The sequence below is a fragment of the Bufo bufo genome, chromosome 2, assembly GCF_905171765.1.
Source record: "Bufo bufo chromosome 2, aBufBuf1.1, whole genome shotgun sequence".
NCBI classification, from domain to species: Eukaryota; Metazoa; Chordata; class Amphibia; order Anura; family Bufonidae; genus Bufo; species Bufo bufo.
Window position 1 is genome coordinate 740,382,423 of NC_053390.1, and position 282,695 is coordinate 740,665,117.

Below are 282,695 nucleotides of genomic sequence, written 5' to 3' on the forward strand. Positions count from 1 at the left end.
AACTACGGTAGTTCAAGACCGTCCATTAATTCCCCATTCCTGTGCAGATGCATTTTCCTCTTTTTAGCTCGTATCTTTTTTTCGGTTCGGTTATATAAATCATTTTTTCGCCTTTTTCCCGGTGATACATAGGTCTTTATTTTTATGTACATTTTTATTTTAGCATTTTTGTTTGTATTTTTTTATACCCAGAAAAATGTAAAATAAAAAGGGGGAAAATATTGTGTTTTTCACATTTTTTATTATGTCCCCTTTCTGTTACAGTCTTTTTGATATATAAGTGTATATAGGGGATATTTAGTGTACGGTCTTAAGGAGGGCAGACCTAGAAACTCTGGTGTAGTATGTGGTCTTTTTTTTTTTTTTACATCAATATCAAATCCTTGGGAGTCTGTGCCACCTCTGATCAGCTGTTTGAAGGGGCCTGGCACTCGCAGAAGTGTCTGCGCCTCTTCATTCTTTACTTGGGCTGTCTACCTGCAGGATGTCGTGGCAGTGGAGGGTATTGTAGCTTCACCCTGGTGATGAGCGAAGTGAGCTTCGGATGCTACATCTGAAGTCGCTTCTCTCAAAACCTCGGATTAATGCTGTACGGAGATCCGTCTCCGTACAGCATTAAAATGTACCGCATCTGATGAGGCGAAGTCAGTTATTCGCGACTGGTACCTCGGAACCGAAGCCAAGTTTGGTTCCAGGTTTTAAAGTTGTTTTCCACTTTAAAAATCAAGTACTAAAGTTATTCAATGAAGTCTCAGGCAGCTTCGCGTATAACTGACTTTGCGTCATCGGAGGCCGTACAGCATTAGGGCTCGTTCACACAAACGTATTTTGTGTTCCGTATACGGACCGTTTTCTGCATTCCGCAAGAATAGGCATTTTTATAATGAGCCTTCCTTTCCGTTCCGCAAATTGCGGAAGGCACACAGTCGGAATCCGTTTATTGCGAATCCGTAATTTGCGCACCGCAAAAAATGGCACGGTCGTGTAAACAAGCCCTTAATCCGAGGTTTTGAGCGAACTGACTTTGGTTGTAGCATCCGAAGCTCGTTTCGCTCATCACTACTTCGCCCTGTTCGCTTGAATGGGACGCAGCTGCAATAATCGGCAACCTCTGTGCAGCTGCCGGGATGGATCCAGACCCATTCAACTTGAATGGGTCGGCATCTGTCCATTCCGCAAAAAGATAGAGCAAGTTCTATCATTTTGTGGAACGGAACCCCACGGAAGCACTCTGTAGTGCTTCTGTAGTGTTCCAATCCGTGCTTCCGCCCCGCATCTCCGGATTTGCTGACCCATTCAAGTCAATGGCTCTGCATCCATGATGCGGAATGCACATGGAACGGTGCCTGTGTAATGCGGCAACGGGACACCTACGGTCGTGTGCAGGAGGCCTTAGCCTAATGATAGTCCACTGAACCCAGAAAACCCCTGCTGTTTTTATCGCAGCAGTGGGCACCCTGACATACTGGACCCTTTGCAGCTGCACAGGTATGTGAAACACCCAACTACACATTCCAGTACATGGTGCTAATAGTTTCACAATGTCTTGACCCACATGGATTACCCAGTCCTAACCTGCATAAGCTTCTGATAAGTGTTCAGTCCTGTACTCTGCACATGAGGCAGCTAAACAAATATTTGTTACACAGCACGCTGGGGTGGAATAAGGGTCAACAAACAAAGGGTTAAAGCAGGGGTATTGGGAGCAGAGAAGATAGATAACATTACTCTGGTGCTCAGGTATTTTTATGAGGAAGGACCTGTGTGTTTTACAGTACATACACTGACAGTGGTATAGAGCACACCATGGGTCTGGCAGGCATTTATGTTCATACATTCCAGTCCGATTTCTATGTCTACCTCTCATAAACATTACAACATGTGCTGTATAATGATCTGCTTTCTATCGGACGACTGCACTGCGACCTCAGCATGTATATGTAAGTACACTGCTCAAAAAAATAAAGGGAACACAAAAATAACACATCCAAGATCTGAGTTAATTAAATATTCTTCTGAAATACTTTGTTCTTTACATAGTTGAATGTGCTGACAACAAAATCACCCAAAAATAAAAAAATGGAAATCAAATTTTTCAACCCATGGAGGTCTGGATTTGGAGTCACACTCAAAATTAAAGTGGAAAAACACACTACAGGCTGATCCAACTTTGACGTAATGTCCTTCAAACAAGTCAAAATGAGGCTCAGTAGTGTGTGTGGCCTCCACGTGCCTGTATGACCTCCCAACAACGCCTGTGCATGCTCCTGATGAGGTGGCGGACGGTCTCCTGAGGGATCTCCTCCCAGACCTGGACTAAAGCATCTGCCAACTCCTGGACAGTCTGTGGTGCAACGTGGCGTTGGTGGATAGAGCGAGACATGATGTCCCAGATGTGCTCAATTGGATTCAGGTCTGGGGAACAGGTGGGCCAGTCCATAGCATCAATGCCTTTGTCTTGCAGGAACTGCTGACACACTCCAGCCACATGAGGTCTAGCATTGTTTTGCATTAGGAGGAACCCAGGGCCAACCGCACCAGCATATGGTCTCACAAGGGGTCTGAGGATCTCATCTCGGTACCTAATGGCAGTCAGGCTACCTCTGGCGAGCACATGGAGGGCTGTCCGGCCCTCCAAAGAAATGCCACCCCACACCATTACTGACCCAATGCCAAACCGGTCATGCTGGAGGATGTTGCAGGCAGCAGAACGTTCTCCACGGCGTCTCCAGACTCTGTCACGTCTGTCACATGTGCTCAGTGTGAACCTGCTTTCATCTGTGAAGAGCACAGGGCGCCAGTGGCGAATTTGCCAATCTTGGTGTTCTCTGGCAAATGCCAAACGTCCTGCACGGTGTTGGGCTGTAAGCACAACCCCCACCTGTGGAAGTCGGGCCCTCATATCACCCTCATGGAGTCTGTTTCTGACCGTTTGAGCAGACACATGCACATTTGTGGCCTGCTGGAGGTCATTTTGCAGGGCTCTGGCAGTGCTCCTCCTGTTCCTCCTTGCACAAAGGCGGAGGTAGCGGTCCTGCTGCTGGGTTGTTGCCCTCCTACGGCCTCCTCCACGTCTCCTGATGTACTGGCTCCTGGTAGCGCCTCCATGCTCTGGACACTACGCTGACAGACACAGCAAACCTTCTTGCCACAGCTCGCATTGATGTGCCATCTTGGATAAGCTGCACTACCTGAGCCACTTGAGTGGGTTGTAGACTCCGTCTCATGCTACTACTAGAGTGAAAGCACCGCCAGCATTTAAAAGTGACCAAAACATCAGCCAGGAAGCATAGGAACTGAGAAGCGGTCTGTGGTCACCACCTGTAGAACCACTCCTTTATTGGGGGTGTCTTGCTAATTGCCTATAATTTCCACCTGTTGTCTATCCCATTTGCACAACAGCATGTGAAATTGATTGTCACTCAGTGTTGCTTCCTAAGTGGACAGTTTGATTTCAGGGAAGTGTGATTGACTTGGAGTTACATTGTGTTGTTTAAGTGTTCCCTTTATTTTTTTGAGCAGTGTATATGTGTAAGTGCTCAGTAACCTATATGTATGCAAGATGAGTTTCCATACAACTGGCTAAAGCTACTTTCACATCTGCGTTTTTGCTGGATCTGTCATGAGTTCAGCAAAAACACATGTAACGTAGACGGTATATAATACAACCGTCTGCACCCGTTCAGAATGGATCCGGTTGTATTATATCCCAAATGAACAAGATGGATCCGTCACTAAATCCATTGTAAGTCGTGTCCGAAAAAAACTGACCTATTGACCACTGACTTAGGCTATATTCACATCAGCGGTTTCCTTTACGCTATTGAGATCTGTCATAGGATTTTAAAAGCGTAGGAAAACGCTTCAGTTTTGTCCTCATTAATTGTCAATGGGGACGAAACTGGACGGAACGGAGTGCACCAGAATGCATTACAGGATTATACCATAAGAATGCAAATTTTCGGTTAAAGGGGATGTGCCTTGCTAGCATATTGATGATCTGTCCTCAGCATAGGCCATCAATATTAGATTGGTCGGGGTCCGACCCCCAGCATCCCCGTCAGTGGCTCTACTATGTTGACCAGGTATAATCACATAGTATTCATTCGTTGATGTAAATTGTCCATAATGAGATATACATAGACCTACACCCACAATAGTATATATAAATGGGGCACCTCTCATGGCTATTATACAGCACATATGTCCCATACACATCAATCATCCAAAATTTATACATTAGAATAAAAATTTAAAACATGACACGTGAGACTAGAGTGGAGATAAACCAATGGCCATGGCCTGTTTATTAACTCATAAATACAACTACTAACCATAACATATTTTAGAGCCTAGTCATAAACTCAGACTCAAACCATAATAATAATAACTTCAGAGTCCATCCTATACACAGGATGACCTATGTAAAACCACCCAGACAGGCCAATGACCATAATTATTTCAACGGGGGGTGGGCGGGAACACACGGATTCAGGCTCCACGGGCTGGTGTAGACAAAAGGCAAGCCAGCCCGCGGAGCCAGGACAATTATAGCCCCACTCCTGAACCCCACCACCAATCAGGCACCTGTTACCAGGGTCTGGGTATCTCTCCCACGTCTCGGCTATCTTAGAGATAATACAAACGGATCCGTTCTGAACGGATGCAGAATGTTGTATTATCTGAACGGATCCGTCCATGACGCTAGTGAGAAAGTAGCCTAAGCTGCAAGGAGGCCGCAGCACTCACCAGAGCTCTCAACATCCTCAAATAGTTGATCACCTGGGGTGTCGGGAGTCGGACCCCTGCCGATGACCTATTCTGAGGATAGGTGATTGATATGTAAATCCCTGAGTACTCCTTTGACAAAAGCCTGCATGGGCATAAGAATGGGTATGAAGCAGTTTGGTGAGCGGGATTGCGGCACTTCACACACATGGTGTTGGTTGCTTTGCAGTAGTGCTCTTTCTTGTCTTTGGGGTTATCAGGCTTTGAGGCAGATACCTAGTTTTAGATGGGGCACAATGAGATAGACACAGGACTTGTGGCACTGTTTTTCCTCTGTGAGAGAACTTGGACAGATCTCCAGTTTCGGACAGATCTGGGCAACTACAAAGATTGGCCAGGGAGGATTACAGGTTGCTCAGGAGGAGCCAGTGGAGGTGTACAGGCATCTCTGGCTCCTAGTCAATGAGAGGGCTGGGGCTAAGTGTGCCCCAGCCCATTATGTGGGGTGCCACAAACAGTCGGGTTCATCCAACTGTGCTGTATGGTGTTATAAATAAAGGATGGCTTGTGCCAAAAGATTGTTTTTTCATGGTTATTTGTGTTTGATGAGTGGAGGTTTAACCCCTTCAGTACTGAGCCACTTTTCACCTTAAATCCTAGGCCGATTTTTGCAAATCTGACATGCGTCTCTTTATGTGGTAATAACTTTGGAATGCTTTTACTTATCCAAGCCATTCTCACATTGTTTTCTCGTGACACATTGTACTTCATGACAGTCATAAATTTGAGTCACTATATTTCACCTTTATGAAAAAATCGCAAACTTACCCAAAAATTTTAAACATTCGCAAAATTTCAATTTCTCCGCTTTTAAAACAGAAAGTGATACCTCATAAAATATTTATTATTTATAACATTCCCCATATGTCTATTTTATGTTGGCATAATTTTGTAAATATTAGATTAAAAAAATCAAAATAGGCAGCACTACTACGTCAGGTTCCCCGGATGGGTGCTCTCAGCCTACAGATTCACCCAATCTATAAAGCTAAATAAATTTGTCAAGAAAAAGCTGGGCACTCACTATATCTGGAGTTAGTGGTACTTTATTGATCCGACCATAAAATCTTAAAATAATAATTATATGTGTGACAAGTCTGGTCAGACTAAAAAGTGATATACAATAAATATACAATATACAATACAATTGTGAAGTAAAAACGTAGAACCCGATCTCTGAGGATAAGTAGTAGTTTTCGATACAATATGCAGAAATTTCACATAAATATTTAATAATGTTCGTAGAAATAATCGCATGTATTTGCAGCGACAATAAATGTTCGTAATTGATTTCGAATTTGTCCATGTGGTTTGTGCTATATCCATTGACAAATCGAAACTATGTCTTTCAATTGTAGAGTAAAATGGTATTGTTCAATTCGAACTAATAAGTCGATTATGCCCCCATCACAAATGCTTAATTTACCTCTATACAGTGTGTCTACTCACGAGCCAGATCGATATGGGCGGAATCCGGTGGACAGTCCGCGGCGTCCCGCGTGGTGATTAAACCAGATCCCCCACTACTGCTTACTCACATGAGTATCGATTTCACCAGAGGTTGGTAGTATACGATTTTACTGAGATATCGAGGGCGTCTCGACTATAGTGTCCTTTATCGTCCGCTTTAGCGAATATAGTTTTCTTTCACTGGTGTCAGTGGCTTCTTTACGTGTTTCCGGTTCTCTGAATGGCACAGGCTTATGCCTATATTATCTGATTACGGTTTTTCCTTTCAGAATATTCGTAGCTGTGAATACCGGTGGTCTTTATGTTGAGCAGGAGGGTCCAAAACCAAACGCATTTTGGGGCTCTAAGTGGAGTCACTCGTCACCTCTCTGTGTCCTGAGTTCTGACCTGCAGGTATAGTTTTTAAAAAAATTTTTTACAGCATTCGACTGAGGGGGCATATAATGTGATATTTTTACAGAGCAGGTTGTTACGGATGCGGCGATACCTAATATGTCTATAATTTTTGTTAAGTTTTACACAGTGAAAGCCTTTTTGAACAGAATAAAATCTTGTTTTTGTGTTGCTATTTTCTGAAAGCCATATATTTTTTATTTTTTGGGCGATTGTCTTAGGTAGGGTCTCATTTTTTGCGGGATGAGATGATGGTTTGATTGGTACCATTTTGGGGTACATAAGACTTTTTGATCGCTTGGTATTACACTTTTTGTGAGGCAAGGTGACCAGAAAATGGCTTTTTTGGCACTGTTTATTTTTTATTTTTTTACAGTGTTCATCTGACGGGATGGATCATAAGGTCGATATGGACGTGGCAATACCTAATATTTCTACTTTTCTCTTTTTCCTATTTTTCACAATTTTTTTTAACTTTATATTGGGAAAAGGATGTTTTTTTTTTTTTACTTGAAACTGTTAATTTTATAAACTTTTTTTTTACTTTATTTTTCGTCCCACTCTGGGACTTCAACTTTTCTGCCATCCAAGCCATAGGGTCCCCGTCACATCAGCGCGGGGACCCGATGGATGCGCGGGACCCGTCAGGATACCACACGTGCCGCAGTGTTTTCACCGATGCCGGCGCATACAGCAGGGGTCTGGCTATCAGTCACTGTCGGACTCCTGCTGGTGATCGGGCGGGCGCAGCTCCTGTGCCCACCCGCTCAGAGCGCAGCACCTGTACGGCGCTGGGATTTCAGATGCAGCTCCCAGCGCCGTACATGTGCGCTGGTATCCTACAGATTAATATATGCACTTCTTTTAAGACATTGTACCTCAGTTTAGGTAAATACCCCCAAAACAATATATAAAAAGACCACACAGAACCTCTTTATTAATTCATCATACAAATAATATAAAAAGTTATAAAATAATCCCCACAGAATGGACAGATACAAATACCATATGAACCACTGCGCTACTGCATATATCTCAGTTCATGTAAGAGTTAAAATGCAGAGTAAGGTTTATAAGTATACTGCACTTTTTAGCAGATATCACTACTAAAAAAGTACTAGTAGTAGTAATGGTAGTAGTAGCATCAGTAGTGGTAATAGTAGTAGTGCTAATAGAATAATGGTAGTACAAGTAGCAGTTGTAGTAGTGGTAGCAGCAGCAATTGTAGTAGTAGTAGTACTAGTACTAGTAGTGGTAGTACAAGTAGCAGTTGTAGTAGTAGTACAGTAGTTCTAGCAGTAGCAGAAGTAGTAGTAGGGCTACTACTATCGAGCCACCACTTTGGTCTGTCCTGTTCCATTTATTTTCTGCACACAGTGGTCTTTGATGTGTGGATCATGATTGCGCTTTATTGATATTTTTGAAGATTCCCTTTCCACATGTAGTAAATCTGGGCCTGTGTGTACAGGAGGCAGTGATTTAATGGGCTGTTACCATGAAAACACTTAGGCCTCTTTCACATGGGCGTTGTGGTAAAATGCACAATTTTTCCGCATGAGTGCAAAGCGTTTTAATGCATTTGGCACGCGCGTGAGAAAAATCGGCATGTTTGGTACCCAGACCCGGACCAGGACTTCTTCACAGAAGTTCGGGTTTGGGTTAGGTGTTGTGTAGATTTTATTATTTTCCCTTTTAAGGCTACATTCACACGTCTGTAGTGTGTTGCGGACCCGCAAATTGCGGATCCGCAACACACCCGGCTGGCACCCCCTATAGAAATGCCTATTCTTGTCCGCAGCTGCGGACAAGAATAGTACATGTTCTATCTTTTGCGGAGCTGCGGACCGGAAGATCGGGGCCGCGCTCCGCAAATGCGGATGCGGACAGCACACTGTGTGCTGTCCGCATCCATTCCGTTCCCATAGAGAATGAATGGGTCCGCACCCGTTCCGCAAAATTGCGGAACAGATGCGGACCCATTTGCGGATGTTTGAATGGTTATAAGGGAAAATAATATCATTCTTATAACAGAATGCTAAGTAAATTAGGGATGGAGGGGTTAAAAAAATAATAATAATAATTAAACTCACCTCATCTACTTGTTTGCGCAGCCCGGCTTGTCTTCTTTCTTCCTCTTTGAGGACTTGGGAGGAAAAGGACCTTTGGTGACATCACTGTGCTCATCACATGGTCCATCACATGTTCCATCACCATGGTGATGGACCATGTAATGAGCGCAGTGACGTCACCAAAGGTCCTTTTCCTCCCAGGTCACCAAAGAAGAAGAAAGAAGACGAGCTGGGCAGCGCGAACAAGTGGATGAGGTGAGTTTAATCATTTACTTTTATTTTTTAACCCCTCCATCCCTAATTTACTTAGCATTCTGTATTAAGAATGCTATTATTTTCCCTTATAACCATGTTATAAGGGAAAATAATAAAGATCGGGTCCCCATCCCGATCGTCTCCTAGCAACCATGCGTGAAAATCGCACCACATACGCACTTGCTTGCGGATGCTTGCGATTTTCACGCAGCCCTATTCACTTCTTTTTTTTTTTTTTTTTTTTAAATTCTTTATTTCTATCTTGCAAAAATAACAAAATTATTGCATGTTGAATCACATACATTAGACAATAATAGTCGGACCAAGCCGACTGACATCATGGAACATAATCCAACAATACACATACAATTACAACACCACGGTCAGTGTTTGATATTCAGCTTGCGGTGACAATAAAGCACCTTGATTCATCTGACAAAAAAATCTAATAGAAAATCATAAGGCCAAGAAGACATGGCCTCTGCATGAAATTAAAAGACAAATCAACAATCAACAACATAAATGAAGAGGGGGAGCACAGGACAAGGATACAAAAGGGAATAGGGGGGACAGAGAATTAAGGTAGAGGTGGAGGGAGGAGTGGAGAGTACATTGGTGTCCAAACGAGACTCTCAGGCCAGCAAATTCCGGTACTCTGTTGAGTCTTGGAAGGTGAACCAGGGGGTCCACATAGTAACAAAAGCCCTGTTACTACCTTTCATAGAGGCTGTGAGTTCCTCCATTCTTCGTATCTCTTCAACCTTCTGAATCCACATTCCCATAGAGGGAGGAGAGGCAGACTTCCACCTCGCAGGGACACAAGCTCTAGCCGCTATAACCAGGTGGCGCAAACAGGATCGCCGAAATAAGATCAACGGTAAGTCCGAGAGAAAGAGCAACAAAAACTCTGGTGTGTTAGGAATAGAAAAGGGGAAAATGGAGGCCAGAGTCCCATGAACAGATTCCCAGAATGGTCTGATTTTATCACAATGCCAGAAAATATGCAGGAGAGAACCTGGGTGGGAGTCGCAACGCCAACATAGAGGAGATGCCGACGGGAACATCCTCTGGAGACGAGTTGGGACATAATACCATCTCGATAGCAATTTGTAACTGGCCTCCTGATACTTACTGGCAATGGATGATTTATGGGTAAATTGGAAAATCCTAAGCCACTGGTCGGAGGAGATATCCTTCTGCAAATCCTGAGCCCACTTGGCCGAATAAGAGGGGAGATAGTCCGACCCCGGCGTTACCAATGCCTTGTATATTTCTGAGAGAGAATGCCGATAAAGGCCGGAGCCGATACAAATTTTTTCAAAAGGAGTGAGTGCCCTGTCAGACCCCTGAGAGGGGGGGATAGAAGAAAGGAAGTGGTGAAGTTGTCTGGATCTCCAAGGACCTAGAGGGCAAGGGTCCATCTGTCCTAAAATTTCCGAGTAAGTGAGCCACCTACCGGAGGTTCTAAAGAATGGTGCCCGACACCTGCCGCTCAATCTCCACTGAGCAAACGGTCCCCCAGAGTTACCTGTCGGGAAGTCCGGATGTCCCAAGACAGGAAACATTGGGGAGGGCATAGGGGAGATAGTAGAGATCTGATGATACTTACGGAACTGAGTCAGGGTAGGACCTATGAGAGGATGAGAGGAGAGGTCACTAGGAACCCTCCCATCAGTCCATTGCAGTAGTGCCAAAGGGGTCCGGGAAGAAAATTGCTCAATAGAGATCCATTGTTTGAACATGGTGTGTCGGGACCAGTCTACTACACGTTGAAACATTGAGGCTGCATAATACTTCCTTAGATTAGGGATCCCCAAACCCCCCTTTTCCTTTGGTACATGTAATAGGGATCTAGATATTCTTGAGCTTTTCCCCGCCCATAGAAATTTAAAGAGGTCACGATGTGCAATAGAAAAGAAGCTGGCCGGAATGTGGATTGGAAGGGTCTGGAACAGATACAATAGACGTGGAAGGATATTCATCTTAAAAATGGCACACCTGCCGAACCACGTAAAGGCCTTTGGACTACCTCTTAAGATCTTCTCTGATCCGACTCAAGAGGGGGGTAAAATTTCTTGGGAATAGCTCTCGTAAGTCTTTGGGGATCATCGTGCCCAAGTATTTAATGGCGCCTGCCGTCCAGCGGAAAGGCAAGGAACCCGCCAGTTCAGCCTCAAGGGTGGGTGGAATGGAGACATTAAGCGCTTCAGACTTTTGCAAGTTAATTTTCAGATTGGACAAGTTATGGAATACTTTGAATTCCTCAATTAGGTTGGTGAACGTAACCCTAGGCCTGGTAATCATAAACAGCAGGACATCTGCATATGCTGCTATCTTAAACTCCCTATCTCTCACCATCAGACCGGAGATATCAGGGTTTTTTCTTATAGTCCTCAGAAGTGGTTCTAGCGTGAGGACAAAGATTAGAGGCGATAAGGGGCAACCCTGGCGTGTACCATTCCTAATCTCAAAGGGAGGCGAGAGGACACCATTAACCTTTGTGGCTGCCGAGGGAGAAGAATATAAGGAGCGGATCCATGTCAATAGAGAACCATCCACACCCACATGGTTTAATACTGCAAATAACCATGGCCATCCAACCCTGTCAAAAGCCTTTTCGGCATCCGTGGATAGGAGACATAGGTTGGAATGTTGGATCTTGGCCAGATGGATCAAGTTCAAAACTTTTGTGGTGTTGTCTCTCGCCTCCCTTGAGGGAATGAAACCAACCTAATTTAAGTGTATCAGGTCCGCCAGGAAAGGGGTCAGGCGGGTGGCCAGGACTTTTGCGAAGAGCTTAATGTCTACATTAAGTAGAGATGTAGTGTACGGGGACTGTAATGCCCGTCACTACAAAAGTGTCACTTGGTGTGCTGTCGTCCCCCCTTAATTATGGGGAAGTTGGTATATGTCATCTTTATAAATTGTCATGTAATGTAATGTTATGTATTTCCCTGTTACTGTGACACTTGCATGTACAGGCCTGCTAGGGGTGTCATTCCAGCTTCTAGTCACTAGAGGGAGCTAGAGAGCCCTAGTTTATATAAGGCCCAGTCAGGGAAGTGAGAGGGAGTCTAGTTTAAGTGTCTGTCTAAAGCTGCAGCCTGTAGTCTGAAGCTGGAGCTTAGACTATGTCAGAGACAAGTCCAGGCCTGAAGCCTGCGGACCAGGAGAGGGTATTGCAGTCCCTGTAACCGGGTTCCGAATGCAAGGAGAAGGTTCCCCTCCTGAATATATATATATGCAGAAGCAGGAAGACCACCATTCAGAAGCTTCTAGAGTCTGAGGAAAGAGGGAGAGAGACAGAGGCAAAAGCGCAGAAAAGCAAGAGGTACTCAAGATAACAGAGGAGGTACTTTATAAAGCTAAAACCAAGGATTTACGCCAGAGTTAAGGTATTGGGCCTTGGAGAAGATTTGCTATGTTCCAGGATCAGTCAGAGATAGAGTGCAAGCTCCTGTACTGCAAGTCCTGTGTGTTTAACACTCTGTAGTCACCTTGCTCAATCTGTATTGCCTGCATCAACCGTATTGAAAAATCGACTGTATGCAAAGGAACTGCGCTTCCGTGAATGTCTCTATATTTAAAACTACTAAAGTTGGAGTTCTGTTTTAACATCACGGTGTTCCTCATTTATTCCTGCTATCAGCAAACGGCGTGCCACCGTTTAATTGGCACTGGCGTCACGAACATTTTCCTACCATCGCCTGCTTATGCAGAGAGTCAGCCGTCTCAGGTTAGTGTCATTGCACTACTACACCCAGGAACACATTTCTACACACAACTTGAGTACGCTGCACCTCTCTTTTGGCGTCACGAACAGGATACGCACGCTTTATAGTGCAAGAAGCGTGAACTTTGTGCCTTATACAGTTGCCCTGTGACCAAAGTGACAAATTGCCTGTTTATTTAAAGTGGACTTTGTGGACTGAAAATCATACCAAAAGTGTTCCTAAAACCTCTAAAAAGCGCTGTGCAGTGTTGCGCTACTAAGAGGAAGAAAATCGCCACATTGGAGTGTGGTTTTGTGGACTTTTCATCATCCTGCTTGCTGTCAGTGAATAGACAGCGTTTCTTGCTAAAGATGACACAAAAATGTAAGGTAGGACAGCACCACTTACTTGAATACACTCAAGCGACTTTGCGGCGGTGCTCGTGGCGTCAGGTCTCGGCCTCAGAGACCCCCAATGTACCAGCAAAAAATTAAGAAGGTCACGGCTCTCCAGAAGCAGATTCAATGTGTTTTAATCCACCAAGTATTCAGCAGCAACGTTTCGACAACAGTCTTTATCAAGCTACATACCTATTTTTTACTTGCTAAAGATGGCCGCTGAGCTTGCTGAAATAACTGCTGCGTCATCTTCATCCCGAAAAGGCGGGAAAAATTGGCGCCTTTCTGAGGAAATAGCGGGAAGGAGTTTAAGGTCAGGCGCCACTGCTTATCTGGACATTTGCATGTCTGCCAGCATGGACACCGCCTTCCATATAGTGGAATACCTGGGGGGCGGCCTCCCAGCGCAAGGGGAGGAGCTGGCTGATTTAATTGACGCGACCCTATCGCTCTCCAGAGAAGGATCGAGCATGTTGGAAAGTGAACAGAGCGTTGCTGCAGCATCCGCGCCTGACATACCAGAGATGTCTGATATTGGTGTAGAGCCAGAGGAGGCTCCACCAGCCTACTCTCCGGGACCGGAGAAACCCGTCTGCCGCCCAAGGGAGAAAGAACCAGAGCCCTGCTATGGCTCGTGGAGAGACTTCTTTCAGCCCTCTTTCAAATGGTCCTCACTCATGGCGGAGATCCGGGAGGCCGCAATAAAGCGAAATACCAAGACCAAGATCTACTATGAAGAGTTGACCAAGACAATTCATGAACGACACACCAACACCCAACCCCGCCTGGAAAGGAGAAAGGGAGTGGTGGTGTCCTTTGACAAAACCCGTGGCTACGGGTTCATCCAAGATTACCTGACTGGCAGAGACCTATATGTTAACCGAAGGCTGTCAAGAGAGACTACCTCCCTTCCTATCAGCACAGCCTCCGCGAGGGAGAGGAAGTGGAGTTCACCCCTGCCGAGAGCCTGAGAGGCCCTTATGCCACTGCCGTAACCCGTCCCAAGCGAGAACTTGAGGACTGGGAGGCAGAAGAAGAAGACTACTCTGGCTGCGAGCGGGAACCGGAACGCTCTCCAGAGCCGGCCCATCACGCCTTCCAGGAGCGGAGCTCCTTCATTGGGCCTAACGTCTTCTGGCAGCCAACCGTGTTGGAAAAATGGGTGAGCCCTTACCCTTCCCCCGAGCTGCCTCGTCGGGAGAAGACCATGCAAGAGATGGAAAATCTAAAGGGACTTCGAAATACCTTTGAGAACATCCGGAGGGGTCGGAGACCCGATGCATCACCAGAACCTGCAGAGGCCGAGTCCGTGCCATCGGTGACTGTACCTGCGCCGGCGGCGCCAGCAGATGACCGCGACTCTGACACGGATAGCATCGGTGAGCAGATTGTCCGGCTGGAGGAGAAGTTGCGGGAGCTGCGCAAGATCGCGACCGCCAGGATCCAGACGCCGCCGAAGAAGGACGAGGTAAGGGTGCCTGTCACCACCCGTAGACTACCTTCTGCTGCCACCGCTCCGCCAGTGCCCCAAAGAAGACCCCCTGTTGCTGTGAATTGCTGCACAGAGCCCACCGGACCGCTTGAGGCGGCGGTAACCGCTCCAATCCATCCCACCATTATCATGCCGGGACCGGTACGGTCCACCCAAGGGTTTACCCCTAGGCCCATGGGGCCAATACCTATTAGGGGCCCCTTTACTCTGCAGCTGCCCCCTAACACCGTTATGTGGGCCCATCCTCCTGTAGAGGACTACTACAGGCCATATTTGCCAGCAGGGTCAAGTGATTATGATACGCCTCTGTAAACCAGCCTGCTAGGCCTTTTGATTTATTTCATCAATGAATGAGGGTATTAACCCTTCCAGGACAGGAGTCCTATGTTCCTGGTCGTTTGTGGCGACTGCCAGTTCATCCACGGCTCAGTGGTAGGTGTTGACCACTGAAGTAATAAAGCCAACAAAGCCAAGTTTGTTTCCAGGACCTCCTGCCTGCTTTTGCTACCCCCACGCCAAGTTGTGCCTGTTCCTTAGTTGCACCTTTTACCCTTTACCCCCTTTTCAGGTTGATCAGGGGTATTACAGCACTTGTTTTATATTCTACAATTTTATTGTGCAACTTCATACTAAGGAACCGTGCCCGGAGACAGACTCAAAAGGACCTGAGCCTCTGAGATTTTTGCTCTTTTAAAAGGAAATGTGCCCAGAGATGGACTCCACCGCATGAGAGCCTCTGTGATTTAATAGGAAAATAACCTGGGTACGGACTCATGTTTGTTCTTTGAGCCTCCAAGAACTTTTATACTGTTTTATCTATTGTGCTGTTCTATTATGGACTTATTCATTGTCATGGACTATCCTGGTTATAATGTTACGCTGTGCCAGGTCAGCGCCCCAGTTCCATTCACTATCCTGAGGAGAAGAGAACGACGCCCCTTGTCACCACCCTTCATCTTTGCCAATTGGACCTGATATGAATGTAAATGCAGATGAATTACATGTATGTATGTCTGCATGTCTCTTTTTTCTGTTTCAGGTAGAGATTCCAGTTGGGCGAGCCCTGATGGAGTACGAGGTCGTACTCAGCTTAAAGCAGTGGGGTATGTAGTGTACGGGGACTGTAATGCCCGTCACTACAAAAGTGTCACTTGGTGTGCTGTCGTCCCCCCTTAATTATGGGGAAGTTGGTATATGTCATCTTTATAAATTGTCATGTAATGTAATGTTATGTATTTCCCTGTTACTGTGACACTTGCATGTACAGGCCTGCTAGGGGTGTCATTCCAGCTTCTAGTCACTAGAGGGAGCTAGAGAGCCCTAGTTTATATAAGGCCCAGTCAGGGAAGTGAGAGGGAGTCTAGTCTAAGTGTCTGTCTAAAGCTGCAGCCTGTAGTCTGAAGCTGGAGCTTAGACTATGTCAGAGACAAGTCCAGGCCTGAAGCCTGCGGACCAGGAGAGGGTATTGCAGTCCCTGTAACCGGGTTCCGAATCCAAGGAGAAGGTTCCCCTCCTGAATATATATATATGCAGAAGCAGGAAGACCACCGTTCAGAAGCTTCTAGAGTCTGAGGAAAGAGGGAGAGAGACAGAGGCAAAAGCGCAGAAAAGCAAGAGGTACTCAAGATAACAGAGGAGGTACTTTATAAAGCTAAAACCAAGGATATAAGCCAGAGCTAGGTTATTGGGCCTTGGAGAAGATTTGCTATGTTCCAGGATCAGTCAGAGATAGAGTGCAAGCTCCTGTACTGCAAGTCCTGTGTGTTTAACACTCTGTAGTCACCTTGCTCAATCTGTATTGCCTGCATCAACCGTATTGAAAAATCGACTGTATGCAAAGGAACTGCGCTTCCGTGAATGTCTCTATATTTAAAACTACTAAAGTTGGAGTTCTGTTTTAACATCACGGTGTTCCTCATTTATTCCTGCTATCAGCAAACGGCGTGCCACCGTTTAATTGGCACTGGCGTCACGAACATTTTCCTACCATCGCCTGCTTATGCAGAGAGTCAGCCGTCTCAGGTTAGTGTCATTGCACTACTACACCCAGGAACACATTTCTACACACAACTTGAGTACGCTGCAGAGATATGGGCCGGTAACTGGCACAAGCGGTCGGGTCCTTACCCTCCTTATGGATAACAGTAATGTGTGCATGCGACATATCTTTAGGGAGAGGGACTCCGGAACTTAATTTATTCAAGGCATTGGTAAGAGGAGTACTCAGAAGGGGGAGGAATCTCTTATAATAAGAGGCCGGTAGGCCGTCGGGGCCTGGAGCCTTACTAGGCTGCACTGACTTCAAAGCCTCCTCAATCTCATCAGCCGTGAACGGACTGTTTAAACCCTCAAGGGCCTCACTCGGCAGTTTTGGTAAACCTGACCTAGTCAAATAGGAGCTCATGGCCGAGTCCAGGGCCTGATTCGTTTGACTGGACTGAGGAAGATTGTAAAGGTTCTGATAGAAGTGGGAGAAAGCCTCTGTGATAGAGTCAGGGTTGTGCAGTACTGGTCCCCGCGGTGGAGTAATGCGTGGAATGTAGTTCCTTGCCCTTTGTTCTCGTAAGGATCTAGCCAAGAGTCTACCACACTTATTGCCATATTCAAAAAAGTGTCTCCTACCCTGCGAAAGGAGGTATTTTGTACGAGTGTCTAGTTTATCTCTAAGCTTGCACCTTGCCTGTGTGAGCTCCAGGGCCGTCTTTAATATTGATTGGACCCTGGGCAAGAATTTACTTGGGCCCCCTGGATCCCGCCCCCCCCCCCCCCCCCGCACTTTGCTGTACTTGCTATACAGCAGCACTTACCTGTCACGTCCAGAGCCTCCAGGTGACGTCTCCTCTCTGTCATCATCTTCTCTGTAGATCTTCTCTCTCATCATCTTCTCCACTCGGTCTGGACAACTTCTCTCAGCCGCCTCGTCTCTGCAGAGTGTGACACACAGACATCTTAGCTTCCTCACATTCTATCATTATCCCCCAACTGGAGTCCCCACAGTGTTATCCTGCTGCTTCCTGTGCCCCCCCGGGGTGTAGCTATAGGGGGTGCAGAGGTAGCAGCCGCTACCGGGCCCAGGAGCATGAAGGGGCCCAAAGACACTTGTGCCGCATAAGAAGACACACAAAGCACTGAGGGAAGGGGGGCCCAAGCTGAACTCTTGCACCGGAGCCCATAAGCCTTTAGTTACGCCCCTTCCCCCCCCCCAAATACTATCCTGAAGAAACATTACTGCCCCCCATAGTAATAGTGCTCCTCATAGTCCCACCAATAGTAATTCCCTTCTAGAATGCCCTCAATAGTAACACTGCCCCAACCGTGATAATGCTCCTCAACAATGCCCCCATTATTAGAAGAGCCCTCCCATATTAATAATACCCTCACAGAGTCCCCAGTAGAAATAAGGCCCCCTATTGTTCCCCCAGTGGTAATAAAGCTCCCTACAGACCCCTCAGTAGTAATAAGGCCCCCATAGTGCGCTTAGTAGAAATAAGACGGATCTATAAGACCCACCTATAGAGCCCCCAGAAGTAATAAGACCGCCTATAATGTCCCCTGGATCTGCAGTGCCCCCTGCAGTTATAATCCTCCCTCCACCATACAGTCCCATGTAAATAACATCACCTCCTCCCCAGCCGCCTCCAACGCACAATCCCATATAAACATCACCCCCTAAGGCTACTTTCACACTTGCTTTCGTGCGGATCTGTCCTGTACTTGTACAGGATGGATCCGCACCGATAATACAAACGAATGATAATACAAACGATAATACAAACAAATTTCTAAGTCCCAATACGGATCCGTCCTGACTTACATTGAAAGTCAATGGGGGACGGATCCGTTTACAATTGCACCATTTTGAGTCAATGCAAAGGGATCCGTCCTAATTTACTTACATTGTAAGTCAGGACGGATCCGTTTGGCTCAGCAAGGCCATGCAGACACAAAAACGCTGCTTGCAGCATTTTGGGGTCCGCCTCCAAAACGGAACGGGGGGCCGTACGGAGCCGAACGAATGCATTCTGAATGGATCCGCATCCATTCAGAATGTATTGGGGTTAAACTGATGCATTTGGGGCTGCTTGTGAGAGCCTTGAAACGGATCTCACAAGCGGATCCCCAAACGCAAGTGTGAACATATCCTAAACATTAAGTCCCATGTACATAAACATCATTCCCCCCCACCATCCACTTTCAACATACAGTCCCATGTAAATAACATTATTTCCTCCCCCAGCCACCTCAAGCACACAGTTCCATGTCAATAACATCCCTCCCTTCAGCCCTAACATACATCCCAGTTAAATAACTACAACTCCCAGCATTGCTCTGCCTCTCCCTGTCCCTTCACTTACCTCTCCAGTCCTCATCAGACATCAGCATTAGGCTCCTCCTCCTCTTCACTCCGGTCCAACCCTGCACTGGTCACATGATGGTGACATCATCCAGGTCATCCTATCACAGCCTGCTTTGCTGATCATATGACCTGTGATGTCACCACAGGTCCTTCACCTCTACACCCAGTGTATTCGATTCTAGCAGGCAGGCAGGACATTCGGGGCCTGGGACAAAACATCAGGGGCCCAGGCCCTGAATATTTTAACCTAGCGACGCAGTCACTAATGAATGGGAGTCGGGAAACAGAGCTCCCTTGGGCCCCCAGGAGCAACTGGGCCCGGGGCAGCTGCCCCTTTTGCCCTGTGGCAAAGACGGCCCTGGTGAGCTCAGTTCGAACAGACTGAGCATGGGAGCGTTTGTGTATCTGTTCCAACTCGGAAATGTCCTTCAAAATCTGGGAGATTTCCAAAGCCCTCTCCTTTTTACGCCGTGCTCCATGTCTGATAAACTCCCCTCTGATCACGCACTTATGCGCAGCCCACACCATAAGGGGGGAGGTATCGTCTACTAGGTTTTCCTCAAAGTAGTGCGAAAGGGCCGAGTCAATACCCTGCGCCACTTCCAGATCCTGAAGTAAGGACTCATTAAGACGCCATCTCCACGATCTAGGCGAAGGCAGAGGGGATTTCAGAGAGACATGTAGCATGGCATGATCTGAAAATGTAATTGGGTCAATAGAGGAAGAGGCAATGAGGGGTACTGCCGAGTGTCTAAGCAAAAAATAATCCAATCTGGAATATACATCCCTAGGGTTGGAATAAAATGTGAAGTCCCTGACCTCAGGGTTAATCACTCGCCACGCATCCACCAGCTGATGAGAGTGAAGCAGGCTCCTGAAACGGCGAGTGTATGAGTAAGGTAGATGAGAGGAGCCCTTAGAGACATCCACCAATGGGTCCAGGGCTACATTAAGATCCCCTCCGACCAGAAGCGTGCCCTCAGCAAAGCTCTCCAATTTGGACAGTATTCCCGTGAGGGCTCTCAATTGCTTCGTGTTGGGCAAGTAGACATTTGCCAGGGTATACAACTGGCCCCCTATCTTTCCCTTAAGGAACAAAAATCTGCCCGTATCATCAGAGCTAGAGTCTAGAAACTCCCATGGGGCGGATCTAGCAATGAGGATACTCACACCTCTCGATTTAGAATCACTATAGCAGCTATGGTAAGCGTCAGGATAACGGGGGGAGCTAAATTTCGGCATAGTATCCCTGCGGAAGTGAGTCTCCTGAATGAAGGCAATCTGTACCTTTTTACTCCATTGGAGCCGAAGAATGGAGGAACGCTTCTCAGGGGTGTTCAGCCCGTTAGCATTAATGGATGAAAAAGTGATCTCCGACATGGTCTGGACCTATGAAAAACAAAAAGCCGGGGTGGGGAGAATATATAAGGGGGGGGGGGGGAGAGTGGAACAAACACAAGGACGGGTAAACACCACTAAGGAATAGACAAACAAATGCAAACACGCCTGTAGGGCGAAGTATCAGAACCAGCTATTCCGGTTCAGATAGAATTGTAAATCAAACAAATCTAACAGTGGAGAAAGCAATCCACTATGCGACTCTTGGGTGGCCCCCGAAAAGAGCCAACCAAGACTCACGGACCTAGTGGGGGGTGAGGAAGAGCACTCCGTACAGCTGCCCTTTCCCCCGGCCCGGTAAATAAAGCAACAACAATAACAAGTAAGGGGGAGGGTACAAGGAACAGGCCGCCGCCCCTGAACCATAGGGTACCAGCGACAAGAACGTCTAGGCAGCATCCTGCTCCCCGCACCATCCCCCACACTGGAACAATCTCAGGTATTGTAGTTGAAGAGCAGGGGATATAATCAGCCCCTAAGAACTAGAGCAATTTGAACCCAGGAAGTCCTCTATCCAGGCGAGTGTGGGACTGAAGGACGAGATTGGCGGGGACCATCAGGCAGACGTGGGGGAGGCCCCCCCATTGGGATTGAGAGAACTGGGACATCTAGCCAGTCCGGTAGGGAGATGAGAGGACAGTCCAGGAATCGACTGAGCTCACCCGCTTGGTCTGGGGAGTGTAAAGCAAACGAAACACCATTCTTGCGGATGATTAGATGAAAAGGGTGACCCCAGCGGTATGTGGCCCCAGCATTTGTGACAATCTGCAGAAGGGGTTTGAGCGTGCATCTCATGAACAAAGTTCTCCTTGATACGTCCGGTAGAAGTTGGATCTGGCATCCTCTGAAAGGGATAGGACCCTGTCTCCAGGCCCGTTGCAAAAGGTCCTCCTTTTCCCTGAAAAAGTGAACTCTGCATAGGACGTCACGGGGGGTGGAATTCTCTGATCGTCTAGGGCCCAGAACTCTATGAACCCTGTCAAGCTCGATAACAGACTCCTCCGGTTTGTCAAGAAGCAAATTAAATACCGCAGACACCACCTTCCTCAGGTCGGCAGACGGAACCTCCTCCGGGATCCCACGAATTTTAATGTTGTTACGCCTGCCCCTGTTTTCTTGGTCATCCATCTGTAGTAGCAGGTGCCTGTTTAAAATCTGTTGTGATGAGACCATCTTTTCCACATCAGATAAACGGGCTTGTAATTCTGATGAAATTTGGGCTTGTGAAGTCACCTTGGTGGCGATAGATGTTAAGTCCGCCTTGACCTCCGCAATAGCCTGGTCATGTTTGGCCTCGACCCTCTGTATGATTACCTCCAAGTCTGCTTTAGTCGGGAGTGCACTTAGCAGTGACCAAATGTCCTTCAGCTTGGGGCGTTTAGCGGGTTTGCCCTGGGAAGAGGAGGCAGATGACGATTCCCCGGATGAGTCAGGGGCAGCTAACGGGTGAAATATAGCTGGAGTAGAGGGTAGGTCAGGCGAGTGAGTCTGGGTAGGCCGGTCACTCCTAAACATTGCCTGTGCTCCACTCGGGGCCTGTAAATCTGGAGCGTGTAACCGGGGCCCTTGCATGGTAGTGGGCTCCCCCGACTGTGAGACAGGGACTCCCAGGTGACCGAGAGGGTGCTTTGGGGCTGGTAAGGCATTGGCTGGTAGCCTAGGTGGGGATTCCCGGCCTGTCGCACTCACCGGAGCCAGAACGGAGGTCCCGCCAAAGTCCTTAGGCCCATAGGCCGACGCAGGAAGCGGCGCTTGTGGATCGTCTCCAGGCACGGCAGAAGGTAAGTGAGCCCGCTGTTGTGTAGTTTGTGGGAAAGATCCCGGTGGTACAGGCGACACCGGCGCCTCCATCTCTTTCGGATTATCCGCTGCCATCTTAGGCCAAGAAGCCGCCTGGACATATGATTTCTTGCCCGGCCCGTACGTATGGTTCACCGGCATAGAAGATACAACCGGCCAGTCCTCGGACTGTGAGAGCGGTGGCGGAGATTCCGCTTGTGGCTGCAAGGAACCTCCATCTCCCGGCAGCGAGGGAGCGATCTGCAGCGCGGCCTCCTCTTCCATCGGCGCCATCTTGGAGGGGACTGGCGCGGAAGCCGACGTGGCCGTAAAATATCTAGCAATATTAGGATCCGAGGACATAAAGGTAGACCTACGGCGGCCCGAACGTCTGACCATGTTTTTTAGGCCAGTAGCATTTGAATCGTTGCTCAAAATCTCGGTTATAAGGGCCAAGGGTCCGGGAGCTCTGTAACGTGCGTGTTCACCGCTGCATGCTCAGGCCACGCCCCCCAGCCCTATTCACTTCTATGGGGCCTGCATTGCGTGAAAAACGCACAATATAGAGCTTGCTGCGATTTTCACGCAACGCACAAGTGATGCGTAAAAATCACCGCTCATGTGAACAGCCCCATAGAAATAAATAGGTCCAGATTCAGTGCGGGTGCAATGTGTTCACCTCACGCATTGCGCCCGTGGGAAAGGGGCCTTATTATCAGCGAATGCATGAATAATGTACAGTATTATCTGCTAACCTGTGCCCCCACAGTAAAAAAAATAAAAAATATAGTAAAATATAGTAAAAAAAACGATAGAATAAACAGATCAAATTAGAAAAAAACTGTGAAGAAAAAAAAAACAAAAAAAAACATGCCCCCGAAAAATTGCATACCACTACAAACCTACATATATCAACCTTAGAACTTCTATATGACACAAACCCCTTTTGTATAGCCGTCGGGTAGTCAGGCAATGAAACAATCCTGTCAGACAGAATGTAAAAATAATTACCCCCCGCCACCAATTTTAGTCTGTTCTACCCTGGTCGTATGTGTTATCTTACCTAATAACAAACCAAAAAAAGAAAAAAGTCCAGCTTCCAATAAAAAGCATTGCATTCTTTATTCTTCAAAAGTCATAAAATCCAAGTGTGACATTATACAGACAGGACAGCGTTATAGTCTACGCGTTTCAGATACCAAAATACGATCCTTACTCATGACATAGCTTAGACTATAACACTGTCCTGTCTGTATAATGTCACATTTGGATTTTATGACTTTTGAAGAAAAAAGAATGCAACGCTTTTTATTGGAAGCTAGATTTTTTTTAAACTTTTATTTTAATTTTAATTCTGCGTCATCCGGGTTTATGGTCTGTGCCTCCATTAAACGGCACACAGGTGAGCGCAGCTACTTCTCCTCACTTTTGTTCAGCCTATTAACAATGTCACAAGATTTGTTCTTAATGATGCATTAATTCTTTTCATCTCTGTGTTGGCATGACATCCATTTATTTTTTTGCCCCTGCTTGAAAAGACACGTAAACAGAGACCAGCAGGGCGCCAGGAAAGCCACCACACAGAACGATATGGGACTGGTGAAAATGAATGAGGCTAGAAAACCTCTTAACACATACATTTTTTGTGCAGTTTTCCTGTATTCATGTTTTGTTTTGTTTTTGCACAAGTTACCGTATTTGCACTAGTTTTTTTGTGTGACAGCTCCAAACATTAAAGGGGTTCTGCAGTTTGTTTAAACTAATGATCTATCCTGTGGATAGATCATCAGCATCTGATCGGCGGGGGTCCGACACCCGGGAACCCCGCCGATCAGCTGTTTGAGAAGGCAGCGGCGCTCCAGGAGCGCCGCTGCCTGGGGTATGTATGAAGTGATGAAAAAAACTTTACACCATTCACCATATGGGCCCATATTCTGACCCCCATAACTTTTTTATAGTTGTGTCTACGGAGATGTGTGGGGGCTTTTTTTTTTCGCAGGCCGATCTGTAGTTTGTGGTAATTCCATTCTGGGGTATGTATGAAGTGATGAAAAAACCATTACTCCATTCACCATATGGGATAATTCCAAAAAATTTTTTTAATAGTACGAGCATTTTCACATGCGGCAGTGCCCATTATGTCATTTTTTTTAATTGCTTACGTATTTTGATTTTGGGGAAAGGAATATTTTTCAAAACTTTTATTTTAAACTTTTTTTTTTTTAAACTTTTTGTTAGGTCCCTAATTGGACCCCAACTTGCAGTCATCAGATTGCAATTTGTATAGAATGGAATTTGCTCCTTTATTTTAGACAGAATTCGCTATATTACAGTTCAGTGCTACCAGCTGCTCGCCTGAACTGTAATAGACAAGTAATGAGCCTGGAAGCCTAGTACAGGCTCTGACTCATGACTATGAATGAATGCCTTCCTCACCCAGAAATGCGACCTTCTGGGTTTTAGCGCTCTCAGACACCATGGTCGCATTTGATTACGGGCATTACATGTGTATGAAATAGCAGGCACCCACCGGCTATGGCGCTTGCTCCGCTCCGCTAGCGGGCACCATGTTTAAAGACCCGACATCCGCCGTACTTGTGAAGGTGTTAAATTACAGACAATGAGTGTTTTATCACCATACTACTACATTCGCTCATCTCTGTCTACCATCCTACCTGTGCTCTACATTCTGCAAACGACTTATGACTGACATCCACTATAATCCGAGCCTCTCACTCCCGGCTTCAAGACTTCTCCCGAGCTGCACCAGTTCTCTGGAATGCCCTACCACAAGAAATCAGGTTAATACGCTTTAGGAGCTCCCTAAAAACACATCTTTTTAGGGTGGCTTATTCACATCACCTGATGTAACCCCTCTCCATATATGGACCATCTATCATTTCCTGAACCTGATCCTCCACCAAACTCTCCACCGCACCCAGAAGCACTACCGATATCGTCCGCTGACCGGCTCATGCAGCTTTATATCTGCTCACCTATTCTCCCAAGATGGCTGGACCATCGTACAAAACAAGCCCTTTTACCTTTTGTGTCACTCCTACCTCCTCATAGATTGTAAGCTCTTATCAGTCTGTTGCTATGATATTTATAATACGAGGAGAAGAAAATAATAGAGTTGCGGCACTCACCAGGATGCAATCGGTAACTTTATTGAAGCTTCCTTAGAAGTAGATACATTGGGGATCCAGGGGCGGACACACTGTTGCAGGCGGCGACGGCCGTTTCGCGCGTGGGATCGCGCTTCCTCAGGCCGCTCAATACGTCATGGCGCAAGTGCGCACTTTATAGAGACGGACAGGGAACGGCCGGCGCCGTCATCCACAGCTGTTCGCCCCTGAAATAAAATGACATATATTAAAAACAAGCGCACAGCAGTGACAATGCAAATATAATCAAATAGCAGCATAGATATAGGATCAAACAACATTCACTTGCTAATACCCCCGTACCATGGGACATATATGCAAGGACCTGGATAAGTGGGAGAATCATAATACAAAGACAATGTATATAATGTCCCTGTAGACAGAGGGGGGATGCGCACAAAATTAGTAACACAGGAAGGTGTACAGAGGCACCTAATGCAAAGTAGAAAGTAAAAAATGCCTAAAGCAGGAAATATGAAACAAAAGACAAAAAATAGCCAAATACGGAGAGACACGGACCCGTGGATGTGTACACAAATACATTGAGCGCATTTAGATTACAGAAAGACAGACATGTCATTTCTGTCATTCATGCCCGCTGGGCCCATAGCGCCCGTCTGAATTATCCACCTTGCCTCCCTCTGCAGGAGTAGGCGATGCCGATCCCCTCCACGAGGGATGGGACGGACATGCTCCACCCCCGCAAAGGAAAGGCAACGCGGATGAGCGTCATGGGCGGTGCGAATATGGTCAATAAGGCGAGGACTACCTCTGCCTGACCTAATAGCGCCGACATGCTCGCGTATACGCTCGAAAAGGGGGCGTATAGTCTTGCCTACGTAAAAACGTCCACAGGGACAGAAGACCACGTAAACAACGTAGGACGTACGGCAATTAATGAACTCTCGCACTGTGTGTGTGACTCCCCCAAAAAATAAATGCTTGCTGCACACATTGAGTGCGCAGAACGAGCAATGACCGCATTTAAAGTTGCCCTTAGGCTTACCCAGCCAAGTCTCGCCCTTGGGTGTAGAAAAAACACTCCTGACGAGTTTATATTTAAGTGTAGGGCATCTCCTAAATGCGATCAAAGGTTTCTCGTCCGTAACACTACAGAGAGATGGATCCCCTCTCAGGAGGTCCCAGTTTTTATTAATCACTTGCCTAACCGTGTCTGCGGCAGCACTGTATTGGAACGAAAATGCAAAACGTGATGGTATACAGTTAGTTTCTCTCTCCCTAAGTAGGGAGGTACGATCCAATTTAGCGGCCTTACGCATGGCCGCTGAAACACTATTCGACGGGTAACCCCTATCCAGGAGCCTTTTGCGAAGCTCCCTGGCTTGCCTGAAAAAGCCTTCATCTGTATCATTGATCCTACGTAGTCGGACGAATTGTCCATAAGGGACAGCACGTTTAACCGAGGGTGGATGAAAACTGGTCTGGTGGAGGAGGGAGTTAGTTGCTGTAGGTTTACGATGGCCACTGGTATGTACGGTGCCATCCCTGACAGTGACCTGCACATCCAAAAAGTCCAGGGATTCACCACCAAACTTGACGGTGAACCTCATGTTCATCTGGTTATGTGCGTTTAAATGGTCGACAAAAGCAAGGCACAACTCCTCACTCCCCCACCAGACCAGGAAAATGTCATCCACATACCTCAGGAAAAGATGGATGTGGCGTAGATAGGGGTTATCCGTCGAAAAGATGTAGGTCTCTTCAAATACCGCAAGGTACGGGTTTGCAAAAGTGCACGAGACAGGGGTGCCCATTGCAGTACCTAGTACCTGGCGGTACCAGAGACCATCAAATTGGAAAACGTTATTGCTAAGGACTAAGTCCAAAGCTTCGTGAATAAAGTCTATGAACATAACACTCTTGTTGGTTTTATGCAAAACCATCTTAACTGCTTGAAGGCCCAGGTCGTGTGGAATGCGAGTGTATAAACTCTCGACATCAAGAGAGACGAGGTGAAAGTCTTCCTGCCACTCAAGGTGGCTGAGCGCATGAAGAAAGTCACCCGTATCCTTCAAATAAGTCGGAGTGCTACGTAACAAGGGCCTGAGGAGCCAGTCAACATAGCTAGACAGGGGCTCTGTCACTGAGCCGATCCCCGCGATAATAGGACGACCTGGGGGTCGGGTCAGTGATTTATGAACTTTTGGTATAAAATACCATGTGGGAATTTTGGGAAAAGCCGGTATGAGACGCTCTTTCATATTATTGGGTAGAAAACCATTAAAAATATAACGGTTAATTAGAGCATACAATTTTGATGATATACCGGGTATGGGGTCCCCCTTGAGTTTAGAATAAACCATGCAATCACCCAATTGCCGATGTGCCTCCTCCAAATAATACTCCCTGGGCATCAGGACCACATTCCCTCCCTTGTCGGCCGGCTTAATGACCATACTGGTCTGCTTGCTCAACCACAAAAGAGCCTGAGATTCTTCTATCGATAGATTAGAAGGTGCTGCCGGATACACCAGTGCACGAATTTCTCTTAATACTCGTTTGTGGAAGAGATCTATAGCAGAGCCGGCCGGCATGGGAGGAAGGAAGGTGGACCTGACGCCCCCTGTATATTTATTCAAATGGTTCCCTGTAGCCACAGGTTCCTCTAGTGCAGTGTTAGACAAGAAGTGTATGCATGCAATTTCTTCCTCAGTGAATCTGCCCGACAAATGAAAGTCGGCAAGGGACATGGTTGCTGGGACCTCTCCCTGCAAAAGATTGTGGCAACGGACAGGGGTCTCAGCAAACGCCTTTTTAAGGTATAACTTGCGAACTGATAAAAAAAGATCAATCTCAAAATCCACTAGGTTGAACTGCCCGGGCAGGCTGTATCCCAGCCCCCGATTGAGGAGTGGGATACAGCCCGGGGGCAGTTCAGAGCCCGTGAGATTGATAACAATATTTTGGGTGGGTGCATCACAGTGCAGTTCATCATGCTCTATTGCCGCCAAGTAACTTGACGCCTCCTCCTCGTGGACTTTCGGGTTTCTCTTACTGTTCCTTGAACGTCGGCCACGCCCCCTTCTCGTGCCTTTTCTAAAGGGGTGGTTTCTTCACCCGAATTGGCTCCATTGCCTTCGGATAGGCTCGACTCGGAATCAGTAGCCCAGAAGTTATGGCGACCTCTACGCGGCATACGTTTGGGGCGAATCTTTTTTTTACCCCAATCAAATACGCGATCTTGATCGTAATCATTTTTGTCCCGGATGAATTTGTCCCTTTTACGGTCCTTAATCTCTGCCTGTGTGGTGAGTAATTTTTTGTTGAGTCTCTTATCAAACCCAGCCATCTGTGATTCTAAGAGCCGTCTCTGAAGCTCCTCCCGTGCTTTGGCTAGCTCCTCTGTAACCACCACATATTCCCGCTGATCGCGGGCCAAAACAAGTTCCATAAGCTCTGTAGAGAAGCGCTGGTGCGCAGCCTTCCACTCCCCTATGAACTGGGGATCATCGTCATACTGAACAATATCTTTGAACAGGCACAGGCCTCGAGGGACCCGTCCGCTTTCTTTGTAGGATTTGAGGGACTCAATGGTCCAAAAGAGTCTCACCTCCTTATCCGCTAATTGGAATATTTTGGTTTCCAAATTCTTAGTGCCTATTATCGCGGGGATCGGCTCAGTGACAGAGCCCCTGTCTAGCTATGTTGACTGGCTCCTCAGGCCCTTGTTACGTAGCACTCCGACTTATTTGAAGGATACGGGTGACTTTCTTCGTGCGCTCAGCCACCTTGAGTGGCAGGAAGACTTTCACCTCGTCTCTCTTGATGTCGAGAGTTTATACACTCGCATTCCACACGACCTGGGCCTTCAAGCAGTTAAGACGGTTTTGCATAAAACCAACAAGAGTGTTATGTTCATAGACTTTATTCACGAAGCTTTGGACTTAGTCCTTAGCAATAACGTTTTCCAATTTGATGGTATCTGGTACCGCCAGGTACTAGGTACTGCAATGGGCACCCCTGTCTCGTGCACATTTGCAAACCTGTACCTGGCGGTATTTGAAGAGACCTACATCTTTTCGACGGATAACCCCTATCTACGCCACATCCATCTTTTCCTGAGGTATGTGGATGACATTTTCCTGGTCTGGTGGGGGAGTGAGGAGTTGTGCCTTGCTTTTGTCGACCATTTAAACGCACATAACCAGATGAACATGAGGTTCACCGTCAAGTTTGGTGGTGAATCCCTGGACTTTTTGGATATGCAGGTCACTGTCAGGGATGGCACCGTACATACCAGTGGCCATCGTAAACCTACAGCAACTAACTCCCTCCTCCACCAGACTAGTTTTCATCCACCCTCGGTTAAACGTGCTGTCCCTTATGGACAATTCGTCCGACTACGTAGGATCAATGATACAGATGAAGGCTTTTTCAGGCAAGCCAGGGAGCTTCGCAAAAGGCTCCTGGATAGGGGTTACCCGTCGAATGGTGTTTCAGCGGCCATGCGTAAGGCCGCTAAATTGGATCGTACCTCCCTACTTAGGGAGAGAGAAACTAACTCTATACCATCACGTTTTGCATTTTCGTTCCAATACAGTGCTGCCGCAGACACGGTTAGGCAAGTGATTAATAAAAACTGGGACCTCCTGAGAGGGGATCCATCTCTCTGTAGTGTTACGGACGAGAAACCTTTGATCGCATTTAGGAGATGCCCTACACTTAAAAATAAACTCGTCAGGAGTGTTTTTTCTACACCCAAGGGCGAGACTTGGCTGGGTAAGCCTAAGGGCAACTTCAAATGCGGTCATTGCTCGTTCTGCGCACTCAATGTGTGCAGCAAGCATTTATTTTTTGGGGGAGTCAAACACACAGTGCGAGAGTTCATTAATTGCCGTACGTCCTACGTTGTTTACGTGGTCTTCTGTCCCTGTGGACGTTTTTACGTAGGCAAGACTATACGCCCCCTTTTCGAGCGTATACGCGAGCATGTCGGCGCTATTAGGTCAGGCAGAGGTAGTCCTCGCCTTATTGACCATATTCGCACCGCCCATGACGCTCATCCGCGTTGCCTTTCCTTTGCGGGGGTGGAGCATGTCCGTCCCATCCCTCGTGGAGGGGATCGGCATCGCCTACTCCTGCAGAGGGAGGCAAGGTGGATAATTCAGACGGGCGCTTTGGGCCCAGCGGGCATGAATGACAGAAATGACATGTCTGTCTTTCTGTAATCTAAATGCGCTCAATGTATTTGTGTACACATTTTTTGTCTTTTGTTTCATATTTCCTGCTTTAGGCATTTTTTACTTTCTACTTTGCATTAGGTGCCTCTGTACACCTTCCTGTGTTACGTACCTGTTTTGATTATGCTAATTTTGTGCGCATCCCCCCTCTGTCTACAGGGACATCATATACATTGTCTTTGTATTATGATTCTCCCACTTATCCAGGTCCTTGCATATATGTCCCATGGTACGGGGGTATTAGCAAGTGAATGTTGTTTGATCCTATATCTATGCTGCTATTTGATTATATTTGCATTGTTCCCTGTCCGTCTCTATAAAGTGCGCACTTGCGCCATGACGTATTGAGCGGTCTGAGGAAGCGCGATCCCACGCGCGAAACGGCCGTCGCCGCCTGCAACAGTGTGTCCGCCCCTGGATCCCCAATGTATCTACTTCTAAGGAAGCTTCAATAAAGTTACCGATTGCATCCTGGTGAGTGCCGCAACTCTATTATTTTCTTCTCCTCGTATTGTGAACCTCCACTTGATGATCTTTGTTGCTGAGCACCGCGTACTGGATATCTTCATACCGCATGCAAGCTGCTAACAGCGGTTACACCAGTGGGGGCAGTGCCGCCGTGTTTCTTTTTCTCTCTCCTTGCTATGATATTTATGACTGTTGTACATGAACCCGTGAACTGTAAAACGCTGCAAAATATGTTGCCGCCATATAAGTAAAGATTGGGTATAAGTTCATAAAATTATTAAAAAGCCGACATGGATTGACAGTAGACTGTGACATCCGCCGTCACAACTAAGGGGCGAAAGATGTTTTCTATGGAATTATGTCTATATGAATTTTCTCAATATGTCTTTTTTTATATGATTACCTAACCTCTGAAAATCTCCGACATGAAATGAAATTGATAATGGTAGGAAGTAATAATGAATGAGAAGAGAACTGACAAATCCCTCACACCGAGGGAAATTAGAAGTAATAACGGCAAATATGCTGTATGTTTCTACATTACATTTTTTTTTATGGTGGACCAAGTGTCGGACTGGGGTGCTTAGGGCCCACCAGTAAAATGTATTCTAAGGGACCACTGTAAAGCTACAAGCAAATACTACCTGCCACCACCACGGCAGGCAGCAGCAGCAAGATGGTCAAGATGATTGATTATGCATCTATAATAAAAATAATAAAAAAATTAAATAAAAAAAAGTTTATAATCTACCAGTGTTTTTTATATGGACATAGGCAGGTTGAAATTCTGTACCCTGCATATCTGTATGTGGTGCAGTCAGTCTTCTGTGTTATGTGCAAGGGATGAGGGACTGGGGGTCCACCTTTGTCGGGGCCCACCTTTTCACCTTTTCCCCTGTGGGCCATTCCGAGCCTGACTGCAGGGATTCCCATGTTCTGCACTATGTTGCAACGCCAGGGTAATAACTGTCGTATATCTCCTACGTCTTGTTATCATCATAAACTTTCACTACATAAACTTTGTTCTGTGCATATCTCAGGTATTTTGAGCACTGAGAAGTCGCCGGGCAAAGATCACATATTTTCATTCTTACGAGGAACAATGTGCTCCTGGTATTCCAGACATCGGGAATTAGTGGATGGGTGTGGAGATCACTGTCTTAAAGGGGACCTGTCACCTCTTCTGACATGTCTGTTTCTGTAAGGCCTCTTTCACATGGGCGTCGCGCGTGAGGGCCGGATAGGATGCGGGTGCGTTATAGGATGCGGGTGCGTTGTGGGAAAATCGTGCGATTTTGCCTGCGAGTAGGGTGAGTTTTGTATGCGATTGCGTTGTGTTCTTCAGTTTTTTCTGCGCGAGTGCAATGCATTTTGCACGCGCGTGAGAAAAAACAGAATGTGGTACCCAGACCCGATCTCGGACTTCTTCACTGAAGTTCGGGTTTGGATTAGGTATTCTGTAGATTTTTATATTTTCCCTTATAACATGGTTATAAGGGAAAATAATATCATTCTTAATACAGAATGCTAAGTAAATTAGGGATGGAGGGGTTAAAAAAATAAATAAAATTTAACTCACTGCGAGGTGAACGCATTGCACCCGCACTGAATCCGGACCCATTCACTTCAATGGGGCTGTGCAGATGAGTGGTGATTTACACGCATCACTTGTGCGTTACGTGAAAATCGCAGCAAGCTCTATATTGTGCATTTTTCATGCAACGCAGGTCCCATAGAAGTGAATGGGGCTGCGTGAAAATCACAAGCATCCGCAAGCAAGTGCGGATGCGATTTTCACGCATGGTTGCTAGGTGACGATCGGGATGGGGACCTGATTTTTAGTATTTTCCCTTATAACATGGTTATAAGGGAAAATAATAGCATTCTTAATACAGAATGCTAAGTAAATTAGGGATGGAGGGGTTAAAAAAATAAAATAAATTAAACTCACCTCATCCACTTGTTTGCGCAGCCCGGCTTGTCTTCTTTCTTCTTCTTTGAGGACCTGGGAGAAAAGGACCTTTGGTGACATCACTGCGCTCATCACATGGTCCATCACCATGGTGATGGACCATGTGATGAGCACAGTGACATCACCAAAGGTCCTTTTCTCCCAGGTCCTCAAAGAAGAAGAAAGAAGACAAGCCGGGCTGCGCAAACAAGTGGATGAGGTGAGTTTAATTTATTTTATTTTTTTAACCCCTCCATTAATCGCATTGCATTTTTTTAACCCCTGTATTAATCGCATTGCGATTACAACTTAGTCAAATTTGTGACATTGCAGCTTCAGAATGAATCTAAGATGGATGCTGTCCTTGCTTTTTGATAGGAGGTGGGAGGGTCTGGGAGGGAGGGTATGATGCTGATTGGCTGGAATGTGTCTGCTGACTGTGAGGTACAGGGTCAAAGTTTGCTCAATGATGATGTATAGGGGGGCGGACCGAACATCGCATATGTTCGCCCGCCGCGGCGAACGCGAACAAGCTATGTTCGCCGGGAACTGTTTGCCGGCGAATAGTTCGGGACATCTCTAATGATTATTGCATCCAGAGCCGCTGCCTCTTCCATCCTCCACTCTTCCCATGTTTGCATAGGTTTTCTATGGATAATCCGGTGTCCTCCCACACTCCAAAAATAAACTAATAGGTTAATTTATAAATTAGATTGTGAGCCCCAAAAAAAGGCATCAATTATTCTAAAGTTGGGTTCAATCTGTATGATTTGTAGTGGGGTTATTGCAGCAAAATATCTGCACTCAGATGTTCAGAAATTGTAACATGTTCTCCTGGAGGTAAAGCACACAAAGCGTATGGATTTCTATTGTTACGCAGCAGGCATATGGTTTACTTTGTACTAATTATCTAATTCATTGATGACGCCAAATGCATTTCCTTCTGTCTCTGTTGACTTGTCCTGCCAGATAATTCCTTATGCTGATTTCCATTTGGTGACTTGTGAATTGATAAAGTCAGACTCCAATGTGACCCCCACTACCTGCCACTAAATCCTCTGTCCTGTTCTATTGGATTAATAACATAATTAGTTCCCAGTGTGAGAGGGAATCCTTCTAATAATTACATCAAGTTTTTATATTAAACACATTTTTTATTTAGGTAGTGTGTTTTTGTACTGTAGATTTACCATGTGTGCTTTGTGATTGTAATAAGTGGACCTTTAGGACCTATCCACATATATCTGCGGCCCACGATTACTAGAATAGGGGGTCTTTACAGTGAGAGGAACTTTACATGGAGTGGAGGTTGGGGTCCTATTGCTGTGACCTCCACCAATCGGGCGTGTGGCTGCTCTATTCATTTCCATGGGAGTTTTGGAGATAGCCAAGTACACGCAGGCAGGACCAGCCACTGTTCATTACAGGGGGCTGCAGAGGGTACAGGGCCCCCGTTCTTGTGCTTGGTAGGGGTCAGGTGGTAGGACCTCCACCGATCTAACAGTTATCCCCTATCCTGGAAATAGAGGATGACTTAATGTAACCAGAATACTCCTTTAATGGTGAAAGCAACTCACCTTCTCCGCCCTCCATCCCTTCCCTGCACAGCGACGTCTGGAAACAGCATGCCCACACCATTGTAGCTCCCCGGCTTGAAGGGCATTTGTTATGACTGCATTTTACTCATTTTAGGCTTAATATATATTTTTTTTTATTCGGTCTTTGAGATACTGGGTCAAAAAATCTCTCTGTTTGCAGACTGTCGGTTTCTGTTCTCTTTGAATCCTGTCATCGGACGGCTCGTGTGTGACTGTTATCTCTGATCTCCTGACGTAATAAACACTTATTTAAGTCGAATTCTTATAAATTTCATAAGAATTGATTGTGTCCTCTAAAATGTCGAGCGGGATGGGATAGGAAGACTCAGCATTCTCATTATATGTGTCGGTAAGACTGTGAGCATTTATCTATCTATCTATCTAGTACAGTTACCCCAAAATGGTGGCATTTAAAAACTAGGCTGTAAGCGGCATTAAAAAGTTATACTCTGGTTGTATCACCATGCACTTAAAAAGGTTTATTCACAAACAACCATAAATACTTAACAGTGGGAAATCAATAGGAACCCCCCTCCGACAACCACAATGGGGGTCCAGTGTTCCAGTTGCACATGTCTACTGCTGATCCACTTACTTGATGGCAAGTGCTGCACCTGGCTATCTCCAGCAGTCCCATAAAGATGGATGGAGTGGCAGCAGATCTGTGTGGCCACTGCTCCATTCAAACCACTCGATCAATGGGTGTCCCAGCAGTTGGAAGCCTATTGATCAGACACTTATTGTCTGTGCTGTGGAGAAGGGGATACTGTAAGTATTGTTGGGGGGAATCCCCCTTTACTATCTATAATGGCAGGGGTGGCAGTTCTGTGCAGCGTTTGCTATTGCAAGGAACTGGTCCAAAGTAAAAAAAAAATGACTTTCTATCTATCGTGTTACTTACCCCCCATCCTCTAACTTGTAAGCGCTCAGACAGGCCCATCTTCTCTCAGTTTCTCGACTGTTATTAATCATTTTGTGTATTTTCCGCTGCTTTTCCTGACTCTGCAGCACTGTGGAATATGTTGGCGCTACACACATAAAAGTAAAAAAAAAAAAAGATAATCTAGCCTGACAACTACAACTTCATCCATCTCAGTCCCGGCCTAAGGTAATAAATCAGTCGTTATTTACGCAGTTTGGGTTAGTCTTCGCCTCCTTTTCATTCCTCTTTTTAGCAATAAGACTATGACAAATCACCTCTCATGATTGTAGATGACCACTTGGAAAAATACATTGCTCTAGGACGTTAAGCACAGGGGTCTGGTGAATAGGTCTACTCTAGGGGTGGAGCGGTTGTATTGGACATGCTCTGGAGCATGGCTAACGTGCCCTGCGGGGGGCATTCAGTAATATAATACAGGCCTACAAATGTTCAGATATCTTTGCTCTGTTTTGTATAGTTATTTATGACAAGCCAAGGAAAAGGAATATTTCCCCTGATCATAATTATCATATGTGATATCATAATTTCATCATTATTTGTGTGATTTTTGCATTTTTTTATATTTTGTTTCTGGTGTCTGATAATTTGTTATGTGAAATCTAGGCAGTGCCCATACCTTACAATGAACAATAACGTCCATGGAAACTTGTAAGGGTGTCAGGCTGTACCCAGGAGTTTTTGGACAGTGAGTGTTACCATTTAGACCCTAATTTCCATTTTCATATATGTAGTTGCTAATAACATGATATTCCAGAATCAGTTACTATTAGACTGACTTACCCCATATTTAATAAGATTCAGCCCTTAGCAACCAGTCTGCATAAAACTGCAATTTCACTATTCAGTTAAGATGGCCGCCACTGCCCTCACCCTGAGGCTAATCCCGCCTGCCCTCACCCTGAGGCTAATCCCGCCTGCCCTCACTACCCACAATGCATTGATCTCCTCACATGCACTAGCCAGTAACAATAGCCCCCCAAAAGTGTCAGTAACCAGAGCCCTCCCCCCTAAAGGGTTAATCTCCTGCAGCACAGAGGGGTCCTCTTACCACATGTTGCTTTCATTTATACACTGAGCAGATGGCAGATCTCCCTTCCCTGCTCTGCGCTGCTCCAACTCTGCATCCTCCAGCTCTGCTGAGTGAGGGAGCGTCTGCCAAGCGCAGGGACAGGGAGAAGTGCACACAGCCCAGGCACTGTTATCAGCTGCTGGGGAGGACCTGGCTTTAATCATTTACTTACAGTCCCTGGCTGTCTGTAATGTGACTTTGCACGCAGCCTGCTTCTGCGTCCTCCGTCCTTCAACAGAGGACGGACCATGCCTAGCAACCTGATTTTAAGCACAGGTAAAAGTAGGCAGTACAGGGAACAAAAATGTGGAATTAAGGGGTAATTGAATACACAGTGAAAAGTTGAAATAGGGCCACCAAGGAGATATTAAAGAGGACCTTTCACCGATTCTTACACTATGAACTAACTATACAGATATGTAGAGCGGCGCCCGGGGATCTCACTGCACTTACTGTTATCCCCGGGCGCCGCTCTGTTCTCCGGTTACAGGCTCCAGTAAAGTCATAGTTAGGCTCCACCCATTTGAGCCTGCCGGCGTCTCTTTCTCCTATGTTGTAGCGCTGGCCAATCGCAGCGCTCAGCTCATAGCATGGATAAGAGCTGAGCGCTGCGATTGGCCAGCGCTACAGTATAGGAGAAAGAGACGCCGGCAGGCTCAAATGGGTGGAGCCTAACTATGACTTTACCGGAGCCTGTAACCGGAGAACGGAGCGGCGCCCGGGGATAATAGTAAGTGCAGGGGGATCCCTGGGCGCCGCTCTCCATGTATGTATATTCAGTTTACATACTTGATGCTGATGAAAGGTCCTCTTTAATTACCACAATCCAATACTCAAAAAAAAATAAAAAATACGACAGTTATCCTTTAAGGATGGTGGAAGGAATCAGGCAGACGCAGTTGTACCTTGAACATCAGTCTTCATTGAACTCACATGAGGCAACAAGCTTGGTGGGTAAAGGGTTCTCGCAAGAGGAGATTGGCTTAAAGGGGTAATCCTGGAAAAGATAGGATAGGTCATAATTACCACATTGGTGGGGTCCGAGTCCCGGCACCCCAGCTGGTCAGCTGCTTCAGAAAGCTCCTAAGCTCAGTGGAGCTCTGGTGAGTGCTGCAGGCTCCTGGATGCTTTCCAAGCATATTGCCATGCATCGTATAGTGTGTGTATGTATATATATATATATCTTATATATATAAAAAAGAGTTTCTGTCTGTCTGTCTAGACGTTCTTTATGTGCGACCAAACGACTGGACTGATCTTCTCCAAATTTGGGTCTCAGCTCTCTAGGATGTACCGTTCCTGAGATATTCCCAAAAAATGACCTGCATTAGCCAATAGAAGCCAGCAAGCTTTCACTTAAATCCGAACTGCCATTTACACGGTCACATGTCCCTTATTAGCCAATAGAAGCTCGCAGGTCCTACTCCAGGTTTCCTTAACAACTGATCACAAGTTTCAGCAGTTCGCAGGTCCTTAAATATTCAGTCATATGACGGCACAATTACACTGCTACATGCATGGGGGGCAGGGGCCACTATTAAACGTGCTGCGGAGGTCACTGTTAAAGGGGCAGGCACTGCAGAGATCACTGTTAAAGGGGCGGGTACTGTGGAGGTCACTGTTAAAGAGGCGACCACTATGAAGTTCACTGTTAAAGGGGCGGGCACTGTGGAAGTCACTGTTAAACGGGCGGGCACTGTGAAGGCCACTGTTAAAGGGGCGGCCACTATGAAGGTCACTGTTAAAAGGGTGGTCAATGTTAAAGGGGTGGGCACTGTGGAGGTCACTGTTAAAGGGGCAGGTACTGTGGAGGTCACTGTTAAAGGGGCAGGCACTGTGGAAGTCACTGTTAAAGGGGCGGGCACTGTGAAGGTCAATGTTAAAGGGGCTGTCACTAGTAAGGTCCCTGTTAAAGGGGTGGTTAATGTTAAAGGGGCAGGTACTATGGAGGTCATTGTTAAAGAAGCGGGCACTGTGGAGATTACTGTTAAAGGGGTGGGCACTGTGGAGGTCACTGTAAAAGGGGCGGGCACTGTTAAAGGGGCAGGCACTATGGAGGTCACTATTAGAGGGGCGGGCACTGTGGAAGTCACTGTTAAAAGGGGCAGGCACTGTGGAGGTCACTGTTAAAGGGGCGGCCACTGTGGAGGTCACTGTTAAAGGGGCGGGCACTGTGGAAGTCACTGTTAAAGGGGTGGGCACTGTGAAGGTCACTGTTAAAGGGGCGGCCACTATGAAGGTCACTGGAGGGGTGGTCAATGTTAAAGGGGCGGGCACTGTGGAGGTCACTGGAAAAGGGGCGGTCACTATTAAAAGGATGGGCAATGTGGAGGTCACTGTTAAAGGGGCGGGCACTTTGGAGGTTACTGTTAAAGGGGCAGGCAGTGCGGAGGTCACTGTTAAAGGGGCAGGCACTTTGGAAGTCACTGTAAAAGGGGTGGGCACTGTGGAGGTCACTGTTAAAGGGGCGGGCACTGTGGAAGTCACTGTTAAAGGGTCGGGCACTGTGAAGGTCACTGTTAAAGTTGTGGTCAATGTTAAAGGGGCGGGCACTGTAGAGGTCACTGTTAAAGGGGCGGGCACTATTAAAGAGACGGGCACTGTGGAGGTCACAGTTAAAGGGGTGGACACTGTGGAGGTCACTGTTAAAGGGGCAGACACTGTGGAGGTCACTGTTAAAGGGGCAGACACTGTGGAGGTCACTGTTAAAGGGGCAGGCACTGTTAAAGGGGAGGTCACTGTTAAAGGGGCAGGCACTGTGCAGGTCACTGTTAAAGATGCGGTTATTGTTAAAGGCGCTGGCACTTCTACTAGTATATATATATATATATATATATATATATGCATTATATACTACAGCTACGTATCTGTGTACACACAGCCACAGAGGGAAGGCTGTCAATCACTGATAGGACCACCTCCTGGACTTCAAAGTCCAGAATGAGCAGAAGTTATAATAATGAAATACAGGTTATAATGAATCTTTTCCCATAAAACTATATAAATCTCTTTAGCTCCTCTCCTCTATAACATGTTACCGACACCATGCTCAATGTGACAGGTTCTCTTTGTATACTGACTATGAAGGAGCACAATGAACTATACTCATTGACAAAATAATGAATGCACCCAGATAGAAAGAAATGTCGGATTGCTGCAAAACTCAGCATGCAGATATGTAAATGACTACAGGAGTGGTTGGATTTGACACTCGGTCTTGTCACAAGAGGGCTTAAAAATGCTTGCCCCGCTGCCCTATAAAAAGGCTCACATAAGCTACTTTTGGGTAGTGTACCTCTTGGTGAGAGATCATTGACTGCTAGACAAGTCTCTATGACACACTCAGTACCACAAACAAGGGGACCCTGTCTATATATAAGCACACAGCCTAAATAGCCTTATAACCACTCTTATCCCAGACACTAAAACGTAACCTTTAATACATTTGCATGAGCTGCAATATAACCCGTGAGGACAGTGGTTGCCTCACAAGTATCAGCCTATATATGGTACAATGTACTGTTAATACACTAATTAGGATAGTGAGTGTCCCCTAGGAAAGTGCACCCCCACCTGTATTCTTGCAGGCACCTTATTATATCACAGCACTCATAGAGTATCAGATAGTTTTAACCCTTTAAGTTTGCTCACATCTTCTAACTGTTTTAAACAAATGTATTAAAGGTTACGTTTTAGTGTCTGGGACAAGAGTGGTTATAAGCCTATGTAGGCTGTGTGTTTATATGACACACTCAATGACATTTTGCCCAGTTGACAGACTTTCAGAGGGGTTGCTTCATTGGACTGAGAAAAGCAGGATGGTGGTTTCGACAAACTGCCCAGGGCCGTAGCTATAGGGGAAGCTGCAGCTTTGGGGCCCTGACCCAGAAGGGGTCCATCCAGGAGGAGGAGGAGGACTAAAGGACTTGGTCAGGGCCCCCTCAAAAGTATTACACAATGAAATGATATACAGTGTCATTATAGACAGTGTAGAAAACGGATGGAACAGCTGACGGGCCTGGTCTGAGAGAGCGATCTTTACTAGCCACAGGAATGGGGAGGCATAAAAGGAAGGGTCGCTAAAAAATTATTGTGGGATGGAGCCCCATTCAAAAATTGGCTGTGGGGCCCAGTCATTTCTAGCTACGCCACTGAAACGGCCCACTACCTAGGCTGTTCTGACTGAGCTGTTAGGAGGTGCTGGGAGCAGTGGTCACATTAGGACACGCACACACAGTGAACAGGTTCCAGACAACATAGACAGATCACCATTAGAGAGGATGGTTTGACCTGGGCAGCATGGTGGCTCAGTGGTTAGTACTGGTGCCTTGCAGCATTAGGATCCTAGGTTCGAATCCGACCAAGGAGTTTGTATGTTCTCCCTGTGTTTGTGTAGGTTTCCTCCGGGTTCTCTGGTTTCCTCCCATGCTCCAAAGACATACAGTGTGATGTTAATGTCTATAAAGCTCTGCAGAATATGTCATAGCTGCTATATAAGTGCTTATAATAAATGAATAAATCTGCTGACCGGCACAAACAGCTTCTACAGTTTCATTGCCCACCATTCAGACACAGGTGGCACCTTCATTACACACCCATGTCTCTGCCTGGACCATTTCCAGGTGCTTGGCAGACAGAAGACTGATGTCACGGCACCAATTACACGTCCTACAATTGACAGCCAGCCACTGTCGCCTTCATTTGCAGTGGTGTGACGGAGAAACCTGGACTACAACTGTATCATCTTTAGTGACGAATTCAGGTTCTGTTTGGGATCTCATGACATTTGGGTTTGTGTATGAAGCCTCGTAGGGAGCTCTTCAATCCTGCCTGTTCTGTGAAACGACACACAGTGCCTCAACTATTGGTGTGATGATCTAGGGAGCCATTGCATACGACGGTTACCCCCAGTGGTGAAATGAGGGGCACTAACAGCTCAGCGATATGTGCAGGACATCCTGCGGTCACATGCCTCTTATGGCAGGGCTTCCAACTGAATTAATGCTCGCCCACAAACAGTAAGGAATGTTTCCGCAACATTTCCTTTGTCTGCCTGGTCACCAGATTTATCGCTAATCGAGCATTTACTGTATGGGACCAGATCGCGGGTGATGCTAGGAAGACTTGTCCCCGTCGCGGCCTACTATTGGCTATCCCCCCCTCCCACCGATGCCGGATGTTTTCATCCATGCGACGAGGAGAGGCAGAGGCGGCTGTGCCAGCATCGGAAGCGACGCGGGTGCCAGGGAACGAGGTAAGTACTATCTATGTGAGTGCCCCTGGCATATGGGGGGGAGGGCATTATAGTCCTTGGTTAACCCCTTTAAAAGATATTTTCAAGGTTGTTTTAAAAAAAATTAGCAACTTTCTAAATTTGAATTTCTCTGCTTTTAAGGCCGAATGCACACGGCCATGTTCCACGGCCATGAGCGGTCCGTGGTAACCCGGCCTGGATTCCTGCTGAAAGCAGGAGCGCACGGCGTCATTGGTTGCTATGACGCCGTGCGCTTCATGCCGCCGCTGCACTACAGTAATAGATCATACGAGTGTATTACTGTAGTGCAGCGGCGGCATGAAGCGCACGGCGTCATAGCAACCAATGACGCCGTGCGCTCCTGCTCATACGAGTGTATTACTGTAGTGCAGCGGCGGCATGAAGCGCACGGCGTCATAGCAACCAATGACGCCGTGCGCTCCTGCTCTCAGCAGGAATCCAGGCCGGGTTACCACGGACCGCTCTCGGCCTCGGAACACGGCCGTGGGCATTCAGCCTAAGACAGATAGTGATACCTCACAAAATAGTTATTCATTAACATTCCCCATATGTCTACTTTATGTTGCCATAATTTTGTAAATATCATTTTATTTTTAAGGACATTAGAAGGCTTTGAATTGTATCAGCAAATTTTCACAAAAATTTCCAAAAACCTACTTTTTTTAAGGACCAATTCAGTTCTGAAGTGACTTTAAGGGGATTACATAATAGAAACCACGCATAAATGATCCTATTTTAGAAACTACACCCCTCCCTCAAATTATTCAAAACTGATTTTAGAAACTTTGTTAACCTTTTAGGTGTTCTACAGGAATTAAAATGGAAGTTAAATTAAAAAATGTCATTCTTTTTTGCAGATTTTAATCCATTCCCCCTCCTGTAACACAGCAGGGATTAACAGCAAAATAAACCTTAATATTTCTTACTTTAATTCTGCAGTTTACAAAAACATCCCACATTTGGTTGTAAACTGCTGCATGGGCACATCATAGGTCTCAGAACGGAAGGAGCACTATAGGGTTTTTGGAGGGCAGATTTTGCTGGAATGGTTTTTGAGTGCCATGTCACATTTGAAGAGCTTGGCTTTGAAAATGAAGAATTTAGTTTCTTCCCATAAAAAGTAGATTTTTTTTATTATTTTTACAAGAGGTCACAAAAGAAAAGACAGCCCACAATTTGAGAGGCATTTTTTCGTAAATACAGCAATACCTCATATTGTGGTCGTAAATTGCTGTATGGACACAGCGCAGGGCTCAGAAGGGAAGGAGCACCGTTTGGCTTTTGGAGGGCAGATTTCCCTGGAATGGTTCTCAGGTGCCATGTCACATTTGCAGAGCCCCTGAGGTACCAGTACAGTGTAAAACCCCCCAAAGGTTACTCCATTTTGGAAACTAAACTATTGAAGGACCTAGGAGTATAGTAATTGGCTTGGCCCCATAGATGTTTCAATTATATATAGTAATATAATGAAAGAAAAAGAACCTCAGATTTTGTTATATCATTTTTCCCAAGTATGACAATGCCACTTGGTTCTAATCCACATAGTGCTCATGTCTATGGAAAACATTCCATAAACAGCAGCAGAAAGAGACTGACACTTTATCTTGCAATTCTTTTCCCCTTTATTGTTACATCTGCATCAATGCAGAGGCTCTGAGGTGAAATAAAAAAGAATCCCCCAAGAAGTGACCCAATTTTAGAAACCACACCCCTCAGAATTGACCAAGAGGTGTAGTGAGCGTCTGCCCTGCGTGGCTAAGCTCTTTCCCATAAGACATTGCTTCTCTGTCTGTGCCCGCTGTGCTAATTTATGCTAGGCTTTAGAAGACCAGCGCTGACACAGACGGGGCAGTGATGTTCCAGTCTGTACAGTGCTCAGTGTGTCCACAGGGTAGTCCATACTCCCATACACAGCTCTGTAAGACAGTATGGATCCTAACGTGCAATAGGCACCTGAACGCTGGGAAAACATAAAAAAAGGTAAAGCACGTTAGAAAATGTATTTCATGGCATTTATAGCAGTTTTTAATAAATAATATATCAAGGTTTAGGTACACTTTAAAGGGCATCTGTCAGCAGATTTGTCCCTATGACACTGGCTGACCTGTTACATGTGCACTTGGCAGCTGAAGACATCTGTGTTGGTCCCATGTTCATATGTGCCGCATTACTGAGAAAAATGACCAGCGCAAAGACCATTCAAATGGATAGAAGAATAGCCAAAATGGCAAGGACTCGGCCAACAATCAGCTCCAGGAAGATCAAAGAAGGTCTAAAGTTACCTGTGAGTACTGTTACAATGAGAAGACGTCTATGTGAAGCCAAGCTATCTGCAAGAAGCCCCCGCAAAGTCCCACTGTTTAAAAAAAGACATGTTCTGAAGAGGTTACAATTTGCCAAAGAGCACATTGACCGGCCTAAAGAGACATTTTGTGGACGGATGAAAGTAAGATTGTTCTTTTTGGGTCTAGTGGCCGGAGACAGTTTGTCAGACGACCCCCAAACACTGAATTCAAGCCACAGTACACTGTGAAGACAGAGAAGCATGGCGGCACAAGCATCATGATATAGGGATGTTTCTCATACTACGGTGTTGGGCCTATTTATCACATACCAGGGATCATGGATCAGTTTGAATACATCAGAATACTTGAAGAGGTCATGCTGCCTTATGCTGAAGAGGAAATGCCCTTGAAATGGGTGTTCCAACAAGACAACGACCCCAAACACACCAGTAAACGTGCAACATCTTGGTTCCAGACCAACAAGATTGACGTTATGGAGCGGTCAGCCCAATCACCGGATCTTAATCCAATAGAAAACTTGTGGGGTGACATCAAAAGTGCAGTTTCTGAGGCAAAACCAAGAAATAGAGAAGAACTGTGGAATGTCGTCCAATCCTCCTGGGCTGGAATACCTGTTCACAGGTTGGTTGTCTCCATGCAACGCAGATGTACAGCAGTTCTCAGAAACAGCCGTTATACAACCAAATATTAGTTCAGTAATTCAAAGGAAAGCAAAATCTTAAAAAAAAATTTCAGTTTATATAGTTGTTTGAGTATATAATGTTTGAGTTTGTAAAGAAGAATACAAACACTGCTATTTTTTTGAACAGTCTAATATTCATTTTTCTTCAATTTTTTTTGTGTGCATGGAAATAAAAGCTATTAGAAGGATTTTGAGCTTTATTCACTTTTTTAAACAGACTGCTATTATTTTGAACACAACTGTATTACATCATTTTTCTCAACAATGCGGTCAAATATGAACATTGGACTAACACAGATGTCTTCAGCTGCCAAGTGCTCATGTAACAGGTCAGCCAGTGTCATAGGGGCAAACCTGCTGACAGAGGACCTTCAAATGATAAAAATGATGTAAAGTATTCCTCGAATTGCATCTAGATCAGGGGTCTCAAACTCAATTTACCTGGGGGCCGCAGGAGGCAGAGTCTGGGTGAGGCTGGGCCGCATAAGGGATTTCACACAAAAAAAAGTCCTCAAATGTCATTATTAACAGTTTTAATTATTTCTTCTGAACATGAATAGAACATTGAGTGAAGATCATGAACAGTTCTTCTGAACATGGCATCTTTTGCCTACTCCTTGCTGCCAGAGACTTGACAGCGCTTCTTCTCACAAACCTGAACCACATTTGGCTTTAGAGAGGAAGCAGTTGAGACCCTCAGTATGGCTTATAACGTCATTTCCGCCAATCAGCTCCCCCCCATCCATGTTATCATATTTCTCCCCCTCCATGTTGTGTTGTCACTCACACCACACTCGCTACCCTAACATAACACAATCTGACCTGTCCTGACTCTCCTGCCGGCTGCCTGTGGCTGTGTCAGACTGCTCGTCTCTGACAGTCCCTCTGCTCTGGCTGCTTCCCGCCACCCCCCCCCCCCCCCCCCCGTGGCCTGCCCTGAGCCCATGTGACCGTGTGGTGCCATGACGGCACTCGCAGGCTGGGCGGGTGGCGCTGCAGCAGTACTACAGTAAGTCAGATGATTATTTTTTTTCCATTTATTCATTTTTGCGCAGGCCGGCCGTTGGTGCGGGCCACAAAATATTGTACTGAGGGCCGCAAATGGCCCGCGGGCCGCAAGTTTAAGACCCCTGATCTAGATGTTTTATTATGTAATAAGTGTGCGTTTGTTACTTTTTGTTTTGGTCTTGTTACTAATGGACACTTTGTACCGTTGGTTTTTCATTTGCACCGTCTATTGGAGCTCACATAGTGGCCCTTTGAAATTCAGCTCACTGACGTCAGTTCCAGGAGGCCAGAAGAAGAGTACGTTCACGCCAAAGGGCTGAGCCCTTCCTGTGCACCTGCTCTTCCTGTGCTCCGCTGTCTTTTTATAACCGTTTGATTAAAAGCACTGCTTTACAGAATGGTGAGTGCCACATTCTATTTTCTACCTCTGCTTTCTGGAATTATTTCTATGTCGAGCACCACCAGAGTTCTTTGTTGTATGCTTCGGGGTCCCACATGTGGATTTTTAAGCAGGGGCAGGGCCTCTTGATTCCTCTTTGGCTTGTTCATGATGACTTTCTGTGGCTTCTGTAGACTTTTTGAAGAGAGAACTTTCAGTCTTATTGTTTTTGATTATGAAGTTTCATGGACAATAAAGATAAAGATTGACTTCATATTGTGGAGTGAAAGTGCTGTACAGAGGATGTGGTCACAACCACCGCCAGATGTTTTGTGATGAGTGTCAGGGTTTCCTTTTCTGTCGTATGATTTGGGGACAAAAGCACATAAAACAATTATACAAAGGAAAGTAATTTTTTTTTTAAAAAATGTATAAAGTTTAGGCTGGTTTCACACAAGCAAGTTTAACGCATTTAACGGCGGAAGCCCCCGTACTGACCTCCCTACACATATAACTCATTCCAGAAGGGTTACATACAGTAGCATCATGACTCAATATAATGCTATGCGACTCGTCAGTGCTAGGGAGGTCAGTACGGGAGCTTCCACAGACAAATGCTGCGAGTTCAATGCATTGAACTCGCTCGTGTGAAACCAGCCTTAGGGCCCTTGTTAGTTGACAAGGCAGCTAATAAAAAGTTATGTAAAGGTCCTATTAAACCTACGGATAATCACTAAGATCATTGCTAACAAACGTTTGTTGAAGGCATATAGATAATCGCCATAGCTCAGTGTTTAGACCAGCTGGTTGCTGGAATCTATTCCAGCATCAGTAAGCGTCTATGTAGTCTACTTACCTACGGTGGTGTGAGTTTATGAGTCGGCATAGTGCACGGCCGCTCGTATTACTCACCGCTGCTGCTCAGTGACTTGGTGTTACTGGTCAGCTCAGTGTTTGTGCGATGTGCAGCTTCCTGTGACTTACTGTGATTCCTGTGTTGAATCCACATACACATTGGTAATCCTCACAGGGCTAGCGCATAACGCATCTATCTCCGCATGCACTTTAACATATCAGGCTATAATTGCCTACGGAGTACCTTATCCGTTTACTAGTGCGGTGGCTTTTAGATTATTAGTCTGTCTATCCCCCCTACAATATCGCTAACAAGCTTCTCTAATGACACCTTCCCTATACAAGGCTTGTTATACTGGGATAGATGGTTTTGGTCCGATTTGATTTATTAAGGTTTCACTCCTTCCCTTTTGAGCACAATAAAATATTTGTTATTTTGCTCCCTTTTAACGTCCCTTTCATTATATTTGTTAAATGTTTGATCCTGGGACATGTACCTGTGATATACATATATATAATTTGTAGTGTTTAATATAGATAATCGACTGTATTTAAAGCGCTTGTACGCTGCTATGTCCACCAGTCCCATAGAGTTGAATGGAGCAGCGGACGCGCATGCATGTTTGCCGCTCCACAGACAGACCACTGTTCTCGTGATCGGCAGGGGCACCAGGAGTCAGAAACTAAATGATCGGCTGATAATTCCTTTAACAGGCCAACCCCTTTAAAATCTGACAGAAAACCATTTTCTGCTGAGTGCCAGCATGATGGATGATGACTGAAGGCAATATCTGAGTAAAAGGTTGATTGTTGAATGCTGCTTTTACTGCTCTGCATTGATGGACAGGGCCAGGTTTCCCCTACATCAGGGATGTCCAACCTGCGGCCCTCCAGTTGGTGCAAAACTACAATTCCCAGCATGCCCACAGCTATCAGCCCACAGCAGTGCATGGAGGGAGTTGTAGTTTTACAACAGCTGGAGGGCCGCAAGTTGAGCCTCCCTGCCCTACATTATCAATCCTGTCTTTAAAATCCCACACCTACGGCACCTGCGCAGTACAGTCCAGAGGCCAGGACCAAGAGCTATTGTGCACATGCACCGAAGACTTCACGACTGACACAATGCACAGGATACCAGAGTCAGGAGTAGTGATGCTGCTGAAGCCTGGCCCTGTTAATCAAGGCACAGTGGGCAACACTGGTTGGTGAAATCAGTGGAGAGATGGTACACCAAATGCTGTGGCTCTGCCCATGGTGCACCTAAATCCTCATTAGCAAGATGAACTTCTCCACAGATTGGTTACTGCAGCACCGCTCCCATCCAAGTAACCAGCACCGTCCAGAGCTGTTTAGTTTCGGTGCATACAGGGAGTGCAGAATTATTAGGCAAGTTGTATTTTTGAGGATTAATTTTATTATTGAACAACAACCATGTTCTCAATGAACCCAAAAAACTCATTAATATCAAAGCTGAATATTTTTGGAAGTAGTTTTTAGTTTTAGCTATTTTAGGGGGATATCTGTGTGTGCAGGTGACTATTACTGTGCATAATTATTAGGCAACTTAACAAAAAACAAATATATACCCATTTCAATTATTTATTTTTACCAGTGAAACCAATATAACATCTCAACATTCACAAATATACATTTCTGACATTCAAAAACAAAACAAAAACAAATCAGTGACCAATATAGCCACCTTTCTTTGCAAGGACACTCAAAAGCCTGCCATCCATGGATTCTGTCAGTGTTTTGATCTGTTCACCATCAACATTGCGTGCAGCAGCAACCACAGCCTCCCAGACACTGTTCAGAGAGGTGTACTGTTTTCCCTCCTTGTAAATCTCACATTTGATCATGGACCACAGGTTCTCAATGGGGTTCAGATCAGGTGAACAAGGAGGCCATGTCATTAGATTTTCTTCTTTTATACCCTTTCTTGCCAGCCACGCTGTGGAGTACTTGGACGCGTGTGATGGAGCATTGTCCTGCATGAAAATCATGTTTTTCTTGAAGGATGCAGACTTCTTCCTGTACCACTGCTTGAAGAAGGTGTCTTCCAGAAACTGGCAGTAGGACTGGGAGTTGAGCTTGACTCCATCCTCAACCCGAAAAGACCCCACAAGCTCATCTTTGATGATACCAGCCAAAACCAGTACTCCACCTCCACCTTGCTGGCGTCTGAGTCGGACTGGAGCTCTCTGCCCTTTACCAATCCAGCCACGGGCCCATCCATCTGGCCCATCAAGACTCACTCTCATTTCATTAGTCCATAAAACCTTAGAAAAATCAGTCTTGAGATATTTCTTGGCCCAGTCTTGACGTTTCAGCTTGTGTGTCTTGTTCAGTGGTGGTCGTCTTTCAGCCTTTCTTACCTTGGCCATGTCTCTGAGTATTGCACACCTTGTGCTATTGGGCACTCCAGTAATGTTGCAGCTCTGAAATATGGCCAAACTGGTGGCAAGTGGCATCTTGGCAGCTGCACGCTTGACTTTTCTCAGTTCATGGGCAGTTATTTTGCGCCTTGGTTTTTTCACACGCTTCTTGCGACCCTGTTGACTATTTTGAATGAAACGCTTGATTGTTCGATGATCACGCTTCAGAAGCTTTGCAATTTTAAGAGTGCTGCATCCCTCTGCAAGATATCTCACTATTTTTGACTTTTCTGAGCCTGTCAAGTCCTTCTTTTGACCCATTTTGCCGAAGTAAAGGAATTTGCCTAATAATTATGCACACCTGATATAGGGTGTTGATGTCATTAGACCACACCCCTTCTAATTACAGAGATGCACATCACCTAATATGCTTAATTGGTAGTAGGCTTTCGAGCCTATACAGCTTGGAGTAAGACAACATGCATAAAGAGGATGATGTGGTCAAAATACTCATTTGCCTAATAATTCTGCACGCAGTGTATTCCTGCACGATATGATAAATGAATATGCGGATGTACATGGCTACATTTATAAAAGAAATATCACTGAAAATAATGCACTAACACAATAGATGCAAACATTATATATGGACTAAGCCCTCACTCTGCTATGATAAAATCATAGACCTCAGCCAATATATTTTGATCAAAACACATCTGTGCCCACCTACCCGTGCCAAGGTGGCCTCAGTCAGGCAGGTCCCACCCTAAACCTACCTATGTCGTATGGGCATCTATATTCAGGAGAGCAGACCCTGCACATATAGTGTGCTGCTCCTAGATACCTCTGTGGGCACCAACAAACCAATGATCCAGATATTTATTTATTAAAAATGTTGAAAACCATGGATCAGTTTCATTTCACGTCACACATACTTGCTTCTTTGTGTTGGTTTATCACATAAAATCCCAATAAAATACATTTAAGTTTGAGGGTGTAACGTGAAAAAGTGTGTAAAAGTTTAAGGGGTATGAATACTTTTTCAAGGCACTGTATTTCAAGCTGGCAGCTCAGGGGGCATGTCCTTTCTACTGCAGCTGGTGGCAGTTGAAGGATGGAACTGAGCATGTGCGGCCATCTCATTGAGCAGGTCAGAGAAATTAGGAAAAGAACAAACAGCAGGTGGCGCTATACAGATAGATTTGATTGAATAACTGACTTTACTAAATGTTTAATTACATGCAGTTACAAAAGTATTCAGTGCTGGTTTAAAAAATGTAGAATATTTTATGTGGGACATCTCCTTGAACAACGCAGACCTACTAAACAGTCCGGTCTCATTAGTTTAAATAGAGCCGCACACGACTGCAGCGCGGCCACGATGCGCGGTCGTACCCTGAGATTTTTTTAAATCCTATTCACTTTGCTGGCACTGAACAATGCTCTGCATGCGCGGCAGCAGCAAATCCACATGTTCACAGGGCAGGTTACTGCGGCAGATCTGCATGCTGATTTAGGGCTCGTGACCACGAATGTATTGATGCATCCCGTTTCCGTATGTCCATTCAGCAACAAAATAGAACATGTCCTATTATTGTCCGTATTATGGACAAGGATAAGACTGTTGCCGTTCTGCAAAATGCGGAATGCACACGGCCAGTATACCTTTTTTTTTTGCGGATCCACAATTAGTGGACTGCAAAACACCGAACGGTCGTGTACATGAGCTCTTAGGGGGAGATTTAACAAAGCTGATGCAAAGGAAAACTGGTTTAGTTGCCCATAGCAACCAATCAAATTGATCCTTTCATTTGTCAGAGCCCCCTGATCAAGCTGATTGGTTTCTATGGGAAACTAAACCAGTTTCCCATTGCACCAGTTTTGATGAATCTTCCCCTTAGGTCTCCTGCACACCAACGTGTGTCATGCGGACCACAATTTGCACGGGCACTGGCCGTGGGGCCGCCGTATCCATTCATTTGAATGGGGTCCGCACCACAAAAAAGTAGTGCATGCACAGACAGAAAACCCCTATGGGAGCGCTCCGCGGTGCTTCTGCGGCTCCGTTCTGCACCGCACCTTCCGGATTGCGGACCCATTAGAGCGAATGGGTCCGCATTCGTGATGCGGTGCACAAATGTCAGATGCCCGTATATTGTGGACTCGCTCTTTACGGGCCACAATATGGGCACGGCCGACCACGGTCATGTGCATGAGCCCTAGTCCCATTCAGTCAGGCTAATCTGGGGGGGAAAGGGAAGGGAGGGGATGACCACTGGGTCTGGAGCAAAATGAACATTTCAATATTTTTTTTCCTAAAATGTGGATTTTAAAGCTAAATGAACAATTTGTGGAGAAATTGCTGCTGAAAGAACTTCAGACTCCCATTAAATTGAAATGGACGGCATAAAATACGCAGCAATCCTCATCAAACATTCTCTGTGTGAACGTGCCCTTAATGGGGCAGGGGACTGCCTTAAGGGGAGTCTGTCACCACGATTTGCCCTTATAGAACGCTTACATAGCGCTGTAGCAAAACTATAGATCAGTCACATGGTACCTTTGTCTTTTTGTTTGGATGTTCACCAGGGGCAAAAACAGAGTTTTATTCATATGTAAATGAGGGCTCGCAAGTGCGTATTGGCGGCGTTCGGGCTGTAAGTGCCCAGGGGCGGCGTTCGGGCTGTAAGGGCCCAGGGGCGGCGTTCGGGCTGTAAGGGCCCAGGGGCGGCGTTCGGGCTGTAAGGGCCCAGGGGCGGCGTTCGGGCTGTAAGGGCCCAGGGGCGGCGTTCGGGCTGTAAGGGCCCAGGGGCGGCGTTCGGGCTGTAAGTGCCCAGGGGCGGCGTTCGGGCTGTAAGGGCCCAGGGGCGGCGTTCGGGCTGTAAGGGCCCAGGGGCGGCGTTCGGGCTGTAAGTGCCCAGGGGCGGCGTTCGGGCTGTAAGGGCCCAGGGGCGGCGTTCGGGCTGTAAGTGCCCAGGGGCGGCGTTCGGGCTGTAAGGGCCCAGGGGCGGCGTTCGGGCTGTAAGGGCCCAGGGGCGGCGTTCGGGCTGTAAGGGCCCAGGGGCGGCGTTCGGGCTGTAAGGGCCCAGGGGCGGCGTTCGGGCTGTAAGTGCCCAGGGGCGGCGTTCGGGCTGTAAGGGCCCAGGGGCGGCGTTCGGGCTGTAAGGGCCCAGGGGCGGCGTTCGGGCTGTAAGGGCACAGGGGCGGCGTTCGGGCTGTAAGGGCCCAGGGGCGGTGTTCGGGCTGTAAGGGCCCAGGGGCGGCGCTCGGGCTGTAAGGGCCCTGGGGCGGCGTTCGGGCTGTAAGGGCTCAGGGGCGGCGCTCGGGCTGTAAGGGCCCAGGGGCGGCGTTCGAGCTGTAAGGGCCCAGGGGCGGCGTTCGGGCTGTAAGGGCCCAGGGGCGGCGTTCGGGCTGTAAGGGCCCAGGCCGCTCTGCCTTCTTCTCACATAACCCCTCCCCAGCCTGTTGCTTGGCCCGCCCTGTAAGCCTCTTACATCATCCAGTGTACTGACCGGGGTTCCGCCAGCGCATGCGCACTGCATGGAACGATGCTGCTGCCCACAATGGTCATCATCCGCTTAAAAACGAATTCCGTGTCTGCATGGCCGTTCTGCATGAAAATAGAACATGTCTAAGGATGAGCGAAACGACCCAAGATAAAATATCCGGCAAAGCGTGTTCGGGAAATGTTTTTTTTTTTTTACAGTACAAATGAATTTATGAAGTTATTGCGCGAAGTCCCACGAAGCAATAACTTCGGCTCATCTGAGACAATACATTCTAATACTGTACGGAGCTCCTGCTCCATACAGTATTAGAACTAAGTTTTCATCCGAAGTCGATTCACTCATCCCTAAACGTGTCCCCGGACAAGGAGAGGCATTGTTTACAATGGATCCGCAAAAAAAAAAAAAAAAAAGATGCAACACGGACGACGTCCGTTTATTTTGCGGATACATACAGTTGTGTGCATGCGCCCTTATCCACACAGGCTGCTGGGATGCGAGCAGTGTATTAGCTTGCACTATATTCTCACTATCACGATGCCCAGTGTAAAAGAGAACCAAGAAATAATAACGGAGGCCCCGGGACACAGAGGCGTCCGCTCCGGCGCAGGTCGGGATGTTTTAGTGGCCCCGTTACCCTGCGCATGTCTGTCACACAGAGGCGGAGGTGGTGGGAGGGCTCGGCCTGTCTGCGCAGAGTTGGCGCCAAGCGTGGGGAGCGGAGAGCGCGGCTACAGGCCATGGTGAGTGCGGCCCGGCTCCCTGCTTTATACCGGAGGGGTCATGGTGCCCGGGCCTGGACTATGGATGAGCGGCGTGCACTACTGCTCCTATCAGCCGGGAGATGTCACCTAATGCACCGAGCCCCCCTGCGTGTGACACCGGAGTACTGGCAGGGCTGCCCGTCCGGTATAGCCGCGCACTGGCTAGGACTCTGACGGATGTCTCCCCGCCGGCCTGCTGGGACTTGTAGTCCCACGCTTGCTGCATGCTCTCGTGGGATGCTGGGTAATGGGGGCTCTGTTGCTGCTGACAACAACAACTGTGTCCCTTTTTTTTGCCGCGACTCCGTCTGACATCTGCGTGAACGCTCATTGGCTGCACGGCGCCGACCACGTGACGTGAGATGTAAACAGTAGCCGCTGCTCGTTCAGTTCCTATTTTTTTTTATTCACAGAACTTTATTGCTATCGTTTGTTCTTGTCGGATGTATAAAGATGGTAACTGTTGATACAGCGTATCCTTGTATATAATGTTACAGTAGTGTAATATTACTGTGTTTACTGCTAGTAGTAGAATATCTGAATGTCTGTTTACATGTTAATACAGGCCAGGTTGTTAAAATAACTTATAGCTGTTAACTGTTCCTGGGAAAGCTGGGTGACCACCACTATGGCCGCCATTACAGCTCCCACCTCCATGTTTCATAGGTATATAACATATGATGTCACTAGTGCTTCTATGGGGACCCTGACTGACGGTATACTGGCCGATTACCTTTTATGTAATTCCCTGATCTAGTCTACCTAGCATTGCCTTAGATGCTTATCCCATCAGTGAGCCCCACCGCTGAAGAACTGGGGTCCGCCGAACCCTAACTGGCAGGCAGCTGCGACAACCAGACGGAGACTGAATGTGGCCACGTAGGTGTCAGACTTTCAGGCGTGGCTGGCTCACAGTGCAGATATATCAGAAAGAACTGCTCATGGCTACTACAATTAGCCAGGATATGGCCGTACGTGGTGCAATATGATGAGGATTTGATAAACCGTGGCTTCAAAGTGGAAGAAGTTTTAACAAATCTCATCCACACACAGTAACTGGATTTTAAAGAGGACCTTTCACCGCTCCTGACATGCCTGTTTAATAGCTTCATGCATTCCCCATGTAACAACAATTCTGGAGCCTCTATTCTTATGGCTCTATGTTGTGCTATTCCTTTATTATTTCTACTAGAAGTTATGAATGAATTGCTAGCAGTCTGCAGTAAGGGTACAGAGGGGAGGTAACAAGTTGGGGGTGTGTACCTGCACAGTCTGACTCTATCCAATCAGTGCTGCCATCAGACTGTACAGAAACACACCCCCAACTGGTTCCCACCCCTCTGTACCCTTACTGCAGACTGCTAGCAATTTATTCATAACTTCTAGTAGAAATTATAAAGGAATGGCACAACATAGAGCCATAAGAATAGATGCTCCAGAATTGTTATTACATGGGGAATGCATGAAGCTATTAAAACAGGCATGTCAGGAGCGGTGACAGGTCCTCTTTAAATTCACAGCTTGTCAATTTATGTTGCAGATTTCTGCCGCTGGTTTCAGCCTTTGCAACGCAGAGGACGAAGTCTGTAGCAAGGGATATCTACGCTGAATTCCCAGAAGATATGCAGCAGATGTGCCAGAGGAGACCCACTTCGTATGGCCATAACCCTTAGGGCAGCCATGCTTGGCCTTGGAAGGACGGCTCATGTGTTGGACCAACGGCAGCTCCTCTGACCCAAACTGACTGCATCATTGTGATTATGATGGAGTGAGTTCCTATCTGATTGTGGGTCTGTTATACTGTACTCGCGTCGTCACATCATGTGAGTACAGTACTATTGACCCGCAATGGAATAGGAACTTACTGCATTATAAATCACTATGATGCAGACAGTCTGGGTCAGAGGAACCACCCACCGTTTGGTCCGGTAGTTGCGGCTGACACACAGGCCATGTTGCCCACCTTGAGCATGGCCGTGTGCATGAGCCCTTAGGCTAATTTCACACAAGTGAGTGTAATCAGGGAATGCGGTCTGTGTGACGATGCATTTCCCAGATTGACCATACCTTACCAGAACTCCATCTGTCTTCGCGATTTATGATGCTGTTAGTTGCAGCCCAGTTGTGGGTCTACTGTCCTGTAGTCAAATGATTCTGTGAGTATGGGATAATGGTTGGGCCGGAGAGCGCAGCATCTCGGATCACTATGATGCAGTGAGTTTTGGGTCAGCATGGAAAATTCAACTGTCACATGGACCATGTTTCCCGGACCACACTCATATGTGTGAAATTAAACGGCTTATTCACACAGTCAGTGTTTGGTCAGGGTTTGCCATCAGTGATTGTGAACCAAAACCAGAAGTGGAGGCTACATAGAGATCAGGTTTAAGGGAAAGATTTGCATCTTGGCAATCACTGATGGAACGCATTGACCACACAGACTGAGTGTGACTAAGATGCAGTCAGTTTGGGACAGAGGAGCTGCCGTCAGTTCTGGAGAGGCACTCGACTGTGTTTTTTTTTTTTTGTCTGTGTCTGTGCTTTCCGGATGTGTATGTCGGTTCTGCAAAAAGAGAGAACATGTCCTATTCTTGTCTGCAAAATGTGAAACATTGACTCATTGAAGTCAATGGGTCAGCAAAAAAAATGCGAACAGTCCACGGACCGCATCTGTATTTTGTGGGTTCACGATTTGCAGAACGGACAGAGTCCTGTGCATAAGCCCTTATCTATACTCAACTTCTACTTGCAAGACATCAAAATGCTTCAGTGCTCATAAAAAAATGTACCAATTCCAGTCGAGGGACATTTGGTATGGTCCGCGGTCTTCAGTTTCAGGGTGGTATAACAGAACCTGTATGTTTTCACGCTTGTGTATGGAAGTAATGCAAATATCGGTGGTCTTCTATAGGTTGCACCATTGCTGCAGTCAGTGTAATATCCTTTATTTACAAGTATTTTTTCTTTTATTTGCTTGTGTTTAAGGATATTCGGAGGTTTTTCAATGTCGCCCCAGTTGCCAAGAAATCTGTGAATGAGAAGGATAAAAAAGAGAATCTCAAAAGCTCTCGTGGAGTCGCTTCACAGAAGAAATCTAAAGACAGTAAGGTAAGTGGTGTCTTCTTTATTTCTGGATTTACTTTTTGTGAAATGATGTTTGATCTAATATATTCCAGTAACATATAGCGATGATTGCGAGTTGTCATTGGGTATTTGAAGAGACCTTGCCGTCGTGGGCATATGTTTCATGGTCTATTTGGCTGCTGGACTTGGTGAGTGGAAGGTTCAGACATTTCTACACAGTACAGTTTATCTTCAACATCACTCACCTACTTTCAGTGCATCCCTGTCCTTCTTATATGCATCACATTGAATCCAATCTGCTTCCATTAGATGATGCATTTCTGCTATGGCTGTAGTAATCTTCAGCTGGAGTAGGGAAGCCGTGGAGAAATCAAATTTGGCGCTACCATAGTGTTTGGTCTCCACTGGTGTCCGCACAGATTTGAGTACTAGATTTATGCTGGTGGTAATTCTATTATAGGGGTTGTCTGAATTAAATGAAAACCCAGGCAGGTAAACTAAGGGCTCATGCACACGACCGTATGTATTTTGCTGTCGCAAAAAAAGGATCTGCAAAAAATACGGATGAGCTGGCCCCTAATAGAACAGTCCTATCCTTGTCCGTAATACGGACAATAATAGGCCATGTTCTTTTTCCTATCGCCCATGACAGCACCACCTGAGAGAGGAGGATCCGCCCCACAGAGACAGGAAACCTGCAGAATAAAACGGGCGGGCATACTCCTCCTCGTCAGTGTGGTTTCCTGTCTCTGATGGGAAGCCTGCAGAGCGACATGCTGGATCCTTCCCTCCGGTGGGTCCCCCACTTACCTGCGATCCTGGAAGCTGCAGAGCCAGCAGGGCACATCTGAGCTCCGGAGGGGGCGGCAGTGTGCGGGGAGACGGCGGCATGTGTGGCGCCGGGGAAGAACGCTGACCACCAGGGGGAGGAAGAGGAGCGGCTCCGGCTGTGAGTAGGCCGTGGAGCGCTCCTAAAGTCACATGACGCCGGCTGTGACGTCATCTGCAGGCGCCTATGAGAGGTGCACGAGTTGTCGGCCCGGCGTCTATTCCGGGAAATCAGTGATACAGGCAGAGGTGCTGAATTTAATAGAGAAATCGGTCTTGATCCCAGTATTAAAGGGTAGCAGCCCACATAAGGGAAAAGGACATTCTCTTCGTCCCTTACCTGGACGACTTCTTAATAGTAGGTCAGACAGAAGAAGCATGCATCTGGGCAGTATCAGAGATCCGGGTTATCCTGAACAGGTTAGGGTGGATAATAAACGAGGAGAAGTCAAGACCCCGTCCATCGAGGAGGCAGACCTTTTTAGGCCTAATACTGGACTCTTCTCTCCAAAAAACCCTTTTACCTACAAGCAAGGTAGTAGTTATCCAGAACAAGATCCAGGATCTAACCCGGAGACCGGTTACTTCGGTAAGAACAGCAATGTCGGTCCTCGGCTCCCTCACATCCTGTATTCCGGGAGTAAGGTGGGCTCAGCTGCACTCCAGAGCCTTACAGTGGGAAATCCTGTCTGCTTGGAAGGAAAGCCGGTCCTTGAATGCGAAAATGGAGATCTCAGTCCAGACCTTACAGAAACTATCATGGTGGCTGGATACGGAAAATCTCGTCCAGGGGATCCCGTGGAAAACAGGAAGATTGGTGTGCCTGACTACAGATGCAAGCCCGTGGGGGTGGGGTGCCCACATTCAAGGAACCTCCTTCCAGGGTCGTTGGGACCCCCTACAAAAAGTGGAGTCCTCCAACCTGAAAGAATTGATGGCAGTCGGCCTTGCGATGAGGGCCTCCCTTCCGAAGATAAAAGGGAAGGACCTAAGGATCCTTTCGGACAACAGGACTGTAGTCTCCTATTTGAACAGGCAGGGAGGGACAAGATGCAGGGCTCTTATGGAGGAAGCCTATGTCACTCTGAGTCTAGCAGAAAGAATATGCACCTCGATTTCAGCAGTCCACATCAGAGGGGTAGAGAACAGACAGGCAGATTTTCTGAGCCGCCATACCCTGTCCCAGAGGGAATGGTCCCTAGACCCCATTGTTTTCCAGAAGATAGTAGATCTCTGGGGAGTTCCCGAAATCGACTTGTTTGCCACGTATTCAAACAAGAAGGTGGCCAGGTTCTATTCCCTAAGCAGAGCGGGATCCCCCTGTGGGATAGACGCCCTGACACAGGAGTGGAATTTCCGCCTGGCTTATGCCTTTCCCCCTCTTCCCCTGATTCCCCGAGTTTTACGGAAAATCAGGGAGGAGCGGGCCACAGTAATCCTGATCGCGCCCTTCTGGCCCAGGAGGTCCTGGTTCACGGGACTCCGAACCATGTCGATCGCCGATCCCTGGGTGCTTCCGACGGTCCGGGGCCTTCTGAGCCAGGGACCAGTGAGACATCCAGCTGTAGACAGCCTACATTTAACGGCCTGGATTTTGAGAGGTGGTTATTAGAGAAGGAAGGGTTCTCTAATGCCTTGGTTTCTACCCTGCTAAAAAGTAAAAAGGAGGTTACTATAAAGATCTATAGCAGAGTTTGGCATAAATTCTTAAATTTTGCCCAGATCCAGTTAAGGAGCCTACCTAGGGTTGCTCCCTTGCTTTCTATTCTTGAGTTTCTCCAGAAAGGTTTAGAAATGGGTCTATCAGTCAGTACCCTGAGAGTTCAGGTCTCTGCCCTGTCGATTCTGTTTAATCAGAACATAGCTAGTAGCCCTTGGGTTGCCAGGTTTTTTAGGGCTGTGGAGAGGTCTTCCCTGGTGGTAATTCCAAAAGCCCCCCCCCTGGAGTCTAGAGGTATTAAAAGCTTTGTCTGGGCCTCCCTTTGAGCCCATTGATTCTATTTCGATTAAACACCTTACCCTAAAGCTATCCGTTCTGATAGCCTTGACTTCTGCTCGGAGGATTGGGGAGATCCAGGCCATCTCCATCAACCCTTCGTATACCTTGATTTTAGAGGACAAAGTTATCATCCGTCCTGACCCGGCTTTTCTTCCAAAAGTTGCCTCCAAATTCCACCGCTCTCAGGAGATTGTTCTTCCCACTCTCTGTCAAAATCCTTCCTCTGAGGAAGAAGAATCTCTCCACTGTCTGGATGTCAAGAGAGCCCTTTTGGCCTATCTGTCCTCTACCTCTTCCTGGCGTAAATCTTCCTCACTCTTCTTACAGTTTCAAGGGAGAAACAAAGGTTCTGCTGCCTCAGAGTTCTATATCTCGATGGGTCGTGTCAGCCATCTCCTTATCCTACCTTTCATCGGGGTTGTCTCCCCCGGGGGGCCTAAGGGCCCACTCAACCAGGGCAGTGGCTGCCTCCTGGGCTGAGAGGTCTTCTGTTCCAATGGAGAAAATTTGTGAGGCAGCGACCTGGTCTTCCCCTTTGACCTTTTTTAGGCACTATAGGTTGGACTTGAACTCTTCTGGTGATCCTTCCTTTGGTAAAGGGGTTCTTCTTTCTACTTCCCACCCTTATGGATTACTCTAGTAAATCTCCGGTGGTGCTGTCATGGGCGATAGGAAAAAATGGTATTACTTACCGGTAATTTGATTTTACAGAGCCCATGACAGCACCCTGGGTTTCCCTCCCTGGTGGTTCTTCTTTATTACACGGGTGTGCAGAGAAAAAAAAAAAATACTAAATTTTTATATAAAAAAAAAAAAAAAAAAAAGAATATATATAATATATGTTCCCTGTATACAAATTGCATGTCTAATTCATGTGGCGGCCTTCCTCCGATACTTGGAAAACTCACTGACGAGGAGGAGTATGCCCGCCCGTTTTATTCTGCAGGTTTCCTGTCTCTGTGGGGCGGATCCTCCTCTCTCAGGTGGTGCTGTCATGGGCTCTGTAAAATCAAATTACCGGTAAGTAATACCATTTTTTTTGGGCGGAACGGACACGGAATGAGTTCCATTTTTTGGGCGGACCCATTGAAATTAATGGTTCCGCAAAAAAATCGGAACGGACACGGAAAGAAAATACTTTGCATGAGCCCTGATAAAATACCGAAAAAAAGTCCTACTGTCTTCTCTTCTCCCCTGTCGCTTCCAGCCTCATACTACTGTCCTCTCCGCCGGTATTTGTTTTCCTGGCGACAGAGGTGACATCCCATGCATAACATACCACCTCTACATATACTGATGAGGCCAGTGATTGGCGGCATGTTGTCCTGGTGTGTACGGAATGTCATTGCTACAAGATGCCACCTGCACTGGAAGCGGTAGGAGAGAATGGGCATGACGTGTTTTGTTAATGTACAGCTCACTGTTGTTGCCTGTGTTTTTATTTAACTCTGGCAACCCCTGTAATGTGTCCTTTGGCCACCTACCTACCACATCATGGATTGGTGTGGCATTCTCGGTGTGCGAGGACATAAGCTGTAAAGCCTTAGTGCTTTGGTCAGTGATTGTGAGCCAAAACCAGGACTGGAGCCTCCACAGACATAAGGGAAAGATCTGCCCCGGTTCTGTGTTTAGAGCCGCACCTGGTTTTGGCTCAAAATCACTGATGGTAATCACTGACCGAACACTGACGTGTGAATGAGGCATATGGGTGGGTTGACCCCCAGGTGCTGTGTACCCAGGCAGGTCCATACTCCTGCAAATGGCTGCTGGGCTTGACCCATGACATCACTGGCTGCACCACTCTGTGATCAGCAGGATGCCATGCCGTTGCTGGCCCCTTGTGAGAAGATGCCATCTCCAGTCCCAGCCACTATGGAGGTAACCAAGGCTTGTGCCTGCCACTCTGCACTTGTCTCCTATAGTGTCTAGTTTACAGTGCCAATGTGTCTGGTAGTATAAGGGTAGTGTGATGACACCTCAGATTTATAGTAGTGCTTAAAGGGGTTATCCAATCCTATAAAAAGCCCCCCAATATGCTGGGCCCCTCATGTTGAATATACTTACCTGGGTTGCCGCTCTTGCAGCCAATGGCAGACGGGTGACACTAGGGAGGCTCGTCCCCGTCTGCCATTGGCTGCTCCCCCCTGACACCGGATGTTTTCATCCGGGCACGGGGAGAAGCAGCAGCTGTAGTGCGGGTACCAGGAGCGCGCAGGGAGTGGGGACCTAGGTAAGTATATTCAATGTGAGGGGCCCAGCATATTGGGGGGCTTTTTATAGGATTGGATAACCCCTTTAACAGGTTCTGTCCTTAGACAATTTGCTGCTGCAAGTGGTAGTCTATAGCATCTAATTGACCTCTAGGGGCAGGGGTGTAACTACCATAGCGGCAGACCATGCGACTGCTATGGGGCTCAGGGCAAGAGGGGGCCCAGTCTTATATGCGATTATCTCCTCTTCTACTGGGGGTGAAAACTTGGTCAGGACTCTACCCTCTAAAGGAACAACTTTTAACAAATGAAGCAGTGGACAAATGGTTTAAGGGTCATTGAAAAGGGTTTAGGCAGAAACCTTCTGTCCTGTGTGGGGGGCTGGTTTGATCCTTGCTTCTCTATGTGCGCCACTGTCTAGGGGAACCACAGCTGTCGAGGTAATCTTTCGAAGTGTATGGCATATCCACAAGACACACCATAAATGTCAGAAGGATGCCGGTCCTACCTCTGGGGTAGTTGTTCAGGTTTACTGAAGTCACATATGAATGAGTAAAGCCATAAATAAAGAAGTTGATACAGTGGGGGAAATAATTATTTGACCCCTCACTGATTTTGTAAGTTTGTCCAATGACAAAGAAATGAAAAGTCTCAGAACAGTATCATTTCAATGGTAGGTTTATTATAACAGTGGCAGATAGCACATCAAAAGGAAAATCGAAAAAATAACTTTAAATAAAAGATAGCAACTGATTTGCATTTCATTGAGTGAAATAAGTATTTGAACCCTCTAACAAAAAAAGACTTAATACTTGGTGGAAAAACCCTGGTTTGCAAGCACAGAGGTCAAACGTTTCTTGTAATTGATGACCAAGTTTGCGCACATTTTAGGAGGAATGTTGGTCCACTCCTCTTTGCAGATCATCTCTAAATCCCTAAGGTTTCGAGGCTGTCTCTGTGCAACTCTGAGCTTGAGCTCCCTCCATAGGTTTTCGATTGGATTAAGGTCCGGAGACTGACTAGGCCACTCCATGACCTTAATGTGCTTCTTCTTGAGCCACTCCTTTGTTGCCTTTGCTGTATGTTTTGGGTCATTGTCGTGCTGGAACACCCATCCACGACCCATTTTCAGTTTCCTGGCAGAGGGAAGGAGGTTGTCGCTCAGGATTTCACGATACATGGCTCCGTCCATTTTCCCGTTTATGCGAATAAGTTGTCCTGTGCCCTTAGCAGAAAAACACCCCCAAAGCAAAATGTTTCCACCCCCATGCTTGACGGTGGGGACGGTGTTTTGGGGGTCATAGGCAGCATTTTTCTTCCTCCAAACACAGCGAGTTGAGTTAATGCCAAAGAGCTCTATTTTGGTCTCATCAGACCACAGCACCTTCTCCCAGTCACTCTCTGAATCATTCAGGTGTTCATTGGCAAACTTCAGACGGGCCTGCACATGTGCCTTCCTGAGCAGGGGGACCTTGCGAGCCCTGCAGGATTTTAATCCATTGCGGTGTAATGTGTTTCCAATGGTTTTCTTGGTGACTGTGGTCCCTGCTAATTTGAGGTCATTAACTAACTCCTCCCGTGTAGTTCTAGGATGCTTTTTCACCTTTCTCAGAACCATTGACACCCCACGAGGTGAGATCTTGCGTGGAGCCCCAGAGCGAGGTCGATTGATGGTCATTTTGTGCTCCTTCCATTTTCGAACAATCGCACCAACAGTTGTCACCTTCTCTCCCAGCTTCTTGCTAATGGTTTTGTAGCCCATTCCAGCCTTGTGCAGGTCTACAATTTTGTCTCTGACATCCTTGGACAGCTCTTTGGTCTTTCCCATGTTGGAGAGTTTGGAGTCTGCTTGATTGATTGATTCTGTGGACAGGTGTCTTTTATACAGGTGACTAGTTAAGACAGGTGTCCTTAATGAGGGTGACTAATTGAGTAGAAGTGTCTAACCACTCTGTGGGAGCCAGAACTCTTAATGGTTGGTAGGGGTTCAAATACTTATTTCACTCAATGAAATGCAAATCAGTTGCTATCTTTTATTTAAAGTTATTTTTTCGATTTTCCTTTTGATGTGCTATCTGCCACTGTTACAATAAACCTACCATTGAAATGATACTGTTCTGAGACTTTTCATTTCTTTGTCATTGGACAAACTTACAAAATCAGTGAGGGGTCAAATAATTATTTCCCCCACTGTATATAAGAGTTTACAACAACAACGAAACCCTTTTATGTAGCATGATTGGTTGTAATGTACGTGCTCCTTTTTATTTTATTTATTTTTTTAGTTGAAAAGTCCTGTCAGTGATGAGGAGTTGAAGAAGAAGCAGCAGCAGAGTAACAAGAAAAAGAGGATAATTTATGATTCAGGTATCTTCTGGGTTTCTTTGTATAATCGGAAAAGTTTCCCCCCTGGTTCGTTGCTAAGAGACCAGTATTGTGACCCTGTGGATGATGCATCATGTATGTTGCTCAGACAATCGGGGCCTGCTCCGGTGGCGTCACTATGAAAGACTTTAACCCCTTCACGCCCGTCATCGGTCTGGTCTTTAAACGTGTGCGCTGCGGGCGCCATAGCTGCGGGTGGCCGCCTGCTTTTTATAGCAGACACCCGCGGCTCATGTCCGCAACTGGCAGTAATGCCGATCGCGGACATTTAACCCCTTAGATGCCGTATCAATCCTGACCACGGCATCTGAGCACACTGAAAACCGAAAGCGTGTGCATCCGGTTATGCTCCGGCTCCCCCGTGTGGCGATCGGAGGAGCCGGAGCTTGTGTGCAGCAGCCCCTGTCTTTGTGAATGACAGGAGGCTGCTGCGTAGTATTTCCTATGGAGCCCTTGCCTCTAATAGGGCTCCATAGGAAAGTATTAAAATAATCATAGATTCCAATGCAAGTGCATTGGAGTCTATGATAATAGCAGATGATTGATTGTTATAGTTCCCTATGGGAACTATAAAAAAGTGTAAAAATAAAAAGTTAAAAATAAATAAAATTTTTAATCACCTGCATCCGCCTGATCAGCCCGCCGTACATGTACGGCGCTGGTCCTTAAGGGGTTAAAGGGAATTTGTCATCATGAAAATGAAATGTAAACTACAGGCAGCATGTTATAGAGCAGGAGGAGCTGAGCAGATTGATCTATAGTTTATGGGGAAAGATTTAGTGTAGCGTGTATTTCATTCATGTAAATTTGTGCTCATTCTGGGCTTTGAAGTCAAGGAGCCGGTCCTATCAGTGATTGACAGCTGTCTCTGTATGTACAGTCAGAGGGAGGACTATCATTCACTGATAGGGGTATTTGCTAGTGCTTAATGTATTGTGTATTTTCATTTGTTTTGGCCGTTCATTCCAGCTAGAAGAGGTATGGTTGGCTAACAACTTTGTTCTTCTCCTCTAGGTAGGAGTGGGCTAGTTCTACTTCCTACCAGGAGGGGGAGTTAGGTCGCACATGCCAGAGCTCCTTCTCCAGTTCTTTGAGACCATCACTCCAGATAGATCAGCAGAATCAAGAACACTGCTTCTAGAAAGCATCAGCATGCCAAGACAGCAGAGTAATCAGTGAAATCATAGCTTTACAGATTCTGCTGCCGTTGAGGGACTACAGCTCAGACACCCATCAGGCGAAACGAACATCAAGCCGGTATCGCCGTGCATACCTATCTCCCAAGTGCTTACCAATATCATGAGCCACACCCCCTGCCACCATATTTTCTCACCTGGTGCCAGAAACTAAACTTTGTACTTAATACTGCTGGATGTGCCACAAGTTATATTTTGCACTAAGTAACTAGACAGTGTTATACATTTACTTCTGGTCTGCTTCTTCAAACCACCTTTTCACTGCACTGATCCCCAGAGAGCAATTGCCTGAGGAAGTCCACCTTGACACATCTCATCAGGTCTACTACCACCCCCATCCTCTGCACTGGCTCTTTAGGGACTAGCTGCAATAGGACCGCCTCTTTTACTTCAAAGCCCAGAATGAGCAAGAATTTAAATGAATGAAATACAAGTTATACTGAATCTTTTCCAACAGAGCTATGTATGAATCTGCTCAGCTCCTCCTGCTCTATAACATGGTCTCTGCATCTCAAACACCATGTTCAATGTGACTGGTTCCGTTTCCACTTTGGAGTCTTCCCATATAAGACAGTTATAGCATGTCCACATGTCCAAGAGAATATAGGTCTTTTAACCCCAATTCATTGTGGCGATCAGTGGCTGCTCTTATCGGATGATCGGTGTAAAGCTACAGCAGTTACAGAAAAGAGAGGGAAATGTTTAGGTTGTATTTCTGACACAAGAAGCCATAAATGAAGAATTAAATTTTAGTTTTTTAATCTAATCGGCTATTTTCTTCCAGACTCAGAAGAAGACACACCACCATTAAAAAAATCAAAAAAGCCGCGGGAAGTATCACCCCCGATTTCAAAGCCGCTAAAGATTAAAAAACCTGATCCTGTTGACTACGTTTCTGACACAGGTATGTGGCTGCTAATATATGGTGGAATAGGAGCTGGGTGTAAAGTCTACTAGTATTAATTACTTTAAGTCAAAGTTTTATTTTCTTAGTCCACTTTCACACTGGCATTTTGGCTTTCCGTTTGTGAGATCCGTTCAGGGCTCTCACAAGCGGTCCAAAACGGATCAGTTTTGCGCTAATGCTTTCTGAATGGAAAAGGATCCGCTCAGAATCTATCAGTTCAGTCTCAATTCCACTTTGGAGTCGGACACCAAAACTCTGCTTGCAGCGTTCTGGTGTCCGTCTGATGAAACTGAGACAAACTGATCCGTTCTGACACACAATGTAAGTCAATGGGGACGGATCCGTTTTCTATGACACAATCTGGCACAATAGAAAACGGATCCGTCCTCTGATGACTTTCAATGGTGTTCAAGAGGGATCCGTCTTGGCAATGTTAAAGATAATACAAACGGATCCGTTCTGAATGGATGCAGACGGTTGTATTATCTGAACTGATCCGTCCATGACGGATCCGCGCAAAACGTGAGTGTGAAAGTAGCCTTACTAGAAAGCAACACAATCAATGATGTTAAAGAGGAGCTGTCACCGCTCCTGACATGTCTGTTTTAATAGCTTCTTGCATTCTCCATATAATAACAATTCTGGAGCATCTATTCTTATATCTCTGTGTTGTGCTATTCCTTTATTATTCCTGCTAGAAGTTATGAATGCATTGCTAGCAGTCTGCAGTAATGGTACAGAGGGGTGGTAACCTGTTGGGGGGTGTACCTGCACAGTGAATGACAATGGCAGCACAGATTGGATAGAGTAAGTCTGTGCATTACACCCCCCCCAACTGGTAACACCCCGCTGTACCCTTACTGCACACTGCTAGCAATTCTGCCACATAAGTAGACACTCCTAGCCCACAATGTGTGGGGAGCCCTGTTATAGATTTTGCATTGTTACGGCTGTGGCCTGACGGGTGGGCATGACACACGTGAGAATGTCTGTATCATGTCCCACCCCCCTGACCCAATACTAAGCACAGAGCATTCCTTTCAACAACCTTTTCAATGCACACCCTATAAAATGAATCAGATTTTCACATTTTCTTTTTTGATATCTCCAGAATATTGTGGTCTTTATCCAGTGAATGTCCCTCTCTCTACAATACCTCTGATTCCAGGCAACCAGTGCTATCAGTTTTGGAAGGCCAGCATGTGTGTTTAGTTTGAGTGACTGGCGTCTGGATAAGCGATAAGTATTCATTATCGCTATCTGGATTGCATGCGGTTAATTACGCTTGTGCGCCTTTGTTGTCTCTTATGTCAAACAGAGCACATAATGATATCTACTTTACATTGAGAGAATTTTATTGGCTCTTAATGGTAAGGTGCTTACCCGTGCGGTATAATTGCAGGGTGGGGCGGGAAAGTGGAGTACGCAGAGAACATTGTTTCTCATCCGTCTCATTGGGGGACACAGGCTAACCCCCATTCACGTGAACGGAGCTAGATGCTAATGATCTAGCCAGAGGATAGATCATCAGTTAAAAAAGAACTGCAGAACCCCTTCAAAATGAGGGCTGTTTGAGCCACCACCGCATCGGCAATAGCGAAGCTACCCAGCGAGTTGTTGGAGGAGGAAGTCTTTTCCCTTCAGTTCTTTGTTCCACACTTGAAATAACTAGAATTTTGTACTCACCGTAAAATCAGTTTCTCTTGCGTTCTTTGGGGGACACAGGCATTGACCATGGGTATAGCTGTTGCCGCTAGGAGGTGGACACTAAGCACACAGTGTAAGCTCTTCCCCCTTCAGCCATATCCCTTCCTGCAGGGACCAAGCTAATCAGTTTTAGCTTAGTGTCTGTAGGAGGCAGACCTTCCTGCGTTGCAGGTCTGCTGATTTTACTAATTTTGTCTCTCTTTTTTTTTCTATCGGGAAGCTTCAGGCAGTCCGGGTAAAAACTGCCTGCACTCCCACCCAGGAAACGGGAGACCAGGGGGTCACCCAAACCCCCCTGCTCGTTCCCGCTCTCTGGAAGAAAAGGAGGACCAGAGGTTCACGTATAAACCTCTGTCTCCCGCCAGCAATCGCATCACCACGGCCGCCCCAGCAAAAGTCCCCTCTGTTCCGGTGTAGCGTCCCTCACCAAGGGGCCGCACACCGAAGGTGGTGATCCCGCTGGAGCCAGGGGGGTAGAAGACTTTGGACAGGTGAGTTGGAGACTGCTCACAGTGCCCCCCTCCAGTACCCTCTCCTCTCCCCATGTGGTCACCCTGTACTATGGGCTCTAATGGGAGCCCGGTAAATGTTTAAGAGGTACCTGGTGCAGGGGTCCAGACTATGATTCGTGCCAGTAAACCGTCGTCTTCCAGAATCTACCACCAGACTTGGAAGTCCTACTTTAGTTGGTGCGAGCGGAGACAGCTGTCTCCCGTTTGTTTTTCTTTGCCTCGACTTTTGGCTTTCCTGCAGTCGGGCATGGACTTGGGGCTGCCCATCAGCTCTCTCTCAGGGCAAGTGTCGGCTCTCTCCATTCTTTTTCAGCAAAATTTAGCTTCGCTTTCGGAGGTTCAGACTTTTCTGCAGGGGGTGGCGCATGCTGCGTCCCCCTTCCATTCTCCATTGGATCTTGGGGATCTTAATCTAGTGCTCAACGCTCTCCAATCTTCTCCTTTTGAGCCTTTGCAGCAGGTGTCGCTGTGCTTCCTTTCTTATATAAGGTGGCTTTTTTAGTTGCAATTACTTCTATCCGTAGAGTGTCGGAACTCGCGGCTCTGTCTCGTTGGTCGCCCTTCCTGATCCTCCATCAGGATAAGGTGGTCCTTCGCCCTGTGCAGTCCTTCTTGCCGAAGGTGGTGTCGACATTCCATCTAAAGGAGGAGATTTTTATTCCTTCATTTGTCCGGACCCGTCTGATCCTCGATAACAGTCGCTCCATACTCTGGATCTGATGCGTGCAGTGCGTATCTATCTGTTCCAGACAGTATCTTTCAGGCGGACTGATTCCCTGTTCGTGATTCCAGAGGGGCCGAGACAAGGGCTGGCAGCGTCAAAGACTTCCATTTCCAGATGGATTAGTTTGGCTATTGTGGGAGCGTACCGCGTTAAGCACCGGGTCCTGCCCTTTCGGGTGACTGCTCATTCGGCTCGGGCAGTGGGGGCCTCTTGGGCGATGCACCACGGGGCTTCGGCCCTTCAAGTGTGCAAGGCGGCGAACTGGTCGTCTTTGCATACTTTTGCTAAGTTTTACAGAGTGTGCACCTCTGCATCTGCTGACGCTTCTTTGGGGCGTAGCGTTTTGCAAATTGCGGTTCTCTGGTTGGCAGGGGGGTTGTAGTTAAGCCCACCCCAGGGACTGCTCTGGAACTTCCCATGGTCAAAGCCTGTGTCCCACAATAAGACTGATGACAAAACAAGATTTTTGTACTCGCCGTAAAATCTGTTTCTCTTCCGTTCATTTGGGGACACAGCTCGCACCCGGTTTTTTGTTTATGGGCCTTTTCGGGCCTGTGTGGTTCTGGGTTTGCACATAATGTAATTTTCTTATGTCTGGCTTCTCCTACTGCTTTTGCACTAACTGATTAGCTCGGTCCTTGTAGGAAGGGTATAGCGGAAGAGGAAGGAGCTTACACTGTGTGCTTAGTGTCCGCCTCCGAGCGGCCACAGCTATACCCATGGTCAAGGCCTGTGTCCCCAATGAACAGAAGAGAGACAGATTTCACGGTAACTACAAAAATCTAGTTATTTCAAGTGTGGACCAAAGAACTGAAGGGAAAAGACTTCCTCCTCCAACAACTCGCTGGGTAGCTTCGCTATTGCCGATGCGGTGGTGGCTCAAATAGCCCTAATTTTAAAGGGGTTCTGCAGTTCTTTTTTAACTGATGATCTATCCTCTGCCAGACTGTGCAGGGACACACTCCCAACTGGTAACATTTCCATTATAATATGAAAAAGATACTTTTTTTTATTTTTTTTTAAAATAAAATCATTGACTGTTTTTCCTGAAACAGCTTTTCCCTCCCTTGTTCATGGGCTGTGTATGGTATTGAAAATTGGCCCAATCTGATGAATGCATGAGACATGTCTCTGGGAGGGGGGGGAAGTAGCGGAGCCTCCTTTCTAATCCTTGACAAACCCTTTAATTGTACGATGAGAAGTTATCACGGCCTATTAATGGCGTACGGATATTATAGAGGGCATCGAATAAGAACCCCCCCCCCCCCCCCCTCCACGTCCCGTTATTAGAGTGAAGAGCTACTGCAGAAAAGCAGCTCTCCCAGACCAGTCCTGTCCACGTATGACGTGTAATATTTCGGTGGCCACTGCAGGGGAAATGTATGACTAGCTGGAGCCTCTCACAGGGCAAGCCCTCTATATAGGGCGACTTTCATATAAAAGGGATTGTCCTGTTGAGACAACCCCTTCATGTTTTATTAACATAAGGGTACTTTCACACTAACGTTATTCTTTTACGGTATTAAATTCCAGTAAAGGGTCTCAATACCGGAAAAAAACGCATCAGTTTTGTCCTAATGCATTCTGAATGGAAAGCAATCTGTTCAGTATGCATCAGGATGTCTTCTGTCCCTCGTACGGTATTTGACCGGACAAAATACTGAAGCATGCTGCTGTATTTTATCCCGACAAAATCCTGGAACAATTCCGCACTTGCTGGATCCGGCATTGAAGGATAAAGCCTCATTCACACCTCAGTGTTTGGTCAGTGATTTTCATCCGTGATTGTCAGCCAAATCCAGGATTGGAGCCTCCACAGACATAAGGTATAAGGGAAAGATTTGCACATGTTCTGTGTTTAGACCTGCATCTGGTTTTGGCTCAAAATCACTGATGGAAATCACTGACCGAACACTGACGTGTGAATGAGGCATAACTGTCATATTTTTATTTTATTTGCTAGTTTATTAGAGCTAGGCATGTATGCCTGAGTTAGTCTGTCAATGATTGCCAAAAGATCTGTAATTACCTTATAATAACAGCTTTCATTAATGTCCCTTTCCACTGCTCCCTTAAAAGACCGTTGCTATGGCTCATATGTCTCTGCCTAGGAAGACAGAGGGGCGGTCCTTCCCACTGCATGCCTGCATTAGGCTTCAGAGTGAGGAGGCGTGTCTCTCAGTAATCCAATCTGATTGGCTGGCAGGAAGCTGCTGGCTACAGCAAGTTTGTATGTGACCTGAGGGAATGCAGTTTTGGCCTCAGAGAACTGGCATAGGAGCCATCTTGAGAAGATCCTCATAATGTAGGATTCAAAACAGCCGTAACTTAGGGGAAAACAGTGGTAAGTGAAGAAACTAAAGATTGCTCTATGCATAATGCTGCTGCACAGTAACATATGCTAAAATATGACAGTTATCCTTTAACCCCTTAAGGATCGGGCTCATTTTCACCTTCAGGACCAGGCCATTTTTTGCAAGTCTGACCAGTGTCACTTTGGGGTGATAACTTTAAAACGCTTTGACGTATCCAGGCCATTCTGAGATATATTTTTTTTTTTTGTCACATATTGTACTTCATGACACTGGTAAAATGGAGTAAAAAAAATCATTTTTATTTATAAAAAAAATACCAAATTTGCAAAAAAAAATTGAAAAATTTGCAAATTTCCAAGTTTCAATTTCTCTACTTCTATAATACATATTAATACCTACTAAAATAGTTAGGATCATTTTGGGAATGACATTTTATTTTTGGGGGACGTTACAAGGCTTAGAAGTAAATCTTGAAATTTCGCAGAAATTTTCAAAAACCAACTTTTTAAGGACCAGTTCAGGTTTGAAGTCACTTTGTGAAGCTTGCATAATAGAAACCACCCAAAAATGACCCCATTCTAGAAACTACACCTCTCAAGGTATTCAAAACTGATTTTACAAACGTCGTTAACCCTTTAGGTGTTCCACAAGAATTAATGGAAAATAGAGATACAATTTCAAAATGTAACTTTTTTGTCAGATTTTTCCATTTTAATATTTATTTTCCAGTTACAAAGCAAGGGTTAACAGCCAAACCAAACTCAATATTTATGGCCCTGATTCTGTAGTTTACAGAAACACCCCATATGTGGTTGTAAACTGCTGTACGGGCACACGGCAGGGTGCAGAAGGAAAGGAATGCCATACGGTTTTTGGAAGGCAGATTTTGCTGGACTGTTTTCTTGACACCATGTCCCATTTGAAGCCCCCCTGATGCACCCCTAGAGTAGAAACGCCAAAAAAGTGACCCCATTTTTTAAACTACGGGATAGGGTGGAAGTTTTGTTGGTACTAGTTTATGGTACATATGATTTTTGGTTGCTCTATATTATACTTTTTGTGAGGCAAGGTAACTAGAAATAGCTGTTTTGGCACCGTTTTTTTTTTATTTTTTATTTACAACATTCATCTGACAGGTTAGATCATGTGGTATTTTAATAGAGCAGGTTGTCACGGACGCGGCGATACCTAATATGTATACTTTTTTTTTTATTTATGTAAGTTTTACACTGATTTCATTTTTGAAACAAAAAAAATCATGTTTTAGTGTTTTCATAGTCTAAGAGCCATAGTTTTTTCAGTTTTTGGGCAATTATCTTGGGTAGGGTATGATTTTTGCGGGATGAGATGACGGTTTGGCACTTTTTTGGGGTGCATATGACTTTTTGATTGCTTGCTATTACACTTTTTGTGATGTAAGGTGACAAAAAATGGTTTATTTAGCACAGTTTTTATTTTTTACGGTGTTCATCTGAGGGGTTAGGTCATGTGATATTTTTATAGAGCCGGTCGATACGGACGCAGCGATACCTAATATGTCTACTTTTTTCCCCCCTATTTTTTACCAATTTTTTTTTACTTTTATTGGGGGGAAATGACGTTTTTGGTTTTATTTTTTACTTGAAACTTTTAATTTAAGATAAAGAACTAGCTGCCTCAATGAATACTTCTGTTCAGTTTTTACAAAGGAAAATGACCTCAGTTAGGAAAGAAGACTAATGAATATTTTGATGCATGTGTCTTTACAGAGGAAGAGGTTCTAAGTCAGCTGTCTAAAATTAATACAAATAAATATAAAATTAATACAAATAAGTCACAGGGGCCTGATGGAATGAATGAATAACTTATATATCGCTACAATTGCGAACTAAATCGCCTCAAGGCGCTTTTGCAGCCCTTGACCGCCTGCGCTTTCAGAAGAGGTGGGTCTTGAGCTTCTTCCTGAAGGCTAGATGGTTTTCTTCTGAGCGGATCTCCGCAGGTAGAGTGTTCCATAGCCGGGGTCCTTGGACTGCGAACCTTCGTTCGCCTTTTGATTTGTAGCGGGTCTTGGGGATATGGAGGAGGTTCTGGTTAGCTGACCGGAGGGGGTGACCTGGGGTGTAGTGCTTTATTTTTTCGCAGAGGTATTGGGGTGCTTTCCCTTGTGTACATTTATGGGTGAGGCAGAGGGTCTTGAATTTGATCCGATCCTTCACGGGTAGCCAATGGAGGGTCTTCAAGGACGAAGTAATAGATTCCCAGTTTTTTTTTCCAGTTATCAGTCTGGCGGCTGTGTTCTGGACAACTTGTAAACGTGAAATTTGGTATTTGGGAAGTCCTAGATAGAGGGAGTTTGCGTAGCCAAGTCGGGAATTGATGGTTATTCCAACTACTGCGTCTCCTTCAGGGATGAAGGGAATGAGTCTGCGCAGCAGGTGAAGAAGATGATGGGATCCACTGACTACTGATCCTATTTGTGCATCAATTGTCATGTCTGAGTCAAAGATGAATCCAAGGTTTTTGACTTTGGTGCTGGGAGTAATGGTTTGTCCGAGGATGGTGGGTGGCGTGCATGTCATGCTGGAGTTTTTGTTTCGGTTTGCATGAAGCTATTAAAAGAGCTCAGCGGTGAACTAGCAAAACCATTAACAGATTTATTTAACCAATCACTGGCAACAGGAGTCGTCCCAGAAGTTTGGAAATTAGCAAATGTTGTGCCCATTCACAAGAAAGGTAGTAGGGAGGAATCGGGCAACTATAGGCCAGTAAGCCTGACATCAATAGTGGGGAAATTAATGGAAACCATACTTAAGGAGAGGATTGTGGAACATCTAAAATCCAATGGATTGAAAGATGAAAAACAGCATGGGTTTACTTCAAGGAGATCATGCCAAACTAATCTTATTGATTTTTTTTTTTTGATTGGGTGACTAAAATAATAGATGGAGGAGGTGCAGTAGACATCGCTTATCTAGACTTTAGTAAGGCTTTTGATACTGTCCCACATAGAAGGCTTATCAATAAATTGCAGTCTTTGGGCTTGGACTCCCATATTGTTGAATGGATTAGGCAGTGGCTGAGGGACAGGCAACAGAGGGTTGTAGTCAATGGAGTATATTCAGACCAAGGTCTTGTTACCAGTGGGGTACCTCAGGGATCTGTTCTGGGACCCATATTGTTTAATAGCTTTATCAGCGAAATTGCAGAAGGCCTCGATGGTAAGGTGTGTCTTTTTGCTGATGACACAAAGATTTGTAACCGGGTTGATGTTCCTGGAGGGATACACCAAATAGAAAAGGATTTAGGAAAACTAGAGGAATGGTCAAAAATCTGGCAACTAAAATTTAATGTTGATAAGAGCAAGATAATGCACCTGGGGCGTAAAAACCCAAGAGCAGAATATAAAATCAGTGAGCACCTCATGAGCACCTCCCTCTTTCTACTGGTAATGCCTCTCCCTATACACCCAAGCATTCTGCTAGCATTTCCTGCTGCTCTATGACATTGTCTGCCTACCTTTAAATCTTCTGAAATAATGACCCCTAAATCCCTTTCCTCAGATACTGAGGTTAGGACTGTATCACCTGATCGGGGGACCGCAAGCGGTGGGGAGGAACGACTGCAGGACGAGAACACTCGTCCTTTAGCGCTAAGTGCCGGCGATTTAGGACAAGCATTCTCGTCCTGGGTCGTTAAGGGGTTAATTTCCATAGAGATTTAATAATGCCGGATCCAGTTTTCCGGTCTGCGCATGCGCTGGGACATAGGAGGAGCTATTTTTGCTTTTGATCTTTAAATACCGGATCTGTTATTCCGGATGAGACAGGAGAAAAATCCAGCTTCCCAAGAAAAGTGATAATCTTTAATACATATGTGCCTTAAAAGCCGACATACAATACAATACATACATACATACATACATACATACATACATACATACATACATACATACATACATTTCTATGCGTTTCGGATCACAAAAATGTGGACCCTTACTCATGAGTAAAGGTCCACATTTTTGTGATCCGAAACGCATAGACATGTATGTATGTATGTATTGTATGTCTGCCTTTAAGGCACATATGTATTAACCCCTTAAGGACCCAGGACATACCGGTACGCCCTATTTGCCGAGTCCTTAAGGACCCAGGACGTACCGGTACGTCCTGACTTAAAATCTGTATTCCGGCGCCCCAGGGGTTAATTGGAACGGGATTTCGGCTGAAATCATTCAGCCGGCATCCCGTAACAATGCAGGGGGGGGGGGGGGGGGTCATTTGACCCCCCCGTATCGGCGATCGCAGCAAACCGCAGGTCAATTCAGACCTGCGGTTTGCTGCGCTTTTTGCAGTTTCTGATCGCCGCGGTCCCTGACCGCGGGGATCAGAAACTTTAGAGTGGCTAAAATAAATATTTTTCACCCCCCCCTGCACCCCTGCACGATTTTATGCCGGAGGGTGGTGCGGGGGGGTGTCGCATGCGGTGGGGGCGTTGCGGGAGGCGGGCGGTGCGGCAGGCGGGATCGCGATCCCCCACCCGCCTCCCCATGAATGATCGTTGGCTTCTAGTGGTTATACCAGGGTGCCAGCACATTGCTGGCACCCTGGTATAAACGGCTGACATCTGTGAAGATGTCAGCCGTTTAACCCTTTCCATACCGCGGTCCGTACGGACCGCTGTATGGAAAAAGTTAACTGTCATCGGTCAGGGAGCTCCCTCCCTCTCCATTGGGGGGCTGCTGTGCCTTTGCAGCCCCCCGATGGAGAGGGAGAGAGCCCCCAGAGAGCCCCCCTCAGCCCCGTGCTTACCCTTCCCCGTCTGCGAAGTTCTGAGCAGACGGGGAAGGTTCCCATGGCAACAGGACGCCTGCTCAGGCGTCCTGCTGTCCATGGTGCTGAACAGATCTGTGCTAAAAGCATAGATCTGTTCAGTGTAAGTAAAATACAGTACAGAACAATATATATTGTACTGTACTGTATTATACAGACATCAGACCCACTGGAGCTTCAAGAACCAAGTGGGTCTGGGTCACAAAAATGTAAAAAAAAGTGAAAAAAGTTAAGATAAAAAAAAAACATTTATCACTGAATAAAAATTAAAAAAATAAAATACACTACACATATTAGGTATCGCCGCGTCCGTAACGACCTGATCTATAAAACGGTCATGTTACTTTCCCCGCACGGTGAACGCCATAAAAATAAAAAAATAAAAACTATGAGAAAATTGAAATTTTGCCCACCTTACTTCCCAAAAAAGGTAATAAAAGTGATCAAAAAAGTTGCATGTACGCCAAAATAGTACCAATCAAACCGTCATCTCATCCCGCAAAAAATCATACCCTACTCAAGATAATCACCCAAAAACTGAAAAAACTATGGCTCTTAGACTATGGAAACACTAAAACATGATTTTTTTTGTTTCAAAAATGAAATCATTGTGTAAAACTTACAAAAATAAAAAGTATACATATTAGGTATCGCCGCGTCCGTATCGACCGGCTCTATAAAAATATCACATGACCTAACCCCTCAGGTGACCACCGTAAAAAAATAAAAACAAAAACGGTGTAAAAAAAGCCATTTTTTGCCATCTTACGTCACAAAAAGTGTAATAGCGAGCGATCAAAAAGTTATATGCACCCCAAAATAGTGCCAATCAAACCGTCATCTCCTCCCACAAAAAATGAGACCCTACTCAAGATAATCGCCCAAAAACTGAAAAAACTATGGCTCTTAGACTATGGAGACACTAAAACATTTTTTTGGTTTTAAAAATGAAGTTATTGTATAAAACTTACATAAATAAAAAAAATTGTATACATATTAGGTATCGCCGCGTCCGTGACAACCTGCTCTATAAAATTACCACATGATAAAACCTGTCAGATGAATGTTGTAAATAACAAAAAAAAAAAAACGTGGCAAAAAAGCTATTTCTTGTTACCTTGCTGCACAAAAAGTGTAATATAGAGCAACCAAAAATCATATGTACCCTAAACTAGTACCAACAAAACTGCCACCCTATCCCGTAGTTTCTAAAATGGAGTCACTTTTTTGGAGTTTCTACTCTAGGGGTGCATCAGGGGGGCTTCAAATGGGACATGGTGTCAAAAAAAACAGTCCAGCAAAACCTGCCTTCCAAAAACCGTATGGAATTCCTTTCCTTCTGCGCTCTGCCGTGTGCCCGTACAGCGGTTTACAACCACATATGGGGTGTTTCTGTAAACTACAGAATAAGGGCCATAAATATTGAGTTTTGTTTGGCTGTTAACCCTTGCTTTGTAGCTGGAAAAAAAATATTAAAATGGAAAATCTGCCAAAAATGTGAAATTTTGAAATTGTGTCTCTATTTTCCATTAAATCTTGTGCAACACCTAAAGGGTTAACAAAGTTTGTAAAATCAGTTTTGAATAGCTTGAGGGGTGTAGTTTCTTAGATGGGGTCACTTTTATGGAATTTCTAATCTAGGGGTGCATCAGGGGGCTTCAAATGGGACATGGTGTAAATAAACCAGTCCAGCAAAATCTGGCTTCCAAAAACCAAACCGCGCACCTTTCACTCTACGCCCTACTGTGTGCCCGTACAGTAGTTTACGGCCACATATGGGGTGTTTCTGTAAACGGCAGAGTCAGGGCAATAAAGATACAATCTTGTTTGGCTGTTAACCCTTGCTTTGTTAGTGGAAAAAATGGGTTAAAATTGAAAATTAGGCAAAAAAATGAAATTCTCAAATTTCATCCCCATTTGCCAATAACTCTTGTGCAACACCTAAAGGGTTAACGACGTATGTAAAATCAGTTTTGAATACCTTGAGGGGTGTAGTTTCTTAGATGGGGTCACTTTTAGGGAGTTTCTCCTCTAGGGGTGCATCAGGGGGCTTCAAATGGGACATGGTGTCAAAAAACTAGTCCATGAAAATCAGCCTTCCAAAAACCAAACGGCGCACCTTTCACTCTACGCCCCGCTGTGTGGCCGTACAGTAGTTTACGGCCACATATTGGGTGTTTCTGTAAACGGCAGAGTCAGGGCAATAAAGATACAATCTTGTTTGGCTGTTAACCCTTGCTTTGTTAGTGTAAAAAATGGGTTAAAATGAAAAATTTGACAAAAATATGAAATTCTCAAATTTCCTCCCCATTTGCCAATAACTCTTGTGCAACACCTAAAGGGTTAACAATGTATGCAAAATCAGTTTTGAATACCTTGAGGGGTGTAGTTTCTTAGATGGGGTCATTTTTGGGTGGTTTCTATTATGTAAGCCTCGCAAAGTGACTTCAGACCTGAACTGGTCGCTAAAAATTGAGTTTTTGTAAATTTCTGAAAAATTTCAAGATTTGCTTCTAAACTTCTAAGCCTTATAACATCCCCAAAAAATAAAATATCATTCCCAAAACAATTCAAACATGAAGTAGACATATGGGGAATGTAAAGTCGTCACAATTTTTTGGGGTATTACTATGTATTACAGAAGTAGAGAAACTGAAACTTTGAAATTTGCTAATTTTTTTCAAATGTTTGGTAAATTAGGTATTTTTTTGTGCAAAAAAAATAATTTTTTTAACTTCATTTTACCAGTGTCATGAAGTACAATATGTGACGAAAAAACAATCTCGGAACGGCCTGGATAAGTCAAAGCGTTTTAAAGTTATCAGCACTTAAAGGGACTCTGGTCAGATTTGCAAAAAATGGCCTGGTCCTAAGGTGAAAATGAGCCCGGTCCTTATTAAAGATTATCACTTTTCTTGGGAAGCTGGATTTTTCTCCGGTTTGATTTTTTGCATTGGGCGCTTGGTTCCTGACGTCTATCCGCGTCTCCCTTGGATTTTGAACAGCCGGGTGAGCACTGCAATCTGACTTTGTTTTATACCGGATGAGACGGATCCGGTATTTCACTGGATCCGTCTAAGGGCTCCGGAAAAACAAGCTTTCTGTTTTTACACGCTGGAACTGCCTGCTGGTATCAAAAAAACGCCATGTGAAAGCTCCCTTAGATGAGACAAGATCTATAAGACCCATCCTAGGTCTTGTATTTTCAGGTAGTCTAGAATAATAAAATAAATGTATTAGACAGGTTTTTGATGTTGGTTAGTTTTTCTCCTGTTTGTCAATCACACAACCTTGGGTGATGCCACGGCCTTGGTTATTATTTACACTGGCTGCGTGCTTGTCTTTTAGACACTGACCTCGGGCAGGTAAAGTCAATAATCCCTCCTGTAATGGATGCACTGAATAGTTTTGTGGTTTATGTGCTATTACCTCAGTGTTTAGAGCAGATGGCATCGTGTACTTCACTACTCAAGGACATGTCAGAAAGTAAAAGCTTCTCCGTAGCAGAAGAAATCTGTAGACAGGCCCCTTTACACAGGCCGACACACCAGGCAGTTATCGGGCCCATCTGTTCCCAATAATTGCCTGCTAGTCAGTGGAGGTGCTAGCTGCATTTACGTGCAGCCCTCATCTCCTCTGTATTAGGATAAGGGATTGCTGCTGCGATTGCTCATCTTCATCAAAGATAATTGTTCCCGGGCAGCAGATCGTTGATTAGACAGAACAATCTGCTGCATAGAAACGATTTTTGGTTCCAGCATTGACAGGATCATCTGATGAACGATCGTTTGCTCAGGTGATCACCGGTCTCTTTTGCACAAGCCAAATTTCAGGGACAAGCATCTATACAAATGCTCGTCCCTGATAATTGGCCTGATTATTGGTCCGTGTGAAAGTTGCCCTGTGTAAAGGCACTATCAGGTAGGAGGAGTGATTGTCTAGGTTTAAAGGGGGCTTTAAAGGGGTTGTTGTCCGGCCTTTGAAAAAATAAACCCTATGGTCCAGACCTGTGCACTAGAACGTTAGAAAAAAAAAAAAGGGGGGGGGGGTCTCTCCTGTCCGCAGTCCCACCACTGCTCCGTTCCCAGCCACCTCCAGTCCCCACAGGACGAGGAGCGGCTAGATCCTATTACCTCTATGGCCTATCGCAGGTGATCACACACACAGTCTTGAATGGTACATAACTTCTGTGATCTAGCATTCAAGCCACAGCGGTTACGGGACCCAGCTGCTCCCTGGAACTGCGGGGATCGCCACCATCCGGGAATGGAGCGACGGCAGGCAGGGGAGTCTTCCTTGTTTTATGTTCAGGGGCACAGGTCCGGACTAAAGTGGGTGTAGTCTCCAAGGTCAGATAACCCCTTTTAGGTGACCAACAATTGGCAAATCTCGACCATGTTGTACTGTATAGTAATAATAGGCACGTTACACTTTAAAGTACCTGGACCTTCTCTTAAAACAAATTTTGTTATGCCATAACGACATATCAGAGGTTTTGATCTGCGGGGTCCGAGTGCTGAGACCCCTGGCGATCTGCTAAAAGAAGGAGATAGAAGCACGTGCTATCCATGCGGCAGGAGAAGGACTGGAGTTGGGCTCAGACTTCCCATTGACCCCCATCTTCTGCAGCGAGGAGAGTATTTTGTATGTGTAATATCTAACCAGACAAGGAGTATTCTAGCACAGGGCTTTTATTACATGTGTTTAACTAGACAGAGAAGCTTCTTTTAATTGGATTTTAAACCGTTCCTTGACTCCTCTCCCCAATCGGTCTGCTTTGTCTGCCTTCATGTGTAGCCTCCGTCCTCATTATCTCCATTTTACCTTGTAGGAAATGGCCCGGCCTAAGCTACCATCTTAAACTTCAAAAGATCGTATGCTGTTTAATGGTTTGCATTGCGAATGGCGGCTAACGTGTGTGTTTTACAGGGCACTCCCTTTAACGTCTGTTTGCATGTATTGTTATTTCCCGGTGCTTCCCGTCCCCATCTCCATCTTTTCATTGTAGCTGACCGTATATTCATGTTTGCCTAGACGGCTGTAACGGGACAGCCCCCATTGTTCTTCACTCGGGGGCTGATTTTATGATGTTGATAGCCTTTTACTATTGTCGTCTGTTTTGTACATCCCGTGCGTTCATAGACTATGGAGCAGAGAGTAATGGCCATTGTCTTCATGTTATGTAGTTTACATTGGTGAACTTAAAGGGATGTCTCCATATCTTATGGCTATTACATTAGTTTCTGACTTCTGAGGCCACCACTGATCCTGAGAATTTTGGGCTACAATGCTGTTTTTCTTTGCACCGCTCACTAGACTGGATGGATCTGTGTGGCAGTTCCCCGTACAGAAGATGGTTGTGGCACTGATGGATTGGACAAGAGGTCCCCTACCCACTGATTTATACTAGTGATTGTATAACTTTCAGATGGGAACAAAGGGTTAAAGGGGGCCTTTCATCCGTTTTTGCACTTTCTAAAATCAATACCTGTAGGCCAAGATTAGGAGATGTGATATCGCAATTTTTTTTCCCCCCCTCATACTCTTCTCCGTTGCCCCGCTGTGCCCCCCTTCTGTTTTGCCACCCTGTATGCTAATCAATAGCATTGGTACAGGGAGGAGTAGATGGCCGCGTTTCTCAGGGGGCGTCTCCATCTCCTTGGCTGCGGCGCGGTCCAATCGCAGCGGACGGCGTCGCAGCCATTCAGAAAAAAAACAGCTCACTTTCTGCCTGACGGTGACCTGGACAGTTCACAAGGGAGTAGGGGGACGCCCCCTTAGAAACGCGTCCGTCTCCTTCTCCCTGTACCGATGCTATTAATTAGCATACAGGGCGGCAAAACAGAAGGGGGGCACAGCGCCGCAACTGAGCAGCTTATGAGAAACGCGTAGACCTAAACTTGACCTACAATGCCAGGTATTGGTTTTAAAAAGTATAAAAATATGGAGCATGTCCTATTCTGGTCTGCGGTTGCGGACGAGAATAGGCATTCTCTATATAGTGCCGGCCATGTGCGGACCGCAAAACACTTACGGCCGTGTAAGAGCACCCTTAAAGAGCTTGTTCAGAAAAAAATAAAGATCTGCTCATCTACCCAGAAACACAAGCCGTGAATAGGGCTGAAGAGCCCGTGCACGAGGAGAGGTGCTGTTTCTATGAGGGTAATAAAGCAGACCCTTTTTACTAATTTGCGGCGTCCTCTTAAATTAGGAGATTTGCAAAGCTGAATTATTTCATGCATTTATAGCCACTAAGGCCCTGATTTATCAGGAGCGGCATGTGCTACGCCGGTCTTGATAAGGCCTGCCAGAGGAGGCATGTAATTCCTCATCATAAATATAATTATTTTTTTTTTTAACATGTTCTTCTGTTGTCAGTTTTTTGGACAAGGATAGGTCATTTCTATAGGAAACGGTCTGCATGTACACGGTCAGGATCGCAAAACTGATACGGTTGTGTGCAGGAGGCCTTAGGGCGACGACCATATGGCTGCGGACCCGTTCACTTGATTTGGCGCCGCGTCCGACAGTCCGCACGGCAAAAAAGTTGTGTATGCACTACTTTTTTGCGGTGCGGAGGCACGAACGGAAACCCGGAGTGCTTCCGTGGGCTTCCGATCCGTGCCTCCCTTCCGCACCGACCTTCCGGATTGCAGACCAATTCAAGTGAATGGGATGCGGGGTGCACACGGCCGGTGCCCAGGTACAGTGATGGCCTGTTCGCAGTGTTCGCCCGCGAACACATACGGGCTGCCATCTTGACTCACAAGTCCTGTGATGCACAGGTAAGCCCTTACCTGTGCCTGTGCCGCAAGCTGGTCTGAAATCAAATGCGGTCACCGGGAGCAGGCAGTTCCGAGAACAGCCGCCGGGGGCCTTCATCGGGCTGTTCTCGGAACTGCCTGCTCCCGGTGACCGCATTTGTTTCAGACCGGCACAGGTAAGGGCTTACCTGTGCATCGTCGAACTTGTGAGTCAAGATGGCAGCTCGCAAACTGGCCATCACTGCCCGTGCATTGCGCGCCCACTGTTTGCATGGCCGCAATATGGCAACGGCTGTGTGCATGAGGCCTTAATATGAGTGATGGATGGAAATGGAAGGTCTATTTGTATCCGTCGTTCAGTCCCTTTTTCCTTTTTCCTCTGACAGAACAGAAATCTAGAAAACCCCATGGGGATGTGAACAAGCCATACAAGTCCAGCTTTCCCATGGCCTTGGTCTGACGTGTACTGGTTGCACCGCTCTATAGTGTGGCCAAGGTTATTTCATAGTAATGTGAGGTGCTTGCAGGCCTGCCTTCAGGACGCCAGCTTCAGTTGCATGCTCCCAGCGTGGGATTCTCAGGGTTAATCCTGATAGCGATTAGCTAACGGGAGCTGGGCACTGGTCAAGGTTGTCTGGCGGTGGAGGGGTGGATCTGTGTTTGCTGGTTTATTAGCTCAAGGTTACTCTTACCTAACTGTGGGTGAAGGGTCTAACTTTTTTAAATGATGATGTACTGTATTTGATCGTGTGCGGTTTTTTCAGAGTTCTCTTTCTGCGTGCATTGGTTATAATGTAATGTTGCTGGGTCTTGACAATTATTTTGTTCTTGCCTATTGCCAATATACTGTATGACATGAAGCGTTATGTCAAAGTAAGTACAGTAACCCCTTCCAGGTGTCTTCTGCACCACGTATGTCTCATCGCATGATTTTATCACGGCCTTGGGTAGCGCTCAGTATGGTAATTTCAGTCCTACTCCAGGCGGGAGCGTATTAACATAATCTAATATTCACAGGTAGTACTGCTGTTTTTTTTGTTATTTTTTTTTTTTTTTAATATCCAGGTTTCATATATTCATGAATGTACAATATACGTGTTTAGGTTTTAGATCATTTCCATCTATTTAGATGCCACAAAGGAACCCTGCGGCTGTGATTTTACCGGAGATATGACATACACGAGGACGCTGCTTCGCCTCTCCGCGTGTCATGATTGCGGAACATTTATTGAATGTGTACGCTCAGCATTTATCCTCCGGAGATTCTAGCTCGAAGTATACAGTTCGTTCAGCCTTATACTTTTAGAGGCTGCAATTAAATGGGTTTTCAGAGTTTTTAATACTAACCTATCCTCAGGATAGGTCATCAGTATGTGATGGGTGGGGGTCTGACCCCGGGGACCCCCTGCTGCTCCGGTGAGTGTCAGCTCCGTTCATTGGCTAGCGGCTGTTCTTTGTAATGGAGCTCAGCCTCGGCCGTGTGACTGATGAAGTGATGTCGCTGACCTATGGAGAGGCCGTGGCATTTTCTAACAGTAGATATTTGGGAGTCCTGAGAATCGGTCCCCCACCGATTACATTAATAACCCGTGCTGAGGATAGGTCATCAGTGTAAAACCCCTTTAATAAATCCATATGCTGTGTACGAAGCCGTACTCTGCTTTTTAAGAAGCTCTGGATAGAACCGAAAGTGCACAGTGTGCAGCCCCCCACCGATCAATACTGACATCTCACTTTGACATGTCAGAAGTTTAGGAAAATGATAGGTGTCCTTTAAGATACCTTCATAAAAATTGAGAACAGCTGCAGTGTAAAGGTGCCCAGATTTCAGATTTTGGCTGAAAACTGTTCCTTCAGACTCCCACGCGGGACCTGTGGAGAAAACCATAACCTGGTCCTCTCTGCTTGGTTCTGGCTCCACAGAAGCTAAAAACAAACCCCCCCCTTTTTTTAATTTTTTTATAAAGGGATTGACAAAAAAACAAAAACAAAAAAAAACACATACCGTCCCAAACACCCTCTGTTTCAGCACCGCCGCTCTGATCTTCCCGGCTGGACCTGCTCATATGCTGCTGTGACTGCTGCAGCCAACCCCTGGCCTCAGTGGTCTCATGCTGTATACCAGCACGTCATCTCTGCAGCCAACATGACTGTAGCATTGGTGCTGCAGCGGAGGGTGTTCTGGACAGTGAGTATTTTTTTCTTATTCTAATACCTTCCCTGCCTTTTTCAAAACCATTTTTTTTATTCTGACTTTTTTTTTTTTTTAACATTTATTTTTGTTTTATCAAAAACCTATTAACAATTAGTAAAGTGGTCTTATGTTTGAACAGAGATGCATTGTCATTGAATCATATACAGAACACATGACCTTATATTCATTGTCAATAGACAACCTATTCAAATGAGGCTGAAAAATAATCACAAGGTATATAAAGTAATAATAAAAAGGAGGGAATATAAAGTAACAAAAGGGAGGGAGAAACAGAAATCGGTGACCTAATCAGGAGTTTGGTGCAGATGACCTCTGTCCTTGTTCATACACATCTCAGTATTGTAGAGAGATTTTAGGCCATACACTCCATTTCTTGATGAACTGGGGTATTTTGTTCACGGAAGAAGCTATTAGTTTCTCTGATAAGCCGTTCGCTGAAATCATAGGTATGATTAATGGGAACGGAGGAGGATTGGATTTCTTCCAGTAGCTAGCTATTTTTAATCTGACATTAATTATTACGAGTGATCACCGTTCTGATCTCATATGGAAAGGAATCTAAGGCTACTTTCACATTAGCGGCAGCCTTCTCCGACAGGCTGTTTCGGAGGGTGAACAGCCTGCCGGATCCGTGCTGCCGCTTACGACCGCGTGCCGCCGGACATGTCGTAATTTTATTCCGGCCGCCTCTCTGCATGTTCGCCGTGCTGCGGCCGAACCTCCGGCCCGCCCCCATTATAGTGAATGAGGCCAGAGCGCACTTTCAGCGGCACGCGTGTACTAGCGGCAGCACGGATCCGGCAGGCTGTTCAGAAGGCTGCCGCTAGTGTGAAAGTAGCCTAAGTCTACTGACAAAAGAGCTTGTTGTGCTGAGAGAGATATTGTAACTGCAGCGCTGGGGTCCTAGGTTCAAATCCGACCAAGGACAACATCTGCATGGAGTTTGTATGTTCTCCCTGTTTGTGTGGGTCTCCTCCGTGTTCTCCGGTTTCCTCCCACACTCCAAAGACTTACTGATAGGGACCTTAGATTGTGAGCCCCATTGGGGACAGTAATGATAATGTCTGTAAAGTGCTGCGGAATATAGTAGCGCTATATAAGTGCATAAAATAAATAAATAATAATAAAAATAATAAACTCCACATAGCTAACCAAAGAGCTTTAATCTCTTTACAATCCCACCATACATGAATCATATCCAAGGCACCTCCAACATTTATTAGACGTATCAGGGTATAAGTTATTTAGCCTAGACGGGGTAAGATACGATCTATGTCAAATCTTTCTTGAGTTTTCTAGGGGATTCACACACCTGGATAAGCTGGATATAATTGAGAAAGATGTTTGCCATTGATCTGGATTAATAGAGCAGTTCAGGTCTTTTTCCCATTTGCGACAATATACAGCTAGGGGGTCATTGATGGCTTCTGACATATAGTTATATGATGGGGACAACGCCCTGAGATGATGAGAAGGGTTATGTAGTAGGTGGGAAAGTTTAGAAGAATCAGGCAGTGGACACTTTTTCTTAGATAACAGGTGTCTTATCTGCAGATACTTGTGAAATTATTGGGTATAACATTCTTATCTCTAAGTATAGTAAAGGGTAATAAATCAGCATTTTCAAATAAGTCCCCTATATACTTAATGCCGGTGTGAACCCATATTCTAAGATGCACCTCTCCAATACTTCTAGATGGGCCTTCTAGAAATCCACATTGATGGCTTTCGGTTTGGTGGTTAATAAGTTACATAGTTCTAAAACCGCATCAATTGTAGGAGAGAGGTGTATTTTATGCTTTTGTTCTGTCATTGAATGGAAGTAAAAGAATGATGATGGATTAGATATTCCCATCAGATGCTGCTCAATTGAGATCCACAGTCTGTCCTCCTCACCCTTCCATAGAAATCTAAGCTGCTCAAATATGCAGGCTCTATAATATCTTACAATAGACGGACACCCGAACCCCCCCTTTAGGCCACATTCACACGACCGTATGTGTTTTGTGGTCCGCAAATTGCGGATCAGCAAAACACTGATACCGGCCGTGTGAATGGGCCACGGAACGGATCTACGGATGCGGCCAGCACGTTGTGTGCTGTCTGCATCTTTTGCAGCCCCATTGAAATGAATGGGTCCGCACCCGTTCTGCAAAATTGCGGAGCCAAAAATACGGTCGTGTGAATGCACCCTTAGACAGAGGTAAGTATAGCATTTCGGCTTGAGCTCTTGGGTGTTTGTCTAACCATATATATTTAGATATGATAGATTGCAGTTCCTTTAGTATTTTCATAGGAAAGGGTATCCGTAAATTACGGAACAGGTACAGTCATGTGAAAAAATTAGGACACCCTTTGAAAGCATGTGGTTTTTTGTAACATTTTTAATAAATGGTTATTTCATCTCCGTTTTCAACAATACAGAGAGATTAAAGTAATCCGACTAAACAAAGAAAACTGAAGAAAAGTCTTTTCAAGATCTTCTGTAAATGTCATTCTACAAAAATGCCTATTCTAACTGAGGAAAAAGATAGGACACCCTTGCCCCTAATAGCGAGTGTTACCTCCTTTGGCTGAAATAACTGCAGTGAGACGGTTCTTGTAGCCATCTACCAGTCTTCGACATCGGTCTGAGGAAATTTTACCCCACTCCTCAATGCAGAACTTTTTCAGCTGTGAGATGTTTGAGGGGTTTCTTGCACGTACAGCCCTTTTCAAGTCACCTCACAGCATCTCAATGGGATTCAAATCTGGACTTTGACTTGGCCATTCCAGGACTCTCCATTTCTTCTTTTTCAGCCAATCTTTGGTTGATTTACTAGTATGTTTTGGGTCATTGTCATGTTGCATGGTCCAGTTCCGCTTCAGCTTTAATTTTCTAACTGATGGTCTCACATGTTCTTCAAGCACCTTCTGATACACAGTAGAATTCATCGTGGATTCTATGATGGTGAGCTGACCAGGTCCTGCTGCAGCAAAGCAGCCCCAAACCATGACACTTCCACCTCCATGCTTCACAGTTGGTATGAGGTTCTTTTCTTGGAATGCTGTGTTTGGTTTACGCCAAACATGTCCTCTGCTGTTGTGTCCAAATAATTCAATTTTGGACTCATCTGTCCAAAGAACATTATTCCAGAAGTCCTGGTCTTTGTCAACTTTATCTCTGGCAAATGTCAGTCTGGCCTCGATGTTTCTCTTGGAAAGCAAAGGTTTCCTCCTTGCACACCTCCCATGCAAGTTAAACTTGTACAGTCTCTTTCTGATTGTAGAGGCATGTACTTCTACATCAACAGTAGCCAGAGCCTGCTGTAGTTCTCGAGATGACACTTTAGGGTTTTTGGAGACCTCTTTTAGCATCTTGCGGTCTGCTCTTGGGGTGAACTTGCTGGGGCGACCAGTCCTGGGCATGTTGGCAGTTGTTTTGAAAGCCCTCCACTTGTAGACTATCTTCCGGACAGTGGAATGGCTGATTTCAAAATCTTTTGAGATCTTTTTAAATCCCTTCCCAGACTCATAGGCTGCTACAATCTTTTTTCTGAAGTCCTCCGACAGCTCTTTTGCTCTCACCATGGTGCTCACTCTCACTTCAACAGTCAGGAGCACACCAAACTAAATGTCTGAGGTTTAAATAGGGCAAGCCTCATTCAACATGCAGAGTAACGATCTACTAATTATGTGCACCTGGTGTGATATACCTGTGTGAGATCTGAGCCAATTTAAGAGGGAATACATGTGAGGGTGTCCTATCTTTTTCCTCAGTTAGAATAGGCATTTTTGTAGAATGACATTTACAGAAGATCTTGAAAAGACTTTTCTTCAGTTTTCTTTGTTTAGTCGGATTACTTTAATCTCTCTGTATTGTTGAAACGGAGATGAAATAACCATTTATTAAAAATGTTACAAAAAACCACATGCTTTCAAAGGGTGTCCTAATTTTTTCACATGACTGTATAAGATCTGATGCAAAGTAAACATTTTAATTGAGGCAATTCTACACGTCCATGAGATCTCATGTTTTTATTTTATTTTATTTATTTATTTTCATTTTGATTAGCTCCATTTTTATTTTCTCCCTTAAAAGCGTATAGTTGGTTGAGAGTAGGTTTGAGAGTAGACGGTGTAAGTTTTTTAGCCAAATAGGTGATATATTGGTTATCCTACTGGAGGGGGTACATAGCTCTCAGTCAGGTGGTTACTGGTTGATTTAAACACAAATTTAAGACTTGACATTTAGTAACGTTTAATTTATAATACAAGATTGATGTAATTCTCTCCAACATTTGCATAGCTGCTGGTAAGGAGTTAAGGGAGTCTGTGAGCGCTAGTATTGCTGTATTTTTCCCCGTAAAGTGGGGGGGAAATTGGCATGCGTCTTATAGAGCGAATACTAGTGAGCGCTTCCATTATGGAAGTTGGGAGCGAAGCGCCGCAGACGTTTGTAGTACTCGCCCTCCCCGGTCTTCCTTGCTGGGGCCGGTGCTTCACTGTCCTGACTGTGTACAGCGTCAGTACGTAGTGCACGCACTATGACCTGACGCTGCATGCAGTCAGGTGACAGAGCCGCGCAGGCCGGTAAGACAGGGGAGCGTGACTTCTGCCGGAGGTGAAAAGGAGCCGCGGCGCAGGATAGGCAAGAGGAGGTTTTTATTTTAAGATGATCTGGGGTCTGATGGGGTCTAACATTGAGCGCTGATCTGAGGTCTGATGGGGGTCTGACAATGTGGGCTGATCTGAGGTCTGACATGGAGGGCTGATGTGATGTCCTGATATTTATGGGGGCCTGATATTTATGGGGGTCTGATTTATGGGGGTGCGTCTTATAAAGCACAAAATATAGTATGTCATCAGCAAACAGCCCAATTTTTTTATGGCTATGATCATCAACACAAATTAATGGGTGCGTTCAAATTTTTTTCAGCTAGCGTTTCTATCACAAGGGCAAAAATAATAGGGGGTAAGGGACTCCCTTGCCTTGTGCCATTGCTTACTAAGGACCTGTCAGATATCATTCCAGAAATATATACTGATGCTGAAGGTTGGGAGTACAGAAGCTTGATTGCATTTAAAATACTACCATCGAACCCATATTTAGAGAGCATCTCAAACAAATATCCTGAGTGTATGCGTTCGAAAGCCTTCTCCGCAGTGATAGAAGCAGAGACGGCATCCGATCTGTCTCAGCTACATGAATAAGATCAATTATTCTCCTGGTTCCGTTTATAGTTTTCTTAGACCTAACGAAGCAGACTTGTGACAACATGAGAGATTCTGTTGGCTAAAATCTTTGAACACATTTTAAGGTCTGAATTTAGTAAAGAAATGGGCCTGAAGTTACCCGGTAGGTCCGGAGATTTTCCTGGTTTGGGGAGGGGAATGATCGTCGCGTGTAACATTTCACCAGGGATTTTCCCTGTATTGAAGATCTGCTGAAAGGCTGCTAGGATGTCATAGCAGGTTTTAGAATACTCATTAGACAGACCATCGTTTCCGGGTCCGGGGGATTTATTATTTTTTATAACTTTTTATCACTTTTAATATTTCCTGTGGTTCTATGGGTTTAATTGTTCTTTTGCTATGTCTGGAAGTGAAATCTCCTTCAAAAAGGTCTTGATCGTATCACTAATAGGTTGTGGCATGGAGGGATCATCCTTTAGATTAGGAGTAGTAGGAGGCGAAGGCTAGATTAGCTGTATCTCTGGGATTTTGCTGTTTGTTGTGCTGGTTATTCTATAGTGTAGTTTCTGTTTAGCTGCTCTAGTTTTAATCTTATTCGCCAGCATAGATCCTGCTCGGTTCCCCTGCCAGTAGAAGCGTGTTTTCGCTTTTCTCAGGTAGTGTTCATGTTTGTGCTGGTATAATTGATATAACTCATATCTCAAATCCTGGAGTTGTTTTTATGTTACGGGCAACAGTTTATGTGAATGTTCCAGATCTACTATGTCTTTACTTAGTTTTTCTGTGTTAAGAAGCCTATATTTCTTGTTATGAACAGCGATTTGTATCAGCTGCCCCCTTATAAAAGTTTTATGCACACACCACACAGTGACCAGGGAAACATCTGCAGTTCAATTGAAGGAAAAAACTAGATTTTTGTAGTTACCGTAAAATCTGTCTCTCTTCCGTACATTGGGGGACACAAGCCTTGACCATGGGTATAGCTGTGGCCGCTAGGAGGCGGACACTAAGCACACAGTGTAAGCTCCTCCCTCTTCAGCTATACCCTTCCTACAGGGACTAAGCGAAATCAGTTTAGTGCAAAAGCAGGAGAAGCCAGACAAGAAAATTACATTATGTGCAAATCCCGAACCACACAGGCCCGAAAAAAGGCACATAAACAAAAGAATGGATGGGAGCTGTGTCCCCCAAAGAACGGAAGAGAAACAGATTTTACGGCAAGTACAAAAATCTAGTTTCATTGGGGGACACAGGCATTGACCAGGGGACGTTCCAGAGCAGTCCCTGGGCTGGGCTTAACTACAACCCCCCCCCTGTCAATCAGAGAACCGCTGTCTGCAAAACTCTACGCCCCAAAGAATCGTCAGCAGATGCAGAGGTGTGCACTCTCTGTAAGACTTGGAAAAAGTATGCAAAGATGACCAGGTTGCCGCCTTGCACACCTGAAGGGCCGAAGCCCTGTGATGCATCGCCCAAGAGGCCCCCACTACCCCAGCCGAATGAGCAGTCACCTGGAAGGGCGAAGCCCGGTCCTTAACGCGGTACGCGTGCGGATCCGTCTACAAATGCATTGCAAGAACGGATCCGTCTTTCCACTTGTCATGCGGATGGACGGATCCATCTTTCCACTTGTCATGCGGATGGACGGATCCATCTTTCCACTTGTCATGCGGATGGACGGATCCATCTTGCAGTCTTTGTTCACAGTTTGCACGGTCTGCGCATGCGCAGACTGGAAGGACAGATCCGTCCTTCAGTTGTTTTGCAATGCCGGATTCGGCACTAATGCAAGTCAATGGGAATTAATGCCTGATTCGGCGACTGATCAGGCATTTTGGACGGACATAATACCGCAGCATACTGCGGTATTATGTCCGGCCAAAACGCCGGACAGTGACTGAACGGAAGGCATACTGATGCAAACTGAACGGATTTCTATCTATTAAGAATGCATTGGGATATGCCTGATCAGTTATTTTCCGGCATAGAGCCCTTTTGCCTGAAAAGAATAACGCAAGTGTGAAAGTACCCTAATTGGGGTCATATATGGAGACTAGTGTATATATTTTATTATTAATGTTGCAAACGAGAATAATACATCTTCCGTTTTGGGTCATAATTTTTTTTTAACGAGTTGAAAAGCTAAGTTCTTTTTAATCGCTATTGCTACCCCTTTTTTCTTCCCTGTGGCTGGATCGGTAAAATTATTAGTGAAGTTCTTGTGATGCAATCTAAAAGTATCCTCTTTATTCAAGTGGGTCTTTTGGGCGCATATGATATCGGATTTTAATAGTTTTGCTTCCTTCCAAAACATTGATCTTTTGAAAGGGCTATTAAGGCCTTTAGTATTAATAATACTAGAGATAGTGAAAACCATATTAGTATCCTCGATACCAAGAGTAAAAAATACGAATGTCACCGTTAAATAAATAAAACTGTTAAAAAATGTAAGGGAAGGGGGGTAAAAAGGAAAAGACAGTAAATTTACTGTAAAGGTTTTAACCATTAAACTAACTGTAACGGATTAAACTTTAATTATAACAGATTAATTAAGTGTCCGGTTCTAAGTGAACCTACTGGATCCTCTATTTATCCAGTATATTACAGGATAGTTAGTCGCTCCTTTGCTGCTCCGGGTACCTGAAACTAGAAAGGTTTAACTCCCAAGACCCCAGATGACTGCAGCCCGAGATAGTCCCCATGAATTATGTCCATTCTTTAGAAAGCGTCGGCGGTCTCTTCTTTCGTGGAGAGCTTGTATCTTCATCCAGAGTTTCCAACGGCCATTTTTGCTGTGGTGTTTTGTGTAAAAAGTCGCATTTATGGCATAAAGATGCGACTTTTTGTCAAAAAGTCACATTTATGAAAAAAAACAACTTGTTGTGGGAACAAGTGATAGGTAAGTAATAAAACAGGAGACATTTTTTTTTTTTATCTAATATAAATATATACAGGTCCTTCTAAAAAAAATTAGCATATCATGAAAAGGTTCTCTAAACAAGCTATTAACCTAATCATCTGAATCAACTAATTAACTCTAAACACCTGCAAAAGATTCCTGAGGCTTTTAAAAACTCCCAGCCTGGTTCATTACTCAAAACCGCAATCATGGGTAAGACTGCCGACCTGACTGCTGTCCAGAAGGCCATCATTGACACCCTCAAGCAAGAGGGTAAGACACAGAAAGAAATTTCTGAACGAATAGGCTGTTCCCAGAGTGCTGTATCAAGGCACCTCAGTGGGAAGTCTGTGGAAAGGAAAAAGTGTGGCAGAAAACGCTGCACAACGAGAAGAGGTGACCGGACCCTGAGGAAGATTGAGGAGAAGGACCGATTCCAGACCTTGGGGGACCTGCGGAAGCAGTGGACTGAGTCTGGAGTAGAAACATCCAGAGCCACCGTGTACAGGCGTGTGCAGGAAATGGGCTACAGGTGCCGCATTCCCCAGGTCAAGCCACTTTTGAACCAGAAACAGCGGCAGAAGCGCCTGACCTGGGCTACAGAGAAGCAGCACTGGACTGTTGCTCAGTGGTCCAAAGTACTTTTTTCGGATGAAAGCAAATTTTGCATGTCATTCGGAAATCAAGGTGCCAGAGTCTGGAGGAAGACTGGGGAGAGGGAAATGCCAAAATGCCTGAAGTCCAGTGTCAAGTACCCACAGTCTGGACTGGTGTTGGTCCACTGTGTTTTATCAAGGGCAGGGTCAATGCAGCTAGCTATCAGGAGATTTTGGAGCACTTCATGCTTCCATCTGCTAAAAAGCTTTATGGAGATGAAGATTTCATTTTTCAGCACGACCTGGCACCTGCTCACAGTGCCAAAACCACAGGTAAATGGTTTACTGACCATGGTATTACTGTGCTCAATTGGCCTGCCAACTCTCCTGACCTGAACCCCATAGAGAATCTGTGGGATATTGGGAAGAGAAAGTTGAGAGACGCAAGACCCAACACTCTGGATGAGCTTAAGGCCGCTATCGAAGCATCCTGGGCCTCCATAACACCTCAGCAGTGCCACAGGCTGATTGCCTCCATGCCACGCCGCATTGAAGCAGTCATTTCTGCAAAAGGATTCCCGACCAAGTATTGAGTGCATAACTGAACTTAATTATTTGAAGGTTGACTTTTTTTGTATTAAAAACACTTTTCTTTTATTGGTCGGATGAAATATGCTAATTTTTTGAGATAGGAATTTTGGGTTTTCATGAGCTGTATGCCAAAATCATCAATATTAAAACAAGAAAAGGCTTGAACTACTTCAGTTGTGTGTAATGAATCTAAAATATATGAAAGTCTAATGTTTATCAGTACATTACAGAAAATAATGAACTTTATCACAATATGCTAATTTTTTGAGAAGGACCTGTATGAGCTAAACAGCAGGTTTCTGTCAGTAAAGTGACATTCAACAAAAACGTCCCGAGTCTGAGACAAAAGATCCGCAATACACTGCGGACGTGTGTGGACCCTGATGTGCATTAGTTCCAGACAGAATAGCCTCTTTGTTACATTCACTTCACGTTATGGAGGGGAAGCGGCTGACTATAGTGCAGCATTTGGCGGCTGAGGGTCTAATTTGTATCAATTCCGTCTTCTAGCACTTCATAGCGTTGTATATTAAACCATTGATCTCCCATGGTTGCGGAGCTCTCGCTTCTCTCCCTGTCCGCTGGCACCTTGATCTAATATTGCAGGCAAGGTGGAAAGCCCGAGGAGACCATTACATGTATCTGTCAGGGATGCGTCATTAATTAAGATATCATGGCCGATATTAATCACTGGGTTGATGCCGGATCACAATATTACTTCATACATTATCATTATTCTGCCCCCCCCCCCCCCTTTGGATAGAAAATTGATGTTTTTGCATGGAAAATGGGTCCACTCCAGTGTATGAGATGTTAAGCGGTTGACTCTTTCTATTTTCTTGTTGTTTTTCAGCCACATCAGGTCTTGCTAGCTTTCTCTTCCAGGTCATAATTAAAGAGCTATTTCAGGAGGTCTCCATGGACTGCAGGCACAGATGTAGTATCTTCTTTGTGGTAGCTGTATATTGGGCTAACCAGTACAAGCATTGAAGATTAAGGCACTTTAGATAGCTGTCAACATCTGTTCCCTCCTGGCCTCCTCCTGATATACACCCTTGGCTAGTCCAAGCATGCACGTGTTCCCAGTAGGGAGAAAGCTGCCTCCAGACTTCTACGATGATGATCTTCTTTGAGATCCAAGGGTTAGCATATTAAAATCGTACCTGCCTGACATGTGGTGGGGAAGTCAGAACACCCCATACCCATGAGCTGGCCAACATTTAGTTATATGGGACCAGGTTCAACTACCTGGTCACTCGGGAGGTTTTCCCTCTGTCCAGTGCGTGCTACCTGAGGATAATCTGAAGCTTTATTCTCCTTTCAGATGAGGAAGACTTTGCTGTTTTGAAAAAGCCCAAGAAACCTAAAGAAAATGGAACTGCTGCTGTTTCTCCTCCTTCAAAGTCTCCTGTCACTAGTAACAAAACCCGTGTACCAGCCAAAGTTAAAACGCCAGAAAAACGGGTGTGTACATCGGCGATAGATTTCTTTGGAATGGGGAGCGTCAAGCGTTCTCACAAGAAGCTTGTGGAAACCAAGAAAGAGGAAGTAAGTCAATTCTATTAGAAGGGGTGGTCCAACTACAGTGGCCTCAGGAGACAATATTTTCAACATACAATGGTCTTTTCTGACCCATCGTAATTTGAAACCAGACTCAACAATGTCTCAGACTCAGATCCAACCAATGAAGGCTACTTCTCTGGTAAACTAGCTGTATTAGTTGCTAGAGTAGTTAGCAGCTATTCCTGACTGTTATATGTAAGGACTTATTTGATCTGTCTTAGTTATCTGCTTATTTTTTCTTTAAATCTTCATTTTCTCTTATCTTGGATGACATTTTAAGCCTTTGGAGCCGATTACTCAAGTTACAATGGTTTCAATGTACAATGGTCATCTTGGAACCAATCAATATTGTAACTTGAGTTACCACTATATTTGTAAGTGATGACCTATACTCTGGATAGGTCATCAGTGTTAGATTGGTGGTGGTCGGGCACCCGGGACACCCGCCGATCAGCTGTTTGGGAAGGCCCGGCACCCCTTTAGGCGTCACTGCCTTCTCGCTGCTTACCCTAGGGCCAGTGACATCACGACCATCGGTCACGTGGCCTGGGGGTATTCACTGGAATGGGACTGAGCTGCACCCAGGCCACGTGATAAGCGGTCGTGACGTCTCTGGCTGGGGGGAAGCAGTGAGAAGGCAGCAGCACTAACAGGACCCCCACCAATCAATTGCTGATGCCTTATTCAGAGGATAGGTCATCAGTTACAAATAGTGGGATAACCCCTTTAATTACACTATTAAAGTGTCTTCCCAGAATGACAACTTATTACCTTTCTGTGGACAGACCCATAGACTTTTTATTGAGTGACATTGCACATTCTTGATGGGTGTTCCCTTCAAATGGGGTATACGAGACTCTCGTTCTTGTGATTGTTGGTCATTCAGCGGACTGTCCTAATATACTTTGAATAAATGATAAGTTGCCATTCTGGGACAACCCCCCTTAACAGGATACAAGTCACTTTGGGTTTGGTTTTTAAAGGGTTTGTCTGGGTTCTAGATGTGGTGATCTATCCATAGTGAAGGTCATTAATATCAGATTGGTGGTGGTCCAAAACATAGCACCCTCACCAATTTGTTTTTCTCAGATAATCAAATGAATGATTGAGCTGCAGTACCCAGGCATGTCCACTACATGGTGTATGGAGCTGTCTGGTTCCAGCTCCATCCTCTCTGTTAGTTTCCTTTCCTGTAGTTGTTGAGAACAGGTCATTGGAGGTGGTGTTGGGTCCCGGGACCTCACCAATCTTGTATTGATGACCTGTCCTTAGGATAGGTAATCCATATCTAGAAATCCAGTCAACTGCATTTTACTTTTTTTTTTTTTTTTCAATCTAACAGCCTCGTAGAAGCACAGATGACTCTATGATGGATGATGAAGCTATTGCTAGAGAGCTGCAACTTGCTGAGGATGAAGCAGTGAGTAGTTGTTTTGTAAGAACAGCATGATATGGGAAATTATTTCTTGCCGTGTTCACATGAAGAGTGCATTTGGAAATCCTGATATTGCAGAATCTTAAGAAGAATCACTAATTCGCGCCATCTCCACTTAGATTGACAGGACCAGACAGTAATGATGTTTACACTGTCTCGTCCTGTCAAAGTGCAGAGGGCGCGGCAGCTGCAGAGAGCTGAGCCTTTAGGTGCAACAGCAACGCCCCCGTTGCTCCTAGAGGCTCATTTGCATATATTAAGACATCAGCGGGCACATATGAACATGGGACCAACACAGATGCCTTCAGCTGCCAAGTGTACATGTAACAGGTCAGCCAGTTTCATAGGTACAAATCTGCTGACAGATGACCTTTAAGGGGTAGTCCAGCTTTGGGAATTTTTTAACAGTTTCTGCACAGTGTTGTACTGGTTGAAAAAACGTATACGCCCCTTCTCCACGGTGCTTTGTCCCATCTCCCTTCAGGGGTCTTCCAGCCGCCGTCCTGTGAAGCTTTGGATGGACAAGGGGCTACAGCCAATGACTAGCCTCGGTGGGGACAAGTCCCCAAGTGGAACAGTGCTCGGTCATGTGTTTCTTGGGGACAAGTCACCTTTAAAACTAGTCTCTCCATCCAGAAGTTTACAGAATGGGGACCAGAAGGCCGCTGAAGGGAGCCGGAATGAAGTTGTGGGGAGCAGGTAAGTGTGAGTTTTTGAACAGGTACAACACTGTGTTGGGGTCTGTTAAAAACCTGTTTAAAGCCCACCTGGATTACAAATAGTGCATGGCAGCTGGGGGCTCTAATATTTTACAATTCTTAATATGGGCTAAATTAGAATGGTATTTTCCTGCAGACCCCTGAAAAATGAAGACACGCTGAATTATTGTTTGTATTTCCATCAGTGATAAAAAAATAGTGGTCATAATTTATGGCAACTCTTTGTGGTGGGACAGAGACTAGTGACCGTCTTAGTGGCCACATTTTGGGAACTTTCATAGTCCTAAATGGAGACCAGAAGTGGTGTTTCTACTTGTGACTCTGTCCATATAGACACGATTATAAAAACGACATTAGTTGTGTAAAATTAGGCAGCAGAATTACCATTGTGAATTTGAATGTAGTAAATCCGCAGGTATTACAGTAGCAGCAAAGTCAAACTTTTACAAATCTCATTCACACGCTCGTTGCAGTAAGAATTTTAAATTCAAATCCTGTCAATTTCCCGTGTGGATTCTCCCTTTTAGCAATGCTGAGGGTGAAATCCGTGTCAAAATCCCTGTGTAACGGATTGATCACGTATTTTCCGTCCAATTTCCTGTCCCAAAGTACAACCTGTGTGTATGTACAGTGCAGGCGCTGACTGCTGCAGACAGTTATGGCTTCCTCGGTCACATATCTCATTACTGCCATCTTGGATCGCTGGGCGGCAATGTCACAGAGACTCGGGAGTCCGGGACCATTGGGGCGTCTGCATCGAATCGCAGTGGATTCAAAGGCAATTTTTTATTTCATAGCTGCTTTGTTCAAAACTTCGGAATAATACTGTACGGAGATTTGCTGGACTCTTCTGGTGGCGCATATCTCAGGGAAAACAAGAGGCCCAGAGGCTGCCCCTGTAGATACGTAATTGTTTGCAGCTTCCATCTAGGGCTCGCGGCTAAATCTCATGCCTGTCTCCTGGTATTATTGAACAACACTACAGCACCTACTGGAAACTGCGCCTAATCTCCTTTTATTATGGCTCTTTTTACAGACTTTTACAGTCATTTTCCAGGTGATAAATCCCTGCCAGCACTAACACGTTTCCATCTCGCAGGGACTTTGAGTTCTCAGTATTGATGTTGATGGCAGATGGCCCGGAGCTATGGCATTCTTCATCCGGCAGCCTAGCTATTGGATAGGTCATGGTTGTGGCATCGTTTAAATAGATTTGTTTGCATTTTCTTCTTCCAACCCATCTACCTGATTAGGAAATAACCAAGCTGACCTTGATCTACAGTGACAGCCATTGCCTAAGCCTTTAATGGGTAACACAGTTTTATTTATGAGTCATATGATGAAACCTAGCGGGCACCTACTTATCTGTGACATCAATCACTTTCAGGGTCTGCTGCCCTTTGAGCCAAGTGTAATGTATTTCTGAATTGTAATAGGTGGCATTATATTAAATAATTGCATCCTTCTGAGGCAGTGATGGTGAACCTTTTAGAGGCAGAGCGCCCAAACTGCAACCCAAAACCCACTTATTTATCGCAAAGTGCCAACACAGCAATTTAACCTGAATACCACAGTCCAGTATAGTGTATCTTCCATGTACTTTATCATTTAGCTATAATAACCTGCCTACATTCAATGCTCTGCCTGGGCCATACATAGTGCACCCTGCGCTGTACATACTGCGCTGCCTGTGCCGCTCATAGTGCGCCCTGCGCTGCCTGTGCCGCTCATAGTGCGCCCTGCGCTGCCTGTGCCGCTCGTAGTGCGCCCTGCGCTGCCTGTGCCGTTCATAGTGCGCCCTGCGCTGATGAAGGGCAGCAGAAGTCTAAGGCATATTGGTACACCAGGGTGCGGGTGCCCACAGAGAGGGCTTTGAGTGCCACCTCTGTCACCATAGGTTCGCCACTACTGTTCTAAGGTGTAGTAGCAGCAGGTCATCACTATAGGGCAGGATTCCCAAAGAATGTCTTAGGAGTGCCATTGCTGTTGGCACATTTTTCTAATTTGCACTGCATGGCACATCTTCATCAAAAAGTGCATCTCTGGGTGCATCCAACCCACTGCGCAAAGTGATACCTCCTTGTTTTAATCAGACATCAGTTATCTCCTTTGCTTATCTATCAGTCGTGAACACCACCTAGGCCTGGACTGGAAACAAAGGTTGTCACAATTTTAGATTACTCCATGTGTAAAAGTGTCTTCTACATGAGAGGATAACACTTGGCCTTTTTTTTTATTTTATCATAGTTTGAAAAACAGCTCCACGAAGATGAAGAATTTGCGAAAACACTGGCCATGATAGACGATACACCTAGAGATAAGGTACCTCTCCCCAGTTTACTGTCCTTCAGGGATAATGGATCAGGTTGGATTTTTCCTGTCCATTTCTATTTTACCATGTGAAAACCTGAAAATGTACCTCCTTTGTCATTTGGAGACTTGGACATTTCATCAGTGCCCTTACGGATCTTTTTCCTGGCATCTATTTTATGCCTATGAGCTGTTTTAATATTATTCGCCACAATTTATTTTGAATCGCCCTGTTTTAACTTTGAAGGCTGTGTACACCTACGGAGGCAATTTTTTTTATGATTGCATTTTACTCATTTTGGGTTAAAAATCTTTTTTTCAAATGGTCTTTATTAAAAATATTGAGCCGTTCTGTCACAAAGGGTTAACTGTTTGTCTAGCTGTGCGAAGGTCATAAACACTTATTTAAGCCACATTCTTATCAGTAAGCTAAGAAAAAAGAGTGAAAATGCAGATCCTGCTATTAGAGCATTTCAGCCCTGTACAGAAAAAAGGACTCCATATTTTTAATAAAGACCAATTTAAAAAAAGATTTTTTAGCTCAAAGTGAGTACAATGTGATCATAAAAAAAAAAAAAAAAGCCCCAAAAGGTGTACATAGCCTTTAAGAATAATGTGCACATTAATTATTTTTATAGACTGCGCGTCTGGTATATTAGTACCACCACTTGGACATTGCTGGTCTACTGAAATCGGTTTTAAAATGACCTTTGTGCTAACAATTTTGTTATCGCACAAGTTGGTCATTTCTGCTATGAACAGTCCGTATATAATTATTATAGTGGCTCACCTATCTTTGACTATGGTAGGGGTGCTTAGTTTAAAAGTGACTCACCCAGTCACTGAGGTAATTGCATATATTTCAAAATATAAATGAATAAACAAGCACTCACCATCCACATCACATATTGAAACCAATTAGATAAAAATACTATTTATTTAACACATATAAAGATAAAAAATATGTTGAGTGGAAATTCCCTTGTGAAATATTTCAATGCACAATGATGATATTGAGTCAATGTCCTGTTAAAACTTTGCCATTCATATATACAGTCAGGTCCATAAATATTAGGACATTGACACAATTCTAACATTTTTGGCTCTATACACCACCACAATGGATTTGAAAAGAAATGAACAAGATGTGCTGTAACTGCAGACTGTCAGCTTTAATTTGAGGGTATTTACATCCAAATCAGGTGAACGGTGTAGGAATTACAACAGTTTGCATATGTGCCTCCCACTTGTTAAGGGGCCAAAAGTAATGGGACAGAATAATAATCATAAATCAAACTGTCACTTTTTAATACTTGGTTGCAAATCCTTTGCAGTCAATTACAGCCTGAAGTCTGGAACACATAGACATCACCAGACGCTGGGTTTCATCCCTGGTGATGCTCTGCCAGGCCTCTACTGCAACTGTCTTCAGTTCCTGCTTGTTCTTGGGGCATTTTCCTTTCAGTTTTGTCTTCAGCAAGTGAAATGCATGCTCAGTCGAATTCAGGTCAGGTGATTGACTTGGCCATTGCATAACATTCCACTTCTTTCCCTTAAAAAACTCTTTGGTTGCTTTTGCAGTATGCTTTGGGTCATTGTCCATCTGCACTGTGAAGCGCCATCCAATGAGTTCTGAAGCATTTGGCTGAATATGAGCAGATAATATTGCCCGAAACACTTCATAATTCATCCTGCTGCTTTTGTCAGCAGTCACATCATCAAGAAATACAAGAGAACCAGTTCCATTGGCAGCTATACATGCCCACGCCATGACACTACCACCACCATGCTTCACTGATGAGGTGGCATGCTTAGGATCATGAGCAGTTCCTTTCCTTCTCCATACTCTTCTCTTCCCATCACTCTGGTACAAGTTGATCTTGGTCTTATCTGTCCATAGGATGTTGCTCCAGAACTGTGAAGGCTTTTTTAGATGTCGTTTGGCAAACTCTAATCTGGCCTTCCTGTTTTTGAGGCTCACCAATGGTTTACATCTTGTGGTGAACCTTCTGTATTCACTCTGGTGAAGTCTTCTCTTGATTGTTGACTTTGACACACATACACCTACCTCCTGGACAGTGTTCTTGATCTGGCCAACTGTTATAAAGGGTGTTTTCTTCACCAGGGAAAGAATTCTTCGCTCATCCACCACAGTTGTTTTCTGTTGTCTTCCGGGTCTTTTGGTGTTGCTGAGCTCATCGGTGCGTTCCTTCTTTTTAACAATGTTCCAAACAGTTGTTTTGGCCCCGCCTAATGTTTTTGCTATCTCTCTGATGGGTTTGTTTTGTTTTTTCAGCCTAATGATGGCTTGCTTCACTAATGGTGACCGCTCTTTGGATCTCATCTTGAGAGTTGACAGCAACAGATTTCAAATGCAAATGGCACACGTGAAATGAACTCTGGACCTTTTATCTGCTCATTGTAATTGGGATAATGGGGGAATAACACACACCTGGCCATGGAACAGCTGAGAAGCCAATTGTCCCATTACTTTTGGTCCCTTAACAAGTAGGAGGCACATATGCAAACTGTTGTAATTCCTACATCGTTCACCTGATTTGGATGTAAATACCCTCAAATTAAATCTGACAGTCTGCAGTTAAAGCACATCTTATTCGTTTCATTTCAAGTCCATTGTGGTGGTGTATAGAGCCAGAAATGTTAGAATTGTGTCAATGTCCCAATATTTATGGACCTCACTGTAAGTAATAACAATTATGGAAAGTTCAAAACAATCGATGCAAAACAATAACTCATATATTAAATCCAATATATGTATAATGCCAATTATGTCACTCTTTCATCGTCTGCAGTAAAGAAATGCTGTAATCAAAAATGGGTCCATTCATACTATTGGCATTTTTAAAAGCATCCTCTTTTGATTGTTAGTACCTTTCTTTTTCTTGCAAATATAGATAATGTCTCTACTCACTTAAGATTTGTTTCAACAACTACACCAGAGGGGTCCCTCGTGGTATAGATACTCACCCACCCTCGTATTGGTGTCGGGTGTATGTGTGCCGGCTTTCTGTGCAGCGGCCGTACTCCTTCGGTCTCGCGGTTAAGCTGGCGTCCCACGTGATGCTCCATCACGTGACTCGTGATACACGATATGGAGCTTGTAATTCTTTGTTTGTTACGTGATGCCTGGATGGGTGTTACACAGAACGTGAGGAGAAAAAAACTTCTTAGTTTGACCTGAAGTGCTTTTTTGTTGTTCTTGATATCGCAGATAAATGAACAATGTAAATGGGTTATGGTGGCTAGTTGCGGTCTCTATTTGCGCCAGATGCGTTTCGAGGTGTTCCCACCTCTTCCTCAGTGGCCATCTGGTGGGAACACCTCGAAACGCATCTGGCGCAAATAGAATCCTTTTAAATATGCCAATCGTATGAATGGACCCATTTTTTTATTACAGCATTTCTGTACTGCAGATGATGAAAGAGTGACATAATTGGCATTAGGGTCAATTCACACGTCCGCAAATGGGTCCGCATCCGTTCCGCATTATCACGGACCCATTCATTCTCAATGAGGCAGAACGGGATGCGGAGAGCACACTATGTGCTCTCCGCATCCGCATTTCCGGAGTGCGGCCCCGAACTTCCGGGACGCGGCTCCGCAAAAAAATAGAATATGTCCTATTCTTGTCCGCAATTGCGGACAAGAATAGGCAGTTCTATGGGGGGTGCCTGCCGGGTGTATTGCGGATCCGCAATACACTCCGAACGTGTGAATGGACCCTTATACATATATTGATTTAATATGAGTTATCGTTTTGCATCGATTGTTTTGAACTTTCCATAATAGTTTTTATTACTTATATATGAATGGCAAAGTTTTAACAGGACATTGACTCAATACCATAATTGTGCATTGAAATATTTCACAAGGGAATTTTTGCAAGTCCCACTCAACATATTTTTTTTATCTTTATTTGTGTTAAATGAATAGTATTTTTATCTAAATAGTATTTTTATCTAATTGGTTTAAATATGTGATGTGGATGGTGAGTGCTTGTTTATTAATTTACATTTCTGCAATTAATTAATTTTTTAAACTGTTAAAGTGTAACTGCCGTTTCATTTTTTATTCCCTAATGGTATAGTACACCCTGCTGTAGAAGTGCTTTTGTGATTTAAAATTTGATCATTTTCAGTTTTACCTGCTAATAACTCCCACAAATGCATGCTACTTTCCTATTCAGCAGCTCTCATCTCACAGCGTTCCCATGTGCAGTCCGTCTTCTCAGTATTAGGCTACATGCACACGACCGTATGTGTTTTGCGGTCCGCAAATTGCAGATCTGCAAAAAAAACGGATGACGTTCCGTATAGCATCTGTTTTTTTTTTTTTTGCGAATCCATTGTAATAATGCCTATCCTTGTCCGCAAACTAGAAAAAAATAGGACATGCACTATTTTTTTTGCGGAGGAACGGACATACTGATGCGGACAGCACACGGGTGTGCTGTCCGCGTTTTTTGCGGACCCATTGAAATGAATGGGTCCGCATCCTATCCGCAAAATAACAGAAGGGACACTGAAACAAAATACGGTCGTGTGCATGAGGCCTTAACAAGAGAGATGAGCTCTGGGAGGAGGAGCTCAGCCCTGACAGCCTGGAGCTGGGCTGAGGCAGAAAGTTGAGGGGGAGGGCTGCTTTAGATGGTGATATCTTCTCAATGGTAGCAGCTTGTAAAATCAGCTTTTACTTTCAGTTTCATTCACAGCATCCTGATTTCTGTCATTGATATCTTCCCCTGTACTGAACAGATTTATGTCATTCTGGTATTGTGTGAAAGCCTTCAGACAATACAAAGCCCATATTTCTAGCTAGTACTAAACCAGAGATATAAGCAGCTAAAGCCGACCCCCCCCCCCCCCCTTCCCCCTGTCAGTCTGGAAAAGAATGAGGGACAGCTGGCTATTAAGAGGTTAAAAGAAATGCTTACTGATTTAATGTAATTGCAGGGCTTGTCTCTGGTTAGCTGTATGTGAGAATACACACTGCTCTGGGTACTGTGGGAAGTCATCTGCGTTCTGATTGGTCCTGCTAGTTCATGTTAGGAGAGTAAGGGCTTATGGGAAGTGAGGGAAATACAGGACGGCCTCAAGGAAGGGCAAAGATCATCACAGGAAGAGCAGCAGAGGCCATCTTAGGAAGTTGCTGAAATAGAGGCAAAGAGAAATATGGTTGCTAAGGGCTGAATACAGACATCAGAAAGGTTAAAATTAGCTGAAAAACATGAATCTATTCCCTTCAGCATCACATATGTTAGGAATTTCATTTTTGATAGTGAAATGGCAGTTACACTTTTTAAAGGGGTGTTCCAGCTTTCTCTTATTGAACACCTGGCACCCCCACCGGTCAGATGTTATCAGCAGCTAATGGAAGCAGAAGACTGTCCACTGTGTAGTGGCCATGCTGGTGTACTGTCGCTCAGCCCCTTTCAATTAAATGGAAGACCCAGCACAGCCACTACACAGTGGACAGTCTTCTGCTTCTGGCTTCGTCCATGGTTTACTTTCTGGCACCAGCCGCTGCCCAATACAGCTGATTGGTGATGGTGCCAGATGTTGGACCCCCCTGCTGATCAAACGTTGATGAACTATTCTCATCAATACCAAAAAACTGGAATATCACTTTAACATGCATCTGTCAGCAGGTTTGCACATGTAACAGATCAGACAGTTTCATAGGTACAAATCTGCTGACAGATGCTTTTTACGTTCTATGTTTGTCTCTATAAATTCCTTGTGATGGCTGGATTAAACCACCTGGTGTATGCCTGCCATCATTATATAGTATAGTTTCCATTTTTATATTGAGATGACATATTTTTCATATTAGTTGATGAGATTAAGGCCTCTTGCACACGAACACCGTCCGTGGGGAAGCCGCAGCGGATCGCGGACCCATTCACTTTAATGGGTCCGCGATGCGGCGGTTCCGCAAATAGATAGGACATGTTCTATCTTTTTGCGGATTGGAAGTACGGGACGAAACCCCACGGAAGCACTCCGTAGTTCTCCCATAGAGTTCGGTTCCGTGCTTCCATTCCGCATCTCCGGATTTGCGGACCCATGTATTGCGGCGCCCGTGTATTGCGGATCCGCAATACGTCCACGGAGTGCACACGTTCGTGTGAAAGAGGCCAAATTCTAAATCAAGACACATGTTAAAATGGACCTGTCACCACTCCTGACATGTTTTAGTAACTACTTGCATTCCCCATGTAATAACAATTCCGAAGAATCTATTCTCATGACTTACGTTGTGCTGTTCTTCTATTATTTCTACTAGAAGTATGTGAATAAAAGTACAACTTGGTATTACTAGGGGGGTGTCCCTGCACAGTCTTACACCAGCACCATTGATTGGATAATGTCAGACTGCAAGCCCCCCCAACAGGTAACGCCCATCTGGACCCTTATTTGTAAACTTCTAGAAGGAATAACAAAGGAAAAGAACAACCTACAGTCATAAGAATAAATGCTCCAGAATTATTTACTAAAACAGGAGAGGTTGCAGGTCCTTTTTGATCTTGGGTGACTATTTTTTTATGATTTATTTAGGCACATAGAAATGGCGAAAAGAAGCAGACCTCTCCAGCTTTGAAAAAAAGCCCAAAGTCTGAGAAACCTTCAGGTACCAAATATGAGCAGACAGCTACATGGAAAATCATTGAAGCAGCCTGCAGACAGGCTGGGGACCTGGGGGGGACATATTTTTTAACAGGTCCAGATACCTCATAGCCATTTTTTGCACACGTTAGTTTGGCAGCTATAATTATTTGTAGGGCTTGATGTGGTTTGGTATTTTTCATGAATAATGCGGGTTTATTTTTATATTATTTTTATACACACAATTTTATTGTGTTTTTTTTTTTTGTTTTTTTTTAGAACTTTTAAGCTTATAATTTGAAAAATGGTAAAAGATATCCCTTTTTTTTTTAACATTTTAGTTATTTTTCTGTGGTAATAATAAAGTATTGCTCTAAAATAGTCTTTTTTGTATTCATCTTAGTGACCTGTATATCTGTGTGACCCTAGATAGAAAACATCAGCTCAGTCTGCTGCTGGAGCTTTCCAGTCAGTTGTGTCCAAAAGTTTAATATTTTCGCGCAAGCTACATTTTGCATAAAAATTTGCAACTCTTCCCATTTTTTTACGTCACTGCTGCCTCTTAGAAAAAGAAAAAAGGGGGGCTGTACTTGTGGCCACCTGCAGCTCAACAAGTTTACTTTCCCCTTCGTCCTCAGGCAGTACACGAAGGGCAGCTATGAGCTTGTGTAGGTTTGAGTTTCTGGTGCACAGACTACCCAGAAAATGCGTCAAATTTATTAAAAGGCCTGCTCCTCCTAATAAATTTGGTGTTTTTTAATCTAGCAATTTATTTATTTTTTTTAAGTTAAAGGGGTTTTGCCATCACAGACAATGGGGGCATATCGCTAGGATACCAACTACATGGAGAACAGAGCCGGGAAAGTATTGGAGGGCACATTGTGCACGCGCAGCTGCCCTCTATTTCTATGGGGCTGCCGATTAATAGACGAGCGCTGGCTCTGCTATTTCCGTTGGCCCTATAGAAATGAATGGGAGCGGGGGCCGCGCATGTGCGGTGCACTCCCATTCACTTGTATGGGAACAGCAGGGAGCAGCGCTTGGTGGTGGCCGGACCCCAGGAAAGCCGGGGTCCTCCAGCCACAACTCTCCCCGCTCTGTTCTCATTGTATGTGCGAGTCCCAGATGTGGGACCTGCACCTATCAGACAATGAGGGCATATCCTAGCGATATGCCCCCATTGTCTGTGATGGAAATACCCTTTTAAGACTGGAGTGTGAATTCCTCTCCAACTTAAAGGAGTTGTTTTGCCAAAAGTATTCTACATTTTTCAAATCGGCACTTGAATCTGAATACATTTGTAATTGCATGTCATTAAAAATGTAGTATAGCCAGTGAGGTATTCTATAAAATGTGTCTGCATAGCGCCCTCTGCTGTTTCTTCTTTTCCTCATCACATTGTCCTCCTCTCGGAGGTGCTCATACATGCTCAGTTCCATCCTTCAACTGTCACCGGCTGTAGCTACTGTTTGAAGCTGTGACAGGTACAGGGAGAGGGCTGCAGCAGAAAGGACAAGCCCCCTGAGCAGTGATAAGGAGAGAGCTGCAGCAGAAAGGACAAGCCCCCTGAGCAGTGATAGGGAGAGAGCTGCAGCAGAAAGGACAAGCCCCCTGAGCAGTGATAAGGAGAGAGGGCTGCAGCAGAAAGGACAAGCCCCCTGAGCAGTGATAGGGAGAGAGCTGCAGCAGAAAGGACAAGCCCCCTGAGCAGTGATGGGGAGAGAGCTGCAGCAGAAAGGACAAGCCCCCTGAGCAGTAATAGGGAGAGAGCTGCAGCAGAAAGGACAAGTTCCCTGAGCAGTGATAGGGAGAGGGCTGCAGCAGAAAGGACAAGCCCCCTGAGCAGTGATAGGGAGAGAGCTGCAGCAGAAAGGACAAGCCCCCTGAGCAGTGATGGGGAGAGAGCTGCAGCAGAAAGGACAAGCCCCCTGAGCAGTAATAGGGAGAGAGCTGCAGCAGAAAGGACAAGTTCCCTGAGCAGTGATAGGGAGAGGGCTGCAGCAGAAAGGACAAGCCCCCTGAGCAGTGATAGGGAGAGAGCTGCAGCAGAAAGGACAAGCCCCCTGAGCAGTGATAGGGAGAGAGCTGCAGCAGAAAGGACAAGCCCCCTGAGCAGTGATAAGGAGAGAGAGCTGCAGCAGAATGGACAAGCCCCCTGAGCAGTGATAGGGAGAGAGCTGCAGCAGAAAGGACAAGCCCCCTGAGCAGTGATGGGGAGAGAGCTGCAGCAGAAAGGACAAGCCCCCTGAGCAGTGATAGGGAGAGAGCTGCAGCAGAAAGGACAAGTTCCCTGAGCAGTGATAGGGAGAGGGCTGCAGCAGAAAGGACAAGCCCCCTGAGCAGTGATAGGGAGAGAGCTGCAGCAGAAAGGACAAGCCCCCTGAGCAGTGATAGGGAGAGAGCTGCAGCAGAAAGGACAAGCCCCCTGAGCAGTGATAAGGAGAGAGCTGCAGCAGAAAGGACAAGCCCCCTGAGCAGTGATAGGGAGAGGGCTGCAGCAGAAAGGACAAGCCCCCTGAGCAGTGATAGGGAGAGAGCTGCAGCAGAAAGGACAAGCCCCCTGAGCAGTGATAGGGAGAGAGCTGCAGCAGAAAGGACAAGCCCCCTGAGCAGTGATAGGGAGAGGGCTGCAGCAGAAAGGACAAGCCCCCTGAGCAGTGATAGGGAGAGGGCTGCACCAGAAAGGACAAGCCCCCTGAGCAGTGATAAGGAGAGAGCTGCACCAGAAAGGACAAGCACCCTGAGCAGTGATAGGGAGAGAGCTGCACCAGAAAGGACAAGCCCCCTGAGCAGTGATAGGGAGAGGGCTGCAGCAGAAAGGACAAGCCCCCTGAGCAGTGATGGGGAGAGGGCTGTGGGCAGAAAGGACAAGCCCCCTGAGCAGTGATGGGGAGAGGGCTATGGGCAGAAAGGACAAGCCCCCTGAGCAGTGATGGGGAGAGGGCTGCAGCAGAAAGGACAAGCCCCCTGAGCAGTGATAGGGAGAGAGCTGCAGCAGAAAGGACAAGCCCCCTGAGCAGTGATAGGGAGAGGGCTGCAGCAGAAAGGACATGACCACAAGTAAGGACGCACACCGTGAGCTGCCAGCCTGAAATAAATCTAGCGGAGCAATGAATGGGGAGATATCTGGATCCATGTGAGGTGCAGGGCTGGTTCTAGAAAGATGTACTATATGATGTCTGATTTTAATTTTTGACATTAATCATGGGATAACCCTTTTAATGCCTTTCTACTCTGTAGCTAGGACAATGAGCCAGTCAGATGCATCAACAACAGTTAAGAAAGAAAAGGATATAAAAGAGGAGACCAAAAAGGCTTCACGTGCACAGTCTGAAAGTTCATCTTCAGCCAAAGAAAAGTCTTCTCCGGTCAAGAGCAGCTCCAAGCTAGCTCTAATGAAAAAGAAGGATGAAGCTCCGGAAAAGGAGGTGGCGATATCGAGCCCGATTACTAAAACCAAGGTTATATCTCCAAAGAAAGAAGAGGTGACACCTGTGAAAACATCTCAGAAATCGGAGGTATGACTTTTATACGATTTGACACGTCACGGAAGGCTGTGAACTTGGGTCCGATTTAGTGCCAATATATGGTCATCAGTTTCCACTTAAAGGGCAATGACATTTATCATGTAGAGAACGTTATTGCAAGGCACTTACTAATGTATTGTGTCCAGGGGTGCACCTAGCCTTTCTGCTGCCTGAGGCGAAAACTAAAAGGGGAGCTCCCCCCTCCACTCCCCGATGGCAATTTTTTAACCTAACCCCTTTGCCACAATGAAAGCGCTCATTGTTCATGGCCCTTCGGCTGCCCCCCTCTTGCCCCTACCTGGTGCCTCACCTGGCCTCATTGGTGGTGCACCCCTGATTGTGATTGTCCATATTGTCTCCTTTGCTGGCTTTATTCATATATCCATCACATTATACGCTGCTCGTTTCAATGGTTACGACCACCTTAAAATCCAGCAGCAGTGGCCGTGCTTGCACATTATAGAAAAAGGAAAAAGCCTATGCGCTCGCCTCGTTGTTCCTGGCCATCAGAGTATATAATATATATATATTCACTGCGGTAGATGATGAGGCACTGCTGGTCAATAAGTTAAAGGGAATCTGTCGCCACAATTCTGGGTTATGTACAGTAATACATGAGTAGTACTGCAGAGTGCTGTCAGCAAACAAAGCTGCACTGAAAATAGTCAGGACTGTTGCGCTGTGCCAAAAATACCGGAGAAGCCTCCTGAGCGCATGCGGAGCCGTCCTGGCAGTGTATTTCGGCACAGGGGGCAGTAGGAAAATAAAAGGTTGCACTCTGGACTCTTTATCTGGAGCACTACAGCACAATAGCCCAAAGTCGTGATGACAGATTCCCTTCAAGGTTCATGCAAAGGTTGAGCCAATAAATGTATTTTGTGTTTCTAAGGAAACAGATGAGTTGCTGAATCAATACAAGAACATACAGAACAGGGCCGTATTACTATGATGTCCATGTGCGTCAGTAAACTTTACTCGAAGAAGATGAAAACATTCCAGAAAGAAATTAATCTTGGTGGTGATTGTGTCGCCCTCTGTCGAGGGCCGATGTGCTCTTGATTATGGAGTAGATGACTTGAATCCAGAATATATTTTTGATTTAGCCTGGATTCTGATGAGCAATGTAAAACTGATCCGTGTTCCTGCTGCAAAACACTGACAATTTTTCCTTTCCAGTGGATTGCCCGCGGGTGGCGTTTATGTGCTGTCCTTATTTCTTGCATGAAAATCAAACCAAAGTAGCGTATGCTGGAGCTTTCTCTGCACTCACCAGTGGTCCTTGTGGAAAGTCGGACATACGAATTGGTCCATTGGCTATAATGGGTCAACGTTCAGTCCGTGTGCTGCCTGTTCTACTCTTGGACAGCGCCCAGCACAGGATCATCGCTCTTCTGAATGAGCTCTTATTGTTTTCATAAATGATTGTTTTCTTTGCTCCACAGTCCAGTCCTGAAGACTCTGAGAAGAAGCGTGGGAATTATACTGCATATAGGAATTTCCTGAATCGAGAAGGCCCAAAAGCTCTTGGTTCCAAGGAGATTCCCCAGGTAAGTAAGACACATTGGCAATTTACAAGGTTTTCCTATTAGAGGGGTTGTAAACCTTTTGGGGGGGATTGGCACACCTCCCTCTCGGGCAGACCTGTGAAGAGAAGCATACTTACCTGCTTCCCACTCTTGGCTGCTATGCTATGCTCCCAAGATGTACGCTTCCATTTAGATACTGCTGCAGCCAATCGCTGGTCGCAGCAGTGACCTTCTCCCCTTGTGTCATGTGACTATTTGACATGACTGAAGGGGAGAATGTCAAAATGGCATCAAGATGGAAGTTTATACCCTGGGAGTACAGTGGAGTAGACAAGGCCAGAGAGAGGAGGAGCGGGGAGCCAGCGCTGGGAAGCGGGTAAGGTTTCTTTCCTTCACAGGCCTCCCCAAGGAAGGGGGTGTTGCCAACCCAATTCCCAGCCCCCCCTTTCTCCTCCCCCAGAGGTTCACAACCCCTTTAAATACTTTCATGGCATAGCAACCCCCAGATAGGTCATCAATATCAGATAAGTGGGGTTCCGACACCCAGCAACCAACCGGTCAATTGTTTGCAGCAGGAGTCAGAAACCTAACAGTGGACAGGGCATGGTTGCCGTTCTGCTCTGTACTCTGATTCTGGCTCTGTCCAGTGTTGTGTTTCTGGCATCTGCCGCAAACAGTTGGTTTGGTTGGGTGGTGATTGTCAGACCGCCACTAATCTGAGGTTGGTGACCTGTCTCGTGGATAAGTCATCAATATTTACAAGGTGGAAACCTCTCGAAAGGGGTTGGCCAAGTAATTACAAATTTGCCCCATGTCACCTAATGTTTCATTTTGTAGCCAGAGAAGTCCTTTAAGGTCTTTTATTTTTCCTGTGACTTTCATGCTGTCACATGTGTTCTGGTTCTAGGTAGTGAATTTGATAATGCAGCTTATGGGCCAAAAAGTTGTGTTCACCCCTTTAAAAGCCAGCACCGTTTTGCCTTACTATTGTCTGCATAATGTTCTCTGTAGAGCCCTCGTCTGTACCAGACTCCGTGTATTGATGCCTTGCAGATCCCCTGCTGTGGTACTGGAGCCATGCTATACCAGACCTGCGCTGTACTTACCTGTATCTCTATTCAATAAGTTACTATTTCTATAGTATGTGTTCGCCAGCAGGAATGTCATTTTTATAACAACACATTCCTGAATTCCCGGTGACATGTCTGTAATTCTCGTAAAATTTCTGATTTCTTGTCAGGGGGCAGATAACTGCTTGGAGGGTCTGACGTTTGTCATAACTGGGGTCCTGGAGTCCATAGAGCGAGATGAGGCCAAGTCATTGGTAGAGCGCTATGGGGGCAAAGTAACTGGAAATGTCAGCAAGAAGACCAACTACCTCATCATGGGCCGTGATGGTGGGGAGTCCAAACGTGAGAAGGTATGATACAGGGATGCAACCTACAATGTTTATGTGCCTGTCATAGTAACATATGTTGTAAGGCTGAAAAAGACATCCGTCCATCCAGTTCAGCCTGTTATCCCACAAAGTTGATCCAGAGGAAGGCAAAATCTTCCCCCCCCCCCCATCCCCCATGAGGTAGGAGCCAATTTTTCTCATTTTAGGGGAAAAATTTCCTTCCCGACTCCAATCAGGCAATCAGAATAACTCCCTGGATCAACGACCCCTCTCTAGTAGCTATAGCCTGTAATATTATTACCCTCCAGAAATACATCCAGGCCCCTCTTGAATTCCTTTATTGTACTCACCATCACCACCTCCTCAGGCAGAGAGTTCCATAGTCTCACTGCTCTTACCGTAAAGAATCCTCTTCTATGTTTGTGTACAAACCTTCTTTCCTCTAGACGCAGAGGATGTCCCCTCGTCACAGTCATAGTCCTGGGGATAAATAGATGATGGGATAGATCTCTGTACTGACCCCTGATATATTTATACATAGTAATTAGATCTCCCCTCAGTCGTCTTTTTTCTAAAGTGAATAACCCTAATTTTGATAATCTTCCAGGGTACTGTAGTTGCCCCATTCCAGTTATTACTTTAGTTGCCCTCCTCTGAACCCTCTCCAGCTCTCCTATGTCTGCCTTGTTCACAGGAGCCCAGAACTGTACACAGTACTCCATGTGTGGTCTGACCAGCGATTTGTAAAGTGGTAGGACTATGTTCTCATCACGGGCATCTATGCCCCTTTTGATGCAACCCATTATCTTATTGGCTTTATTAGTTCTGCGAGAAGATTTATAATAATGAATGCAGTAAGAGTTCCTCATAGCACCAGCCTGCAACTATTATATTATCGTTATCATCGTTTTCTAGGAAGTGATCTCTTGGTTGCTGTGAGGAACTGTTCTGGTTTTATAACTATCATTACTGTTCTGCCCCAATTTATTACATGACCTCTTATCTTTTCCCTGTTTGGCCATATAACAAGAGATTAATATGTGATTTCAGTCACCAGCAAAAATGCTGCACTTTTCCAAGCACTAAGATTTATACAAGTAGTGAATATCTTTCATTATAAATTTCGTGCCAAGCATAGATACTTAAAAGTGAACTTGTCAACAGGAAATGCGCTATTAAACCAGGCACTATGGGGGTCATTTATTAAACAGAAATACGCCTAAATTAGGCTTATTTGTGGCGCGGATTGCGGCTCAAAGGTTCTGCGACTTCTCCCCGATCACGCCAGGTCTGAAGAAGTTGGTGGGGAAGGGCACGGGCCGGCAGGCCTGTCTCATTTACCATTTTTTACGCCTGTTTTAGGTGTAGAAAATGGTCTAAATGTAAGACCGCTAGGAAGCGGTCCTACATGTAGAAGAGGCGGTGGTTCCGCCGCAGTTATGTACAGGCCTGCACCCCTTCATAACTCCGGCCGATCCACCGCCAGGTATAGTGCTTATTAAGACTGGCATCTAAAACGCCGGTCTTAATAAATGTGCCCCTATGTCTTGCAGGGCTAGCTCAGATGAATGTGATGATCGTTTTGACTTAGTGATCCGTTGCTTTCATTTCAGTAGCTTTTATTTTTCTGGACCAGCTTAGGGGGCATCAGTCAGCAGATTTGTACCTATGGCACTAGTTGACCTGTTACATGTACATTTGGCAGCGGAAGACATCTGTGTCGGTCCCATGTTCATATGTGCCCACACATCTTTTAATATATGCAAATGAGTCTCTAGGAGCAACGGGGGCGTTGCCGTTACACCCAGAGGCCCTGTTTTTACTCCCTGGTCCTGTCAATCAAAGTGCAGAGAGGTCTGAGCCTCCAGGTGTAACGGCCTCTTTTTTCTCAGCAATGCACTTAGCTGATGGCTAGAGGCAACAAGGCCGGCTTTACTGTTAGTGTAGGTTCACACGTGGTGAATACACTGCAGATTTTGTGGTGTAGATCTGCAGGTGGTAAAGCTGGATCGTGTTACATTATAATCAAAGTGGATGACATGTAAAATTTCATCCATGTATTGCGGAAAATATCCACAGTGGAAGTTTTGGGACTTCTTTATATCCTCAGGAGAGGCCATCAGTATCAGACAGATGGGGGGCTGTCGGTGCAGGCCGGCATACTGCGGCTCGGCCGCCATTCACTGCACAGTGGACAGAACCTTGTGCTTCTGGCTCCGTCTGCTGTATAGTTACTGGCGGGTACTTGAAAAGTTCATTGGCCGTGGGGCTGAAGTTGGACCCCCTCAGATCTGATATTGATGACAAATCCTTCTGACAGGTTCAATATTCAATATAAAGTCCCAGAAAACCCTTTAAATCTGCAACATGTCCATTTTTGTTGCAGGTTTCCCCCTTTACAATGCATCGGGTGAAATCTTCAGCAAAATCTGTGACAATTCCACATGTAATGATACATTTTTGCAGTATGTTTCTTCAGCAGTCTCGGCTAATTTCTTGGGGGCGGGGGTTTACTAGTAGCAAGACCCCCGGTAGCCAGCACATTATCAGAGATGATGATGATGACTTATGTTTGTGAGAATATGGTCCTTGTCTGCCTCCTGACTTCTGTGCAGGGGTGGACTGGCCATAGACCCTACAGAGAGCCACCGGAGCCCCCCTCAACGCCGCTGGTCGGGTACATAACGATCTGATGCTCTCAGCATTAATTAGTGCTAGGAGCCACCAGGCCAACGGACGCAGATGCCCTCCTGAGCTCAACTGTATTACGGTCCTCAGAGATAAAGGACAGTTGAGTGCTGTGGTGAGGGCAGCAGTATATTGTGCTGCACTGTGGTATTTGGTTCTGCTGGGGCAGTATATTGTGCCGCTCTGTAGTATTTGGTTCTGCTGGAGCAGGATATTGTGCCGCTCTGTAGTATTTGGTTCTGCTGGGGCAGGATATTGTGCCGCTCTGTAGTATTTGGTTCTGCTGGGGCAGGATATTGTGCCGCTCTGTAGTATTTGGTTCTGCTGGGGCAGGATATTGTGCCGCTCTGTAGTATTTGGTTCTGCTGGAGCAGGATATTGTGCTGCACTGTGGTATTTGGTTCTGCTGGGGCAGTATATTGTGCTGCTCTATAGTATTTGGTTCTGCTGGGGCAGTATATTGTGCCGCTCTGTAGTATTTGGTTCTGCTGGGGCAGTATATTGTGCCGCTCTGTAGTATTTGGTTCTGCTGGGGCAGTATATTGTGCCGCTCTGTAGTATTTGGTTCTGCTGGGGCAGGATATTGTGCCGCTCGGTAGTATTTGGTTCTGCTGGGGCAGGATATTGTGCCGCTCTGTAGTATTTGGTTCTGCTGGGGCAGGATATTGTGCCGCTCTGTAGTATTTGGTTCTGCTGGGGCAGTATGTTGTGCCGCTCTGTAGTATTTGGTTCTGCTGGGGCAGTATGTTGTGCCGCTCTGTAGTATTTGGTTCTGCTGGGGCAGGATATTGTGCCGCTCTGTAGTATTTGGTTCTGCTGGGGCAGTATGTTGTGCCGCTCTGTAGTATTTGGTTCTGCTGGAGCAGGATATTGTGCCGCTCTGTAGTATTTGGTTCTGCTGGGGCAGGATATTGTGCCGCTCTGTAGTATTTGGTTCTGCTGGGGCAGTATGTTGTGCCGCTCTGTAGTATTTGGTTCTGCTGGGGCAGTATGTTGTGCCGCTCTGTAGTATTTGGTTCTGCTGGGGCAGGATATTGTGCCGCTCTGTAGTATTTGGTTCTGCTGGGGCAGTATATTGTGCCGCTCTGTAGTATTTGGTTCTGCTGGGGCAGTATATTGTGCCGCTCTGTAGTATTTGGTTCTGCTGGAGCAGGATATTGTGCCGCTCTGTAGTATTTGGTTCTGCTGGGGCAGTATATTGTGCCGCTCTGTAGTATTTGGTTCTGCTGGGGCAGGATATTGTGCCGCTCTGTAGTATTTGGTTCTGCTGGGGCAGGATATTGTGCCGCTCTGTAGTATTTGGTTCTGCTGGGGCAGGATATTGTGCCGCTCTGTAGTATTTGGTTCTGCTGGGGCAGAATATTGTGCCGCTCTGTAGTATTTGGTTCTGCTGGGGCAGAATATTGTGCCGCTCTGTAGTATTTGGTTCTGCTGGGGCAGGATATTGTGCCGCTCTGTAGTGTTTGGTTCTGCTATATAGCCATCAATGAACACCATGGGCAATGTAATGATTGCCGGTTATTGTCACCCAATATGCCCATACAATTAAAATACAACAATATTAATGGCATACAGCAAATGGTGCAACGGGGAAAAAAAATTAAAACTGCCAATTCGCCATTTTTTGTCACTTCAGCTACCCAATAATTTGTTTTATAAAAAGTGATCAAAAAGCCGCACACACACTTCAAATTGGTATCACTGAAAAGTACAGATCGCCCTGCAGTAAATGAGCCCTCACTCAGCCCCGTACATATAACTACAAAAAAGTTTTCATGGGGTTAGAATATGGAGATACATTATATTTATTTTTTTTCTCAAGAGTTTAAATTTATTTATTTTTTTCAGTATTAAAATGCAAGAAAAATTTATACAAGTGTGTTATCGTTGTAACCGTACTGACCTGGAGAATGAAGGTAACAGGTCAATGTAACACAAAAAAAAAAAAAAAGAATTGCGTCGCCCCCCCCCCCCCCCAATTCCATTCCATTCCATTTGGAATATTTTTTTTCTGCACACTTAATCCTCAGGGGCTTATCTGAGTATAATCGCAGATGTTATATCAATTTGTCCCAATGTCATGTATCAATACTAGCAGTTTTTCATGCCTCAGCTGTAATGAGGGGGGGAGCACTACCTGTATGGTTACAACACCTATCTACACCATGCAGGTCCCCGAGTTAAGGACCACCAAGATTTTCGGTTCTGGACCCGACGCGTTCAGGTTATCAATGTTACTGTTATGTGTTATGTTACTGCATATTCAAGCTTACAGGTTTCAAGTATGGCCAACTTTCTTCATGATAATAGCAGGGGAGCAACTGTCCCATGTAGTCCTTATGACTGAACTGCAGACACCCATGCTACGTGGGTGGATATATGTCCTTGATTCAATACTAGTGTTACCATGGCCCCCTTGAGAGTGATGTCATGGAATGTGAGAGGGCTGGGTGATCCTAAAAAGAGGATAGCGGTGTTCTCCCAGATTCGGTCCTTTAATTCACATATTCTGGGCCTTCAAGAGACTCGTCTCACCCCGGAAACGGGAAACAGGTTAAAAAAGCCCTGGGCCCAACACTTGTTTAATGCCTACGGCAGCTCCCACTCCAGAGGAGTCGCCCTGCTGTTTCATAGAAGCCTCAGGTGCGAGATTCATCATTCAGCTGTGGACCCATGGGGACAGTACATTTTCATATATGCTCATATTGACTGTGTTCCCTATGTGATTGTTAATTTGTATAACTCACCTCCTGCATCTCTCTCCCTGCTGCAAGCAGTCGTGGGCTTCATGGCCAACTATCCCACTGCCCGTTTCTTATGTATGGGAGATTTCAACCAAGTGATGAGGGAGGATCTAGACAGGTTTAGCTGCAGGACCGAGAGAGGAGGGTCAGGAGAGGAGAGCACGGTCCTTGCTAGAATTTCCCAAGAGATAGGGTGGAGAGCCAGGAATCCACACACTAGGGAGTACTCCTGTTTCACCCCCGCCAGAGGAGCCCTGTCTAGAATAGACTACTTATTCGGTAACTCCATAGTGTATACTGACCTGGTGGATATACGCCTTGGACCGCAAGGGCCCTCTGACCATGCCCCAGTCCTGGTGGAATTGGCCATGTCTGATTATATCAGTATGGGCAGTAAAATGCGCATACATCCTTTTTGGCTTACCCTGTTCGGTTTAAATGACAGAATCCCTGATCAGCTGAGCATGTTTTTCGAGGCTCAGGGCGACTCTACCGATGCCCTGCTGTTGTGGGAGACATTGAAGGCATACCTCAGAGGCTGTCTTAAGTCCTCCATATCGTATGTTAAGAGAGATTTGCAGCGTAAAGAGGAGGATTTACATGCTAGCTGCAGGGAGGCAGAGAGGGCGTTCATTGAGTCTCCTACTGAGGAGCACAGAGTGGAGTGGATGTCTAGAGGGAGGCAGTACATGTTATATTTGGAAGAAAAGAGCAAGAGGAAACTCTTTTTCCTTAAGCAACAGGCGTTTGAAACAGGTAATCAGACAGGGAAGTTACTTGCGCACATCGCACGTACCAACACTATGGCTCCACCAGTACTCCGCATACGAGAGGTTAATGGGCGAATAGTGGAGTCGGTGCAAGACATACTGAAATGCTTTCATAACTTTTATAAAGATCTATACAAGTCGGCGGTTACCTACTCTGGGCAGGAATTAGAGAGGTACCTCAGTGAAGTGTCCTATCCTCGGCTGGGCGATCTAGACAGGGGCATTATGGAGGAGGATATTACTTTAAAGGAAGTGGAACGGGCTATTAAGGATCTACCGGTAGGGAAGGCTCCTGGCCCGGATGGCATGTCGGTGGAGGTATACTCTAGATATGGGGAGAGCTTGGGCCCACAACTGTTGAAGGTGTACAGGGCGGCACATTCCCGCGGCTCCTTGCCGGATTCTATGTACGATGCTTCCATTGTGGTAATTTTGAAACCCGGCAAGGATCCGTTGGACTGCGGATCTTATCGTCCAATTTCTCTTTTGAACTTGGACTATAAAATCCTAACTAGGATTCTAGCCAACAGATTGAACAAGGTGATCACGTCTGTGATTCATTCTGATCAATCTGGCTTTATGCCTGGGAGATCCACCTCAGACAACATTAGGAGAGCTCAAGTGATTGCACAGGTGGGAGTTGCCGAGAAAGTAAGGTGGGCACTAGCCTCTCTGGATACGGCTAAAGCTTTTGACTCTCTCTAGAATGGCCCTTCTTAGTAGCTGTGCTGAGGAGCTTTGGCTTTGGTCCCAATTTCATTAGATGGATAGACATTCTGTACAGGAATCCCACTGCGTGTATTCAGCCTAATAGTTCATACTCTGACAGGCTTTCTTTACATAGAGGTACAAGGCAAGGATGCCCGCTCTCGCCTCTGTTGTTCGCAATAGCAATAGAGCATTTGGCCATCAGATTTAGACAGGATCGAGTCAACAAAGGGGTGTGTGTGGGAGGCAGAGAGGATAGAATAGGGTTGTATGCAGATGACTTGATCCTGTTTATGTCAGATCTGGAAATGTCTCTCCCGAGAGTGATTGAAATCATAGAGTGCTTTGGGCAATACTCTGGACTACACATAAATTGGGGCAAGTCAGCCATTATGCCCCTATGGATACATGATTGGCCGGAGTGCCATTATAATCTGCCTGTAGTTGATAGATTTAAGTATTTAGGAGTGATAATCACCAAAGAACCCCAACTCTCTTATGTATTGAATATTGAACCCTTAGAATCCATGTTTCAAGATAAATTAAAAACATGGGAATCCCTCCCATTGTCAGTAATGGGAAGACTGAATCTGGTGAAGGTGGTGCTGCTGCCCAAAGGTCTGTACCTGTTATCCCACGCATGTACTCCGGTCCCCCGAGGTTTCTTTAAGCGCATTCACGCTTTGATAACTGCCTTTGCCTTTGTCTGGGGCAAATCCAGAAGAAAGCTCTCACTCCCGGTTCTTCAAAGATCAAAGCTGCAGGGTGGTGCTTCCCTTCCGGATTTTTTCCTTTTACTTTATAGCAAGTCAGCTGAGATTTTTGAGGTGCTGGGTTACTGAGGCTCCACGGCCTAACGCAGAATCCTATCTGCAGGTATCTACGCTGTGGCCTGTCCTGGAAGGCTCTCGCCATCTACAAAGGGGCATCCTTCCAGTCCACAAGCTAGCCCATCAGATATGGCAGGCGTCCAAACTGAATACCTACAAGAACTTACCTAGTGAAGTCCCCATATGGGACAACTGTATGTTTCCTCACCTGACACGATTGGAAGGGGTGTCTGAGTGGAAAAGGTATGGGATACTAGTGTTGGGGGATCTATATGTGGGTGGGCAGCTAAGCTCATTCTCCCAGATACAGGACAGATTTCAGGTGCCGCGTACTCTTTTCTACAGATATCTTCAACTGCGGCACGCGCTGCAGACCCAGTTCCGGAGTGGAAGTGGGAGCATATCTAAGTACCCTATCATTGGGGTTTTGAAATCTCAGGGCCCTAGGGGGATGGTGTCTGCTCTCTACACACACACTTGCTTGACTGCCGTATGTTGGTAACTCCGTTGGCTGTCGAGGACAGGTGGAAGTTGCTAATACCCACTTTATCTGCTGAGGAGTGGGAGGAGGCTTTAATTGCCCCAACCAGAGTATCACCCTCTATAAACAACAGGATGATTCAGCTTTTTATCCTTCACTGCAGCTATCTTACTCCCACTAGACTTCAAAAGATGGGTAGGATGGATCACGCCAGGTGTCATAGGTGCGATGCGGAGGGTGCTAATTTTTGGCATATGATTTGGGACCGTCCAATCATTCGCCAGTACTGGTTTTCGGTACTGGAGGTTCTCGAGACCATGGTCCCTCCGACATTGCAGCTGTGTCCCAAGATGTGTATCCTAGGTGTTATAGATGAGGAATCGTGGTCACATTACCACAGAATCTTCTTAGAAGAAACCCTATTTTTAGCCAGGAAGGCGATAGCCCTACGATGGATGGGAGACTCCCCTCCCTCAAAGGGACAATGGCTTTCTCTTGTAAATAATGCAGTCTCCATGGAGAATATTGTCTATAAACACAGGGGGTGCCCACAAAAGTTTGATGAGGTGTGGGGACCTTGGTGCGCATCTCCAATCACTTTGCATACTTCGCATCTGCACTCGATAGCTGACGGCCCTTAAAGGATCCTTTACCCCATGAAGTGAAATTTTGTGGGGATGTGATGCTACCTCTAATGTTTAGCTCTTTGTGTATGTACTATGTCTGTGATGTATGGAACTTGTATCATCCCAGCCAATATCATGTAATCTCACGTACGCGACTCCAGCTACATGTCAGTGTACCTATGTGAATGTACTGCACCTGCATTTCTAATTGACCCCTGCGTGGGTCATCATGATGTCATGTGTATGCCATACTTGTCTTATTCTTTTTTAATAAATCGAGTTTAAAAAAAATAAACTAAAAAGCAATAATGGAAAATCGCAGGGTCCTCTAGGGCCTCTTTCACACAGGTGTCCCGGATTTTCTCCGTATGCGTCGCGTGTGCATTGCGGGAAAACCGTGCGAGTAGGCACGCTATTGCAGTCAGTTTTGACTGCGATTGCGTTCCGATGTTCAGTTTTTTCCGCGCGAGTGCAATGCTTTTTGCACGCGCGTGAGAGAAAACTAAATGTGGTACTCAGACTCTGACTTCTTCACAGAAGTAGATGTTTTATTAATTTTATTATTTTTCCATATATGTATAGGTTTTTTATGTCTAAATACTGTAAAAATAAATGTAAACTTTGGAAAAAAAAAATTGGGGTGGGGGCTTATTTTTTGCTGGACAATATGTTGTTTTTATTAATACCATTTTGGAGTGTGTGACTTTTTGATCACATTTCATTACTTTTTTGGGGGTAAAAGAAGCAATGAAAAAATAGCAAATTGGCCATTTTGACCCTTTTTTCCATTACGCCATTCGCCATATTGGAAAAATATTTTTATATTTTAATAGTGTGGGCGTTTTCGGTTGCGATGATACCCATGATGTTTATATTTTTGGTTATTTAGGTATTAGATTTTTTATTTATACTGAAAGCGGGGTGATTTTAAACCTATATTTTTTAAAAAAAATTTATTAAGTTTTTACTTTACTATTTTTGTAATATTTTGACAAGGACCATACTCTCACAAACATAAGAATTGCACCATGAGTACCCTCTGCCTCTTCAGTGAGACTGAGCGCGTTTAAATTAATTACCGGCATCCTCATTGGCCATAGAGGATGAACTTGCAAAATCGCAGGGTGTTCAAATACTTCGTTCCTCACTGTATATCAGATGACTACATCAGTGGATGAAGAAGAAAGTAAACTCCAGTTTGTGCGATATAGTAGATTTCATTTAATCAGAAGTGCGGTAAATCATATACATGTGTGACGTTTCGGCCACAATCCGGCCTTCATCAGACTGGTACCGCTATAGGAACTGCTCAGATGACGGGCGTAGTATTGGTAGGTGCAGACACAAGTCTGCAAATGGATATAATAACGCCTGGCCTGGTGTATATGATTTACCGCACTTCTGATTAAATGAAATCTACTATATCGCACAAACTGGAGTTTACATTCTTCTTGATATAACGGGGTGGGAACCCAACCTCCAGTAGCGTACCTACAAGAGAGTGCCACAAGCTTTTCTCATCAATACATCAGTGGATGGTCATACATAATATTGAATTCTGCATATAGGAATAACACTTTACATTTTACGTATAGAAATTATTATGTATTTTCAGCTTTTTTTAATGTCTTTTTACAGGCAGAAAGTTTTGGAACAAAAATCATTGACGAGGATGGCTTGTTTGATTTAATTCACTCTTTACCTGGAAAGAAATCCAAGTACGTTATAGCAGCAGAAGCTGAGGTAAGTGCAGCAGAAGTGCCCAATTATATAACGAATCTTGTATTTAAATGGGATTTATCGCCCATTTCCTTGGGGAACACAGGAAACCTTGGGGTATAGCTCAACTCCCTAGGAGGCGTGACACTAAGTGAAAACTGTTAAGCCACTCCTCCAGCAGCTATACCCTCAGCCTGGAGAGAGAGACTACCAGTTTTTGCTTAGTGTCCAAGGAGGCAAGACACTCCCTGCTCCGCAGGGCTGTTTTTTCTCCTTAATTTAAATTTAAAAAAAATATTTTTTTATTTTTACTATTCACAGGGACAACAGAGACGCCTGGACCTCTCTGTTTCTCCCGGGGTCGATCTGCGCCAGTGCCGGTCATCCGCACTGCTGCCTCCCCCACAGAAGACAAGGAGGACCAGGGCAGCCCAGCTCCCCTGCATCCCGCCAGCGTAAGGGTCACCCACACGTCAAGCCCCTCTCCAGCTTCCTGCCACTGCGGTGCCAGTAGCTGAAGGGGCGACCCTGCTGGAATGGACAGAGGGTGAAGACTTCAGGATGGTGAGAGTGGCTGTTCCAGCCTCCCCCTCCCCTCCCGGACTTCGCTCTGGCCACCTGTTCACCCCTCCAGGGCCTCCTCACCTTCTCAGACAACCCCTCCAGGAGTGCATCCAGACCGGATCCTGGGACAATCATCAGGCGCCCTACTACAGGCCAAGAGCCTTTACTTCAGGGGCATCCAGGCTAGGATCGCAGGCGGGCGCCTGCCGCAGCAGCAAGCAGCCGGCACACTCCTTTATTGCCGGCATCGCAACGTCCGCGCAGGTGAATCGCGGCGGTCGCTCTATTCCTGGGCTCTCTTACTCTGCGGCGGCCGTGCCACTCTGATTGTGGGAGGAAGGCTCGGTGAGATCTATGGGCATTCATTGTGCGCTATGGGGTCGCGGCATCTCATTTACAGCGCTGCAGGACCCCCCCCCCCCCCCTTCTTCCTTTCTTTCTCTAAATTTGAATCGCGCGCGGGAACGAAGCATCGGCGGGGGGGGTGGGGCTTCGCTTCCCGCTCCCCTCTCTTTCCTCCCGCCTTCCAAGACACCGCAAGAGCCTGTGGCCACCGCTGCTGTCTCTTCTCCTTGCTGCTTGACGTTGCTGGATCTGGACGTCTCTCCTGCCACTGCTGCTGCACTGCTGTTGCCTCCTCACTCCCTGAGGTCTTCGGGTCTGGTAGGACTGTAACCCCTTCCTAGCACCAGCGGCCCTTAGCCTGGACAGCCCCCCCCCCCTTTCTGACCAACATGTCTGACCCCTCAGGGGCCTCTAGACCCTGGTACCATGCCTGCACCGCCTGTGAAGCACCCTTTCCACGGGGGCAATCTGACCCCCATTGCTCTGCATGCCAGGCCCCAATACAGGGTCCGCCACTTGCTGTGTCGCCCCCTGTTTCCTCGGATCCACCTGATTGGGCAAGATCCCTGTCCCAGGCCGTGGAAAGCCTTACTCATGTTGTGGGCCGCCTTGTAGACACACAGCCTGCTACACCCCCTGTCGTACCCTCCGGGTCCGCTGCTTCTGCCGACCCGTCGGGGTCCCTCGCTCCCAGTGACGCCTCCAGAGCCCGGCACCTCCAGAAGCGCTCCAGGGCAGAGTGCGTGTCTTCCTCGGATGCGTCCCTATCTCCTCCGCGTGTGCGGACTCAGTCGGGTCCCTCCTCCTCACAGGACATGCCCTCTGAGGGCGAGTTGGTGGATTTGGATTGGGACAGGGACTCGGCATTGCCGTCCAAGCTAGCCTCTGCTGTGGGTCATCTCATCACAAATATTCGCAACACCTTTAAAATTCACGACGACCCTCCCAGCACTGACAAGGCCGGTGTGTCCTTTTTCCGCCCCAAACAGGCGTCCACGGTTTCCCCCCTCCACGCTGACTTCTCTTCGGTGGTCTCTAGGGCTTGGGCTCGCCCTGATGCCCGTTTTACCCCTCCCCCCCCCCCCCCCCCCCCCCAAGAAGTTGGATATCTGTTATCCCTTCCCAGCGGATTGCATCTCCACTTGGGCGTCTCCACCTAAGGTCGACCCTCCCGTGGCAGGCCTGTCTAAAAGCACGGCCATTCCTGTGGCGGACGGGCAGACCGTCGCATGGAATCCCTTACAAAAGCCATATTTGCCGCCTCCGGATCAGCTCTCAGACCGGTCTTTGCTTCCGCCTGGGCCGTGAAGGCGGTCTCGGAATGGGCTTCCCAACTTGACCAGGAACTTGATTCGGATGTCTCTCTTCAGGACCTCCATTCTTTAGCCCACCTAGTTGTTCAGGCAGGGAAATTCATTTGTTAGGCCTCACTTGATGCGGGTGCCCTCATTGCCCGTTCCTCTGCTCTGGCTGTCTCAGTCAGGAGAGAACTTTGGCTGAAAGTTTGGACGGCGGATGCCGCTTCCAAACGGTCTCTTGCTGGACTTCCCTTTGCGGATTCCCGTTTATTAGGGACCCGCCTGGACGAGATCATTTCTGAAGCCACGGGGGTAAAGAGCACCCATCTTCCCCAGTCCAGGACCAAGGGCGCCACTCGAGGCCGTCCTGGTTTCTCTCGCTTTAGGTCTTCCCACAGGTCCTCCGGCCCTCGGCCTGCGACCGGTCCCTCCTCTAGTTCCTCCCAGGATAGGAGAAGCCTTTTTTTCGGACTCAACCCTCCTGGCGTAAGTCCCAACCTGCTCGTCCCTCCGCGGCCAAGCAGACCTCTGCCTGAAGGTGTGCCCCCACCCACCCGGGTGGGGGGCCGCCTCCTCCTTTTCAGGGACATCTGGCAAGCACACGTCTCAGACGCCTGGGCACTCGAGATTGTGTCATCCGGATACAAAATCGAGTTTGCGTCCCTCCCTCCAAATTGTTTCTTTCGGTCCCGTGCCCCGCGGGACCCCGAGTGTGCGGCCGCCTTCTCCGAAGCCATTCGCGCCCTTCTGGCCAAGGGAGTTATTACTCCCGTTCCTCCAAAGGACAGATTCAAGGGGTTCCACTCGAACCTTTTTGTGGTTCCCAAAAAGGAAGGCTCGGTGAGACCGATCTTTGGACCTCAAACAGTTAAACCGTTTTCTCCGTCTTCGCCGGTTCAGGATGGAGTCCCTCCAATCCGTGTGGTAGCTTCTCTGGAGAAAGGGGAGTTTATGTTGTCAATTGACATCCAGGATGCTTACCTCCACGTCCCGAACGTTCGATGTCACCAGCGTTTCCTTCGCTTTGCGGTGGGGAACGACCACTATCAATTTGTCGCCCTCTCCTTCGGCCTGGCGACGGCTCCTCGGGTGTTCACCAAGATCCTAGCCCCTGTCCTGGCCTTGCTCCGCTCCAGGGGTGTTTTTCTGCTTCCTTACTTGGACGACCTCCTTATCAAGGCGCCCTCCTTTTCCCAGACGTCCACCAGCGTGAACCTCGCGCTGCAAACCCTGGAGCGGTTCGGTTGGATTATCAACCTTCCCAAGTCTTCCCTTACACCCTCCAGACAACTCGTCTTCCTGGGGATGCTGCTGGATACAGAAGCGGCGGAGGTTCGTCTCTCACCGGAAAACCGTCTGACCCTTCACCGTTCGGTTCGGACCCTTCTTCTCCACCGCCGTCCGTCCTTCCGGTCCAGCATGCGGGTATTGGGACAGATGGTGTCCTGCTTCGAAGCGATTCCGTTTGCGCAATATCACTCCCGCATCTTCCAGACGGCCATCCTGTCTACCTGGGACAAGTTCCCGGAGAGTCTGGACCGGCCCTTCCTTCTACCTCCCTATGTTCGGACCTCCCTCCTCTGGTGGTTACGGACCCCTCTCCAAGGAAAATCCTTTCTGCCGATGACCTGGTTGATGGTCACCACCGACGCCAGTCTGCAGGGTTGGGGAGGGGTGTTTCCTCCCCGGTCCGTCCAGGGCACTTGGTCTCCATCGGAGTCCAAGTTGCCGATAAACATCCTGGAGTTGAGGGCAATTTTCCTATCGCTCCGGCACTGGACTCCCCTGCTTCGGGGCCATCCTGTCCGTGTCCAATCGGACAACGCCACGGCCGTGGCATACGTAAATCATCAAGGGGGCACTCGTAGTGCAGCAGCTATGCGGGAAGTGTCCCACATACTCCGCTGGGCGGAAGCTCATGTTCCGGCCCTGTGTGCGATTTACATCCCGGGGGTGGAGAACTGGGCGGCGGACTTCCTCAGCCGCCGGACCTCAATCGACCCGGGCGAGTGGTCTCTACACCCCGACGTGTACGAGTCAATTTGCCTCCGTTGGGGTCGTCCGGATGTGGATCTCATGACCTCCAGGTTCAACCACACTCTCCCCACCTTTCTGTCCAGGTCCAAGGACCCTAGGGCGTACGGCGCCGACGCTCTCGTTCTTCCCTCCTTTTTTTTCCCTCCTGTATGTGGAGGGGGTTGGCGGCGTCCAGGGTGTCTATTGCCCGCTTCATCAAGATGGCTATTGCCGAGGCTTACCGCGCCAAGGGCAAGGAGCCGCCTTTTGGTGTTACTGCTCATTTTACCAGAGCGGTCGGTGCCTCTTGGGCTCAGAGGCATCGGGCTTCGGCTGAACAACTGTGCAAGGCGGCCACCTGGTCTTCCTTGCACACCTTCACCAAGTTCTACAGGGTGAACACCTATGCATCGGCGGATGCTGTTTTGGGCTGCCTGGTCTTTCAAGCGGCGGTTTCTTGATACCTCCGGTGGTTTCGCCTTGGGCTGTGGTCCCTCCCCTCTTGGACCTCCCCAAGGTTTCCTGTGTCCCCCAAGGAAATTTGAGAGAAAACTAGATTTTTGTATAACTTACCAGAAAAATCTCTTTCTCGCTCTTCCTTGGGGGACACAGCACCCACCCATTGTTCTGGTTTTACTGATTACAGTTTATTGCCTTTTTTTCACTACTTGGACACGCAACTGGTAGTCTCTCTCTCCAGGCTGAGGGTATAACTGCTGGAGGAGGGGCTTAACAGTTTTCACTTAGTGTCATGCCTCCTAGGGAGTTGAGCTATACCCCAAGGTTTCCTGTGTCCCCCAAGGAAGAGCGAGAAAGATTTTACTGGTAAGTTATACAAAAATCTAGTTTTGTGCCGACTTCCCATGAGAAAGTCACTGTTGGCTATGGATTGTAATAGCTGAAGAAGGTTTCTGACTCGTGAAGTTCAAAGTGGCACAGCCTCTTAATTTTAGAAAAAAGTACCACATGTTGACCCCTCATTAATCAGACGTTTATGGCACGACCTATAAATATGTCATAAGTGAATGTGGTGTAAAAGCAGAGGTGTCTAAGCCTCTGGTTGCATCTGCTTGAGATCCAGCAAGGCTCTGTGCAAAAATACATTAAATCACCATACACAGCCCCTTTCAGGAGCCACTGCAGGTGAAACATGGTATTACATGGAGGATCTTCAGAGATTAATGGACCTCCATGTGATACGTGGAAGCCTATGGCCGTTCTGACTCATGCAGGTCTTTGATGCCCACATGTCTTAATAGAGCATATGGACAGGGGAAGTCTTCATGAGGTAACCTCTTTAATCTCTCGTTCTTCATTGTGACTTGGATAGGTAGGATGCCATGCTCTTTGTTAGTTACATGTCTCTTGTTTTGTCTGCTAATCAGATGAAAACCAAAGTTAAAGCCGAAAAGACCCCAAAGAAGGTAACCAAAAAGCCTAGCCCAGTAAAGAGGACATTAACTCCTGAGAAGAGACAGTCACCAAGAGCAAAGAAACTAGCGGTTGAGAAGACAAATGACGACAGGAAGATGAGCATAAAGCAGGAGGAGAAACCTTGTTCTGTTAAATCACTGAACTTACCGCCAGTCAGTGATAAGACAGAGAGCTTACTCTGGGTTGATAAATACAAGCCAACTTCTGTGAAGGCAATCATCGGTCAGCAGGGAGATCAGAGCTGTGCCAACAAACTCATCCGGTGGCTGAAGGACTGGCACAAGAATCACTCCACTGAAGACAAGAAGCCTGCAGGTAAAGGGCATTGTATATTGGGTCAAGTGCTGTTAGGCGTGACACATTTTATGTAAGTGTAGGTATATTTGTCTCCTGAGAATTTATTGGTTACAGGGTTAGGACCCCCACTGATGTGATAGTTATTTCCTATCCTGTGGAGATACCCTGGTTGAGGAGTGACAGATGCTGGTAGGAGTGAGTACCTGGCCAATGAAAATATGCAAGGCAGGCAGTAAAACCTGGTCAGCAGGCCTTACTTTCTAGTCACTGTGAGATATGAAGTTGGTGTGATGCTGGTAAGCTCAAGGCACCACATTCTGTGGAGGCAAAGTCATGTCCATTCCCTAGGAGCGTCTCTGTAACGTCAGGGGTTGCCTGGACACCCTCCTGATCTGACATCAGGCATGGAGAGACACAAGTGCACCCTGAACAATCAGGTTGTCTATGCAACTGTTCAGACACCCATCAAGTATTGTGCACACATCCTATTCTAGATAATGGAATGTGTGCACCATACGAGTTGGGAGTGCTTTGGCAACAAGACTGGCAGGCGTGCACTTGGGCTTCTCTACACCCTGTGTCAGAGGAGTGGGAGCGACTGCCTGGACGGTTAAAGGACCTTTGAGTTGAGTTTACTGATGAGTTGTGGGCTAAAAGACCTTTGGTGACGTCAGATCACATGCTACATCACCGTGGTGATGTACCATGTGATTGGAGCATGTGATCTGACGTCACCAAAGGTCTTTTAGCCCACAACTCATCAGTAAACTCAACTCAAAGGTCCTTTAGCCCACAACTCAAGTAAAGAAGAGACCGGGAACTTCGAGATCAAGAGGAGAAGGTGAGTTAATGAGTTTATTTTTTTAAACCCCTCCAGCCCTATTGTACTATGCATTCTGTATTCAGAATGCTATTATTTTCCCTTATAACCATGTTATAAGGGAAAATAATACAATCTACACTACAACTAACCCAAACCTGAACTTCTGTGAAGAAGTTCGGGTCTGGGTACCAGTGTCGGTTTTTTATCACGCGCGTGCAGAACACATTGCACCCGCGCGATAAAAACTGAACATCGGAACGCAATTGCAGTCAAAACTGACTGCAATTGCATTCCTACTCGCGCGGTTTTGCCGCAACACACCGGGACGCATCCGGACCTAATCCGGACACGCTCGTGTGAACCCAGCCTTACTCTATCTTTGGAAGATAGACCTCTTCTCTCATGTTTCACTGGTGGTTGGTGCCTTTGGTGGACTTACCATGTTGTATTTAGTACAGTTCTGCTTTTGCAACTAAATGTCATTATATTATTTCAGTAAAATATAGCAAATTTGGGGGCAAGGACGATGGGTCATCCTTTAAAGCAGCCCTGCTGTCTGGACCGCCTGGTGTTGGAAAAACCACTACAGCTGTTTTGGTGTGCGAGGTAAAGTTTTTAGTTTTTTTTTGTATTATATTGTATTTTCTGAAATGTCTGTTTTAGTAAATACTTGCATTTCCCATGAAATTATAACTTCAGTGCATCTTTCCTTTTGCCATTTTTGTTATTCCTCCTAGAAATGTCTGCAAAAAAAATGTATACCATTCACCATGTCAATGAGGCATGTCCCTACAGAGTCTGATACTATCCAGTCAGTGCTGACTGTTAGGGGGACACCTTACTGACAAGGTGCATCACTTAAATGTATACATTTGTAAATGTATTCATACACATCCAGAGGCATGGCACAACCTAGATATTATCTAGTAATTGGCAAACAGAGCAGTCCAGCAGCAATTTGGAGACTACATATATATGGGTGCAAAGGGCCTCATGGAGCCTGACTCCAAGGTCTCCAACGCATCCAGAAAATTGAGAATAAAAGGCAGGGTTTATAGGACCCCCGAACTTCTGTTTACTGTGGGCTGTAGACAAGATGCGGCCTGCCCGAGATGTGGTATGTCACCAGCGGGGTTAGTGCACCTCATGTGGAACTGTCCCAGACTCCGACGTTATTGAGGGGAAGGGATGTGACCTATAAATGACCTATAAATGATGTTTTTAAGAGCGGGGCATCGGCTTTCTATCCTCCGTCTCCTTTATCAGGCCCATAAGCTTATTGCTCTCTACTGGATTGCCTCAGAAACGCCTACCATACGAGAATTTAAAGTGAGGGTCCATAGACTTCTTCGTCTAGAACTCTTTGTGTGCCATAAAAGGGGGAATATCCAGAAATTTCATGATATTTGGGATTTATGACTAGCAAAATATAATTTTCCCTTTCTGACTAAAAGATGATACCAAACTCCATGGAATGCTGAGTGGGGGTGGGGGCTAGGAGCTGGATGCCCCACTGCACGTTCTGATAATGTCCAACATATATATATATATATATATATATATATATATATATATATATATATGGGGCGTTGGAGGTATATACTATGTTGGGTAGTTTTTTCTTTATTTTTACATGTGGTATTTTCTGTTATGTATAATTAATAAAAACTATTTGATAAAAAAAAGGGAATAAAAGGCAGCGCTCCAGAAGTACATTTCTCTGCCTCCATGGAGGACCTTAGGCAGTTTGCTAGGTCTCCTTAAAGAGGCCAGCTGTATATGGAGACTTATTGGCAGCAGTGATGGCCAGTTCGCAGTGTTCGCCAGCGAACACATGCGGGCTGCCATCTTGACTCACAAGTCCGGTGATGCACCGGTAAGCCCTTACCTGTGTCGGGAGCCGGTCTGAAACAAATGCGGTCACCGGGAGCAGGCAGTTACGAGAACAGCCCGATGAAGGCCCCCAGCGGCTGTTCTCGGAACTGCCTGCTCCCGGTGACCGCATTTGATTTCAGACCGGCTTGCGGCACAGGTAAGGGCTTACCTCTGCATCGCCGGACTTGTGAGTTAAGATGGCAGCCCGCATGTGTTCGCTGGTGAACACAGCGAACTGGCCATCACTGGTTGGCAATGCTCCATGGTAAAATAATATGCAGAGCTCTCTCTTAAAGAGAGGGAACCATCTCACTAGTGCCACCTTGTGTAAATGGCTCCCTATGAGTCAAAATCCAATGGGACATGACCAGAGAAAATAGTGAAGCTAAATATCCTTCCATAGACAGCAGCTTCAGGGTTCCTCCACAAGGTGGAGCTAGCGAGATGATTCTCCTTCCCTGGGAGATGCCCCTTAGCGTGTCCCTGGAGGAGCTGAAGCATGATGTGTTTTTAGAATGGAATACTCCTAATTCTCGGTTTTGCTGTTTCTATCGGTTGAATCATTTCCATTTAAGAACCATTAAGCTGCCATTTGTAACCATGTTTTGGAAAGAGGGGTAACTGGCGTATGTATTCGAACTCCATTAGTTCGAAAAGACAACTTTTATCACCGTACCTATTGTGTAATGTGGGAAGAAGACCTTCTTTTGTTTCTGAATGGATCTGAAAAACTCCTCAATGAATTCCGACTGTTAAAGGGGTTAATCACTTCCTTAAAATTGATGGGTGATCCTTAGGACAGGCCATCAGTTCTCCATCATCTAGGTGGGCCCACTCTCCACGACATGAGAGCTGCACCCCTTCCACTGTTTTCCAGCTGTGCCTGGTAAACAAGAAAGCGGAGGTAGTGCTTGCCAGAGAGCTTCATTCAGCTGATCAGCAGGCCTGCACTGATCTAGTATTAATGGTCAGGGATCAGCAACCTTCGGCACTCCAGCTGCTGTGAAACTACAACTCCCAGCATGCAAACATGCTCGGCTCCTCTATTAACTCCTATAGAAGTGAATGAAGCATTCAGGGAATTGTAGTTGCTGGAGTGCCGGAGGTTGCTGATCCCTGTATTAGGCTATCCGTTTTTGACAATACCTTAGTGATGGCCTAGAATGCAGAGTCTGTCGGCCAGTTTACCCTTCACTGCATGTCTTTTTTTTTTTTTCAAGCTGTGTCTCTACGTGTAACTTGTGTCTTGCTTCATTAGGAACTTGGCTACAGCTATGTGGAGCTGAATGCTAGTGACACACGCAGCAAAAACAGCATGAAGCAGGTGGTAGCGGAGTCCTTGAACAACACCAGCATTGAAGGGTTTTACTTGGGTAAGGATTTTCTATAGGTCGGCTTTCAATGTACCTTACGGCAGGAGGCTGAGTCTGTTGCTCATTTTCACACCTTTCACTAGGGACCAGCAAATTTGTAAATTCTAAACATGTCCTGCTCATGGATGAAGTGGATGGGATGGCAGGAAATGAAGACCGAGGAGGAGTACAGGTATTATTCCTTTATGAACGCCATAGCCACTAGTGGGATCCCTGATGCAAGAGGACTACAGTTCAAGCACTAGCCAGTTATTAAAGCGATTGGTGTAAAAATGTTTAAATTTTGCAAGTGTTGCCTCCATTATCAAGCAGGGATATTTTTAGACCTAGGGCCCTGCCTTTTGCATCTGGCCTTGACCAGCATAAAGGTCCTTGCAGAGTCACCTTTGCAGAATTTGCTGCTCGGGGTCCTTGAGCTCAGACCTGCACCAGTTCTTAAAGCAAAACCACACGGGACAATTGTCAGGCCAATTTTTGGGAATGAATGTTGGTATGAATGCTCGATCTCGATAATTGGCTCGTGTAAAGGTGCCCCAGAAAACCTGATGAATGAGCAAAATGCTTGTTTATCAGGTGAAATCATTGTTAATGCGGACACCTCAATCATCCCTTCTGAGCAGCAGATCATGCTGTGGAAATGGCAATCTGCTGCCCAGAAACAATGAATCTGTATTAGGACGACCAACAGCAGAAACCATAGCTCGTCCCCATACAATGGAGGTGATCACTGCGTTTAAATACAGCGCTTCACCTCCACTGATGAGCAGGCAGTTATTGGGAAGGAATAGTGCCTTTGGGATAATTGCCTGCTCAGTTGGCGCTTGTAAATGCGCCTTTACAGTGCAGCTCTTCCCTTTTTATAGCTCATTGATGTTTTGATTTGTTTGGTTTTAGGAGCTAATTGCTCTGGTTAAAGGTTCCAAGATTCCCATCATCTGCATGTGCAATGACCGCAATCATCCTAAAATCCGATCGCTGTCAAACTACTGTTTTGACCTCCGCTTCCAGAGGCCAAGACTGGAACAGATTAAAGTAAGATTGATATTGGCATTGTTTTATTTTTTTATTTTTACAATATTGTAGTTTCTATTTTTTTACGTTCATCTGTGTCATTGGGCTCAAAGTAACCGATGTGTTCTCTATCTCTCAGGGTGCCATGATGTCTGTGGCATTTAAGGAAGGCTTAAAGATTCCCCCACCGGCTATGAACGAAGTCATTCTTGGGGCAAACCAAGATATTCGTCAGGTGAGACCCATTGCACGTGATGAGATGTGTTGCACGTGGACGCTTCTTAGTTTTGAGGTATTTTTCCTTCTTCTTTTAGGTACTGCATAATCTCAGTATGTGGTGCGCTAGCAGCAAAGCCTTGAGCTATGACGATGCTAAGAGTAGTGCCAACAATGCCAAAAAGGACATTAAAATGGTGAGCAGCTTCTTGTGAAGTCAATAAATGTCATGTAGTGGTCACACATGGCCTACTTGGTGGACTTGAAGTTTGAGTTAAATCTTTGTAGTTGTTTGAGAACAATAGGGGGCGTTTGCAAAGATTGGCTTTTTATGCCAGTTTTTGTTTCGCCTTTGTGCTGGACGAGGATAAGCATCATTTATGGTGTGTGCCAGGTGTAAAAACTATTCCAGTCCCTGGCTGGAGAAGATTTTTGCCACTTACTCCAGTTTCCAACCAAAAATGTTGATAAATTTGCTGGAGCCAATGGCTCGGCCCTGTCACACCGTGGAGCACAGTGCAAAAAAACGCTTAAAAAGTCACAAAAAGGCCCTTGCGACTTTTTATTTTTTTACGACTAAAGCTGGCGTAGTGCTATTTGTAAATGACCCTCAACATGCCCGCATGTACATTAAGAATTACTTATTGATCCAGAGACTTTTTGAACATTTGGAAATTTGACAACCCACAATGATCCATAGTTTGTAACACTGTTAAATCTAGCTGGAGGTTTGATTTTCTTGACCATGGCATTTGCCCACAGCTGGAGCAGTGTAGTCAAGGTAATGAAAACTTCATTAACCCCTTAGGCACCAGGCTCATTTTCACCTTAAGGACCAGGCCATTTTTTGCAAATCTGACCAGTGTCACTTTATGTGGCGATAACTTTAAAACGCTTTGACTTATCCAGGCCATTCTGAGATTGTTTTTTTCGTCACATATCGTACTTCATGACACTGGTAAAATGGAGTAAAAAAAAAGAATCATTTTTATTTATAAAAAAAATACAAAATTTGGAAAAATTTGCAAATTTTTAAGTTTCAATTTCTCTACTTCTATAATACATAGTAATACCTCCAAAAATAATTATTACTTTACATTCCCCATATGTCTACTTCATGTTTGGATCATTTTTGGAATGATATTTAGGTTTTTGGGATGTTACAAGGCTTAGAAGTTTAGAAGCAAATCTTGATATTTTTCAGAAATTTTCAAAAACCCACTTTTTAAGGACCAGTTCAGGTCTGAAGTCACTTTGTGAGGCTGACATAATAGAAACTACCCAAAAATGACCCCATTCTAGAAACTACACCCCTCAAGGTATTCAAAACTGATTTTACAAATGTCTTTAACCCTTTAGGTGTTCCACAAGAATTAATGGAAAATAGAGATACAATTTCAAAATTTTACTTTTTTGGCAGATTTTCCATTTTAATATTTTTTTTCCAGTTAGAAAGCAAGGGTTAACAGCCAAACAAAACTTAATATTCATGGCCCTGAGTCCGTAGTTTACAGAAACACCCCATATGTGGTCGTAAACTGCTGTACGGGCACACGGAAGGGTGCAGAAGGAAAGGAATGCTATACGGTTTTTGGAAGGCAGATTTTGCTGGACTGGTTTTTTGACACCATGTCCCATTTGAAGCCCCCCTGATGCACCCCTAGAGTAGAAACTCCAAAAAAGTGACCCCATTTTAGAAACTACGGGATAGGGTGGCAGTTTTGTTGGTACTAGTTTAGGGTACATATGATTTTTGGTTGCTCTATCTTACACTTTTTGTGAGGCAAGGTAACAAGAAATAGCTGTTTTGGCACCGTTTTTTTTTTTTTTTTTTGTTATTTACAACATTCATCTGACAGGTTATATCATGTGGTATTTTTATAGAGTAGGTTGTCACGGACGTAGCGATACCTAATATGTATACTATTTATTTATTTTTTATATATATATGTAAGTTTTACACAATGATTTCATTTTTGAAACAAAAAAAAAATCATGTTTTAGTGTCTCCATAGTCCGAGAGCCATAGTTTTCAGTTTTTGGGCGATTATCTTGGGTAGGGTATGATTTTTGCGGGACGAGATGACGGTTTGATTGGCACTATTTTGAGGTGCGTATGACTTTTTGATCGCTTGCTATTACACTTTTTGTGATGTAAGGTGACAAAAAATGGCTTTTTTTTTTTACGGTGTTCACCTGAGGGATTAGGTTATGTGATATTTTTATAGAGCAGGTTATTACGGACGCAGCAGGTTATTACGGCGATACCTAATATTTATACTTTTTTTTAAATTTTCTTAAGTTTTACACAATAACACAGCCTTTTTAAAACAAAAAAATTATGTTTTAGTGTCTCCATATTCTGAGCCATAGTTTTTTTTTTTTTTGGGTGATTGTCTTAGGTAGGGGCTCATTTTTTGCGGGCTGAGGTGACGGTTAGATTGGTAAAATTTTGGTGGGCATACGCCTTTTTGATCGCTTACTGTTGTACTTTTAGTGATGTAAGGTGACAAAAAAATTGTTTATTTAGCACAGTTTTTTTTTTTTTTTTTTTTTTTTTTTTAATGGTGTTCATCTAAGGGGTTAGGTCATGTGATATTTTTATAGAGCCGGTTGATATGGACGCGGCGATACCTAATATGTCTAAAAATATATATATTTCCCCTATTTTTTACCAATTTTTTTTTTTACTTTATTTGGGGCCAGACCCGCTACAATCAGTTGACTTCTTAAAAACAAAAACAAAAAAAAAAACCACTGCTTTTGCTTTAAAGAGGATTTTTCACCGCTCCTGACATGCCTATTTTAATAGCTTCATGCATTCCCCATGTAATAACAAGTCTGGAAGTTTGGAACATCTATTCTTATGGCTCTATGTTGTACCATTCCTCTATTATTTCTACTAGAAGTTATGAATGAATTACTAGCAGTCTGCAGTAAGGGTACAGAGGGGTGGTAACCAATTGGGGGTGTGTCCCTGCACAGACTCACTCTATCCAATCAGTGCTGCCATCAGTCTGTGCAGGGACACACCCTCAACTGGTTACCTCCCCTCTGTACCCTTACTGCAGACTGCTAGCAATTCATTCATAACTTCTAATAGAAATAATAAAGGAACGGTACAACATAGAGCCATAAGATTAGATGATCCAGGAATGTTATTACATGGGTAATGCGTGGAGCTATTAAAACAGGCATGTCAGGAGCGGTGACAGGTCCTCTTTAAAGGAGACCTCACCGAAGGAAATATATAAAGACCCTTTTATTGTGCATGATGCGCTATGATCTTTACAGGACTGAAGCCTGGGGCTGCACTACTGAGGCATTTCCTGGTCAGACTTCTGTCAGATGTAGTTTTGTAATGGAGATTAAAACTTCCCAATACAACAGTGTCTGCTTCCTAAAAAAGAAAGACCAAAAAAGGGGGTCAGTCAGCACACCAAACCGCAGGAGCACATTGCTATGGCAGGGAAAAACATTAAAAGACAAGAACATGCAATGCGACAATTCACTGAACTATAGAGTACAAAATTGCATAATAATAACAAGTGCGTTTTGTACAAAATTATTTGAGCCCGTCTGCCGGGCGTCAAGGCGATCTCTGTCAGACGGGTTCCTACCTGCGGTTTGGTGTGCTGACTGACCCCCTTTTTTGGTCTTTCTTTGCAGTTTGTACTGGAGGTGTGGCTGCCTCCTCAGTCATGCACTCCTGACCACCCTGTCTGCCCTATAGGCTGATTTTAATTAGTGTCAGCACATAGCAAGGCCTGCTCCCCTTCACTCACTGAAGCCCTGGCACCAGGAGTGAGATAGTTTGTGGACTCTCACTGCAGTCCTTGGTTGGCCCTCTGGATCCAGTGGTGTTGTGGAGTGGGCCTGCTGTGGAACCTACACTCCCTGAAGTGTATGGTAGCCGTCATGGCACCTAACAGGTAGAATTTAGCGTAGGAACCTGTCTGACAGAGATCGCCTTGACGCCCGGCAGACGGGCTCAAATAATTTTGTACAAAACGATTTGCCAAGTATATCGCACTTATAGTGTAGCACTTGTTATTATTATGCAATTTTGTACTCTATAGTTTAGTGAATTGTCGCATTGCATGTTCTTGTCTTTTAGTGTCTGCTTCCTACCTACCTTGAATATTGGCTGTTATATATGTAACACATTATGTGAGGCTGAAATTGATCCTGTTCAGCCTATTCTCATGCAATACTGATCCAGAGGAAGGCAAATGGACAATGATGCATGTGGTGGCATGTGTCCATGTATGGCTCCCATGACTGCACCCGACAGAAATCAGCAGACATCAAAATCTTACAGTGGTACAGCATTCGGAGGCATTCACATGACCGTATTCGTTTTGTGATCTGTGTTCATCCCGCTTTTCACGGGCCCTATTGTAACAATACCTATTCTTGTCCACCAAACGGACAAGAATAGGACATATTCTATCTTTTTTGTGGTGTTGCAAAGAATGCAGATCGGATGTGGACCAAAAACACGGTCGTGTGAATGGGGCATAAGGCTTTGGGCCTAGGGTGTCAAACCATTCTACATGTTTTCACACTCTTGATAATAGGATGGTGTGATCAGGTCATTAGCAGTCGTCCTCCCCCCATTTGCTGGCTGTTATCTATGGCATTCCCTTAACTTGTGGTCATATGTGTTTGGTGTTGCCAGGGTCCGTTTGACGTTGTGCGCAAGGTGTTTTCTAGTGGAGAAGAAACTGCTCGCATGACTTTGATAGACAAGTCAGACCTCTTCTTCCATGACTACTCGATGGGACCTCTGTTTGTCCAAGAAAATTATATTCATGTCAAACCTGCCGCTGCAGGGTAAGAACCCTACCTGATCATGTAGTGATCTTCTGCATACATGTAATTGTCTAACATGCCCTAATCCTTTGTGTTTTCTTCTAGAGGAAACGTGAAGAAACACTTAATGCTCTTGAGCAAGACAGCCGACAGTATTTGTGATGGCGATATTGTAGACAGGGCTATTCGTAGTAAGCAGGTCTGGAGCCTCTTACCTACACAGGTAATGTGTTCATCCAGAATCCATTGTCATCGTTTATCTATCTATTCAACGTCTAAAATGAAAATAAATTCAATCAAATTTTTATGTTAAACTTATTTTTAGAATTTTTGGCGAGTGTTTTAAAAAAATATTTTTTATGTCACCATCTCTATTAAAACATTTGTATATAATCCTGCAGTTTCCACACTGGCCACTAAGCCTAAAATATGCTGAGACTTCCTGTCTTTGGAGAGCAGCTACATGGACCATAGACACAATGGACAGGAGGGGACCCCATTATCTTGTACGGGAGAGTTTTCTAGACATGCTCTGTGACCTGTGCAGAGGTCAGGAGGGAGAAGATAAGGCTACTTTCACATCTGCGCTTTCCCTTTCCGCTATTGAGATCCGTCATAGGATCTCAATAGAGGGGGAAAACGCTTCCGTTTGTCCCCATCCATTGTCAATGAGGACAAAACTGAACTGAAGGGAACGGAGTGCACCAGAATGTGTTCCGATGACACACACACAAAAGCGCTGCAAGCTTCTGAGTGCGTCCTAGGAAACTAATCATGATGGATCCGTCATGACTCACAATGTAAGTCAATGGTGACGGATCCGTTTCCTCTGACACAATAGAAAACGGATCCGTCCCCCATTAACTTTCAGTGGTGTTCATGACGGATCCGTCATGGCTATTTTAGAGATGATGCAACCGGATCCGTTCATAACGGATGCAGACGGTTGTATTATGATGGAAGCGTTTTTGCTGATCCATGACGGATCCAGCAAAAACGCAGATGTCAAAGTAGCCTAAGGCTACTTTCACACTGGCGTTTTGGCTTTCCGTTTGTGAGATCCGTTCAGGGCTCTCACAAGCGGTCCAAAACGGATCAGTTTTGCCCTAATGCATTCTGAATGGAAAAGGATCCGCTCAGAATGCATTAGTTTGCCTCCGCTCCGTCTCCATTCCGCTTTGGAGGCGGACACCAAAACGCTGCTTGAAGCGTTTTGGTGTCCGTCTGACGAAACGGAGCCAAATGGATCCGTTCTGACACACAATGTAAGTCAATGGGGACGGATCCGTTTTCTATGACACAATCTGGCACAATAGAAAACGGATTCGTCCTCCATTGACTTTTAATGGTGTTCATGACGGATCTGTCTTGGCTATGTTACAAATAATACAAACGGATCCGTTCTGAACGGATCCAGACGGTTGTATTATCTGAACGGAACCGTCTGTGCAGATCCATGACAGATCCGCACCAAACGCAATTGTGAAAGTAGCCTAAGCTGTAATATCACCTATTGTGAATGGTGGATCTTATGTTGTCTATGTAGAGATGTTACTTGGTGTAATCCTGTCTGTGGTGATAAAGATAATAGCTACTGAAAAGTTCTGTAAAGTACAGAACACGATATCATGACTTATTAGGTCTAATGGTCACTGGGAAAATTGCAGGATTATATACTTAGTGACATGGAAAAAAATAAAGTACCAAACATTATAAATATTGACTGTGTGAAGAAGACCTTACCATGCAAAAAGATTCTCTGTACTACTACAATTAGGTCCATATATATTTGGACAGAAGATTTTTCTAATCTTTGTTCTGTACATTACCACAATGGATTATGAACAAAACAATTCAGATGCAGTTGAAGTTCAGACTTTCAGCTTGAATTCAGTGGGTTGAACAAAATGATTGCATAAAAATGTGAGGAACTAAAGCATTTTTTAAACACAATCCCTTCATTTCAGGGGCTCAAAAGTAATCGGACAAATTAAATAATTGTACGTAAAATGTTAATTTTTAATACTTGGTTGAAAATCCTTATTTGGCAATGACGGCCTGAAGTCTTGAACTCATGGACATCACCAGACGCTGTGTTTCCTCCTGTTTAATGCTCGGCCTTTACTGCAGCGGTTTTCAGTTGCTGTTTGTCGGATTTTCTGTCTGAAGTTTAGTCTTTAACAAGTGAAAAGCTCTATTGGGTTCAGATCCGGAGACTGACTCGGCCATTCAAGAATATCCCACTTCTTTGCTTTAATAAACTCCTCGGTTGCTTTGGCTTTATGTTTTGGGTCATTGTCCATCTGTATTATGAAACGCAGAGCAATCAGTTTGGCTGGATTTGAGCACACAGTATGTCTCTGAAAACCCCAGAATTCATCCGGCTGCTTCTGTCCTGTGTCACATCATCAATAAACACTAGGGACCCAGTGCCACTGGCAGCCATACATGCCCGAGCCATCACATTGCCTCCGCCATGTTTTACAGATGATGTGGTATGCTTTGGATCATGAGCTGTACCGTGCCTTCACCATACTTTTTTCTTTCCATCATTCTGGTAGAGGTTGATCTTGGTTTCATCTGTCCAAAGAATGTTTTTCCAGAAGTGTGCTGGTTTTTTAAGATGTTTTTTTAGCATAGTCCAATCCATCCTTCTTATTCTTGAGGCTTATGAGTGGCTTGCACCATGCAGTGAACGGTGGTAGATTTGGATATTGATACGCCTATATCCTGGAGAGTTTTGATCACTTGGTTGGCTGTTGTGAAGGGGTTTCTCTTCACCATGGTAATTATTCTGCCATCATCCACCACTGTTGTCTTCCGTGGTCATCCAGGTCTTTTTGCATTGTTGAGGTCACCAGAGCTTTCTTTCTCAGGATGTACCAAACTGTAGATTTTGCCACTCCTAATAGTGCAGCAATTTCTCGGATGTGTTTTTTCTGTTTTCGCAGATGAAGGATGGCTTGTTTCACCTGCATGGAGAGCTCCTTTGACCACATGTTTACTTCTCAGCAAAATCTTTAAAATGCAAGCAGCACACCTCAAATCGACTCCAGGCCTTTTATGTGCTTAATTGAGAATGAAATAATGAATGAATTGCCCACACCTGCCCATGAAAACTGCATTTGAGTCAATTGTCCAATTACTTTTGGTCCCTTTAAAAACAGGGTGCAACATGTAAAGGAGCTGAAACTCCTAAACGCTTCATCCAATTTTAATGTGGATACCCTCAAATGAAAGCTAAAAGTCTGGACTTTATGTCCATGTCCATTATAGAACTATAACTTGAATATGTTTTTGTAAACAGGTAAAAAACAAAAACAACATTTGTGTCAGTGTCTAAATATATATGGACCTAACTGTATAATTAACCGTGAAAAACTCCATTAGACCTCCAGTGCAGATTTCTTTTCACACTTATTCCTGAAGCGGAAGTTGAAAAACCAATGCAAAAGTTTTAATAGTGACATGTACTACACCTCCCAGCATCTAGGCCTGCTCAGGGTATGAAGAAGAGTTATCGGCCATGATAGTATGAGCAGGATCTTAGTGGACCAGAGCTCGCTATCAATGTGTACATGGGTAGTACCTACTTTTTCGATCTCTGAGGCTGACGGTAAAAGAAGCCATTTTGCAGATATCATCTTCTCACTGTGTCATTTTCTGCTCAGGCGATTTATGCCAGCGTCATTCCGGGGGAGCTGATGAGGGGGTATATGTCTCAGTTTCCAAGCTTTCCTAGTTGGCTGGGAAAATACTCATCTACAGGGAAACATGGCCGCATCACCCAGGATCTCTCCATGCATACGTCTCTTAGGTAAGAGCTTCTCTAAAGCTAAACCCGTCGAGGGTCGTAACAAACTGTTCTATTCCCAAAAAGCTGTAACGTCTTAGTTTATATCTGGGGACACAAGGAGTGAGGCAGAAGATGATGATGACGCTGTTCACATTTTGCTTTCTCAGAACGAGGACAAGTAAGTGCGCACTGAACTTGGATTACTTGCCGTATTTGAGGGACAAGCTGGTGCATCCATTGACTGCGCATGGCACTGACGGTGTGCAGGAAGTGGTGGATCTCATGGACACGTACTACCTGATGAAGGAAGATTATGATAACCTAATGGAGATCTGCAGCTGGGGAGGAAAACCAACCCCCTTTTCTAAACTTGATCCCAAGGTACAGTGAAAATATATATGGTAATGTCAAAATCCTTATCCTGATTCAAAAGGTTGAGGAAAAGTAGCACTGCAGGCCCTTAATAGTGTAAAAAAGACTCTCCGTAACCAGGTACCTGGTAATAGTCCAAGGTGTTCTGGTGCACACAGCATTAGATCCTGGCTCTGGATCCCAGTATAATCACATGTAGAAAATCTGCCGCACTCAAAGGTGTTTTATTACCTAATAGGCAGCATACATAGCGTCGTGTCAACTACATGAAGAGTTTTCAAGCCTGGCTTAAGAGACTTCATATAGTCGAAACGTCGCTATAAATGCTTGAACAACTTCTGCTTGAATTGGATGAGTGCTGAAGATTTTGCACGTGTGAGAATCCCTAACGTGATGAAATTAGCCTGTACATGACAATGTTGCTTTCTGTGCATCCAGTCTCAACGCAAATTAATTTCAGTATAAGCCACCATATTCATACCAGGCATTATATTCTGCAAACGTCTGTGCCATCTATTGTTCACGATATTGCAGGTATGTCCCTACATGCAGTTATTCCTGCTGTCAAAAGTGACCGAACCCCCGGCGGAGGCCCTATATGACAGTGTGAAGATCGCTTTTGCTAAAGAAGTGACAGATGGTTTATAAGTCTCACTTATTTAAAGGGAACCTGTCACCAGTTTTATAGTGTCCTAACTAAGGACAACATAAATAAGCGACCGATTCTCTTAGCAAAATGCTGGGTCACTTTCTTTAATTGACCCAGTCAATCTGCCAACATCTTGTATTGAAAAGCTCCAGCTAATAATGATGAGTCCTGAATATTCATGAGCTCCTGACTATCCCCGCCCACCTGCTGCTGATTGACAGTTATTTTCCATATGAATCAGCAGCAGGTGGGCAGGGGAGTGGCTATAGCTCTGAATTAAAAAAACGCTGGACTCACTGACATCACGCTGGACTCAAATCAGCATGCGGCATGTGGCATCTTTGTGTGTGTATATTATGAGGTAACCATCTGTCACACCAGTAAGGGAATACATCTAAGGCACTTTTTAGTAGTTAATGATTGTATATAATTAGTTAGATTATACTCAAATATCCACATGACCGGTTCCCTTTTAAGCAGTACCTGCATCAGATAAAATAAAAAAATCCCATCTGGCTCCTGATGGAGTCTGTAAGGCTAGTGGTCCATGCAGTGATCCCATGTTCCACAGTAAAATTACCGCATTGCCATAATTTGCTTGTGTCATCCATAGGGAAAAAAAAGTTTCAGGCAACCTTGCAAAGAAAGCTATAAACGATGATATATATCAGTCTGCTCAGCTCCTCCTGCTCTATAACATACCGCCTGCCGCTCAGACACCATGTTCAATGTGACAGGTTCCCTTTAATAAACTCAGTACGTTTGACCAGCTCAGTGAGACGGACAAAAAAATAAGGAAGATAACAAACAGCAGGTGGCGCTATACAGATACATTTTATTGAATAACTCAGTGGCTATACTCAATTTTTAATTACATGCAGTTACAAAAGTGTTCAGATCCAGGTGCTGGTTTGAAAAATATAGAAAATGTTTTGGGACACGACCCCTGTTCATGTAGCTCGTACCCTATTCTGAAGATTTAGAGTGCCTTCCCATGGCACCGACTTGGTGTTGCACTGCCCACCTGCTAATGCTTTTCTGTGAATTACAGTGGTTTTTGCCCACATGGCTTATGCAGGTGAAACAACTGCTTTCAACATGTGTTGCTTGTACAATGTGTGCAGCCAAAAAACACATCACACAAGTGTGGCTCCGCAGTGCTGTACATGACTGGCGCCCATGGGGCAATTCTCCCTGACCCTTGGAGACAAATAACAGGCTATCATTTCTCTCAGGTGAAAGCGGCCTTCACACGTGGCTACAACAAGGAAGCCCATCTCGCACCTTACTCTCTGCAAATAGTCAAAGCCTCCAAAAAAGATGCTTCTTCCACAATGCAGTCCGAATATGGTGAAGAGGGGAACATCGAAGACACACAGGCCGAAGAGAATCAGGATGACGATGTCACCGTAGACGCGATGATAAAGGTAAAGGATGTATGGTCTTTACTTGACCTGTTCAGTTTCCAGATGGAAATAGTATTAGAAAAACCCTAATCACATGCAGAGTATCCTATAGATATAGTGGTCTCTGCGGGCTGGAGGGTTTTGATACATGAGGCCCCTCAATGAGCTTCATCACCGGGAATAATAAATGACGGATGCCCCACACACATTGCTGTGTCCTATAGATATCTGAGATATTCACTGATGGAAGTGGATGTATTATCTGATCTTCTCCAGATAATTACTGTGCATATGGCTTAGAAGCAATCTTTTAATATGCTGGTACTAAGTTTCCTGTGCCCACAGCGATGTGTAGGTTCTTTAATAACATCCAGAATTAAAATGATTCATAACCCACTGGGAAATCAATTGCTGCTTCTTGGGCTCGAGCAACTGGAAGTATATTTGTAATGTTGGCTTGAGGTAAGAGGGGTTGGAGAGCCGAAGATTCTTAAAGGGGTTGTCTCACTTCAGCAAATAGCATTCCTTATGTAGACAAAGTTAATACCAGGCAGTTACTAATGTATTGTGATTGTCCATATTGCCTCCTTTGCTAGCTTGAGTAATTATTTCATCACATTACACACTGCTAGTTTCCATGGTTATGACCACCCTGCAATCCATCATCAGTGGCCGTGCTTTCATACTATAGGAAAAAGCACTAGCCTACGTGCACTCCCGCGGTCCCGGCTGTGAGAGTGGCCAATCCTTTTTCCTATAGTGTGCAAGCACTAATTAACCTTCTCTACATGATAAATGCCACTTGCTGAAGTGAGACAACCCCTTTAAGCTTCCTGCTCCTCCTCTTATTATTCATCAGATTGTTCCATGGTTTGTGCACAGTTCCTTATTCGTACCTCTTCTTATAGTAATGTGCTTTTGGCATGTATTCTGTATGTTCCTCGGGGGTCAAGTGGTTCCGTCAAAAAGGTTCTGAATCTAGTCCCTGATACAAGATAAAGGACAACTATATCATGTCCATGTTGAGGATGACTGAGCATTCAGTCACATAGCCTGCTTTAGCAAGGGTCTTTAAAGGGGTTGTTCCCATTTGTGGATCCTTTTGACAGGCCTCATAGCATAGCTGGCCCCCGGTGGTAATCAAACGTTCCTCATTTTAGGGGGAGAAAAAATTCCTTCCCGACTCCAATCAGGCAATCAGAATACCTCCCTGGATCAACGACCCCTCTCTAGTAGCTATAGCCTGTAATATTATTACACTCCAGAAATACATCCAGGCCCCTCTTGAATTCCTTTATTGTACTCACCATCACCACCTCCTCAGGCAGAGAGTTCCATAGTCTCACTGCTCTTACCGCAAAGAATCCTCTTCTATGTCTGTGTACAAACCTTCTTTCCTCTAGACGCAGAGGATGTCCCCTCGTCACAGTCACAGTCCTGGGGATAAATAGATGATGGGAGTGATCTCTGTACTGACCCCTGATATATTTATACATAGTAATTAGATCTCCCCTCAGTCATCTTTTTTGATAATCTTTCAGGGTACTGTAGTCCACCCATTCCCGTAATTACTTTAGTTGCCCTCCTCTGAACCCTCTCCAACTCTGTCTGCCTTGTTTACAGGAGCCCAGAACTGTACACAGTACTCCATGTGTGGTCTGACTAATGATTTGTAAAGTGGTAGGACTATGTTCTTATCACAGGCATCACTGCCCCTTTTGATGTAACCCATTATCTTATTGGCCTTGGCAGCAGCTGCCTGACACTGGTTTCTACAGCTTAGTTTGCCGTTCAGTAAGATTCCTATGTCCTTTTCCATGTCAGTGTTACCCAGTGTGTTACCATTTAGTATGTACGGGTGACTTGCATTATTCCTTTCCATGTGCATAACCTTACATTTGTCAGTGTTAAACCTAATCTGCCACTTTTCTGCCCAAGCCTCCAGTCTATCCAGATCCCTCTGTAGCAGTATATTGTCCTCTTCAGTGTTAATTACTTTACACAGTTTAGTGTCATCTGCAAAAAATGATATTTTACTGTGCAAGCCTTCTACAAGATCATTAATAAATATATTGAAGAGGATAGGGCCCAATACTGACCCCTGTGGCACCCCACTAGTGACAGTGACCCCTCCAATAATGACCCCTGATGTACTCCGCTACTGACAGTGACCCAATCTGAGTGTGTACCATTAATAACCTCCCTCTGTTTTCTATCACTCAGCCGGTTACTTACCCACATACAGACATTTTCTCCCAGTCCGGGCATTCTCATTTTATATACTAACCTTTTATGTGGTACAGTGTCAAATGCTTTGCAGAAGTCAAGATATATGACATCCATTGACTCCTGGTGAAGTCTAGAACTTACCTCCTCATAGAAACTAATTAAATTAGTTTGACAGGGTCGATCACTGATGAAGCCATGCTGATACGGTGTTATATGCTTATTCCAGGATAGCATCTCGTTTAAAAAAAAAAAAAAAGTCAAACAGTTTACCCCTGACATATGTTAGACCTACAGGTCTAAAGTTTCCGGGCTTTGTTTTTGAGCCCTTTTTGAATATTTGCTAAGCACCAACCCTGTGGAACACTCCCTGTCATTATAGAGTCCTTAAATATCAGAAATAAGGGTCTGTCTATTACATTACTTAATTCTCTTAGGATACGGGGGTGTATGCGATCTGGACCCGGTGATTTGTCTATTTTAATCTTTTTAAAACACCGCTGTACTTCTTCCTGGGTCAGACAGGGCACTTTTAATGGGGAGTTTACATTTACATTTTGCATTTTATCTGACAGTTTATTTTCCTCAATGAATACAGTGGAGAAAAAAATATTTAATACATTTGCTTTCTTCATTGCTGTCTGCAACTCCTTCCTCATCACTTTGTAAAGGGCTGACACCTTCAGGTTTAAACTTTGTACCATTTATATAATTGAAGAACATTTTATTTTTGAGTCTCTCGTCTCCAGCTTGGCTGCTTTTATCTGTCTTTTACCTATTATATTATCGTTTTTTAGTGATTCTTCACTACCTTCCTGTTGTAGTAATTAAAATTCTTTCTTTTTGTTATTTATCTACATAGTTTTTTTCCTGTACCTCACCTCAAATACCACAGTAGAGCACAAACTACTGCCATCTTTGACACAGTATTCAACTGTATCACTGTCCTGAGGATGTTGATACAATTGAATTCAGGAGGGCATCTGCAGCTATTGGCCCGGTGAATAAGTACCTGGTGCATCTAGCATTAATTACTCCTGAGAGACCATTATGTAACCAGCCGGTGGGTATGAAGAGGGCTCGGGTGATGCCCTGGGCATTGGTCTACTGGGAAATCTCCCTGTAGAGGCTATGGCCAGTCTGCCCCGATCAAGGACGTTGGGTGTCATGTGCTTCCTGTCAGCAGGGTATTTAAGCAAGCAGTTGCTCGCCACAGTTGCCTGTGAGTGGTCTTCTTGCCTTAGTTTGTGTTTCATGGAGATTCCTGGACTACGGACCTTCTGCCTGTTAGTGACTTTGGCCTCTGACTGCTGATTCTGATGCTGCCTCCTGGTCTTGACCCTGCCATAAGATAGACAGCAGCTAGCGCTAGTTGTATTACCTCACTTATATAATGGGGAATGTGTGTAGATACGTCCTATAGATTGTCCACTGATGAGTCCTACAGCGCCTAGTGCACATCAGACAAAGCACCTAGAGGGAATGCAATTACTGCAATGCAGTTATCTGGTGCACCACATACCTATTGCAGCTGGTCAAACATAAAGTCTGTCGGTAGCACAATTACTTCACCAATGAAGGATGGTAAGGCTGATCCCTTGTGCTTGTCAGTACTGGGGAGGCTTATATATACAGCCCTAGAGAACGAACAATTACTTTGCCTGTGGCAAGCAGTAATGTAGGCTTGTCAAACATAGGGGCTAAAGACCGCACACTTACTCCATTGAAGGAGGGTAAGGCTGAAGCCTGATGCATGGCAGTACTGAGGAGGCTTTTATATACAACCCTAGAGAATGCCTGTAATTACTGGAGAGGCTGTACTGAGAGGGCTTGTGGAATATGGCACCTACTGTAGTGATGGCACAATCTGCTCGTTGAGGGGGGGTTAATGTGGAAGCCAGAACTGCGTAGTGTTGTAGATAGAGCAACTATCACTCCGCCTAATAAAAAGGGGTAATGTAGGTGCCCTGTGCTACACCAGAGCTGGGTAGGCTAGCATGATAACTGGGGTTCACACATAACAGCTGATTATGGTGTTTATAACCACTGAAGACATGCCCTGAGGCTGCCTTGGTAGGGAAAGGGGCTCCATAAGGGAAAAGGATGCCCAGCACAATGCCATTTTAGGGCTCCTGCTGCAAAGTGGACATTGGACATGCAGCCTGGTGGGCAAAAGGAGAAGCAACCTCAATTAGGTAAAGGTCCAGAATGAGAGTAGTGCCAACTAGGGTAGAACTTACCAGGACTGGCACTGAGGGGCAGAACCGGGAGGTGGGAGCTATCCTAGCCTCAACGCCCACACAGGGTAAAGTTAGGGCCTGGGGAATGTATGCAGAGATGAGGACGCTGGAGGGATGCAGGGATGGAAAGCCATCAGTGATTCTTCCCGGCCGATTCCATATTGAAACATAATTTATCTCAACAATGCGGGCACATATGAACATGGGACCAACACAGATGCCTTCAGCTGCCAAGTGCAGATGTAACAGGTCAGCCAGTGTCATAGGGACAAATCTGCTGACAGATGCAATTTAAGGAAGGAGGAGAGGAGGAAATGAAGCCACTACTGATGTCCATTTTTCAATTGAAAAAGGGAACGTGGGAGCACAATATTGACCTTGGTAAAGGGCCGTTAAAGTATTTTTCTTTTTGTTTAATTTGCTATGCATTAGCAGATGATAGCATGTGTCATTACTGCATGTTCACGGCCCTGTAAAGGCTAGTGGTGCCACTGCTATATGGGAGAAAGACTTATAGTTCGGCCATACAAACAAAGGCAATTCTGACTTAGAATACTGGGGTTTTCTTATAACTGGCACATTCCACAGTTGGGAGGGGGGACCGAGATGGCATTACATGGGCACATTGGGGTACAGGAGGTTAAAGTTGCACTTACACTCACTGCATCTCCTCAGTGGAGAATAGCTGCCTTTTCATTTTTAATGTGTTAATAAAAAAAAAACTAATGGAAATATTTTACTTGTACATGTCATTAATGTTCATTTCTGTACTAAGATTATTTCTTTATCATTCTAGGCCAAAAAAGCAAAACCTTCAAAGTCTGCCAAGACTGAAAAAGGTGGAGACAAAAAGCCAGGTAAAGCAAAAAGTAAGAAAGCCAAGTGAGAAGTAGATTGGGCAACTGATGACTTCTGCAGACAGATTTCACATCCGATCCCAGAACTGGATGGAAACATAGAGAACACGAGGAATCCTTGAGATGAGTGCCCCTGTGTTACCAGTGTACAGTAGTAAGGAAAGGCTCCACATACACATAGTGTTTTAATAGGTACCATTCAGGCCTGTGTGCTTCCTGACAGTTCTCCAGCACTTTCCCCATGTGTACTTTATTTTACAGAGTTTTCCTACTTTTTTCTGTATATAGAATATAAACCGTACTTTGTTTTGTATAATAATATTGTAACTATATATGAAAAGCTTCATTAAAGTTAGTTTCACAGAACTTGTTCTTTGTGTCATTACAGTTTGTGATGTTGCATCATGTATACATGTTCAGTGGGATATAATGTCAAGAACGTCATGTGTATGTACAGTTGCAAGAAAAAGTATGTGAACCCTTTGGAATGATATAGATTTCTGCACAAATTGGTCATAAAATGTGATCTGATCTTCATCTAAGTCACAATAGACAATCACAGTCTGCTTAAACTAATAAAACACAAAGAATTAAATGTTACCATGTTTTTATTGACCACACCATGTAAACATTCACAGTGCAGGTGGAAAAAGTATGTGAACCCTTGGATTAAATAACTGGTTGAACCTCCTTTGGCAACAATAACTTCAACCAAACGTTTCCTGTAGTTGCAGATCAGACGTGGACAACGGTCAGGAGTAATTGTTGACCATTCCTCTTTACAGAACTGTTTCAGTTCAGCAATATACTTGGGATGTCTGGTGTGAATCGCTTTCTTGAGGTCATGCCACAGCATCTCAATCGTGTGAAGGTCAGGACTCTGACTGGGCCACTCCAGAAGGTGTATTTTCTTCTGTTTAAGCCATTCTGTTGTTGATTTACTTCTATGCTTTGGGTCGTTGTCCTGTTGCAACACCCATCTTCTGTTGAGCTTCAGCTGGTGGACAGATGGCCTTAAGTTCTCCTGCAAAATGTCTTGATAAACTTGGGAATTTATTTTTCCTTCGATGATAGCAATCCGTCCAGGCCCTGACGCAGCAAAGCAGCCCCAAACCATGATGCCCCCACCACCATACTTCACAGTTGGGATAAGGTTTTGATGTTGGTGTGCTGTGCCTCTTTTTCTCCACACATAGTGTTGTGTGTTTCCTCCAAACAACTCAACTTTGGTTTCATCTGTCCACAGAATATTTTGCCAGTACTGCTGTGGAACATCCAGGTGCTCTTGTGCAAACTGTAAACGTGCAGCAATGTTTTTTTTGGACAGCAGTGGCTTCCTCTGTGGTATCCTCCCATGAAATCCATTCTTGTGTAGTGTTTTACGTATTGTAGATTCGCTAACAGGGATGTTAGCATATGCCAGAGACTTTTGTAAGTCTTCAGCTGACACTCTAGGATTCTTCTTCACCTCATTGAGCAGTATGCGCTGTGCTCTTGCAGTCATCTTTACAGGACGGCCACTCCTAGAGAGAGTAGCAGCAGTGCTGAACTTTCTCCATTTATAGACAATTTGTCTTACCGTGGACTGATGAACAGCAAGGCTTTTGGAGATACTTTTATAACCCTTTCCAGCTTTATGCAAGTCAACAATTCTTAATCATAGGTCTTCTGAGAGCTCTTTTCTGTGAGGCATCATTCACATCAGGCAATGCTTCTTGAGAAAAGCAAACCCAGAACTGGTGTGTGTTTTTTATAGGGCAGGGCAGCTGTAACCAACACCTCCAATCTCATCTCATTGATTGGACTCCAGTTGGCTGACACCTCACTCCAATTAGCTCTTGGAGATGTCATTAGTCTATGGGTTCACATACTTTTTCCACCTGCACTGTGAATGTTTACATGGTGTGTTCAATAGTTTAAGCAGACTGTGATTGTCTATTATTGTGACTTAGATGAAGATCAGATCACCTTTTATGACCAATTTGTGCACAAATCCATATCATTCCAAAGGGTTCACATACTTTTGCTTGCAACTGTATCTTCATAAAACACTGTGACATGGCCTTTAGAGATTCAAACTCTCACCAGTCCACAAACAAGCGAAGGGAAGCGGCTCTCCAGTACAAGGATGTTTCTTCATCTCGGCTGTCTGATGTTGGGTGAATAAACATCCTTGTTGCACTGGAGTGCTGCTTACTTTAGATGTACAGTACATCAGCTGAAACCGTATTGGGGAGGGGTGGCTCCTGTCTCTCCCCTGGTGGGAGATGTTGGTGGATGTAAGGAATTGGCTGTTGGATTTCAACATGACCAATCCTTTTGTTTTCAGGAGCTAAGCCACAGATAGGAGTTCTAGGCACAAAAAATGCACCAAAACCGCAGGTACAGTCTGAAGAGTCACTTATGCCGATTGTGTGGGTATTAGCAGAACCTGGCTGGATGGTTTGGATGCAGGGCACGCACAACACAATCTCAGAAGCAGTCATGACAGTCTGTAATACTGAAACTGCAGATATTTATAACACTGAACTGGAGATACTAGGAGACCTTGTAGGTGGGGTAGTGGTGGATGCAGGAACCAAGACTGCATCAGGGACAGGGCAGACAGACTGGGAGAACTTAAAGGGTTTCTATCACTTCGTTTCACATAATTAGCTGTCAGACACTAGCGATCCGCTAGTGTCTGCTCTGCCAAACCATCCTAATATAATAGGTTTTGGGGCAGCCGTTTTGCTAAAAAAAGAACTTATATCGATATGCTAATGAGCCTCTAGGTGCTATGGGGGCGTCATTAGTACCTAGAGGCTCCGTCTACCTTCACAAACTGCCACCGCCCAGCGCGTCCCTCCAGCCCGCCCATCTCCTCCGGAATGCGATCCTCCCCGTGCGCGTCTGTATTCGGCGCATCCGCAGTGAATGTCTGACCGCTTCCCTGCTCAGACATCTCCACTGCGCCTGCGCGATGACGTCATAGTGCTCCGAGGAACAGGCGCAGTGGAGATGTCTGAGCAGGGAAGCGGTCAGACATTCACTGCGCATGCGCCGAATACAGACGCGCACGGGGAGGATCGCATTCAGCAGGAGATGGGCGGGCTGGAGGGACGTGCTGGGCGGTGGCTATTTATGAAGGTAGACGGAGCCTCTAGGTGCTAATGACGCTCATTAGCATATCGATATAAGTTTTTTTTTTAGCAAACCGGCTGCCCCAAATTATATATATAGCAATTATATTAGGATGGTTTGGCAGAGCAGGCACTAGCGGATCGCTAGTGTCTGACAGCTAATTATGTCATACGAAGTGATAGAAACCCTTTAAACTCGGACTTGAACTGAAAGCTGAACTATGGAGTCAGGAGTACACAGGCAGATAGTGCTTCAGCGTTTCTCTTGCAATTTACCTGCATTAAGTTAAAAACACCTTTGCTGGTCACAGGGAACCTTAAAGCTCAGGCACCCTCTGCATGGAGAGGGTGCCTTAAATACCCCGGGTGCCTCAACCTTTCGCTGTGGAAGGTTTAGTGCATGTGTGTACTGGCCCTTTAAAAGGATGGATGGGAGTTCACCCACATGTCCTAAGGCACACTAAGCAAGATGAAGGAATCTGCAACACAGAGAGGACATCAGCAACCAGGAGTCCGGATGGCATGGTGAATGGCACAGCATCTGCGCCCACAAGGGACAGCAGAAGGGCAGTGGTAATGAACTCCAGACCTAACTATTTCCTCTGTTGTCCTATAATAATCTGCAGCCTGAAATATCCCACACTGGTAACATAGTAGGGAAGATGATGTAGGAGTCACAGAGACTACAGGAGACAAATGATCATTCTAAAATAGAATTGACCGACCACCAGAAACCGGTGGGTCAGCTTAGAGATAAGAGTCCATCAAGCAATATGTACTGCAACGTTTGTGTGAAAAGGAGTTTCCAGATGCCTTTGGGCTAGATCACTGCTATCAGGTGGGGCATGCACCCAGGGTGGGTCCAGACTCTCATACAGCTTAGGCTACTTTCACAATTGCGCTTGAAGTGGATCCGTCATGGATCTGCATAAACGCTTCTGTTCAGATAATACAACCGCATGCATCCGTTCAGAATGGATCAGTTTGTATTATCTGTAACATAGCCAAGACGGATCCGTCTTAAACACCATTGAAAATCAATGGGGGGCGGATCCGTTTTCTATTGTGCCATATTTTGTCAGCATTTTGGTGTTCGCCTCCAGAGCGGAATGGAGACGGAACGGAGGCGAACTGATGCATTCTGATCGGATTCTTTTCCATTCAGAATGCATTAGGGCAAAACTGATCCGTTTTGGACCGCTTGTGAGAGCACATGACGGATCTCACAAATGGAGTGACGTCACCAGAGGTCCTGTTCCTGTAATGAATGCTCACCACAGGTCCTGTTCAACAAAGGAGACAGAAGATATGCCGAGCTGCGAGATCAAGTGGACTAAGGTGAGTTACATTTTTATATATATATATTTTTTAACCCCTCCAGCGCTATTTTACTATGCATTCTGTATTCAGAATGCTATTATTTTCCCTTATAACCATGTTATAAGGGAAAATAATAATGATCGGGTCTCCATCCCGATCGTCTCCTAGCAACCGTGCGTGAAAATCGTACCGCATTCGCTCTTGCTTGCGGATGCTTGCGATTTTCACGCAACCCCATTCACTTCTATGGGGCCTGCGTTGCGTGAAAAACGCAGAATATAGAGCATGCTGCGATTTTCACGCAACGCACAAGTGATGCGTGAAAATCACCGCTCATGTGAACAGCCCCATAGAAATGAATGGGTCGGTATTCAGTGCGGGTGCAATGCGTTCAACTCACGCATCGCATCCGCGCGGAATACTCGCCCGTGTGAAAGGGGCCTAACAGTATCATCTTGCTGCCCGCATGCTGCATTCCCCTATGCCCCCAAATACTATATTGCTTAAAAAAGTACCCCCAGTAATAAGTGGCCCGAGCAACAAAAATGGGTCTAGTAATCATAATGCCCTGATAGTGCTGCCAGTATTTTGAATGCCCTCTATCAATCCCCCTGTAATAATGCCTCCTATTTTGCACCTAGTAATAATGATACCGCTTTCATGCCCCCAGTTTTAACAATGTCCTCTATTGTGCCACGTTACAATAATGCCCCAATAGTGCTTCCAGCAATAATAAAGGTACCTATTGTGCCCCCATTAATATAAATGTCCGTATTGTGCCTCGTTATAATAATGCTCCCAATTGTGCCCCAGTAGTAATCTCCAGCAATAATAATGCCCCCATAGTGCATCTGATGATAATGATGCCCCCTAAGTAATGTATCTATGGCTCCCAAGTGGCCAGGGAGGAAAAAAAATTATAAATACTCATTTGAGTGCTGTTCCCTTCAGCCTTCTGCGATGGATGCAGGACTTTTCTGGCCCAGTGCAGGTGGTCAGTCGTGATTACATCATTGTGCTGTGTCCCAGCATAGGTGGTTGGATGATGTCATCATGAACGTCTGCAACAGGCCCCAGGCCTATGAGGGTAAACCGTTGGCTCCCTTGCCCTGCAGCTGTATTCAATGCCATCGCCATCCTGCTCAAACTGGATCAGTTCCAGCTACTACTGTTCCAGTGTGCCTCCCCAGAAATCCATGGGGTCAGGGAACAGGGTATTTGATGGATCCGCAGGCTATACCCCCTCCAGCCTGGAGAGAGCATATCAGTTTTTCGCTTAGTGTCGTAGGAGGCAGACCTCCCTGCTTAGCAGGGTGGCCTTTTTTGATTTTCTTAATTTTGTTATTTTTCACAGATTTCATGGATGGGGCACAGGCACGCTTGCGTCCCTGTCTCCCTGGGAGGCTGGCCGGTGTTGCTTGTTCCCGAACTTCCACCGCCTTGCCTCCCCCAAGAAGACAAAGTGGACCAGGGCAGCCTCGCTCCCCTGCTTCCCGCCAGCAAGAGGGACACCTCGTCTCCAGCCCTTCTCTGCCCGGACCCCTGATGCCTGGTGCCAGCGGTCGTGGGGTGTCCCTGCTGGTACAAGACTAAGGGTGCATTCACACGTCAGTATTTTTACCTTTCCAGATAAACGTTCCTGTTTTTTGCGGATCCGAAAATCTGGATGACATGAGGATGCTTTTAGCATGTCATCCGCATTTTTGACGGATCCATTGACTAGAATGGGATGACGGAACGCAAAATCGGACAAATAGTAGGACAGGGTATATTTTTTTTCCAGGATCCGAATAACGGAACCCATGGAACAGAACGGAATCACGGAATCGGATTCCATTGAAAATTAATGGATCCGCATAACGTTACGTTTTTAATCGGAACGGATGCGGAACACCAAAACGGACGTGTGAATGGACCCTAAGGGTGAAGAACACAGATGAAGACAGGTGAGTATACTGTCCCTCTCTGTCCCCCTCTCACCATGGCCCTTTCTTATGGAGGCTGCGAGTCCTCCACCAGTCATCGCATATCCCCTCAGAAATCGGAGAATGAAGGGGTTAATCCCGAACCGGCGGCGGCATTATTTTTCCTCCCACCCCCCTCCGATCTAACATATCGGGCAGGGGACATTTAGAAACTACGCCGCTGCACTCTCAATGCCCCTTCCCTCAGACCGACCGGGTGGGCTCCCCGGTCGGCCAGGCACCTCGCCTCTAGCAGGAATGATCTTGGACGCCTGCTAGTGCCGATCGGGGTACCTTCGTTTCCCGACGGCGGAGCACAGAAAAATCTAGGCCCCGGCTTCATTCGGGCCTTCCGATTCTTCTCGGCCGCGCTGTTTTTTCTCCCGGCCCACGGGGTGGGTTTCCATGGCCTCATTCATTGCACCGCCAGGTACCGCTGTGTTCGGCTGGCGGTGGGTCCCATGTGAAACTTTAGTTCCCGGCTTTGCGGCCTTCTAGACCGCAACTTCACCTCAGGTACGGAGGGCGGGTCCATATTCTGCCGCAAATTTTCCCCGGGAGCCAGCTGGCTCCGCCCTTGGACATTAACCCTTCCTACCCTGCCACTTGAATCCGGTGACCAGATTACCCTTACCCTAGGTCTCTATCTGCAGGCACAATGTGCCTTAATATTGCAGGATACAGCTTTTCTTCCTCCTTGTCCGTTTAAGGTTAGGTCCTCACCTCAATAATAAAAAAAATAAAAATAAAAAAAATATATATATATTTATTTTTTTATTTTGTTCTTTTTAAATAAAAAAGTGCGCCCATACAGGTCCTGCCCTCCTCACAGACCGAGCTCTATGCCCAGGGCCTGTTCCCAATCCCGGACAGTGGAGAATTTTTTAGTTCCTAACCCACCCTCCGGGGCCGTTGCTAATGCTCCAACTGTGCAAATCAAGTGGAGTTCATCTGACCTTACGGGCAGCTTGGTTGATCGTGCTTCACTCGGACAAAGCCAGTGGAGTACATATGAAAGGTCCCCAATCGCCCTTCGGGCCGTTTGGTTGATAATGATCCACTTGCAAAAATTCAGTGGAGTATATCTGAAGGTTTCCCAATCCGCCCTCTGAGGCCGTTTGGTTGATATGGCTCCAACTGTGCAATTCCAGTGGAGTACATCTGAGGGATTCCCATTCCGCCCTCTAGGCCGTTTGGTTGATACTGCTCCAACTGCGTGAATCCAGTGGGGTACATCTGGAGGATCCCAATCCGCCCTCTGAGGCCGGTTGGTTGATTATGTTCCAACTGCGCAAATCCAGTGGAGTACATCTGAGGGACTCCCATTCCGCCCTCTGGGCCGTTGGGTTGATAATGCTCCAACTGCGTAAATCCAGTGGAGTACATCCGAAGAGTCCCCAATCCGCCCTCCGGGCCGTTTGGTTGATAATGCTCCAACTGCAAAGTCCAGTGGGGTACATCTGGAGGATCCCAATCCGCCCTCTGAGGCCGGTTGGTTAATAATACTACAACTGTGCAAATCCAGTTGAGGACAACTGAAACTTCCTATCCACCCTCCGGGGGCGTCTGTTTGAGTTTCTCCTCCTGCGCAACTCAGCGGAGGACCTCTGGAAGTTCCCAATCCACCCTCCTGGGTCGTTTGGTTAATAGAGCACCGTCTGCGCAATCGGTGAGCAGACCTTTAGTTCCATTCCACCTCCGGGTAGTTTGGTTCTTATATCAATACCGCCACAGCCTGCAACAGCCATGGGCTAGAGGCTGAGAGGTGGAACTGCGCACGAGCGGGCCGAAGCAGGACAGTTATTCGGACTCTGACATGAATCCGGATTATTTTTCCTAGATTACGTCCGTGCTAACCGGTTCTGGTGTATGCATTAACCCTTTCCTTAGGCACAATTTACACTTCTACTAGATACAGTGCTTAATTTGGGTATTACCTCCTTCCTGAGGTGGACTGACCTCACTAGCATTGGCCTCAATGCCAGCCATAGGTGCCCTCGTTCTGTGAGTGGCGGAATTGAAGTTCCACTGGGCTCAGTATCGTCAACATACATTAACCTTTTGTATAGGTGGCATTATGGCATTCTCACTGCTGTCGCAGTGTTTACGTACGCATTACACCCTTTCTGGGGTGGGATGATGGCACTTCCCACAGAGTACAGAACTCGTCATATGCAAGTTCCTGCTAAGTGCGTTACCCCCTTCGATGGGTGATGTATTTGCACTACCTCGGGTTACAGTACTTACTGGATATGTTACTCCTGATCATAGGTAAAGCCTTTGCACTGCCACTGGGCGCAGTGCTTGCCGTAGATTTTTTCCCCCCTCCATTCAGTGGGTAATTACACTTCCGTAGATTGCGGTTCTGACTATCACGCTACCCCCTTCCCTAACCGGGGGATTGCGCTTCCGTTGGTTACTATTCCATCTCCCATTTGCCATCACATACTTCCTATGGAATTACCCTCTACAAACGATCCAGTAACGAGGGAATCACTATGCATCTTTGCATGCTGTATTTCAGCTACGCCATGACTCTAGAGGCCTTGGTTTCCTTCACAGGTGGTCCGTGGCAACAGTCGGTGCCGCTGGTGCCTGATATTCTCATCTAGTGGCATATGGATACTGCCACTGGATACTATGGATACTCCCATATTGTATCCCTCTTTTCTTCATGCACTTATTGGAGACACAAAAATGTCGGCCTTTGTGCTCTCAGGGGTGTCACCCAGCCTTATGTGTCCTAGAGACTCCCCACCCCCATGAGCCTCCACCGTTCAGGTCAGTCACACTGCACAGAGTACTGTGGTCAAGATCCAGCAAGCAGAATATTCCACCGACTCCGGATGCTTCGTCCACCACTCATCCTTATCTAGGTGAGGGCGTTATGCTGGCAATCTGCAGTGGCTACTACAACGGCTTCTCCTTCGCAGGGTAGTCTTCACGCTAGGGCTAGATGCTCCTAATTGCTGTAGCGAGACAGCCCCCCTCAGGTAGGGGTTCTACCCTGGTACTAATTCGGCAGTTGCTCCTGTTCAGCGCCCTTGTCAGGTGGAGGGTTTAAGGTTAGCTCTACTAACTGGGCCAGCTTGATACCAGAACTTCTACTGGATGTCCTCAGGCCTTCTCCTCATGTCCACGCTGGCGGAGCATGCGGTAACCCCTACCGCACGAGGGGTGTTTGAGTCACCATTACATGCTAAGGTTCCTACTGCATAGTTCTTTCGTCAGGCAACGGATTCCTCTAACACGAGAATCAGTGACCTCTACGGTGTGGCGTACTCCTCGGCTGGAGTATGGAGTGAGCATTACTCTTGGGGCTTCCCTTGTAGGGCCTCCCCTTCAGGCGGAGTATCGCATCACCACTAGACGCTGTAGAGCTCCAGTCTCACATGGGAATGGGCTTTAGCTCTGGCCTCTTTCTGGTTTACTACCAATAAGGGTCCGTGGCTCTGACAACTGTTGTCCTCCTGCCACATCTAATCCATATGTTTGAGAAAGGCTCTTGATGTGAGCCGAAACGCGTCAGAATATGGTATGTGACCAATAAAGACGTCATCTTTTGTTGAAGACTACAGTGAGTGCCGGTCTTTCTTCATTATTATTATTAACTGTTGTCCTTCTGTCGTCGGCTCGGGTGTGGCGAGGGTTGATCAGCACCTACCTTTTGAGTGCGTTCTACTGGGTAGATCAGTCCCTACGGCACTCGTCAACACTAGATTGTCGTTCTAAGCGGGACCTGGATTCTAGTAGTCATACCGTAACGCCATTGGTGCTACCTCTCTTCAGATGTCAGTGATATCTACGTCACCTCAAGCCAATGGTGGTTGTTCTTTCACTGCTCATTCCGGGGGTGGACTGAGAGCCTTCCCAAGACGGGTGGAGCGTAGTCGAACTTCACCCGGCAAGAGTATTCTCTCACCTTTGTTCCACTCATCTGCCCTTCCAGGCAGCGTTGCCGCTTTGTTGAAATATGGTCACTGACGGGGCTTCCCATCACTAGCAGTGCTCACATTGGCTTTACTTTACCTTTCCCGTGTGGTATTGATACTTTGGTCTGCAGTGGGGCACGCTTGGCTCAGGCGTTTGTTTCTTAGTGATTCTCAGGCAGCTTCTCTCACTAGAAATTTCACCACCAGCCTCTATGGCTATAAGGGCGTTGGTCTACCAATATTCCGCTCCCTAGGGGGCGTTCTCTGGACCAGAGGTGATTCCTACGGACTTGGCCTTTTAGTTCTACTTCCACAGCTGCGGCCAGGAGCCAGCTGTTTGGTGGCGTTATTTTTTTTATTTTATTTTTTTTCTCTGAGTTGATACGCCTTTCTTGTACGTATTTCTTTCTTTAAGTATGAACATAGGGCAGTGTTCCATCCAGGATCCTCTTTTTTCGCAGAAGGTGGTCGCCTTTCCACACCTCACAGACATGGGTTTCTCTTCTTTCTCCCTCGTAGTAGACGGACCGAGCTCTCCATCAGCCATGTGATTTGGCCTCTGAGCTTGCTTGTCCTTGTCTAGCGCTTACAGCCCTACGGACTTCTACCAATTCTTATCCTGGGGTCCTTGTCAAGGCTGACGGCCTCCAAAGGATGTTTTCCAGATAGATCCGTTCAACAGTTGCTCGGGCATTCCGCCCTCGGGTAGGCAACGCCCAGCTAAGTCTTGGCCCGCTTCTAGGGTCCATCTCCTTCATGCGGTAGCTTCCAGTGTGGAAGGCAGTATCTTGGTCTTCCGGGCACACGTTCATCAAGTCTTACCGGGTGCCTTCCTAGGCACCGGTGGATACTGTTCTAGGCAGCAAATTCTTGCAGGCGGCAGTGAGTTACGCATCCTCGAGGGTGTTTTTTCTCCATGGGCATGTGATTTTTTCCCTCCCCGTGGACTGCTTTAGGATGTCCCACGGTCCTGTGTCCCCCAATGATACCAGCGAGAAAACGAGATTTTTGTGAAACTCACCTGTAAAATCTCTTTCTCGCGGGGTTCATTGGGGGACACAGCTCCCACCCAGTAATTTCTGTTTGCTGTGATTGTTGGGGAGCCAGTATGGCCCCAGTTCTGGTTTGATCCGACTGGCGTTGGTCAGTTGTTGGTTGTTTACCGTATGATTATTTTCTCCTACTCCTATGTCTTGGGCACAAACTGATATGCTCTCTCCAGGCTGGAGGGGGTATAGCCTGCAGGGGAGGAGTTATCACTTTTCAGCCTAGTGTCGCCTCCTAGTGGCAGCAGCAAGCTATACCCACGGTCCTGTGTCCCCCAATGAACCCCGCGAGAAAGAGATTTTACAGGTGAGTTTCACAAAAATCTCGTTTTCTTGTCCACAATTGCGGATAAGAATAGGCATTTCTTTGATAGGGCTGGTCGTTCCGTTCCATAAAATGCAGAACGCACACGGCCGGTATGCGTATTGCAAAACAGATACGGTCGTCTAAATTAGCCCTTATGTGTGTGATTCAATGCCCAATGTGAAAAAAAATAATTTGTATATACACTCACCTAAAGAATTATTAGGAACACCTGTTCATTTCTGTTGAGACATTCAAATGGTAGAGTCCGAATTTGGCGTAAACAGAATGAGAACATGTATCCATCCTCTGATGGCTACTTCCAGCAGGATAATGCACCATGTCACAAAGCTCGAATCATTTCAAATTGGTTTCTTGAACATGACAATGAGTTCACTGTACTAAAATGGCCCCCACAGTCACCAGATCTCAACCCAATAGAGCATCTTTGGGATGTGGTGGAACGGGAGCTTCGTGCCCTGGATGTGCATCCCTCAAATCTCCATCAACTGCAAGATGCTATCCTATCAATATGGGCCAACATTTCTAAAGAATGCTATCGGCACCTTGTTGAATCAATGCCACGTAGAATTAAGGCAGTTCTGAAGGCAAAAGGGGGTCCAACACCGTATTAGTATGGTGTTCCTAATAATTCTTTAGGTGAGTGTATATATTTGCACAAAAAAAATGTAATTCTACGTTTCTGACAAAGCATTCCTTTTTAAGAAGCACTCCAACAACCTTTTTTTTATTTTTTTTATTATTCTCTGGCCCTCGGAAAGGTACAAGACATAAATTGTAGGGAGGCTAATCTTTTTCACTAGTGGCTGTAGTTGTGAGATGGTCACTTCATTCTGGTCCTCAGCTTCAATGCGAGTCTCATAGTAATGAATAGAGAACCTGACTTCCTGTCCACACATAAGACGCTGTGTCCGTCACATGAATCTGCTGAGGACAGTGGACAGCTCACAACCACAGCCACTGGTAAAAACAAAAATCACCACAATTTACAACATGTACCTTTCTTAATGGGCCAAAGAATTTACATTTTTGTGGGAGTGCTTCTTTAACAAAAAAAATGCTTTGAAAAAGAAGAAAGGCGAACGGATTGTCTGTAATTCAGAGTAAATCATCCACCATTAGAAAGAATAAACCCACGACAGTAAAAACAGTTTATTATAAATATTGAGGTTTATTAATAATCGGTAACTCACAAATACAAAATCCTCATTGAAAAGTATATACAGGACTCATTACAACACAGTGTGCCTAAAAACATACGAAGGCTGCAAATTCCGTGAAACGTCAAAAGATATGAAGGCCTACAAAGAAGAAAGATGGTAAAATAGCATTTCTCTGGTCTGTGAGTAGGGAATAAAATAAGAAAATATTTCATACACATTCCTGCATATTCCTTTAAAATGATGCATTTAATTTTTTTTCTTAATTGGTTGGATGTTCTATATTTCTGGCTTAAAATTGTGTTAAAAGATAAAAAATAAAGGTATCTTGTAAGTCTCCACAAATTAAAATAAAATAAATTCACATTAAAAGTGCTCCTGTAAAGAAAAAGGAATAGATCATACAATGCTAAAATGGATATTTATTTTTCTTTTACATTTCCAAATTAAAAACAAATATTTTCCTTCAGTTGGTCAGTAAATAAGACCTTTAATATAGATACGTCAGTTTACTGCTGCTGTGAGAGAATGATTATCTATAAGGTGATCCTCATGATAATAGAAGGCGTTGGATTGGGATGACAGTACGATAGCTCTGTTTTTCTTCTTGATAGGCCTATAGATGCCCAAAGTAGAGCACTGCATTGATAAGTGTAATGTGTGATGCACTAATGGAGTAGCTCACCTCTCTTCTTGTGCTAACAGACAAAACAAAGGAAGAAGTTAAAGGCTATGTACACCTTGGGAGGCAATTTTTGTTTATGACTGCTTTTCACTCATTTTTGGTTAAAAATCATATTTTCAATTGGCCTTTATTAAAAATATTAAGCCGTTCTGTTACAAAGGGTTAACTGTTTTGCTAAGCATGTGACTGGTACTTTCACGTTCACTTTGTGCCCTCATCTAATAACCCTTATCTCTGAACTACTAAGAGGTCATAAACACTTATTTAGGCCACATTCTTAACAGTTAAGATAAGAAATATGAGTGTTTATCAGCTCCCCAGCTGATGAAAAAGAGAGAAAATCCAGAAGCTGCTACTAGAGCATCTCAGCTCTGTACAGAAAAAAAGGGCTCCATATTTTTGATAAAGACCTATTGAAAAAAATATTTTTAGCTCAAAATGAGTACAATGCAATAATAAAAAAATGTCCCAAAGGAGTACATCGCCTTTAAAGACCCAGGACAGGAAGTAGAATACATGTTGTGACTTCAAAACATTATAGCCAGAAAACAATCCAGCTGATTTTTTATTAAAAAAAAGAAGAATATTCAGATATAGTTTGTTAGTATGTAATAAATTTTTTTTTATGAAAATGTCCCTTTAAAGGGGTTTCTGTGATTTTGATATCGATGGCCGACTTCTGGTACCTGTGCCAATCAGTTGTTTGAAGAGACTGTGACGCTCTGGTGAGAGTTGTAGTCTTCTCACAGCTTACCAAGCACAATGCTGTACATTGGATAGCGGCTGTGCTTGATACTGCAGCTCAGACACATTCACTTAAAAGGGAATAGGCTGTGCCTGGCTGATCCTTTTAATTTCATGGAAGTAAGCTGCTGCCAAAGGTGTCTGTCAGCCGCTTCTTCTCCGTTCAGGATGTACAGATGTAGCCGAGCTAAACTTGACTCTGATAACACATGGCACAGTGTTACCTCAGTTATTTCCTGACAAAAGCCATTGAAATCTATTGAAAAGTTAGTTATCTTTTTCTTGCCACTCTTTACTTAATGCGTTAACCATCAAGTTTAGCTCGGCTGCATCTGTATGCATGCTTGGCTGAGCCAAGTGTGCATGTGTTTCGAGGAATTGGGGGAGACAACTGATGGCTGAAAAGCTATAATGTATGACATTTCCATGGATCACAAAAAACAGGGGAAGTCATATCAGGCCAGGTTCACACACAGGTTTTTGATCCAAAAAAAGATTATTTATTTTTTCCTTCCCTGCAGGATTTTTGACTTGGGAATTTTAAATACTAATCACTGATAATGGAATTAATGTAGGTTGGGGAGATGCTGAGCTCAGGGATATAAGGCCCCTTTACACTGCTAGATAGAGCAGACTATTGTAGGGAAGGGTGCGTTCCTTCCCAACGATCGTCTGCTCATCAGTAAAGTAGACCACTGATTTACATCCAGAGATCCCCTCCACAGTATGGAGAGGAATGATCGCTAATAACATCGCTCGTCCCCATACAGAATCACTGTTTGTAGGCGACAGAGTGCTGTCAGATGGCATGATCTGCTGCCGGAAAACCATGATTTAGGTGACCGCACAAACGATCTATTACCCGTTGAAAGAGCGAAACGGTAATCAGCGCCCCCCCTTACACTGGCAGATAATCGCCAACGAGCATTCCTGCTTATTAGCTATTATCTGGCCGACTCTCGTCCACTGCAGTTTTCTATTATTTGATTATGCAACCAGTTGTTTAAATGCTGCCAGGACTCCTAGAGAAAGCCTGTGAGTCCTGCTTCTCCTGTCCATACGCTGATAATTGCCAGCAGCCCTGAAATACAAGCTTATGTAAGATAGGCAGGAGAGCTGGACTTAAACAACTTTTTACATAAAAATACCAAATTAATTCCCAGAAAATAAGGCCAGGTCCAGATGTATATAAAAATTTTGCACAGAAGTGAGAACATTCTGCAGGTTTTCAAAATTATCCACCAAGTCTAGCCCTGGTCTAAGCCAGAAGCCAGCCAACTCAACCACAACCTTACCAGATCTGAACATGACAGCTTCCTTGTGAAGAAGTCCCAAAGTGAGCGCATTACTCACTGACTCTACACGCTTTATACCATGTAGAATGCTTACCAAATGACAGTGTTACTGATCCTCCTGCTCCTGCCTGAGATATGGAGAACAGTCCAGAACATTTTTCAGCTGAGCAGATGTCGCCCTCTCAGAACACATGGGGCAGATGCTTTCTGATTCCAAAAGCCTGGGTGGAAGAGAACAAATGGACTGATGTTATGTCGTATGCGGCAATGTACATGGGTTATGGATCCCACAGGATCAGCACATTCCTTTATCATTCCCATGGGCTGACATGTCACATTATGGGCTCATGCACATGGCCGTATTTATCTTCCGTGTACTGTCGGTTGCTCACAGATAGAACACTGACCCCCAACGCCCGGGCCCCTCATACAGATTATACTTACCCTGCTTCCTGGCACCTGCGTTGCTCCTGATCCCCGCGCAGCCGTCGCTGCATCTTCCCATCGCGCGGATCAAAACACCCGGTGACGGGGGGAGCAGCAAATAGCAGGCCGTGACGGGGACGAGCCTCCCTATCATAGCGGCTGTGAGAGATGCAGCGGTGCCAGGAAGCAAGGTAAGTATCATCTATATGAGGGGCCTGGGCATGTTTTATACTTTGGATAACCCCTTTAAGGGTATGGCCTCCTGGAGCGGATTTTCTTCAGCAAAATCCACACCAGATCCATGGCCAAATCCACATATTTTCAATTCAGATTCATCAAGGATTTCCCCCTCTTTATTGCAAAGGATGAAATCTGCGGTGGCCATCCGCAGCATAAATGGACGTGCTGTGGATTTCAAATCTGCATTGCAGGTTCATTTACACTGCAGATATTTTTCGCAGTGTGCGGATGACATTTCTAAAAATCTCTTCCACTTTGCTGGTACTGTAACACTGCAGATCGGCAATGTTTATGACAGGTGTGAACGTGCTCAGAGGTTTGGCAGGGGCTTGTCTCCCCCTGCTCTACTGCATGTGCTTATGGGGGGCTCGGCTAGATGGCTGCTGGACACCTATTTTAGGTATAACCCCAGCTTTGGCTGGCTGGTCACCTTGATTCAGGAGGAGCCAATACCTATACCAAGTGTCAGCTTCCTGAAGCCAAGGTCTCCACCTATGGGATTCATCAGTGATCTCAAATTGGTCACCCTTCCATTTTCACTCTCCGCTTACGTTTTGAACTCTGAATGCAGGGCTGGGAATTCACAATGTGGGCAGATGCACCAGTCGTCTTTAACCATATGCCGACCCTGTCAGAATGGAAAAACAAAAATATGCATTCTGTGCTGGTTCATTTCATTGAATAAGTCACATATTAGAGCTTGTCTCATACTGATTTCTCCTACAGATATAGAGGGACACATAATAGGGTAACATACCGCAGGTCTGATATTGTTGCAAGTGGCGTTTTTTACGCCACCCTTGCCACTTTTCTGAAAAGGGTTGAGGTGAGGGCGGGGAGCGGGCATGGCAAGCAGCCATAACAAACTTACTTTCATTTAAGGCCTCTTGCACACGGCCATTGTGTGCCAATGGCCATACTGCGGCATACACGGGCACCGGCCCGTGTGCACTCCGTATTACTGAGGCAGACCCATTCACTTGAATGGGTCCGCAATCACGGAGATGAGGAACGAAAGCACGGATCGGAACCCCACAGAAGCACTACAGAGTGCCTCCGCACAGCAAAAAAATAGAACTTGTTCAATTTTTTTGCAGAGCGGACGGATCACGGACCCATTCAAGTTGAATGGGTCTAGATCCGTCCCGGCCGCACGGACGTCCCCAATGCACGGAACGGACCCACATCGGCCGTGTGCAAGAGGCCTTAGACAGTTTTTTGGGCTCTGAGCTGCGTAGATTTCTGTTTAGGCGCACGGACTGCCGGAACATGAGCCTAATGTATGATGAGACTTGCACCTTAAGGACATCCTCTGACAGAAGCAGGAGATATCAAGAAAGCACCAGTCTTGATAACGTTGTGTTGATCCTCTGTTATTCTTCCTAGAAATTTCGGTTTAATTGATAATTAGGTGTTACCAGTTAGGGGTGTGTCCCTACATACTCTGATACTGTCCAATTACTGCTGATTGTGTAGGGACACACACCCATTTGACAGGGGGATGGTAATAGCTGTCATTTTATGAATACATTTGTAGAAGGCATAACAGAGCAACAGCCCAATGTCAGAAGTTCCAGAATGATTTCATGTGGAATGCAAGTAAATTCTACAACAGATCTGTTTGGAGTTGTGAGATATTCCCTGTATATTTGGAGCTCTATTGTATCAAATCTGAACTTTACAGATTAATCTTGCAGAATGGAGGTTGGTTCGTCTTAAAGGGCTTCTGTCACCCCCCTAAAGTAATATTTTTTTTTTTGGCTCCTTAAAATCCTTATACTGCGATTTATCAATATATAGTGCTCTTACTCATTTTCGTTCAGTAGTTTGTTCAAAAAACAGACTTTTATAATATGTAAATTACCTCTCTACCAGCAAGTAGGGCGGCTACCTGCTGCTAGCTGCATCCTCCATTCATAATGACGCCCCCTCCTCATGTTGATTGACAGGGTCAGCGAACGCGCTCGTCCTCTGGCTGGCCCTGTCTGCTTTAAAAAAATCTCGCGCCTGCCCTATATATTGATAAATCGCAGCATAAGGAATTTAAGGAGCCAAAAAAAATAATATGACTTTAGGGGGGTGACAGAAGCCCTTTAAGTGCCCTTTAAAAAGTGCTACCCAATGTCAATGCACTGACAAAACTGGACATAAGTGGGAAAGCTGGCAGCATAGTCTATATACATAATAACCTCTGATTATTCGCATATTGAGCTACTTACAGTTGCTACACAGTACGGTAGGGTGTTCTTGCAGCCTGGACAGAGAAGCTCACACTCTGGGAGTTTGAAGTCACAGAATGGGCACGGTGTGGTCTCTTCTTCCACCTCTGAGGTGTCTGGTCGCCTAGTCCGTAGACCACAGAAGTGAGTTACTTGTACAACAGCGATGTATGACCCCTATACGTCTGGACATTGCATCCTGAAGGTCTTACCTAACCATGGCCTCAATCTTCTTCTTGTACTTTCCATCTATTTTATTACGATATTCAGGCCTCATCAGCATGGCGGCAAAGCTGAACGCTGAGTTCTTCAGACCAGCTCGATGACATTCGATTACTGTCGAAGTCAGGATCGGGACTATGTCTAGAAGCACAAGGGAAACGTGAAAACCAAACGGCAGAAATGGTGGAACCCATCACAAAGCGAAATACTGTTCAGCGACTAGTATGAAAGTCATGAGAGGTAACGCATTCAGACACTTACGGGATGGAAATTTACTTATGTTATTGGCAACACGTATCAGCATACGGGCTCCTTTCATGTGGTCTCCACGCTTTACATGGATCTATACAGGGAAGATAAGATGCTCAGGTAACTAGAAGGATTCTACAGTACACTTACAGCATGGTGATTTAAAGGGAACCTCAGGGGGACAGGGCAGCTGTATCACTCAGACATAAGGGGTACAAGAGGGGCTGATTAATGCCAGAACTATCACTCTCTATAGCAATGGATGGATTAGATAGATAGATGAAATCACTACCTTGACTAAGATGTAGCTGTGAAGAATCATTAGGTTTGTCGCCATTTCTGCAGGAATCTTGATCTTCTGTGTTTTCAGTTCCATATACATACTGAAGAGCACGTCATGTGCGTTTCGATAATTACCTTTTCATTAAAAGATAGATATGTTTGAAGATGATTACTTTCCCAGCTAGTGTTACAGCTATACCACTAAGAGGCTCACTACACCATGGCTCTTTATATAACGGTGATACATTCTCGTTTTTACCGCTCCGTTAGTTGTAAAGCTAACCACCATAATGTATATGAGGTGTTCGAATTTTAGCTACTACAAAAGAATCCAGATTAAATCAACAATGTCAAGGCGAATGGCAAACTGAAAGCTATAGGCCCCCGACAAAATTGTTAAAGGGGCTTCTCTACTTTACATCTCCAAACACCCTACAGGTTACTCTGGGTTGATAGAGAGGGGTTCGGATTTACCACCCTCAATTATTTGTCCATTGCTCCAGAGGATTCTTCACCGCATGTTATACTATGTGTGAGTGTAACCAATAAACTTGAAACTAGAACTTCCGTAAATCAAACAAGCAGCTCGTTTATTTCAAGGAGTATTGTGTTCTACATCATCTTCCCTGTGATGGGACTACAAGGAAAGTGCTGTGAGGTTCCGAGCTCAATAAAACCACAGAAATAAGGTAATAATGCACTTAGTAAAGTAGATGCGAGCATTATATATGGACCAAGCCCTCACTCTGATATGATAAAATCGGAGACACTTAGCCAATATATTTTGATCAAAACACATCTGTGCCCGCCTACCAAGCGCCAAGGTGGTCTCAGGTCAGGGGGGTCCTACGCTAAACCTACCTAAGCCGTTGGGCTTCTATGTTCAGGAGCGCAGCCCCCGCACATATGGTGTGCTGCTCCTAGTCACCTCCATGTGCATCAAGCAACCAATGGGAGGAGGAGTAAGAACACCCATATGTACCACCTAATCAAGGCGCTCTATTTTATAGGAAGGGCAAAAGTGCAGAGGAATGCTACTCCTAAGATAAAGTAGGTGCGCATTCACAATTGAAGGTACCACTCCCTCAAGCAAACACTACATAGACAAAAAAATCACAAAGATAAAAACATCCTGCACGGCATGATATATAAATTTGCGGATGTCACTGGCCATATTATTGAAGAAAATTACAGAAATAAGATAATAATGCACTTAGTAAAGTAGATGCAAGCATTATATATAGACAAAGCGCCTTGATTAGGTGGTACATATGGGTGTCTGCTCCTACTCCAATCGGTTGCTTGATGCACATGGAGGTGACTAGGAGCAGCACACCATATGTGCGGCGTCTGCGCTCCTGAACATAGAAGCCCAACGGCTTAGGTAGATTTAGCGTAGGACCCGCCTGACCTGAGACCATCTTGGCGCTTGGTAGGCGGGCACAGATGTGTTTGGATCAAAATATATTGGCTAAGTGTCTCCAATTTTATCATATCAGAGTGAGGACTTTGTCCATATATAATGCTTGCATCTACTTTACTAAGTGCATTATTACCTTATTTCTGTGATTTTCTTCAATAATATGGCCAGTGACATCCGCAGATTTGTATATCATACCATGCAGGATGTTTTTATCTTTGTTTTCTCTGTGATTTTTTTTGTTTATGTAGTATATGCTTGAGGGAGTGGCACCTTCACAGCCAGTACTGCTGTGGAGCATCCAGGTGCTCTTGTGCAAACTGTAAACGTGCAGCAATGTTTTTTTTGGACAGCAGTGGCTTCCTCTGTGGTATCCTCCCATGAAATCCATTCTTGTTTAGTGTTTTACATATTGTAGATTCGCTAACAGGGATGTTAGCATATGCCAGAGACTTTTGTAAGTCTTTAGCTGACACTCTAGGATTCTTCTTCACCTCATTGAGCAGTCTGCGCTGTGCTCTTGCAGTCATCTTTACAGGACGGCCACTCCTAGGGAGAGTAGCAGCAGTGCTGAACTTTCTCCATTTATAGACAATTTGTCTTACCGTGGACTGATGAACAGCAAGGCTTTTGGAGATACTTTTATAACCCTTTCCAGCTTTATGCAAGTCAACAATTCTTAATCGTAGGTCTTCTGTGAGCTCTTTTGCTGCGAGGCATCATTCACATCAGGCAATGCTTCTTGTGAAAAGCAAACCCAGAACTGGTGTGTGTTTTTTATAGGACAGGGCAGCTGTAACCAACACCTCCAATCTCATCTCATTGATTGGACTCCAGTTGGCTGACACCTCACTCCAATTAGCTCTTGGAGATGTCATTAGTCTAGGGGTTCACATACTTTTTACACCTGCACTGTGAATGTTTACATGGTGTGTTCAATAAAAACATGGTAACATTTAATTCTTTGTGTGTTATTAGTTGTGATTGTCTATTGTTGTGACTTAGATGAAGATCAGATCACATTTTATGACCGATTTGTGCAGAAATCCATATCATTCCAAAGGGTTCACATACTTTTTCTTGCAACTGTACATGCATACTTGGCTTAGCCAAGCATGGATGTGTTGTCAACGGGGAGAGGGGACTATGCTGCTGCCATAAACCTCTGACAGTGGCTTATCTCCCCTGAGAACAAAAGGACCAAGAACTGAAACTGAACTGTCCGATCCTTATCTGCCCTGACATTATTTCTCCGGGGAGAGTTGGGACCTAAATAACATTAGAGTGTTGGCCAGTTACCCTGAAGTTGACAGGTTTGGACAACCTTTATGTGTATGGGGGCCTTACGCTCACTTCTTCACTATAGGGTCTGTAATTTAGTGATAAACTTTGGTACTGACCGATAACAGTCTTGCTTAGATTTTGTAACCAGATTCAGAATTTGACTGCTTGCAAGAGAAAACTCTAATGGTCCTGGAATATGGAATAAGCCTCCTGAGACAGCTTTTGTGGTACGTGTTCTCAAATTTACAGCTGAGATGCAATGCTACATCTATCCCAATGTACTAAACGTGATCATGCAGGACTGTGCACACACCACAGTACAGGGCATATGGATTGGCACAGATGAATCATCATCTTCTCTAGCTGTTTTATATACAGTGGCACCTTGGGTGGCAAATTAATTATATAGTGACCTGCAGACTGCTCCTCCCTGGCTATGATGATGGCTGTGCGGGCTGCTTCCCTGTATTGCTTTAGCGCCATATACAAGCGGAATAAATACTTAGCATCCTAAAAAAAGGAAAAACATAGAATGTTAAATATATAGTCGATATATCATGCCATCAATATTACACTGATATGTAGTTATTTACAAACCTTAGGCATGCCGTCACTTTCACCCATTAGATAGTCTATCAGCTGATTGGTCAGCATCTCATCTTTGGCCTGGCCAACCTGATAAGGAAGACATATATTAAAGGGGTTCTCCGGGATTTTGATATTGATGGCCTATGCGCAGGATAGGTCATCAATATCAGGTTGGTGGGTTGACCAGCTGTAAGAAGAGGCTGCGGCACTCTGTGAGCGCTTAGGCCTCTTCCTAGGCCAGTGACATCACCAATCAATGATCACATGGCCTAGACGAAGCTCCGTTCAAATGAATGGGGCTGAGCTGAAATACCAAGCACAGCTACTATCAAAAGGATGGCGCTGTGCTTGGTAAGCTGTGAGGAGGCCATGGCACTCACCGGAGCTCTGCTGCTTCCTCAAACAGTTGATTGGCGGGGGTGCTGGGAATCGGACCCCTTTAATCACATATTGATGACCTATCCTGAGGATAGGCCATTAATAGAAAATCCCGAAAAAACCCTTTAAAGGAGAAATCAATACAAAAAAACATAACCGAATTGGAGCAGATGAACAACGGTTTATTATTTGCATCTTCTTACCGTATCGATTGCCATTTCTATGGCTGCATTTTCTTCAGTAGTTGAGCACTTTAAAAAGTGTTTCAATGCCTGAAAAATACAACACATACAGATGAAAACTATAACAGGCTTTGTTAATACAGATATTGGCAAGTTTCTGCTTGTGCGGCTACAAGTTCAGAGCTCAGTGAGCATTCTCTCCTCTGCTGCCTCCTCTCAATACCGTAGCTTGTGTACCTGTGTCTTCCCCCCCTTCCCTCTCTCTAACATGCCTGTGAAACATGCTCAGAGCTGGCGTCATGCAGCCATAACCTGCTGTGTGTGAGCCAAGCTGCCCGCACTGACCACAGCTCAGTGATTAGCACTGAGCGCTGGGGTCCTGGGTTCGAATCCAGCCAAGGACAACATCTGCATGGAGTTTGTATGTTCTCCCCCGTGTTTGTGTGGGTTTCCTCCGGTTTCCTCCTGCACTACAAAGACCTACTGATAGGGACCTTAGATTGTGAGCCCAATTGGGGACAGTGTCATGCTAATGTCTGTAAAGGGCTCCGGAATATGTCAGCGCTATAAGGGGGTAAAATAATAATAAAACATGATTTCAGGAGACTGCATTCTGTAACCATGAGGCAGCAGCTTCAACAACATTATGCAGGCTAGGCTGCAGAGGAGCTGCACAAAAGACAGATTTTTAATTAACACTATAGACTATAGATTTTTAATTAACACCATTGGCAAAGATAACTCGCACCCTAACTCAGTTGCGTCTATACATTTTGAACCTTTTCATTCTGGGAACCTGGTGATAGGACCTCAGGTCTCACTCCTTGCTCTAATGTGTAAACAGGGACTCGGTCTCTTCCCTGTGGCTGACTTCCTGTGAACTACAGGATGACATCATCATCAATCAGATCCCTTCTGGCTGCTCTCAGGGCCCTCCCTTTGTATATCTCTGTGTTCTGTTGATATAATGTCTCTTCTAGCTAAAGGATCAGGTGAGTAGGTTTATAGTTGGTAAGTGTATACAGTGATAAGCTGCAGTTATATAACTGCCTGTCTATGCCATCTGTGTGTGCTGACTCTCCAGTGTAGTTCTATGAGATGTAGCTTTAAAATGGTCTCACCGCTTGCATGTATAAGGTGACAGGACAGCGAAGGTAGACAGGTTTAAGCTCCATCTTATAGGAGAACATGGAGACCCTGCAGTGTGAGGGGACAGCAGCTGTGTCACTCATCTGTCATGGCTGCCCTCAGAGGACACAGAGGGGACAGAGTCTCACCACACTGCATTTCTCTGCCTGCAAAGCCAGGCATAATGGAAAATGTAGGATTCATTAGAAAAATCATATCTGAGAGGAAGAAAGAATCAAGATGGCTGACAATCTACAAAAGTAGACATGAAATAAAACAGGTATAAACAAGACATATATATATATATTTTATATATTCTTTTACCTACCCTTGCATGTTGACCACAAAGCAAAAAAAACTTCCCTGCTTGAAAATGCTTCTTCTCTCCCTCGAAATAAAGTGCGATACTCTGATAATCTTCATTACTGGTGTCCTCAGATCCTGCAGGATGCGGACAGACATCTGTCAGATCACTGCACATAATCAGATAATCCTAATAACTGACACACTTGTCCTGCTAGGGAATGTGTCAACCATATCTTTAGATATTTTAGCCGATTAAATCCAGCTACTGATGCAGTCTTTTTTTTATATTTTATTTTATGTTTGTAGATTACTATTTTCTATACATCATTATGGGGGCAGACACCCTGCTATGAACAGCATTAAGAGACATAAAATGTGGAGGTCTTCGTTGAGGTCTATGGGAGTGTCGTGGACATGCTCTGTGACCCGTGCAGAGGTAACTGTGCAGGGAGGGGAAGTAGATAAGGCGATTTTCACACTGGCGTTTTGGCTTTCCGCTTGTGAGATCCGTTCAGGGTTCTCACAAGCGGTCCAAAACAGATCAGTTTTGCCCTAATGCATTCTGAATGGAAAAGGATCCGCTCAGAATGCATCAGTTTGCCTCCGTTCAGTCACCATTCCGCTCTGGAGGCGGACACCAAAATGCTACCTGCAGCGTTTTGCTGTCCGCCTGATGAAGTGGAGCCAAACGGATTCGTCCTGGCACACAATGTAAGTCAATGGGGACGGATCCGTTTTCTCTGACGCAATCTGGCACAATAGAAAACGGATCCGTCCCCATTGACTTTCAATGGTGTTCAAGACGGATCCGTCGTGGCTGTAGAAGACATAATACAACCGGATCCGTTCACGACGGATGCATGCGGTTGTATTATTGTAACGGAAGCGTTTTTGCAGATCCATGACGGATCCGCAAAAACGCTAGTGTGAAAGTAGCCTAAGCTGTGAACATTGTGAATGATTGACCCTGTGTTATCTATACAGAGGTGTTACCTTTCATTGTAAGCCTGCCTAGATTGATAATGAGATGGCTACTGAAAGGTGATCTCTACAGAACAGGAATTGTCAGCATGCTATTAGGCTGTGAAAGGATTTTTTTCTTTTAAATATAGATAGTGGCATGGGAAATAAAAAAAAAACCACACAAAAACTAATCAGTAGTTCATTTTTGTGATGACGTATTCCTTTTAAATAGGATCTTTTGTAACTGTTTAACTGTTAACAAAGCGAGGACACTTAGTACCTCTCTGAATACCGGTCCATGAACACTCTTATATATTATATATGAGCAAATAAAAAAAATGCCTGCGACTGTGATTAACTGGGGAGCCAAACCACATTACAGAATATAGCACAAAGTATTACATAAGAATGAGATATGCAATTGACACTAGAGACAATGACTGACAATACAAATCATTTTACACTGAAACAGATCTCCAGCAGTTTGCAGGTGAAGGGACTGACAAGCGCAAGGTCATACCTATAACATCAGCGTAGATCTCCATCTGGTTGTGCTGCTGGGCCAGCTGGAATGCTTCATTGTTGCACTTGGACAATACTAAGAACTGAATTGCTGAACCATAATCTCCAAGACGGAGGAAAAACCTAATAAATAAAAAAAAACACATGAAAAACCCACACACACAATAAACATTAAAGAGGTTGTCCCACGAAAAATATTCTATGGTTTTAAAACCAGCAACTGGATCTGAATGCTTTTATAATTGCTAAATTAAAAATGTATTATAGCTACTGAGTTATTCAATGAAATCTATCTGTACAGCGCCACCTGCTGTTTGTTTGTTTTTTCGAATTTCTCTATCCAACTCGCGGTGATGGACGCACATGCTCAGTTCCATCCTTCCACGGCCACCAGATGCAGCACAAAGGACATGACCCCTGAGCTGCCGGCTTGTAATAAATCTAGAAGGTCTGGATCTATGTGAGGTACAGGGCTGGTTGCAGAGACTGCCGTGTATTATATATATACAAATACATGAATATGCAGATTACCTTGCAACCATCTTTGCCCCCTCCAGCGACTGGGTCTCCTTCACAATTCCAACTGCTTTCTCAGGATTGTTCAAATGGTCCAAGTAGATCCGGATGACATTATCCCAGTCTCTTGCATTCTCATAAGCCAAGGCGGCCTCTTTATATCTAAAAAGAGGCAAAAGAAGATGTCAGCATCCTTGAATATGATTTAAAGTCGATCAAAATTGTCCATATTAATGGGAACCTCCAGTTACGTTGCTAACTGGACGACTGGAAAAGTGAGCAGTCTAGTCAACCATGTGAGGCTCTCAGCATTGATTGGAAGTATGGGCCACTGGACCGGCCGCTCTCCTGACGTTGAGGGGGATGCAGTCAGCAACATAACTGGTCCCCTTTAAATATTTCTCATGTGTAATGTAATGTAATAAATCCCCCTACCCACCCAGCAGGACCTATGAAGGCAACTACAGTATATTTACCTGCCTGGATCTGGCTCACTGGGTCTCAGACTGTCTGCACTGCACTTTGAGTTCCCGCATGTAAAGTTCCTGCACGGACGGGGTCATGTGTGCTGCTGCAGCCAATAACAGGCCCCAGTGGTGACGTGTGCTCATGTGGCTCATGACTGGTGGGTCACATGTCACTTCTGAGGCCAATCTTTGGCAGCAGTGGTGCACATGACACAATCTGTGCAAAAAGTTTACATTTGGGGACTGGAAGAGCAGGGAAGAAAGCTGAGGTCCCACAGAGCTGGAATCAAGCAGCGGGGAACAAGTAAGTATACTTGCTTTCACAGGTCAAAACAGGTTGGGTGGGGGATTTTTTTTTTCTTTTCCTTCTTTTTTAATTTAACATCTTTATTATTATACAAACAGTACCCAAAAATGTAATTAGAAATTGGTATACATTTTTCAAACCCCCCCTATTCTTTCCCCCTCCTCCCCCCCAAGCCTGATGCGTGCACCCCCGCCTCCCCACCCAGCCCCCCTTGAATAAATAAGGAGAAGGGAGGAGAGAAAATGGTGCAAGGAAAAAAAATAATAATAAACGCAGACAGCTTAGAGTCAGTACAGAGGTCAGGCAGTGAAGAGTCAAATCCAGAAGACAGACAGATGTCAGTGCATGAAACAGGCAAACAAGCTAATGACGCACCATTGCAGGAAACTAGAGTACCAGAACTTATTGCTTAGGTATCTTCCCATAGGAAAGTGCCTGAAGTACCCCATTGGCTGGGGAAGACCAGGGTGCGTACGCTGGCCCTTTGGGAGCTGGAGGGAGTGTGCCCGCCCTACATACACAGCAGACACGGAACTCGGCCTGACTGGAGGAGAGCATCGCCGGCAGCACTACTCCAGTGGCTGGGCAGGAACAGGGGACCGCTGGCACTTGGACACAAGAGCGAGGAGCGGAGAGGTGGCGGGCACAGACCACCACCTTAACAACCTTTTTGACTTCCAAATCTCCTGAATAGTCAACCATTGTAAAAATAACTGAAATAAAGTGGCCTAAATGGGGGAAATGCTCAAAACCCCCAAACACTGTATAGTGTTTATGACCGGGGGAGCAATTCCTCCGCATGTGATCCGTTGCCAACGGCAATCCCCAGCAAAAATACATACAATGGAGCATGTCGGCAGCGGACCACATGCACCATAGTGGCATCCTACGCGAGATGGAATAGTGTGTGGATGCAAATATAAGTCTCGTCTCGTCTCGGCGAGAGGGATTAGCCAGTGTTGTCAGTTGCATATCATTGTGAAACACCTTTCGCAGTGATTTATCAACTATTGTAAAGCCTAATTTCCCCACAAAAACTTCCCCTTAACAATTGATTACAACCCGTTTCTACATTTCACACCATGTTTGTTGCCTCAGTTATTTCTACTTACAGTATACAATATATGAATATATCTAAATCATCGTTCTCTAAGACATAAATCCTTTTAAAAATTGTTAACATGCTGCAAAGAAATGAACCTCCTAAGGGTCCATTCACACGTCCGTAAGTGTTTTGCGGATCCGCAAAACACGGACACCTGCAATGTGCGATCCGCAATTTGAGGACCACACTTCACAGACACTTTAATAGAAAATGCCTTTTCTGGTCCGCAATTGCGGACAAGAATAGGACATGTTCTATATTTTTCAGGAACGGAATTGCGGATCCCGAAAAAACGGATCCCGAGAAAAACAGATGCGGATCCCGAAAATGCGGATACGGATCCTGGAAATGCGGATTCGCATCCGTTCCAGCCCTATTGAAAGTGAATGGGTCCGCAAATTGCGGAACGAATGCGGACCCAAATTACAGACGTGTGAATGGACCCTAAAGGATGAAACAAAGTAATGGCGCTCTACAGAACTTACTTCCCATCTGCCTCCTTTGCTTTGGCATACTGCAGGTGGATCTTGGGAGAAGACACATTAGGAAGCAGTTCGCCAACCTTTGCCCTAAACCAAAATAAAAATGACTGATTAGGGAAAAGTAAAAAAATAAAAATCTGTAAAAAAAAACAAAAACCTGCAAAGCATAATTCAGGTATATAAGGTACAGTATAAAAGAAAGATTTCTTACCAGTTTTTACATCGGATGTAGACAGAAGCAGCTTTGTCATAGTACTGGCCCTTCTCGTAGAGCTGAGCTGCTTCGGAGAATTGCTGTTATAGAAGCAAATATGAAAAACATGAGCAACTGCATATAAGGCTACTTTAACACTAGCGTTTTTCTTTTCCGGCATAGAGTTCTGTCACAGGGGCTCAATACCGGAAAATAACTGATCAGTTTTATCCTAATGCATTCTGATTGGAGAGCATTCCGTTCAGGATGCATCAGTTGAGTCCCTCCGTTTTTTGGACGGAGAAAATACCGCAGCATGCTACAGTTCTCTCTCCGGCCAAAAATACTGAACACTTGCCGGAATGCTGGATCCGGTATTAATTTCCATTCAAATGTATTAATGCTGGATCCGGTACTAAGTGTTCCGGAAAACCGGATCCGGTTTCCCGATTTGCGCATGCGCAGACCTTTGAAAATGTGGAAAAAATAAATACCGGATCTGTTTTTCCGGATGACAACCGGAAATGACGGATCCGGTATTGCAATGCATTTGTCAGACAGATCCGCATCCGTCTGACAAATGCATCCATTTGCGTCCGGATTGCCGGATCTGGCAGGCAGTTACGGCGACGGAACTGGCTGCCTGAATCCTCTGCCGCAAGTGTGAAAGTACCCTAAGTCAAGTCCTCATTTCACAGGTCAATGACAAGAAGTACCTTCATGCTCTCCAGAATAGCTCCACAGTCCTTCTTCAGTACTCTACTGGGGTGTTTGAGAGCCTGATTAACCCCGCGCCGGATGTCTCCCATACGGATGGACATTCGAGCCACTCCAGCAAGACATGTTTCATCGTGTTCCTGATACTGACATAAACAAACTTCTATTAGACACTGTAAATTCCCACAACTGGTATGTTACGCCTCAGGAGAGGTCATCAATATCAGATCAGTGGGGGTCCGACTCCCAGCACCCCAGCCGATCAGCAGTTTGAGGAGACCACAGTGCTCCAGTCCAGAGGATAGACTATCAATATAAAAATTCCAGACAACCCCAGAAATATAAGAAGCAAATAATGATAACGGTAAAAAACCCTTCTCTAGTTTTTGTGTGTTCTTATAAGTTAAAACAGTTGTTATGAATGGATCTTGTGCATATGACACATATGTAGAGCACATAACATAAAAGCAACCACTGTAGGAGATATATGGCCCATGGGTATGGGGTCCAAGTTCAGGTTTGGACTACTCCATTTTCCATTGGTGGCTTCTCACCACAGATATTAATGTTATTACCACAACTCTACTTTATTCCTTCGATGGGGTTGTGCAGCGATGGGGTTGTGCAGCGATGGGGTTGTGTAGTGATGGAGTTGTGTAGCTGCGGTTGTGTAGTGATGGGGTTGTGTAGCTGCGGTTGTGTAGTGATGGAGTTGTGTAGCTGCGGTTGTGTAGTGATGGAGTTGTGCAGATGGGGTTCTGCAGTGATGGGGTTGTGTAGCGATGGAGTTGTGCAGCGATGGAGTTGTGCAGCGATGGGGTTGTGCAGCGATGGAGTTGTGCAGCGATGGGGTTGTGTAGCTGCGGTTGTGTAGTGATGGGGTTGTGTAGCTGGGGTTGTGTAGTAATGGAGTTGTGCAGCGATGGGGTTGTGCAGCGATGGGGTTGTGCAGCGATGGGGTTCTGTAGATGCGGTTGTGTAGTGATGGGATTGTGTAGATGGAGTTGTGTAGTGATGGAGTTGTGTAGTGATGGAGTTGTGTAGTGATGGAGTTGTGTAGTGATGGAGTTGTGTAGTGATGGAGTTGTGTAGTGATGGAGTTGTGCAGAGATGGAGTTGTGCAGCGATGGGGTTGTGTAGCGATGGGGTTGTGTAGCGATGGGGTTGTGTAGCGATGGGGTTGTGTAGCGATGGGGTTGTGTAGCGATGGGGTTGTGTAGCGATGGGGTTGTGTAGCGATGGGGTTGTGTAGCGATGGGGTTGTGTAGCGATGGGGTTGTGTAGCTGCAGGAATCTTCTCCTCTGCATTTGCCCCTTCTTTTATCTTAATAAAATGTGCGAATAATATGTTCTGTCATATGCACTGTATATGCAAAGAGATCATACACCATACATGTTCATACCATGCCGTCTCCAGTCATTCCTTTCTCATAATGGGCAAGAGCATTTACATAGTCACCCCTGGAGGAGAAACAAAGAAATATCAATGCAGTTCAGACAAGGGTATAAATACTATGCAGACAGAACATGGAATGGTAGAATATGGATCTCCTCTGGTTGTGCAGGGTCTGATCGATCCTACTGTAAGAGAGACACGTCTGGTTGGAGTACTATGGCTGGATATATATATAATGTGGATGATCAATTGTCCACTGAATCATTTGTGCAATCTGACCAGCAACGTGGCAGACTACACTGTCTGGCTGCGAGGCAGTGTCTCAGAGCAGGAGAAGTCCTGTAGAGACCTCGGTTTTAAACACAAAATTTCGAAAGATACATTTAGACAAAAATTTTAAGAAACTATATCAGATTAATATGAAAATCAATTGATAAAAAATGACCCAATCATACACCAAACTTTAGAATAAGATCTAATCCGCTTTAATATAATACAGATTTAAAGAGATATACCAGTTATATCAAGTTATCCCTTATTAACAGGATAGAGGGGGACAACTATTAGATTGGTGGGGGTACCTACCCACCAATTACAAGAGAATGTGGGCCTTGTATCCAGCGCTTGGCTATTTCCGGCAGTCCCACAGAGATAACTGGAGCGCCAATGCCTATGCTCGACCTGCCGTTCTGTTTATTTGGGGTAAGGCCCTCTGTTTTAATGATCGGTGGGGGTCCCAGAGGTTAGACCCACCCCGCTGATCTAATAGTCATCTCCTATCCTGCAGATACCCCTTTAAAATGGAAAGAGAGAAGAACACCCAGAGAACGGACTCACGTGAACTCCAGCTGTATGGCATACTCCTTTGATATAAATGGGATCTGGTTGGGAGCCAGCCGCTTTGCAAGCTGTAGAGCGCTATCCCAATGCTGCAAGTCTCTTCTGACCTAAACAGAATGCAAATGTCTGCAGTTAGCAGGGCCAACGACTACGTGATACCTAAGAAAGAGCATAGACTAGAGCGTATTCTGCATGTTCACAAAATGTTCATATCTGATGACAACACAAAGCAATACAAAAACATGGCAGCATGGGGACAGTGCCTAACAATCTGCAAACTTCTAGTAACGAATTAGAAAAATTATAATAAAGACATAACAAGTAATGTAAAATATGCTTACCATTGCTTGACTAGCATTTTAAAGTGCCTAAGGGTACTTTCACACTAGCGTTTTTATTTTCCGGCATAGAGTTCCGTCCTAGGGGCTCAATACCGGAAAAGAACTGATCAGTTTTATCCCCATGCATTCTGAATGGAGAGAAATACGTTCAGGATGCATCAGGATGTCTTCACTTCAGTCTTTTGACTGATCAGGACAGAGATAATATGCTACGGTTTTATCTCCGTCCAAAAAAACTGAAGACTTGCCGGAATTTTTTTCCATAGGAATGTATTAGTGCCGGATGCGGCAATCAAAATACCGTCCTTCGGCAGACCTTAAAAACTGTGAAAATAAATGCCGGATACGTTTTTCTGGATGACACCGGAAAGACGGATCCGGCATTTCAATGCATTTGTAAGACAGATCAGGATCCTGATCAGTCTTACAAATGCCATCAGTTGGAATACGTTTTGACGGATCCGTCGCCGGAACTGCTTGCCGGATCACTCTGCCGCAAGTGTGAAAGTACCCTTAAAGTGAACCTGTCACCGGGATTTTGTGTATAGAGCTGAGGACATGGGTTGCTAGATGCCACTAGCACATCCGCAATACCCAGTACCCATAGCTCTGTGTGCTTTTATTGTGTAAAAAAAAACGACTTGATACATATGCAAATTAACCTGAGATGAGTCCTGTCCCTGACTCATCTCAGGGACAGGACTCATCTCAGGGGGACAGGACTCCTCTCAGGGACAGGACTCATCTCAGGGACAGGACTCCTCTCAGGGGGACAGGACTCCTCTCAGGGGGACAGGACTCCTCTCAGGGGGACAGGACTCCTCTCAGGGGGACAGGACTCCTCTCAGGGGGACAGGACTCCTCTCAGGGGGACAGGACTCCTCTCAGGGGGACAGGACTCCTCTCAGGGGGACAGGACTCCTCTCAGGGGGACAGGACTCCTCTCAGGGGGACAGGACTCCTCTCAGGGGGACAGGACTCCTCTCAGGGGGACAGGACTCCTCTCAGGGGGACAGGACTCCTCTCCTTTGTCATGAGGAAGGACCCACATATCCAAGAGGTCTGAAATGCGTTGATTTACACTTGTATACGGATTTTACTACGCTGGAATAAAGTTACAATACTTCACCTGAACTGAGCCGGATTTTGCTTCATTATTTTCAGGATTTTACCGCATCCAGGTGCGGCATCCGTGCACAACAGGTGATCTAACCACCGCAGGTGAGAGCTGCCTTACAACTTTACCATCTCAGGGACAGGACTCATCTGAGGGACAGGACTCATCTGAGGGACAGGACTCATCTCAGGGACAGGACTCATCTCAGGTTAATTTTTTACACAATAAAAGCACACAGAGCTATGGGGACTGGGTATTGCGTATGTGCTAGCGGCGATCTAGCAACCCATGTCCTCAGCTCTATACACAAAATCCCGGTGACAGGTTCCCTTTAAAAAGGGGAACACCCCCCACCTTCCCTATTCATCAGATCTAGCCCCCAGTGACTTTTTTTCTGTTACCAAAGATAAAGGAAATATTGAAAGGATGCCATTTTGATGACATTAATGACATCACAGGTAATGTGACAGCAGTGCTGAAGGCCATTCCACAATTGCTTCAAAGCGTTGACCAGGCGCTGGCACCAGTGCATAGCTACTTTTGAGGGCAACCATAGTGACATTCGACAATGAGGTATGTAGCACTTTATTGTCAGAGCTCATTCGCACCGACCACAGCGGACACTTACCTCAAGTGCACAAATAGGATTGCTAGAAGCCAAGTAGAGATCCTGAGCAAGGTTGAAGTCATTGGTGAACATGGCAAGATGTCCTGCTAGGAGGTTATGATCTTCTATTCCCTGGCAAACAAAATGCACAGCAAACGTTTAGTTTTGGCGTATTTTAGAAAGGGAGTCGGGGCTTGTACTAATAGCGAGCTATGCACTGTGATCCTATTGTTAGTTATTCCTATGGGGCATTATCTTTACCAGTAATCAGCAGGGTGAGGGTTGAGACTAGTCTCCTCTCACCGGGCACAGGACAGAGCAGCAATTCGGTTACACCAGCGCATGTACAGCACATAGTACACATCCAGTGGGGGACAAGCAGAGAAACATTCTTCATCGTATACCTTTATCTGTTCAAGGGACATCACCATGCCCACACTGCCGATGGTCCGATATACCCGTACAGCAAACTCCACTTCCATGTGGTGCAGACAGGCCCGGGCTAGCTCATTCCAAGCCTCCTCTGTATTCAACAAGGTGCACACACTCCAGGCGTCTGGGAACCTACATGACCATAGTTATACACATCTCATCAGTCATATGTAACAGGCAGAAAGTGATCAGACGGAGCGTTTCACATGCAAGTGCCGTCCACTCAGCACTCTTCTAGCAAGAATACATTGCTCATAACCCTGAGATAGAAAGTCCCAGCAGTGACAGACCCCCACTCCACAGAGGAGGGATCCAGCAGGGACAGACCCCCACTCCACAGAGGAGGGATCCAGCAGGGACAGACCCCCACTCCACAGAGGGGGGATCCAGCAGTGACAGACCCCCACTCCACAGAGGAGGGATCCAGCAGGGACAGACCCCCACTCCACAGAGGAGGGATCCAGCAGGGACAGACCCCCACTCCACAGAGGAGGGATCCAGCAGTGACAGACCCCCACTCCACAGAGGAGGGATCCAGCAGGGACAGACCCCCACTCCACAGAGGAGGGATCCAGCAGTGACAGACCCCCACTCCACAGAGGAGGGATCCAGCAGGGACAGACCCCCACTCCACAGAGGAGAGATCCAGCAGGGACAGACCCCCACTCCACAGAGGGGGGATCCAGCAGTGACAGACCCCCACTCCACAGAGGAGGGATCCAGCAGGGACAGACCCCCACTCCACAGAGGAGGGATCCAGCAGGGACAGACCCCCACTCCACAGAGGAGGGATCCAGCAGTGACAGACCCCCACTCCACAGAGGAGGGATCCAGCAGGGACAGACCCCCACTCCACAGAGGAGGGATCCAGCAGTGACAGACCCCCACTCCACAGAGGAGGGATCCAGCAGGGACAGACCCCCACTCCACAGAGGAGAGATCCAGCAGGGACAGACCCCCACTCCACAGAGGAGGGATCCAGCAGTGACAGACCCCCACTCCACAGAGGAGGGATCCAGCAGGGACAGACCCCCACTCCACAGAGGAGGGATCCAGCAGGGACAGACCCCCACTCCACAGAGGAGGGATCCAGCAGGGACAGACCCCCACTCCACAGAGGAGGGATCCAGCAGTGACAGACCCCCACTCCACAGAGGAGGGATCCAGCAGTGACAGACCCCCACTCCACAGAGGAGGGATCCAGCAGTGACAGACCCCCACTCCACAGAGGAGGGATCCAGCAGGGACAGACCCCCACTCTACAGAGGAGGGATCCAGCAGGGACAGACCCCCACTCCACAGAGGAGGGATCCAGCAGGGACAGACCCCCACTCCACAGAGGAGGGATCCAGCAGTGACAGACCCCCACTCCACAGAGGAGGGATCCAGCAGGGACAGACCCCCACTCCACAGAGGAGGGATCCAGCAGGGACAGACCCCCACTCCACAGAGGAGGGATCCAGCAGTGACAGACCCCCACTCCACAGAGGAGGGATCCAGCAGGGACAGACCCCCACTCCACAGAGGAGGGATCCAGCAGGGACAGACCCCCACTCCACAGAGGAGGGATCCAGCAGTGACAGACCCCCACTCCACAGAGGAGGGATTCAGCAGGGACAGACCCCCACTCCACAGAGGAGGGATCCAGCAGTGACAGACCCCCACTCCACAGAGGAGGGATCCAGCAGGGACAGACCCCCACTCCACAGAGGAGGGATCCAGCAGGGACAGACCCCCACTCCACAGAGGAGGGATTCAGCAGTGACAGACCCCCACTCCACAGAGGAGGGATCCAGCAGTGACAGACCCCCACTCCACAGAGTTAGGAGGAATCCAGACCCCCACTCCACAGAGTTAGGAGGGATCCACTAGTGACAGACCCCCACTCCACAGAGTTAGGAGGGATCCACTAGTGACAGACCCCCCACTCCACAGATTAGGAGGGATCCACTAGTGACAGACCCCCACTCCACAGAGTTAGGAGGGATCCACTAGTGACAGACCCCCACTCCACAGAGTTAGGAGGGATCCACTAGTGACAGACCCCCACTCCACAGAGTTAGGAGGGATCCACTAGTGACAGACCCCCCACTCCACAGAGTTAGGAGGGATCCACTAGTGACAGACCCCCACTCCACAGAGTTAGGAGGGATCCACTAGTGACAGACCCCCACTCCCCAGAGTTAGGAGGGATCCAGTAGTGACAGACCCCCACTCCCCAGAGTTAGGGGGAATCCAGCAGTGACAGACCCCCACTCCACAGAGTTAGGAGGGATCCAGCAGTGACAGACCCCCACTCCACAGAGTTAGGAGGGATCCAGCAGTGACAGACCGCACCTCCCCTCACTGTTTTCTTAACGCTCAGGCACAGTACTCACTAAGTGCTCCGCCTGATCATAGAGAGAACAGGCACACAGTCCTCCTTATCCTTGAGACATGGCAGATTGCTTCACGCTGGAGAGGTGAGTAAACCAGCAGATCACTAGGTATGAACACTGTCTTCTACTCTTTTACTCTAGACCACTAAAGAATCAAATATTAACCCCTTTTTTTACCCTACACCAATCAATATAATAAGAACTCCCTAGACTACAAAATACAGTGCCTTGCAAAAGTATTCACCCCTTTGACTTTTTTCGTATTTTGTTACATTACAGCCTTAAGTTCAATGCTTTGTTAATCTGAATTTTATGTGATGGATCAGAACACAATAGTCTAAGTTGGTAAAGTGAAATGAGAAAATTATATAAATAAAACTATTGTTTAGAAATTGTCATGTGCGTATGTATTCACCCCCTTTGTTAGGAAGCCCATAAAAAGCTCTGGTGCAACCAATTACCTTCAGAAGTCACATGATTAGTGAAATGATGTCCACCTGTGTGCAATCTAAGTGTCACATGATCTGTCATTACATATACACAAATTTTTGAAAGGCCCCAGAGGCTGCAACACCTAAACATGTAAATGTGTTGGAATGGCCTAGTCAAAGCCCAGATCTCAATCCAATAGAAAATCTGTGGTCAGACTTAAAGATTGCTGTTCACAAGCGCAAACCATCCAACTGGAAAGGAGCTGGAGCAGTTTTGCAAGGAGGAATGGGAAAGATTCCGAGTGGTAAGATGTGGCAACTGCTCATAGAGACTTATCCAAAGTGACTTGGAGCTGTGATTGCCGCAAAAGGTGGCTCTACAAAGTACTGACTTTAGGGGGGTGAATAGTTCTGCACATTGACCTTTTCTGTTATTTTGTTCTATTTGTTGTTTGCTTCACAATAAAAAACAAAAAAACATATTCATAGTTGTGGGCAGGTTCTGTAAATTACATGATGCAAATCGTCAAACAATCCATGTTAATTCCAGGTTGTGAGGCACCAAAATACGGAGAAAAAAAAAATCAAGGGGGGTGAATACTTTTGCAAGGCACTGTAAGGGGATGATACTGCAGGAAATGAAAAATAACCACTCTGAAGCAGGGAAACCTAAACCGACTGTCTTGGAAAACCCCTTTAAAGGGGTCAGAAAATTACCTATTGTTTAAATTCCGTTTTAATGTTAAACAATTTTTTTTTACATTTTCCATGTTACTATCTTCACAAAAAAAATGCATATTAGGCTCCATTCACACGTCCGCAATTCTGTTCCGCATTTAGTGGAACGGAATTGCAGACCCATTCATTTCTATGGGGCCGCACGATGTGCGGCCCAGATACGAAAATGCGGATCCGCACTTCCATTCCCGAAAAAAATAGAACATGTCCTATTCTTGTCCGCAATTGCGGACAAGAATAGGCATATTCTATTAGTGCCGGCGATGTGCGGTCCGCAAAATGCGGAACGCACATTGCCGGTGTCTGTGTTTTGCGGATCCGCAAAACACACACGGACGCGTGAATGGACCCTAATCCTGCAATTTTCACATTGGCCACTAGATCTAATAATAGGTTATGATTTCCTCTGCAAAAGAGAGTTAGACCAGCACCTCCAAAGTATACAATGAAAATTAGAAGCTCTTTGCAGATATTTATTTGGTCAAGAATAGGTCAGGCCCATCTACCTGTTCTGTACAGGTAACTTTTCAGTAGCCATTATCATTATCACCACAGAATTACAATGACAAGTAACACCTCTGTAAAGATAACACAGGATCCACCATTCACAATAGGTGATATCACAGCTTATCTACTCCCTCCTGACCTCACAGGTCAAAAAAGGATGCCTAGAAAACTCTCCCATAGCGGTCAATGGGGTCAGCTCCTGCCAATTGTGTCTATGACCCATGTAGCTGCTCACAAAAGACAAGGAGCCCTAACATATTTTAGGCCTAGTGGCCAGTGTGAAAACTGCAGGTTTTAATGACTGTTTTTAAATGTAGATAGTGATGTGGAAAATTAAAAAGAAAATCACCAAAAATTTTGCAAAATTAATATGCTTACCATAAAAAACACATGGTTTCAACAGTAGGTCATTTTCTGATGAAAAATTCCCTTTATCCACCTCAGCTCCCCTAGCTTAAACACCCTTAATGACCAGACCACTTTTTACAATTCTGCACTACACTACTTTCACCGTTTATTGCTTGGTCATACAACTTACCACCCAAATGAATTTTACCTCCTTTTCTTCTCACTAATAGAGCTTTCATTTGGTGGTATTTCATTGCTGCTGACATTTTTACTTTTTTTGTTATTAATCGAAATTTAACGAAATTTTTGCAAAAAAATGACATTTTGCACTTTCAGCTGTAATTTTTTTTTAAAAAAACGACATCTATATAGAAATTTTTCTCTAAATTTATTGTTTTACATGTCTTTGATTAAAAAAAAAAATGTTTGGGTAAAAAAAAAAAAAATGGTTTGGGTAAAAGTTATAGCGTTTACAAACTATGGTACAAAAATGTGAATTTCCGCTTTTTGAAGCAGCTCTGACTTTCTGAGCACCTGTCATGTTTCCTGAGGTTCTACAATGCCCAGACAGTACAAACACCCCACGAATAACCCCATTCCGGAAAGTAGACACCCTAAGGTATTCGCTGATGGGCATAGTGAGTTCATAGAACTTTTTATTTTTTGTCACAAGTTAGCGGAAAATGATGATATTTATTTATTTTTTTCCTTACAAAGTCTCATATTCCACTAACTTGTGACAAAAAATAAAAACTTCCATGAACTCACTATGCCCATCACGAAATACCTTGGGGTGTCTTCTTTCCAAAATGGGGTCACTTGTGGGGTAGTTATACTGCCCTGGCATTTTAGGGGCCCTAATGTGTGGGAAGTAGTTTGAAATCAAAATGTGTAAAAAATGCAAAAATCCTAAAGGTGCTCTTTGGAATTTGGGCCCCTTTGCCCACCTAGGCTGCAAAAAAGTGTCACACATCTGGTATCGCCGTACTCAGGAGAAGTTGGGGAATGTGTTTTGGGGTGTCATTTTACATATACCCATGCTGGGTGAGAGAAATATCTTGGTCAAATGCAAACTTTGTATAAAAAAATGGGAAAAGTTGTCTTTTGCCAAGATATTTCTCTCACCCAGCATGGGTATATGTAAAATGACACCCCAAAACACATTCCCCAACTTCTCCTGATTACGGCGATACCAGATGTGTGGCACTTTTTTGCAGCCTAGGTGGGCAAAGGGGCCCACATTCCAAAGAGCACCTTTAGGATGGGCATAGTGAGTTCATGGAAGTTTTTATTTTTTGTCACAAGTTAGTGGAATATGACACTTTGTAAGAAAGAAAAAAATAAAAATAAAAAAATCATCATTTTCCGCTAACTTGTGACAAAAAATAAAAAATTCTTGGAACTCGCCATGCCCCTCACGGAATACCTTGGGGTGTCTTCTTTCCAAAATGGGGTCACTTGTGGGGTAGTTATACTGCCCTGGCATTTTAGGGGCCCTAATGCGTGAGAAGTAGTTTGAAATCAAAATCTGTAAAAAATGCCCTGTGAAATCCTAAAGGTGCTCTTTGGAATGTGGGCCCATTTGCCCACCTAGGCTGCAAAAAAGTGTCACACATCTGGTATCGCCGTACTCAGAAGAAGTAGGGCAATGTGTTTTGGGGTGTCTTTTTACATATACCCATGCTGGGTGAGAGAAATATCTCGGCAAAAGACAACTTTTCCCATTTTTTTTATACAAAGTTGGCATTTGACCAAGATATTTATCTCACCCAGCATGGGTATATGTAAAATGACACCCCAAAACACATTGCCCAACTTCTCCTGAGTACGGCGATACCACATGTGTGACACTTTTTTGCAGCCTAGATGCGCAAAGGGGTCCAAATTCCTTTTAGGAGGGCATTTTTTGACATTTGGATCCCAGACTTCTTCTCACGCTTTAGGGCCCCTAAAAATCCAGGGCAGTATAAATACCCCACATGTGACCCCATTTTGGAAAGAAGACACCCCAAGGTATTCAATGAGGGGCATGGCGAGTTCATAGAAAAAAAAAAAAATTGGCACAAGTTAGCGGAAATAGATAAATTTTTTTTAGTTTTTTCTCACAAAGTCTCCCTTTCCGCTAACTTGGGACAAAAATTTTAATCTTTCATGGACTCAATATGCCCCTCAGCGAATACCTTGGGGTGTCTTCTTTCCGAAATGGGGTCACATGTGGGGTATTTATACTGCCCTGGCATTTTAGGGGCCCTAAAGCGTGAGAAGAAGTCTGGAATATAAATGTCTAAAAAAATTTACGCATTTGGATTCCGTGAGGGGTATGGGGAGTTCATGTGAGATTTTATTTTTTGTCACAAGTTAGTGGAATATGAGACTTTGTAAGAAAAAACAAAAAAACAAAAAAAAAAATCAATTTCCACTAACTTGTGCCAAAAAAATGTCTGAATGGAGCCTTACAGGGGGGTGATCAATGACAGGGGGGTGATCAATGACAGGGGGCTGATCAGGGAGTCTATATGGGGTGATCACCCCCCTGTCATTGATTACCCCCCTGTAAGGCTCCATTCAGACATCCGTATGTGTTTTGCGGATCCGATCCATGTATCCGTGGACCCGCAAAACACATACGGACCTCTGAATGGAGCCAGCCTTACAAGGGGGTGACCAATGACAGGGGGGTGATCAGGGAGTCTATATGGGGTGATCAGGGGTTAATAAGTGACAGGGGGGGGGGTGTAGTGTAGTGTGGTGCTTGGTGCTACTTATTACAGAGCTGCCTGTGTCCTCTGGTGGTCGATCCAAGCAAAGGGGACCACGAGAGGACCAGGTAGCAGGTATATTAGACGCTGTTATCAAAAATTGCATATTGTACTTTATTTGGTTTGCAGAGAGCTGTTGCATTGCATGTTTTGTTTTACAGTTTTGTTCTCAGCCATAGCAACGTGCCCCTGCGCATTGGGATGTGCTGACTGACCCCCTTTTTCTTTGCAGTAAGTGCGCTTGGCAGCTGAAGGCATCTGTGTTGGCCCCATGTTCATATGTGCCCGCACTGCTGAGAAAAATTAGGTTTTAATAAATGCAAATGAGCCTCTAGGAGCAATGGGGGCGTTGTCATTACACCTAGAGGCTCTGCTCTCTCTGCAACTGCCGAGCCCTCTGTACTTTGATTGACAGGGCCAGGTGTGATGATGTTTTTACTGCATGGTCCTGTCAATCAAAGTGGAGAGGGCATGGCTGTTGCAGAGAGAGCAGAGTCTCTAGGTGTAATGGTAACGCCCCTGTTGCTCCTAGAGACTCATTTGCATATATGAAAGCATAATTTTTCTCAGCAGTGTGGTCACATATGAACATGGGACCAACACAGATGTCTTCAGTTGCCAAGTGCTCATGTAACAGGTCAGCCAGTGTCATAGGGACAAATCTGCTGACAGATGCGCTTTAAAATAGTCTGAAATACTTTGCTTCTTATCTTATGGTGGAAAAATAACTGTATAGTACCATCTGCAATAATATTTTCAAGTTTCTCAATGTGTGTGGTTAAAAATAAGAAAACTTGATTCAATACCAACTGTTCTCATGATAAAGACAAAGGCATTTCAGACCTTATTCTATAAAGGTATTACAGATGTTATTATATAGATATACACATAGATATTATATATCTATATATACCGTACTGTAGATATTACAGACCTACCTTCGTAGCATTAAAGTCTGTGTTAACATTTTCTTTAGATCGTTGGCTTCTGCCTCTTTCATGTTGCTCAGGAAGCTATGTGTGCCCAGGAATATATTGTTTAGCATGCCGCTTTGTGTCTGACAAGTCAATTCTCCATTATGTAAGAGGACTGGCTTGTGGCCGTATGGTAGTTTGGTACCTCCTGCCAAAATTACCTTGGAGCCTGCAACAAAACAGGAAAATAATTGGTGGAAAACCTTCAGAAAACTATCAGATGTGAAGGTGGCTGCGATTCAGGATGAGATATGGTAGAAAGCTGACAGAAACTAAAGGATGATAGGACCAACTATGCCGATGCAATGTGACTCATCATAAACACATACCGTATTCTTTGCTTTATAAGACGCACTTTTTCCCCCCAAAAGTGAGGGAAAATGGCTGTGCGTCTTATAAAGTGAAAACTTGTCAGCACTTCCATTATGGGAGCGCTCACTAGTATGCATTAGGTGACTGGAGAAGACAAGGGAGTGCCACTGGAGGAGCGACCGCCGGACCTGGAGAGGAGTGGCAGAGCAGGAGAGGTAAGTGAAGTTCTTTATTTTATCTCTGATATGAGGTCTGATGGGGGTCTTACATGGAGGTCTGATAGGGCTCTGGCATAAAAGTCTGAAATGGAGGTATGATGGGGGTCTAATGTGAGGATCTGATATGGGGGTCTGATCTGAAGATCTGATAATGAGGGCTGAAACATATATTTTTTTTTTTCCTCCTCTAAAACCTGGGGTGCGTCTTATCATCTGTGTCTTATCAAGCACAAAATATGGTAACTAGTTACCAAGAGCACAATTAAGCAGGTGACATTCTCAAGTAAAGCTCTGCTACTACTTATTGTTACTCAGGAGCGCGGACCTGCCTCCTTCATAAAGCAAAGTCAATCTGAATGCTTCACAAACTCTGAAGGGGGCTTGTAAGAAAAAAATCCCATTGTGTCCTGCAGATTGCTCACTAGTCTGAGACTCAATAAAGAATAAAACTACAGCTTATTCGGTTTGCAATTAGGTTGATTCAGGTTTTTATTTGACTTGCGGCAATATTCATATTGTGTAACGTTTCGGCACGCAGGCCTTCTTCAGATACTATGCTGCAGTATAAGAGGAGGAATAGGTAGCAGGAAGACAGACGCAGCTGGAGACCATGGGCCAGATTTATCATTAGCTCAGGTCAGAATAATGGAGTGAAAAAGTCCCAAAAAATGTCCCAAACGCTAAAACTGCGCACAAATTTGCAACTTTTTTCTGCTCTGCACTATGCTCGCCAGTTTTCTGAAAGTGGGCGTGTTTTCTTATGTAAATTAATCTCTAGACAGATTTACTATTGGGACTATTTAAAAAGTCGCAATTTCACTCCAGTGAGGACCATGCTTATCTTATCTTATGAGACTTTTTAATAGAACATGCGACTTTTTCATAAAAACGTGCGACTTTTTCATAAAAACGTGCGACTTTTGTAAAGCTGCTTACTGACGGATAAACTGCTACCGTCAAACCACATTTATTACAGTCTTAAAGGGCCGATCATAAATCTGACTTGGCTAAAACTGACTTTAGCCATATGTGAAAGTGGCGTGAGCTGTCAGAGGAATGATAAATCTGGCCCCATGTGTCTAGACCACACTGAAGTGGTCAATTTTAGAATATCTTGTAATGGAAAACGGAAAAAAAATCTTTATTGGGCGAATTTGGAAAAAAATACAACTGGTTTTTGGGTTTCGTTTTTACACCATTCACTGTATGCTAAAAATTACATGGCGACCCTATTCTCCAGATGAGTACGAATTAAGTGATACAAAATTTATACAGTTTTTATCTTTTTGCTAAACCTATTTACAGCACTTTGTGCGGCAAAATGTGCAACATTTTCCCCTTCATGCCACTTTTCAGAAGTGTCCAGAAAAGGGGGCATGCTGCGGGCAGGCGGGCCTGAGGCCTGCCACATTTATCTCTCTTCACACCAGTGTTCTGGCATGCAGAAAGACAAATCGACGGCTGCCATAGATTTCAGTGTGTCGCACGCCATGGCTGGAAGATGCGGCAAATATATGAGAGGCGTGCCCCTCTGCATAAATTTGGCCCATCCTCCAGCAGCACAGGGGAACCAAGACTGGCATACAGTTAAAAAAAAAATTATTTTTGCATCACCATATTCTGGCACCTGTAATTTTTTTATATTTCCATCTACAGAAATGGGTAAGCGCTTGTCTTTTGTAGGGTGAGCTGTAGTTTTTATTGGTACCATTTTAAAGTTCTTAACTTTTCACTGTCTTTTTTTTTTTTTTTTCAAGGATTTAGCCATTTATTTTTTTTTATGTTACAGTATTCACCATGCAGGACAAATACAGGACATCAATATTTTGATAGTTTGGACATTTTGAGAAGTGGCCATACCAATTATGTTTTATGTTTTATTTTTATTGGGATAGTGAGGTGATTTTTAATACTATTGTTTTTTTTTTCATATTTTTAACATTTTTCTTTATCTTTCTTTTTCGTCCCTCTAGGCGAATTCCCTTAGAGGGATTCTCTGGACCTTCTATTAAGCCCTGCTGCAGCCAATCAGAATTCACTAATCGTGCCTTGACAAGAGGACGACTGGAGGTCTGAAGGAGCCCCCTCCCACTGACTAACCCTTCAGATGCCACAATCACTACTAACCACGGCATCTGAGGGGTTAAATCAGAGATGGAGAATCCCTACTTGTTAGAAGGGTCCCTTGTCAATAAGGAGATCCTGGTCAGCAAATGTCCTACAGTACAGCAGGGGAAATGAAGTTAATAGGTTGTCTGTGTAATACAGAACTAGACAGGACCTCCAGAGTGGGAGGATCATGAACAGGGAGCCCCTCTATTACTTGTCCCTAATAGGGTATATAGAAATGATCTTTCTACACTGGAAAACCCAAGCCAGCGACAATAGGATCTCTATTTAGCAAAGCAGTATACATCTGTCTTGGAGTAAGATACTGAACATGTATACGTACCTTGTATAGTGTCCTTATGGAAGACATATGTAAATACTTTATCATCATCAAATGCACAGAAGACCCCTTTATCCATTGCCCAGTTTTCCCATAATATTCCTTTAATGGTTGGAGAGAAGTTTGGAATCTCATATAAGTTGTCATTTTTCTAGAAAGATAAATAAAATGACAGTATAAATAAGGAACAATAACTGTAAAAGAACATTTTCTAATAAAATATTAAAGTGTACACAAACCTTTAAACATGCTTGACTGTTACAAATGCACTAAAAAACTTTTTGTAATACATTTAAGGCTACTTTCACACTTGCGTTAGGAGCGGATCCGTCTGGTATCTGCACAGACGGATCCGCTCCTATAATGCAAACGCTTGCATCCGTTCAAAACGGATCCGTTTGCATAACCATGAACAAAAAAAAAAAAAAAAAATTTTTTTTTTTTTTTTTTTGTTCATGATAATGCAAACGGATCCGTTTTGACTTTACATTGAAAGTCAATGGGGGACGGATCCGTTTGAAAATTGAGCCATACTGTGTCATCTTCAAACGGATCCGTCCCCATTGACTTCCATTATAAGTCTGGACGGATCCGTTCGCCTCCGCACGGCCAGGCGGACACCCGAACGATGCAAGCAGCGTTCAGGTGTCCGCTCACTGAGCGGAGCGGAGGCTGAGCGCTGGCAGGCGGATGCATTCTCAGTGGATCCGCCTCCATTGAGAATGCATCAGGGCTGGACGGCTGCGTTCGGGACCACTATTAATTTATTTTATTGTTTTACTAGCAGAACAGGGCAGGGAGGACAGACAGGAGCTTTCCATAGCACATTGCTGCTCCTGCCTATCCTCATTCTGCCCCACTAAGGCCTCATGCACACGACCGTTGTTTTATTCCGTGTCCGTTGTTCCGTTTTTCGTGATTTACTGCGGACCCATTGACTTTCAATGGGTCCGTTGAAAACTCGGCTAATGCACCGTTTGCCATCCGCGTCCGTGATCCGTGGTTCCAGTCTGTCAAAAAAATATAACCTGTCCTATTTTTTTCACGGAAAACGGTTCGTGGACCCATTCAAGTCAATTGGACCGTGAAAAAACGCGGAGGCACACAAGATTGTCATCCGCGTTCGTTTTTTTCCTATCATTTGCACGGCAAACTTGACTTAGATTTTTTTTTTACTTTCGTTTATGTCTGGTGGTCCTCCAAAAATAAAGGAAGACACACGGAAACAAAAACGGAAACGGAACAACGGAACCCATTTTTGCGGACCGCAAAAAAAAAAAAACTGTCGTGTGCATGAGGCCTAAAGCTTAGCACACCGATGCTGGGTGGCCCCAGGCAGTATAGTGCATTACAAACAGCTTTAAAAAAAATGTTTAAAAGGGATTTTTTAACTGATGACCTATCCTCCGATCATCAGCATCTGGTCTGTGGGGGTCCGACACATGGGACCCCGCCAATCAGCTGTTTGAGAAGGCACCGATGCTTGCAGTAGTGCGGCGGCCTTCTCTCTGGCAACCAAGCACAGCGCCGTACATAGTATAGTGGCTGTGCCTGGTATCGCGCTCAGCCCTATTAACGTCAATGGGGCTGATGAACGTGACATCACTGGCTTGGAAAAGCTGGGGAAGGTGGGGGCACTACTGCGAGCGCCGCTGCCTTCTGAAACAGCTGATTGGCGAGGGTCCCAGGTGTTGGACCCCATCGATCTTATACTGAAGACCTATACTGAGGATAGGTCAGTAAAAAAATTCCAGAAAACTACTTTAAAGGTTTAGGCACACGCTAATATCCTCTTATACTATGAAAATGCTTTGGCTAAGTGAATGTGATATGATGCTACAGTTTGCTGTATGTCTGTGGTGGCATTATACGTGTGTAGACACTTCCCTCATTGCAGGAGCATTATAGTGACCTAGCGAGGGGTCTCGCAAGAGTTATTCAGAAGGCAGCAAGGCCTTGTTTAACTTGTGAATGTTGCTAGGAGTTGCATTTACCGACTATTCATAATCCTGAGTTTTACATTTAAAATTTGTTTTAAAGTGATCATAAGTAAAAAAGCTACTTTCAGGTAGGACACATCCAGATACTTACCGGGCAGTAGACAAAACCTTCAGTCTTCTCATCAATGATGATCAATCTAGTCCCAGATGCATCAGGAAATACCTTCTTGACACTGACTGGATGCCGATATTCATTCACATACTGCCAATCTTCCAGGTAGAAGTACTTCACTAGTCCGGTCTAAACACAAAGCAGAGATATAATTGGAGTTATCTTAGACATCAATATTAATCATGTCAATTGGAAGGTTACCAGTGTTATAAAGTGTTACAGAGAGGAATATTCCCCAAAAATAAATGCCGTATTTTTCAGATGCCCCTGTATGACTATAGCAGGGGTAGGCAACCTCCGGCACTCCAGCTGTTGTGAAACTACAACTCCCAGCATGCATACTTGTTCTGCTCTTCTAAGAACTCTCATAGAAATGAATGAAGCATGCTGGGAATTGTAGTTTCACAACAGCTGGAGTGCCGAAGGTTGCTGATCCCTGGACTATAGGATGCACCCAGGTATGGACAGAAATTAGGTAAAAATATTTCATACTAACTAAATGGGTCATACAGGACTGAAACACTGATGGCCTATCCTCAGGATGGGTCATCAATATCAGATCGGTGGGGGTCCAACTCCCATCAGTACTGCCAATCGTGCGTGCAGTGTGGACCAATCACTATGCAGTTCTGACTCTATGCCAAGCTGAAAATGCTTATTTTCTTTATGTCCATTTGATTTGGTGACCAGTGGAGGAGCAGAGGGTGCGCGGAGCAGAGGGTGCGCGGAGCAGAGGGTGCGCGGAGCACTATTTGCGCTCTACCTGAAGCTGTCCCTGATTTATCACGCCTTCACTCCAGAATTCTGGCTTCAAATAGTTGCCAAATGGGGCTTTTGTGACTTTTTGGATTTTTGCACCGCTCACTCTAGTTTTGAAATATGGGCGAGTGTGGTTAGCTATGTTAGGCAGAGTTCACACTTCAGTTATTTGGTCAGTTATTTCCATCAGTTATTGTGCGCCAAAACCCGTAGTCAAGCCGACTCAGATCAGGTACAATGGAAAGATCTGCACCCGAACCTGGTTTTGGCTCATAATAACTGATGGAAATAACTGAAGTGTGAACTCGGCCTTAATGAGTTTCACTCCAAAGTTTTCAATGACACTTTTAAAAAAAAAAAGGAAAAAAATCATCTCTCTCCAAGCTGGAGGGGGTATAGATGGCAGGAGGAGCTAACACTTTTGCTAGCCAGTAGGAGGAAAACTGGAGGAGCTTTTCTAGACAAAAGTGTTAGGTTTAAGGATGAGACAAACTTATCAAACATGAGACATTTGATAAAAAAGTGGCATAAAGTACTCCAATGCAGACCTCACATATTTCCCTCATGATAAATTCCCCCCATTGGTCTTTTAAAAAAAAGATTTCTAGTAAAAAGCGTGACTTATAGTTTGAAAAATATGGTAGATATAAATGAAAATGTCTAGTTGGTAGACGAGTATTTTTCAGAGACGCGTTGGTTCGGCAATAAAGAAGAACTTACATTGGTGCCATAAATGAGGAAATCTCCAGTCACAGCATGGCACAGAATCCGGTACTTCTCATCTGTGGATGGAAAGAGACGGGTCTCCCTCTCTTCTTGAGAATCTACAGGCTCGCTTTCAATCTGCAGGAAGTAGTACACGGATGTCACTAACCTTTAACAAGTCAAATTCTACAGGTGAAGCTCCACAAATTTGAATATCGTGCAAAGTTCATTTATTTCAGTAATGTAACTTAAAAGGTGAAGCTACCGTAAGATATGAGATAGACTCATTACATGCAAAGCGAGATATTTCAAGCCTTTATTTGGTATAATTTGGATAATTATCGCTTACAGCTTATAAAAAACCCAAAATTCACAATCTCAGAAAATTTGAATATTACATGAAATCAATAAAAAAAGGATGTTAAATAGAAAAATGTACCAATTTCACTTTTAAACTTGGACTATAAAATCCTGACCAGAATTATAGCCAACAGGTTGAATAAGGTTATCACGTCAATAATTCATTCTGATCAGTCGGGCTTCATGCCTGGAAGGTCCACATCAGACAACATTAGGAGGGCTCCAGTAATTGCGCAGTTGGGGGTAGCTAAGAAGGAGAGATGGGCTTTGGCCTCACTGGACACGGCCAAGGCTTTCGACTCGTTGGAATGGCCCTTTTTGACAGCAGTGCTGGGCAGCTTTGGCTTTGGTCCTAACTTCATTAAATGGATAGAAATATTATACAAAAAACTCACTGCTAGTATTCAACTGAATGGTTCCCACTCTGACAGGTTCCCCTTACTCAGAGGCACGAGGCAGGGATGCCCGCTCTCGCCTTTGCTGTTTGCAATAGCTATAGAGCATCTAGCCATCAGATTCAGACAGGATCAGGTTTATGCAGGTGTTTGTGAGGGAGATAGTGAAGACAGGATTGGACTGTATGCAGACGACTTGATCCTCTTTCTGTCGGAAAATTCCCAATCAATGGGTAGCTTAATTAAAACTTAACATTTAATAATGTCTACGAATAAAATAATGGGCCCAAACACATGAAACATACAAAAAACGCAACCTCTTTCTGTCGGACCCGGAAGTGTCTCTACTAAGAGCTATTGAAATCATTGAGCTCTTTGGGCAATACTCCGGGCTGCACATAAACTGGGGCAAGTCTGCCATCATGCCCCTCTGGATGCACGACTGGCCTAGTTATCGAAACAACCTGCCTGTAGTTGATAGGTTTAAATACTTAGGGGTAATAATCACTAAAGAGCCCCAACTCTCCTATGTCTTGAATATTGAACCCTTAGAGACCATATTCCAAGATAAGGTTAAAACGTCAGTTGTGGGTAGACTGAATCTGGTAAAGATGGTACTCTTGCCCAAAGGTCTATACACTGCGTGCAGAATTATTAGGCAAATGAGTATTTTGACCACATCATCCTCTTTATGCATGTTGTCTTACTCCAAGCTGTATAGGCACAAAAGCCTACTACCAATTAAGCATATTAGGTGATGTGCATCTCTGTAATGAGAAGGGGTGTGGTCTAATGACATCAACACCCTATATTAGGTGTGCATAATTATTAGGCAACTTCCTTTCCTTTGGCAAAATGGGTCAAAAGAAGGACTTGACAGGCTCAGAAAAGTCTAAAATAGTGAGATATCTTGCAGAGGGATGCAGCACTCTTAAAATTGCAAAGCTTCTGAAGCGTGATCATCGAACAATCAAGCGTTTCATTCAAAATAGTCAATAGGGTCGCAAGAAGCGTGTGGAAAAACCAAGGCGCAAAATAACTGCCCATGAACTGAGAAAAGTCAAGCGTGCAGCTGCCAAGATGCCACTTGCCACCAGTTTGGCCATATTTCAGAGCTGCAACATCACTGGAGTGCCCAAAAGCACAAGGTGTGCAATACTCACAGACATGGCCAAGGTAAGAAAGGCTGAAAGACGACCACCACTGAACAAGACACACAAGCTGAAACGTCAAGACTGGGCCAAGAAATATCTCAAGACTGATTTTTCTAAGGTTTTATGGACTGATGAAATGAGAGTTAGTCTTGATGGGCCAGATGGATGGGCCCGTGGCTGGATTGGTAAAGGGCAGAGAGCTCCAGTCCGACTCAGACGCCAGCAAGGTGGAGGTGGAGTACTGGTTTGAGCTGGTATCATCAAAGATGAGCTTGTGGGGCCTTTTCGGGTTGAGGATGGAGTCAAGCTCAACTCCCAGTCCTACTGCCAGTTTCTGGAAGACACCTTCTTCAAGCAGTGGTACAGGAAGAAGTCTGCATCCTTCGAGAAAAACATGATTTTCATGCAGGACAATGCTCCATCACACGCGTCCAAGTACTCCACAGCGTGGCTGGCAAGAAAGGGTATAAAAGAAGAAAATCTAATGACATGGCCTCTTTGTTCACCTGATCTGAACCCCATTGAGAACCTGTGGTCCATGATCAAATGTGAGATTTACAAGGAGGGAAAACAGTACACCTCTCTGAACAGTGTCTGGGAGGCTGTGGTTGCTGCTGCACGCAATGTTGATGGTGAACAGATCAAAACACTGACAGAATCCATGGATGGCAGGCTTTTGAGTGTCCTTGCAAAGAAAGGTGGCTATATTGGTCACTGATTTGTTTTTGTTTTGTTTTTGAATGTCAGAAATGTATATTTGTGAATGTTGAGATGTTATATTGGTTTCACTGGTAAAAATAAATAATTGAAATGGGTATATATTTGTTTTTTTTTAAGTTGCCTAATAATTATGCACAGTAATAGTCACCTGCACACACAGATATCCCCCTAAAATAGCTAAAACTAAAAACATACTAAAAACTACTTCCAAAAATATTCAGCTTTGATATTAATGAGTTTTTTGGGTTCATTGAGAACATGGTTGTTGTTCAATAATAAAATTAATCCTCAAAAATACAACTTGCCTAATAATTCTGCACTCCCTGTATTTGCTGTCCAACACCTGTACGCCAGTTCCCAGGGGATTTTTTAAACGTATCCATGCCGTATCCGTAGCCTCCTTTGTATGGGGCAAATCTAGGAGGAAACTCTCACTGTCAGTTTTACAGAGGCCGAGGCTACAGGGAGGAGCGTCTCTTCCAGACTTCTTTCTTTATTATATAGCAAGCCAATTTAGATTTCTGAGATATTGGGTCACCGATGCCCCAAGACCAAACGCAGAATGCTACCTGCACGAATATTTGCAAGTTCCCACGCTATGGCCCGTTCTGGAGGGATCTCGCCCTATTCAAAAGGGTTTTCTCCCAGTACATAAGCTAGCTCATCAGATATGGCAGGCATCTAAGTTAAATTCCTACAAGGATTTGCCAAGTGAAGTCCCCGTATGGGATAACTGTATGTTTCCACATCTGGTAAAGCTGGAAGGTGTGTCTGACTGGAAGAGGCATGGCATATCCACTTTGGGAGATCTATATGAGAGCGGGCAGCTTAGATCATTCTCCCAGATTCAGGATAAGTTTCAGGTGTCCCGCACTCTTTTCTTCAGGTACCTCCAATTGAGACATGCACTACAGGCCCAATTCAGAGGTGATAACAGGAGTATTTCTGAATACCCTATTATAGGGGTTTTGAAATCGCAAGGCCCGAGAGGCATAGTCTCAGCGCTTTATACACACTTGTTGGACTGCCGCCTGCTGGTGACCCCGTTGGCCGTTGAGGGCAGATGGAAGTTGCTAATACCATCTTTGTCTTCTGAGGATTGGGAGGAGGCATTAATGGCTCCGACTAAGGTATCACCCTCTATAAATAATAGGATGATCCAGCTTTTTATCCTTCATTGTAGCTACCTCACGTCCACCAGACTTCAGAAGATGGGCAGGATTAGCCACTCCAGGTGCCATAGATGCGATGCCGAGGGAGCCAATTTTTGTCATATGATGTGGGATTGTGAGTTCATTTGTCAGTTCTGGATTTCAGTTCTGGAGGTCCTCGCTATGGTTCCTGTGGCACTGCCGTTGTGCCCCAAGATGTGCATTCTGGGAGTCATTGATGAAGAGTCGTGGTCACACTACCACAGGAGAATCTTCTTAGCGGAAACACCATTTCTAACTAGAAAGGCAATTGCCATAAGATGAATGGGAGATTCCCCCCTCGAAGGGACAATGGCTCACTCTTGTGAATCACGCAGTCTCCATGGAGAACATTGTGTATAAGCATAGGGGGTGCCTACAAAAATTTGAAAAAGTCTGGGGCGACTGGTGTGCCTCTCCTCTCACCTTACACTCACCGCGTCTGCACTCGACGGCTGACGGGTCACATTGATCTTCGAACCAATATGTAGGTACTTTGCAGTGCTGTTGTCACTGATGTTAATGTTGGAGTATTTATGTGTGTGCGATATGCCTATCCTGTGAATAATGTATGCCATCAGAGTAAGAATCATGTCTTCAATAGCAGCCTTCAGCTCTTCTGCATTGTTCAGTCTCACGTCTCATCTTTCTCTTGGCAATGCCCCATAGATTCTCTATGGGGTTCCAGTCAGGAGAGTTTTCTGGCCAATCAAGCACAGTAATCCCATGGTGAAACTAACATATGAGATGGACTCATTACATGCAAAGCGAGATATTTCAAGCCTTTATTTGCTATAATTTGGATGATTATGGCTTACAGCTTATGAAACCCCAAAGTCACAATTTTGAGGTCCCCTTTGCTCAGGGGGTATGGATTAATCAGCTGACTAGAGTGTGACACTTTGAGCCTAGAATATTGAACCTTTTTTCACTATATTCAAATTTTAAGCTGCATTACTGAAATAAATGGACTTTTGCTCAATATTCAGATTTTTCGAGTTTCACCTGTATAGGAGAATGAAGGAGTATATTATACATAATGCAGTTCTGTGCTAGAGACATGGCGCGTGACCGGACGCCAGATAAACCGGACATAAAATAACTCTACAATATTCGCCTCCCCACCAGCAGTCATGTTTAGGACATAAGCCAGTCCCACACATCTGCTCAAAGTCAGGGGCGTTTGGGGAACTTAAAGTGGCCCTGAAAAAACAAATACCCCATGTTATAGGTGGGTCCAAACTGACAGAAGGTGGGGCAACACAAGTAGGTGGGGCCATCAGAAGGAGGCGGGCCAACAAGCCACAGCGCCGCACAAAATACCTCCTTAGTAGAACCAAATACCTCAAATGCTGCACCAGTAGAACCAAATACCACAGTGCAAAATACTGCGACCCCTGCTGCAGTATTTAACTGTATGACTGTCCTGAGGATGGTGAGACGGTTGAGTTCAGGAGGACATCTAAGGCCAGGTGTACCTGACGCTCTCAGCATTGCCCAGCCAGCAGGAGACAGGAGGGCTCGGGGAACTTCCTGGGCATTGGCACACTGGGAAATCCAGCCCCCTGCTCGAAATCCAGCCAGCTTGATCCTTATTTCCCCCAGCAGAAACGTTAGGCTGCCTCATACACTATAATATGATACAAGGCTGGATTTACACTGGTTTTTTAATGGCATTTTTGCCATTTTATGTTTTTCAATGCTTTTTTTCATTTTTTGAAATGCAGAACACACGTGATTTTTTTTTTGCTTATTGTGCTTTTTCAAAAACCACATGCGTTTTTACAAAAAAATAAAAGAGCCAAAGCGAATTAATTTGTGAAGGGGACCTAAACCTACTGCAGCAGACAAATATCTAAGTCAAGACGCATAAATTAGGCCTTTTATTTAGTCTAAAGCCTGACAGTTTGTGCTATCTAAACCACACGAGGATAATGGGACATATTTCCAGAAACTTACGGTACTTACTGTGTGGCCTCAGTAATCCATTCATCCAGGACAAAACCTGTTTCACCAATGTGCTAATGTACGGACAAGACCCTATTACACTGCCTGATATTTGGGCAGCGCGAGCCCTGATGGATGGTAGCATATCCATCGGTGTTCCTTTATGCTGGCCTCATTACACATGCCAATGCAAACTGAATATGGGAGGAATGATCGGTACCGTGGTCATTCCTCCATCATTCTGTTCTACTCATTATCGGCAGCACATCCCTGATTATACAGAAGGATGTGCTGCTGATAATCAGTTCCTCCTAATCAGTATGAAAGATGTCTAAGGCCCCTTTCACACGGGCGAGTATTCCGCGCGGATGCGATGCGTGAGGTGAACGCATTGCACCCGCACTGAATCCGGACCCATTCATTTCTATGGGGCTGTTCACATGAGCGGTGATTTTCACGCATCACTTGTGCGTTGCGTGAAAATCGCAGCATGCTCTATATTCTGCGTTTTTCACGCAACGCAGGCCCCATAGAAGTGAATGGGGTTGCGTGAAAATCGCATCCGCAAGCAAGTGCGGATGCGGTGCGATTTTCACGCACGGTTGCTAGGAGACGATCGGGATGGAGACCCGATCATTATTATTTTCCCTTATAACATGGTTATAAGGGAAAATAATAGCATTCTGAATACAGAATGCATTGTAAAACAGCGCTGGAGAGGTTTAAAAAATAAAATAATTTAACTCACCTTAGTCCACTTGATCGCGTAGCCCGGCTTCTCGTCTGTCTCCATTGTTGAACAGGACCTGTGGTGAGCATTAATTACAGGAACAGGACCTTTGATGACGTCACTCCGGTCATCACATGGTACGTCACATGATCTTTTACCATGGTGATGGATCATGTGATGACCGGAGTGACGTCATCAAAGGTCCTGTTCCTGTAATTAATGCTCACCACAGGTCCTGTTCAACAAAGGAGACAGACGAGAAGCGGGGCAGCGCGATCAAGTGGACTAAGGTGAGTTACATTTTTTTTTTAACCCCTCCAGCGCTGTTTTACTATGCATTCTGTATTCAGAATGCTATTATTTTACCTTATAACCATGTTATAAGGGAAAATAATACAATCTACAGAACACCGATCCCAAGCCCGAACTTCTGTGAAGAAGTTCGGGTTTGGGTACCAAACATGGCGATTTTTCTCACGCAAGTGCAAAGCGCATTACAATGTTTTGCACTCGCACGGAAAAATCGCGGGTGTTCCCACAACACACCCGCACATTTTCCCACAACGCCCGTGTGAACCCAGCCTAACACTTTTTTTCCACTTAGTGTCGCCTGTCCCCCAATGACACATGTCCCATACGCTGTTATTTCAGCTTACAGGATACAAATGCTCCTAAAGATAGATATTTAGTGGGATGGGATACTTACCATATGCAACTGCACTTTTCCCTCAAACAGAGCAGCTGCATAGTCAGAATTTAGGCACATACTGGCGACTGTACCCAGGTATTCCATATCCTTCAGCCTCTCCACACCTGCATGGAAAAATAATGTAAACTTTAGGGTTCCTGAACAAGTAGCGTTTCATATAATGCAGCCTACAGCCAGACAGCCCATTGCTCACACCGGTTTTACAACAACATTGCCTCCGTTTTGTGATGTGGATTTTGGGTGAAGCGCATTGAATGCACACAGTACAAGGCGCCTAACACTGCAATCTGCTGTAAAAGCGAACACGTGGTTCTCGGTCACCTGGAAGAAAAAGCTACATGTGTGGGCAGCCTTATTGTAACACAGGAAGAAAAAAACTATTTTCCCAGTAAAGGGGTTCTCCCGCTATGCGTTAGGCTAGTTTCTCACGAGTGCTAAAATCTTCTGGCAGAGGAACAGCCTGCACGAGTTCATTGCATCCACCAAACCTGGATAGTACCTGTCCCCGCCGGAGCAAGTAGAATATAATGGGACCCTGGGGAATCCGGCTTGTTTCCGGCACGAGTGCCGGGATTTGGGCTGAGAAAAATGTTGCTTATCTATGGAAAAGAGTAGGATAGGCAAATGAGAAAAAAAACTTAGCAGCAGAAGCGTTGGCAGGAGAGAAGCACTCCTAAGGCCAGTAATCTCAACATAAGGTCCAAAATCCCACCTCGTCTTCGTCCTCTTTGCTTTGTCCCCCACCCAACACTGTTCATCCTCCCCACATGGTAAACATGGAGGCGAGGAGAACCCTGTTTCCCCCCTACAAGAAAAATACAATAATAAAATAACAAAAGGGCAGAAGGGGCCAGCAGAGCAGGAAGGTCTGCCTCCTAGGACACTAGGCCAAAACTGATTAGCTCAGTGTTTTAGGAGGGGTATAGCTGGTGAGAGGAGCTAACACTTTTTCTTCATTGCCTCTTAATGGCAGCAGTTATACCCACGGTCTCTTGTGTCCCCAATGACACAATCGAGAAAAAAAAAGACCTAGATTTTTTGGTTATCTTCCTGTAATGAGCCTGTAGCGTGAGAGCAGCACCACACTTGCAGCACTTTCAGTCCAGGTCTGTACTACTAAACCCACATGTGCCCATATTCGTGTTCTTCCCCAATGCTGCTATAAATATAGTCCTCCAGTTACTTTATCTGATTCTTCTCTGCTTGTCAGAATAGGAGACTCCTCTAACAAGCAGGGAAGATGCTGCTGCTTCAGGGGCAGCCTGCTCACCAGACCAGGAATCGGGCTGCATGACCAGTAGAGAGAATGCTTCAAAATGCTCCTCTCACCCCTGCACTTTTATTAAGCGGTTGTGACAAGTTTATAAATTACTCCTATCCACAGGATAGGGGATAACTAGCTGATCGTTAGGGGTCTGATCCCAACAACGGGGGTCCTGTTCCACCACTCTGATTGAGCAGCAGGTCGTCCATGCACACTGCCGCTTCATTCATACTCTATGGGAACTCCAGAGATATCCAAGTACAGCGCTCAGCTATCTCCGGCGCTGCCATAAAGAATGAAAGGAGCGGCAGTGCACATGCACGATCTGCAGCTGCATCACAACGAGGGAACAGGACCCCTGTTCTTGAGATGGGTGGGGGTCTAAGCAGTCGGACAGTTTTTCTTTAAGGCAGTGTTGATATATCTGCTGAAATGTTCAGCTTCATCTAAATAGGTTCAAAATTCTATACGGATTAATGTCTCTCTACAAAAGAGGGGAGGAAGACCCCTGTTTGATTAATAATGGTCATTATGACGCTCACCGTTCTCTGTCAGAGCATAGAACCAGGCACGATTGTTCATTCCCACAGCAACATGATACGGCCCAACAGCCACAAAATTGGGCTCCACTTCAACCGAAACTGTGATTGGCAGTTCCTAAATAACAAGCAAAAAAAGAAGGTTAGGAGTCACAACATGAACAAAAGTCACTGCAAATAAGATTTTTTTCCAGTGGGGTAAATAATGTGCATTTTTGTTGCATTCGGTAAGCTGCTGTAAGCAGCCAAGTGCAGCAAAAATGCCACAATGACCATCAGGGTATGTCCGCACGGGTTGTATATGCTGCGACTTTTCCACCACCCAATTGAAGGTGGAAAATCTGCAGAATTTTAGAGTATCAAGGGAAAGTGGAGGAGATTTAACAAAATGTAGTCCATAAGCCGCTTTAAAAATCAGAATGGAAATTGACATGTGATGTGGATATCAATAGACAATATAAAGAAGGTAAAAAAGAATGCAGTTACCCCTTCCACGGGATTGCACACTGTGACCTCCAGCAGGGACGTGAGATATGCAATCTTTGTACCACTAGTATCTCCAAGTATAGGAAGTTTTGTTAAGAAGACATTGAGGGAACCTCTCTGTGTGGATACAGCCAATAACTGACCATCGTCTGTCCAGGAAAGTTTATCTAGTCCTAGAAGGAAAAATGTTTAGAAACATTCAAGGAATATATGACTGTGTAAGTGTGTATACAGAGATAGCTGTCAGTCACTGATAGTTGTACATAAAGGAGGTGTTATCAGTGATTGATAGTATTTTCTGTGTAAGTGTGTATACAGAGATAGCTGTTAGTCACTGATAAATGTACGCGGGGGGAGGTGAGGTAAATGTTTATACATATATAGCTGTCAGTCACTAATAGTTGTACACAGTGGATATGTTATCAGTGATTGATAGCATTGTTTGTGTAAGTGTATATACAGAGATAGATGTCAGTCACTAATAGTTGTACACAGGAGAGGTGTTATCAGTAAGTGATAGCATTCTTTGTGTAAGTGTGTTTACAGAGATAGCTGTCAGTCACTGATAGTTGTACACAGGGGAGGTGGTATCAGTGATGGATAGTATTCTCTGTGTAAGTGTGTATACAGAGATAGCTTTCAGTCACTAATAGTTGTACACAGTGGATATGTTATCAGTGATTGATAGCATTGTTTGTGTAAGTGTATATACAGAGATAGCTGTCAGTCACTGATAGTTGTACACAGGGGAGGTGGTATCAGTGATGGATAGTATTCTCTGTGTAAGTGTGTATACAGAGATAGCTGTCAGTCACTGATAGTTGTATACAGAGGAGGTGTTAGCAGTAATTGATATAATTCTCTGTGTAAGTGTGTATACAGAGATAGCTGTCAGTCACTGATAGTTGTACACAGGGGAGGTGGTATCAGTGATGGATAGCATTCCTTGTGTAAGTGTGTATAAAGAGAGAGTTGTCAATCAGTAACAGATGTACACAGGGGAAGCACAATCCTGATATAAATGTAGACTGCCCAGACATAACGTATAAAGTCTATGGGCAGTCCAAAAGAGGTTGGACTATAACTTCTATATAGGTCATCAACTTGTCTTATTATATACAATATCTTATAAAAGCACGTCAGATACCTTTAGTTTCATCATCCAGGGTAATGATGGCGTACATTTCTTTCAGCTCTGTCAGATCATGGATTTTTATGCTGCAATACAATATGGCCATTAACAGAAAGAACAGGTCCAGCAATACCATAATTGATGGCAGGCACTATGTGATGGGGGGGGTTAGATGAATGCAATAATTGTGAAGGCTTATGTACATAGAATATTAAATATATTTTCACCCAAAATAAGTGCGCAGTAAACCAGGTCTCTCACCTGTTGTCTCCACAGGACGCGGCTTTGTTCAGTGACTGTGAAATAGCGATGCTGGTCAGGTTGTCCTTGTGGTTACTGGCCTGGAAGAGCTCCTGACCAATCTCACTCATGTGTGTGGAAATCACCACAAAGAATCCAAGAGAGAAGCCAATCATGACGTATCCATCGCCGTACCTGTCCACAAGGGGTGTGCACAACATGAGGGCGAGAGATGATAGGAGTAGTCGTTTATGATATTTGCCCTTAACTTTGGTCTGAACATGGAAATAAACCATCGAGTCAAAGAATAAGCCTTTCCACCTGACACTGAAATCACGTAACACACGTACGTGTGTCTATGCTGCCGACACCAGTACAACTAGGACCCATCCTGCTGTTAAAGCAGTTTTCTGGTATTTTGTATATAAAGTGTATTCACTGTAAAATCAAGAGTTATAGAAGTCTCTAATATTCTTTGTGTTTCAATTCCTGACTATTTTCAAGATCTCTGCATACTGTCAATGAATGAAAACATTTGCATCTAAAGGCAAACATGTCCTGATTGTGTCCAACTGACCTCTCATGTCAATATGTGGCCTTCAATTACATCCATAGTCTGCCTGTCTTAATGATTTCTACACTAGAGCTTCTTTTACCACTGGATCTTCACCAGCCAGAACTTGATGATGACTGCTCATGGTCACAGCCCATGATAAAATGATTTAGTTTTTAAAAAGTTTATCAAAAATATGCTTCCTGGACCAGGTCCGCAATATATACGGGCAGCGGCCGCGTGCGCACCATATTACGGATGCGGATTCACTCATTTGAATGGGTCCACAATCCGGGAGATATGGTGCAGTGCGGAACGGAGGCGAGGATCGGAAACCCACAGAAGCATGTGCACTGCAAAAAAGTAGTGTATGCACTACTTTTTAGCGGTGTGGACTACCGGATGGGTGAAGGGGTCCTAGTCCGCAGACGGCGGGCACACGGTCGGGCCGGCACATGGTCGTGTGCATGAGGCCTAAAATACAGGCTGAGCATATGGATCACTTCCAGATTTACTGTAGTCTATAAACCATAAGCAAGCAGAAAGAGATGATAACCAAAAACATTTGGGGAAATTAAAGGGGTATTCCAGATTTGTTATATTGATGACCTATCCTAGGTCATTAATAACAGATCAGTGGGGGTTTGTTGGCCCGGCCACTACACAGTGGTTAGACCCTTCTGCTCCCAGCTCCATCCACTGTTTAGCTTCTGGCACGGGCGGCTGCCCAAAACAGTAGATCGCTGGAGGTGCTGGGTGAGATGCATGCGGTGCATTGTTCCATCGAATCTGATGGAATCTCTGATGGAGCCTTGTGAAGAGAACCTTATTAAAACTACTGGCTTATTATCCATAGCAGAAAATCAGATGACTGGAGATGGAGAATTCTACTTGCAGTAGTCCTGATAAATCTTCTCCCTGATTACCGTTGTTCTGCTCCGTTATATGTGCTGGATCTGGCACATAATAATGTAATTATTACTATAATGGAGTCCATTGGGTATCTGTTCAGACGTCCTGCCTCTTGCAGCATGCAGCACTATTTGCGTTTTATTATTGATAGCATGTGCGACAGAGACGAGAACCAGCCATAGTGTCCACTGAACCCAATTATTTAGTTTACGTTCCTAAAGCACAATATCGTTTTGGACATTTATTGAGACCTAATATGGGCATTAAATCCGCGCGTATTCACATTGGCACATTTCCGGTCCGGATTAGCTCTATATCTGGCAGGTTCTGTGAAGCGGGTGTGCTGGACTAATTCTCTTACCATCGATGGGACACAATGGAGCCGTAGCGCTGCTGGAAGGCCAGTTCTATTGGGTTATCCGGATCATTCAGGTTGAATAGGAACAAGGTTTTCTTTCCTACGACAACACTTACCTAAAGAAGGAACAGTACATAATGTGTACAGGGTATGGACAGACAATGAGAGATATAAAACATATTTCATACAAAGTTAAAGCAAAGAATAAAATGTATGAATTACTGGGATCAAGTTAAAGGACATTATTAGGAGATTTGTACCTAGGACACTGGCTGACCTGTTACATGTACACTTGGCAGCTGAAGACATCTGTGTTGGTCCCATGTTCATATGTGCCCGCATTGCTGAGAAAAATTATGTTTTACTATATGAAAATGAGCCTCTAGGAGCAACGGGGGCGTTACCATTACACCTAGAGGCTCTGCCCTCTCTACAACTCTCGCTCCTTCTGCACTTTGATGGACAGGGCCAGGCAGTGTATATGGATCACACCAACCTGGCTCTGTCAATCAAAGTGCAGAAGGAGCGAGAGTTGTAGAGAGGGCAGAGCCTCTAGGTGTAATGGCAACGCCCCCGTTGCTCCTAGAGGCTCATTCTGCATATGTACAGAACTTCATTTTTCTCAGCAATGTGGACACATATGAACATGGGACCAACACAGATGCCTTCAGCCGCCAAGTGCTCATGTAACAGGTCAGCCAGTGTCCTAGGTACAAGTCTGCTGACAGATGCCCTTTAAGGCTGTATTACTTGTAGGCTATGTTTATCTCAGAAATATTCCGTTTATATATCAGTATACTCAACACAATACGCTGATTGATTGTATGGTTCCACTATATGGGGCGATCCCTGCTATATAATCTCCAGGAAAATGTGTCTGAAGGAGAGGTCAATAACCCCCATCATACCTGCACGGCGGAGAGCAAGGAAACTGCAACTAAAAACAAGCAACTAAACCACAAGTCTCAGATCTGTGTCAGCGGTATTAGGAGCAGCATGCACTTGGTTCTAAGTTGCTTCAAACCATTTTTGAGGAGATCAGTTGTTACCTAAGGATCCTTTTACATGGGCCAATTTCAGCCAGGAACAAGAGCTGATCAACGATATATAAGAAGCCGATTGGTGGTTGTGTTAAGGGCTTTTCACATGGGCCAGTGGAACTCTATGGTGACGGATGTGACTGATGCACCCATTTAATTTATGTTTTTGTATACGTTGAACGTAAGACAAAAAGGTGATGTGAACCCAGCCTTACATATAAAACTGAAAATGATATCTAATTAAAGAAGAGCTAAATGGAAGTAGGACAGCTGGATATTACAGTGCTTTCTCCTGGGGACGCCCGCTCATCTGTCTTCATCACTGAGAACTGAATGTCACTCGGTTCCATCCGCACAGAGGTCTGCACAACAAACAAACAAAAAGTTACACATATATTTCAATTAGAACACATATGGCACAAGCAAGCCCATTTTCATGTTGGATTAGGCCACACGATTTACTGGTTGTGTGAATGGAAGTATATGCACTACTTATAAAAAGTTTGGGATATTTGGCTTGTGGGTGAAGTTTCAGGATGAACCTAAAATGCTCTCTAACTTTTACAGGTGAGCTTCTCTAAACTTTTGAATGCATATGTCCACCTGTTCAATGTTTCAGTACTTTTAGCACAACTTGCTGTTCTCTAACAAGGAGCTAACGGCAAAATTCAAAACAGGCGTTTGATCCATGAATCTCCCAATAAATTTCCTGGTTCAATTAGAATTGGTATTTGAACAGTCCTCCTCATCATGCTGTTCACATTTTGACATCATGAGACCAAGACGACACCTAACAATTCATCAACAGTACCTCACAATAGCGACGCTTCAAGCAGGATGTTCTCAGATGGAAGTGTCCACTGAGCTTAAAGTGTCACAGATTGTCATCAGCAGTTGTATCAGACATACAGAGAGACTGGAAGAGTCACAGAAAGCCATAGAAGTGGACGTCCTTTGGCCACATTCCACACTGATGTCCGCTTCATTGTGAACAATGCCCTGCGAAACCTGATGATGAATGCCACACAACTCCAGGCACATTTAATGGAGATGAGAGGCACCCAAGTGTCACGTCATACCATTAGAAACCGTTTACAGCGTGGTCCGCATGGTAGACAACGTGCTAGGGTACCTGACCACAGGCGTCATCGTCTTGCATGGGCCAGGGAGGATCTACGCTGGACGAGGGACCAGTGGGCCTCAGTGCTGTTCACTGATGAAAGTCGATTCACATTGAGCAGAAATGTGGATGTTGGAGACATCCAGGAGAGCGCTAACTGTTATCACCAGACGAGCCTTTGGTGGTGGTGGTGGTGGTGGTGGTGTTACAGTGTGGGCAGGTGTGTCTAGTCAATACAGAACTGTTCTACACTTTGTGAAAGGTACAGTGACAAGCCCATACTACTTGAATAACATCATTAATCCAGTCATTGTACCTTGCCTAATTTCTTCTTCATGGACGACAATGCTTCTTCTTCTTCAGGGAATGGCTGCTGGAGACTGGGGTACCTATAAAGGAGTGGCCTGCACTTTCTCCAGATCTGAATCCAATTGAAAACCTATGGGATCAGCTGAGTCGCCGTGAAGAGGCTCGTAACGCTGTACCCCAGAACCTCAATGACCTGAGGGCCGCCCTTTAAGAAGAGTGGGATGTCATGCCTCAGCAGACAATAAGTCACTTGTGAACAGCATGAGATGTCGTTGTCAAGCTGTAATTGATGCTCAAGGCCACATGAGAAGTTATTGAGACATTTTGTGGGGGTATACCCACCACTGGTGTTGGCTTTTGTTTCAATAAATTGTCTGAGATGAGGAAATCACCATTGCTGCTTCTACTTAAAAGCCCGATTTTCGTGATATAATATCACTGTAGAGTGAACATTTTATGTTTACCATAAATTTCACTCGAAAGACAAATATCCCTAACTTTTTGTGAGTAGCGTGTATGTGATGAGCTTTTCACGATATATATTTTAAACGGATGCCATTATAGCCACCACTGTTAGGTATCTGTTTAAAGAATATGTCATCTATAGACTATAATAGCAACATATACATTGTGATATAGCATTGTTTTGTAGGGAAAAGCACCTCCGTCTTTTAGCTCTAGTGGTTGGTGAAGGTCTCATCATCTGTACCACTGTCATGGTCCCTCCCATGACAGAGGTGAGAAGATCTGAGAGACTGGAGGCACATGAGGGTATCTGACAGTCTCTCTCTTTTCTCCTTGCAGTGTTGTTGTTTGGTAATGACCACATCTCTTGTCAGGTGCAGTTTGTGGTCATTACTGAGGCTCTAATTAGTTCTGACTCACACTGCTTACCATGCAGTTGATATTTCCTGCTGGAGTTGGTTGAGCTGGTGTTTTGTTCCTTTGGATCTCTTGCTCCTCCACTCTACTTTAAGCTAAGTGCATTTTGTTGTTAGCTTGTGTTTGTTGCTTTCTAGGCCGCAGGGAGACGCTGGTTCCTTCATTGGGGAAGGAACCAGTAGTCTCATTCCCTGCCACCACCACTCCTAGGGATTTCCAGGGTCCCCAGGGCTAAGGTTCCGCTGTATGAGTATTTCCACCTTCAGGGTCTACTCATACTGGCAGGAGTCAGGGAGAGGTCTAGGGATTCCTAGGAGGTCACCATCCCTCTCTCTTAGCTTTGAGGCCTAGACTCCTGTATATTTCCTTCTGTGTGTTATCTGGTACCCCCCCCCCCCCTTCCCCCATCAGTGTGACAACCACCACTGATACTATGTATATTCGGATAGGTCTCCCATGCTTTGACAATTATCTAGTGTGTTTAACCACAGTATGAATTAGGATGTAGTTGATAGGAATGTATTTAGGATATTATGATGTACCTGTCGGATTGTGTCCCCTTCCTGATTACTGATGGTAATCATTTTATCTTCACCTCCTAGAGCCAGCAAATTCTGAGAGCTCCAGCAGCCACAAGTGATGCGTCTGGTGTGTTTACCTGCAGAAATGCACATTACAGGTTTACTGCTTACACATGTTATTCACAATTTCCTTCTACTTGATCCCCAAAGTCTTCTGATGATACGACATATACAATGACATAATGGTAATATATATCAGCAGTGAGGTTCTCCAAAATACTATTTTCTTACATGATGTTAAACTGCAGAGATGAAAATTCCATCAATTTGTAGGATTACATCTAGACCGCAGTCTGTATACATTACACACAACAGTTATATATGGGATAATCTTTCGACAGACATACAACTTACCCAGAACTGGAACTTTCCTAGATGTTTGCAGATTATAAACCAGCAGGTTTCCTTTCGATGTCCCCACAGCTAGTAATGAACTCGTTTTTGACCAGAGCAGGAAAGACATTTGGTCTCTAACATATAAAAAAATAACTTATTAATTAAAAATGTAGTGACTGTGGAATAAAAAGATACTCAGCATGTGTATACCACACTAGTACTGTTACACTGTCATAACCTACATTAATGGCCTAGTGTGAAACAGATCAATAATAGACAGATATAGATGAGATATACATTAGAGGGATAGATAGATAGATAGATAGATAGATAGATAGATAGATAGATAGATAGATAGATCTAGCACCCAAAGTACATAGCTCTGTCGATTGTGCAGTGGACGGAGCTGCTCCTTTTACCTCCAATGGACGCAGCGCTGCAGTTTCCAGATCCAAACACTACACAATCAACAGAGCTGTGTAGTTCTGGTGCCGTCTTCTGGCACCACCCTGAAATGGCAGATTAGCAGGGGTGCCAGGTGTCAGTTCCCGCCTATTGGATAGGCCAATAATAATAAAATGCTGGAATTACCTTTAATTATCTTAAAGCAGTCCAGATCTGCATTTACAATTCTTTAAAGTGGTTGTTGCTGCTGCAAACCCATTTCTAGCCACTTCGGTTGCCCGTCTCCTTTATCTTCTGACTGCTGTGGACAATCTCCTGGGCTCTGTGATCACATGCGCTAGAATGGCACATCCCTGAGGCCAGTGACTGGCTGCAGAAGTCATGGGACCAAGCCACTACTGCTCCAGCATGGACTGGAAGTGGATGGGATTGGGGCCGTGGTGCAGAAACAACAGAACTATGGATACGTTTTCCTTTTAATCTGTCTGATTCCTTCTTTTCCCTGACATCTACTACTGGGGGACAGCTGGCACACCCCACGCACATTAAAGGGTTTCTATCACTTCGTTTCACCTATTTAGCTTTCAGACACTAGCGATCCGCTAGTGTCTGCTTTATCTAACCATCCTAATATAAGAGCTTATTGTCCTGCCGTTTAGCTAAAAAAATAACTTATATAGATATGCAAATGAGCCTCTAGGTGCTATGGGGGCGTGATTAGCACCTAGAGGCTCCGTCTACCTTAACAAACTGCCGCCGCCCAGCGCGTCCCTCCAGCCCGCCCATCTCCTCCGGAATGCGATGCTCCTCGTATTCGGCGCATGCGCAGTGAATGTCTGATCGCTTCCCTGCTCAGACATCTCCACTGCGCCTGCGCCGATGACGTCATAGTGCTCCGAGGAACAGGCGCAGTGGAGACGTCTGAGCAGGGAAGCGATCAGACATTCACTGCGCATGCGCAGAACAGAGACGCGCACGGAGAGGATCGCTTCAGCTGGAGATGGGCGGGCTGGAGGGACGCGCTGGGCGGCGGCAGTTTGTTAAGGTAGACGGAGCCTCTAGGTGCTAATCACGCCCCCATAGCACCTAGAGGCTCATTTGCATATCTATATAAGTTATTTTTTTAGCTAAACGGCAGGACAATAAGCTCTTATATTAGGATGGTTAGATAAAGCAGACACTAGCGGATCGCTAGTGTCTGAAAGCTAAATAGGTGAAACAAAGTGATAGAAACCCTTTAAGGCACCTTATGAACACCAACCTGACCAAAAAACTCAGACAAGCTTCCAGGGCTGCTGAGCGGCGATGGAAGAAATCCCACTCTAAGGATCACTTCACCACATACAAGCAATCCCTCCTCATATTCAAATCCTCACTCGCTGATGCAAAGCAGGCCTACTTCTCATCTCTCATATCTTCCCTGGCCCACAGCCCTAAACAACTTTTTAGCACTTTTAACTCCCTTCTCCGTCCCCCAGCGCCCCCCACCCTCTCCTCTCTTCTCAGCTGAGGACTTTGCCAAATATTTCAAACAAAAGATAGTCAACATCAGAGAAAGCTTCACTACACAGTCCCCACAGACCCTCTACACAACTGCTCAGTCCTCTTCTCCCAAAACCCGCTCCTCCACCATTACAGAAGAAAAACTCTCCACTCTACTCTCCAGATCTCATCTCACCACCTGTGCACTTGACCCAATCCCATCCCACCTCATCCCTAACCTCACCACAGTGTTTATCCCAGCCTTAACTCATCTCTTCAACCTATCACTAACCTCTGGTGTCTTCCCCTCTGCTTTTAAACATGCTACCATTACACCCATCCTCAAAAAGCCTTGACCCATCTTCTTTGTCCAGTTATCTCCCCATATCACTTCTTCTGTATGCCTCAAAGCTACTTGAACAACATGTCCATTCTGAACTGTCCTCTCACCTCTCCTCCTGCTCCCTCTTTGACCGCCTACAATCTGGCTTCTGACCCCACCACTCGACTGAGACTGCCCTTACCAAAGTCACTAATGACCTACTGACAGCTAAAACCAAGAAACAATACTCTGTCCTCCTTCTCCTTGACCTGTCCTCTGCCTTCGACACTGTTGACCACTCCCTTCTGTTGCAAACTCTCTCATCTCTTGGCATCACTGACCTGGCCCTCTCCTGGATATGGTAATATGCCAAAATAGGGGGACTGGTGGGTGGAGATACCCTCCAGGTCTCACTTATTTTTGAATAAACCCTTTTGGGCGCCAGTAGTGGTTGATGGAAGAAGGTGGGTTAGTGTTAAGCAACTTAGGTGTGTAATAGGTTTTGTATCAGCATTTCATTTGTAAAAAAGTGAAAGTGTATAGAGATTGCTGCTGATGAAGGGACGTGCCTGTCCCGAAACGCGTTGAGCCGGATTTATATGTACATGCAATAAAGACCTTTGAAGAGAAGCACCCGTGTGATTGGCTGCCTTCATCCGTTAATACTCTAGAAGCGATCCAGGCTGGGGGGGTACTCGGTTTACAGGTGTATTATGCTTATCCTGGTAAACCGCCCCCCTCGTGAAGTGAGTAAATGAACCCACGATACCACATTATTTTAATATGTGTAATAGTATCCTTTTAAACAGATTTTTTACCTATTGATTTGCCTAACTGTACCAAACTATATCGTGTACGATACTGCAGAACACGGTCTCTTAGGCACTCGAGACGGCATGCAGTGATCCTACCTATGTGTACAATCTTTTAATCCTTTTTGCAGAATTTATATACAATTTTTTGATCTTTTATGTAGATTTTTTATATACATGTAAACATATATACATTTTTATCCTACACATTGATATCTCTATACACTTTCACTTTTTTACAAATGAAATGCTGATACAAAACCTATTACACACCTAAGTTGCTCAACACTAACCCACCTTCTTCGATCAACCACTACTGGCGCCCAAAAGGGTTTATTCAAAAATAGGTGAAACCTGGAGGGTATCTCCACCCACCAGTCCCCCTATTTTGGCACACTACCATATCCTTTACAGGCAGACACCCTTGTCGACCTGACTAAACCCGGAGCAGCCTCTAGTATCTAGTACTCTACCTTCTTTTCACCCCACTCCTATAAACCCGAGGCGCCTCTAGTCTTTCAGATCTAGTGGAATCCCTTCCAATAGATCCGTCTGACCCTCACACTCTCTCTCTCTCTCTTATACCCTCTCCTGGATCACATCATACCTCACAGACCGGACGTTTAGTGTCTCCCACTCCACCTCCTCGTCTCATTTCCTCTCTGTTGGTGTCCCGCAAGGCTCTTCTCTATCTACACTTTTGGCCTGTGACAGCTCATAGAGTCCCATGGCTTTCAGTATCACTCCTACGCTGACGACACACAAATCTACCTCTCTGGTCCAAACATCACCACCTTACTATCAAGAATCCCACAATGTCTATCTTCTATATCATCCTTCTTCGCCTTTCGCTTTCTAAAACTTAACATGGATAAGACAGAATTCATAATCTTTCCCCCCATCTTGCTCAACCCCCCAACAGACCTATCTATCACGATCAATGGCTGCACAATCTCCCCGGTCAACCAAGTCCGCTGCCTTAGGCTACTTTCACACTTGCGTTAGGAGCGGATCCGTCTGGTGTCTGCACAGACGGATCCGCTCCTATAATGCAAACGCTTGCATCCGTTCAGAACGGATCCGTTTGCATAACCATGAACAAAAAAAAAAAAAAAAAAAAATTTATTTTTTTTTGTTCATGATAATGCAAACGGATCAGTTTTGACTTTACATTGAAAGTCAATGGGGGACGGATCCGTTTGAAAATTGAGCCATATAGTGTCATCTTCAAACGGATCCGTCCCCATTGACTTACATTGTAAGTCTGGACGGATCCGCTCGCCTCCGCACGGCCAGGCGGACACCCGAACGCTGCAAGCAGCGTTCAGGTGTCCGCTCACTGAGCGGAGCGGAGGCTGAGCGCTGGCAGGCGGATGCATTCTCAGTGGATCCGCCTCCATTGAGAATGCATCAGGGCTGGACGGCTGCGTTCGGGACCGCTCGTGAGCCCCTTCAAACGGAGCTCACGAGCGGACACCTGAACGCAGGTGTGAAAGTAGCCTTAGAGTGACCTTGGATTCTGCCCTCTCCTTCCGACCAAACATCCAAGCCCTTTCCACCACCTGCCTCCTCCAACTCAAAAACATCTCCCGCATCCGCGCTTTCCTCAACTTTGAATCTGCGAAAATGCTTGTACATGCCCTCATCATCTCCTGCCTAGACTACTGCAACATTCTCCTCTGTGGCCTTCCATCTAGCACTCTCGCACCCCTACAATCTATCCTCAACTCTGCTGCCCGACTAATTCACCTATCACCATATTACTCCTCTGCCTCTCCCCTCTGCCAATCCCTTCACTAGCTCCCCATTGCCCAGCGAATTCACTTCAAAGTAGGGGTGGGCGATATAGGCGATATGCGATATATAATTTTTTGGGGCCACGATATGGATTTTCGCCATATCGCCGGACCGCGATATGATCGCGCTCTCTGCGCGCACCATTTTCTCCTGAGTCGGCACAGTGGAGAAGGAGGGAGTCCCTCCCTCCCCACTGTGCGCGGCTGCCGCTGACCACCAATGAGGACAGAGTAGGAGGAGGAGGCTGGGGGCAGATCAGAGGCTGGGGGTGGATCAGAGGCTGGGGGGCGGATCAGAGGCTGGGGGGCGGATCAGAGGCTGGGGGGGCACATGAGAGGCTGGCTGCCATGGTCAGCTCCCTGCTGTTGTGTGCACAAAGCACAGGGCAGCAGGGAGAGTGTAAAGTCCTATTCACCCTGATAGAGCTCTATTAGGGTGAATATGACAAGGGTTCTAGCCCTTAAGGAGGCTAATAGTTATTAAATAAAAAGTTTAAACCCCCCCCCCCCCCCCAATATAGAAAACAATATATTGCGATATATATCGCATATCGCACATGCTTAAAATTATATTGCAATATAGATTTTAGGCCATATCGCCCACCCCTACTTCAAAGGACTAACAAATACATACAAGGCCGTCCATAACCTGTCCCCTCCCTACATCTCTGAGCTACTTTCCTGATACATCCCCACACGCACTCTCCGATCCTCACAAGACCTCCTTCTCTCCTCTCCTCTTATTACCTCTTCCCACAATCGACTCCAAGATTTCTCCTGTGCATCCCCCACACTCTGGAACTCGCTACCCCAACATATCAGACTCTCACCTACAGTGGAATCCTTCAAAAGAAACCTGAAAACCCACCTCTTCAGACAAGCCTACAACCAGTGACCCTGCTGCCTCTATACCGCCATGACCAGCTTCACCCGCACCTACTGTGTCCTTCTCCCATACCATGTAGATTGTAAGCCCTCACGGGCAGGGCCCTCTCTCCTTCTGTACCAGTTTGTAACTCGTCTTGTTTATGATTAGTGCAATTGTCTGTATTATGTATGTGCACCCCTTATCATATAGACAGCGCTATGGAATGAATGGCGCTTTAATAATAATAAATAATAATAATAATAATAACAATAATAATAACAATAATAAATGCTCATTAGTTTTTGGCTTAGTGTCCGGACACAGGGGGCAGACACAGGCCTGCTGCTATGGTCTTCAGGGTAGAGCTAGCCACTCTCTTGCCCTAGTCCAAGCAGGACTGTGCAGCTTCATGCCACCCAGTCTACCAGTCTCCTCTCTCTGACCGGAGAAGTCCCATGCCAAGTGAAGCCAGTACACATAGCAACAACTTTTGGTAGAGAAATGGAAGGAGAGCGCGGAGGAGGCCACCTTACCTCATGCCACTGTCTAACTGGCTTGTTTTACACGTATTGGAGTCCCACATGTAGATTGAACTTGATTTTTCAGCAACAATGGCCAAAGCGCTGCCATCTTTGTCCCAGTCCATAGAGTAACACGTGCTAAAAAGAAATTATAACCATAAAATTAAAACCCACCCATGTTAAAACCTAAGTAACCCAGAGCTAAGATGTGCCCAGTCCAGTAACTGCACTCACCCGGGTAAGTTAATTTCATCCTTCTTCTGGCCATGGCGATCATAGATTTTCACGGTGTGATCCGCTCTGGGAAAACATGAAGGTGAACATGTCATTCTAGTTAGAAAGTAGTCACCCACAACAGCCCTCCAGTCCAATGCGGAAGGGAGACTTATCTACAGGTGGTGACAGGGATTCAGACTGACGTCCATTTGTAGGATCACACCAGAAAAAGCACATTGCAGGGTTTTTCTTCTTCAGTGGATCAGTATATCCAGCTGATATCCCTAAAAATGTGCACCCATGAAACCCAATGGACATACATGTGGTGCCCAGATGGGGGGAGGTTTCAATGATTTCTACGGTAAATAATAATAATTATGTCTAGTGTTGATATGCTCCTGCAACAGCCAAATGTGGACACATATGATCATGGGACAGACACAGCCGCCAAGCTCACATGCTACAGGTCAGCCAATTTCATAGCTACAAAACTGCTGGCAGATTCCCTTTAAAGTGAAGGCCCATTTCCAGAAAGACTATTTGTCCTCTGCCTGGTGCCATTACAGATGTATGGCCAGTAAGAACAACTGTAATGGCCAATATGGACTGAAATCTGTCTGCATTGGAGGAATGATCACACAACAGACGATCATTCGTTCAACGGTTGATCAACCATCTACCTACTTCTATATAATGTGTGTAGTCACCTCTAGCCCTGCCGACTGCTATCAGACACTAGTGCTGATATACCAACCATCTACCTACTTCTATATAATGTGTGTGAAGACCTCTAGCCCTGCCGACAGCTATCAGACACTACTGCTGATATACCAGCCATCTACCTACTTCTATCTAATGTGTGTGGTCACCTCTAGCCCTGCCGACTGCTATCAGACACTACTGCTGATATACCAGCCGTCTACCTACTTCTATCTAATGTGTGTGGTCACCTCTAGTCCTGCCGACTGCTATCAGACACTACTGCTGATATACCAGCCATCTACCTACTTCTATCTAATGTGTGTAGTCACCTCTAGCCCTGCCGACTGCTATCAGACACTACTGCTGATATACCAACCATCTACCTACTTCTATATAATGTGTGTGGTCACCTCTAGTCCTGCCGACTACTATCAGACACTAGTGCTGATATACCAGCCATCTACCTACTTCTATCTAATGTGTGTGGTCACCTCTAGCCCTGCCGACTGCTATCAGACACTAGTGCTGATATACCAGCCATCTACCTACTTCTATATTATGTGTGTGGTCACCTCTAGTCCTGCCGACTACTATCAGACACTACTGTTGATATACCAGCCATCTACCTACTTCTATCTAATGTGTGTGGTCACCTCTAGCCCTGCCGACTGTTATCAGACACTACTGCTGATATACCAACCATCTACCTACTTCTATCTAATGTGTGTGGTCACCTCTAGCCCTGCCGACTGCTATCAGACACTACTGCTGATATACCAACCATCTACCTACTTCTATATAATGTGTGTGGTCACCTCTAGTCCTGCCGACTGCTATCAGACACTACTGCTGATATACCAACCATCTACCTACCTCTATCTAATGTGTGTGGTCACCTCTAGTCCTGCCGACTGCTATCAGACACTACTGCTGATATACCAACCATCTACCTACTTCTATATAATGTGTGTGGTCACCTCTAGCCCTGCCGACTACTATCAGACACTACTGCTGATATACCAGCCATCTACCTACTTCTATATAATGTGTGAAGACCTCTAGCCCTGCCGACTACTATCAGACACTACTGCTGATATACCAGCCATCTACCTACTTCTATATAATGTGTGTGAAGACCTCTAGCCCTGCCGACAGCTATCAGACACTAGTGCTGATATACCAACCATCTACCTACTTCTATATAATGTGTGTAGTCACCTCTAGTCCTGCCGGCTGCTATCAGACACTACTGCTGATATACCAGCCATCTACCTACTTCTATCTAATGTGTGTGGAGACCTTTAGCCCTGCTGACTGCTATCAGACACTACTGCTGATATACCAGCCATCTACCTACTTCTATATAATGTGTGAAGACCTCTAGCCCTGCCGACTACTATCAGACACTACTGCTGATATACCAGCCATCTACCTACTTCTATATAATGTGTGTGAAGACCTCTAGCCCTGCCGACTACTATCAGACACTACTGCTGATATACCAGCCATCTACCTACTTCTATATAATGTGTGTGAAGACCTCTAGCCCTGCCGACAGCTATCAGACACTAGTGCTGATATACCAACCATCTACCTACTTCTATATAATGTGTGTAGTCACCTCTAGTCCTGCCGGCTGCTATCAGACACTACTGCTGATATACCAGCCATCTACCTACTTCTATCTAATGTGTGTGGAGACCTTTAGCCCTGTTGACTGCTATCAGACACTACTGCTGATATACCGTATTTTTCGTCCCATAAATGGGGGGGAAACGTTAGTGCATCTTATGGGGTGAATACAAGGCAAAGAAATATAAAATGTGTGGCGCATTGATTATGCTCGGTACATTGCAGGCTGCGCTGCATAGGAACAGCGGCCTGCGATGTACCAGACATCCGAGTTACCAGAAGAGGGAGAGCCCCGCGACCACAGCGCGTGCTTGCTGATGGGGACTGGCCCCAGCGTGCGCTGGCTGGTAGGGTCAGGTCTGCTGTAGCTGGGTGATAGAGACCGGCCGGCCCTGTCTGATGCTGGTTGATAGGGACCGGCCGGCAGATTTGCAGAGAGAACGTTGGTGGGAGCGCAGGAGCAGGCAGATGAGGGGCAGAGCAGGCTTTCCTGCCACACATGGCCGCTCCGTCTCTAAGTCTTCACACTGCCTGCTCCTGTGTACAATGCATAAGGGCTAATGAGAGGCTGGGGGGCTGATGAGAGGCTGGGGGGCTGATGAGAGGCTGGGGGGCTGATGAGAGGCCTGAATGGGGGTCGTTCACTTTGGGGTCTGAGCTGATATCTGATTGGGGGTCTGATCTGAGGTCTTATTAACATTGGGGGGTCTGATTGGGGATATCAGCTGAGGTCTGATTAATATTGGGGGTCTAAATGCTGGTCTGACCTTAGGTCTAATGAAGAATATTTTTTTCTTATTGTCCACCTCTAAAACGTAGGTGCGTCTTATGGGCCGATGCGTCTTATAGGGCAAAAAATACGGTAATATTATTGGGGGAAAATCATGAAGGATAATAATAAAAGAATGGTATTGTATATAGAATGATCTGCTTACCCAGTAACTACAATGTAATTTCCTAGAGTCTTCTGCCACACATACTGAATGGGATGACCAAGCAATCCCTTCTCTGTCAATGAAAAGACCCGCTGAAAGACAAACATTTCTGTTAATAAATGCAAGATGAACAAAAAGTGCAAGCGGACGATGAAGTCATTGAGTTTATGGATATGTTTCAAGATTAGGTCAAACCATTCTTTAGCCTTGCCATTGTATAGCTGCTTCCAGGCTGCTCTCTGGCACTAGTGACAGCAGGAGGTTATATGGACGGACTTATTGCAGATCGCTGCCGTGTGACTTACTTATGCCATTTTGCAAAAATGGTACAGAAACTGCGATCTGACCACGACGTGAATTTACCCCTAAAGGGGTTGTCTTACTTCGACAAGTGGCCTTTATCATGTAGAGAAAGTTAATACCAGGCACTTACTAATGTAATGTGATTGTCCATATTGCCTCCTTTTGCATCATTTTTCCATCACATTATACACGGCTCGTATCCAGGAGTTATGACCACCCTGCAATCCAGCAGTGGTCGTGCTTGCACACTATAGGAGAAACCGCCAGCCTCTCTAGTGGCAGGATCGTGGGAGGGCACACAGTAGATTTTTGATTCGATTTCGATACCATAAAAAAGTATTGCGATACTCGATACCATTCGATACCACGCGGAAAAAATAAACCAAAAAAGTCACGTGCATTCCGCATTTTAAAAAATGGCGAATCGCGCAGTTTTTATTTATTTATTTTTTCTGTTCCGGCGTTCACTGCATAGATTTTTTTTATATTTTAATAGTTCGGACTTTTCGGACGTGGCGATATGTGATATGTTTATTGTTTATATATTTTATATGCGAAATTGGGAAAGGGGGTGATTTATACTTAATATTTTTAGTATTAATAGTTTTTTTTTTTTACACTATTTATTTAATAACTATTTGCCCCCTTAGGGGCCAGAACCTGGGATCTTCTAATCTTTTGTCTTATTCACCCTAATAGAGCTGTATCAGGGAGAATAGGACCTCACACTCTCCCTGCTGCCCTGTGCATAGTACACACAGCAGCAGGGAGCCGACTATGGCAGCCAGGGCTTCAGTAGCGTCCTGGCTGCCATGGTAACCGATCAGAGCCCCAGGATTACACAGCTGGGGCTCCGATCAGAAGCTGCCACTGCCACCAATGAAGAGGAGGGGACCCTGTGGCCACGGCCACCAATGATTTTAATACTGGGGGTTGAGAGGTGCGGGTGCACTGTGCCACCAATGATTTTAATGGGGTGGAGGGTTGGGGGGGGGGGGGGGCGCACTGCGCCACCAATGATAATTTACCCTTAATACAGGAGACGGGTACTGGCAGCAGATCAGCGGCAGTTAACCCCTCAGGTGCCGCACCTAAGGGGTTAACTAACGCTGATTGCAGCTGCCTGTCAGAGGCAGGGTGACGGCTGTGCGATTCTGCTGCTGGCACCTGCCTCCTATATTATGTGTTAAAGACAACCTTATATGGGTCCAGACTTTAAGCATTAGGCTACACAGAGCGGTGCCCAGAGATGTCCCAGCACTTACTATTAGTCCTGGGCGTCGCTCAGTTTGCCCGCTGTGCCCCATTACTGTCTCCTGCTCCGTATGCCAATTACTATCAGAGCAATGGTGAGGAGGCATCAGCTTTTCTAGTGGGCGTTCCTCCTCCCTGGCTGTAGCACTGTCCAATAGCAGCGCAGCGCAGGGAGAAGGAACTCCCACTAGAGAAGCTGATGTCTCCTCCCCATTGCTCTGATAGTAATTAGCATATGGAGCAGGAGAGGAGACAGTAATGGGGCACTGCGGGCGAACGGAGCGGTGCCCAGGAACAATAGTAAGTGCAGGGAGATCCCTGGGCGCCGCCGAAAATATGTAAATCCCGGTATCGTATCAATACCGGGACAAAAGGATCGATTGGGTATCGAAATTTCGATACCCGCAACAACCCTAACACACAGGTATGCATTCGCAGCAGCTACCATCCTGGCCACCTTGTATCTGTGCTGCAGTGGTGGTCATAACCCCTGGATACGAGCAGTGTATATTGTGATGGAAAAATGAATCCAGCCAGCAAAGAAGGCAATATGGACAATCCCAATACATTGGTAAGTGCCTTTAACCACCTCCGGACCGCTGTACGCACAGACGCGTCCTGGAGGTGGTTGATTGATTCCGAGTGGACGCGCCGGCGCGTCCTCTCGCGATGGCCGAGATTTCCTGTGAACGCGCGCACACAGGCGCGCGCGCTCACAGGAACGGAAGGTAAGAGAGTTGATCTCCAGCCTGCCAGCGGCGATCGTTCGCTGGCAGGCTGGAGATGTGATTTTTTTTAACCCCTAACAGGTATATTAGACGCTGTTTTGATAACAGCGTCTAATATACCTGCTACCTGGTCCTCTGGTGGTCCCCTTTGTTTGGATCGACCACCAGAGGACACAGGTAGCTCAGTAAAGTAGCACCAAGCACCACTACACTACACTACACCCCCCCCGTCACTTATTAACCCCTTATTCACCCTTGATCACCCCATATAGACTCCCTGTTAACCCCCCTGTCATTGATTACCCCCCTGTCATTGATCAACCCCCTGTAAAGCTCCATTCAGACGTCCGCATGATTTTTACGGATCCACTGATAGATGGATCGGATCCGCAAAACGCACACGGACGTCTGAATGGAGCCTTACAGGGGCATGATCAATGACTGTGGTGATCACCCCATATAGACTCCCTGATCACCCCCCTGTCATTGATTACCCCCCTGTCATTGATCACCCCCCTGTAAAGCTCCATTCAGATGTCCACATGATTTTTACGGATCCACTGATAGATGGATCGGATCCGCAAAACGCACACGGACGTCTGAATGGAGCCTTACAGGGGCGTGATCAATGACTGTGGTGATCACCCCATATAGACTCTCTGATCACCCCCCTGTCATTGATTACCCCCCTGTCATTGATCACCCCTCTGTAAGGCTCCATTCAGACATTTTTTTGGCCCAAGTTAGCGGAATTTTTTTTTTTTTTCTTACAAAGTCTCATATTCCACTAACTTGTGTCAAAAAATTAAATCTCACATGAACTCAACATACCCCTCACGGAATCCAAATGCGTAAAAAAATTTTGACATTTATATTCCAGACTTCTTCTCACGCTTTAGGGCCCCTAGAATGCCAGGGCAGTATAAATACCCCACATGTGACCCCATTTCGGAAAGAAGACACCCCCAGGTATTCCGTGAGGGGCATATTGAGTCCATGAAAGATTGAAATTTTTGTCCCAAGTTAGCGGAAAGGGAGACTTTGTGAGAAAAAATAAAATAAAATCAATTTCCGCTAACTTGTGCCAAAAAAAAAAAAATTCGATGAACTCGCCATGCCCCTCATTGAATACCTTGGGGTGTCTTCTTTCCAAAATGGGGTCACATGTGGGGTATTTATACTGGCATTCTAGGGGCCCTAAAGCGTGAAAAGAAGTCTGGGATCCAAATGTCTAAAAATGCCCTCATAAAAGGAATGCGGGCCCCTTTGCGCATTTAGGCTGCAAAAAAGTGTCACACATCTGGTATCGCCGTACTCAGGAGAAGTTGGGGAATGTGTTTTGGGGTGTCATTTTACATATACCCATGCTGGGTGAGAGAAATATCTTGGCAAAAGACAACTTTTCCCATTTTTTTATACAAAGTTGGCATTTGACCAAGATATTTATCTCACCCAGCATGGGTATATGTAAAATGACACCCAAAACACATTCCCCAACTTCTCCCGAGTACGGAGATACCACATGTGTGGCACTTTTTTGCAGCCTAGGTGGGCAAAGGGGCCCACATTCCAAAGAGCACCTTTCGGATTTCACAGGTCATTTACCTACTTACCACACATTAGGGCCCCTGGAAAATGCCAGGGCAGTATAACTACCCCACAAGTGACCCCATTTTGGAAAGAAGACACCCCAAGGTATATCGTGAGGGGCATAGTGAGTTCCTAGAATTTTTTTTTTTTTGTCACAAGTTAGTGGAAAATGATGATTTTTTTTTAAATTTTTTTTTTTCTTACAAAGTCTCATATTCCACTAACCTGTGACAAAAAATAAAAACTTCCATGAACTCACTATGCCCATCAGCGAATACCTTGGGGTGTCTTCTTTCCAAAATGGGGTCACTTGTGGGGTAGTTATACTGCCCTGGCATATTAGGGGCCCAAATGTGTGGTAAGGAGTTTGAAATCAAATTCTGAAAAAATGGCCAGTGAAATCCGAAAGGTGCTCTTTGGAATGTGGGCCCCTTTGCCCACCTAGGCTGCAAAGAAGTGTCACACATCTGGTATCTCTGTATTCAGGAGAAGTTGAGGAATGTGTTTTGGGGTGTCTTTTTACATATACCCATGCTGGGTGAGATAAATATCTTGGTCAAATGCCAACTTTGTATAAAAAAATGGGAAAAGTTGTCTTTTGCCAAGATATTTCTCTCACCCAGCATGGGTATATGTAAAATGACACCCCAAAACACATTCCCCAACTTCTCCCGAGTACGGAGATACCACATGTGTGGCACTTTTTTGCAGCCTAGGTGGGCAAAGGGGCCCACATTCCAAAGAGCACCTTTCGGATTTCACAGGTCATTTACCTACTTGCCACACATTAGGGCCCCTGGAAAATGCCAGGGCAGTATAACTACCCCACAAGTGACCCCATTTTGGAAAGAAGACACCCCAAGGTATATCGTGAGGGGCATGGCGAGTTCCTAGAATTTTTTATTTTTTGTCACAAGTTAGTGGAAAATGATGATTTTTTTTTTATTTATTTATTTTCTTACAAAGTCTCATATTCCACTAACTTGTGACAAAAAATAAAAACTTCCATGAACTCACTATGCCCATCAGCGAATACCTTGGGGTGTCTTCTTTCCAAAATGGGGTCACTTGTGGGGTAGTTATACTGCCCTGGCATTCTAGGGGCCCAAATGTGTGGTAAGGAGTTTGAAATCAAATTCTGTAAAAAATGACCAGTGAAATCCGAAAGGTGCTCTTTGGAATATGGGCCCCTTTGCCCACCTAGGCTGCAAAAAAGTGTCACACATCTGGTATCTCCGTACTCAGGAGAAGGTGGGGAATGTGTTTTGGGGTGTCATTTTACATATACCCATGCTGGGTGAGAGAAATATCTTGGCAAAAGACAACTTTTCCCATTTTTTTTATACAAAGTTGGCATTTGACCAAGATATTTATCTCACCCAGCATGGGTATATGTAAAAAGACACCCCAAAACACATTCCTCAACTTCTCCTGAGTACGGGGATACCAGATGTGTGACACTTTTTTGCACTTACTATTATCCCCGGGCGCCGCTCCGTTCTCCCATTATGCCCTCCGGTATCTCCGCTCACTAAGTTATAGTAGGCGGAGATTCCAGTCACTAAGTTATGGTAGGCGGAGTCTGCCCTTGTTCTGCTCTAGTGCTGGCCAATCGCAGCGCAGAGCTCACAGCCTGGGAGGTTATTTTCTCCCAGGCTGTGAGCTCTGCAATGCGATTGGCCAGCGCTACAGAAGAACAAGGGCAGACTCCGCCTACCATAACTTAGGGAACGGAGATACCGGAGGACATAACGGGAGAACGGAGCGGCGCCCAGGGATAATAGTAAGTGCAGGGAGATCCCCGGGCGCCGCTCCACATGTCTGTATACTTAGTTCATAGTGTAATAATCTGTGAAAGGTCCTCTTTAATTAAATACTGATGTCCTATCATCAGTATGTGATCGGTGTGGGTCCGACACCCAGGACCTCGCCGATCAGTTGTTAGAGAAGGCACTGGCGCTCTCAGTAGCTTTGAGGCCTTCTCTTAAGCCTAGGACGACACGTTCGAGTGTCATGTGACCTAGGCGCCGCTCAGCCCCATGGAAGTGAATGGGACTGAGCACGATAACAAGCACAGCCGCTAAACAATGTACGGCGCTGTGCTTGGTGAGCACGAAGAAGGCTGCGGGGCTACTGTTAGGCTACTTTCACATTAGCGTTTTGGCTTTCCGTTCGTGAGATCCGTTCAGGGCTCTCACAAGCGGTCCAAAACGGATCAGTTTTGCCCTAATGCTTTCTGAATGGAAAAGGATCCGCTCAGAATGCATCAGTTTGCCTTCGTTCCGTCTCCATTCCGCTCTGGAGGCGGACACCAACACTCTGCCTGCAGCGTTTTGCTGTCCGCTTGACGAAGCGGAGCCAGATTGTGTCAGAGAAAACAGATCCGTTTGCTCTGGCACAATCTGGCACAATAGAAAACGGATCCGTCCCCCATTGACTTTCAATGTAGTTAATGACGGATCCGTCTTGGCTATGTTACAGATAATACAAACGGATCCGTTCTGAACGGATGCAGACGGTTGTATTATTGTAACGGATCCGTTTTTGCATATCCATGACGGATCCGCCCAAAACGCGAGTGTGAAAGTAGCCTTAGCATCAGTGCCTTGTAAAACAGCTGACCCATTGAAATGAATGGTTCCGTATAAGGTCCGGGGAAAAAAAAAAACGGACGGGACACGGAAAGAAAATACGTTCGTGTGCATGAGCCCTAAAGAAGATGCTAGTAAGGTAGTTGAAAAGTAACTTGAATGGGGCTGGCGTAAGACACCACTGTGTGAAGAGGCCGAAGCACTAACCTGCCTTCATTTTCAGGATCGGTGGGGGTCCGAGACCCCCACTGACCATTAAAATAAGGGGCAGAAGCGCTGCACCCTTCAGATCTGCTTGGCTATCCCTGGAGAGTGGAGCAAGTGGTTCATGGACTCATACAAAGTCTATAGACGTTCTATGAATCCCTACACCAAGGGTCAGCAACCTCCGGCACTCCAGCTGTGGTGAAACTACAACTCCCAGCATGCTCTATTCACTTCTATGGGAGTTCTGAGAACAGTCAAGCAAGTGTGAATGCTGGGAGTCGTAGTGCCCTACACTGATGATTGGGAAATCCGAGCCGAGGCGAACAGCATCCAATCAAAGCTTCTCACTGCACGTCATGTGTTTGTTAACATGGGTGCCCTTTAAATCATACATTTCCAGGAGGAATGCCAGAGGAACAGCATAAATGCTCCAGAGCTGTACTTCATAATGAGGACTGCAAATATTTACTAAAACAGGCATGTCAGCAGTGGGGACAGTGACCATGACAGCAGGGCACCCTGAGTTTGAGTACACTCACATGGTTTACGTACCCCACTTTGGGCAGGGGGGGGGGGGGTGTAAGTATTAGTCCCGCTGACCGGGGGAACAATCTTCCATTAATTAGGAGCTATCACTTTCCTATCAGTGATCACCGTCTCTACAGTCAGGTCAGTTATGATTATTTTACCAGACCACCTTAAATGGTAGAGACCACTCCAGTCCAATGGGGAGAAACACATGATGTTGTCTATGATTGGTGTTATATTAATGACCAGACCACCTTAAATGGTAGATACCACGTCTAGTCCAGAGGTAAGAAACACATGATGAGGGCAGTCAGTGAGCATAGACTGTATAACGTCACACCCAATGCTGAGGCTATGCACCACGTCACTCAGAACCCTCAGTCCATAGAAGACCAGGTGAACCCCACACCGAACCCTCATTTTTCGGCCTCCTTACCTTCATTCTGGACACCGTGCAGTAAGGTACTGCGCATGCGCGTACCCAGGGTAACCAGGGGCGGCAAACTGCAGAGCGTCACTTAATTCCATGGTAACCATCCCGCCAATCAAGACGAAAAGATGCGAGTGACGTCACGAAGTCGAATTTCCGTTTCGTTTCTGGTGTAAAAGACGTGTGAGCAGAGAGGCTGCATAAGGCAGGATTATAGCGGCCATTTTGTTGAAGACAGTAACTCATTGAACGTAATCTCACAGCCACGCAAATATGACTGCTGAAGAGGAGACAGAATTATCAGGAGTTATAGATAGTTTTCTTTACTTAAAAGCAAAGTTATACAATTATGAACTAATAACTTCTTTAGGGATGAGCATATTTTGTGGTTAAAAAAATAGTTTTGTTCTTAAGTCGCCATATTCGGATAGCCCAAACTTTTTCCCTGCTAAGTGGCTGGATAAGAACTTGTGCTTTTCTGGGAGAAGTAGAATTTTTCATTTCACCATTTTGTGGTTGTTTATTGACGTTAAAGAGTTTTGGAGGAAGTGGAGAAAAAAAACAGCAATTCCAACATTGTCCCCTCACACACATATTTTGACCTCGGCGTTGTGTCATTTCAGACATTGGTGGCACTGGCATACCGCTAGGATACCACCGATGTCAAGGGGCGGGTCCTACCTCAGAGACCCGCTGCTATCTTCAGAACAGGGCCCCCAAAGTGAAGAAGAGCGCACCACGCGCAGCACTGTCTCCACTTTCATGGAAATTCTGAAAATAGCCAAGCCAGCCTGCTCAGCCATTCTCAGAACTGCCATAAAAGTGAATAGAAACGGCCAGGACAACAGGGTGAACTGGATGAACCTATGCCTTTAAAGAGGACCTGTCACCGCTCCTGACAGGCCTGTTTAATAGCATTGCATTGCCCATGTAACAATTCTGGAGCATCTATTCTTATGTCTGTATGTTGTGCCGTTCCTCTATTATTCCTGCTAGAAGTTATGAATGAATTGCTAGCAGTCTGCAGTAAGGGCACAGAGGGGTGGTAACCAGTTGAGGGTCGAGCCTCCCTAGCATCACAGGTGATACTAGGGAGGCTCGTCCCTGTTGCAGCCTCTATTGGCTGCTCCCCTAGCCCCCAATGCCCCCCCCCCCCCCGTTGCCAGGGAGTTGCAGCGGCTGCTGTGTGGGCATCAGGAGCGACACAGGTGCTGGGGAGCAGGTTAAGTATAACCTATATGAGGGTACCGGGCATTGGGGGGATCGTTATAGGGATCATTTAATACAAGCCACTTACAGCAGTGGCCATGCTTCCAGACTATAGGAAAAAAAAGCACCAGCCTATGTGCACTCCCATGGTCCCAGCCACCTCAGAGGGCGGCACTTTTTCCTATAGTGTGCAAGCACAGCCCCGCTGATTAACCCTTGTGCTACCAGCGCCGTACATGTATGCCGCTGGTGCGATGTGTAAACATGACGCCCGCTCGCACGTGCAGCGGGCGTCATGGCTGTCAGATCTCTGCTGTTTCATATAGCAGAGACCTGCGGCTAATTACTGTGACCGGCAATAATGCCGATCTCGGTAATTAAATGCTTTAGATGCCGTGATCAAGTGAGATCACGGCACCTAAATGCGCAACAATCCGGGCATAGGTAGTTGTGCTGAATACTGGTAGCTTTACTGAGTAGGCTAACAGTATTCAAACTGCAATTCTTATTTTGGACACCAGATGGCAGGCCAGGATAAGAAATGAGCAAAAGTGATCAAAATAAGCTAATAATAAATTCCTGAATAACAATAAATATAAACATCATGGGTATCACTGTGACCGAAAATGCCCATACTATTAAAATATAAAAAAAAAAATCCAATACGGCGAATGACGTAACGGAAAAAAGGGTCAAAATGGCCAATTTGCCATTTTTTTCATTGCTTCTCTTACCCCAAAAAATTTAATAAAATGTGATCAAAAAGTCATGCATACTCCAAAATGGTATCAATTAAAAGTACAGATTGTTCTGCAAAAAATGAGCCCCTAAACAGCTCAATAGACATAAGTATAAAAAAGTTATGGGGGTCAGAATATGGTGATATAAAAAAAATTAGTTTTCTCAAAGTTTACATTTATTTTTACACTATTTAGACATAAAGAACCTATACATATGGGGTGTCGTAATCGTACTGACCCAGAAAATGAATGGCATGGGTTAGTTTTGCCGTAAACAAAACACTGTGGGAACAAAATCCATAAAATGGTGGAGGGATTTTATTTTTTTTCCAATTTCACCCATTTGGAATTTTTTTACCGCTTCCCACAACATTTTATGCCATAATTAATGGTGGCATTAGAAAGTACAACTTGCCCGCAAAAAATAAGCCCTCATACAGCTATGTGACCGGAAAAATAAAAAAGTTATGGCTCACGGAAAATAGGGAAGAAAAATGAAAACGCAAAAATGAATACTGGAAAAGAACTGATCTGTTTTATCCCCATGCATTCTGAATGGAGAGCATTCTGTTCAGGATGCATCAGGATGTCTTTAGTTCAGTCTTTTCGACTGAATAGGATAGAGTTAAAACCGCAGCATGCTACGGTTTTATCTCCGGCCAAAAAAACTGAAGACTTGCCTGAATGGCGGATTCGGCATTTTTTTCCATAGGAATGTATTAGTGCTGGATCCGGCATTCAAAATACCAGAATGCCGGATCCGTCCTTGCACAGACCGAAAAAAAGGTGAAAAAAATAAATGCCGGATCCGTTTTGCCAGAAAGACACCGGAAAGACGGATCCGACATTTCAATGCATTTGTAAGACGGATCAGGATCCTGATCAGTCTTACAAATGCCATCAGTTGGCATACGTTTTGCTGGATCTGGCAGGCAGTTCCGGCGATGGAACTGCTTGTCGAATCACTCTGCCACAAGTGTGAAAGTAGCCTTAAAGGGAACCTGTCACCTGGATTTGGGGTATAGAGCTGAGGACATGGGTTGCTAGATGGCCGCTAGCACATCCGCAATACCCAGTCCCCATAGCTCTGTGTGCTTTTATTGTGTAAAAAAAAAATTGATTTGATACATATGCAAATTAACCTGAGATGAGTCAGAGCTTGAAAATATGACTCTTCTCTGGACACATGAGTAAGATATGACTCTTTTATGTTAATTTGCATAAAAGGCGGGAAGTACAAAAATGCATAATACTTATTGAATTTGTCTGCAAATGAAATTAAAAGTGTAATTTATATGTTTAGGGTAACACAATGAACATTTAGAAATGCTCAGTGAGGGTAGCATAGTAGAGGTGACAGGTTCCCTTTAATTGCAGGGTGGTCGTAACCATGGAAATGAGCATAATGTGATGAAAAAATGAATCCAGCCAGCAAAGTAGGCAATATGGACAATCACAATATATTAGTAACTGCCTTGTATTAACTTTCTCTACATGATAAATGCCATTTGCTGAAGTGAGACAACCCCTTTAGGTATTTGTTCTACAATAGCATTCCTTGGATGATGAGAGTAGGTAGATTTGCACGCAGCCTTCCACTATGGGCGCTGTTCCATCATGAAAGGTAGCAGAACCCCTTTGGAGACACACAACGTGTGATGAGCCAAGGAGGGTATCCTCTGTGGAGGGTCTGGTGCAAGTGATGGGACAGTTTCAGAAAGAATAAAAGTCTGTTTTCTCAGGAATGCGGCAATTGTTTTTCACAATATGGGTATCATTTTAATCAGCAGGATCAGCCCTACCAGGCAGTATTCCTGGTTTGATAGAGTTAATCCTGCTGACAGGTGCGGTTTAACCCCATAGTGCTATTTGACCTGTATACTCATCACAGGCATCTGTCTTGCCATGGTATATCTGAGCCTGATCAGGCTTACTGTGAATGGAAATACACTGCAGTACACTGTATAGTGTACTGCAGTGTATTGTAGAGGCATCATACCCACTGGATCTTCAAGAACCAAGTGGGTCTGGATAAAAAAAAGTGTAAAAAAAATAAAATAAAAACATTTCTAATTTCTTCCCACATCTGCACATTTACAGTACAGACCAAAAGTTTGGACACACCTTCTCATTCAAAGAGTTTTCTTTATTTTCATGACTATGAAGGCATCAAAACTATGAATTAACACATGTGGAATTATATACATAACAAACAAGTGTGAGACAACTGAAAATATGTCATATTCTAGGTTCTTCAAAGTAGCCACCTTTTGCTTTGATTACTGCTTTGCACACTCTTGGCATTCTCTTGATGAGCTTCAAGAGGTAGTCCCCTGAAATGGTTTTCACTTCACAGGTGTGCCCTGTCAGGTTTAATAAGTGGGATATTTCTTGCCTTATAAATGGGGTTGGGACCATCAGTGGCGTTGAGGAGAAGTCAGGTGGATACACAGCTGATAGTCCTACTGAATAGACTGTTAGAATTTGTATTATGGCAAGAAAAAAGCAGCTAAGTAAAGAAAAACGAGTGGCCATCATTATTTTAAGAAATGAAGGTCAGTCAGTCAGCCGAAAAATTGGGAAAACTTTGAAAGTAAGGGCTATGTGACCATGAAGGAGAGTGATGGGGTGCTGCGCCAGATGACCTGGCCTCCACAGTCACCGGACCTGAACTCAATCGAGATGGTTTGGGGTAAGCTGGACCGCAGAGTGAAGGAAAAAGGGCCAACAAGTGCTAAGCATCTCTGGGAACTCCTTCAAGACTGTTGGAAGACCATTTCAGGGACTACCTCTTGAAGCTCATCAAGAGAATGCCAAGAGTGTGCAAAGCAGTAATCAAAGCAAAAGGTGGCTACTTTGACGATAAGATATATATATCGCGGCTCACCCGTATCTTTTAATATGGTTAAGGTGCTCTGTTTTTTGGATGATTCACCTCTTCATCCTATGTAACAACTGTAATCTGATTCTAAATAAAAACAGGCACTCACCTGCTGGTATGTCTATAGTTGATATCTTTATATGATGATAAAATTGTGCATAAAATATACATAAAATACAATAAAAGTTGTGCTATAAAAATCAATATGTACTGAGATCTCTAGTATTGGTACAAATAAGCCGATTCCCATTCACTATATAATGAGCTATCTGGATGGGTATAATATAGTGCTCTATACGATATGTATAAATAAATATCCTGTCCGGAAAAGAATACGTGTTATAATGTGCATACAAATATCTTGAAATAAAGTGATAAAGTCCAATATCCTGTGTAAAAAATCAAATAAAGTAATTCAGGTGACAGACTATATGTCCTGTGAAAAAAATATAAAATAGGTATCCTGTGCAAAAGTGTCCTCTACAAGGAATCCTGTAGAAACCTTGTAACAATTGAAACTGTGTCCGTCCAATATAGCACTGTTGTAGCGATATAGATCAAGGCAATTCCTGTGTTTCGATACCACACAGAGTCCGCAATCAGGAGTAGGTAAGATATATAAGATAGGTGTAATGACCGGCGTCACACACAGGGAGGGAAAAGGGAAAGCCCTGCCCAAGGGAGAGGGAAAGGTGGTGACCCCTGACTCACCTTGCGGCTGGCACCTGACTGCCCTGACGTCCCTAGACGGGTTCCTCACCCGTGCGGCGATCACGTGCCTAAACCCTGGCTTTCCCTAGAATGAGCCCTAGATAGTGAACGGGCCGGTGGGATCGTTAGTCCGCACCACTGACACTAAGAGGGAAACACCAGGGAGAGGACAGACAATACAGACAAACACATACACCCAGGTGCGCGACCACAGCAGACCACAAAGGTCCAACAGGAATCCGGAGGGTAACGTTCTGGACCAACTACCAGAGAACGCAGCAACACAGCTCCAGAGGGTCAGAATAGAAGTCCAGGCAGGAAGCTCTATATCTGGCAACCAGAGAAGTGTGAGAGGGGAATATAAGGAGTGCTGGACAAGGAACAGCTGAGGAGAAGGAGCTACGGATCCCTGAGTGAGCCAAAAAGGGTTGCAAAGCAAACCCAGAAAGCTACCATAAGGAAACAGCCCTATCTTACATAGAGCGCGCAGCCAACCGCTGCGACTTCCTGACCCCGGGTATAACGGAGTCAGGCGTGGTTCTTGACACCCTCATGACAGTACCCCCCTCTCTACGAGGGGCCTCCGGACACTCAGGACCAGGTCTCTCAGGATGAGAGGCATGAAAAGCCCGAACTAGCCTGTCGGCGTTTGCCTCAGACGCAGGAACCCACATTCTTTCCTCGGGACCGTAACCTCTCCAATGCACCAGATATTGAAGAGAGCGGCGGACGAGAATTAACAATTTTGGATATCTGAAACTCTAGATTACCATCCACAACAACAGGAGGGGGTGGCAGCGGCGACGGTTCTAGAGGTGGAACATATTTTTTGAGTAACGACTTATGAAAGACGTTATGGATTTTAAAAGTCTGAGGTAGCTCCAGTCGAAAAGCCACGGGGTTGATGATGGCTACAATTTTATAGGGACCAATGAACCTAGGACCCAGTTTCCAAGAGGGAACCTTTAATTTAATATTCCTAGTAGACAACCACACATAGTCATTCACTCCTAGGTCCGGACCTGGCGACCGTCTCTTATCAGCCATGCATTTGTATTTACCTCGCATATTTTTCAAGTTAGCTTGCACCTTCTGCCATACCGATGAAAGAGATGACGAAAACCGTTCCTCTTCGGGAACCCCAGAAGACCCCACCTCTTTAAAAGTACAGAATTGGGGATGAAAACCATATGCACCAAGAAATGGTGACTTGCCAGTGGATTCCTGACGACGATTATTTATGGCAAACTCAGCTAACGGTAAATATGATGACCACAACTCTTGGTTTTCAGACACAAAACATCTTAGATATGTCTCCAGATTTTGGTTGGTGCGCTCAGTCTGTCCATTTGACTGAGGATGGAAAGCTGAGGAAAAGGACAAGTGTACCCCCAAACGGGAACAAAAAGCTTTCCAAAATTTAGAAATAAACTGGGTACCCCGATCCGAAACAACATCGGAAGGGACCCCGTGAAGCTTCACGATTTCACTGATGAATACCTGAGCAAGAGTCTTAGCATTAGGTAGTGCGGGTAACGCAATGAAGTGTACCATTTTGCTAAACCTGTCCACTACTACCAAAATAACTGTTTTACCCGCAGACAAAGGTAAGTCAGTGATAAAATCCATTGACAGATGTGTCCATGGTCTATTGGGAATGACGAGTGGTAATAGAGACCCTGCAGGACGTGTATGCGAAACTTTTGCGCGCGCACAGGTAGAACAAGAAGACACAAAATCCAATACATCCTGACTCAACCTTGGCCACCAAAAACGACGAGACAATGGCTCCAAGGTTGCTTTACTACCCGGGTGCCCAGCAAGTGCCGAATTATGATGTTCCTTTAATAATTCGAAACGCAGGTTCAACGGTACAAACAATTTCTCTGAGGGGCAAGAGACCGGGGCGTCCCCCTGGGCCTCTAACACCTTCCCCTCCAGAACAGAGTGTACCGCAGAGACAACCACTCCTCTTTGTAGAATGGGTACCGGATCACTCACATTACCCCCTCCAGGGAAACAACGAGATAATGCATCTGCCTACCATTTTTTGCCCCAGGACGATAGGTAATAACAAAGTTGAACCTGGTAAAAAATAGCGACCACCTAGCTTGTCAAGGGGTGAGACGCTTAGCTGATTTGAGGTACAGAAGATTTTTGTGGTCCGTAATCACAGTGATGGGGTGGACTGCCCCCTCTAAAAAGTGACGCCATTCTTCAAACGCTAGTTTAATAGCTAATAGTTCCCTATTGCCAATATCGTAGTTCTTTTCTGCTGCAGATAGTTTTTTAGAAAAGAAAGCACAAGGACGCCATTTGCCAGGAGACGGACCCTGAGACAGCACCGCCCCCACTCCCACCTCTGACGCATCGACTTCAACAATAAAAGGCTGAGAGACATCAGGTTGGACTAGTACAGGTGCCGAGGTAAACCTCTCTTTTAGAGAGGAAAAAGCAACTTTAGCGGCGTCAGACCATTTAGAAAAATCAGTCCCCTTCCTAGTCATGTCAGTAAGGGGTTTTACAATAACTGAATAATTTTTAATGAATTTCCTATAGAAATTTGCGAAGCCCAAGAACCGTTGCAGTGCTTTGAGGTTCTCAGGAAGATCCCAATCTAAAATTGCCTGGACCTTCCTAGGATCCATTCGGAAACCTGAAGCAGATAAAAAATAACCTAGGAATTGTATCTCCTGAACGGCGAAGACACATTTATCAATTTTAGCATATAATTTATTCGTCCGTAGGACCTGCAGTACCTGTCTGACATGCACCTGATGTGTTTTCAGATCAGACGAATAAATTAAAATATCATCTAGGTATATTACCACAAACCTGCCGATTAGATGACCAAAAATGTAATTAACGAAATGTTGAAAGACGGCAGGAGCATTGGTCAGACCGAAAGGCATAACTAGATTTTCATAATGCCCCTCAGGGGTGTTAAAAGCTGTCTTCCACTCATCCCCCTCCTTGATACGAATCAGATTGTAGGCCCCCCTAAGATCAAGTTTGGAGAACCACATAGCACCCGCAATCTGGTTAAACAGGTCAGGAATGAGAGGAAGAGGGTATGGGTCTCGGATGGTTATCCAATTTAATTAGCGAAAATCTAGGCAAGGACGCAGGCCCCCATCTTTCTTTTTAACGAAGAAAAACCCTGCAGCCACGGGTGAAGAAGAGGGTCTGATGTGTCCCTTAGCCAAGCTCTCGGAGATATAATCTTTCATGGCTTGTCTCTCTGGACCCGAAAGATTATATAACCTGGTCTTGGGAAATTTTGCGCCGGGAATAAGGTTAACCGGGCAATCATAAGGACGGTGAGGTGGTAACTTCTGACAACCCTTTTCAGAAAAAACGTCCTCAAAAGCCGAAATAAATGTAGGTAGGGTAGTTATGGAGGCGACTAAGCAATTGCTAATTAAGCAATTTTCTCTGCAATGCTCACTCCACTCCGATATCTCCCTGGCCTGCCAATCCACCACTGGATTGTGCGCTACCAACCAGGGAAGGCCCAGCACTACCGGAGTGGGAAGCCCCTCCAGAACATAACATGAAAGCATCTCGTTATGGTGGTCCCCTACCCGAAGGTGTAAATTATGAACAATGTGGGTGAGGTTTCTCTGAGACAGAGGAGCAGAATCAATAGCGAATATGGGAATAGGTCTCTGTAGCGTACAGAGAGACAAACCCATAGTGCGGGCAAAATGGGCATCTATCAAATTTACCCCTGCTCCACCTGTCTAGAAAGAAAGAAATAGTCTCCGTCTTAACACCAAAAACAATAACCGCTGGCAACACAAATTGCGATGTACGTATGGAGGAAACATATACCCCCCGGCTGCCATCCTCCACACAGCCTGGGGTTAGTAGTTTTCCGACGGTCTTTTGTTTCTGAGGAAAGAAGGACAGACATTAATGAAATGACCCCTCTCCCCACAAAAGAAACAAAGCCCACGCCTACGGCGAGCCTCAGGAGGACGGACCTGACGAGTAGTTCCTCCTAGCTGCATAGGCTCGTCTAAGTCCGTACAGACTAACTGCTGCTTGGGAGGGGTTACCAATTGCTCCGGTTTTTTCAACCTGTCCCTAAGGCGTCTATCTATTCGGCTAGAAAGGGACATAACCGCATCAAGGGAAAAGGGGGTCTCATAGATTGCAAGCGCATCCTTAACCCTTTCGGATAACCCAGAGCAGAACTGACTCCTGAGAGCCGGGTCGTTCCATTGGGTATCCGTAGCCCACCTACGAGAGTCAGAGCAATATTCCTCTACCGGCCGCTCTCCTTGTAGGAGTCTCCGTAATCTTGATTCAGCCAGTGCGACTCGGTCAGGGTCGTCATATATGAGACCCAAGGCCCCGAAAAACTCATCCACTGACCGAAGAGCCTGGGTAAAGAGAACGCCCAGGACTGCGGGTCCCCCTGAAGCAGGGAAATAACAACCCCCACCCGCTGTTCTTCATTACCAGAGGAGTAAGGGCGCAGTTTAAAATATAATTTACAGGCCTAACGGAATGTCAAAAACTTGTCCCTTCCCCCAGAAAATCTGTCAGGGAGAGGGACCTTGGGTTCCGCAACAACCTGGTTACCAGTAGCAACCGCTGGGCTTGCGGTCAGTTGTAATTGCTGCTGTTGCTGGAGGACCGACGCCTTCAATCCTGCCACCTCCAAAGACAGGCCATGAAATTGTTTGGACAGAGCAGCAATTTGATCCATACTGGATTCTAAGTAGGTAAAAAAAAAAAAAAAAATTTTATTTTTTATTTTTTACCTACACAAAATAAGGGCCAGATATAATGTAATGACCGGCGTCACACACAGGGAGGGAAAAGGGAAAGCCCTGCCCAAGGGAGAGGGAAAGGTGGTGACCCCTGACTCACCTTGCGGCTGGCACCTGACTGCCCTGACGTCCCTAGACGGGTTCCTCACCCGTGCGGCGATCACGTGCCTAAACCCTGGCTTTCCCTAGAATGAGCCCTAGATAGTGGGTTCGCTAGTCCGCACCACTGACACTAAGAGGGAAACACCAGGGAGAGGACAGACAATACAGACAAACACATACACCCAGGTGGGCGACCACAGCAGACCACAAAGGTCCACCAGGGATCCGGAGGGTAACGTTCTGGACCAACTACCAGAGAACGCAGCAACACAGCTCTAGTGGGTCAGTATAGAAGTCCAGGCAGGAAGCTCTATATCTGGCAACCAGAGAAGTGTGAGAGGGGACTATAAGGAATATAAGGAGGTTGGGAGTGCTGGACAAGGAACAGTTGAGGAGAAGGAGCTACGGATCCCTGAGTGAGCCAAAAAGGGTTGCAAAGCAAACCCAGAAAGCTACCATAAGGAAACAGCCCTATCTTACATAGAGCGCGCAGCCAACCGCTGCGACTTCCTGACCCCGGGTATAACGGAGTCAGGCGTGGTTCTTGACACCCTCGTGACAATAGGTGTAATTGGGGATGCCCCAATTACAAAACCTGACCACTTTTTACACCTATCTTATATATCTTACCTAACCCTGATTGCGGACTCTGTGTGGTATCGAAACACAGGAATTGCCTTGATCGCTACAACAGTGCTATATTGGACGGACACAGTTTCAATTGTTACAAGGTTTCTACAGGATTCCTTGTAGAGGACACTTTTGCACAGGATACCTATTTTATATTTTTTTCACAGGACATATAGTCTGTCACCTGAATTACTTTATTTGATTTTTTACACAGGATATTGGACTTTATCACTTTAGTTCAAGATATTTGTATGCACATTATAACACGTATTCTTTTCCGGACAGGATATTTATTTATACATATCGTATAGAGCACTATACTATACCCATCCAGATAGCTCATTATATAGTGAATGGGAATCGGCTTATTTGTACCAATACTAGAGATCTCAGTACATATTGATTTTTATAGCACAACTTTTATTGTATTTTATGTATATTTTATGCGCAATTTTATCATCATATAAAGATATCAACTATAGACATACCAGCTGGTGAGTGCCTGTTTTTATTTAGAATCAGATTACAGTGGCCACTTTGAAGAACCTAGAATATGACATATTTTCAGTTGCATTCCACATGTGTTAATTCATAGTTTTGATTCCTTCATAGTCATGAAAATAAAGAAAACTCTTTGAATGAGAAGGTGTGTCCAAACTTTTGGTCTGTACTGTATATGTGATTAAAAATAAAAAAAATAAAACATGTTTGGTATCGCCGTGACCGTAACGACCTGATCTATAAAAGGATCACATTACTTTCTCATTGCACGGTGAACGCCATAAAAAAAAGAAATAAAAACTATAAATTTATATTTGGCCCACCTCACTTTCCCAAAAAATGGTATTAAAAGTGATCAAAAAAGTCATATGTACCCAAAATTAGTACTAATCAAACCATCACCTAATCCCACAAAAAATGAGTCCTTATATGAGACAATCGCCCAATGGAGACACAAAAATATGTTTTTTTTTCTAAAATGCTTTTATTGTGTAAAACAAAACAAAAAATAGATATATTAGGTATCGCATCCATAACGACCTGCTCTATAAAAATCACACACTTATCCCCAAAGGTGAATGCTGTAAAAAAATAAAAACTGTGCGAAAAGAACACATTTTTTGTCTACTTGTCCCATAAAGTGTAATATTGAATGATCGGCAGATCGGCAGAAACATAGAAAAAATATGTCTTTCATAAAATGGAGAAACAAAAACATGATTTTTTTTCAAAAATGCTTTATTATGTAAAACTGAAACAAACAAACAAAAAAGTAGACCTGTCAGATGAACATTTAAAAAAACCAAAAATAAAAACTGTGCCAAAACTGTGTCATTTGTGGTAACCTTGCCTCACAAAAAGCGTAATATAAAGCGATCAAAAAATCATATGTACCCCAAAATAGTATCAATAAAACTGTCACCTTATCCCATAGTTTCCAAAATGGGTCACTTTTTGATTGTTTTTACGGTAGGGGGCTTCAAATGGTGTCTAAAAACCAGTCCAGCAAAATCTGCCCTCCAAATACCATCTGGCACTCCTTTCCCTCTGAGTCCTGCCGTGTGCCTTACAGCAGTTTACAACCACATGTGGGGTGTTTCTGTAAACTGCAGAATCAGGGTAATAGATATTGAGTTTTCTTTGGCTGTTAACCCTTTATGTGTTACAGGAAAAAAATTATTAAGATGGAAAAATCTGCCAAAAAAGGGAAATTTAGAAATTTAATCTCCATATTCCTTTAATTTTTGGTGAAACACCTAAAGGGTTAACAAAGTTTGTAAAATCTATTTTGAATAACCTGAAGGGTGTAGTTTCTAAAGTTTGGTCATTTATGAGTGGTTTCTACTACATACGCCCCACAGAGTAACTTCATAACTAAACAGGTCCTTAAAAAAATGGGTTTTGGATTAAAAAAAAATAATAATTAAGAATTGCTTCTAAAATTCTAAGCCTTCTAATGTCCTAAAAAATAAAATTACTTCTACAAAATTATGCCAACATAAAGTAGATAAATGGGAAATGTAAAGTAATAAGTATTTTGTGAGGTATCACTATCTGCCTTAGGCCTCTTGCACACAAACGTTTGTTTTGTTTCCGTTTATGTTCCGTTTTTTGCGTTCCGTATACGGAACCATTAATTTCAATGGGTCCGCATAACTGTAACACCCCAGAGTTGTGTTACTAAACTTTTTTACCTCGCTACAATCTCATAAAAGCATTTACCTTGTCATCTCATGTAATTTCACATTATATCCTCACAACTGTGCATTATAAACCATGTTAAGTGTATATTGCTGTAATTTCCATGTTCACCAGCAGGAGGCAGCAATGTGTTAGCAAGGACTTAGGTTTAGTTTAGTACACCTAAACTGGAATATTTCGTTTCGGCTTACCCCCCCCCCCCCTTCCTCTTTGAGCAGAGTGGGCTATGCCCACATCCTGCAGCATGGGGAGGAAAGGAAGTTAGAGTGAGTGCAGCCCACCCCCTGTTAGGAGCTCCCTGAGATAGAGAGGAAAGCCAGGATCTTGTCTCGGCTCCCCATCCCCAGCCTGAGCCCTGCAGCCTCGGTTGGATGACAAGCAAGCAGACAACTCCAGTTCCAGGACGACAGCATTTCCTGAGAAGATAACTGTGAGTAAAGTCCAGAGACCCAGGAGAAGCCATATTCCTCCTCAGCTAGCCAGTCCCCATACAGCAGAAGATAGAGAGTGCAGAAGTCAAATTCCTGCCACAGTATAGAGCTAACAAAGCAGATATCCCTTCCTGCAAGCTCTAGGTTGATAGAGCAGAAGATAAATTCCTGCCAACCATTGCCAATACCTGCTGGGACCTAAGACAAAAGCTGTATCTTGCTTGGATGAAAGTTATCCTCAGTAAAGACAAATTTGAACTTTATCAAAGGTCTGGATCTCAATTTCTGCTGCAAATTCCTCTATTACTCTTATTATCACTACACTCACCTGGGGCGTGAGTTATACCATCCTTGGAAGGGCCCTGTGACAGTACCCTGCGCACGCTGCAATTGGCGTCACAAACAAAACTATAGACTATCATACCCATATCCTGACCCACTGCATAATTTTGCGTCAGCGTAATCATTACCACCTATCCGGCTCTATTGCATCGACCACTACAGTCCAGATCCATTTTTTGTGGACCGCAAAATACTGAAAAAGCCATATGGTCGTGTGCAAGAGGCCTTAAAAGCAGAGAAATTAAAATTTAGAAAATTAATTTTTTTTCCACATTTTCTGTAAATTTTAGGATTTGTTTTATAAATTAAGGTGATTTATATTGACTCAAATTTACCACTATCATGAAGTACAATGTGTCACGAGAAAACAATCTCAGAATGGCTTGGATAAGTCAAAGTTTTCCAAAGTTATTACTACATAAAGTGACATGTCAGATTAGTAAAAATCGGCCTGGTCCTTAAGGTAAAAAAAATGGCAATGTCCTTAAACGGTTAAAGAGAATCTGGCATCATAAACCAAAAAATCTACTGTAATATGTGGATAGATGAAAACACAAAGATTCCGTATATTTTTTGGTTATCTTTCAACTTGATTACCCTGTAGTATGCCTATAAATAGCCCGTGCCCGGTATGTGCCCTGTATGCTGATTATGTCATTTAGGGGCGGACATACCATATGTCCAACCACTGCAGCTGCACAAAGGCACAGTAGGAAAGGTGCCCCACTTCCACCATAAAATTATCTTACTACTGTATGTAAAGCCTGTATTACACAGGCCGATTGAGCAAGCAATTGTTGGGAGGGAAGCGTTCAATCCCGGTAATCTCCTGCTCGCTAGTGGAGGAGAACGCTGCTATTAAATGCAACAATCTCCTGTGCAGCACGGACAGGAGGGATCGCTATGCCATCGCTCATCCCCATACTGTCTAGTGGTTTGCCGCCGGCAGAATGCTATTAGACAGCATGATCTGCCGCCGGCAAGAGCTGATTTTTAATATGCTCAAAAATTAGAATTGCCCGATGAACGAGTTTACATCCTGGGACCCGAGCAGAGCAGCGGAGGTGAGAGAGCGCAGGAGCTGGGAGTCAGCGCCAGGAAGCAGGTACAGTAAATATGCTTCCCATCGCAGGTCAGCCCCCAAATGTGTACAACCTCTTTAACCATGCTTTATTCGTACATGATGACATAACATATTGTATTTATCAATGTGCCCTTTGTCATCGTTATACCAGTCAGCTACACTCTTGTATATTCCAATATTTTGTCATAATGTAACATATCTGTTTTAACCACTTCCCATCTGGGCCATTTGCCCCCTTCCTGACCAGGCCTAATTTTGCAAATCTGACATATGTCACTTTATGTGGTATGTGGTAATAGCTTTGGATCGCTTTTACTTATCCAAGCCATTCAGAGATTGATTTCTCGTGACACATTGTACTTCATGACAGTCATAAATTTGAGTCAATATATTTCACCTTTATTTATGAAAAAATCCCAAATTTACCAAATATTTGGAAAAATTTGCAATTTTCTAAATTTTTATTTCTCTGCTTTTAAAACAGAAAGTGATTTCTCATAAAATATTTATAACTTAACATTCCGCATATGTCTCCTTTATGTTGGCATCATTTTGTAAATGTCATTTTATTTTTTTAGGACGTTAGAAGGCTTAGGCTACTTTCACACTTGCGTTTGGTGCGGATCCGTCTGGTATCTGCACAGACGGATCCGCACCTATAATGCAAACGCTTGCATCTGTTCAGAACGGATCCGTCTACATAACAGCTTTTTCAGACGGTATATCCTAACACAGAGGCGTTCCCATGGTCATGGGGACGCTTCAAGTTAGAATATACTAAGAACTGTGTACATAACTGCCCACTGCTGCCTGGCAGCACCTGATCTCTTACAGGGGGCTATGATACGCACAATTAATTAATTGTGCGTATCATAGCCCCCTGTAAGAGATCAGGTGCTGCCAGGCAGCAGGGGGCAGACCCCCCTCCCTCCCCAGTTTTAAATTCATTGGTGGCCAGTGCGGCCCTCCTCCCTCCCCAGTATTAAATTCATTGGTGGCCAGTGCGGCCCCCCCTCCCTTCCCTGTATTAAATTCATTGGTGGCCAGTGCGTTCCCCCCTCCCTCGCATTAAATTCATTGGTGGCCAGTGCGGCCTACCTTCCCCCCCCTAATTAAAATCACCCCCTCCCCATCATTGGTGGCAGTGGAGAGTCCCGATCGGAGTCCTAGTTTAATCGCTGGGGCTCCGATCGGTTACCATGGCAACCAGGATGCTACTGCAGTCCTGGCTGCCATGGTTACTTAGCAATTTTAGAAGCATTATACTTACCTGCGCTGTCTGTGACCGGCCGGTCGCTCCTCTTACTGGTAAGTGAAAGGTCTGTGCGGCGCATTGCATATAGCACAGACCTGTCACTTACCAGTAGGAGGAGCGCCCGGCCGGCCACAGACAGCGCAGGTAAGTATGATGCTTCTAAAATTGCTAAGTAACCATGGCAGCCAGGACTGCAGTGGCATCCTGGTTGCCATGGTAACCGATCGGAGCCCCAGCGATTAAACTGGGACTCCGATCGGAACTCTCCACTGCCACCAATGATGGGGAGGGGGTGATTTTAATTAAAGGGGGGGGGAGAGGGGGGGCCGCACTGGCCACCAATGAATTTAATACTGGGGAGGGAGGGAGGGGGGGCCGCACTGGCCACCAATGAATTTAATACTGGGGAGGGAGGGAGGGGGGGCCGCACTGGCCACCAATGAATTTAATACTGGGGAGGGAGAGGGCCGCACTGGCCACCAATGAATTTAATATTGGGGAGGGAGGGAGGGGGGGCAACACTGGCCACCAATGAATTTAATACTGGGGAGGGAGGGGGGCCGCACTGGCCACCAATGAATTTAAAACTGGGGAGGGAGGGGGGTCTGGCCCCTGCTGCCTGACACCACCTGATCTCTTACAGGGGGATATGATACGCACAATTAACCCCTCAGGTGCGGCACCTGAGGGGTTAATTGTGCTGATCACAGCCCCCTGTAAGAGATCGGGTGCTGACAGGCAGCAGGGGGCAGTTATGTACACAGTTCTTAGTATATTCTAACTTGAAGCGTCCCCATCACTATGGGAACGCCTCTGTGTTAGAATATACTGTCGGATCTGAGTTTTCACGATCTAACTCAAATCCGATGGTATATTCTAACATAGAGGCGTTCCCATGGTGATGGGGACGCTTCAAGTTAAAATACACCATCGGATTGGAGAAAACTCCGATCCGATGGTATATTAATAGGGACTCCTGACTTTACATTGAAAGTCAATGGGGGACGGATCCGTTTGCATTTGCACCATATTGTGTCAACGTCAAACGGATCCGTCCCCATTGACTTGCATTGTAAGTCAGGACGGATCCGCTTGGCTCCGCACGGCCAGACGGACACCAAAACGCTGCAAGCTTGGTGTCCGCCTCCAGAGCGGAATGGAGGCGGAACAGAGCCAAACTGATGCATTCTGAACGGATCCTTATCCATTCAGAATGCATTGGGGATGAACGGATCAGTTCGGGGCCGCTTGTGAGAGCCCTCAAACGGATCTCACAAGCGGAATCCCAAACGCAAGTGTGAAAGTAGCCTAATTTTAGAAGCAATTTTTAACATTTATAAGAAAATTGCAAAAACCCACTTTTTAAGGACCAGTTCAGGTGTGAAGTCACTTTGTGGGGCTTGCATAGTGGATACCCCCCCATAAATGACCCCATTGTAGAAACTACACCCCTCAAGTTACTTAAAACTGATTTTACAAACTTTGTTAACCTTTTATTTTATTATATATATTTTATTATTTATATTTTTAAATTTCACTTTTTTGACAGATTTCCCATTTTAATCAATTTTTTTCTTTAACACATCGATGGTTAACAGCTAAACAAAACTCAATATTTATTACCCTGATTCTGCGGTTTACAGAAACACCCCACATATGGTCGTAAACTGATGTAAGGGCACACGGCAGGGCGGAGAAGAAAAGGAGCGCCATATGGTTTTTGGAAGGCAGATTTTGCTGAACTGGTTTTCAGATGCCATGTCCCATTTGAAGCCCCCCCTGATGCACCCTTACAGTAGAAACTCCCAAAAAGTGACCCCATTTTGGAAACTAGGGGATAAGGTTGCAGTTTTATTGTTACTATTTTGGGGTACATATGATTTTTAATTGTTCTATATTACATTTTTAGTGAGGCAAGGTAACAAAAAAATTGCTGTTTTGGCACTGTTTTTCTTTTTTCTTTTTAACAACATTCATCTGACAGGGTAGATCATGTGCTATTTTCATAGAGAAGGTTGTTACGGACGCAATGATATCAAATATGTCTACTTTCTTTGTTTGTTTCAGTTTTACATAATAAAGTATTTTAAAAAAATATATATGTTTTTGTGTCTACATATTCTGAATGCCATTTTTTTTATTTTTATGCAGATCGTCTTGTGCATTGGCTCATTTTTTGCAGGAAGAGTTGACGTTTTTATTGGTAACAATTTTTGGTACATATGATTTTTTGATCATTCATTATAACACTTTATGGGGCCAGGTGACCAAAAAATTAGTTGTTTTAGCACAGTTTTTATTTATTTTTACAGCGTTCACCTGAGGGGTTAAGTCATGTGACAGTTTTATAGAGAAGATCGTTACGGATGTAGCGATACCTAATATGTATACTTTTTTAAATTTATTTCACTTTAACACAATAGCATTTTTGAAACAATGAAATGATGTTTTAATGTGTCCATGTTCTGAGAGCTATAGTTTTTAAATTTTTTGAGTGATTTTCTTATATAGGGACTCATTTTTTGCGGGATGAGGTGACGGTTTTATTGGTACCATTTCGTGGGACAGCCTTTTTGATCCCCTTGGAGTTGCACTTTTTGTGATGTAAGGTGACAAAAATAGCTTTTTTTGACAGCTTTTTTTATTTTATGGTGTGGTGGATCATGTGATATATTTATAGAGCCGGTCGCGGCAAAACCAAATATGTCTATTTTATTTATATTTTTTCTATAAAATATTATTATTTTTTATTATTAATTAATTGGGGGAATTTTTTTTTTTATATGTGAAACCTTTTTTATTTATTTTTTTATTTTACACTTTGCGTCCCCCTTAAGGTCATACAAGACTTCGGGGGGGAAATTTAACTTCACTTTTTTTTTTTTTCACTATTGATTTCTCCTGTAACTGGGGCTGACAACGCTATAGAACGCTATACAACGCTATACAACGCTGCACAGCCTCAGTGCAGGGCTGATCGAGATCTGTAGAAGACCTGACAGCTCCTTCACTCTCCGACCCCAGTGGTCGCTGTGTATACAGCGATCTAGAAGGCAGGGACACCTGGGAACTGTCCCTGCCTTCTCTCTGGGTTGCCCTGCTCTCACTGACAGCAGGCAACCCGCTCTGCAGATGCACGATTAGCGTGCAGCTGCCATCTCTGAATGGACGTTCAGAAACGTCCATTCATAGATAGAGATCCACCTCCCAGACGTTTATAGTCAACGGGTGGACGGGAGGTGGTTAAAATACTGTATTTGTCAATCATGTAGCTTTATGAGTATACTGTAGATAATATAGTATCATGACCTGCAGTCCTATGTAAAACCACAGTCATCATTGTCTGCACAGATAATGTAATTGTTACCTGCAGTCCTGTTACACCACAGATAACGCTGGGATTAGAGGGGCAAGGTGCCAGTGCCTGAGGGCCACAGAACAGGAAGAGGAGGCCCACAGCCGACAGCAGTGTGAATACTGTCTCAGGGCAGCCTGGGCAGGCTTCATAGTCTTGGAGCCATAAACCATTCATTGGGGCAGCCGCAGACTAGTACCTCCTGTCCTGTAGAGCAGTTTCTGTCCATAAATATGATTTTAGTGAGTGGAGAGGAGAAGAGGTAGAGGCGCAGATCCCGTATAGACTGACTCACTGCAGCAGGCAGCTCTGGTGCTCTGCTCCCACTGTCCGAAACCTCTTTCTTGTGATGTCATGCGAGACATGTTCAGAAGACTATGCCCGCCCAGGTGCCTCCTCCATCCTCGGCACCCGGGGCATATGCACCCACTTGCAACAGCCCTCCCCCCCTTCCCCCGCTATGCTCCTGGGTACATCATTCTGTGAACCATGTTTGATATGTATATTCTGTAAAGAATGTCATTATATGTATTATTTGTGATATTTAAAAAAAAGTTTATTTTTGTGAACATACTTATTTACTCCTTCTAACAACTCATGTTCCAGAGAATCATTTGCATATGATGATGTCATAATTACATTTTCCACCAATGCAATGGCTTATTTGTTTTGGATCCTAATTTGCATATTCATATGATATTATTACAATTAAATTTTCCACCAATCCAATTGCTTGTTTCAGAGCCTCATTTGCATATTCTGATGATGTCATAAAGACCTTGTCTCTTAACCGGCGCCTGATGCTGTAACCTGTGCAGTGCTGTTGTCTTCTCAGTGGGACATAGTTCTGCTCTCTTGCGTCCTTAGTGATTATTTGCTACAGGAAGCGATTTTACTAAAGATGTCTGGTTCTATCCAGACCATGTGGCTTCTACTGCTCGTAACATCTGTCTTCATCGGACAGTCTCTCTGTTGCATACCATGCGACTCCAGAGGGAAAATGGCTATGGAAGAATTCAACACCTTTATCAAAAGCCAAGTCGATGACATTGACTCAATAGAAGCCTATGTCAACATCAAGCGGTTTGCCAAAGTCACCGAGAAAAAAGTCCTGAACTACCTTGAGGATGAAGTCGGCATACTGGGTACTTATATTATTACTATTATCTCCATTTCATATAATCTATAGATAGATAGATAATTATTGTACCATTATTTTCCTTCCAGATAAATATGCTATATCCGAAATTGCGTCTGAATATAAAAAATCTGTGGACGTCATCCAGGATATAGATTTTAAGGGTAAGTACAATATTTTATACGTAGGTGGAAATTCTACTTCTCTTATTAATAGGAATTAGTGTGTTGGGGGCTCAGACTGATAGATGAGGGGATCGGACTCTCATTCTTCTCCTCTTTATATATCTTAGAGATCCAGCTTCTTCACATCATTGGACTCCATTTCCAGCGACTCAAAGAAAAGCTCAAGGTTATCGTCCAGGACTCAAACCAACGTAAGTGGAATCTTCTTCTGTCTACCATTGTACTTATCTTCTACGTGTCTGGTAGGTTGTCAGAGAGGATGTTTTCAACTTGTTTTCCTTTCCCTACAGCCTAGTGACAGGAGGGAGCGATTGTAATAAAATGTTCTATACTGGGAATTGCTATGCGTGCAGTTTTCTTTTGTATTATTGCAGGGTTATAGATAGAGCCCTCATATACAGGGGATTTCTGTTCTCTATTGTTCTCTATTAGTAATTCTGCTTTTCTTCATTTCTCACTTTTAGGGAGGTGTCCAAATAAACAAGGTGAGTTCTTCTAGATATAACACCTGCTATAATATGACATATAAATGTATTACACACACACAGGCCTCTTGTAGTAATAGTAATGTAGACCCAAACTAGAGATCCCCACAGCCACCAATCAGATCACTGCTGTTATCTCCTACCCTGTACTGGACATATGAAAGCCAGCACCTGATTGGCTGCCAGGAATGTTTGCACTAGGAGCTGCTGCGTTCTATAGAGGCCCGGACCGTTCTGGGGCGGCTCAGAGATTTCTGTCAATGGAAATCTAGAAAACAAAGTGACGAACACAGAGGCACTGACATCATGTAATAATAAGGAGACCCAGAGATTAGAGGTTTCTGAGTCTGACAATGAGGACGGTCAGTAATGTCTTCTTTCTTCTCCATTCCTCAGGTGCAGACAGCTGTGGTAAGTACATTTTATACCAGATTCAGCTTCTTGTCATTATTATTATTATCATCTATAAGATTGGACGGTTATAACACAAGTGCATTTCCCCAGGATTAATGGTGCAAACCTACATCAACTGTCAGACCTGCGCCGAGGAGAAGGTTGTCTGCGCCGGGGGCCCTCCAAAAAATCAAGGTACAGTATTAGATTTTTATCATAGGCCAGAGTAACTAGAATTACACTATATAATGCATGCCAATGGACCTTTCCCACTAGTGTGTGTAAACTGTGGGTACTGTGCCTATTATACAGAGGTGAGCAGCACTACATAGGCACTTTACACAGGACTCGCTGACTATTATATGATGTCTCCTCATTTCACAGACTACTTGGAGAGATGCAGCTGCCTATGCACCTCCAACAGATGTTTTGGTAAAGTAGAAGTTTATTTTCTTACATCTACATTCATATAGTACATTAGTAAATATATAGGACCCCAAATCCTCACCGTACACTAAATATACCATTCACTGGTATACACCAGACTTCCCAAAGCAGGAGGATATTTACATTAATATGATTCAGTCCATAAGCAGGCTAGAAGGGTGATTTGTGGCAGCCTGTACAGTATCCTGTCCATGTGCAGGTGACAGAGGGGTGATAGATACCAGCACATGATTATCATATTTATTCTAATATTATAAGTGTCTTTAATGCTCGGCTCACATTTCATTTCTTTCTTCTTTTCTCAGATCTGAAAACTGGACGGTCCTGCTCTCCATGTAAAGATCACAAGTCTCACCTGGCAGAGACTGTAAACTGTGGAGGTGAGGAGATAGCAGAATATAACCAGTTACTATCGGTCTCCTCTATGATGGCCGTATTTCCTATTAGGTCTTATAGAAGGAGACGTGTTATTGAGACAACCCCTAAATGTAGGACAGAATATCTACACAATTACTTCTATAATATCTTCTTTCATTTTCCTGTTTTTCTAGAGATAAATATAAAAATCCCAGAATATGAAGAACTAGTTCTGGACTGTACTTTTGAATGGTACGCAAGGCTGGAGGACACCTATAACAACGTGTTCACCCTGGTAAGTACAATGCATGGTAAAATTGGGAGATTGTTCAGTTTGAGTTATACGATTATAATGTTAAGGCAGCGCTTCCCAAACGTATTCCTTTCATTACTCAAAAACCACTTAGCAGAAAGTCCTTTTACCCAATATCATCACCAGGCTGCTCAATATGGTCTAAAATCAGACTTTCTGTCATGTCAGCAAATTATCATCAGTAATTTTCTAAATTTTTGTCTTAATGATATGACTATGTAAATTACATATATTATATTATAAATAGTTGTGATATCTGAGGCTCTAATAATTCTCCATATTTTTTCTATAGCCTCGTGAACACAATCCCAAAATCACCCGGGAGCCCTATCTTGTGATCAAGGGCGTACAGATGGGGGACTCCGGACGGTACACGTGTACCACCATCCTGGACTCTGAGGTGCCAGTGAGTAAGATCACCTATAACGTGGCAGGTAAGGACATATTATTACTGGCACTATGCTGAGTGGTATTTCTTAGATACGCGGGATTCATATCTACTTGTGGGTGATAATTAGTGAGAAAGGATCTAGTTCTGAAAATCTGAATTGTCACCTATAATGTGAGGCTATTTTACATTAGTATTTGTAAGGAAAAAACCTATAATGGAAAGATTTTAGCCATTTCTGTATTTTGGAGCCACTTTTGGTTTTGACAGTGCTTCTGAGCCTCCATGATGCAGACGATTCTGATATTCTGACATATATTTCATGTTCTTTCATGTATAAGATACACTACAATGTCATTATCGTTCTCTTCATGGAATTAACTATTAATGTAATTGTTTTCTTCATTTAGTTATCAGCGAATCGGAACAGGCGACAAAAAAATACCATCCTCGCCCTACACTTCCTGATGTGCTTGACATCACAGCGCCTGAGCCGCCACTTCTAGAGGAGCTACAGAACAACAATGCTTCCCTCATAGCAATATCTGTGGCCGGCTCCGTCACCATCATGCTGATCGCTGGCATATGGTAGGTAGCATCTATAAGATACTCTGTGGAACAGGCGTAGTATTTTAGATAAATATTACACATTACACTTAGTCCAGGCAGTCACTGGATGCTCCAGATTTATCACAATACTGAACGCTTCATGATAAATTTGGCGCATATTACAAGGCCAGACATGTTATAATGTCAGTGGACTGATAAGCAGCTAATGTAAGAAAAAACATTGGAGGATCTGTGCACACATTTCACTCAGAGCTGACATGTAAGTAGCAAATATCAAATAACTGATAGATTTTCTTTTTTCAGCATCTGCATGTTCTGGAGGAAAATGAAATCTAGAGAGCCTCTGGAAAAAGAGCCAGTGTGAAGGCGAACCGTCAAGCACCATCCTGTACTGCCACCTGCCAGGAAAAAAAAACAAAAAACGGAAAATTTTAACCTTTCCCCAAAAACAAAAAAAAATTAAAAAAACTTCCCATCCCTACTTCTCTCTTCCCTTTCTCTCCCTAATCCCCCTCCATAAAAAAATAAAAAATTAAAAAATGTTTCCCAAAAAATTAAAAATTCTCTTCCCTTCCCCTTTTCTTCCCTCCCCTTTTTCCCTAAAAAATAAAAAAAAGTAAAAATATACAAAAAAATCTTGACTGCAGCATTTCATTTCCCATTCCTTACCTGCGTATATATCAGATAAGAACTACAGAGACTATATCGGAGTAAGATCAGGAGGATGGAGTCTCTTCTTGTTATTCTTGTCACCAGCGCCAGTTTCAAGATCTATAGTCATATAACTTATGGTTTAACTGAACGGAAACATGTCTTTATTAGAAAACCTCTCTAAGGGCTCATGGACATGAACGTATTTTTGTCCATGTTGGTTCCTTTTTTTTGCAGATCACAAAATACATACGATCGTGTGCATGAGCCTTAAATCTAGATGACTAACTTCAAACTCCTGGACTCCAATGTAAAATACTTAACAGGGCCTTGAACTATCATGTGTGGTGTACAGCACTGGTCTACTTATATGGGACATATGGACCTTTTGGACCCTTTCAGATTAAAGGGCCTAGGGTGTGACCTTTGCTGGTGGAAAAAGGTGGAGCCCCCCATCTTCTGTCTAACTATTCAGATTGGCTGACACCACCATGTATGAACCAACGAACCATGTATGAACCAACGAATCCCGTTATCGAATAATTGGTCGATTCGTTGCTATGCGGGGCGGGAGCGGGCGGTCAGAGTCCTTAACTAGCAGTAACTTTTACTTCAACTTTAAATCAGCGCATCTTTACTAACTTACAATGAAGCTCCGGTAACAGGCAGAGCGGGCAGCAGCGTTACGTCACTTACTCACGTGACGCGCCTGCTCCGCCTGCTTCATTCATAAAGTGGGCGGAGCAGGCACATCACGTGAGTGAGTGACGTTACGCCGCCACCTGCTCTGCCTGTTACTGGAGCTTCATTGTATTTGTAAGGTAATAAAGATCATAGAGCTGATTTAAAGTTTAAGTAAAAGTTACTGCCAGTTAAGGAATAGTCTGAATACTGATGTGGCCGGTGCATTGGGAGATCTGTGGATGGCACTGTTATGGAGGGGATCTGTGGATGGCACTGTTATGGGCAGGGGGATCTGTGTACTGCTATGGGGAGGGGGATCTGTGGATGGCACTGTTATGGGGAGGGGGATCTGTGTACTGCTATGGGGAGGGGGATCTGTGGATGGCACTGTTATGGAGGGGATCTGTGGATGGCACTGTTATTGAGGGGATCTGTGGATGGCATTGTTATGGGGAGGGGGATCTGTGCACTGCTATGGGGAGGGGGATCTGTGGATGGCACTGCTATGAGGAGGGGGATCTGTGGATGGCACTGCTATGAGGAGGGGGATCTGTGGATGGTACTGTTATGGGAGGAGGATCTGTGGATAGTACTGTTATGGGGAGAGGGATCGGTAGATGGTACTGTTATGGGGAGGGGATCTGTGGATGGCACTGTTATGGAGGATATCTGTGGATGACACATATAGCATACAATGCTATATAGTGTCATCCATAGATCCCCCCATAGCAGTGTCATCCACTGATCCCCCTCCCCATAACAGTGCCATCCACAGATCCCCCTCCCATAACAGTAACATCCACAGATCCCCATAACAGTACCACTGCCATCCACAGATCCCCCTCCCCATAACACTGCCATCCACAGATCCCCCTCCCCATAACAGTGCCATCCACAGATCCCCCTCCCCATAACAGCGCCATCCACAGATCCCCATAACAGTGTCATCCACAGATCCCCCATAACTTGTCTTTTTTACATTGTAATGCAAAATTTTTATAATTATGTAACTCCTAAATTTGTATTAATATGGCCTTTGAACATAATTTTTCAAGTGAAATCATATAAACCCATTTTTTTGTCATTTTGGTGTTTTTTCCCAATTAATCGATGAAATTATCGACAACTAATCGATTATTCAAATAATCGTTAGCTGCAGTCCTAATACTTACCCATCCATTTATGGCTGGGTCAGCCCAATTTGCCAGGACTTCAGGGCCTTTGAACATAATTTTTCAAGTGAAATCATATAAACCCATTTTTTTGTCATTTTGGTGTTTTTTCCCAATTAATCGATGAAATTATCGACAACTAATCGATTATTCAAATAATCGTTAGCTGCAGTCCTAATACTTACCCATCCATTTATGGCTGGGTCAGCCCAATTTGCCAGGACTTCAGGGACAGTCCAGTCAAATTTTAGAACAGTAGGCAACTATGTATCATGCATCGCTACAGTTATAGTCATAGTATCAGTCATATCCCACATTTACAGGTCAATGGCTGTGTACACTTCTGGAAGTATTTTTTTGTATTATTGTATTGTGCTCATTTTGAGCTAAAAATCATTTTTTCAATTAGTTTTAAATAAAAAATGAAGAGCCGTTTTCCCTGCACAGCTTTGAGTTCTACTACTTACTCTCTGTTCTGTCAGGCAGGGAGCTGATGGGCTCCTTATCTCTGATCTCTGACCTTATAAACACTCATTAAAGCTTAGTTCTTATCTTACTGATAAGAATGTGGCTTTAATAGGTGTGAATGACCTTTTGGTAATTTAGAGATAAGGGTTATTAGATGATCTGCACAAAATGAAAATTAAAGTACAATTAACACCGCTAGAAAACAGTTAACCCTTTGTGACAGAACGGCTCAATATTTTTAATAGTGATGGACGAACATTGGGCGGGACGTTTCGCAAACGCACGTTCACGATCAAATGTTCACGGCCCCCATTCACTTTAATGGCAGGCGAACCTGAAAAACCTTCAGGTCATATTTGCAGCCACCAAATACTTACTAGAAGTGCCTAATCAAGCCTCAAAATTGAGGTTCTGTCACCTCCGTGCTCACGGGTGCCCCCCGCTGATTCCACCTTGACTGTTTCACTGGCCGCCGCCTCCGCACTGTGAATTACAATACCTGGCTGCGGGCTGCCGGCGGCTAGTAATTCACATAGGGGGGCGGACCCGGCGGAGGCAGAGCCGTGTGCTGTTCAGGCGCAGGCTGGGAGTGGTCCCGTCTGGGCGGCAGAGTTGACGTTACGCTGCTTGCCCCACACGCCTGCTAGTGAGGTGAGGACGGCGGCGGCGCGGTGTGATAGTGTTGGAAGGGAGCTTGGTGTGGCAGGCGCAGCACTATGAAGTGCCTTTTGTGCTGTGGAATTAGAAGAATTTTGGTATCTCTGACTTTTAGTCTAACCAGACTGTCTAATTCCTCTAGCGCCGTTCTATGGAATTAGTAGGTTTAAAGAGCACATCAAATGCTTGAAATAACTTCTTTATTATCTTCAACTTTTCTTCATATAACACTGCCGCCTCCGTAGCAGATAATCAATGTACATAACACATGTTGAAAAGATATCACAAAATGGCAATATGATTAGGATGGTGGTTCAACTGTTCAATCTTGTCATTCAACATAAAATGGTGGATATATTTCTTTCTAGAGTGTCTGTACTCTCACTTTAAGTTATTTAATCACTTTATGATCTCTCTGAGAGGTATATCTGAGGTCTAACTAATAGTTCTGCTTGCTCAACTTGGTTTGCAGAATGCAATTGCTTATGATTTGGTATGAGCAGTTTGCAGTTTGTATGCAATTTGTATGGAATCTGGTTGGTATGCTTGCAATTTGTATTTGCAATTGACTTGTATGGTTGCAATTTGAATTTGCAATTGTATGGTTGCAACTGATTGAACTGTAAGTAAATATATATATAACTGGTTCAATATACAGTTCTAATCACAATATTAACAGTAGGAACATTATATAACTATTTTAAATACCTATTTTGGCCTCTTGTTCCCATAGAACTGGACTCTGACTGGAACTGTGTGTCTGTTCAGATCGTCTCTTTGGTGAGTTATGATTCCAGCAACTCCTGCTAGGGGAATTCCTAGACAGGCTGTCTGTGAGGCTGGCTGTGATTGGTGAAAACTCTTGCTGTATGAGAAGCTGGCTGTGATTGGTCTAGACTTCTGACCAGCATCAACAGATTAACACTATGCTTTCTGTTGTTTCTGCTGTGTCACTGAGCTTACCAAATGAATCTTAAAGGAATACAATCTTTTTCTGCTTCTGTGAACACAAAATTGTCATGCCTTGCCCTATGAATGTGCTGAGATCTGTCAGACTGGCTGCACATGTCTGACTTCTTTGTTTGTTTTAATTTGGGTTTGAGCTGGATCCCCCTTCCCTCAGGTGTACTGGGTTTCATTATTAGTGAGGCTATTTATCCCTCCTTCCCCCCAGTGGCCTGTGCGGGTTATAGTTCTTTACTGGGAGCTCTTGATTTGTGGTAGATCGTCTTCTCCAGCTCTGCTCAAGATAAGTCCTCTCCTTTATTTTGCTTTGTGTGTTTTTCTAGGCCTCTAGTGAGACAATTGCTTTTTGAGGAAACAGGTTGCCTCTTCCCTTTTCCCTGCTGCTTATGGTTTGCCCAGGGTGTTTAGGTTTTAGGCACGAGGGCATGTGCATATCCACCCTAAGGGTATGCACATGGGCACAGCAGTTTAGGGAAAGCTTTTAGGAATTGCTAGGAGGTGACCCTTTTCTCCCTAGCTTTTGGGCCTAGTCGTTTTTTCTGTTTGTTTTCCTGTGTTTGGTTATTTCCCCGCTCAGGGGGTGGTTGGAGGGGGCTACTCATCCTATTACGGTATATATTTACCACAAGAATTTGGCTTACTTGCAGTCTGCTAAGTGCCTGAATCCTAGACAGGCTAGATGGTCACTGTTTTTTTACTAGGTTCAATTTTGTGGTCACCTTTCGCCCTGGGGTTACAAACGTTAAGGCAGATGCGTTGTCACATAGTTTTCCTGGAGGGAGTGATTCAGAGGATCCCGCTTCGATTTTGGCTGATGGGGTGGTGGTTTCCGCTCTGTACCCTGAGTCGGAGATAGAGGTGTTGGGGGCCCAGGAGGAAGCTCCTGATTCTTGTCCTCCAGACAAGTTGTTTGTTCCTGCTGAACACCGATACAAGGTGTTCAAGGAACATCATGATATGTTTTTTGCGGGGCATCCTGGAAGCAAATCCACCATAGATCTTATTTCCCGGAGGTTCTGGTGGCCAGGGTTGCGCAATGGTATGGAGGGTTATGTGACAGCTTGTGAGACCTGTGCACGCGCGAAGGTGGCTCACACTCGGCCTTCAGGATCCCTTCTTCCTTTATCCATCCCGTCTCGTCCTTGGACGCATTTGTCCATGGACTTTATTACCGTTTTACAGAGTTCCTCTGGGAAAACTGATTTTGGTCGTAGTGGACCACTTCAGTAAGATGGCCCACTTTGTACCGTTGCCTAGCTTGCCCAATTTTAAAACTCTCGCTCAGGTTTTTATCGATAACACTGTGAAACTACATGGCATTCCCTCTGATGTGGTGTCTAATAGGGGTTTCCAAGTTTTGGAGGGCGTTCTGCTCTTGTCTGGGAATTCAACTGTCTTTTTCTTCGGCTTTTCACCCCCAGTCGAATGGTCAGACAGAGCGCACTAACCAAAACCTGGAGACCTATTTGAGGTGTTTTGTTCCCAAGAACCAGGATGACTGGTCCTCGTTCTTGTCTCTAGCCGAATTTGCCTTGAATAACCATAGACAGGAGTCCACTGATAAGTCGCTATTTTTTGGTGCATATGGTTTTCACCCACAGTTTCGTACTTTTTCTGGGACTGGATCTTCTGGGATGCCAGAAGAGGAGAGATTCTCTTCCGCCTTGTCATCTATCTGGCGGAAGATCCAAGTTAATTTGGAAAAGATGGGTGAAAGATATAAACGGATGGCTGACAGGAGACGTATGACTGGCCCGGACCTGTGTGTGGGTGATTCGGTGTGGTTGTCCACTAGAAACATTAAGCTGAAGGTACCATCTTGGAAATTGGGTCCATGATTTATTGGCCCTTACAAAATCTCTGCGATTGTCAACCCGGTGGCGTTTCGTCTGGATCTTCCGCAGACCTAGAAGATCCATGATGTGTTTCACAGGACTTTATTAAAGAAATATGTGGAACCTGTGGAACCATCTCCAACGCCACCTCCCCCTGTCCTGGTGGATGGCAATTTGGAGTTTGAAATCTCTAAGATTTTCGACTCATGTGTTCTTCGGGGTTCCCTCCAGTACTTGGTGCACTGGAAGGGATATGGTCCCAAGGAAAGAATGTGGGTTCCGGCTGCTGATGTCACTGGTAGCCGCCTGGTGAGGGCCTTTCACAGGGCACACCCGGATAAAGTTGGTCCGGGGTGTCCGGAGGTCACCCGTAGAAGGGGGTGTACTGTCACGCCTTGCCCTGTGAATGTGCGGAGATCTGTCAGACTGGCTGCACATGTCTGACTTCTTTGTTTTGATTTGGGTTTGAGCTGGATCCACCTTCCCTCAGGTGTACTGACTTTCATTGTTATTTAGGCTATTTATCCTGCCTTCTCCCAGTGGCCTGTTCGGGTTATAGTTCTTTCCTGGGAGCTCTTGATTTGTGGTGGATCGTCTGCTCCAGCTCTGCTCACGATAAGTCCTCTCCTTCATTTCCCTTTGTGTGTTTTTCTAGGCCTCTAGGGAGACACTTGCTTCTTCCTGATTTGAAGAAGCAGGTTGCCTTTTCCCTGCTGCTTAGGGTTTGCCCAGGGTGTTTAGGTTTTAGGCACGAGGGCATGTGCATATCCACCTTAAGGGTATGCACATGGGCACAGCAGTTTAGGGAAAGCTTTTAGGGATCGCTAGGAGGTGACCCTTTTCTCCCTAGCTTTTGGGCCTAGTCGTTTGTTCTGTTTGTTTTCCCATGTTTGGTTACTTCCCCGCTTACCTACCTACCGTGACAAAAATATAACAGTTATATGATATCCAAAACATGATGTCACAGTAAATAACAATGCTTTTGTCTTTAACACATAAACATATGAACTGTATTAAGGTTTAGCAGTATACACATGTAAGACTATACTAGCAACCTAGGACAGGTCTTAGCTGGCCAGCTACACGGGATGCCCAGTTTCTCCGGTCAGGGACCCATAACGCATTATAAAAAAGAAGTATGTACCCTGTCCCACAGTGCTACCCCTCCTTAGTTGTCCCCTGTATAATGTCCCATGTTAGTCCTCCTCAGTTATATTACCTCTGTATAATGTACCAGGGTAATATAACTGTATGTGTGTGTGTGTATGTAAAATATATATACATACATGGGCGTGCGCGCGGCGTGTGTGTTTGTGCTTTAGGGTGCACACCCTAATGCAATAGGCTACGCAAGCCTATGAGAAGTGCACAGATAGTCCCACTACATGGACAGTGACATACAAGAGGGGGATCAATGTCAAAAATTCCCACAAAAAATATGTATTTTAATTAGAGGCCATTTTTATGCGTCTTAAAGAAAAACTCTCAAAAATGTGCCCTGATGGAGCCTAGAAAATTTTTATTTTAGGCCACGGGAGTACAGGCCCTAAAAATTAGGCATTCACCTGACAGAAAAGATAAAGTGATTATGTGGCTGAAGGTACATTAGGCGGTCACTGAATAACAATTTTACTGTAGGCCAGTGGAGTACAGGCCCCAAAAATTAGGCATTCACCTGACAGAAAAGAACTAGTGTTTATGTGTCTGGAGGTACATTAGGCGGTCACTGGATAAAAATTTTCCTGTAGGCCACTGGAGTAAAGGCCTCAAAAATTAGGCATTCACCTGACAAAAGGCCTTTTATGCTGCTGTATATACATAAGACAAGGACCATTCTTTGTTCTGGATGATGGCAGATATGTGTGGGCTGGCATGAGGAAATTCAATTACACGTGGTCGTCACAGGTGTTGAATTCCTCCGAGATCCATGCCTCATTCATTTTTAGAAATGTGAGGTAGTCCACACTGTCGTGAGCTAGGCGACTGCGCTTATCGGTCACGATCCCCCCTGCTGCGCTGAATGTCCTTTCGGACAGGACACTTGATGAGGGGCAAGCCAAGAGTTCCATGGCAAATTGTGCCAGCTCTGGCCACAGGTCAAGCCTGCACACCCAGTAGTCCATGGGTTCCTCGCTTCTCAGAGCGTCCACATCGGTCGTTAACCCGATGTAGTCGGACACCTGTCGGTCTAGGTGTTCCCTGAGGCTGGATCCGGAGGTTGGCTGTCGATGGGTTGGCTGCAAGAATGATCTCATATCCGAAGTGACCAACATATCTTTAAACCGCCCTCTTCTTGCAGGAGCGGTAGGATTGGTACCCGCACCTGTTTCACTGTGGGTGGAAATTCCTCTGCCAGCGCTCGCAACAGCAGAATGCAGCATCTCTCACAGAAAGGCCTGGAAATGCTGTATTATGCCAGCCCTCTGTGATGCTGGTAACATGTCCGCCATTTTGTGTTTGTACCAGGGGTCTAAGTTCATTGCCACCCAATACTGGTCCTTGCCCTTTATGCTTTTTATACGGGGGTCCCTCTTCAAACACTGGAGCATGAAGGCCCCCATTTGCACTAAATTGGAAGCAGTGGAGCGCCCTTGCTCCTGCTCATCGCCCAGGAGAATGTTGTCCTCGGTCTCCTCCCCTTAGCCACGGACAACATCAGGGATCCCCGAAAAGTTTAAAGCCTGCTCTTCTTGCTCCTCCTCACCCCAGCCATCATCCTCCTCTGACTCCTCTTCAGACTCCTGCTGACTTGTCTCAGATGGAGTCGCCCCCCTGGGAATTCATTCAGTATTGCGACTTCCTCATCTTCCTGCTCCTGCTCCTCGACGGCTTGATAAATGACACGACGCAATGCACGCTCCAGAAAGAAGGCGTAAGGTACGATGTCACTGATGGCGCCCTGGTTGCGACTCACCAGTTTGGGGATCTCATCAAATGGCTGCAGAAGTCTGCATGTGTCGTGCAAGAGCAGCCACTGGCGCGGTAAAAAGAAACCAAGCTCCCAGAACCTGTCCTGCTGCAGAGTTCGTACAGGTAGTCGTTAACTGCACATTTCTGCTGGAGCAGCCTATCAAGCATATACAAGGTGGGAGTTCCATCGCGTTGGGCAGTCACAAATCAGACGTCTGGCGGGCAGGTGGTGTCGCCGCTGAATGTCAGCAAGGCGAGCCATGGCCGTGTAAGATCTTCTAAAATTGCCAGAGATTTTCCTGGCCTGCCGCAAGATGTCCTGGACCCTGGGATATTTGGCAAAGAATCGCTGCACGACTAACTTCAGGACATGTGCCATGCACAGCACGTGTGTCATTTTGCCCTGTTTCAGCGCGCTCAGCAGATTGGCACCATTGTCGCACACCACTTTACCAACTGTCAAATTGAGTGGGGTTAGCCACTGATCGGCCTGTGACCGCAGAGCTGAAAGGAGTGCAAGACCGGTGTGTCTCTTGGCTTCCAGCACAACAGCCGCAGCACAGTATGGCAACGTTTCACCTGGCACATCAAATAGGTTCTGGGGAGCTTGGGGGGTGCACCGGAAGAGGCGGTACCAGTGGAAAAGGAGGAGTCAGCCGAGGAGGAGACAGAGGATGGAGTAGGAGGAGAAGAAGAGGCAGGCCTGCATGCAATCCGTGGCGGTAACACAAAATCCACACAGGTGCCACTGGTTGCATGCTTGACAGCCGTCAGAAGGTTCCCTCAGTGGGCAGTAAAAGTTATGTACCTTCCGTGCCCGTGTTTGCTAGACCACGTGTCTGTAGTCAGATGTATCTTGGCACTGACACTGTGTGCCAGAGATACATTCACTTACTACTGAACATGGCCATATATAGCTCTGGGATGCCCTTCTGGGAGAAATATTTCCTTCCGGAGACCTTCCATTGCGGTGTGCCAATGGGAACCAATTTTCTAAAGGCCTCTGAGTCCACTAGTTTATATGGCAGTAGTTGGTGGGCTAGCAGTTACGACAAGCCAGCGGTTAGCCATTGGGCAAGAGGTTATCCGGCGTCATCAACTTTTTACGTTCGAACATTTGGGCCACAAAAGCCTGCCTTTTGCCAGATGAACGCGATGATGGCATGGTGTAAGGTGGAGTGGAGGACAAATGGGAGGAGAGAGGAGAAGGAGAAGAGGCAGGACGTGGAACGCAGGGAGTGTGGCTTTGTGGGTTCTGACAGCGTTGCTCTCACTGGGCTCGGTGATGGGAGAACAGGTGCCTTCTTAAGGCAGTCGTACCTAGGTGAGTGTTGGGCTTACCGCAACTTATGCGTTGACAGCACAGGCTGCAGATGGCAACACTATTATCAGCAGCTGACACGTTAAAAAAAAGTCCACACTGCGGAGCCATGTCCCAGAGTCCTGAGAGCGCAAGATGTTACCGTGCATGGTGGATAACTCGCTCCAGATACATTTTCAGTCTGCTTTTTGCTTCCTATGCACTGCGAGTTCTGCCTCCTTCTCCTCCCTATCTGCTGCTCCGTCTCTCCCTTTGAACTCCCCTCCAATTCCTCTGTGAGGTGTAGCTGGGTAGGGAGAAAAAAATTATGATGGTACAGACTGTGAAGGGCGTATGGCCCTATTTCACATTGACACAATTTGCCAGACGTCAGCAGAACTGCAGCAAGCTTCCTTACCTCTGCCGGGTTCCCTGGAAATAGGCCATACGCATTCCAATGACATTGTGTCAATGTGGAATAGGGCCATACGCCCTTCACAGTCTGTGCCATCATAATTCCCCCCCCCCCCCCCCGCCCAGCTACACTTCATCTTATAGATGTTTTAGGAGTGGGGGTATTCTATTTAAGACCTTTGTCCCCTAGTCACAGATATCACTCTTTAGATATATTCATATATGAAACGCTTAGGGACACCTGAATACATCACCACCTTAGCGTTCTATATCCATCACAACAATTTATGTTATACCCTTGGCCTCTACACTTTGCCCCTGGCAGGGCCATTTAGGTTTATCAGTTTAGGGTTAGATTCCGGACGAAGCCACCCCTTGCGGGGCAAGGACCCCGTGTTAGGAGGCTTTTTCAGGGTATAACAGGCCAAGTAGGGCCTAACAGGGATAGATCTTCTCCCTGAGGCCCTCCCTGATTATGTTGACCGTCTACCCGAAGACCCTCTTAAGTTAAAGAATCACCTCTGAATGTGCACCCTGAGTGCCGGTCGTGATTGTCCTTCACCGGTAAGACCAACCCTTTTTTCTGCCTGTCTGGCATGTTTTTAGACCTAATAGTGCACTACGAGCATCTTTAAGTACACAAACATGTAGATCTGACGGCAGGAATCGGGAAGTTTTGTTCACTGCATCTTTATTGTTGCAAGTGCTATGGAATAAAGACGAAGCAATCTTTTATACTTACTACGTGCTGGAAGTTTTTCTTTGAAAGTTCATACATATAGCTGGTCTTGGCTCGTCCGTTGCACGGTGGATATCTGGTGAGCTGGACTTTTTCTTTTTGTGCTTGAATACATGTAATGATAGTTATTAGTCATTGATAATGAGGCCAACTACAACTTTATTAATTATTATGGTGATGCAGGTATACATTTAATAGTGCTTACATTTTATCTTTATAGTAATGAGGTATGACTACATATTTCACAAACCTATTTTATACACATAGAATGGTTCACGTTTTTTTTTTTCAAGCGTTAAAAATGCATTCAATCCGCATGTTATCCATGCTGAAAAAAAAAAGCAATAACGCAATGCAATCGCATACAAAACGGACACCACACGCAAGCAAAATCGCGCGATTATCACTGAACGCATCCGGACCTAATCCATCACGCTCGTCTGCAAGGGGCCTAAGAGTTACATACACTGCGTGCAGAATTATTAGGCAAATGAGTATTTTGACCACATCATCCTCTTTATGCATGTTGTCTTACTCCAAGCTGTATAGGCTCGAAAGCCTACTACCAATTAAGCATATTAGGTGATGTGCATCTCTGTAATGAGAAGGGGTGTGGTCTAATGACATCAACACCCTATATTAGGTGTGCATAATTATTAGGCAACTTCCTTTCCTTTGGCAAAATGGGTCAAAAGAAGGACTTGACAGGCTCAGAAAAGTAAAAAATAGTGAGATATCTTGCAGAGGGATGCAGCACTCTTAAAATTGCAAAGCTTCTGAAGCGTGATCATCGAACAATCAAGCGTTTCATTCAAAATAGTCAACAGGGTCGCAAGAAGCGTGTGGAAAAACCAAGGCGCAAAATAACCGCCCATGAACTGAGAAAAGTCAAGCGTGCAGCTGCCAAGATGCCACTTGCCACCAGTTTGGCCATATTTCAGAGCTGCAACATCACTGGAGTGCCCAAAAGCACAAGGTGTGCAATACTCAGAGACATGGCCAAGGTAAGAAAGGCTGAAAGACGACCACCACTGAACAAGACACACAAGCTGAAACGTCAAGACTGGGCCAAGAAATATCTCAAGACTGATTTTTCTAAGGTTTTATGGACTGATGAAATGAGAGTGAGTCTTGATGGGCCAGATGGATGGGCCCGTGGCTGGATTGGTTAAGGGCAGAGAGCTCCAGTCCGACTCAGACGCCAGCAAGGTGGAGGTGGAGTACTGGTTTGGGCTGGTATCATCAAAGATGAGCTTGTGGGGCCTTTTTCGGGTTGAGGATGGAGTCAAGCTCAACTCCCAGTCCTACTGCCAGTTTCTGGAAGACACCTTCTTCAAGCAGTGGTACAGGAAGAAGTCTGCATCCTTCAAGAAAAACATGATTTTCATGCAGGACAATGCTCCATCACACGCGTCCAAGTACTCCACAGCGTGGCTGGCAAGAAAGGGTATAAAAGAAGAAAATCTAATGACATGGCCTCCTTGTTCACCTGATCTGAACCCCATTGAGAACCTGTGGTCCATCATCAAATGTGAGATTTACAAGGAGGGAAAACAGTACACCTCTCTGAACAGTGTCTGGGAGGCTGTGGTTGCTGCTGCACGCAATGTTGATGGTGAACAGATCAAAACACTGACAGAATCCATGGATGGTAGGCTTTTGAGTGTCCTTGCAAAGAAAGGTGGCTATATTGGTCACTGATTTGTTTTTGTTTTGTTTTTGAATGTCAGAAATGTATATTTGGGAATGTTGAGATGTTATATTGGTTTCACTGGTAAAAATAAATAATTGAAATGGGTATATATTTGTTTTTTGTTAAGTTGCCTAATAATTATGCACAGTAATAGTCACCTGCACACACTGATATCCCCCTAAAATAGCTAAAACTAAAAACAAACTAAAAACTACTTCCAAAAATATTCAGCTTTGATATTAATGAGTTTTTTGGGTTCATTGAGAACATGGTTGTTGTTCAATAATAAAATTAATCCTCAAAAATACAACTTGCCTAATAATTCTGCACTCCCTGTATAGTGTGTGTCTGTGTGTGCGGTATATAGTGTGTGTGTGCGGTATATAGTGTGTGTCTGTGTGTGTGCGGTATATAGTGTGTGTGGTATATATTGTGTGTGTGCGGTATATAGTGTGTGTGTGCGGTATATAGTGTGTGTGCGGTATATAGTGTGTGTGCGGTATATAGTGTGTGTGCGGTATATAGTGTGTGTCTGTGTGTGTGCGGTATATAGTGTGTGTGGTATATATTGTGTGTGTGCGGTATATAGTGTGTGTGTGTGCGGTATATAGTGTGTGTGTGCGGTATATAGTGTGTGTGTATGCGGTATATAGTGTGTGTGCGGTATATAGTGTGTGTGTGCGGTATATAGTGTGTGTGTGTGGTATATAGTGTGTGTCTGTGTGTGTGCGGTATATAGTGTGTGTGGTATATATAGTGTGTGTGCGGTATATAGTGTGTGTGTGCGGTATATAGTGTGTGTGTGCGGTATATAGTGTGTGTGCGGTATATAGTGTGTTTGCGGTATATAGTGTGCGGCATGACAATGGATTTGCAATGTCCATGTTAAATATATTTCTCTGCTTTCCATACAAATATGCTACTAACATAGTGGGTGTGATGTCACAGGAATACTTAGTGCAAAAATCTATAATATCTAGTGAGATTATAAAATGTGAAGTTTTGTGCACTTTAGAAAAATTCTATTCACTGTTGTTCACACTGGCGATTTTTTTTATAACACTCTTTATGCATATAAAGCGATTGTTCAGACATGCAGGTGAAATGTAATCAAATGCACTACTTTAATGTAAGATTACTTACAGTCACCAGGAGTTCTTCCTCTTGGTCGTTGAACTTTGTTCCAACCATCGCATCCATCTAATTGCTAGTCGGTGCAAACCAGTTGCTGTACGCCACGCCTTCCTAGCGCATGTGCTCTTGCGATTAATATTTTTCCGAAATGTCGCAGACAAAAAAAGAATGTTTGTCGATCGCAAATTCGCTTAATACTTCGGGTATGTCAGTGTCCATGTTGTGGGACTATGTGTGCGCATTTACTAAGTATTTTGTGGCTGCAAATATGACATTGAGGTTTTTCATGTTCGCCTGCCATGAAAATGAATGGGACCCGCCGCGAACCGAACATTTGAGCGAGTTTGTGCGATCGCGTTCGTGAACCGTCCCATCAGATGTTCGTCCATCACTAGACAGGACTATATAAGAGTTAAGTTAAAGAAAAACCGGAAATCATGCAGTCACCTTTATAAAGTTGCTTTATAGACACACATTTACTATAAACTCATGTGAATGATTTCTACTGAAAACACAGAATAAGATTTTGTAAATGCTACATATGCACTTTTTAGCTATATAGCCTTCTGACTGTGTGGATGCAGGGCCTGCGCTTAATATGTGTACAATATATGTGACCCTCTATGAAAATAAATATGGGATAAGACGAGCAGTAAGTCGTATCCAGGGTGCAGTGACATCAGACTGTTCTGCGGATACTATATCTCCTTATGGAGAGCGCCAAATCAGTGTGAGGAGTCTTATAAGCCAGCCAATGTTCCTCTGGAATTTTGTGAGCAAAGGAGCTCTTAGAAAGGTGTGCAACTGATGCCACCAGATGTAAGGCCGCTATCCTGTAAGTCAATGTTTCACCTTTTGAACAGGCCTTGAGACATGACTTGGAGAATAATTAAGCCAGCACCTCATCTGCAGACAGCTGTTTCGGGGTGATTTCCCCTCATCAGTGCAGAGAATACTGGCTCAACTGGGTTAAAGGCCAATTAGCGTGAGGAGTTGGCCTCTCACGCAGGTAAGCCAGTACTCCCTGCTCTACACTGATGAGGGGCAATCACCCTGAAACAGCTGTCTGCAGATGAGATGCTGGCTTGCTTATAGCTTATTTGCATACCTTCATCGCAGACTGTTGTCATGATGTCACGTTCCAAACGTTCCATGGAACGAGTCCGTAGCAACAGACCATAACTGCCCACCGAATAGTGAGTGCACATTACGTGGTCAGTGTAGATTTACTGCTAGTAGCGGACAATTACTGAGAATTTTCAATAAATTCAGTTGAAGACACTACTTTCCAATGTCTAAGTCAACGAAACCGAGAAAGTCGTTGAGACTTCTGAGAAGTAAGTGTAAAACGAACACCAACCTCACTGACAACATCATCTTCACCCTTATCATCCCCATGTTATCCTATTATTTTAGCCTGTTGTCCATATAATGGCCACCAATAGACGTCTAAGAAAATTCAGACATTACTTCCTTTGTCACAAATGTTTCCATTTTTCTTAGTTGAAAATAAGAAGAAAAGACGTTTGGAGGACTTGGAGGATTTGGAGCCTCCTACAGATCGTCGACCTCCTACTAAGTAAGATACTAATGAAGGTTCCTGTTTCTATTAATTGTTTTTTTGTATTTTTTTTTAGGTGACTTTATTTTAGATGTTAAGCTTATTGCAAATGGGAAGGACAATAAGGGTATGTCCACATGAGGTGGAAAATACAACAGAAATGTCCCTAATTGCATTAACTGATACTGCAGATTTGAAATCCGCCGGTCAGTTCACATTGAAATCTGCAGCATGTCACTTTATGCTGCAGATCTCCACACATTTCACCCTTTGCAATAAAGAGGCTGAAATCCACAGCCATTTCCACAGCAAAAACAAATATAATTTTTGCTGTGGATCCACAGTGAACTTTTCTTCTGTATTTTCCATCCTCTTTGGACGTACCCTAAATGATAAAATATAAAACAGCCTCCAGCTAAAAAACAGCTCCCGATAATGTTTGAGTTCCTCACCTGCCCATTGTAAAAGTTTTTGTTTGCCGTCTTCATAAGTATAATCCAAATGGAGGTTTCTATATTGTACTGGTGAGTGGTTATCTACATGATAATAGCCAGATCTGCGATAGTACATGTCAGGCTCCAACTTGCTGCCCCATCTTCAGTCATTTCCCTCTCCAGCCTAGATGTCAGTTGGCAGAGGCACCTGCACTGTCATGAGCCAACCTAGCACTGCTTGTGTATGGAAGAATAAAAAAATATGTCAAATGAAAATGGCTTATTTATTGGACCAAACAAAGCATGTTTTATTTTTATAAATTTCAAGCCCTTTTATCATTGGTTTCCTTAGTAAATTCAAATGGATTCTGGAGGTTCCAAATAATAGTAGGGGTTAGGAAAGTTCAGAGGTAACTCTTGGATGTTTTTCAATAACCACCATATTTTACCATCCCTTCACAGACTAGAATTCATGGCCTACCTTGGGCTGATGCCTACAACAACGGCAGAACAGCCATCAGATGATAAGGAGCCAGTGACTGCAGAGAAGGAGCCAGAGACTCCTGAAAATGAGTAAGTAAAAAAAATATGTTCTAATGGTTGTTTTTGGCGTTTTCATCCTTACAAATGTGTATAAAACATCTGTATTATTCAAATTTAGACCCAAAAACCCAGAGGCAAAGAAGACCCCAGATAGAATGGAGGCAGCAATGGCCTTTGTGGTAACAGAACAAAATAATGCCAAAGTGAACCCACCAGAAGCTAAGAGAAGAGCCGACAAGAAAATGTCACCATACTCCGTGTGGAAAGAGCATAATTATGTGAAAGGGAGGACGTAACAACACAACGTAGGTGATACAGGGTAATGATGATGTCTGATAGTGAAAGTCGGTGGCAGGAGGCATGTTGTCTTATCCCTCACCTCCAGTGATATCTGGGGCTTATGTTGGAACCATAATTGTTTTATGGACAGAGGAATTATCTAATTTTTCTTTTCTAGGTGGAGATACTGAAACCCAGTAACATCAGGGCTTGGAGGTATACAGCTTTCTCATCAGCATTATTGCGGCATTGTTCATTTATTTCATGTTTAATAAAGTTTGTTTTGTTCACTTTTGTGTAGTTGTGTCTCTTCTGTATCTTAAACTATAAACCTCATTACTTCATATGGAAAATATCATCTAGTGCTAAATAGGAAAAACAGATTAGGCCTCCTTCAGATGGGCACGTTGTGCCTGTGTCCTATGTGCTGGATTAGTCACTGGTGTTACATCTCCAGTAAGGCTACTTTCACACTCGCGTTTGGTGCAGATCCGTCTTGTCCGTCGCGTTTGGTGCGGAACCATTTGCGTTATTCATAAAAAAAAAAGTCTAAGTCAAAACAGATCCGTCTTGACTAACATTGAAAGTCAATGGGGGATGGATCCGTTTTCAATTGCATCATATTGTGTCAGTGAAAAACTGATCCATCCCCATTGACTTACATTGTAAGTCAGAACGGATCTGTTTGGCTCCGCATCGTCAGACGGTCACCAAAACGCTGCAAGCTGCATTTTAGTGACCGTCTAAAAAACGCAACGGAGACCAAACGCAGCCAAATTGATGCATTCTGAGCGGATCCTTATGCATTTAGAATGCACTGGGGCTGAACTGATCCGTTCTGGGCCGCTTGTGAGAGCCCTGAAACGGATCTCACAAGCGGACCCAGAAACGCCAGTGTGAAAGTAGCCTTAGGATAGTTACACCAGCCTAAAGAAGGTCTCATTTCTTTTTAGCTTTTTACCCCTAGTTTGATATATAATGAGACACCATACTGAAATTAGTGTAAAACCTAAAGGGGGGAGTGACACAGAAAGTGGAGAAGCGGGGAGAGATAGAAGGGTTATGTATGTCCATGAAGCTGGTGATTCTGTGACCAAACTGTACCTCCACAGCTAAAAGCTACTTCTATAACATACCTACTATCTGGATTCAGCTGCATTAAGGGAAAAAAAAGGTCACAACTGGGTGACATAGGAAGATGATGCAGAGACCGAACAAACGGTGTTCACTGGACACTGAAGTTTAGTTAAAGGGGCTTTCAGGAGGTAACTATTGATGACCCATCTTCAGAATATATCAACAATTTCAGATTGGTGTGGGTCTGATTCCTGCCACCCCCGCTGGAAGGGGCTGCGGCACTCTTCAGCAAGTGGTCACATCCATAGTTCACATTGGCCGGCTCTCCCACTTCACAAGCCCCAAACTCCGACAGAGTCGTCAGCTGAGGAGAGAGTGAGAGCCGTAGACTGCAGCAGCTCACACCACAACCAAACCTAAAGTAGCTTATTATGTTGTAACACTAGGTAATATGCAGCACTCCTATCTCGCCCCACAGATTTCTCCCATATAGCGATTCAGATGTCCGCCAGGGTGACTGCCAACAAGGAGTTGGAGATGTACCTGCCCCGGGATCATACATAAACATACATTGATTGGGTTTTTGAAGCTAAAACCAAGAAAGGATTACCCCAAACTGTTGCACCCCTTGGTCTCACTGGAGTACTGTACTTCTTTATTGGAGTGTATTATATCTGTAAAGGATAAAGGATGATTTTGACCCTGATTATGTTTTATCCAATAAGGTCATCCGTTTTGTCTTCTGTCAGCCATCCAAAGTGCTGCAAATGGTGATAAAATCCAGGCCTTTGGATAAGAGATCATGACATGAGATAGTTTCCCAATGACATCACAGGGTAAAGGTACACCAGCAGCTTGCATCTGGTTGTGGGATTTCTGAAGTCTGCATTAGTTGGTGAAAAAAAGTTGAGCTTGGTAAATCTCATTGAATAAACCAGTATTAGCGGCTCACCAACCACAAGCTATGGACGAAGATGAACGCAGAGTGCACTGACTAGGCTCCAGGCACCTATGGCTATATAATCACAATACATAAACAAGATAGGTGTCAGCTCTTTAGACATACAATAGTCTGTAAAACATTAGGTAATGTACTTAGACAATAAATGTAATAGATTCCTCCATAACATAAAACGATAAACACCAAATGCAAAATAAAACAAATGAAAACACCAAATAAATAAGTTAATAAAAGTGTAAAACATGTAGATTGTCCCCAATAAATAAAGCAGTATCCAACACTACTGTTGTAGCGATATAGATCAAGGCAATTCCTGTGTTTCGATACCACACAGAGTCCGCAATCAGGGTTAGGTAAGATATACACTCACCTAAAGAATTATTAGGAACACCTGTTCTATTTCTCATTAATGCAATTATCTAGTCAACCAATCACATGGCAGTTGCTTCAATACATTTAGGGGGGTGGTCCTGGTCAAAACAATCTCCTGAACTCCAAACTGAATGTCAGAATGGGAAAGAAAGGTGATTTAAGCAATTTTGAGCGTGGCATGGTTGTTGGTGCCAGACGGGCCGGTCTGATTATTTCACAATCTGCTCAGTTACTGGGATTTTCACGCACAACCATTTCTAGGGTTTACAAAGAATGGTGTGAAAAGGGAAAAACATCCAGTATGCGGCAGTCCTGTGGGCAAAAATGCCTTGTGGATGCTAGAGGTCAGAGGAGAATGGGCCGACTGATTCAAGCTGATAGAAGAGCAACGTTGACTGAAATAACCACTCGTTACAACCGAGGTATGCAGCAAAGCATTTGTGAAGCCACAACACGCACAACCTTGAGGCGGATGGGCTACAACAGCAGAAGACCCCACCGGGTACCACTCATCTCCACTACAAATAGGAAAAAGAGGCTACAATTTGCACGAGCTCACCAAAATTGGACTGTTGAAGACTGGAAAAATGTTGCCTGGTCTGATGAGTCTCGATTTCTGTTGAGACATTCAAATGGTAGAGTCCGAATTTGGCGTAAACAGAATGAGAACATGTATCCATCCTCTGATGGCTACTTCCAGCAGGATAATGCACCATGTCGCAAAGCTCGAATCATTTCAAATTGGTTTCTTGAACATGACAATGAGTTCACTGTACTAAAATGGCCCCCACAGTCACCAGATCTCAACCCAATAGAGCATCTTTGGGATGTGGTGGAACGGGAGCTTCGTGCCCTGGATGTGCATCCCTCAAATCTCCATCAACTGCAAGATGCTATCCTATCAATATGGGCCAACATTTCTAAAGAATGCTATCAGCACCTTGTTGAATCAATGCCACATAGAATTAAGGCAGTTCTGAAGGCAAAAGGGGGTCCAACACCGTATTAGTATGGTGTTCCTAATAATTCTTTAGGTGAGTGTATAAGATAGGTATAATTGGGGACGCCCCAATTACAAAACCCGACCACTTTTTACACCTATCTTATATATCTTACCTAACCCTGATTGCGGACTCTGTGTGGTATCGAAACACAGGAATTGCCTTGATCTATATCGCTACAACACTGCTATATTGGACGGACACAGTTTCAATTGTTACAAGGTTTCTACAGGATTCCTTGTAGAGGACACTTTTGCACAGGATACCTATTTTATATTTTTTTCACAGGACATATAGTCTGTCACCTGAATTACTTTATTTGATTTTTTACACAGGATATTGGACTTTATCACTTTATTTCAAGATATTTGTATGCACATTATAACACGTATTCTTTTCCGGACAGGATATTTATTTATACATATCGTATAGAGCACTATACTATACCCATCCAGATAGCTCATTATATAGTGAATGGGAATCGGCTTATTTGTACCAATACTAGAGATCTCAGTACATATTGATTTTTATAGCACAACTTTTATTGTATTTTATGTATATTTTATGCACAATTTTATCATCATATAAAGATATCAACTATAGACATACCAGCTGGTGAGTGCCTGTTTTTATTTAGAATCAGATTACAGTGGCTACTTTGAAGAACCTAGAATATGACATATTTTCAGTTGTTTCACACTTGTTTGTTATGTATATAATTCCACATGTGTTAATTCATAGTTTTAAATCCTTCAAAGTCATGAAAATAAAGAAAACTCTTTGAATGAGAAGGTGTGTCCAAATTTTTGGTCTGTACTGTATATGTGATTAAAAATAAAAAAAATAAAACATGTTTGGTATCGCCGCGACCGTAACGACCTGATCTATAAAAGGATCACATTACTTTCTCATTGCACGGTGAACGCCATAAAAAAAGAAAGAAAAACTATAAATTTATATTTGGCCCACCTCACTTTCCCTCTTGCACACAAACGTTTTTTTTGTTTCCGTTTATGTTCCGTTTTTTGCGTTCCGTATACGGAACCATTAATTTCAATTTGTCCGCATAACTGTAACACCCCAGAGTTGTGTTACTAAACTTTTTTACCTCGCTACAATCTCATAAAAACATTTACCTTGTCATCTCATGTAATTTCACATTATATCCTCACAACTGTGCATTATAAACCATGTTAAGTGTATATTGCTGTAATTTCCATGTTCACCAGCAGGAGGCAGCAATGTGTTAGCAAGGACTTAGGTTTAGTTTAGTACACCTAAGCTGGAATATTTCGTTTCGGCTTAGCCCCCCCCCCCCTCTTTGAGCAGAGTGGGCTATGCCCACATCCTGCAGCATGGGGAGGAAAGGAAGTTAGAGTGAGTGTAGCCCACCCCCTGCTAGGGGTAGGGTGTGCATGTTAGGAGCTCCCTGAGATAGAGAGGAAAGCCAGGATCTTGTCTCGGCTCCCCATCCCCAGCCTGAGCCCTGCAGCCTCGGTTGGATGACAAGCAAGCAGACAACTCCAGTTCCAGGACGACAGCATTCCCTGAGAAGATAACTGTGAGTAAAGTCCAGAGACCCAGAAGAAGCCATATTCCTCCTCAGCTAGCCAGTCGCCATACAGCAGAAGATAGAGAGTGCAGAAGTCAAATTCCTGCCACAGTATAGAGCTAACAAAGCAGATATCCCTTCCTGCAAGCTCTAGGTTGATAGAGCAGAAGATAAATTCCTGCCAACCATTGCCAATACCTGCTGGGACCTAAGATAAAAGCTGTATCTTGCTTGGATGAAAGTTATCCTCAGTAAAGACAAATTTGAACTTTATCAAAGGTCTGGATCTCAATTTCTGCTGCAAATTCCTCTATTACTCTTATTATCACTACACTCACCTGGGGCGTGAGTTATACCATCCTTGGAGGGCCCTGTGTGTCACGGAACCATGAACCAGATGTACAACAAGAGATAAGTGAAAATAAGAAGGCTTTATTGAAAATAAAGCTGTAAAGCAAAAGTCCAAACGGATGGCGAAACCGAAGCAGAGTCTTTGCGAAGCCAGAGGTCAGGAGCCAGAAGGGTAGTCAGACGAAGCCAGGATCAGGAACCAGCAGGGTAGTCAGACGAAGCCAGGATCAGGAACCAGCAGGGTAGTCGGACGAAACCAGGATCAGGAACCAGCAGGGTAGTCGGACGAAACCAGGATCAGGAACCAGAAGCAGCAGCAGTCTAGAAGCATGTGAACACAGGAGGACCAAGCAAGGAACTGAAGCCACAGACCTCCTATATATATGAGCTAGGCATCCAGCTCCTCCCAGTGGGAAGGAGGAGCCGCAGGGTGGGAGGCTACAAGAAACCCAGAAACCAAGATGGCCGCCAGCACATGTCAAACGAAGGAGAACAGCAAGAAGGTAAGACCATGACAGTACCTCCCCCTCAAGGGCCCCTCCTCCGCGGAGTAAAGAACGGTTTCAGAGGGAAGCGTGCGTGGAAGG

At 45.0% G+C, this 282,695-nt stretch overlaps 3 protein-coding genes and 1 long non-coding RNA gene across 4 annotated transcripts; 2 read left to right on the plus strand and 2 right to left on the minus strand.

Annotated features, from left to right (window-relative positions):
* Positions 1 to 53,573: 53,573 nt before the first annotated feature.
* On the plus strand, positions 53,574 to 152,230 carry RFC1 (replication factor C subunit 1). The gene is made up of 25 exons (XM_040418969.1): positions 53,574 to 53,641; positions 56,648 to 56,770; positions 64,069 to 64,150; positions 66,149 to 66,268; positions 95,905 to 96,128; positions 97,486 to 97,563; positions 100,545 to 100,619; positions 107,186 to 107,258; positions 110,474 to 110,751; positions 112,203 to 112,307; positions 113,527 to 113,706; positions 124,171 to 124,275; positions 129,860 to 130,223; positions 131,525 to 131,634; positions 134,162 to 134,276; positions 134,360 to 134,448; positions 135,171 to 135,308; positions 135,427 to 135,522; positions 135,602 to 135,700; positions 140,185 to 140,339; positions 140,424 to 140,541; positions 143,990 to 144,135; positions 144,282 to 144,495; positions 146,371 to 146,562; positions 151,804 to 152,230. The coding sequence occupies exons 1-25, from the start codon at positions 53,639 to 53,641 to the stop codon at positions 151,891 to 151,893; spliced, it is 3,372 nt and encodes a 1,123-aa protein (XP_040274903.1). The 5' UTR covers positions 53,574 to 53,638; the 3' UTR covers positions 151,894 to 152,230.
* LOC120990268 lies at positions 81,594 to 104,829 on the minus strand. Its single transcript, XR_005776394.1, has 3 exons — positions 104,669 to 104,829; positions 90,559 to 90,566; positions 81,594 to 81,608 (listed from the first exon to the last, which is right to left on the minus strand). It is a non-coding gene; the product is annotated as an uncharacterized LOC120990268 (long non-coding RNA).
* Positions 152,231 to 164,710: 12,480 nt separating the features above from the next.
* On the minus strand, positions 164,711 to 235,490 carry WDR19 (WD repeat domain 19). Its single transcript, XM_040418970.1, has 37 exons — positions 235,362 to 235,490; positions 227,725 to 227,816; positions 224,474 to 224,539; positions 224,252 to 224,377; positions 218,052 to 218,167; positions 217,659 to 217,774; positions 215,087 to 215,167; positions 213,769 to 213,881; positions 211,964 to 212,137; positions 211,718 to 211,788; positions 210,571 to 210,743; positions 210,088 to 210,202; positions 208,279 to 208,385; positions 201,092 to 201,214; positions 199,592 to 199,741; positions 197,504 to 197,651; positions 194,486 to 194,690; positions 186,359 to 186,518; positions 185,976 to 186,086; positions 183,887 to 183,996; positions 183,057 to 183,114; positions 181,653 to 181,799; positions 180,955 to 181,037; positions 180,747 to 180,830; positions 178,398 to 178,544; positions 177,865 to 177,989; positions 176,404 to 176,516; positions 174,969 to 175,037; positions 174,397 to 174,474; positions 174,213 to 174,309; positions 171,106 to 171,230; positions 170,826 to 170,907; positions 170,555 to 170,705; positions 170,343 to 170,466; positions 168,675 to 168,751; positions 167,552 to 167,678; positions 164,711 to 164,874 (listed from the first exon to the last, which is right to left on the minus strand). Exons 1-36 carry the CDS (start codon positions 235,365 to 235,367, stop codon positions 167,564 to 167,566), a joined length of 4,038 nt encoding a protein of 1,345 aa, XP_040274904.1. The 5' UTR covers positions 235,368 to 235,490; the 3' UTR covers positions 164,711 to 164,874; positions 167,552 to 167,563.
* A 20,587-nt stretch (positions 235,491 to 256,077) lies between these two features.
* LOC120991037 lies at positions 256,078 to 258,541 on the plus strand. Its single transcript, XM_040419928.1, has 10 exons — positions 256,078 to 256,223; positions 256,306 to 256,380; positions 256,509 to 256,592; positions 256,866 to 256,886; positions 257,283 to 257,297; positions 257,391 to 257,474; positions 257,664 to 257,711; positions 258,032 to 258,106; positions 258,278 to 258,378; positions 258,491 to 258,541. The coding sequence occupies exons 1-10, from the start codon at positions 256,079 to 256,081 to the stop codon at positions 258,539 to 258,541; spliced, it is 699 nt and encodes a 232-aa protein (XP_040275862.1). The 5' UTR covers position 256,078.
* Positions 258,542 to 282,695: the final 24,154 nt, after the last annotated feature.

Excerpts from the sequence above, each read along its gene's own strand:
- RFC1 (XM_040418969.1), top strand. Across the intron at positions 130,224-131,524 it reads TGAAGACAAGAAGCCTGCAG|TAAAATATAGCAAATTTGGG; the intron begins GTAAAGGGCATT and ends ATATTATTTCAG. Across the intron at positions 131,635-134,161 it reads CAGCTGTTTTGGTGTGCGAG|GAACTTGGCTACAGCTATGT; the intron begins GTAAAGTTTTTA and ends TTGCTTCATTAG.
- WDR19 (XM_040418970.1), bottom strand. Across the intron at positions 199,742-201,091 it reads TCCTCATTTATGGCACCAAT|ACCGGACTAGTGAAGTACTT; the intron begins GTAAGTTCTTCT and ends CTTTGTGTTTAG. Across the intron at positions 174,310-174,396 it reads AAAGTGACGGCATGCCTAAG|GATGCTAAGTATTTATTCCG; the intron begins GTTTGTAAATAA and ends TCCTTTTTTTAG.
- LOC120991037 (XM_040419928.1), top strand. The coding sequence starts at position 256,079 with ATGGCTATGGAAGAATTCAACACCTTTATCAAAAGCCAAGTCGATGAC. Across the intron at positions 258,107-258,277 it reads AGAGACTGTAAACTGTGGAG|AGATAAATATAAAAATCCCA; the intron begins GTGAGGAGATAG and ends CTGTTTTTCTAG. Across the intron at positions 258,379-258,490 it reads ATAACAACGTGTTCACCCTG|CAGAAAGTCCTTTTACCCAA; the intron begins GTAAGTACAATG and ends AAAACCACTTAG.